The sequence below is a fragment of the Sinohyriopsis cumingii genome, chromosome 15, assembly GCF_028554795.1.
Source record: "Sinohyriopsis cumingii isolate HCF-2022 chromosome 15, ASM2855479v2, whole genome shotgun sequence".
Taxonomy (NCBI): domain Eukaryota; kingdom Metazoa; phylum Mollusca; class Bivalvia; order Unionida; family Unionidae; genus Sinohyriopsis; species Sinohyriopsis cumingii.
This window is the reverse complement of record NC_142975.1, coordinates 47,844,703-48,133,060: the sequence shown is the minus strand read 5'-3', so window position 1 is coordinate 48,133,060 and position 288,358 is coordinate 47,844,703. Positions and strand designations below refer to the sequence as shown.

Below are 288,358 nucleotides of genomic sequence, written 5' to 3'. Positions count from 1 at the left end.
AATTTTGTTTTGGAGGTTCTGTTGTTGTTTTATTTCATGTTTTGAGTTAACCTTACTTGTGGGGTTTTTTTTTGGTTGTTTTGGGGTTTTAGCGGGCCCTTGCCTTTACCTAGGTATGTGTTTTTTTTGGTTTTGGGTTGTTTGGGGTCTTTGGGTTGCCTTATTAGTGATGCTGCTGGGTAGTTTGGTAGTGTCTAATTCATTGGATTTGTTCCCATAGGTTGGTGGTTCCCTTGGTGTTATTATCCCAGATGGTCCAGGAGTTTGGCTTGAGTGTATAGTTTCTTTCCTAATGTTTTGATTTATTGTTTTTTGCTTGATTTCCTGTTGTTGGTTTGTTTGCATGTTTCTAGGATTGGTTATTTCATTTTTGGTGAATTTTGGGGTGCTGGTTATGGTTAGGTGGTCTAATTGTGGGGAGTTTAAGGTATGTCGGTTACTGTCAAATTCATTTGTTAGGTTTGGAATAGTGGTGTCTATATCTTCATTTGTGTGTGGTTTTTCCGCTTCCTTGAAGAGGATTGGCGATATTATTGGTATTGTATTTATATTGTTCCTTGGAATGTAGTTTTGTATTTCTAATAGTTTCCGTTGGTGGGGTGGGGTGGTATTAGTTATGTCTACTGGTTTGTGGTTTGTTTGGTCTGTGTTTGTGACCAGAATTTGGGGTCCCAGTGTGATGTTGGTTGAATTGGAGTTTGATGTGGTTGGTACGACTTGCGTTAATCTTGCTTGTTTTACATGCTTTATTGGTACTGTTTGAAGTTGTGATACATCCATTATTTTTACTGATTTATTGATAAGGTTGTTTGATGGCTTGTGTGTTTGCGTGTTTGGATTGAATTGAACCATTTGTTTGGACCTAGTTTGCATTCTTCTACTTAAATTGCGTCTAGCATTGAATTTTGACCTATCTTTTGTTTTTGTCCTAACGCCCAGTCTGCTCCTCCGCTCCAAGTCTTTCCTTTGTTCCTTTGTTTTCTGTTACGTGTTCCTATCGTTCCTTTGTTTGAGAGTTCCTTCGTTCTGTGCAATTTCTTTGTTCACGGTTTGGCAGGTTGCTAATCGTTTCCTCTTCTTGGTATTATTTCTTTGCTCTTGTTTTCCTGTTCCTTTATTCTGTGTTAATTGATGATGGTGGTGGCCGCACTCAGTAGAACTTTTAAAATTATACACCAAGCCAGTTTTACACAGTAAACAAATCAAGCAAATTGAGAGATAGTTTTCAAACTTGAAGTTATGGGAATGACGTCACTAAAATAAACAACGTTAGTTTACATATGACAGTTTGTCATTCTATGTAATTCTGAATATATTTTAAGGATATTGAAACAATCGTTACAAAAACCTTACACAATTCTCTCTCGGCAACATTGTGTAATATTCGATAACAGAACTGTATCCATTTACAAGGTAACTTCAATAAAATTTGCAAAAATATCAGAGCTAAAAAAAATACGTTTGTTTGCTGTGACGTCAGGAACATCGTGAGCATAGCATTCGTTATTCTTCAATCTACTGACAGACGAGACGAAAGTACTTCGTTGCTGAAATTTGATCTGGATCTGGCCTTCATGTGGATTCCTTCTCACTTTGGAATTCATGGCAATGAACAAGCTGACCAAGTAAACAAAAGCAGGCTAGGAGACCCAGATCCTGTCCCATTTAAATATAGCATTACGAAAGCATAAAGCTTCATAAGAACCTATATTGAGAACAAATGGCAGGAAGATTGGAACTCCACCTCCAAACGAAGAAAACTTTACTCCATTCTAAAAACAGTCAACAGGTCCATTAAACCACCCAAAGTTAAAAGCGTGGACCAAAAATTAATCAGTCGTGTAATGACAGTAAAAACAAAATTAGCTGCCAGTTTTGGTAAACTCTTAGAACCCCAACCAGCTAACATCAACTGTTATCATTGTCATGCAACTGTGGACCTACAACACGCATTCAATAATTGCACTAAATATCAACTGACAATAGCAAAATTCATAAAAGCTCAAAAACCAATTGGAATCCCTTATACTTACCCAAACATACTAGACAATACCAACCCCAATTTAAATTAAACATTTTGTAACATCTTAAGTTTCCTAGAAACAACTTTGACTAAAAAATAAAAATAAAACCCAACACTCCCTGTCAGGCAACTAGCACCTTATAACATACCATATCAAATTACTAAACCTAACACACACACCGATTAAACTCGGTTTTTTTCTTCTCAAACAATCACAAAAATAGCCTCCACCCCTTATTAAAACAAAATACAGCAAGTAACTTAAATCAAGACAATACATTCCATTCAATGACTTATATTTAGGGGACCATGCGTCTGCTGACTAGTTTGTTATTCAAGTACAAATCCATTTCTCTGAACAAGGAATGCATGAAATTGTTGACCGGGGCTACTTTAGCATCGACTTCCGGATTATTGTCGTCCGTTTTGATAACTTTGACTTTCAGGTACAAGAAACGGATATTCAGATCGATGTAATCTTCTTGCATCGTCATCATAGAGGGTGGCATGGCAAACAGATTCAGTTCCGACTTGGAAAATTCGCAAGACTCTCGGTGCATCATTTTTCTCTGTTATGTAATAATCAAAAACGTCCAATTCTCGAACGGGTCTTCTTTTGTTGGTCTTTCTAGCTCTGGGTGTGTGAGGTCCTCTATAAGGGTGTCTTCGTCGTGTCGTTCTGCCTTGTCCTTGCTGTGGTGTCAAGAAAGCAGGAATGCCTGACTGATAAGCGTCTAGGGCATTTATAAAAATACGTCTATGGTACTGTCACTGGATAAAGTTTAGTAAAATTGGTTATTCATAATTCCAGAGTTCTGCTGTCCGATAGGTCACTGGAGGTCAGAGAAGTGTCTAAAAGAGGACTGTTGTTGTTGTGACGGTAGGGAGGGTAACTGACGTTGAACGCAAGACTCCCGTTGTCACCGTTAGAGTATTTCAGGGATGGATTGGGGAAAAGGCAACCGATGTAACCGCTCAGTAAAATAGTTCACAATTGTTTGTCTCCTTGTTGCAAACTCAAATTGGCAATGGCAGCACCAATGACACAACACAACACAAAGATTTGGCAATGTTCACTGAAGCTTTTCTGGCTGGGGTGAGGTGGTGGATTGGAAACGGCTGTACGTGTCTGATGTGCCCGGGAGTAGAAGTCAATGGTAGTGGTGGTGGTGGTGGTTGCGGTAATGATATGGCGTTTGTCTTGCCTTCTTTTTGCTCTTCTTGTTTTTCTTGTTTCTTTTTTACTTCTGTCCAATGAGGAGCAGACATCATCTTTTTAACCGAAACTTTGAATTCTTCTCGTTGGTGTGTAGGGGAAGGGGTCAACTTCGACGCTGAAATCTTACTAGGGATGGGAGCCTCTGACGGTGCCTAAAAGAATTCTCCTCCTACGCCTTCTTCCTCGAGCATTAATATAATAGTGGTATAGGCGCAGTTACTTCAGAGGCAGCGGCCCTGCTGGAAGACCATATAATGAAAGTTCTGGGCCGGTGGTCTTCGGATTGTTACACAAGATACCATATTTTTCATAGCCATACATACATTCAGTTTCTTTATTCCTGGAGGTGTTATTGCATTCTCATGGAATTCTTCTACCCATTTCATGTATGTGATCATCTTGCTTCTCTCGGAATTGGATGTGGTAACTTAGTTGTTTCCATTCTCAAATTCCCGGAGTTCATCTTTACCGTATTCCAAGACACGCATGGAACCACTCCGGGACATTCTTGACATTTTATCATAATTCATAGACCGATTGATATATGCTTGTATACCTTTCTTTTACATTATTGTTGATATGCGGATGTTGTATAAATACATTCTTTCTTCTTCAGTGAACACTGAAGGCTTCCCAACTATTAATTCTTGGGGGACAGCATCTGGTGCGCATATGTTTTCTTTGGGCATTCACTTCATTCCATTCCGTTTATTCAGCCAAGAATCTAATGTCAGCACTATATGGTGTATTCAAACTAAACCATTGAGTGAAGTCCACACAGTTGCCGCTGTCATCCCAACCTTGGTTGGACAGCCCAGTCTTCGCTGGGTTCCTTCAGTTTCCGCTTAAGAAACTTTACTCAAGGGTTATCAATAACATTCTGTCAGGGAGTTTCACAGACCAGCTGTGACCTCTGTACAACCACGTTGTGCCATTCAGTAGCCGCTGAATCAGTCACTGACAGAATGAACAAAACAGTTTCATAAGTAGCAGCAGACAGTCCTCCTTGGCAAACAGTATAATTATAAATAAATACTTTAACTGGATCTTTGTTTTGTTGTGTATAAATTGTCGCTTAAGTGCTTAGTTAAGCATAGTTTATACACACCAATAGGTGACCCACTCACTACCATTCTTGCAAATAGTCTGCATTAACATGCATGAGATGTATTAATACATCACTTGCCAGCCAATCAAAACAGTCCCAGCTATCATGTGCAGCGTCCTTTGTTTAAACTGTCTGTTCTAGTTTGGAGCTGATTGCGACAGCACGCATATTTCGGTTCGAGCATCCGTGTGGCTGCATCTGTCTTGGTCACTTGGGTGGTGGTGATGTACTTTTCATAAGGGTCTTCAAATCTTTCAGAGTCGGTCGAGCTGTTTCGTCTAAAGGTTTCTGGTGAAAGAGCTGAAGTCTCTGCAACACTTGACCGTACCGTTGTAATATTTCCGTTTCTGACAAATCTTTGCGATCCATCAACGATTGCAATTCGTTTTGTAACTGGCACATCTCGGTCAGATGAGGATTAGGAGTGCGTTGTTCTTGCCAACGATGGAATTCCATCCATCGTTTATAAGGCACTAAAATCAAATTTCGTCCTGAAAAATGATTTCAAAGGTCAAGTCTGAGATCTTTTGACCCCAGAGTTCCCTTTTATCTTCTTGGTCATTTTTGTCTAGGACCCATGGGTGAAACACCTCTAAGGAGTCCTCACAGCATGGCTCCCGCTATGCATTTGACAGTGGGTCCAATCAGGGGTAAAATCCTCCGAGTTTCGCCAACATCTTTTTCTTTGGACGGATAGGTATTTTCTTTTTAATCATTTGGTGAAGTATGCGTTCATTCTGGTGTTTAGACAAAGGATCCTTCTTTGAAGACTTTCGGACAACATTGGCACACGGTATCGATGACGTCTTTGAAGGCTGTTTGAATGAGTTGTTTTCACATATGTGGAAGGGCTTTAGACAGAACGGACAACACGTCCCAATGTTTGGCTAGGCGAGGAGGAAGTCCCTTCCTTTTCTTCCCTTTTTTGGCAAGAGAGTGGCGGTGTGCACTACTTTTAGAGTACATCTTTTTTTCGTTCAGGAGCAAAAATACACTGAAATCGCTCAACGTGCATCCTTTTTGGGGGATGTATTTTTGAATTAGGTTTGGAAAACAAAAATCTTTGAACATATGAAATACCATCAAAGTGCCGAATACTGAGCTTTGTTTGCTCCTCCTTTTCTTTGGACGATATGATCTTTTCTGGGGTTAACGTTGATGTTTTGTTAAGCGTTTTTGTGGAAGCGGGGTCAAACGAAGAGACTGTCTTTTTCTTTTTCCTTTTCCTTTTTGGACAGGAAAACGATGATGGTGGTGGTGTGAACGTTCTTTAGGTGAAATCTTTATTTGTTCCGGAGCACAAAAACACTGACACACACAGTTTTTCCCAGGTTGTTTTTCTGTTGTCGGTCCGTCGTATCATTTTCAAGGCAGGCATCACTCGACGTTGAGGGGTTCGCAATGGGTCAATTCTTGCTTGGATAAGTCCAGTAAACTCTGTAACATACCTGAGTTCTGTTTGACTTTGATTTTGGGGGAGGGTACATTGTTATAAGCTTCCATATCAGATAAAGAGGTGGAGGATGTCACCGGTAGAGAAGAAGTTACTGGATACACGGGTTTCCATTTTTACATCAAATTAGGAAAGACGCGTGTCAAATTGAGTGTCAAAGTGGGTTTGACTGGCAGCACAAGCAACGGAGAACTGGAATAACCTGAGGATGCTGGAGACGCAGTCACCGTCGCTGCAGGTAATGGTTTGGGGATGTAAGGTTGCGTTCTGGCTGAAGTGCCTTTTTTGCGGGTAGAAGCTGATTTCTGTGGTATTTTCTTGGGACTTTTCTTTTTCTGGGGCTGTAACCTGGTCTTGACACAACTGCTCTTTTTCTTCTGGGTACGTTTGGGTCGTGGAAAGGCTTTTTCTTGGGTATGACTTTCGGGGTATTATAATCCTATTTTACGAGGTAACGAATGATGACACCTCCTAGGGAACCGCTACCTCCAGGTTTCAAAATGATTTGCTTTTTGGTTTGAGTGTCGATGCCAGGATTGGCCAGTTGCGTCAAGGCTACTTTGTTTCTCTCAAACAAGCGTTTGGGTTTATGTGGAATGTGAACGATACCTTGCAGTAACTGACGTGTTGTCACCATAAACTAACGTAATACTTCTTTGAGACTGACTTCTAAGACACGAACAGGTATTTGTTGATTTTTTTGCGACTGGTTCCGAACAAGGCACGAATCAATTTGACGGGAAGATATGACTGAAGAGACGTCATGTTGACGATGTGTGAGGCAGACCAAAAGTGTCCGACGTTTTCATAGATCCCTTTTAGGTCGACGGGGACGTGTACACGACAGGCCCTCCGTCTTGGCACCAGTGGTGAAGAAGATAGTCACGAAATCGCAAATAATCGGGGGGTAGTGGGTTTTAAATCCACGAGTAAATATGCGTGAGGGGTTTGAGTGGATTCGAAGTACGCATGTGTCAGCCAAGGAGTTCCTAACTGTTTGGCTAACACTTGCACTTGCGATTTATCTCTAGGGCTTTTAAACAAGACCACGTAATGAGCATGGAGACTAATGGTGCAACGGGCTTTACTTTGTAAAACATGTTTTGGGTGATATAACTTTCGCTGACATTACAATGATGCCCTTTGGACGTAAAGCACAATTTAATTTCTTCTTCGTCTTCTCCTAACATGTCGTCGAAGATGACCAGATGATTCGGGCCAGACACAATCCTGTCGTGCCTTCCAAATACACGATAGAATCGCCTTGGCTTTCTCGCTGGAGACTGTACGTCGAGTGCCACTCTTTTGTAACACCACACGATACGTAGAGGTGGACGATCGATCAAATGATTTTTGTGTTCGATGAAACATTTTCAAATTCGGTTTTGCCTGAACCGCTCGGTCCAGCAATTAACATGTTACAGTGATGGCGAAAATACAATGCCTCCCAACTGGCACGATCTAAGTTTTCGTCCATGACTTTGAAAGTGGGGGAAGAGAGGGTGCAGAGACAGCAGAGATAGCCATAGTGCAGGTAATGTCACTTTTGAAACGAAGACAGACAAGACAAGAGTTTTTCTTCTTTTTAAAGAACACGTTTATTTTGAAACATTTTAAAATGGAACACGATAGACAAAAATACATAAAGGCCAAATGGTTAAGTACATCAATAAGATACACATCAAAACAATCAAAGTGGAATATAAACAAGTCACTGTACAACAACTTGTTGACCAGAGGCAATTCCTTGAACGAATATTACAGCCAATAGAATAGTAAAATATTTGATAAAGTTTATTATTTTAACCTAATTGAGCCTTCCCAAATCTGTCCAGTCTGATCCAAGGTAACATTTTATGTCTGGAATTTTCCAGTAATTTATGCATATATTCAACAGGTAGACTCGTCTCTTCATAGAGAATTTCCAAAGTTCTTAAATCAGATTAAAATAAACATGTTTACTACAAAACCCAAAATCAATGTTGTAAAACATATAGTAAACAACCGTTAGACCCGGCATTTCATCGGAAACTTCCAATGTTTTAGACTCAGAAAGAAATAAAGATGTTTACTACAAAACCAAAATCAATGATTCAGGTCAGGTAAAAACTAAACTCGATTTTGGAAAAGGTAAAGTCCAAAATACAATTATCCATACCATCCAATGAAAATAATTATAAAAAAAAATAAAAAAAATAAATAAAGAAAACTAAGAAACAAACAATGCGAATCAAATTAAATATACATAGCAATAGTAAGTCAAATTTGACGTTTTTCGTCTGAGGAATACATGTATCATTTGCCCAAATCATATTCATTTTCGTGAAATCTAACATATTTTGGACCTTCATTAAAACTATTTATGTTCATAAACTTCCTTCAACAGAATATATCGTATTTCAGTCATACTAGATTACCTCTGTCTGCGCCGGTTCGAGTCTCGGATTCTGCCAATGTGGGTATGTGAGGAAGCTTGCCAGTAGCGTATCGTGGGTCAATGGTTCTTTCCGGGATTTTCCCGGGTTCTTTTTCCACCATTAATTCTGGCCGCCATGTATAGCCTATAGTGTACTGAAAAAATGGCGTTTAACTCCACAACAACAACTACTAAGCTAGATTTAAAAAGAAAAAAAAAAAAAACCAAAAAAAAAAAACCAAAAAAAACCCCCAAAAAAACCGATACGTATTTGTAGTCACCATAATAAAGGGAATATATCTCTATGGCCCTTTACTATTACCGATGATTCAATAAATAAAGTTAAATACTGGCAACATGTTAAGCTCCCCCCACTTCACCTTTCTCAAAATTCTATTGACTCTCTCTCTCTCTCTTTCTCTCTCTCTCTCTCTCTCTCTCTCTCTCTCTCTCACACACACACACACACACACACACACAGATATATATATATATATATATATATATATATATATATATATATATATATATATATATATATCTATATATATATATATATATATATATATGAGCACAGGACCAAATTCATATGGTTATAACCTTGCTATGACACCGTTTCAGTTAAACAAGTTTATTATATTCATTGAATACGGAGGCGTTTTAAAGGTAATATACGTTAGATAGAACTGTGAAACATACATGAATGCCTTCCAATGGGTTGGTAGGTTATGACATACTGTGGTAATTTCTTCCTCTTAATATGTGTGGATTTTTTTGTTCATGTTGAAATTTTCAGTTCTTCTTTTCTAATGTTTAGATGCTGATTTTCAAGCTACGCCTCTTTTAATATCAGAAACATGTGCCCCATGTTTATTCTGTCAGACGTTTTAATTAATTGTGATTTTAGTACTGACTAAATATTTGAGGGATAACTTGGTCTTTGTACCGACCGTTTCCGTGGCTATGACTCAAACTGAGAGCAGGACAATTGAATACGGAGGCGTTTTAAAGGTAATATAGGTTAGATATAAATATTACCGATAAGGTGATTTCATCTTGTCAGAGATAAATTTTACAGATAAGCTGATTTCATCTTGTCAGAGATTTTGCTGTACTTTATTGATAAAACGTCAGACTCCTGTGATATAAACTGACAAATGAAATTACAAAGTTGTGTCCATTTTCTATATCATTGATGCATTTCTTTTCATAAATTGATAGTTGGTACAGGTGGAGGGTGGGCTAAAGGCCAACTAGTTTCTCTCTATCTTTTGTTGTTTTTTTGTTTTTTAAATTTATTTTGGGACGTGACTGATGGCAAATTTCTTTCCCAAAACAGTCATGTCAGAAAAAAAACAGTGGAGAACAATTTGTTGGTCTAGGTAGTCAAATATGATTGAAAGCTAAACCCTTAATGACTCCGTTTTGTACTATCAGTGCACTGAGTGACTCATAACTTAGCCACATTCCAAACCTTCATGTACAGTTTATTCCTTACTGATATCTTTGGAACCCGAGGGGCCGAGTGATCTAAAGCGCTCTCCGTTATGGATCGTTGCCATCTCACCTTTGTCTGCGTGGGTTCGAGTCTCCGATTTGGCCAATGTGGGTATGTGAGAAAGCTTGCCAGTAGCTTCTCATGGGTCGGTGATTCTTCCGTGGTTTTCCCAGGTTCTTCCTCCATCATTAATACTGGCCGCCATGTATAGCCTATCGTGTGCTGAAAAATGGCGTTAAACCCTACAACAACAACAACAATAACAACAACAACTTGTATTTTTAATGGCAAAGTTTCTGTTTGGAATACAATACCTGTCTACTTCGTAGTGAATTTACCTTATTTGGAAAGGGAAATACCGCCAGAGTCATTTGTGATCTGTCATGGTGGTCAAAGTACAGTTGGTGTAAACATAGCGATATAATTTTCCTTATTGGGATTAATCCGAACTACCTGAAAAACTTAACACTGCTTAGGTAGCAGATTTTTTATATTCATATCATTTGTTTTGTCTGAAAATAATTTTATTTGCTCCAATTGCAATGTATAGGACCACTTCATAACAACCATTTGGTCGAGTATGTGTTGTTAACATATAAAAAAATGATGTAGTTCATAGTTTTTCATATATTCCGGATGATTCTGTAAATTTTTATTAACATTGAGATGTAAGGGCGTGTTCTACTGTAATTTTTGGATTGATATTAGAATTAGACATTGTATACATTGGATGCAGACAACAAAGTATTTACTTATTTTGTATATGTATGAGAAGGCTCCTTGTTTTATGTTGAAAACTTATGTTTGATTTGAAATGCAAAGATGATAATGATAGGAACAATTTGGGTGCAGTCAGGTAAGAAATTATAAATCGATGAATAAAATGAATAAGTTTTGAATCGGTTGGGGTACATTCTGCATGGAAGGGGGGGGTGTGAAGGTGGACACTATATATTTTGATTGCTTCAAGATATTCCTTCTATGCAGATGACTTAAGAGCTTTGATTTCTATGCATATGTACAATATAGTAAATTAACAGATTAGTGAAAATAATGTACAGAATGTTATTTTCCAGTTGATCCTGAAAGAAAACAGACATGATTTTAATTTTTAATTTAAATTGATTTTTAATTTAGGTATTTATTTTTCATATATGCAGTACCCCAATAGTTGCATTCAAGCTGTAGTAGACCAGCTGTATTGTCATCTAAATAATGTTCAAGATAACAAGACATGAAGCACAGAGAAATTTGGAGTAAAAATTACCATTAACCCCCTCCCTAGCATCACAGCTTTTATGCAGTGGTGTAAGTTATGAGAGAGTATGCACATAGTATAAGACAATTGGTACAGAATCACCAAGTGGTAAGAGTTCAGGCCATTAATGTTAGTTACCTTATGTTAACTTGGAAGTAGAGAAGGGTGTTATCATGAAATTCCACTGGGGGCCCTGAGTGGCTGAGTGGTCTAAAGCGCTGTCCGTTACGGATCACTGCCATCTCACCTCTGTCTGCATGGGTTTGAGTCGCGGGTTCGGCCAATGTGGGTATGTGAGAAAGCTTGCCAGTAGCTTCTCATGGATCAGTGGTTCTTTCCAGGGTTTTTCCGGGTTCTTCCTCCACCATTAATACTGGCTGCCATGTATAGCCTATTTGTGCTGAAAAATGGCGTTAAACCCTACAACAACAACAACCTTTCTACTGACAGAAGGGTATCAAATCTGAACGTGTCTACCACTAGTGCAAAAATCATCCTTTATGATTATTTTTTTTTCTCTTCGAATCTGAATTCACCAATTCCATTACTGATATACTTTGTGTTAGGATTCAAATCACAAATTGTTTGATTTTTAATTTTGCTTTTGGGAAGAAAAGGAAAGAAAACCTTCAGGCCATTAATCTAGTACATCACATCAGATACATAAAGGACAGCAAATTTACAACTTGGCTTGAAAACAAATAGTGCTCTTGATCTGTTGTGGGTGGGTAAATTGATTCAAGATTGAATAGTGTGTGAACTGGTAATTTTCTGGTTTGTTTCCATGTGATAGACAGATAAAATAAATTGGGAAAGAATACAAATACTATCAAGTAGACTTTAATGCTGAAAGAATGAGTGATGGAAATGATATACATTTAGAACGTTTATGAGCACTGTTAGACATACATGTGAATTTATAGGCATGCAACGCACATAACCAGTCTGTATATCTTGATATTCACTTTTTATATTTTTGATATTTCTGTGTAAGTTCAAGATGGCTTTAAGAATGTACTTTATTTTCCAAATATTGCCATTGTATTTGTAACAAGAGGACCTTTGTTTTGTAGTTAGGCTTATATTGTACCTCTGCTACAAAACAACAAATATGTTATCAAGCTTGATGTTCATTTTCAGTCTAAGACTGCCATCATTCTAATTCAGGATGAATTTTTCTCCATGTTGCCTCTGTTCTCAATAAAGCAATCATTTTGCAGATTTGAGAGTATATTTGTTTGTGTCGCATCTTTTACTACTGTAACAGTTGTGTACTACATACTGCAGTATTGTGTACTACATACAACATTGTGTACTACAAACTGTAATGTTGTGTACTACATACTACAACATTGTGTACTACATACTACAGTATTGTGTACTACATACAACATTGTGTACTACAGACTGTAATGTTGTATACTACATACTGCAGTATTGTGTACTACATACTGTAATGTTGTGTACTACATACTGAAATATTATTTACTACATACTACAATATTGTGTACTACATACTATATTAATGTGTACTACATACAGGTGGCTGAGTGATCTAAAGGTTACATGGTACTAATTATTGGAACAACTGTGAACCAGTGTAAAAATGGGTGAACAAATAATAGAGTATTTACGGGTTTGGTGGTCCATAATTGGTTAATAATGAAGATTACAATTTTAGTAAAAATATCTTTGGAGAGCTTATCCTATCTGTAATTTTAAAAAAATGTAGACAAAATTCTATTGATGCAATTCTATTAATTTTACAGGCTTGACTTGGTGCAGAATCAATAACATGTGGTTCATGCACATGTAGATAAACAAAATGCTGCAGCTCATACGGAGTTCTCCACACATAAGCATGCACCAAGGTTAGATGTGCATGGAGAATTATAGGTGTCATCATCAGCACCCAGAAATTTTAAGTTATTGAATTTTGAATATGATAGTGTTTCCATATGTTTACTATTGGAGTTGAATTAGTACCATGTGTCCTAAAGTGCTCACTATTACCAGGGTTCATATGGTCTTTGATTGTCATTGACAGTTTGGGAAAAATGAGGTGGCATTTTCAAGGCCTTGAAAGTTTTGAAAAATCGAGCAGATTGCCCAGATGTCTTTAAAAGTCTTTGAAGATTAAAATAAGCCCAAACATTGTCATTTCTTTCCATAATTACAAATAAAATTGTCCAAGGTTGTTAGATTCGGATGTAGTCTAGTTTTCCTGGTTTCTTTCTTTTGATGACCCATTCAGTTTCATTGTCGCTGCAATAACAAATGAGCATTTGAATTTCATCATTAGACAATATTGTAACATTTTGCCTTCGTTATTTTCTCATATAACATAACTTGTTTACAAAATGTTGGCAAAAATAGGTCCTCTTCTTTGAAAGTTTTGAAAAGTCTTTGAATTTATCATTCAGAATTCTGATTATGGATCAATGCCATCTCACTTTAGTCAGCATGGGTTCGAGTCATGGGCTTGGCCAATGTGGGCATGTGAGAAAGCTTGCCAGTAGCTTTTTGTGGATAACTGGTGGCTCTTTCTGGGGTTTTCCCGGGTTCTTCCTCCACCATTTATGCTGGCCACCATGAATTGCCTATCTTGTGCTGAAAAATGGCATTCAGCCATACAAAAACAACAAATATAGTATTGTGTACTACGTACTACATTACTATGCTTGATGGGTCAGATTAATCATGTCTCATCTCCAGTTGGAGGAAAAGCAAAGCAAACTTTACTCATGCTCCAGTTGTTATGATTTTGTTTTGAATATGTTGTTTTTATTATACAGAATTTTATGAAATGCAAATTTTTAGAGGAGGCAGTTTTAATTATATTCATACATAATCACTTAACATTTGTTAGACTTGATGCAGGTTTCATTATACTTGATTTAAATACGTAGCTGTTTTTTATATGAATATCATTTTAATTAGTCTTATACAAAAATAATGTAGCCACTTGACAAACTTGATCACTCAGTCTGTCTTTTTCATTGTAATGATAATCACTCAGTGTCATTGCAAAAAGTTGTGATATTGTAGTAAATTTTTGAATTATTTTCTAGTATTTTGCAGATGTTTATTACATTGTAATGTAACAAGCATTTCTGTATCTCTCATCATGATATCTCCTTTATTTCAGATGACTGATGTGTAAAAGACTTGGGGAAAATGTTCAGTTACAACACGCAGGAAAGTAGAAAATGAAATTTGGGATATTTTGAAGATAAAACTAATTATCTTAAATAAGACTTGTGCCAGTAAACCTGCAGTTCTCTAGACTGGAAGATTTTCTGATTCTTCGTTAAGATTTTGCTTGATATGAGTGGAGACGATTATATTTGTTTCATATGTTAAGGACACAAAGTCAGTAGACCACATTGACTCCTTCTTTAGACATACAATTCAGTTACATAAATGTGTTGATTTGAATCAGAATTGCAGACATAAGCATATAAGAAGGACAGGTGATAGATTTGAGCACAAGTGAAATTTTTGGAGCTTTTCTCACAAACTGATGGCAGTCTAACTGATACGTACCAGTCTATTGGCTCTGTTATGACATGGAGCATAACACGTCGGCACTGAATATCAGTGCTTCAGCCTTTCCATTTCTTCCTGACTATACCCTGGCTCTAACAGGTACCAGTTGTTGCATGTCCATATTTGGCGCCATTTTCATCACTGTGACATATTGTCTTCTGCCAGAGATTCGAAATTTTCCCCGAAAACTTTTGCTTTATTTGACTTTCGCGGACATATTGACTGCATTTGGAAATCTTATGGGTACCATTCGCTATGCACTTTTAAGAGATGGAGACAAAATTGCGAACAATTCTGGAATCATTTATTACTATGCCAGGACAAATGAAGTTTGTGTTATTCAAAGTTTCATTACGACATTTTCCAGTATGGCTTCTTTCTTCTGGACTGTTGTAATCGCGGTGTACATGTTCACAGCAGTTGTGCATCCGTTACAGGTATTCAAGGGTATCAAGGCTCAATGTATCTACCACTTGCTCAGCTGGGGAATTCCAGGTAAGTCATAAGAGAGTTAACATAAGATGATGAGAAAGTTCATTGTCACCTCGTCTGACAGTAAGGGTAAGTTAGTTAATAGTACAGCCTTGAGTAGTTGTGCATCGTACATCATGTCTCCATTTACAGATACTTTTTGCCGCTCTGGAGGTCACGGATATTATCAGACTTGGAATGCAGGTGTAATTTATAAAGATATTTGCACGGGATGGGTAGTGCATGCAATCCAAGGATATTAATAAGATTATCTTGCATCCTAAATTTTCAGCGTGTTACAATTCTGGAAGCCATATTTCAAACCAGATTTGTAGCAAACTAACAACCACAGACAAGTTCAGTAATGAGTGGAACTCAGGCATATTAAAGACAGAGCTTGCACATGATTGGCTGAATTTGTACCACTCTAGATCCTGGATATGATTTTGCTTATATTTGGTAACTATGGATAAATCACCAAGATCACCAAGATCTTGATGGAGTCACCCTGATTCAAATTTAGATCTCCGACAATGGATATCTGGCAGATACACAGACAAACATACGAGATCATATTCTATTGAACTTGTGAAGATCATATTCTATTGAACTTGTGATTCCCCAATGAAGTTACAACTTTCACATTTATGAAAAACAGCTTATGGAACGTATTGTTAATGATAATTCATCCTAACCTGAAAATAACCCACTTTATCGAACATGTTATTATAAATGAGTAAACTGATTTCTGTCAGATCTTCTTACTAACAGTAGATCTTGAGTTTAGTAAGATTGTTGTTGGACTATGACTATACAATTATGAATGGCGTGATCTTATTTGGAATCATTGGTGTTGCATATTAATGAGGTGATCTGTCATCTCTTTGGCTGAACTTGTTACTTGCCTCGATAAAAGGACTATATTTCTCGTCCAGTTTTGATAAAGCTTAGTAAGCAGGTTCATATCATCAAGATATTGATTGTAAACAAGAAACTACAAACATTGATTGTATCTTTTTTTTCTTTGGGACAATATTTATCAGATAATGATTAACTAGGTAAAATATAAACTCGGGAAGACAGCTTACGTACGGCTGTATCCAGGGCCTCTGTTAGGCTTCACATTTATAGCCAAACGTGAAAGAATTTTGAAAGTGGCACTATTTATTACTGACTGGTGAAAGTTGTTGGCAACAAATGTTTATAAAGTAAATTTTGTATTTTTCATTGATATAAGTGACTAGGGCCATCTAATACCTGTTTTCACTATCCACGGCAGTCAGTTGATCATGTCAGAAGATGATGAATAAAACATTATTCAAACATTATTGCAGCTAACTGAAAGCTCTCATTCGGTTTTGAGAAGCGGTTACATGTGATTAGTAGGAAATAAGAAATGACCTATTGTTGAACAGGTCTGCAGAAAGTTTCGGTATCATTTTTTTATGTTTATTGTAAACTGTGAGTGTGAGATGCACTTGCAACTGCTTAGTGTTTTAGGGATTATTTATTTAGATAACATGTTTTTGTGGTCTGAACTTAACTAAGGGTGCACTCACCAGTTATTATGTACTTTTGAGAGAGTGACGTATGTAAGGTGAAGTTGTTTGCATTTAAAACATGCACAATGGAGAGAATGGTACCATACCTCTATGCTAGATTAATGTAATGTGGATGATATTTCTTTGGATATTGTACTTTTGGAAACTGTACATGATTTAAACACACTGCTAACTAAAATGACTGCTCCGTTGTGCTAAAAAATGAGCCTGAATTAGTCTAAAGTACACTATCCGTAGCAGCTATTAAAATAGGGAAAGTGAATTTTGCCAGACTAGACAGTACCAGCTTCTGAAAGTGCAATGAATGAATTACCAAATATATAAAATGTAAAAAAGTTATCGGCTCTTTTTTTTATACAATTTACCTCTGAAGTTCAGGAAGTCAAAATGACCAAGTGGAGCAAGCACTTTTTTGAAAGGTGCACATCTGGAGTAAGGCCAAGCTGTATACTCTATAACCCATATTACACCCATTAATCTTATACCAAAATAAAGGGAATTAAAGTTTCTTTGAATTATACCTAAGATATACAAGATCTTTTTCAAATAGCCAGTAAAACCAGTGAGGAAAGCTGGGGAAATTCTTTTTCTTTAAAATCCTTACCCTATGCAAAATACAAAACTGTAGAGCGCCACTTTAAAGCAAATATAAAAATGTATGCAATTATTTTGTTTATTTTCATATAATTATGTATGATGTTCTGAATAAGATGGTACATTCATATTGATGTTAAGCATGAAAATAAGCTAATTATGCTCATTTTGCTCTTGCTTACATAATTTGCCATGAGGCATGTTTGTGTGAGTAGTGACCTTAATTATGGGGAAATTAGAAGTCTTAGAATATAGAAATAGAGTCAACTTAAATTTAAAACTGTTGCAATAAGTAAAAGAAATATATAGTGAAAATGTTTCTTTTCATTTATTTGCAATGAAATAAAAAATAAATGATGAGAAAGTGAATTTGCTTCTTTCATATTAAACAATAGGCAAATATTTTACCCTTTGACCTTTATGAACCTGATGTGTTCCATCCCTTTTCAAACTGTAAAATTCATTGTTGATATCTCAGAAATAATTCTGGCTAGTTTCATGTTCCTGTCATTCAGTAAAACATTGGTTGCTATGTTTACAAAATGTAATGTGCATTCTTAAAATAGTTCACTTTTTATCGGGGGGGGGGGGCTGGACTTGTTAGAGACTCTGACACTCATAAATACTGTTCTGTTGGGGGAAGTGCAGGAGAATTATTCAAAAGGACTGTTTTGATGCTTGCAACTTAACTGTTTCAGCCATAAATCATAATTAAATCATATAATAATAATACCTATATTCTCACCAGTTATTATGTACTTTTGAGAGAGTGACGTATGTAAGGTGAAGTAGTTCACATTTAAAACATGCACATTGGAGAGAATGGTGGCATACCTCTATGCTACATTAATGTAACTGTTGAGCACCACCTACATATGATGCTGCTACAAGGATACCAGTCCTCAACTGTGAAGTGCCTGAGTCACTTATATCAATGAAAACATAAAAATTTATTTATAAAACACATCTGTATCAAGTACAAAGAATATGGCTAATCTACCTCTGAAAAATAAAGATTCATATCCAGCTGCATCTGAGGCATCTACCAGGTTACTTGTTGGGTTCAATCGCTAGAATCTGATAAAAACAACCTTTCAAAATTCTAGGGGTATATCTACTCTAAAAAAGTGTAATGTTTATCTCTATTGATGCGCCTAGTGTTGAGAATTTTTATTTCAGGAAGTCATTTAAGAAACGGTCTCAGGGAAAAAATGAGGCAGATATTGATGAAGTGTCAGTGACATTGTTCATAAAGACTAAGCAATATTTTGTATTATCATTTATCAAGAAACTTTCTTACTCATTCTTGCCTTTCATATGCGATACATTGAACTTCATGTTTATATAATGGTATTGCTATATTTATTAATAATTATTCTTGGGTTTTAAAATGTAATAAAAACATGTAAAAACTGTTTATTGTCATGTTTATATAGATTAAAAATAGGGCCAATATAATATTATGCTTATATATAAGTTCCTCCATCATGGCATAAAATGGCACTATGGCTGAAAAGTGGCTCCAGATTTTAAATTTGATGAATTTCATGGCGCAAAGAAAAATATATCTAAGGAAGGCCCTGTGTATCCTTATACATTAGCCTCCCTGGTGCAATGGTCAGCAGTTAGTTAATATAAGCTGTATGAGTTTTACCAGGCTGCTTGGGGATCCTCTTTGCTTACATACAAATTTCTGCTTGAGAAAAAATTTTTAAAAGCAATTTGCCAGAAAGGAAGTATTTTCCTTGAATATAAACTATTGGTTAAATCCAATGCCAAATGCAGACGTGCATACTGGGAAATAGAGGATATAATAATTCAAATAAGAGAATACATATACACACCCATGCACACATTGCGTTTCTTGCTTTGCTCACACTTCTCCCTATTATACACAAAAGGCGAAGAAACTTCTCCCAAAAAGTTGAGTCTATCTGGACCTCTATTAAATGATATTAATAACTATATAAAGTTGTCAGAAACTAATCAGTTGAAGCTTTGTGTCATTTATAGGTAGATCATACAAAATAAATGCCACCAAGAAAGTACTACAGTGATTATTATGTTCTTTAAAGAAAGCATTCTGATTTTTAAAGGTGCGATAACTATCACAGCAGTTGCCCTGAATGTGCTTGGTGAGGACAATTCTATAGGCACAGGATCTTGGTGTTGGATACGTAGTGACCTGGAACCACGTGTATGGACATCAATATGGATGGTTCTGGCAGGAAAAGGCTGGGAGATACTGTGTTACATCACCACCATGTCATTGTATTGTCTGCTGAAACTAATACTCTGGGTAAGTAATACTAGTAATAAACCAATACTCTGGGTAAGTAATACTGGTAATAAACTAATACTCTGGATCAGTAATACTAGTAATAAACTTATACTCTGGGTAAGTAATACTAGTAATAAATTAATACTCTGGGTCGTAAATACTAGTAATAAAGTAATACTCTGGGTAAGTAATACTAGCAATAAACTAATACTCTGGGTAAGTAATACTTGCAATAAACTAATAATCTGGGTAAGTAATACTAGTAATAAACTAATACTCTTGGTAAGTAATACTAGTAATAAATTAATACTCTGGGTCATAAATACTAGTAATACAGTAATACTCTGGGTAAGTAATACTAGCAATAAACTAATACTCTGGGTAAGTAATACTAGCAATAAACTAATACTCTGGGTAAGTAATACTAGTAATAAACTAATACTCTAGTTAAGTAATGCTAGTAATAAAGTAATATTCTGGATAACTAATACTAGTAATGAAGTAATACTCTGGATAAGTAGTACTAGTAATAAACTAATACTCTGGGTAAGTAATACTAGTAATAGACTAATACTCTGGGTAAGTAAATGGGACTGCCAAACGTGTGTGTGTGTTTTGAAGCATTGACATTTCATCTGGACTGCTGACTTCTCCAAAAAGTATGATGCGAATACTTTACAAGAATTCTATATTGTTTGTAGATTATAGAAATATTGCATACTTCCATATTGGAAATTTTCATAAATTAGTATCACATTATTCAGGTGCAAATATCCCATTGAATAATCTTCATCTTTGATTCAGAAAATGTATTGATTCTTGGGACTTAGATGAATTTGACCATGTTGTGGTGCCATTATTTACAGTTGATGTAATTATTATGCTTTGCTTACCATTTGTGCTAATTAGTAAAATTGTTTTCATTCTGTCTCTCTAGTTCTCTCTCTCTCCACTCTCTCCAGAGACATCGTTACACGCACCAGGTAAAAAGCACATAAACTCCTTTTTCACCAATTTTGACTGTAGCTTGGGATGGTGGTTGATAGAGAGAGATGGACACACTGGTTAACTGTCTGACAAACCAACAGAGGGAGGAGGGTGACTTGGGATGGTGGTTAATAGAGAGAGATGGACACATTGGTTAACTGGCTGACAGACCAACAGAGGTGGGAGGGTGACTTGGGATGGTGGTTGATAGAGAGAGATGGACACATTGGTTAACTGGCTGATAAACCATCAGAGGAGGAGGGTGACCTGGGATGGTGGTTGAGAGAGAGAGATATGGACACATTGGTTAACTGGCTGACAAACCAACAGAGGGGGAGGGTGACTTGGGATGGTGGTTGACAGAGAGAGATGGACACATTGGTTAACTGGCTGACAGACCAACAGAGGTGGGAGGGTGACTTGGGATGGTGGTTGATAGAGAGAGATGGACACATTGGTTAACTGGCTGATAAACCATCAGAGGGGGAGGGTGACCTGGGATGGTGGTTGAGAGAGAGAGATGGACACATTGGTTAACTGGCTGATAAACCAACAGAGGGGGAGGGTGACTTGGGATGGTGGTTGAGAGAGAGAGAGAGATGGACACATTGGTTAACTGGCTGACAAACCAACAGAGGGGGAAGGCAACTGACCATAATATCAACATGTATGGTTTGGTACAAAAGCAAGATATAAATAGCTGCAATTTCTTTATTGTTCCTATTTATATTTTAGAATCAATGTGCGATATTCACAGATGATCTGTTTTAGAACCTTATTAACAGCTTGAAGAAAATTAAAACAAAAACAAAATACAGCAGAATTTTATGTAATTATTCCGTTTCTGAAAAAGGAAGGAGGAGCAGGAGTAAGAAAGAGATTTTAGTGATAGTATGGCACATTTTTAATTCATTTAGAAAATGGTAATTAGAATACATCTTTTTTTGTTATTTTCTTCTTTTATTAAAGATTATTTAGTGAAAATGTTTGTGCAATCTGAAGTGTACTGTAGCAATAGACTGCTGGTATGCTTATATGCTTGTTTGTATGCCATATGTGAATGCCAGTTTGATAACTTGTTATACCAACAGTGTGGGGGGCCCCGAGTGGCCGAGTGGTCTAAAGCGCTTACCATTCTGGATCACTGCCATCTCACCTCTGTCTGCGTGGGTTCGAGTCCAAGGCTCGGCTAGCGTGGGTACGTGGGAAAGCCTGCCAGTAGCTTCTCGTGGGTCGGTGGTTCTTCCCTAGGTTTTCCAGGGTTCTTCCTCCACCAGTTATACTTACCACCATGTATAGCCTAACTTGTGCTGAAAAATGGCGCTAAACCCTACAACAACAACAACAACAACCAATAGTGTGTGTATGTGTGTGTATATATATATATATATATATATATATATATATATATATATATATATATATATATATTTGTATTTGTGTGTGTATATAACACTCATTCTGTTGATGTTGTAATTTCAGAGAAGAAGGACGGCTTACTTCAGTAGTTTGAACACTGAGCTACGTGAGGAGGACAATAACTTTCTGTGGGTCTGGTTTGTTTTGTACCTCCTGAGAATCTGGGGAACAGTTCGCTTTTTTTTGTCTTTTCCTGCCATCATCACCAACAGTAAACATATTGGGCAAGCACAGTTTGTGTTGCTGAACATGCAGGGGGTTGGGGACAGTGGTCAAGCCTTCTGGAACTTTGTTATTTTTTGTTTATTTGACAAAAGTGTCCGCAATGGGATCATGGGACGGTGCAGAAGTAGGTCAGAGTCAACGCCATTAATTTCTCCAGTTGGTAATACCTATGCTGATAGTGCAGTAATCTTCTAGAGAACAGAAGTAATTCTGTTCTTGAAAGTTAGAACTTAACTAAAGTGAGTCCACCTGGATGTAACAGTACCACGGAACATGTTTTTTTATCATATACATATTCCATAATGATATACCTATAGATCTGAGATCAGTTTTAACAATAAATAGTCCATGGCAATACATGCTTCTTCTTCTCTTTTGATGGTTTTGCCAGACATGTATTTGATTGTTTAATATAAAACTGCAGGCAAGTCAAAATAGGGAAGAAGTTAGGACCCCATGACAAAATCAGATTGGTTGGTACAAATCCAGCAGTGACTGCTCCGGTGGCCTAGTGGTTAGAGCATCTGCCTTGGATGCGGGAGATTGTGGGTTCGATCTCTGGCCAAGTCATGCCAGAGACTTACAAAAATGGTACTAACAGCTGCCTCGCTTGGCGCTCAGCATTAAGAGGTTAGTGTTAGGACTGGTTGACCTGGTGTCAGGATAATGTGATTGGGTGGGACATCAAGCTACATGTCTTTGACATCATGCCCCAGTGCTAGGCATCACTATAAACTGCCACACTGCAGACATAAATTGTTCAAGTTACATTAAAAATCCAAACCACACACAAATCCAGCAGTGACACTATGAAGTTTAATATACTTGTCATACATCAACCTACAGACTGTTTCATTTTAAAGTATTGGTCTATACTTAGAGATAAGGTGCTTGCAACAGCTGTTTTTGGCATGGAAACAAGACCATACATAGGCCTCTTCTTTCCTACATACCTTTCCTACTCTTTGTCTTTTTCTACCTTAAGATAGTTCTAGCACATACTGAATACATTATACTAAAGCCTGTCAGTACACATGCACCATTATCTCTCTTATCAATGGTGGAACATGTTGATATCGCTTTTCGGCAACTGATGACAGCTGTTTTGATGATGTCATGGTATGTTTGGATATTGTATGAGAGGTTTTACATGTCACATATTATCTACATACATTGCTATATGTAGCTACCCTCTGTGATAAAATGACCATCACATGCCTGAAGTTTTGTTCCCTAATATTATCATGGTTTTCTGTGTCAGCTACGCAAGTAGGAGGCTGAGGCATCATTATTGACAATGTCGCATGGCTGTATCACAAGTGTTAAAAAATCATATAATTGTGACCTTACTTATCCTATTCATTTAAAACTTTAGACTATTATTACCTTGTCTGTAGGTACTATTTATGCAAATTGGATATACACGCAGTTCCTTTCTTGCCGGTAGAAACGAAATTCCAATAATATTAGTTTTTTTGCCCAAGTATCTCAAAGTTATGTATGTAATACGTCACTTGCTTTATTGAATTGAAACTATGGCATAATATTTAAATATAGGTCTAAAGTTTGTACCTATATAAACATGGGATTCCTGTAGTGCACGCTTAAGCTGAAGTCATTAACATCATTAGTATAAGTGTTTACCTATTATCTGGAATAGTTATACTGCCTACATCAATACGAGTGATGGGAGAACTAATAAAAATGGCAAGGAAGGGTCTCGGATATCTGAAAAACTTGTGATGTCCATAGTGCATGTACATTTATGACTTTATTTATCAACCCTGAGGTATGGTAATACTATCAACACAAAGGCATCAAGCGTTTAGGTTGGTAATTTTCAAGTGAGAAGATGCTTCACCAAAGACAAAGATTATTAAGTAATCTTTTATATGATTAACCTCTGTCAGATTCAAAAGCTTACTGCGTGATCAGTGTCTCTGTCACTTGTGTGGTGGAACTTGTTGACATTAATAACTATTAGGGATTACCATAAAGTAAGACCCAGGAAAGAATGTTTCTTAACAGTCATCATTAAGGACAGCAATTTTCAGCAAGAACAAGATGTTAAAATCCCAATTTGGACTAAATAATTAATTGCTGGACCTCTGCTTTGAAGTTTAGTTAGAAGTAGCTTACAAAATCAAATTGTCCTGTTCCTATGTCAAAGTTTTGATTATAATTTTCATCTTTGTAGTTGGTTGATGATATCTAAGTGTTACCTTGTCAAATCACAGAAAATAAAATTAAGGGTAAATGATATTTTCACTTGAAGTTTACTTTTGAAGTATACTTTTCTATTGGGATATATATATATATATGAATGAGGAAATTAGACTTTTACATGTTAAGTACTATTATATATGGTATAAGAAAGGCAATATGCAGAGATGCGTAGTCATTAGAGGACATGGTAACTCGACATCACATCGTTTATAATGGGCAGACACAGGGATACATGTTCTAATTGATATAATTGATTGGTAAAACCATTTTCATGAAATAAACTGATTGGCTAGGTATGCACATGACATACATTCACTATTGGTGGACAGCATTGGTAGCTTATGAATTATACATATTGATGCGAGTGTAAGACGGTGTTCTTATCTGTTTCTTATTAGCAATATCGTGAATATTGAAGATTACAGAAAATTAACCTCTCTGTAAGTAATTCATTCAACACTTAAGCTGATAAAAAGAATTACAGTAATGAGGAAGTTTTTTTTATCAGTTAACTAAGCGCCATTGTTGCGTACAGGTCTATCAAACCTCGTTCTGTTTTAGGTTGTATCACCACTAATTCGTTCCGCCGAGTCACACAAAACAAAAGACCTAAAAATGGTACTAGCAGCTACCTTGCTGGGCGCTCAGCATTAAGAGGTTATTGTTAGGACTGGTCGGCCTGGTGGGTGCATAATGTTACTGGGTGGGACATGATGCCAAAATGTCTGCGGCACGATGCCCAAAGCTGGATATCACTATAAAGTGCCACACTGCAGACATCACAGCGATATGACTGAAACATTGTTAAAGCGACGTTAAAAATCTAAACACACACGATTTGTGAAGATTCAGTTGGTTAATTGCTCAGGCAAGGAATTTTTTAAACTAAAACTCCGACCTCTCGAACAGCTACGGAAATCTCACGTGACAACAAACGGCTCGTCATATATCTCCCTATACTACTCTAGTAACATAGTTTGGCCGTTTAGAAATTTAGTTTTTCTGTTTCAAAGTAAATAAATTAAAAATATGGTAATCTTACCCCCCCCCCCCCCATTAACTGAATCGTGGAAGTAACATTTTTACTCCTTGTCTTCAACAAAGGCAATGATTTGTAAAGTTGAACAAAAAAAAACCATCACAACTTTTACAAAACCAAAACTACCTCGTATCACTTTCTGCCTTCGTCTGACAGTATAGAAAGAAAACAAATGCACACCACACACAAAGTTAACAGCAAGTCAATGTGTTTATCGGACGACATATTGTAATTTCATCAAAAACTGACGAATGAAATTGAAATTGCTTCGCAATCGATTATTTCTGTGGGTATTGTTAAATAAAAAAACAAACACATTTTGCTAACAGTAATTGTCCTTTTAGTGACTTGCACAGACAACTGAAAATACAGTTGTATCAACGTAATTTAAACATTCATGCTCAGAAGAAGGGTAGTATTCCAGTATAGTGTATGTATTTGTTTTATTAAAGAAGCCTTGTATTCATATTAGAACATGTAATAATGCAAATGAAGAACCCATGCTGTCAGTAGTAAATTTGAAAAGGCCAAAAAGAACAGAAATGGGATTTGTGATGTGTTCTTGAAATTTAATTGTGATTCTTATTCATGTAAATACTCCACAAGGGAAACAAATGTGTCTGTATGTCTTGATGATTATTTTGAAAGTAGGGGTAACATATTCAAACAGTTAGTTTATCTCTCAAACTTCATAAGTTCCGATAATAATACCCCCATTTAACAATTCAAAATAATATCGAGTAGTAAGATGTATTATACGTGTATTCAGTTGTGAGGCGCCATTACCTTTTATGCATTTATAGTTTGAAAGAAACCTTTCACAGGTCAATAATTACAATGCATTTCCTCGCTCTTGTACAACGGCGCGTATTATTTTCAAACAAGGGGGCTGCTTGTCGTTGTCTCTTGTTTCTTTTGTCATGATGTGCGTGAATACGAGTACATCTCTGCTGGAAGTATTGATCTGACTCTTTTTTTGACAAACGGTAGTAATGTGCTGCATGACCTAATTCTGTCTATTGTTAATGACATTAAAAATACTTGCTAAATGCTGATAAAATGACAAGGCGGATAAGCTTGAACCCTAATTTTGGTGACATTCTAATGAATCCGTCGGTCGACACGAATTCAGCTGCTAGTTTGTTAGATGAGGGCAGAAGGACAGTAGAGTCCAACATCAACAGATTAACTAGGTCGTCTGCAAGATCTAGAACCGCAGGACCAACCACTGTCGAGGACGAAGTGAGGAGTCTCTTTAGGTAAAGGATACACGCACGTTTTGCAACTAAACTTCGGAAGTGTACGCAGTTTTTGTTTGAAGAATAGTATTTGGATAGAATTCGAATATTTGTTAACAAAGCTATACAACAATTTAAAAAAAACCACTTATTTTGTATTCTTTTGAGTGCCACTCTCCCTCCTCATTTCTCCCCGCCTAGACATGTTGATACACTGTAAACTCATTAATCTAAATGTATTTAGCTAAATATCAGATGTCTGCAGCTTATTTTCCCTGTTTATAACCTAAAACCATTCCTATAGATGTTACCGATAAGGCCATAGCAGCCGATATTCTGATAATTTTACTTGGACGATAGGCAACCTGGCAGTTTCTGCTACATGCAACCACCAAAACTGACAATTCTGAACAAGCCGAAACTGAAGCAAAACCAACTTGTTAAGTCGAGTCAAGCATCAACTTTTTAGATCGATACTGACATGATGCCTGATTTACGTTCTATTTATGTATGTTTTGTAACAGTATCGTCAGACTCAATAAATTCATTTCAACTTCCAAACACAACATAAACTCGTCGGTAAATCTGCGAGCATACCACAAATATGGCTGCTGATGACGTCGTTATGGAACTATCTATGAGTGCAAGGGGCAGTTTTTATGCACAAATTTAATGTTGCTTAACCCTGCCTAATATAAAAGTCATAAAGGTCCATATTTTCGGATAGGTTTAATAAGGCAAAACATAAGAATATCATTCACTATATATACTTAAAATGTAGTCATGTAGCTCACTAGTTATAGTCTCTTAAGTAAAGAGCAGTATGATAACTAATATAAGTAGATATTTCATTGTATTGTCGCTAATCAAAATCAATCGACGGGAATATTTAAAAATAATATAAATTTTAAGACCAAGTATTTCACCTTCAAAGTAGCAAATTTGCAAAGCAAACTAAAACGCCCAACCACTGCTGTGAAATTCAGCAGATATAATTTTAAAAAAAGCTCGACATATTAATTGGAACTCTCAGCAAAATGAATGTGATTCAAGATGTGCAGACCGCTCCGGTGGCCTAGTGGTTAGAGCGTCCGCCTCGGATGCGGGAGGTCGTTGGTTCGAACCCCGGCCTAGTCATACAGAAGACTAATAAAAATGGTACTAACAGCTGCCTCGCTTGACGTTCAGCATTAAGAGGTTAGTGTTAGGACTGGTCGGCCTGGTGTCAGGATAATGTGACTGGGTGGGACATAATGCTACGTGTCTGCGGCATGATGCCCAAGTACTAGACATCACTATAAACGGCCACACTGCAGACATCGTAGCGATATGACTGAAAAATTGTTAAAAGCTACGTTAAAAATCACACACACACACACACACACACACACACATACACACACAAGATGTGCAGCATTAACATTTCAATCACCGCTGTACATTTCAGCAGCTAAAATCTAAACACTCGACATTTGACATCCAAGTTTCAATCGACGCTATGTAAGTCATCAGATGAAATCTAAATACTCGACATATGAAATAAAACTTCAACCATCGCTGTACAACTCAAACATATAAAATCTAAAATCTCGACCGTGACAAGTGAATTTTAAGGAAAAGCAGTTGAACATGTGAAATTTGGTTTCTCGATATACGACACTGAAATTTCAACTGCAACGTTCTTATTGGACCAGCTTAGGTGAAAGTCTTACAAAAATTAGCATTTGATGTTTAAGTTTTAACCAACGCTGTGTATGTAATTCAACAATTGAAATCTTAATACTCGACGTACCAAATGAAACTTTCAACACAAACAGCTAGATTCGACACGTGAACTTGGAATTCTTGACATAGGACATCGAAATTTCAACCACCGCTGCTCAATTCAACATATATAATCTAAAATCTCGACCTAGACGATAGAACTTTAAGGATATGCAATTTGATTCAACACGTGAAATTGGAATTATCGACATATGACATTAAAATTTCAACTGCAACGGTCTCACTGGACCATCTATTGTCCGCTACGGCGCCTCATAGTACCTTCCCGTCAATCGGGTTTTTTTCCCGGGATCTTTCTCCACCAAATATACTGGCCACCATGTATAGCCTATGATAAAAAATGGTGTTAAACCCCCAAAACCAAACGGAACGTTTTCCTGAGCATTGAAGATGAATTAAGTTGTCCAAATTATTCCCGACTGATTGCCTCCCTTGTATGTCTAATGGTGTATGCGTCTCATGGCCTAAGCGAATACATGACGGTCACTCCCGCAAAAGTATCAAAGCAAACATTGATGTGTCACCCGAGTCACATGTATCATTTTCTTGACTGTGGAACTGTCAAAGCTTATGGATCTTTTTTTAACCACAACATTTTGCGAGTTGTTGAGCAGATTTATACAAAGATCGACAGCAGACATACAGTATTTCCAAGACTTTCATAAAAAGTGTTTGAATGAAATTAAAAAAGAAGCAATTGTCTTGAACCCCGATGTCCGGTTTCGTTTTCATCACTGGCATGACTTAAACGGGACTCCACCACAAAACAGCTGATACTACAATGGATAACTACAGCATACATTGGTAAGTTAAGTAAGACCGTTTGCATCTCAGAAATTATAAGCAGTTTTTCATGCTCAGACGTAAATAGATATATATAATTTAGGCGACACAGGAGACACTCAGATTGTAATAACAGGGCCTATCTCTTTGCCGTTAATATTAAATCTATAAAATGTGCTGGTAGAACATTTGCATGATAGTGCTCTCTCTCTCTCTCTCTCTCACACATTGTCAGTAGGTACTAACGGGGGTGGACGAACGGGTGGTTCCTCCCTGGTGCCAGAGATCTTTGGGGGCGCTAAAACCATGGGCGCCAGAGGCCTTGGTGGAGAAAAACCCCTTTTTGAGCTACCATAGTTGCCTCGGGCGCCATTTACCCAAAGTACGCCACTGCACATAGACGATTACAGCTATACATGTTGACGGTCTTACATTCAGAAATGCTACATACATACAAAAATACATACGTACATACATACATACATACATACATACTTAGTCAGCTGTGCTTGTACATGCTTACAATATTAGCAGAGGTTTGCCCCAGCGATTTTGTTTGTTCAATACGTAATACATTATTGCTGTTGTTCTAACCAATACCATACTCCAACCTCTATGCACCTGATTTGGATTACGAATACGTGATCTGTTCTCGGAGAAGAGGACTGATAAGTATAATATGGGTTGTTTAGAAAAGTACAAAGAAAAGTCGCGAGTGTAATTATATAAAACCTAGTTGTTGTTGTGTTTTCTGTACATTAAATAACTCCAAAATAAAGGTTTTTTCTTCATTCACGCTTGTAACTGATCACAACTGAAGGTTCTGTCCGAATTGGAAACTATTAGAATTTTCTAATGCAGTGTTTCGCCTACTTTGCCAGTACATGTTCGAAGACTTAGCGTAGCTATTTTAACAAGAAATGTAGGTCATTGCATCCATGATTTACTTTTTATAGGTGCTACCGTAAGTGACAAACGTAATTCCTCACACCAGATTTCACGACCAGACATGGAACAATGTCTGGGAAACTGTGCTTTATTTAATTTACAAACGAAAATCAGTCGACCATGAAAAGTACTTATTCAAGTTTCCTCTGACTTGTCCCATCCTTTTTTTAGATATATAGATATTTCGGTTGTGATTTTGATGCGGTCGTGGGAATTGGTTGGTCATAGTCGCCAGTCAAGGGCAGAAAACTGCTGCGCACTTTTATCACTCATGGCTACCGGTATTGAGATTTACTCGTTGTTTTATTTTATTTTGTATTCATGGGTACCCCTAAATAGAGGATCTCGAATGGGTAATGATTTAATTTTGCATTTATGAAACGAGATGAATAACATTCAGCCCTGACGTATGTAAAGTGTAACTGCCATCTGATAAACGAAATTACGTCTAGAAAACAATCTCCAATAGATAACAAATTTACCTCGGATTACTCCCTTGACCCGTTCTGACCCGGACCCTGTTTATCTTGCTATCTTGTATGGTGTAATAGAGAGGGTCCGGTGTCAGAACGGGTCATAGGAGTAATCACAGGTAATTATGACACTTGAGGTTATTGAATATTTTTCAACATTAAGTGGGTGTAGCGGGTAGTTTGCGACGATGGGGTTGGAGGTCAGAGCACATTCCTTATCGAAAATATGCCGAAACCACTCGGTTATGGTAGTCGTTTGAGACTAACAAAATTTAGCGACATTGTACTGAATCCCACAAGCCTAGTATTGATAGGCGTAATATCCTTCTTGGATTCATAACACTTAAAAAATACGTTGTCTCGTTAAGATGCAAGCGCACTAGTCCGGTCTAATTAAAATCGAGATCTACTTGTCAATACGACGCGGCGGGAAAGGTCAGACTAGAAAACTACACGTTTGTCCTGGTATGTAACTTGTACAAATTGTATATTCTGTCTGTGACGATTTTAGATGTGAACAAACTACCTAACCAAATTTCTTGGCTATACACAAAAGTGGCTGTGATCACTCTGATCTTTGCTGATAGTAATACACCCCCACCGCAGTGACAGAATATCATTGCGCGATAACTCTAAAGAGCTGGGCAGCTCTCACTTGGAATTTTGCCAGCGAGACTATACGATACAGTATCCAAATGAACAAATAATGGTATTCGTTCACGATGTTATTTTTATCACAATGATTACATTTTATTTCCTCAAACGGTGTGTTGCCCCAACGATCAGTTTCAATTTGGAGTCTATAATTGGAATTCGTAAACTTTATCAGTGGTAAAATAGTGATTCATAGGTAACAGTAATAAACAGTTTTCCATATGCAGATCTTCTTTTAAACAATGGCAACATATTCCCATGGATAATAAGCTTACGAACAATTTTCATATCTGTATATAAAGGTCTTTTAAAGTTTCTGTTATCATGCTTTTTCTTCCTTTCGGATTATTAATCATTATATAGGTATAACAGAGGCCAGGTCTTCCAACATATATCAGATTGTTGTTTATGCCATTCATCCATTTATAAGTATTAGATTTAGCACAGGCCTCGTACAAAAGTATTTGATAAAGGAATTTAGTCTATTTGTCATTGAAATCCTATCATCCGTGATCTGATAATCATATCAATAGCTGTCCTTCCTAGGTCGGAATAAAGCATGTAGATAGGAGTACCTTTCCTCAGTTTTATGATGTTTCTTAAAAATTCTATATGCAAATTTTCAAAAGTTGTATTTTCAAATACGAAATTTCACTCCCGTGTAATAAAATTGGTATAATAGTGTGATAGAAAAGAAGCGATTACAGGACTATAGGAAGACTGAAGTAACTGAGTTTTCGGTAAAGTATATGCAGGTGTTTCCAGCATGGTCAGCGTTGTATTTAATCGACTTAAAAAAACCTGCGAATTTTAGAGAAAAAAAATAGCACGTAAGTAATTAAATTGAGCACATATGTCTATTAGATTATCGCCAATTATTGCTATATATTTATCATCTTTTCGTGTGCCACCCTCCCCCCCCCCCCCCGAATATTTGTCATTCGGAAATTGATATACAATTTCCAGAGCTTTGAGTATTTGAAAAACACACTTAAATTATGTTTGAAAGATTTTTCGTACGTGCCAAAAAAAGAAGAAAAAAAAAAAGAAAAAAGAAAAAGTGTTATCTGCGTAAAGCAGTATAAAAATTTGAAGGAAAAAAATACATAGAGTGATCAGAAAAATATAATTGCACACTAGTGCACTCATTTTGTAACATATATTTTTCAAAATCAATTAGATACATGATAAATAAAATTGGCGAAATAGTATCACTTTGCCTCACACTCTTGCTACATTGAAAGAAAAGCGGATTGCTCTCCCTCATAAATGACACAAGATTTGAGTTTATGATACATAATGTATATTTTTCTGAATATTTTCTCATTGAAGTTGTCGTCTAATAATTTAATAAAGTGTCTTATCCTCCAAACATTGTCGAAAGCGCTACTAAAATAGAGGAAAGCACACGATAGTTTCATCTTGCAAGGTTTTAAAAGTTCAGTAAGAACGTGATCTTTTGATGAAATAAAAACGCTTTGCATGCATATGTTTACTCAGTTTAGCTGCTAAGTGAAATAATATTTTTTTTTCATTCCCAAATTCAGTTTTGTGCAGTCAAACCTGTACAGTGTCGGATGAATGTGCGCGTGTATTAAAATTATATATCTAACCTGAGAAGGCATAGGAGCTGATATGATGAATTATTTTGAAACAAAATATTATTCTTATAGCTCACGCATTTTGGTGTTTTGTACGAGTAGGTTGATTACTCGTACCCATTAAATACGCAGTTAGAGGAAACGGAAGACGGACATGATATCATTTGTAAGATGGTTTTTGGTTACACTGTCCTCTTGATATCGTGCGTACTGCGCAAACCAGTCTCCCATTCTAATAAACCTTTCTCTTCAGTCATATAACATATACAGTCCAATACTGTCTCACACACTGACGTGATTCCATTATGGATGTTGAGTACAACAATCTTCTATTAGAGCTTACTTTTCTTGCATGAAGCGGAGAAAGACAGCGCAATAATGAAATATTTTGCGTCACAAAGTAAATATAAATAAATTGAATACCTGTATCTTATATCATAAATCTAATATAGTCTCCTTTAGTTAATTTTTACAGTAGTGACAACACTTTGAAAAACAAAGTATTGTTATATATATATATATATATATATATATATATATATATATATATATATATATATATATATATATATATATATATATATATATATATATATATTGTCTTTGGCCTTTTGTCCATGCTTGTAAATTGTAACGATCATTTGTTCACAACCTATTGTATATCTTATTTTTGGCTAGGATTCTAGACCATACTTTAAGATAGTGCTCATTTGTAAAGAATATAGTTTATTTCAGTTTGAGTTCATGACATTTGTTTACCTGAGATTTGGCAGGCTGTTTGCTAAACTTTAAGTAAACAGACCCGACCTTGTTAGAATTTGTTAGAAATTTACATTGGAAATTATCTAAGTCCAGAGCATTTTGTTGTGTTATAAGTCAGGTGACAATCTGCATATAAGGAAGAACAATTGAACCTTTGCTCATTCTTATTTTAATATCAGTCTTTGTTGAATCACTTTAGTTGTGTTTCGATGTAATTAGAAAAGAATTATTTGCTAAAATTATTGATTGGAATTACAAAGTACTCGTTGACATTTTGGATTTTGGGATTATGGTGAATTCATTCAAAGACATTATAGATTAAATCAGTGTGATACTTCAAGACTATTGGTATATCAAAATAATTCAAGATTATTAGTACATCAGCACATTCTAGATGGAATTATATACGGAACACCCTATACTTTGGACATGTGATAGAATTGTTAGGATTATTTGTGATTCAATTCATAGTTCTGTACTTCTTATAGTTCTACTTTGTATCATAAGGAAATAAATTAATTGTTGAATTTCACGAAACATGTTGGTTTACATTGCCTGTTACTTAGTTTAAGACCAATGAGACGTAACAGTTTATTAAAGTCAGGAATTTCCAGCCTGACTTGCACAATAGAGACAAAGTACAATATTTTTGCCCCATGTATGCAAGGTTTACACAATTAATTCTGAAAGAAGGAAGTTATCTTCAAGTGTATCTATTTATGCGTACGTGTTTCGTGACTAAAAAGGGGTGTACCTATTAGCAATTCCATGCATTCATACATGCAATTAAAGGTCCTAACCATCTTAACATTCCTTATTTCGTGTTTCATTTTACAATATATTATTTATAGCAAGCCTTCTTTTCAGGTTTAAGAAAACGAGGATTTGAAGGAAATGAAATACAATAAGAACGTTTATCAGCATACATATATGCATTTATAAACATGCGATGCACATGAAATTGACCTATTTGGACCTATTGATATTCATTTGTTATACTTTGGATATTTCTATGGGAACTATCAAGACACAGTGACCACGCTTGCAAACACCGCGATCGTTTTTTGATGAAGAAGTTTTTTTTTTTTTAAATATATAAATATAGTTGTTGTAGTTAGTCTTATATCCTACCTCTGCTAGAGGCACAAGGCATACAATCTGTGGAAAAGCTTGATTTTCTTTTTCAGTTTAAGACAGCGATCGTCGATTCTGCTGTCAATAACACCAACTGTGTTAGAATTGTTAGATAATATTTGTTTATATCTCGTATCTTTTACTACTTTTGCATTCTGCATTTATAAGTTACTGCATTTGTATGGGAAAATGTGAACTAGTTTTCGGATGGAATACTGCACGAACTTGTGAGTGCAGTATATCCTTCTGACAAAACGAGTTCATATTTTCCCATACAAATGCAGTAACCTTTTTATTATATGCTCATTTTTTTATTCTACCTAAGGTTTAATTATATAAACAAAATACACTTCAAGAAACAACGTAAATAAATGAATGCCGTATTTCCAAACTAAATACACAAGCGCAGATTTGACATTACAGAATGACATCATTATTAATGCGCACATAGCTCCGCCCAGATAAATTTGAACTTAGTCGCGCGCTCGACATAACTTTCGAAAGAAAATGGCGTGTCTAGTTAAAATTGAAATTTGCAGTCATATTGTGAATGAATGCGCATTGCAACGACTTTTCCATTTGATCTGGAGTGCTTATATTTTGGTATTTTGTTTCGATTCGACGAAAGTTTGTGATTTTGGACTGGATTCATCTGTGCAAATTATACATGAAATACATCGGATTGAAGTGGCGCGGGAGAAGCGTGTTTACGTCTGCAAATGTGTTTCTGTTTCTGTCATTGAATGTTTGAAATCATAACGTGGGAAAAATATGAAGTCTTTCAATTGCAATTTTCAAAAAGACGCTATGGAATTTAATGTGTATTTCATTTTGAGTGCAGTAAGGAGGATGCAATTGCACTTATCATCGAAATTACAGCACACTTTCAAAATGTGCAACCCAGATTGAAAACCTATGACATGGCTCATGTAATTCGGATTTGCAGAATTAAGAAAAAACATTTTGAGGAAATTCAGGATGTAAAACTGTAAGTATATTTTATTTTGCCATTCTTATCACCAGATAAAGAAGATAGTATATGCCTTGTCACTTGTATGTCATTTGTAAGGACATAATCGTCCGTCTTTTATATAATGTAGCTAGCCTAAATCTATAACATTGTATCAACGCGGAATGTGCCAGAACAGCTGGGTTTTTTATGCAGTCCACGAAACATGTTTTAGTTCATTCAGAAACAAATTTAAATAACCACAACGTAAAGAGCCTTTTACGCGAGTGTATATGATTTGTTTACAAATCAAAAGTGCTGGTGTCTGCGTCATTGTTTGTTTATAATAGAAAGTAGTTCCTTTATTCACGTGAATGCTATATGTGTATTGTCGCGCGCGTTCAGTATCGGGGAATATTGAACGATTCTGACAATGTAAAGTTAACGGGGAAAAATGAGCATATAATAAACTACGATATTGTGCTTGACGGGTCAGTATAATAATGACTGACATGTTTTGCCGGTCGAGGCGAATCAAACTGTATGTTTTGTTCTGAAATAGTTTTTAATAGAATTAGCAATTTTATGAATAGCAAGTGTATTGGGGATTTAGTTTGTATATATAACTATGCGGCATGACAATGTCATGGTTACAAAGAATGTTTTGAGTGCACTCTTGCCAAAATAGTGCAGGTCGACATATGAAATCCAAGGACTCAGAAAACAAAGACAAAATCATTTGGTATAAGTTCACTTTTTCACTCTAAATACATATATAGTATAGACTATTCTTTGTGCACGTTTCATTAACATTGACCTAACTATATGAGTCGTTTTGTTTTTAAAATAAATATCACTTTATATAAATATTATATTTTAAAAATGAATATCACTTGAAAATGACGATTATAGTAGCCTTAGAAAAATAATTTAGCCACGTGACAAACGTGATCAATCGGTCTATCGATATCGATATATCGAGAAAAGGTCAATCATTTTACATTGAAAAGATCCGATAAGGTACTTTTTCGAGTAAATATATGAAGTATTTTCCAGATGTTTATAAAAATGATCGATGTAACGTAATTGCGTAGATGTATTCTTCATCATTATACCTTCTCTAGTTCAGATGACTGACACAAGCTTAGGGAGAATGTTCCATAACACGTCGGAAACTAAACAAATGCAGTACGTAATGTTTTGAAGATAAACCAACCAGCTTTAACAAGACTGGTGCCCTTGATCATGCTCTTCTCTAGACTGTACTCTTTGTTTTCTTCGGATTCTTTTTTAACAATTCCCGATACGAATGAAGATAAATGAATATTCGTCTAACACAAGAACACCAAGTCAGAAGATCATTCTGACTCCTTCTGTTGTGAAATATTCCACTTTCATAAATATGTCTTTGAATAAGAAACGCGCAATAAGCATATAAGCAACATAAGCGACATATAATTTAGCATATGTATAATTTTCATTTTTTTTCTTCTTCTGACAGCTATAGGGAATCTAACTGATAAGTACCAGTCCAATGGTTCTATTACGACATGGAGCAATCACAAAAGAGTCAATGAATACTTCAGCCCACAATCCGCTTCCTGCCTATACACTGGCTTTAACAGGCACCAGTTGCTGCATGTCCATATTTGGTGCCATTTTCATCTCTGTGACATATTGTTGTCTGCCAGAGATTCGAAATTTTCCCCGAAAACTTCTACTTTATTTGACTTTCGCGGACATACTGACTGCATTTGGGAATCTTATGGGTACCATTCGCTACGCTCTTGTAAAGGAAGGAGAGAAACTTGGGAACAATTCCGGAACCATATATGGATATGTCAGAAAAAGTGAATTTTGTGTTATTCAAAGCTTTATTACGACATTTTCCAGTATGGCTTCTTTCTTCTGGACTGTTGTAATCGCGGTGTACATTTTCACAGCAGTTGTGCATCCATCACAGGTATTCAAGGGTATCAAGGCTGAGTGTTTCTACCACTTGCTTAGCTGGGGAATTCCAGGTAAGTCATAAGAGAGTTAACATAATATACTATGAAGGTTAAAGGGAAGTTAGTTAATAGTACAGCCCTGCGTATTTCATTTTGCGTCGTCCTTCATGTGTCCATCTACAGTTTCTTGCTGCCTTTCTGGCGGCCATATTTCTGATCGATTTTTAAATACGGGTGGATTTCGTCACGATTTTATAAGAGTTTGACAATGAAGAAAATCCAAGCATACTTATAAGATAAGTTGTAAAGGGGTGGGTGGGGTTCAAATGGTTTTATTTACGGAAAATGGCGGAAAAAGTTATAACCTCAAACGAGAAGTTAACATCGTGGGCCTTTATAGCCTCAGTGGGATTTGAACATTGTGGGCCTGTATTCCGGCAAGCGGAATTTGATAGGGTGACGTCACGGTACAGGACACTGGGCGAAAATGGCAACAATGCTGCAAGGGGCTGAACTCAATCAGGTTGCTGTTGAGTAACAATGTTGCCAATGACTGACCTTAATCGGGCAGTTACTAAGTAACATTGTTACAAGTGTCTGACCTCAATATGCGCTACTATAGTAGGTATATATGTAGGTGAAATGAATTGATAGGGACAAAGGGAGTGTTATAGGGACAAACATATCGTAGACATATACATATATATACATATGCATATAACATTGTGGGCCTGTCTAGCCTCGAGGGAAATTTAAGATTTTGGGCCTGTCTAGACTCATGGGGAATGTAACATGGTGGGCCTTTCTAGCCTCAAATGGGAATTTAACATATGAATGGTATTGGCGGGACAATGGGAATTTATTATGGGTGATGTGATATGCTTTTATAGGGACAAAAGTTTTTATAGGGAGAGAATGGAGTTTATGGTGACAAACAAAAACATGAACAAACACACATAGAAACAAACAAAACAATGACATGCACATACATATACACACATATACACATAACATAGTGGGCCTGTCTAGCTTCAAGGTGAATTTAACATGATGGGCCTATCAAGCCTCAAGGAGAATTTAACAAGGGAAAGGCACTTGAGACTCAAACGGGAATTTAACATGGGAATAGTATTTGGGGGACAATGGGAATTTATTATGGGTTATGTGATGGGGTTTAACAGGGGCAGAAGTGTTTATAGGGAGAGAAAGTGTTATGGGGACTAACAAAAACATACATTTATTAAACAAAAATACAAATTTGTTTTGGGGGGACAATAATAATAAGAGAAAAATTATATTATTTCTAGGCAAGTGAGAAATGGTAAAACGCTAGTATCTATTTTTAACCATTATTGATGGTAAAATTCTTTGGAAAACCCACTATCTATTTATAGCCTCAGCTTGTGGAAAATTACAATGGAAAAACTGGTATATATTTATAACCTCAAGTTGTTGAAAAATGCTATGGAAAAACCTAGTATCTATTTATAGCTACAATTGTAGAAATTCCTATGGAAAAAACAAGTATATATTTATAGACTCAAACCGAACCAGTGTTACAAGTGGCTGACAAAAATCAGGTGGACACTTAGGAACAGTGTTGCATGTGTTGAACTCAATTGGGCGGTCACTAGGTAACAGTGTTGCAAGAGGCTGACCTCAATACGCGCTATACTAGGCAGGTAGGTGAAATTAATTTTATAGGGAAAACACCCTGTGCTAACTTAAAATGAAATGAAGATAAAATCTCACAACATAGACTATACACCCCTTTAAACAAACTATCTTAAACGTCTTTTGTTTTAGCTTAGAATGTAAACCAAGAAGATGAAATCGCACAAAGATAATATTAAATATACCTATATTATCCAATAACTCATAGACATAATTCATAATTCAAACACACTTGTTTAGTGTCTAAACTCCGACACCAACTATCAGAAGATAGAGGTATTGTGTAGAAGATGAAATCTCACAATAAAGACGACCCATTACACGACAATAAATACTTTTCGTCACACCACTGTACTATCCAGCATATCATATTTGCTATCCAAACGCCCTGTGTTAGCCTAAAATGTAAGAGAAGTGGATGAAATCTCAAAAATATACTATTCCTTACACCACAGAAATACTGTCCATTGCATCACTATATCATCCAACTTCCCTATTCCATTCAATATCCTTTACACACACTATCGTACGTGGCCTGTTTTAGCTTAGAGTGTGAGAGAAGAAAATTAAATCCCCAAAAAGTTCTCTCACATACCTCATATGCTATCCAACATTCCATTATGCACTCTATCCAAAATGCTAAGAAAAGATCACCTATGTCATCTCACACCCTTTATACATACAACACCTTGCGTTATCTTAGAGTAAAAGAAAAGGAGAAGAAAGCAAACAAAACATACTCACACACCTTATATACCATCCAACATCACATAAAGTACTATCCATTACGCCATCTACACCACTATCACCTACCGCATCATCCATAAAGATCCTGTGTTACCTTAGAGTGTAAGAGAAGGAGATGAAACCTCACAAGATTTACCATCCATTATATCACACAAATACTTTCTATCACACAAGCTATACCATCCAGCATATCATACTCACTATACAATATTCCTTTCATTCACTTAGAATGTAAGAGACGGATATGAAATGTCACAAAAGATACTATTCCTTACACCACAAAAATACCTCCCAACACACTACCTATACCATACAAACTCTAACAAGGGTCCTGTATTAGCTTAGCTGCAAGAGAACCAGATGCAATCTCACAAAATATCTATCCCTTACACCACAAAAAATACTATCCATCACACTAACTATACCATCCAGCATATAATACTCACTATCTAAAATACAATGTCGTCGTTTAGAATGTAAGAGAAGGAGATAAAGTGTCACGAAATATATTATCCCTACACCACAAAAATACTCTCCATCACATCATCTATGCCATTCAACACCCCTTAAACACACTATCCAAAAAAACTCCTGTGTTGGTTTAGAGTGTAAGAGAAGCAGATGAAATCTCGCGAAATATACTATCCTTTATACCCCCAAAATGCTATCCCTCACATCAACTATATCATCCATCATCCCATGCATTAGTTAAAAAAAACGTTATGTGTTAGTTCAGGGCGTAAGAGAAGAAACTGTAAGCAAACCAAATAGACGATCCCTTACACCACAAAAAATACTCTCTATCACGCCATTATACCATCCATCATTCCATTGCCAGCCAACACTTCTTACACAAGGTATTAAAATCTCCTCTACCCATCATTCTGTGGTGTCAGTGTCTGCGTGTGTGAGTATTTGTCTAAAGTTTAAAAAATCAAGACACAACAATGTTGGATGAACAGACTGACAAAATGTTTCACACTTGCAAGCCTAAGGCATGTACGTGACGGAAGACATCCCTTCTATTTCAGTTCTAACTAGAACATACCATAAAGGGACAGAGAGAGGTAAAAGAGTACATATTCATATGGTGTCGATAAAAATAAAATACAACATTCTTATTGTAAAAGTCAAGACCAAGGAACACGTTTGCTTTCTCTTATATTCTCTTACAATGGAATTTTACATTACATCAAGGCCAGCATATTGACTCAAGCTGTCCATTTTTCCATTTCCATCTCTTCATTGGTACAAGTTCTTTCTCCTCCTCACTTTCGTTTTGTTCTGAACCCCTCTGCTCTTTGTCCTCTTGTTTCTTCTCTTTCTTCTTAGGGCACTCTGACGCCCAGTGCCTTTTCTCCTGATAACGACAACAGGTATTTTGAATTTTGTCTCTCTTTCTTGGACGAAATGGGCATGTTGGAGATCACTATCCTTTCTTCTGACATGTATAACAGACTTCATCAGCACTTATAAACTTCCTTATGACTCTCGTCAAATCATGGACCAAAAGGTACGTTTTGACGATACCTTCGTCTGTGAATTACGTGTTCGTATGACTCGTAGCAATTTTTTTCTCCAGCAGGTTGATCTGTGTTGACTCTTCCATTTTCTTGATGGCTTGAGAGCTGAATGAATACTCTAAGACACTTGTCCCTAAATACAGGGATCTGCTGCTTGAGAAACGAAATTTTAGAACTCAATATGAAACGGTTTTGGTGAGTAAGGAGAAGAAAGGATCAGTGACCTGACATATCGTCTCAGACACAAGTTAACGTCTAGGCTCAAATTCATGCCAGTGATTCAGAAAGACGACACAAGTGAGCCTGAATCGACGCATTCCACTTTTACTCCAAAACCAAGAGAGTTCTGATTCAGGCCGAAAACATATCGTTCGTCCCTAAAATTATTGTCACATTAGAAACGCAAAAACTCACTTCCAGAAAATTGAGAACGAAGGCTTACATCTACACCGTGAGATGTAAATAGTTCAAGTTGTGTGTAAAACTTAGCCAAATTACAGTTTGTAATCAAGATAAAACGATGACAACTTTCCAAGGAGAAAGCAGATACCAAGCGACATTAGCAATCCGGGCACGCAATACTTATCAAAATATCCTGGTAGAAGTGTGTCCATCCTTGTCAGCGATGCTGTTACATCTACAGACTTTTTATGCTTTGGGGGAGTTTCCACCCGACACTACACACACTAGGTGACGTAAAAAAAAAACTGCATGACCGAATATGACGATTGGGTCCGTCAGTCTGGGGCCATAAGGTTTATAAATTACTTGAACCACCATTTCTGTCCTTCCGTCTTCCTATGTTTAAGGCTAGAATTTCGACACTTTGGGAGAGTTTCTGCCTAATTCTAGGCGGCCCAGATGGCGTAAGTCCCTCCGCATGTCTGAGCATGTCCTTTTGACCTGTATGTTCTGGGGTATGGGGTTTATGTATGACTTGAATTAGCTGTGCCATGTAACTGCAAGTTTTGATGCTGACCGTACCATCTATTCATGATGGAAACGGCAATATCTGCCTGCATCTCAATCCATCCAAATGAATGTGAGATCTGTCTCGAACGACATATGCATATTTGCACGTTCCCGTCCATCCTTCCTTACGGGACATACTGCTGTTTGCATACCGAAGATCTTTTAAATCAGTTTCATGCTCTCCACGGGCTTGAATATAAGTCCTCTGGCATTTATTAAGCTACTCCACTCCACTGTATCCTATTCCCGTTTCATTCAACTCCATCTATTTCCAATGCGGTGTATTTGGACGACATCCTCCAGAAACATGCTTAGCTCCATTCTAGTCAAAGGAGAGAATGCATTAATTTCCTTTTTACGATTTCTTATCAAATGGGAGGTATCATCCTTGTCTATCCCTCCAGTTCTTACATCTGGGTATGTATTTTCTCACCACATAAACCCGTATTTCTTTCCCACTTTCCGCTGGTTTGAATCATTGTCCTTGCAGAATCCAGTTCCAAAACAAAATGGATCACAGCCAGGGAGTTTCTGCATCTCCTCTGGTTGTTCTTGGAACAGCGGATCTTAACGCGCTAGGTTTTCTCAGCATGCTCTCTTTGCTACTGACCTTGCTGTATCAAGGACGTCGCAGTTCCATGCCGCTGGATTACAGGATCAGCGTAACGAGTTAAATATTATAATTTCTGGGACAGTCATGCAACTAAGGTTGGCTCATGACACGAATACCTATTGACCATCAACATCCGGATGTGACCGAGTGTACAAACGCAAACACCTGTGTTTGAGCAACCCATCTGTTACCAAACATTGACACTGTCAACGAACAGTGGGGTCTGGAGGACAGAGGTCTCCAAAATCAAACTTTTGGTGATGAAAGCTATCTCTTAGGCTTTCTTTTTTGTAGTGAACATCTTCATAAAGCGATTAAGCACATCATGTCTGACAACTCGACGATGTCATATACCTCCTCAAACAGGAAGGCACCAAATCACCGCAACTCTAAAACGACAAGTAGGGTCCCGAGAACACACCTCCCCACATCAATCGTGTTCAGATGAAATATATCATCATGGCATTTTTAGTTTTGAAATTACCCTCTTTACAACCAGATGGAGCTCATCATATCAGACATCAGGGCGATGGTGATATACGTCCTCAGACAGGTTGGTAAAATATCTCCCCAACCCTACATTCTGGTCTGGTCATTCCGTCTTTGGTGAGCACACTACAGCATTGACATCCAGGTCAGACATATTTCCAGCATACTCATGGACTTTGCCGTTTATTTATTAAGGAGGGAATAGTTTGTTAATACAGAGTGGCCCCACCGTATTTGCCAGCTATGTGAGAGTCTGATGACTGATCTTTTTACAACCAGGTGGAATTATAAACTGATCTCTCTCATTTCCACAGTACCAGATCACGAGGTTTATTCCGACGGCTTATTTTGACTTAGTCGGAAGGGTCTGTTCGCCTTTGTCTACCCTTAAAGATCTTAGTTTAACGATCTTAGTTTCAAAGAATATACAGAAATTGAGTGGCAAGATATGCAAATTGATTCTTATTGCACCTCTCCGCCAAGAGAAATTCTTGATCAACGATCTTCTTGATCTAACGATAGATCTACCCAGGTAGATCTCGGCCAGGCCGAACCTTCTCAAAGTACCACGGACACAGGTGTTTCACCATTGGCAGTAACGTCTTCTTCTTCACATTTGGCTGTTGCCAGCACTGTTGAGCCAGAGTACCTTCAGTTCAATCAGAAGTCTCGGGGGTCCTAATGACGCAACCGTTTTTCGTCGCCAGGAATGGTTAACGTCAGTGGGCACTCAAAATATCATCATACGACCTCTGTCTTATAACGAATACCTGACGGACACAGATAAGAGGTCATATTTTGTTGAAATTTCGATTTTCCAGTCGAGCTACAGCTTTCACATTTATGAAAGTGAGAAACCTCATTCGGAACATATCGTTAACTACAAACATCCATAACACGAAATAAAACACTTTATCTAATAGGTTACTAAAAATAAGTGGACTGTTGGAGCTTCTTGCTAACAGTAGATCTGGACATTAATAAGAATGTTGTTTGACTATGATTACGTGTGAGGTCCATGCATCTGAAAGGCTTGATCCGATTATAGATATGTGCATGCTAATGAAATGATCTATCATCTGATTGGCTGAACGTGTTAGCTGTCGTGACCTAGATACTGTATTTCTCATCCAGTTTTAATAAAACCTGGTAAGCAGGTTTATATCACCAAGGTCTGGAACATATTCGATTAGGATGAAGAGACTATGCATATTCATTACACCTTTGTATTTAGAAACATGTTTTGTCAGACTAAATGTAAATTATGAAAAATCTACATGGTATTAAATCTGGAGTATATCTTACATATGACACTGTTCGTCTAATTATATATAAGCCTCATTGATGCAATGGTCAACAGTTAGTTAATGTAAGACACGTGAGCATTACCAGGTTACTTGGGCCTCTTTTTGCATACAACTGTATTTTCTGCTCGAAAAAACAATAACGATAAAAGCCATTGTCCAGAAAGGAAGTATCTTCCTTGAATTTTATTTGTTAAACACTTAGCAGTATAAAAATGACTAATTTCCCCATTTCTTGCCAAATAAATTTAAGCAAGTAGTTGAAGTAATTCCTATGTTGGAATGACCTCTGTGTATTTTTCTCTATCCGGTGTATTAGTGAGACTGTTACTGGTTCAACCAATGTACACTATTTGTTATAAAAGGGAATAACCTGTGGGTGTCCGCATTGCTTATATAAAGTATTTTGATTCTTTAAGTTCACATCCATGACCTCACACATTAGTATTATAAACAACAAATATAACAATTATTTGTTTTAGAGAAAATCAATAAATAGAACACTATTTTTACAATACATTACTCCCTGAAAATATACGCATTTATATTTTCAAAATACAGTAATGAGTTACATAGTCGATACAAAGAGCAATCATTTAACTTTGCATTTAGTATGTTTTTCAAACGTAGTTACAAGAGTTATTCAATTTTGACAGTTTTACCATACAATAAATAACATCAGGGCCCAACATCTCCAACGCTTTAAAAAGGTCTGGCAAGAAACATCCAATGACATATATGCATTATTCGGATAGGAAGGTATGTCATCTTCAGACAGTATTTTATTTGCTAATGCCACATACACACTATCGTAGGAAGCCACATGCGACAATCCGCTACGCTCCTTTATCACTTGCTATTGCATGTGCTGAGTTTTCCTTGTTTCCCATTAACATCCATAAACATGCTTATCCAGTTACAGCCATTGCGAGTAAATGTTTCTTGCCTTGTGACCCGACATAACCTTTCACACACTGTTTGAATGAACAAATCAAAACTTCTCTTCCAAACACTGTAACGTATTGATGGACAAAATGGACACTTTCATTGATATGTAGGGGATTGTTAGACTGCGCTTTTGATGACTTATTTTGTTTATCGGTGCTAATGCAAAACGAGGAAATCTCAGCACTGGTATATGCTGGTGGTAAAAGCGCGTGGTGGATTGTCGCCAGTCGCTTTCGACAGCACATATTGACAAGAGATGATGCATGTTTCGCTAGCATTGTACTGTACTGGTTATGTTTGTATTATTCGCCGCTTCAGTTACCAATTGGCACTACATTTATAAAGTATGAAGTTTATTAAACGGCGATGAGGCACCGCATCATGAATACAGATATACTGTGCACTATACGGATAGACAACATATGTATAACATCGTGTCTTTGTTTAGGTATAAATTTCTCGGGTTCAGTACTGTGAAGCTTCATTGTTATTGAGAATTGCGCTGTTACAAGTGGTTGATAGTGACGTTGCGATTCATTAGTGTTACGCACCGAAGTTTCACCTATATCCTTTTTCGGGCTGGGTTAATACAAGATCAAGAAAAGCTTGTAATTTATATAAATGATCATACAAATGTGTCCGAAATTAATCAAAATAAATGCCACCAAAAAAGGGCCACAGCCAATAATTAATTCTCAGAAGACGCATTCTGATTTTTAAAGGTGCGATAACTATCACAGCGGTTGCCCTGAATGTGCTTGGTGAGGACCATTCTTTAGGCACAGGATCATGGTGTTGGATACGCAGTGACCTGGAACCACGCGTATGGACATCAATATGGATGGTTCTGTCGGGAAAAGGCTGGGAGATACTATGTTACGTCACCACTATGTCATTGTATTGTCTACTAAAGCTACAGATCTGGGTAAGTAAATGTGAATTCCAAACTTTGTGTGATTTAAGGAATCAAGATTTCATCTGGATTGCTGACAAAAGTATATCAAATACTTGGCAAGAATGATATACAGTTTGTTGATTACCAAACTGGTATACGCTTCCATATTTTGTGACTACTTACCCGATCACATTAACGCCAGGTACATAAACCATATTACCTCCAGAATCCACCCCTCCCAGGTCGAAAATTCGCCTGTGGCCTGGGGAGATGGTGATCGATCGGTAGACAAGGATACATTAGGGTAAAATGAGAGAGAGAGAGGGAGAGAGAGAGAGAGGACACATTGGGGTAAAACGGACTAGCTGACTGACCAACCAACAGTGTGTATGTGTGTGTTTGTTTTCTCTCTGTGTGTGTGTGTGTGTGTGCGCGAGAGAGAGAGAGAGAGAGAGAGAGTTGTTGTTGTTGTAGAGTTTAACGCCATTTTTCAGCACACAATAGGCTATACATGGTGGCCAGTATTAATGGTGGAGGAAGAAACCGGGAAATCCCCAGAAAGAACCACCGACCCTCGAGAAGCTACTGGCAAGCTTTCTCACATACCCACATTGGCTGAATCCGAGACTCGAACCTACGCAGACAGAGGTGAGATGGCAGTGATCCGTAACGGAGAGCGCTTTAGACCACTCGGTCACTCGGGGCCCCGAGAGAGAGAGAGAGAGAGAGAAAGAGAGACTGATCATAACATCAAGAACGTTCGTGCACCTATGTATAAATTCATTTTGGTTCGGTACAAAAGAACAATATAAATAGTTGTAATTGCCTGTCTTTCCGGTATATATTTTCGAACCGAAGTGTGATATTCACGAGTAACCTTACAAACTACCGCAGGAAAGGTTTTCTGTGTAAACCATATTGGTATACATCTTCATCTGCCATGGGTGAACGGTATTTTTTGATAATTAGATAAACCAAAAGTCTCTCTCTCTCTCTCTCTCTCTCTCTCTCTCTCTCTCTCTCTCTATATATATATATATATATGTGTGTGTGTGTGTGTGTGTGTGTGTGTGTGTGTGTGTGTGTAACAAAGAATCTGTTGTTGATGTAATTTTGTAATTGCAGAAAAGAAGGACGGTTTACTTCAGCAGTTTGAACAGTGAGTTACGTGAAGAGGACAAGAACTTTATGTGGGTCTGGTTTGTGCTGTACCTCTTAAGAATCTGGGGAACAGTTCGCTTTTTTTTGTCCTTCTCCGCCATCATTAACAGCAGTGAACCTATTAGCCACGCACATAATGTGTTGCTGAACATGCAGGGGGTGGGGGACAGTGGTCAAGCCTTCTGGAACTTTGTCATTTTCTGTTTATGTGACAAGACAGTCCGCGACAGGATCACTGGACGATGGAGAATTAGATCAGAGTCAACACCACTACTTTCCCCTGTTGGTAATACCCATGCTTAAATTGCTGTGACGTTCTAGACGAAGCAAGAAGTAATTTATAATTCGGAATGGTTCAGACTTAACAACAGTGAGTTCACTGGATTATTCAATGCCGTTAAACGTGTTTTGATACCTGTGCAGAAGCATGCATGAAACTGGTTACAGAAGTAAACACAAAATTAGTGACACCTTTGGAGGCAACGAATACATCATCAATTCTTATTAGTCTCTCTCTCTCTCTCTCTCTCTCTCTCTCTCTCTCTCTCTCTCCACACCCACTTTATTTGAATGCCGTATATATAGCTTTAGTATCAACTTGTCTTTCTTTTGTTATGGTTTTGCAAGATTTTTTTCCAGCGTTTAATGTAAAACTGTAGACTGGCTCTGTTTAGGCTACTCAGTAATGATGTATGAAGTTTAATGTACCAGTCTTGCATGAACCTTCAAACTGCTTCAGTTGAAATAATTTATCTACTGAAACGAGATATTTTGGTTGGAACAGCTGTCTCTGGCATGGAAACAAGGCCGCATATAGGTTGGTTCATTCCTACGTACGTTCCCACTTTCTTTCCGCCTTTATCTTCCTTGCTGTTGTGTTTCGTCTTTAAGATAGATAGACGTAGCACACAATGAATGTACTAATGCAGGTCAGGACAAATTTGTCCTTGTCCTTCCTGTAAACGGCGAGACACAATGATATCGCTTTTCCTTTATCAACTACTGCGGTATTGATGATGTCATCGACAATTATATTTATCTTTAATCTTTAGATAATGTACTATAATTTTAATATTGCCCATATTTTATAAATACATTGCTATATGCAACTGAAACTGAAATATCATGACCGTGTGTCTAAAATTTGTACCTTAATATACCATGGTGTTCAATCTCGCCTACAGACGCTTAAGGCTGGTAGAATAATTATCGACAATGTTAGCTTGGTGTACAAAAGTGTTCGAAAGTCTTATAATTGTGACCTTATATATCCTATTCATTTAAAACTTTAGACTAGTATTACCTTGTCTGTAGGTACAATTTATGCAGGTTGGATATACTGGCAGTTCTTTTCTTGCATGCGGTACCAAAATTCCAATACGATTAGTTTTTTTTTTTTTTGTTGTGCCCAAGTATCTCAGAGTTATGTATGTAATACATCACTTGCTTTATTGAATTGAAACTATGGCATCATATTTAAATATAGGTCTAAAGTATGTACCTATATAAACATGGGATTCCTGTAGTTCACGCTTAAGCTGAAGTCATTAACATCATTAGTATAAGTGTTCAATCTCGCCTACAGACGCTTAAGGCTGGTGGAATAATTATCGACAATGTTAGCTTGGTGTAGTTATACTGCCTACATCAATACTAGTGATGGGAGAACTAATAAAAATGGTGAGGAAAGGTCTCAGATACGTATTAAACTGATGTTTGATATCGAGAGTGCATATCCAAGATGGTTTTACATTAGTATGTGAGGAAGTGTGTGTGTGTGTGTATTTACGGAGTGTTCAGAACGGTCATTTGCACGTCAATTATTTTCAATACTTAAATTACGTTACATAAATTAGATAACTATACATATGTTCTCAGAATGGATAACTTTTGCTAACTAGCTTCGTCTCGATTGTGTTGATTTATAGATTACAAGACAGAGTTACTTTCATGTTAATTGCTCGAAAAAACTGCATGAGAACATACCACATAGAACATCATGTCTTATATTTTTAGGAAATGTGGTGTGCACAAGAATTTCTATTCACGCTGTAAGGATTTTACATCGGTTACATTTTTATTTAGTTTTATGTACGTTTTACAGAATTGTAAAAGAGTTTACGTTTTTTATTTTGTCTTGTTCTATTTCACGTGTTCATTTATTTGGAAGGGTTTTCTTGATTTTTGCGAAATTTACTGTCACACTTTTTTGTCACTGATACTGATGTGCTGAGCTGCTGCAGAACCACTGGATACGTATGACTTGTAAGGTAATGAAATATTTAAACATTTCCTATTGAAAATTTAATCCATGAAAAATCCTCAGGAATTTCAGTAATGTTAATAAATACAGATATAGCTAATGTCAGATTAATACTTAAACGGTCTGGTAAAAAATGAATGCAAACTCTTCTTTTCGGAATTATTTTATGTATTCAAAATTAGAAATGACCAATCACTTAAATTTCACGCTCGTGCAATTAAAACAAATGTGCATGTAAATACATTTCTTAAATCCCACAGGAAGAAATTTAATAAAAAAAAACAACAGCCTCTCAACATTTGATAATTTTTTTATTTTGAATTCAATATGCGCAGAAGTCTATATCAAGGGTTAAATGTACGAAAAGTAACTATTTACAAATTAGTAAGGTTCACAAATAAAGTTCGCCTTTTGTTTTGTTCACTGCTTATCACATTGAAACAAAATATATATTTCTTTGTCTAAATATATTTAAATAAGATATAGATAAATCCAAAGATTGCACTGCCCACCTTCAGAATCCCATTAACAATAATTTTATATTACCTTCAGCAGCAGGGAGGGTGAACCTTACAAGGTTTAGAAGGGTTCATTTGCGAAAATAAAGCTTCCTACGAAACAATAAAAATACAAGGTCAATAACGTTAAACCGAAGCCTCTAACCGACCGAAATTTTCTCTAATTGGGCTAGCTCATTTTGCTATTTTGATTTTGACGTTTGTGTTTTCAAATTTATGTGTGTTCGTTTACCCACCCAGACACTCAGTTTGTGTCTTCACCCTCCCTGATTCCCTGCTGCTGCTGTGTGTGGCTTAATTTAATCATTATTATATCGATAATATAATCTCACATAGCTAAACTAGCTCGACAGTGACTATAGGCAAGTGAGAAATATCTCCCCGTCCGTGATTCTGTCAAGCAGCAACTACAAGAGCGTCAGGAGTCTAGGGTGGACTTTGCAGAGGGTGCAAAACAGTTATTTGGACCTGTTACAAAGCCTACCAACGGTCTTCTTCCAACGTTAGAGCAAAGCGCGGCAGCGACTGGACAAATAGCAGAAAGAACTAAAAAAAAAAAAAAAAGATTCTAAGAGAACTTCGAGGTGAAATAGCTGCTGCTCAACCAATGCATGCGAGAAATACTTGAAGGTATTGACCAAGTTCGTGTTGAAATAGGTGATATGAAGGACCGTATACCAGAAACAGAACCAGAACAAGTAAGAGTCTGAACTAAAGTGAATGAAAAATATACCGAAAAAGGTATTGCCGCCATAAAAAATTGACAGCTTGGAAATATTATCTGCGTATGCCGCGCACAGTTTTGATCAAAGAGGAAGAGTTTTGAAACCCGAACACGTTAATGATACTATAAGTCGTGATAACTGGTACAAATTGATATTTCGGAGTTGATCAGGCCCGAAATAGTGATACAAGAGATATTACATTTATTAATGGAATATATAAACATTTTACACTGTTACAACAACGCCAACTACAATTACAACAACAACCACAACAACGACAACTACAATTACAACTACAACAATTAAACTAATTAGAATTACAATGGCACCAACAAATAAAACAACGACAACAAAACAAATAACAACAACCACATCAACCAGACCAAATAATAATTGAAGAAGATGCCAGCTCTACCCTCGGTGCCACTGGAAGTAGTATTGGTACAGGTACCATGGAAAGTGGCCTTATTACCTCATGCCCCAATAACGTCCTTGCAGACGTGGACAGACTAGAAATCCTCATTGATGGAAAACGATCAGGTAATAATTGACCATACATCATTCATGAAAGCCGCTGCTATTTGTCAACGATTATTTACGGGCGGTATCATGGCCATTAATTTTTATCGGTCTCATCGGTGAAATCGTTGATGATTATCACAGTGATTGAGGGTATACAATTAGATACAATGAGTAAAATAAGATGATCATATATAATGCTCAACGTGGACCTGTAATGTCAGGGTGATAAATTTGTGATTACCTATGTATAAAGTTACCGACGGAGATGGACTCTGCGATGTTGTTCAGGGTCTATTAAGAAGGATAGCACAAAAAGCAATACCGTATTCACAGCAACTGAGAATGAAGGCTTTTGACGTTGTTCGTGATAATGGTATTGGTGCTGTTGATGATGTTGCTAGTAAAGCAATCTCCGCAATCAAAGACAGACTATCACGATTATTACGACGAAAAACAGCCAGTAAAATGACCCAGTACCGAAGTTATGCTTGCAAATGTTAGTGCACTAATAAATCAAGCTGCAAATAAACGATTGAAGGAATAAGCCGGTGAAGAATCTCGAAATATAACTGCACATTTGGTAGCGGGTTGTGGGTTATGTTGTCGCAATCGTTAAGCGATCGTGATGGTACATCATTTTACACAGTAGCAAATATACATAATGTGAAAACGTGTATCTGATCAAGCATTTGACATGGACGCACCAGTACTCAAAGATGAGTCTGTGCGTGATTATCAATATTATACTTATGAAGCACGAGGACCAAGCCAACGTTGTCGAACTGAACTACATGTTCTGGATACAAGCAGATATTTCTTGCCAGCCAAAGCATTCACTGACGTTCAGGGTAGAGTTGTAAAAACAGACGGTAATCCTTATGGTGATGAGCAAGGTGGGTTTCTTAATAACGGAATTATGGCTGTAACAAGATAACCGGTTGGGTTTCCAGATTCACAACATAACACTTTTGACGATGATATAAATACAATGTTTAATAATGAATGACTTCAATGAACACTTAATTATGAATATGTGCGTGTATATATAATCCAGATATTGGATTAATTAACATAAGAACGCACAGACTCAATAATTAAAAATGCAAATAAATTACTTTACAAAATGCAAGGTCAAGGGATGAATGGTTCACAGTGATTTCACAATGAAAATATAGATGTGGTTTACTCAGTTAGCAAATAATGTAGAATTTTACTCATGTAGTAAAATGAATTCACTCAGATAGTGAAATTATGCAAACAAAAATGGAACAGATATACAACTTATCTTTACAGTCCCGAAAGATACAATGGGTTTTACGAACCCCAAACTTTGCCCACGGCTAAAAGATTATATGTAAGGAGATACACTCCGTCATCAGCACACTTTATTTCAGCTCGACGGTTGGTACAGTTAAGCTTCACAGCTGCTACGGTTAATTTCTGTGGTTGGCTTTACAGCTTGCACCACGTTGACCTCAATCACTCCGATAACTTTGAACGCTCGGGTCACTCTGCTCACTCTAGAAACTCTAACCACTCTAGACACCCTACACACTCCAGACACTCTGGACAGCTCTACACAGCTCTACACACTCCGGACAGCTGAAAATATATCCAATACCGCATACTATACATGACACGGGCATATAAGGTAAAACGTAATGACGTTATGCATGGTAAGTTATACAGATTACATTATCGGCACAATAATTACAAAACAAAATAGGCTCAGAAGTAGACCTAACCTTGCTCGTAAGAAGCCTACTGTACTAACCAGTTCTGTAAAATGTAGCTTTATATTACTAATATAAATCCCTTGCTAAGTCGCGAACAAGAATATAAATATGTACATTATACTGCGCATACCAAAGCTACATATCAAACGTACAAAAATAAACGTGGTAGTACAATAGTTATAACTTATGTACAAGAAATTAATAAACGTACATACCTCTACAGCTGAAGATGTGCATGTTCTTAAAGTAGACCGCTGACTGACAAGACAATCCGTAATGTAAATAGTTTTACCTACGGTGAGGTATTTATACGCAGATATAGTCTGTGCACTGAAGGCATTCGGTTCTTCCCATTGAGAGCACTTCGCACGTGCGGCATAGGATGAACCGAACTCACTATTTCGAAATACAACACAATATACATAAATCACCCTCGGGTATCGTTGTACACACTAAATGCATTAAATAAATAAAAGAATTTATGCAATTCCGTGACAATAGCATTATTCAACAGTGCACGATATATTATTGATGGTTGGGAAACTGAGATTTGTCATAATGATGTTGATGTTACTACGACAATCTTGGGGCTTACCGGATACAGCGATGATTATTCAAGGTCTGCTGGTCAGTCACTAATGTTTACAAAAGATAACACTGATCGCGCTGATTGCTGACCTTATACATTTCGGAGACCAAAAAATGTTACTGCTGCTGCTGACGACACCGATATTTGAAGGTGTAGTTTGCAAACGCGAACTTTAATCTGGGATTCGCAGCACGTAAAAATCAAATTGATGCTCAGGGAAGATTTAGTTGTGCAATTCCACTGTCACATATCTTTGGTGTCTGCAGAAATGTTCGAAAAATTATCTTTGGGGCAAAACCATACAATTGTTCTCGTTCGAAAATGTACGAACGACAATGCTATCTGGCACGCTGAAGAAGTTGATCCAGCTGCAACCGTAGCACTTCATGGAAATGTGACACTGACAAAACTTTCGTTGTGGATGCCAATAATGTCACCATCACTCGCTGAAGAACAACGGCAGCTCTATTTTATGGACAGCGACGGAAAATCAACGCTATCATAGCTGACAATGACTACATACTCCATCACGAATACAAATGTTGGCACATTTGCATGTTAGATCGCATCACAACATGGAGTTTCAGCACCACGACATATATTTATAGCTTTTCAAGATATCTGACGACGAGATTCTCAGATACAAACTCATCTGGTATTTGACCCACTTGGGGTTGGTGAAGTTTCTTTAGGGATAAACTGACATCAAGAACCGTCTGAAGAAGTGTTGCTGGATTTTGAGAACAAAATCCTGTAGCACGTGTTTATCATCGTTTGATGACATTTTTGGGGCGTGATCAGATTTATTTCAGCCTGATTTTTCGACTTTGTAACCGATCTACTACTTCTCGCTGGAACATTTAGATTTGTTTAGACAATCAGTCGTTGACATACATTTTCGAGCTCGAGTAAGTGCGCTGCCAGCCGGTGTTATTGATTATCGAGCAATCGCTGGTATGATCTCAGACAAAAACAATGCTGCGTGAAGGTGTTGGTGGACGAATGAGAGTTATTGATTCACCACTAGAAAACAGGTAATTAAACCACTAATGATATTATAATGTCATATTATTATGTAAGTGTTACTCTGACTCATGGTCAGATTAAAAAAGGTGCAATCAGTATCAAAAGAACTGTGTAATAAAAATATTACAAAAAAGAACAAATTGAAGGTGGTCCGAATAAACTATCATGATAACGTAGGCACTTCATAGAAGCCAAACGATCAAAGACCAGTGTGCGACTTAATCTTTCTGCGGGTGCCATTAAAAACTCAATCAAGATGGGTGGTATATTTCCACTTCTCCAGCGTTGATAGCCGCTAAAGCCCCAGTGGTTGCAAAAAGAGTTACACTTTGTGCTGTTGGAACTGCTGCTGAGATGACATTAACGAAAGCAAAAGGACAAAGAAAAAAACTTCCAAAAAACGGGAAAGGGTCTAAGATTGACAAGAACTCCCCATTCGTGGTATGGAAAAGGTCTAAGACTTCCCGGGACACTTGGTTGATTCTTCCCATGTCCAAGTTTGATTTACGTAATACTGCTATACGATTGAACAGAGGTATTTTTATGCGTGATCAAGTACCAAAACAGTCATTCAATGTTGAAATTGGTATCATTAATCTCGATGGAAGTTCTTTTTCAGGTACTCATTGCGTTACATACGCAATTGATCCACTTGGAGATTGTTTATTTCAATTCGTATGGGTTGGCACCACCAACATTTTTTTAAAAAATATGTGAGTACTGGAATACGTAGTATTCCTGCAATCTGGTATTCAACATAACCAAAAACAGATTATAACAGATCCATCAATATGTTGACGTGAAGTAATTGCCGTACTCGACGCTGTGTCAAGGTCCCTAATACCACCTCATAAAGTCATGCACGATTATACCACATTGTCCAACATTTTAAATAGATCTTGAAGTATAATGATAGATATTTTCGGAAGGTCTACTCTGAATAAGACGCAGGGTAAGCCCCAATGCGACTTATCCAAATATGCAACTCTTAACGAGATCAAAAATCTCGCTTGTCTTTGAGTCTCGCAAATGTGGACCAAAATGAAGTCGTTGTTTTTCAGGATAAACAAGAACGGTTAAAGACGAGCACTATTCCGTTGACAGATATTATTATACTGGTTCCAGATGCGACAGAAGATAATTTAGTTGTGTTTACTATAAAAGTTAAAATTAAAAACTCAGAGTAATCAATTTTAACACTCATGGGAGAACTTACTGGACGCATCAGAAGAATTGGGGATGTTATGTATGGCGATCTCAACATGAGTAAACAAATACAATTATTCATGTGAGAGAACCGAAATCAGACGATGATGTGGCAACAAAAAGATACGTAGGCAGCAATAACAACACGATCAGAACTGTGATCGATGATCGTTTACTAACCGCCGGTGATACAATGACTGGTTCTCTCAATATGGCTAATAATAAGAGTACTGGTCATAGAGAACCAGAATCAAATGATTGGTGGTCTTAGAGAACCAGAATAAAATAATGACGCTGCAACGAATAAATACGTCGACAAAAGTACATCCCGATGATGACATCGTTAATGACAATCAATGATGGAATGACCACGTTTAGATCTGAATATTATAATCCAATAAACGCGTTTACGAATTTTTGCAAAAAATAAATGCAATCTTTGATGATTTTTTTGGAAAGCCAACAATCATCGCCATTAAACTCTCCAAAGATAAAACAGTTACCGACAGTGTAGTATATATATATATATATATATATATATATATATATATATATATATATATATATATATATATATCAGCGTTTGGATCAGAAATTTGGTCACCACTCAATAAATCCATTAAACATCTCGCTGTGGTTACCGTTATATACAGGTTCTCAGTACTCGGTGTTACAAGATTTACAATATATACCTCAATTTCACGGCGTTATCCACTAACTGGATCTTCTGTATTGTTTGTAGTACTATATAAAGACTATGTGCTAACATTTGTGGTGGAACCCGAATAAAAAGACATACCCCGTGTTGTACTGCTGGTGTCTTGAATTAATCGTTAAACTACCACCTACTTAAAATATAATGAATCAAAACCCAATCTAAGTTCAACATTTCAGATACGAGCAAGTGTGTTCGTGGCATAAACAACTGAAAAATATCATCGATGAGTATACAGGAAAACAAATACAAAAAATACCGCAGAGGTATCTTTGTTACTGATATAATTGTATACTCTGCATCTGCAGTAATCGCAGTAACAATAACATTCATCAGCGATTTGTCAGCGTCATATGTGATAGCACCAGTGATACAAATTGGTGTCGGCGTTATAACTGGCGTTGCTGGTATTCTTAATATTATCGCAAAAGTAGTATCCACTTGCGCGGTTGATAAATCAAACGAGTATACAATAAAGTTGCATACAGCGACGCTAGCATACTCCAAATTTTCTTAGTTGATATCATCAAGTCTCGGCGATGGAATGAGGTTAGATCAGGAATTTACAGAAATGATTAAGATTTACTATAAGACAACGACTTTGTCATAATCTACGTAAAAGGGATATTAAACCTCCGATTTAGCGAATAAAAATAATGTCGATGTCGAAAGAATTACTACAACAGATCGTCACTAATACAACACCGTTGAAAACCACAATGATATCACCAAGCTCATCCAATCCTGAGTTCAGAGTTAGCTTTCCAACTGCGATTTCAGTCAAATAAATTGTACTAGCACAACTGCGAGTATCTCATAGTTGGCCAAATATTAGATCACTGTCATTAGGCGGATTACAAGCAAACTATTCACTGGTATTTGCTCATAAAAATAAACATGACGAAACCCTTGATTGGCAAGTTGTGAACATAGCTACGGACAGTTATCAAATCGAACAGATGAATGATGAATTGCAACGCAAAATCAAATCTATCAAAGCAAAAGAATCCAAAATAGCTATCACTGTTTATGAACCAACATTATCAGCTGAGCTAAAAATAAATTCTCTAGATTATACCGTATATATATATATATATATATATATATATATATATATATATATATATATATATATATATTCCCGATCAAAACTGCGCTAGGATGGCCAGAAGCTCCGGCGGTATATGTAGGAACAACAGAATCTAAACGAGCTGATTTTATCAACGAATATTTTTTAAAGCTTCCAGAATACCGAACGGAACATCTATGGGGATTAAGTGGCGAAAAAATATTTATTACGCATAGTGGTGAAAAACTTCCTGTAGTACAGAAACAAATATATTATAAGAATAAAGTTATTAAAGAAAATATTAAATCATATTCCGATCCGATTAATTCTCAACACACACCTATACTTAGTGATCTGCTAAATCTTTTTTCCTCTTTATCACAGCATTATAACGATGTTATAAAACAACAGATTATTGAAACAATATAACACCTAAACCAGATTGCATCAGATCTCAAATTTGTTAATACATTAAATTTTGACGCAGATTATTTAACAAAATCAGTTGTTAATGTTATTGATAAATATTTGTCCAAAGCCTGGAAAATAATAGCCCCTCCACCAAATATTCTCAAACACAATAATGATCCATACGGCGGAGTCCGTCATATTTTCCAGGTGTTGTTAATATAACATCATCGATCGCAGTTAATCTTGTATGTGATGCATGGGTGGAAGTTATCAAATAGATCTTGAGCGATCCAGTCAGGCCAAGCAAGGATATATTTTATTTAAATGTACACCTCAAGCATCCCCTGGAATTTTGATTGTGTTAGAAACCGATGATCCAGTTTATCTGCGATGTCATAATCCACTATTATCACGGATACATTTCAAACTTACTAACCAACACGGATACTTGCTTGATTTAAGAAATGTAGTTTTAAATATAAATATGTATGTGCGTTCGTAGAGGATGTTGCAAAATCTGTTTCTGAGTCAAAGTTCTCCCAAACAGTTATTTATATGGTATAACATATGTATCAACACGCGATAGTTTTTGTATACAACAAAGAGATATATGAAAGTGCTGTCAGAACAATACTGACACTATCCACCCATGACAAAGTGAAGGCAGAGAAATTTAATGTTAATATAATTATTGATAATTACGGCGATGAAGAATTTTTGTTAACGCAGGAACAGTTAAATTAGCTTCAGCGATAGAAATCAGATTCTGAATTTGGCACATTCTTGCATTAAATTTCATAAGCTTCAAAATATCATAATCTGATTCAGAATAAAAAATATATATAGGCTAATTTCATCAAAACTCGACGCTGTCAATGATCATATCAGGACTTTGTCATCGACGAAGTCATAAAACTTCAAATTACTTTGTCTTACGATAGGTGTGTTTTCTCTTTTACTTCAGAAGTGAAATACTGAACTTTTCTTTGTTTGTAACGCCGATTTGGTTTGTAGTACTGAAGGAGGGAAACCAACAACAACAAAAACTCATTTATAAGAGATATTGTAAAGTAAAAGCGATGTTACTCTTTAACCACTCTACGTATTCTTGATAGATTTATTTCCCTTGACTACAATTCTATGTTTTTACGATAAAGTAAATTCAGGAGTGTGTTTCCTGTCTTAACGCAGATGTGGCAGCGTGCTTAAATTATATTCGCTGTTCGTATTTCTTTGAAAATGCCGATCTTATTACTTTATCTGCGGCACGTTTTACTGAAACCGGGCAAATTTTGAAATATTTGGCAATGTATATAGATGGAAATTTTTATTTCTTCACTTGTCTGAACAAGGAATGTTGACTGGTATTTACAAAACTTATCATGAACGAGCGTATCCTGTGACTGCAGCTGTTTATTCGATATATCCGCTGAATGATAAACATAACGCTGATGATCTCAAACCGATGAAGCTGTCACGGGTAAATTGTGTTGTTGGACGAGTTACAGAACATTTCACAAACGCGATACGTGCAAACGGTTGAACGGATTTAAGACTTAACACAAATAAATGAGTGGGCAGAAATAGTTAAAGAAACTGGAGCGTCTATCAAAGCCGTTGATGAACTAGAAAAATATTAAGATTTCCAACAATAATGAAGACATTAACCGGATAGATTTTGTACGAATCAAAATATAAAAATGGAGCTTCGATAGAGATTATTGATCACAACGCACACACGTGAACTTCGGATACAAAACTATTTCCACGAAATTGAACTGTTCAATTCTATGACGGTGATATGTTCGATTTTATCAGAAACATAAGTAAAAGTGATCCCGTATCCATGTGGCTGTTTCAATGTTCCGATGATGGAAACTATGATCAGTTTGTACGACCTACACGTACGATCGAATTATTTCGAAATTTTGATATGGTTGTGTTGACACCCACACATAGACTCGCTAGAGAAATGAACGAAAGAGGAGTTAAATCTCCTATTAATCACATCTTCCAATGGAAGGGTGACGTATGGACTCCTGATCGAATGGGTGAGAAATATATTTCAAAGTTTGTTATCCGGGATGAAATATGTACTGTGTCGCTGGAGACGCTAAACATATTTCTTGATTGATTACTGACTAAAATACAGCTGCTGTCATGTGTGGAGATCATGGTCAACAATCACATTTTTTTGGATTGTCTCCGCATGAATGGCTGAAAACGTACTTCGATTATTACGAAGAAATAACTGACGATTATCGATCGATTGGTTCAGAATTTAGAGAGTTTAAGAAATTAATCAGACTACAACCAGATAAAGTTCAGTGTGAGAAAAATGCGTGAGATTATTTCAGAAACTCCTAAGAATGATTTCAGGAAAATGCAAAGACCAGATTATTTGATAGTTGCAAGTTGAAAGATAGTTCGTGATACACTTCAACAACAATTATTTCTGATACATAAAGTAAATTTTTCAAATCTACCTGTACCATTGTGTTATCACCCAGCAGATACTGGACGGCAAAATATCAACGTCAACATTGCACGTTGCGGTAGTAACCAAAATCATGTCTTAAATGACATTGTTTTAGTTCTTTTGAGTATTGCTGAGAGCGCGTTAACGATGGACAAAACTCTATGGACTCTAGGATATGCTATAACTATTCATTCATCACAAGGATTAACTATTTCTGATACAAATATTTGAATTGTTGATGATCGTATTGAATTGTGTAATTTAGTTTATCTCGCAATGTCTCGAGTCAGGATAATGGTTCAGCTGCGGAAGGTTATCATAGACTTCACATAAAATAAAGATCAAACTTCCAGTAATGGTGATGGTACAGAAAGAGAAAAGTTAACTGGTTATAAGTAGTGTGACAACAAAAAAACGCGACTTTGACATCGATGTTGAATTTTTCACTACATTGGACCTGCGACAGAATACTCATTGTGCGAGCTGTAACACAGTAATGTTGTGGCAGTATTCGAATAATAATCCAAGAGAGTTTATCCTGGATAGAATTAATAGTAGTCTTGGACACATACGCGAAAATGTGATGCTGACCTGTCTTGAACGTAATAGACGTCGGGGCGCTGGTGTCCTGCTTTCACAAACGTGATCGCGGTGATAATTGTGAAACTTCAGGAATTGTAATTGTTCACGTACAAATCCACCTTGAGGAGCAGTTGAATCTAGTCTGTAGATTGCAGGTCTACCAGTTGATCTTACCACGCTGAAAATTGTATGTATCGTCACATTCGAAATAGGATCAGTTGCTCTTTTTTTTAACACCTTCAAGCTCACCAGATTCATAGTTTACAGTCACATTACCTAGTACTGGTTGTTTTGAGAAGGAGTCATGTCGTTGTATTGGTATAGTTATTTTTGTGATTGCATTGGTAGGTTTCATGGCAGTTGCATGAGTAATTTCATTATTCAACGCAGCTATTACACTTGGTAGTCTTACAACCCATTTACGAGTTCTCATGTTTTTCTGAACTTTATACGGGAATATTGCTTTCTCATACTGATATCCGAATAACCGCTCAGCAAGTGTTCGATTAAATCGTTCAAGGATTGCCTCATCGCGATGAATTGCGATGTGTCCTCGTCTGATTTTAACGTTATGTTTTTATCAGAGATGATACTGCACCAAGAAATTCATTGCCAAGATGAACATGTAGAATCCGTAGCCATCGTTGACCGCCACGTTGATAAATTCGTTCAAACGCAAATGCAACTTCAGTTACTGTTTTAGTTGATGGAGGCCCTGATTCTTTATATCTACTTGCAACGTCAACGACAGTTAACGCGTATTTGTATATGCGTGACTGACATTTCCCAATTTAAATGGTATCGTGTGGTAAAAACAAAATGACTACTTGATAAACCTCATTGGGAGTGCTGACAAAAAAGGGTATGTGTACTGAATATTGTTTGGTGGTGTAGATAAATATTTGCCATATTGCCTGTCGTACTAAACAATGTGCAGCAACATAATGTGGGACACCTGCTGCATCTGCAAGTTTACTAATCGCTGATCTACCACTCCAATATCCTCTTGGGCTATAATAAACCGATTCCATGATCATAATAATCGGCTGATTGATTACAGGCCCCTAGCAATAGTTTACCTTTCATAGCAGATTTTACTAGAAAGTTAGCAAGTTTTTCTCGGAGAGATTGTCTTAATGGAATTTAACGAGTAAATCAACTTCACATCTGCAATATGTCGTTGTTGTAAATCTTTATTTTTATACGCAACATCATGGACGTGGCATGCTTGATCCATCGCATTTATTGGATACTCCCCATGTCTTGGTTGGTCTCGTTCATCAAATCGGATATCAAGTCGGGTTCCAGGACCACAATAATTTTATCCAGAAAAATATTTTTCTCCTGGATAATTAGCCCATGGCACTCCTGGTAATTGTCCCAGTGAAGCAACGATATCACCACGTGTCTTCATACGAGACGAAATAAATTTGTATATGTTTGTACCACATTTCACACGCTTACCTGTAAGTGCAAGCTTTTTATTTTTTGTAATTTTTGTTGTTAATGCACTTGTGAGAGTGGGGGCTCTGAATCGAACACAATATAAATCCATATTATTTATTTCTCCTCGACACAAAAGCAAGAGCTAATCAAGCATCATCAAGCGCTACCAAATTCTATCACAGCAATTATCATAGGTCCATCTGGGTCTAGTAAGACGCAATTGTTGCATAATCTGATAATGAGATGGCTCAAGTGGGATAATTTATATTTAGTGGCACCATCTGTAGATGATGAGAGATGCTACGATGTGCTTAACGAAATTCGCCTTATGTCTGCTTCGTACAACCCTGAATACTGCAAATATCCAATTGGTACAGTTTATTTTTGAATTCCGTATGCAGGCAAATCAGTATGCTACTTGCAGCTGCCGAATTATTTAAGTTGTTCTTCGTTATATCAAGGCGGATTCGATTTACCTCCACTTCTGTTCGTAGCCAGTTAGAATATCATTCTGGTATGTTCCATCCTTTCCTTCTTTTTTAGATCCAAAAGTCATAGGATTAGTCTGGTATCCGGTCGTTTGTTTCTATGGATTTAAAAGGACTCTTCTGAGCATTTTTGCAGTTGTGTCCTTGGCCGTCTACCAGGTAATATCTAACAACAGGTAATATCTACAGTCTCCAACATTTGTCTGCATTGTCGGAAGGTTGTCTGAGCGCCATAGTTTCGTCAATATTAAAGGTGATTACCACTGATTCTCATTTCGATTTGTGATAATCTGCTTACCAGGGGAAAACTATATTAGTTTATATTGCAAAGACGCTGTAAAACAGCTACCTTCTGATTGGCCAACAGCTATCAGAAGTCCGCGTCCTCTGACTGCCTAATGTTTCCACTCCCAGTTTAAAAGCACATGGCAGGCCGTAAATTATGTATATGACTGTCATATTGTACCGACTTTGAGAGGACTTTAACAGTACCACGTGGGCCACCTCTAATGATCGTTCTGGATCAGTTTCCGAAAAGACATTTAAAAGGATGGTGTTTAAGTCCTTGAAAAATTGTTGCGTTCTTGAGTTGTTGGTGTGCAAGACAAATCAGGTCCTCGCAAGTATACTTAAGCACACACACGCATTTGCCTTTTTGCCAGTTTTTACTCTCTCTATCAGTCACTGGTCTAAAATCAATTAAATTTTACGAGTAATACACATTCCATAGGATGTCAAAGTACGTCCAATTTGCCGAAGTCTAAACTCTTTCTCTCTTGCAGTCTTTCTCTCTCGTTAATACATAAGATAAATTTCAGGGTAAAAATCACTATAAAATAACATTTGCAATAGTCAATATTTCCAGGTGGAAAAGGATGTAGGACCGTATGCAAAGATTACAATAAATATAATATTTTGATATTTTTACATCGTGAAAAATATATTTTATGATAATCTGGAAAGTCATGGTAAATAATATTTGCAGTAGTGAGTAGTCGAAACATTTTCGTGAAAAAATGATAGAAGCGTTGTATGTTTCTTCCACGCAAATCATATAAGTTTGATTTAGTTTGACTGTTTTCAAATTTAGTTATGCTGCTTTGCTGTTTCAAAAGAACATGGGCAGAAAAATGCTACAATTATGAAATAAATCCTGGCGATAACAATTTCACTCCTTGTTTTTCTATCCAGATTACGATTTCTAACATTGTATATAAAAACAACGATAAAACCTGTAAACATCAAATCTGGATGATATAAGATTTTGCCTTCGTCTACCAATATAGTACTTACAAAGACAATTCACATGACGCATTGTGTCCATCAACGATTGTGTTCATAAAGCTTTCAGACATAGTGGGTACGACATACCGGAATAGACAAAATTTGTGGAGGGTCGACTTTGGTACCCAATCTTATTCAGATGAAAGTAGTACGTATTAAAGAGGTTCTCACTTAGTTAAATACGTATTTAATTTTAATCTACGACCAATTTTGATACAGAAAAGCCACCATTAAAGCCAATGGTTCACTCCTCCGTTATGACATCTATTTTCGTGGACTATAGGTAAGTCTACTAAGCTCCTTTCAAGCTGAAAGCCGCAAGTGATACATCTAAAATTATGTCTTTTCACACAACATGCCTAAAAGGAAATAATTTTATGTATAGGCCTGGCTTTTTGTTTTACGCCATCCTTTAAATGATATGTATTTTACGTTAGGTATTTACGTTAGGTATTTACGTTAGGTATTTACGTTAGGTATTTACGTTAGGTATTATTCATTACATCTGATACATATTTTCGTTTTCATTGAAAACCGTAACTTATGTTTATATTTACCACTAACATGCATTCCAAGATTCTGCCAGAATCGAAATAAAATACCAATTGACGTATTTTATGAGTCATTACTATTTTACAAACACTTTGCTGGCATTTTTGTTCATTAGTTATATTAGGATGTTGCTACAGGGTATAAATAACCATGAAAACAAAATATTCAAAACATCGCCTACCAAAGTGGTTTTGTGCATGTATCTGCGGCGGATACTTTATGTGTTTCTAATCCATTATAATTATTAAATTCGGAAAAATTATTGCCGTATTTAATACATTTATTTTCCCGATTTCCTTGATCTTATATTGATTTTATTTAACTTGATATTTAATGTAAAGGAAATTAAAGTTGATCCTTTATGAATAACAAGATATACACGAACGTGATTTCTCTATTTCGACACAAATCCCGTGCCCACACCCACTTCCCTCCCACTTGAAAGCTCAATAGTGGGATTCTAATGATACAATATCTATTATGTGCCATCTGCTGTCTTGTATGTGCAATAATAACAGTAGTTTTTGGATTCCGAAGGCATTTTGGGCCATGATTGCTACGGCCATGTGCCAAGTTCCCCAAAGAAGATCTGCTTCGACAAGTGGGTACCATTCATTATGATGACATGGCCTGACCAGCGAAGTTGAGCCTTGGAGAGCATAGCCTCAGTAGTTGTCGTATTGGCTTTAACCATTATTTCGAAGTTGGTAACCTTTTCATGATATCGGTTTCTTCCTCCGCCAAAACATACTGACCACCATGTAAAGTCAACCATGTGCTGAAAAACGGCGGTAAACCCACAAACCTTTCACGCCATCCATATTTTGGCAGATTTAGTTCTTGGATTCTTTCATCTTCGATATCAAATGGTATTCGACAATGAAGGGAAACAATACAGAAAACTAAAACTAAAACAGTTGAAATATCAATAAAAATGTATTAAATCCACTGATATTACTGGACTTAACCAATCAGAAGTCATCGTTTTATCACTTTTACAAGAATACAGGGAATTTATCATTAAAGCTCCTCTATATTTATTGGTGAATATAATCATCAAATAGTGCTCGATTTTTGATTTGGTAAAATTACCGCCATATTTTGACATATTTATTTTCACGATTTTCTTAACTCTATATTAAGTAGTTTAAATGTATGTTTAATGTCTAGAAATTCAAATTTATGCACTATGAATATGAAGATCTACACCAAAGTGATTTTTCTATTTAGGAAAAACCCATGGCTTCCCCTCTCTGCCTACCCCATCCCTCGAATCGTCCCTAATGAGCTAATGAGGCAATGTTTATTATGCGCGATATGGTGTTGTATATATATATATATCTGAGTAGTAAATGGGGATGCATTAGCGACAATGGGAATTTGCATTACGGACCCCCCTGGGTCAGATTAACGACAATGGAAATTTAACATGGCGAAAAATCGTGGGTCAGATTAGCGACAAGGGAAATTAACATGGGGAATAAATCGTGGGTCACTCTAGCGACAAGGGGAATTTAACATGGAACTATAGTGTGGGTCTGTCTAGCGACAAGGGGAAATTAACATGGGGAATAGAGTTTGGGCTTTTGGGATTTTTTTTTTTTTTTTTTAAATTTTTTTAAAAAAGGGGTAGGCAATTGAAAGGCTATCTCTTTTCGAGAAATATGGCTGGCCCTGAAAAGGGCCTTTGGGTTTTTCTTCTTCTTCTTTTAACTTCTTAACTTCTTCCACCATCCTCTTATTTTGTCCATCATTCCTTTCTTCTTCTTCTTTTCTGTTTCCGGCAACCAGTCCGGGTGGCCCATGGCCCGGAACTTCTAATGGATTTTCATCCAGTTTGCGTTCAGTTTTTCTAGTTCATCCTTTTTTTTTCTATTTTCTTCTTCTTTTCTTTCCTTTGACCACTTTTCTTTTATTATCTTGACTTGTTCTCTCATCACTTTCCTCATCATCTCCTCTGCTTTCATCATTTGGTTTAAACCCCATTTCACATAGGACCACTCAGTCCACTCCAAAGTATCTTTTAAAAAACACCTCACTTCAATAGCATAATCAAGGGCCTCTTTCAGTTTACCTACTTTCACATAGTCAAGTTTTATGAAGCCTCTTAACTTTTTAACTTCCTCTTCAATCATGTCCACAATCAGATCCCTGGCAAGTTTTAGACTCGTCATTTGACTTTTGACAAAGTCCTTAGTAACTTCATGCATCCACTCCTTCTCTAGCCTTTCCACCACATAGGCTGCATCTGTCATCCAGTACCAACTATCCTTTAGCTCATTAAATAGTTCAATACTCATTTTCTTGGGTTCTTCTGTAGAATGGTTCCAACGACAAACTTGGTGGGTTCTTATAGTGAAAGCGCGGACGTGATGGAAAACATCCCCTAAAAAACATAAAATTGATCTTACCTAGATCATGACCAAACAACGCGCGGACGTGAAGGAAAACATCCCACACTTTCTCATTTCATATAATAAAACCAAAACTATACTCTCCACATACGCTAAGAAACAATAAACAAACCCATAATCTACTATTTACACAAACTTACGTGAGCAGTTACAAACACAAACACAAACACACAAAATAAACAATAAAGAAACCCATAATCTACTATTCACACAACCATACCTTAGCTCTTATAAGCACCATCACACAAACACATACCCTCACATTTTTTTCAAAAAGAGTTAGTGTTTATAATCACACTACTCTACCTACACACATTGGCAAATCGATCGTTATTTCTTTTCTAGAGTATTGGGTAGCCCTGAAAAGGGCTGTTTTTTTGGAACTTCATGGACACCTGGTTAATGGTGGCACCTTCCAGGCCTGGCGCCACATACACATCTTATCCCCCAGTTACTTTTTACCTTTTTGGGGGAGAGAGCAGAGGCAGGATATGTGGCTTCAGAATCCCAATTTTCGGTTTCTGGGATTCTGAAATTTTTTCTTCTTCTCTCCTTTTCCTCCTCCTCTTCTTTGTATCTTCTCTCCTCCTCTTTGTATCTTCTTTCCTCTTCTTCTTTATATCTTCTCTCCTCCTCTTCTTTGTTTCTTCTTTCCTCCTCTTTTATCCTTCCCTCTTCCACAATGGCTTCCGCGGCCAGTTCATTTAATATGCACCTGGCATATTCCAGATGCACATGAAGTTCCAACAGTTTCTCCAGTCTCGTGTTCATTTTTGGTGTTGATCAATCAACAAGCGTAGCTAGACTGCCGAACGAGTTTCAATTTATAGTGAAAGCGCGGACATCCCCTAAAAAACGTAAAATTGATCTTACCTAGATCATGACCAAAAAACAACAACGCGCGGACCTAAAAGAAACACTCACTCACTTTTTTATGCTACCCATCACTATTTTAAAATTTTTTATAAATCACTTCAATAGACTATTTACATACGCAAAGCAATCCAATCTAACTCCTAATCTACACCTCAAACACCAAAAAAGACATTATTTTAATCTACTATCCATACCAACCTACTTAACCACTTACAAACACAAACACACAAACACATACCCTCACATTTTTTAAAAAAGAGTTAGTGTTTATTTTCACACTACTCTACCTACACATTGGCAAATGGATTGTTATTTCTTTTCTAGAGTATTGGGTAGCCCTGAAAAGGGCTGTTTTTTTTTTGTTTGCTATGGCATTCTTTTTTAGTTTCTAAGAATGCGATGTCCTCTGAGGATAGACTTTCTGGCGATAGGTCTGCTTCTTCGAAAAGAGAAGAAGAACTCTTTGGTGTCGATACTACAATCGACAAAGCCTCTGTAAGCTTCAGGTTGCTGCTGCTGCTGTTGTTGTTGTTGCTGCTGTTGCTGCTGTCTCTGAAGTCTGTACTTCTCCGTCCATTCTTCTTTCTCCCTGTTCATTTCTTCTCTGAAGAGCTCTTCTATCAGGTCTTCAGTGATTTTTAACATTCTCACATTCTCTATTTCTTCTGGCTTCGGTATCAGACTGTGTCTGACCCTATGCAAATTCACGTAGGCTTCGTTGAGTTTAGCTAGTTTGGAGCACATCTTCGTAGGAGGATGAGTCGACAATGGATGGTTAAACTGGAACAACTCCGGTTCTTAAAGTCAAAGCGCGGACGTGAAGGAAAACATCCCCACGGTTTTCGAGTCGCAACGTTCAATGAGTGTCATGAGAGGGATAATAAGAAATGAAAGAGCATCAATCCAACATTCTTATAGCTAAACAAAAGACAAAGGCATTTTTTTCAAAACAACATTTTTTATTCAAAAATCACTTAACACTAAACAACAACTCTAACATTTTTAACAATAATCCAACACTATAACATCAAACAATTTTTTCTCAATTGACAGTCTACTTTAAACAGGGCTGACAACGTTGTGAATGAAATTGTGATTTCCACTTTTGGAAATCATTAGGCCATTGATGGACACTACGTTTCCTAGCTTGAGACAAAAGATAAGCATAATGGTCACAAAACCATCGATCTACTTTCACATCGTTTCTTGAAGAAGAACGAGGATCAAAATGAGTCACTAAATGTTCTAAGGAATAGCCCAGGCTGCGATGATGCAGAAAATACACACAGTACTGTCCACACACCAAGGAATCTGTGCCTTGTAATTTCACATTATTGAATCGGGTGGTCTGAGCATTTCTTCTCATAAAGTCGATGATATCGTCTTCCAAAGGGGGCAATCCATACGAATCGAAATATTCCACACATCCTTCTTGAGGAAAGTAGACGGCTACCCAGTGGGTTCCTGGGAGATGACTGTCGTCCGTGTTGATCACGTAAGCTTGATGGTCTTGAGGTTTGCGATGAGGGAGTTCATCTTTAGCACAGACGACAGGATTCCAAGAAGACGTATACGAACTGTGGTTCAAAAGGTAATAAAGTTCCCAGGTATCCATTGATTTGTGTGTTGTTTTCTTCTTCACAGATAATAATAAGTCGTCAATTCGATCCTGACTTTTTGCTTGAAAATGTCTGACGAATAAACGGTTATTCGTTCTGTTTCCTCACTCTGATTCAGGAGAGCTTCGATACGATGGATCTCTTGAGTGGTTAATGGTGGACAAGAATGTTCACGCAAGTCTTTATACCACTGGTGCAACACGTCTTTGTCCGAGATGAGACTCCAAGCCTCGTCTAGATACTCGTCCAATTTTTCTTCTTGACTCAACATCAGGCATTTATCGTGTTGAATTTGACTGGGATGATCGTTTTGACATCCATAGCAATTTTTCTTGATCAATTCCGTCATTTTTTCCACCAAGTGTTTGGCAAAACAGGAGACTAAATGGGCTTCTTGTTCTGGCCATCTCGACTTCATCATGATCACTTCTTCTTTTTCCAGGGTCTCCTCACATTTCATGTCCAAAGTTTCTCCACTAGATAAAGAGGGACAACAGTCTTCCATGGTTTCTAGTAATCTAGGATGACTTCTCTCATACTGTTGATTTCTATCGTATTATCGAATTCTGCATACAGGATGACGTTCACCGTTTCATCAGGATCTCGGTCTTTAAACTGAATTTCCACACGAATCTGGCCGGATTTTATAGGGTGGAAATGTCCATCGTCGCTGCCTTGGTCTGGAGTGAAATCAAAAGCCCACAAAGCGTAGCCTCCTGCATAATCCTCGTACGTAATACCGTGACTGGTGTTGGTTCCTAACTGTCCAGTGGCTTCGTAAAGGGACAAGTACGATCTCAAGTAATTCTTCTTGGCAAAGTCAGGTTCGAAAGGTCTGGTACACAAGGTCTTGCCATCGCGACTGACTTCGATCTTGGACACGCCGAAGTGTTGAAAGTAGAAAGGATTTTTTTCGGCAGCTCCGTTGAAGGCTGTATTCTCGACGATACCAACGATCAAACGTTTGGGTAACTGTCCTTGGAACAGATGATCTTCGATCATGGATCGCTGTCCCTTGGGAATGGCGAAGGTTTTCACTTCCACGCGTCGTATGGGATACTTGGCGGTCGTTCTGCTCAACGTCTGACTGATGTCGTTTCCCACTTTAGGTAACACTTCCACACGGCGTACGTAGAGTCTGGCTTCTAGGATTTTGGTTTTGTAACCGTCTCTATCAGCCATCAAATGGAAAGCGGCACTGCTACGATTCAGTCTCAGACGGATATCCACCCCGTTCAGCAAATACTTTTCTTGCAACCACATGTCCAAATGCAAACGATCCATCAGTTCTAAACTTGTGTCGACTCCCGTGATTCTCTTTCTTCGTTCTACAAATCCGTCATTGTTGTCTTTCTTTTCATCAGTTTCCAAATTTTCAAACTTGGTAGGTTCGTCAGCTTCCCATAGCACACAGGCATTGAGATGAGTGTTCTTGGCATCTATTCCGTACGTCAAGAGATTTTCCAGGTAGGCACGATAAGGGTAAGTATCCATGCTGCTACTGACCAGTTTGTTATTCAAGTACAAGTCCACTCCACTGAACAAGGAATGCATGAAATTGTTGACGGGAGCTACTGCTTCATCGTCTATAGGACCTCCAGTCTTATCTAGAATTTTGACTTTCAGGTACAAGTAACTGCTATTCAGATCGATGTAATCTTCGGGCTGTCCTTTGATTTCAAACTCGATGGAAGCGGAATCCGTCAGTGAGGAGACGGGGTGAAATTCCACCCACTGGGATTCTTGCATGGTCATCATGGTAGGGGGCATGGCAAACAGATCCAGTTCCGACTTGGAACAAGCGCAAGACTCTCGGTGCATCATTTTTTTGTTCTTTCTCAATAATCGAAAACGTCTAAGTCTCGAACGGTTCTTCTTTTCTTGGCCTTTCTCGCTTGAAGTCTGGTGAAAGGGTGTTTTCTTCGTCGTCTCTTTCTGCCTTGTCCTTGCTGAATGCCTGACTCGGTAGCGTGCAGGGCATTTATAGGTGTCTCTCGTCGGCCTAAAATGTCTTTGCCCGTTTGCAGCAAGACATTTTTGCCTGCCCTCATGAAGGCTTCTTTAGGGTTTTGTTTGTCGATGATGACATTTTGGAGAAATTCTTTGCCTTGCGTCAGTGCCGCATCTTTCAAGGCGTGCAATCCGCGTGTCACCATCGGTTTCAACACCGGGGCCACCGAACGAAAGGCCGATTTTAACATATCTCCTAAACCGTGTCCTCGCTGTCGAGCAACCCCTCGGTACACTGGATACATGACTTACTTACGAGTCGTGAGAGAACCGTTTTCGAAAATGGAGTTTCTCCGTGACTTTTCCTTTGGTGAATGGAATATTTTGTCCCAGATCTCCTTTTATAGCAATGTTGACCGTGTCCAAATACGACTTACTGACAGGCAAATAGTGAGGATGGACAAATTCGCGGTGAACGTGGTAAGTGTTTCCACCTTCCTCGTCAGCGTCCGTGGCAGAATCCACTTTGAAAGGAATGACACGCAGTAACGGCACGGAGGTGTGTCCCACCACGTTGTACTCCACCACATCGGAATACACGAACATCAAATTCAGTCCTTGGTTCAGTTCTACCGGGGCACGAAATAACTTGCTAAAAGACTCGTTGTCGTAAACGATGGGTAATTCGTTTTTCTTGAGCATGGCCTTTCTCATGTCCATGTCTCCGCCCAACATGTCAAACAATTCAGGACAAAATAAAATGGACATGATTTTACTTCGTTCAAATTTCATCAAGAAGCGACGAGCTGCTTTGTGGTACTCCATGGTGACACTTTTGTTGACATGCTCCAAAGCTTTCAGAAACACGACATTAAACCTGGAGGTTATGGTGCTGACCAAATGTTGACCACTAAAATAATAGCCTGGGGGAATGAACAAGTGATAGGTGGTGTACTTTTGATTTTGTGTACGGGTTTTCTTGTCATATTTGACATTACTATCCATCCACTGTTGCATTTGCTCGTCATGAACTTCCACATCAAAAAAATTTTGATTGGGAAGGACATTGAGGACTTGGGTCGGGTGAATCATTTCTACTAAAGCCACTTCCCAATGGGCTTCGTGATCTAAGGGGATGGCTTGAGGTAATTTGGCCGTGTAACAGCACAACGTGTTCTTGGGAAACACCTCCATGGAACTGTCACTGGGTAAAGTTAAGTAAAATTGGTTTTGGTGACTCATAATTCCAGAGTTCTGTGGCTGTCCGAGGGGTTAGTGGACGTCAGAGGCGTGTCTCCGCCCAAAATGGGGTTCTGGTTGTGGTTGGAGTGGTGACTGGCACTGGCACTGGACACAAGGTTCCCGGGGTTCCCGTTAGAGGTGAATTTCAGGGAGGGATTAGGAAGCAGGTAACCGATGCAACTGCTCAATAAAATGGTCCACAATTGTTTGTCTCCTTGTTGCAAACTCAAATTGGCAATGGCTGCCCCGATGACACAATACACCACGAAGATTTGGCAGAAAAAGACGATTTGCGTTTTAGGCACACGTTCTCCACACCACACCCACAAGGGTTGTTTTTGTAAATCTTGCACAGAAGAACCAGGGGAAGGAGGAGTGGTCGACGTAGCTGTGTCTGCTGTGTGAAAGGGAATGATGGTCACTTCTTTTTATAGTCGATGACTTGCGAAGCGTCGATCCAAGAATCAAAACTGGGTGGATATCCTTTCCAACGTACTTTGACTTCTTTGACACGTCGTTTGCCCACTTTACGGGTTCTGCGTTCGAGAATGCTTTCGATGTCGTACACGTCGTCTTCTTTTCTGGTCACACGTTGTAACTCGGGCAAATAAAACGTTCCTTTGAGCACTTCTCCGTTCATGTCTTCCAATTTATAGACGGCAGGATGACGGCCATGCACTCGTCCAGTGACGCGAAACAATTCGGTCGTCCAGTTAGGTAAGTAACCTTTGTCGAAAGTGCGTTTGGTTTTGCCAATGCGCACCCAATCTCCTACGGTCAACTCTCCACTTTTCTTGGGGACAGCCCTCGTCGGGGACGTACCGAACAGGCGCTCAAACACCAGCACTTCGTTGTCGGGAGTCACGTCTTGCGGGGCACGTCCGATGCTTCGATGGTAAGATTGGTTGTACGCTTGCACCAGGTGCGGTAAGATGTCGATGTACTTCAGAGTGTGGTGATGCGTAAAATATTTCCACATGCGTTCTTTCAAAGTGCGTTGAAAACGTTCCACGATGCTGGCTTTGGTTTCGGGATTCTCGGTGGTAAAAAAATGAATGTCACGTTTCTTTAATTCTTTTTGGAAAGCTTGGTTCAGAAATTCGGTGCCTTTGTCCGTTTGCCATCGAAGAGGGTGACGACCGCTTTGTTTCAACACCCGTTGCAGGGCTCGCACTAACTCGCTGCTCGATTTGGAAGTCAAGGGCACGACCCAGGCAAATTTGGAAAAGACGTCGATGACACAAAACAAATATTTGTAGCCACGATTGTAGCTGGCCAAATGAGAGACATCGGCTAAATCGGCTTGCCATTGATGATCGATGCCTTCCACTCGGGTGCGACTTCTGGCAAACTTGCGTCGAATGGGTTTGTGTAAAGTGTAGGTAGCTTGTTCTTGTAACCATCGTTGCACTTGAGGTAAACGGAGACTTTTCAGTCGAGTTTTAGCAGCACGATACAATTTTTGAACTCCTGCGTAACCTGCAGGATGGGAGGGATCGTAGTAAATGCTGGCTAAGACTTTTTCCATTTTGTTGGTTTGTTAATAAGTCACCCACTCTTCGGTGATGCTACTTTGGGTGGGTCGAAAGGGTGGTTTGGAAACGGATTTACGTGTCCGATGGGCTACGAGAGTAGAAGTCGAAGGTAGTGGTGGTGGAGGTGGAGGTGGCAATGGAATGGCTTTGGTTTTCTTTTCTTTTTTCACTTCTGTCGAAGGAGGAGTGGACATCATCTTTTTAACCCAAGCTTTCATTTCTTCTCGTTGGGGTGTGGGGGACGGGGTCAACAAGGATGCTGCAATCTTACTCGAAATGGGAGGTGCTGACGGTGTTTGAAACACTTCTCGCATCTCTTCCTCCTCAGGCCTTCGTGGGGTAGCATCTCTGGTGACCCCAGGGGATGGTAGTAGTGGTGGTGGTGGTAATGATGATGGTGCTGGACTTTTCTTCAAGGTCTTAAAATCTTTCAGAGTGGGTAAAGCTGTTTCGTCTAAAGCTTTCTGGTGAAAGAGTTGCAGTCGTTGCAAGAGTTGACCGTACTTTTGCGATTTTTCTGTTTCGGACAAATCTTGGCGATCCATCAAGGACTGCAATTCGTGTTGTAACTGGGACATCTCGCTCAAATTGGGATTGGGAGGTAAATGCGGGGTGCGTTGTTCTTGCCACCGATGGTATTCCATCCATCGTTTGTAAGGCACTAAAGCTAGTTTTCGTCCTTCCATGGGGTTGTCAGCGGTCGATTCTGAGATCTTGGGACTTCAGAGGGCCTTTTTATTTTGCTCCCACCAGTCCTCCCAACATGGTTCCCAAGACTCCTTTCAGTATGGGGCCTAACAAGAGAGGCAAAATGCCTCCACGTTGCACTAACATCTTCTTTTTTTGACGAATGGGAATTTTCTTTTGAACCATTTGGCGAAGAACGTGACGATGTTTGCCTAAGCATTGTTTCTGGTGTTTGGACAAAGGGATCGTGCCTTTCAAAACGTTCAAACAACACTCGCACACGGTATCGATGACCTCTTTGGAGGCTGTTTGAATGAGTTTTTTTCGTAGGGGTGGAGAAGCTTTGGACAGGACAGATAACATGTCCCCATGTTTGGCTAAACGTGGTGGCAGTCCTTTCCTTTTCTTTCCTTGGGGTTTTCTGGAGGGTGACATCTTTGAGTCTTCAGGAGCACCAAAAAAACACTGATACCCTACTCGGTCACAGGCCTTTTTTATACTGGAACGCGTCGCCACTGATTGTCTTTACGTCGTATCAGTTTGAAGACAGGCATGACACGTCGTGCAGGGGTACGCAACGGACTAAATCGAGCCAGTTCTTGCTTGGACAAATCCAGTAAACTTTGTAACATGCCCGATCTTTCATGGAGTTTGATTTTGGGAGAAGGTACTTTGTAAGCAGCAGCCACTGCCACTAAATTGGAGGGTCCTGCCACTGGGGAAGTTCTTTTGGGGGTCATCAACGGAGAAGTTCTTGGTGTGATCAACGTCTCCAAGTACTCTTCAGTTCCTGGTGTCATCAACGGAGAAGTGGACAAACGTGAGGATGCCGGAGACGCAGTCACTGCCGTGGCAGATCGTGGTTTGCGAGTGTAAGGTTGCGTCCTGGCCGAAGTGCCTCTCTTGCGACTAGTTTTCTTCTGTGGACTTTTCTTTTCCTGGGGACTTTTTCTCTGTTTCTTTTTCTGGGGGCTTCTTTTCTTTTTCCGGGGTGGTGGTGTCTGGTAAGAGGAGGGTCCTGCCACTGGAGAAGTTCTTCTTGGGGACCTGGTCTTTTTCTTCTTGGGGCTTCGTTGGACTTTTGTCTTGGGGATAACTTTGGGGGCATTAGGATCCCATCTTAAGAGAGAGCGAATGATGACCCCTCCTAGAGTACCGCTCCCTCCAGGTTTCAAAATGATTTGTTTTTTGGTTTGAGTGTCGATGCGGGGATCGGCCAGTTCAACCAATGCGACTTTGTTTCGATCGAAAAAGCGTTTGGTTTGATGAGGAATCTGAATGATTCCTTGGAGTAGTTGACGTGCCGTCACCGTGAACCATCGTAAGACTTCTTTGAGACTAGCTTTTAAGACACGAGCTCGTGTTTGTGGATTTTTTTCTCGACTGATGCCATACAAGGCACGAATCAATTTGACGGGAAGATGCGACTGAAGGGACGTCATGTTCACACTGTGTGAGACAGACGAAAAAGGGTCTGAGGTTTTTATAGATTTTTTGATGGGGAGTGAAATGAAGTCGAGGACGGAGACGTGTACAGGACAGGCCCTCCGTCTCGGCACCAGTGGTGAAACAAGTGGGTACGAAATCGCAAATCCTCGGGAGTCGTAGGTTTCAAATCGACGAGTAAATAGGCGTGTGGCGTTTGAGTGGCATCGTCGTACGCCTGAGTCAGCCAAGGCGTTCCTAACTGTTTGGCTAAGACTTGCACTTGCGATTTATCTCGAGGGCTTTTAAACAAGACCACGTAATGCTCATTGAGACTGATGGTGCGATGGGCTTTACTTTGTTGAAACAAATTTTGGATGATGTAAACGACACTGGCATTACGGTGATGCCCTTTGCGCGTAAACCACAGTTTAATTTCTTCTTCGTCTTCTCCTAACATGTCGTCGAAAATGACCAAATGGGTTTGACGGGAGTCAGAGACGATGCCGTCGTCTTCTTCAGGAATGCCTTCCACAAACACGATGGAATCGCCTTGGCTTTCTCGCAAGAGGTTGTACGCCGATTGCCACTCTTTGTAACACCACACGATCCGTTGAGGTGGCCGATCGATCAAATGATGTTTATGTTCGATCAAACGTTTGACGAATTCGGTTTTGCCTGAACCGCTAGGTCCAGCAATGAGCATGTTAAAGGGATGGCGAAGATACAAAGCCTCCCAAGTGGCACGATCTAAGTGTTCGTCGATGACTTTGACAGTAGAGGAAGAGGGAGCAGAGACAGCAGAGGTAGCCATTGTGTGAGAAATGTCACTTGTGACACGAAAAACAAACAAGACAAGAGTTTATATACTTTTTCAGAACACGTTTATTGAATGTTTTTTTTCAAACATGAATACGAAAGACAAAACTACATAAAAGCCAAAGGCTTCAGTACAAGAATAAAAGGCACATGATAACCATGAACGTGGAATAAAAACAAGTGTCTGTACAACAACCACATGTTTTGGGTAAAGTTCTAACCAGTTCTATAGTAGGGGGTAAGGTCACACAAGTGTCCTCCCGAAAGGGTCTTTCAGGCCTGTCCACGACAGTCCCGTCCTGGGTGACGGGTTCTTCTGGCACCGTCACTAACACGGGTTGAAAAGTAACTTTTTTCCTTGAATAACTCTCGTGCATACTGGGCCACCTCTTGGATCCAAGCCAAACCAATCTGGTTTCTTCTTCGTCAACGACATGGTAAGTTACTTCAATGAACAATGAACTATCGATCTTGCCTAGGGTTCCTTTTTATATACAGACCAATACCGACGTGACCGTACGGCAACGTAAAGTGATTGGGAAGTCGCACTCGCTTCTGGTATACAATTTGATAGACTTTTTCCAAGGGTCGACTGACGATTTGGTGAGTGGGTAAACGTACAATCTTGTTCGGTTGATAGGTGGTCACTTTAAAGTTTCCATCCTCTCCCGATTGCAAGGCTTCTTTCAATACCCCAAAGTTGACCACTCGACTGGTACGATGATTCAGAGTCAGTCCTTTCACTTTGCACGTCGTGTGCACTTCTCCTTTTTTGTCCCGGTATTCGTAGCCGTAATTTTTGGGGCCGCCACTAACGAAACTTAGAATCTTGTCGTCGGGATGCTCGTCTGTCCAGGCTCCTAAACGGTCTCCTTCGATGTCAGGGTGATGTAGAATCGGGTGATGGATGTAAATGCAACTGTCCGTGTCAAAGTACAGGACGCGTTCTTCTAACAGTTCTAAAGCTTCGTACAATTTTAAGCGAGCATGAGCTGTCACGTAAGCCGCAATGATGACATTTCCAAAAGGGTCGTCTTGTACAAAGTCCAGATCTTCTTCGTAATTGACCAAGATCAAATCCTCTTGAACGACGTCCACGTGTTTCATGTATTTGGTTTTGTCGTGAATCATCTGGAAGTAGCGGGAAGGTTCTGTCAAATATTCCGTCTTGGGTAAACACGGTCGTTGTGCCATTTTACCCCACAAGCAATTTAACATCACTTTGGCAAACGATCGCCTGCCTTCGTTTTTTTCGATGTGGTCTAAAGAGATGCCTTCTTGTTCGTAGTATTTCTCTTTGAATTGTATTTGGTCTTCGGGAGTGTGACACCAGGAAGGATAGCCGCTGGCTTCTTGTTTCAGTTTCAAAAAGGCATCCACGTAGTCGGCGAAAATGCCTTTCTGAGTAGGGTCACCCTTGTGGTACTGTTGTGTCTTGGGAAAGTGGCAAATTTCGTACACTTCTAACAGTTGGTCAACCCATGTCCAGAGCTTTGAACAATTCCACGCTGACCCAGGTTCCCGTCAAGGCACGTTCTTCCTGGCTGTGATGGCAAGGTTGGTCCTGGTTGCACGTTTCGGCACAAGTACGGCACAAGGGAAACATCAGTTTGCCTTGACAATGGTGAGGTAAGACGGGATGGTATAGGTTCGTGGGAGGCAAAACTTTGCACTTGATTAAGCCTTCGTATTGTCGAATGTTTTTCAGGTCGATGTGTTCCGTCAGCAATTGCGGGTGCCCTACGGGAAAGCGACAATATTTGCACACGTAGGGATACAGCGAACACACGTCCAAGTATTTGATTTCTTCTCCTTTCTCTTCGTCGGCTTGGTACAGCAAACAGGTGGCATTGGTCCTTCCTCCGTACAAACTATCCCTCGGGTTCAGCGGGTCCATGAACTGGTAACTTTCCACGAGGCGTTTAAACTCGGGATCGGTTTTCAAACGGTGATCGTACTCGTGTTCCCACATTTCCACCACTTGGTATCCTTGCTGTTCTAACTTTAGGCGCCGCTGACAAGTGTCCTGGTACAAGTCTTCCATGGTTCGTTGTAAAAACTGATTTTTAGTGCCACGGTCAGGGTAACAGACGGGACATCCATGAAATAAGCAACCGTTAAACTCGTACACGATCTTGGGGTTTTCTAAGTCCCAGCCATCGACCGAATACGTTCCGATGGTCTTTTCGCCTCCTCCGTTGCGGGCATGCTGAATCCATTTGTCTTCCTTGTCGCACAAGTAATGTAACCAGCGTAGGGCTTTGACCGAGTATTGACGTTTGACAAAGTGGGTCGTTTGAGGACTGATGACAGCCACGGTGTTTTCAGGCATGAATCGTTGGCGGTACACTAAGGAACACGCTTTGGCAATGGTGCAAGCTTCTTTCAAAGGATCGACCCCTCCGTGTTCCATGAACAGTTCTCGAAATTTTCCACAACAACGTCGTAAAATGTCCACGTCGGAACGACAATACTTTAGCATTTCTTCCTGAAAGTCGAAAGGGTCCGAGGCGTGAGCCTGGTACCAAGCGTAGAAAGCTTCTCGTTGTTCGGTACGCATGTTGTCGGGGTCGTAATAGTGAGCCTCAGGCAAATGGGGTAGAACGGCATGTTGATTGGCTTCCGTATTGAAAAAGTGTGGAAAGTACCCTTTAGCCATTTCTGTCATTCCAAACGTTTTAGGCATTCGACTCAAAGGCATGGCCAAGTAACTCATCGAATCCTTAAACTGCACTTGTCCCACTTGCATGAAAATGATTTTGGCTCCGTTCAAAGTCACTTTAGGACGCTCGGTGCCTTGTTCCGTATAGTATCTGAGAAGAAACTGTCCATCGTATCCGGAGAAATTGTGAGCCATCACCGTGGCATGACGATGACAATCTCCGTAACGTTCGATGTCCTCTTGGCTCCACGTCTTGTCGATGGGATCTAAGACCCATCGGGCAAAATCGGCTAACGTGTTCGGTCCTCGAAAGATTTTTTCACGCCCTCCGGGAATCTTGCTGCAGTGAGGGCAATGACTGAAGATAGGTTCTTGAATGCACTTCTCGCACGCTCGATGAGCCACGCAGAAATTAGGAATGTGAATGCCAGTCTCTTGCATGCATTCGAAATCGAAAAAGATGAAATTGCCTTTCTTCTTGTGACCGTCTTCTTTCTCTGGTGGGGGTTGGTATTTTTGCACGTAGCATTGGTGTTCCAAGTCCACGATGTGGTGACAAATGTGACATTTTTTCTTTCCTCGACATACGTGTGCCTTAGTACTATTGGTACGTATGCCTTGTCTACACGCAGGGCACAATCTCAGCAGTTGACAAGCACATTTCTTCTGTGAACCTTGTGTTTTCAAGTGTTGTTGGTAACAGGTAGGGCTGACAAACGTGCGCAGACAAGTTGAACAAGGCACTGGTTCTTCGCTCAGACAGGGTGGAGAGGCCAAACATCCTGAGCATTTCCATCCACAAGACTTGTGTTGCTCTCGATTGTTATAACCATAGTCACATTTCTCACAATAATAACCGTATCCCAGGAATCCAGTGATACTGGTAATGGTATCGAAATGTTCATCGTGATAATAGACATGAATGTATTTTCCGTCCTTAAAATCTTGGCCTCGAAACAACAGAGTTCCACGCATTTCTTGAGGGTGCACTTTCAAGGTGTAGCGTGGAGCTAGGGCATCTTGCAATTTTTGCATCTCAGGAATGCCACAGGGTGTGTCTTTGGACAGTCCGGCTTGTTGTAACAGGAGTTCTGCTTCGTTTCGTTGTTTGGCTCGATCGCATCGTTGAATAGTTTTCCAGGTTCTTTTCCATTCTACCGTGTCGTTCTTGTTGGCATAGGTTCGTCCCACCACGATGGCACGGGCTAAACACATCTGGTCTTGAGGGTTGTTAATTCGGACGAGACTCTTTTTGGTGTTGCAAAGGTCGTCCACCAATAACATCTTTTTGCATCCAGTCCCTTGAGGAGGAGAGACGTGGGCCATTTTCAGTGTGGCTTTACCATCGGTGATGTCAAACTGGTCATTAGATTGTTGTACGTGTTGAATCTTGTCCATGACTTTGGAAGGGGTTAGTTCTGCGGGTCTGCTAAACTCGATCCAAACAGGGGATTTCTAACCGTCGTGATCTCAGGATAGTGTCAAGCGATCGTCTTCTTTGGCTTGACATTGTCGCTTGAGTGCGGTGAGCAAAGAATCCCATATCTCGGTGATAAACCCTTCTGCTTTCTCTAAGGGTACGTCGGACTTGAAATCTTTAAACTTCACCGTGTAGGTGTAAGCCGTGGTTCTAAATTTTCTAGAGGAGCGCTTTTCCGTCTCTCGAATGGAATAGTATTTTTCAGGATTGACTAAGGGTGGTGAACTTGGTTTAGAGGTTTCAAATTCTGGTTCACTCATGTCCTCTTCAAAATCACTGGCATGAATTTGTGCCAAGATTTCAGCCCTGGTACGAGGCGATAGATCACGTTTCTGCCTCTTACTTTCTTCTTCTTCTTTCTTCTCAAATGAATAGGATCGTTTCATCTTGAGTGAAAAACGTCAAATGACTCAAGTTCAAACACCATAGACTAATTTATAGTCATGGCAAACCAGCGTATATAAAAAGGGTGTGTGTCTTGTCCTTTCACTATTCATTTCACTCTCAAGCCGAGCACAACGATGGAAGAGACTACCCAGATGGAACGTTTCGTCAGAGCTTTGCGAGGGGTCTTTAGAAAATTCTCTTCAGACCAGCCGACGGACTACTCTCCTTCCTTTCGAGATAAAAGTCAAGATACTTGCTATATCTGTCAGAAGAAAGGGCATTGGTCTTCAGAGTGTCCAGACCGTCAAAAAAGAACAAAAACCGGGGCTAAAAAAGACAAAAGTCAAGATACCTGCTATTATTGTAAAGAAAAAGGACATTGGTCTCCAGATTGCCCAAAAAAGAAACAAGAGGAGTCAGAAGAAAAGAAGGATTCTTCAGAAGAAGAGAGGGATTCTTCGGAAGAAGAGAGGGATTCTTCGAAAGAAGAGAGGGATTCTTCAGAGGAAGAAGAGGAAGAAAGAAGACAATTCTATTTAAAAGAAGCAAAGAAACAGGAGAAGAAAAGAAGAAGGGAAGAAAATGAGGAAAAAACGGTGAAGAAATTCAAAAAACAGAGAGACTAAACAAGGAGAAAGAAGAAGTCAATGAACTTTTAATTAAAGTGTTCTGTGGTGAATTGTGAATTGGATTGTAAAAAATGGATAAAAGAATACATGAATGATATAAGGTAAGTGTCTTTGAGTTTTGAGTTTAAAATAAGAAGCTACACTCACGCACTCATACACAGACACGTACTATAAGGGTAAAATGGGTTGTTTATTTGGTTTTTTTTGAGTTATTGGCAATTGAAATTGTATTTCTTTTCGAGAAATGTGGGTGGCCCTGAAAAGGGCCTTTTTATTTTGGTGTAGGGGTGAGTTTAACCAATCAACTTTAACTGCCTTAAGCCTTTGCCACGGCCAAGGCCTACTTCTGAACTGCGTAACGTTGATGATGATGATTGAGTTAAAATCACTAAGGGTGGTACGGCAGGCTTAGTCACAGGGTTGACGTGTTTAGCTCGGGAAGGTCGTATTCTCTTCGGTTGTGATAAAGAAGTCTGATACATTTGTTTCAGACTTCTTAACTCCGCTAAAATGTCCAACAGTACCGTGACCGTTTGATTTTCACCCTCTTGTTTCCTTGCTGCTACTTCTTCTTACTGTTGTTGCTGTTGCTTTTTTTCTTACCTCTTCTTCTTCTTGCTGCTGCTGCTGCTGCTGTAGGAGAAAAGCTTGTTCCGCTTCCTTTTGTCGTTGTATAAATTTCTCCAATTCTTCTTTCTGTCTCTGTCTAAAATGCTCCCCTTGCGGTAATGAGGAAGGTAACGAAGGTTCCGGAACAAATTCTTGCGAGGTAAGAAAATCCACAAAATCCCAATGTACCTCTTCTGAAAGTAAGTCCGGGTTCCCTTGGGCAGTCTCCCCTGCTGGTGCACCCCAATGGATCGTTTTCTGAGTTTCCGTCATGTTGAATCACTGTCGCATAGATTGACTGCACACAAGCGCTAACGAATCTATATAGACCACGTGACGTCACAGACTGCTCTCTTCAGATTGGATGCGAGCTGACTGAATTTTGTAACGCGTGTTCGGATTGGTGAATGAATTCAATCCGTTTCAATCCTTCCTGTACCTATAAATAAGCGCAGTTCACTGCATTGATTCACCTATTCTCGTCGCTTCAAGATGTGGACCACAGTTGAGTCATCCACCCTTGTGTCTTCCATGATGTTTAGGACGGACATGCTCATGTATGTCAGGTCCAAGTGGACTGTTGTTGATAGGACAGATACTAGTCAATGGATGAGGAGAGTTTACATAGAAAGACAAGGATGTCTCAAGAGGGTACTTGTGTATGGACCGACAGTTAGAAGGAGTTTAAGAAGAAGAAGAAGAAGATGTGACAGATGCCATCTATGTTAATATTAATATTAACATAAACCCAAAGGCCCTTTTCAGGGCCAGCCATATTACTCGAAAAGAGATAGCCTTTCAATTGCCTACCCCTTTTTTAAAAAAATTTAAAAAAAAAAAAAAAAAAAATCCCAAAAGCCCAAACTCTATTCCCCATGTTAATTTCCCCTTGTCGCTAGACAGACCCACACTATAGTTCCATGTTAAATTCCCCTTGTCGCTAGAGTGACCCACGATTTATTCCCCATGTTAATTTCCCTTGTCGCTAATCTGACCCACGATTTTTCGCCATGTTAAATTTCCATTGTCGCTAATCTGACCCAGGGGGGTCTGTAATGCTAATTCCCATTGTCGCTAATGCATCCCCATTTACTACTTATCTGTGTGTGTGTGTGTGTAGTTTTAGTTTTGAAAAGTTTTCGTTGTACTGTTTGAGCTGCACATGTCACGATAACAGTTATCTTGTTATTCCTCAAATTATGAAACGTAACAGATTTCTTATATTTGGCATATGCCCTGTCCCTCCAACACACACACACACACACACACACACAGAGATACACATACACATCATGGTAAAGAGGTATTCCGAGTCAACGATGGAAAACGCTGGAAAGCAGACAGAAAATGCATAATGCATATTCGGGTAGATCTGAAGCTGCCAAACCTGTATTTTCTTCCTATCTGCCACTTAAAGTGGCAGATAGGAAGAAAATACAGGTTTGGCAGCTTCAGATCTACCCGAATATATCACATTGTGTTAATCTGATATTATTCAGGAAAGTACTAAAGAAAATAATTAAATCAGTATGTCAGTAAGAAAAAGGGACACTGTCACCATGGTCACGTCACTAAAATATCAATAAATTATTCTGTCAGGGAACCAGTCTAAGACATTTCGTCTGAAATATTCTCAAATTGTATCAGATGTTCAAATAGAGAAACGTGATTCCGGTCTTTCATTTGACTGTAATAAAAAACATAAGGGATATACGTTTACTTTTGAAATTTGCAACTTCCCATAACTATTTTGCCTTGACAATTCTCATCAAGCATATAACACTAGGCAATTCGCATGACGTACCAGCTTAACATAGGTTTGTTCTGATTTGACCTTTTTTTTTAATGACACTTAAATCAATGCGCTTCAGCTTTTGATAAAGAACAGTGTTAAGCCAGATAAGACTTGTACTATACCGAGTGACTTGACAACAGAGAAATTTTAATGGAATCATTAAGTAGAAGTTAATGCTTAAAATCAATACAGTTTTGTAAATAAGTACACTTCTAGGCTAGTATTTTGAAGCGTGGGAGACACAATTCATCGTGTAAAGTAATAATTAGGACTTTGTACATGTACTATGTATCGAACTTGAGTTATCAGCCATTGGTAGTGCCCTGTCTTCAATTGACCAACAGGTAAGCATAAATCCGTTTTCAGTTATATTATATTATATACAATACGATACTGTCATTGTTAATATTCAAGCTTTGACGTCGCCATGAAGAGTTATTACAATCTAGAAATAATCGTTTATTTTTAGACAGAGGCGGCGTTAAGAGTACGCAGGGCCTAGGGCCGACCATGACCGCGCGGGGCCAGAGTATCGGCATCTCGATTGGTATGCTATATTGAGACACTAGTTGAACGCAAGTGTTTCAAGAAGCAGACTGAACTAAGTTGCTGTGGTATCTATAGCCTATCCGGGTACCTGAAAAAGAATGACCATAGACTAGAGATAGACGGGACATCGCCGGCCTAGCCAAACGGCTCCCGCGCCACAGTGCGAAAATGTGAAAAGCTGAGATCCAAGTTATCGGACAGCCGTTGCCCGCTAGTGGCGTTGAGAAAATGGCTGCATCTGTGCCGCCACCTGTTAATTGCGTTACGAACTTGACTAAGATGACTTGGCAATTTTGCTTGCATTACGTGCGGCCTGTATCAGCGTTTCTAATTCACCGGAGAATATAGCTTGACCAACTCATAAGGACGACATTAGGCCTTAAGCGCGGGGCCCTCTCAAGAGCGTGGCCTGTGGCGGTCGCCCCACTTGCCACCCCCAAACGCCGTTCGTTGTTTTTAGAGGTTATTTTCTTCTTCTTTTTATGTTTATCATATACTTTCTCAACATGATTGCAGTATTTTGCAAGGTCTTCTATTGCACACACGCTGAATCCATCCATAGGGCAAGGGTTAGCACTAAAAGTAAACTCTTAGGGACAAGTAAATAAATAACCCAGTCAAGATGGGGAACTATCCCAACCTTTCATGTGTGTGTGTGTGTGTGTGTGAGAGAGAGAGAGAGAGAGAGAGAGAGAGAGAATGTGTGTGTGTGTGTGTGTGTGTGTGTGTGTGTGTGTGTGTGTATAAGGGTTGGTTCGTGAGCAGGGTTGGATGCGTGTTTATAATGGAGTGCGTGAGGTTGTGTGTTTGGGTGCCTTTTACGTACTCTGATATCGTTCTATTTCGAGTCTAGTGCGACAGTTTAGCAACAAATGATTAGCTAACTGACTAGTTCCTTTTGACAGTTCATCTTCCATCCGATGTATTATCTAGAGGAACTGAAAGTGGTTATTTCTTTTTCGACGTTAAACTTTTTCGACGTCGTTAAACTTTAACTGACCTCTCTAATTTTGACTGAGGGGTTTGGATGTTTTTTCTTCTGGATTTAAGGAAAGTTAAGAAAGAAACACAAATAATAAATCTCACCCCAGACCCAACCCCCAACCCCCATCCTCCAAATCACATAAAACAACAACAACAAAACAAAAGAACAAAGCTCCGATTAAGTACAACCAGCTGAATACAAACTTTCAGATTTATGTAGAGCTAATGAAAATGGAATTATAAAACAAGAAAAGATCGAGAAAACAGTGGATATTAACAAACTACGTTTCTGATATGCTCACAGGGCTGCGTGTATAAGTCAAAAAACTTCAGTTCCTTCATCGACTTATGGCAATTCAATTACTGACAGTCACATAGAAGGATCACTGTTGCTGTCCTGAGGTTATATTGTTCTAATCGCAGATTTATACCAATGCTTCACGTTTTGATTATGTTCATGATCTTAGTACTGTATCTATTTTGTTTTGACGTGCGGAAGTCCACACTGATTTCATATAGGACCCAACTAATAGGTAACTCTAAACGTGCTCTTGCAAACAAGTCTTACTTAAGTAATATCAATTTCACATTATTTCTTGTGTGCTCTACTTACCCTGGTTTTGACCACGTGATTGCTAAACTTACTCTTATTTAGTCCGATAACCCTCCCCCCCCCCATCTGTGTTGATACTGATGGACGATATGTGAGTATGATGTCACATATTCATTAAAATATGCGATTGCAAATCTTTCCGGAACAAACATACGTACACGTTAGACACGTCCCGCTAATTGGCAACAGCCATATTTAGCGCGAAATTCAAAATGGCATAAGGACATATGGTTGTGCTATTGCACGTGGATTTACAAGTCACCAAACGTAGGATTTGCTCCAGAAATATAACGTTCATGTCACCAAAAGAATCCTTCATCCAACGGTAGCTCCACAGCCGCGAGAAATATCGGTATGTGTATAAAATGTACAACGATGTCTGCAGTCAAAATGTTCTGCAAATTATTGCAGCTTTTAATGAATAGGTGATGTTAGCCCCTAAACCGAAAATCCATATCGTCAAGGGTTAGGGGCTGATTTATCGGCCTATCTCATATTAGCAGGTGACATTCATTCTAATCAGCGGTCAGGTTCCACAGCACCATTTAGTAGTTCGTCACACGACACATCTAGCGCGTCAGTTTCTTATTGCAATCTACTTGACTTTTCACACAACCTTTCCATTACGCACTATAAACTATGAAGTTCAAAGTATTTTGACCAAATTATGTACCTTGTATACAGAATGACAGGGATTTGAAAGTTTGGCCTTTGGCCTTCATGGAAAGTTGGCTTAATCCGTGAATTTCTTCTGATTAATTTTCCCTCTACTTTTAGCACAACCCAGTTTGGAACGATTTGTGAAGTTGATATAAACGGTGATGTGATACTATGATGAAAAAGGGATTCAGTTCTAAAAGGAGACATGATCTAAAACTAAATTCTTTAGAGTGTTAATGGATTGAACTTTCACTTAGAGATACATTCGTGTAGGCTTATTCTATGTATCTTCTAATGCAAACAAACGCGTATACCTCAATGCTAGAAGTCTCCACAAACCTTGCTCTTGATACGGGCATTGTATATATATATAATTGTAATAGGCAACGTTAAGTTTAGTATGCTAAATTCACTCTTTTGTAAAAAAAAATGAAATCACTGTGAGTTTTCCCGTCAGCAATACATTACTAAACACACTCATGTCACTGAAAACTCTTCAACTTTAACAAATCTGTTACTTATAGTGATTAATGAAAGTTTGATTCTCAGCAGGGTTGGGGATCATTTCTTACATGGCGATATTAAATATCACTGTCCTATATATGGGATATTTAACTACATAAAAACCCAAACTCGATTCACAGTCAAATATGTACATACTGCCAAGGTGACTATGATTTTGTGAGACAGAAACCTTTCACACCTGACTGGGACTGCTTGAAAATCAGACATATCGACAAATATGCTGAAACTATTACTGGCCATATAGTCTTAATAAATGGGCAATTTATTCCGAACATAACTGTTCCAGATAAACCATCAGACCCTCCAAGGACCATAACGGCAATGAAAAGAACAATACGCATACGTAAGAGAGCTCATCGAAGCCAAGGAATTCGTCATCTCATTGGACTTAATTTTGTTCTATACAGTACAAAACAAGCCACTAGAAGCCAAAAAAGCTATATACTAAAATATTGGCGCAAAAACTGAAATCACGCACGAAATCATCTAATGACTAGTAGTCAGTTCTTAAGGTATTCCTCAGCCCTCACCGCACACATTCTATTCCATAATTTAAATATACCATTTCGATAACTATTTTTATTAATAGAGCAAACTCTACTAGTTGAACAAATGTTATACTTCTAGATATACCTTTGTACACAGATGTAAACATAAGTTACACTGAACTAAGAACTGACGAAGTACAAAATATTCTCAAAAGCTTTCCTCTTGAAAAAACTTCTGGTCCCGATGGTTTAACAACTTATTCTGCCTGTGTAATAAGTCTTTTAGAGAATCAACCTTTCCAGACATTTGGAGAGAAACAAACGTTGGTCCAGTTTTAAAGAAGGGCGACCCTTCTGTCGTATCTAATTACAGACCGATATAGCTTCTCATTACTGATGGAAATTTGTTTTAAAGAAAACTTGTTTTTAAACACACAAATAATTACTTCCGTGAAAATAAAGTTCTTACACCTTCCGAGTCTCGTTTTATTCCGGGAGATTATACAGTTAATCATTTAACATATCTCTGCAAAGCGATATATTCCAGTCTGGAAATTGGAGTTGAGTATTGCAACATGAACAACGCTTTTGCCAAACTTAAAGCAACTAGTATCACAGGAAGCCTTATAATATAGTTCTCTAGCTATCTAAAATTAAGACAATGGGAGCTGTGTGAACAAGGATCCGTTTTATGTCCCTTCGTTTTGTTATAGGCATACATAATATTTGTATAAAACACTTCAATATAAGTTTTTTGCAGATATTGCAAGACTCTTTCCAGTCGTGGATAATCCCGCTCTTACAAAACATCAGCTCTGAGTGGAAAAATATCTAACTGGCCTATATCTTTAAACCATTTTAAGACTGGAATCCTGACAATTCCTTGGAATATTAATAATCCCTTCCATCCACCTCTATATATGTTCAACCAAGGAATTAAGGACGTTGCCGCGCACAAACAGCTTAGAATTTTCTCTCAAATGAGTGATCATGACACAGACAAATGGACCATATAAAGGAACATGCATGGTCAAGAATGAATGTAATGCGTAAATTCTAATTCCAGCATAACAGGGGAAACCTTTAGAAATGATATTTACGTCTTTGTACGACCCTTTCCGGAATATGGTGATTTAGCTTGGAACAACTGCACACTTCTCGGGAAAAGAGAAATCGAAAAAATACAAACTGAGGCAACCAGGACTGTGACAGGTGGAGCAGAAATTAATATATATTGAAACGCTACACCGAAAAACAGGATGTTGAAGTCTTGAATCCATACGCCAAAACCACAAACTTACACTCTTGTATAAAATGATGAATGGTTATAATCATCCCATCTCTGATCCCACCAGCTGTTAGGGATATTTCTCGACACGACTTTAGTAATGCAAATGCTTTCCAGTTAGTTCAAGCTAGAACAAGTCAGTGTATGACATAATGACTTTTACTGATATTTGATCCAGCAATCTTTGTTTATGCCCATCTTGGAGATTAAATATTATTGTATTTAACGGTCGATGTTCTTAACAACACCACAAATAACAAACTTGAAACAAACCGGTGATTATTAGATTCCTAGTGAAAAGATCAACTCTCTCTCTCTCTCTCTCTCTCTCTCACACACACACACACACACACACACACTTTCTCTCACACCCTGCCGGTTCAGGGATGCCTAATAGGCTTGATGCATATTTCCGCGTATAACGTATCGCAACTGTTGGTTAATGTGGGCATAAACAGCTCTAAGTAGTTAGTGTGTTGGACTTGAAACAGTAATGGCGCGGATTCAAATCTGAAACATCTGGTCCAGAGCTGACCATTTCGATTCACCCAGTTTTTGTTTAATTTATCTGCTATTTCATGGTTATTAAATTCCTGCGGAACATATGCTTAACATCTTTTAAAATTCACATACTGGCTTTAGTTTCAGCTGATTTTATCCATAGACCTCCATAACATTTCGATGACAGGGACAGCTTCCATTATTTTCATTGATGAGTGTGGTAAAGTTCAAACTTTCGAAATCTATTGACAGGACAGCTAAAGCTTGAAAACATTTTACGCCAGCAAAAACACCGAAAAAGAATGTTCCGATTAAGAAATTAGACTTTACTATATGCAAAAGCGTCAATGATGGCTTCCAAGTGTGAGAGATATTCTTGAAAACGTGGTCCTATCTTCCGGGGTCAGTTGGTCGGGGAACACGATTCACAACACCGCTTGTGTTGGAAGTAGAAGGCCGCAACCAAATAACAAAATATCAGGGTGGATGTCTGACATTGCAGGACTACTCCGTCCGTATGTGTTCGAGTGCGAGAAAGCTTGTCGTAGCTTCCCATAGGAGGGTAGTTCCTTCCATGGTCTTATTGGGTTCTTCCTCCATCAAATACACCTGCCGCTATGTATAGGTTATCATGTCCCGAAAATGGCGTTAGACACAGGGCCGGTTTAACCCAATTGGCGAAATCTGCGGTGGCCTAGGACACTAAGATTTTGGGGAATGGTCACAACAAAGAAGTAGATTGTCGGGTTATTAATTTATTATCATGAAATATGTAGACTAAATAATGAAACTGATAAATTATCAAGCCGAACCTGTATTGAAACTAATGAACAGTTTATAATAAGCCGGCCAACTCTTTAGGTCACATCTGTGTGTCAAGAGGAACAAATTAGTTCCACACACGTGGCCCCATTACTCTGTTAATTTTCATGAATCACCGAAGTCAGTCTAATCTATATCAGTAATGAATGGGGATACCCTACGGACAATGGGACGTTACTGTTAAATTTGAATGTTTGTACCATACGGACAAAGGGAATTTAACATGGGTGGGATACTCTAAGGACAAAGGAAATTTAACATAGGGCATGCATAGCAACAATGTACTGGGACTGTCTAGGGACAATAGGAATTCATCAGGGGTGGGACACTCTATGTACAAGGGATATTTACAATAGGGAATGTATAGTGACATGTATTGGGACTGTCTGGGGACAATAGGAATTTAACAGGGGTGACGTCACGGAACTGGGCACTGGGGAAACAATGGTAACAATGTGGCAAGGGGCTGACCTCAATCGGGAGGAAGAGTATTGCAAGGGAGGTTGACCTGAATACGCGCTACTCTAAGGACAAACACAGCATATACATAGACATAGGGACATGGTTAGAGACATGGACATATACAAAGGCAAACAAACAAGCACCTATACAACCGACTAAAAAAACAAACTTCGGGCAAGAGAGAATAGACATCTTTTCCAGTCATATGAGTGGCCCTGAAATGGGCCTTTGTTTGTTTTTGTTAACACCATTCAGTTGACACAGAGTGCATCGCACCGGTCTTCTTCTCTTCCTCAAACTTCGTCTGACCTCTGGACCGTAGATTTAGATTCTCTTCAGACAGCCTTCTATCTGCACATAGATCATTCGTTTCCGAAGGGTCGTATCGGTGATCTTCGTGATAACCCATGATGATTTGACATACATGGGATAGTCCGGGTTGAACAGCATCGACGATAGAAGGGTAGACGATTCTATGTTAGTCCACATCTTGTGACGAGAACAGGTGAATGGAATGTGGAGAAGCGCGCTTATTTATAGCGGAAGAGCGGATACAAACGGATTGAGTTCTTTCACCAATCCTGTCACGGGTTACAAAGTTCAGTCACAGTGCGGAGTCTGTCTTCCAATCCGAAGAGAGTTGTGAATCAATGCGACAGAGTTATAACATGACCGAAACTAGACGATGAATTTGGGCGCACCGACCTTGGAGACGATGAGTTATGGCGTAGCAAAGGCTACTAAAAACAACCACAGTCCTACCTGCGGAAGAGAATGTATTTAATTGGGATTTAGAGGATTTTCTCTCTTCACAAGAATTGGTTTTGGTATCAGCACCTTCTCCGCGTTCTCCTTCCTTACTCTACATCGATGATTTTAAACAAAGGCAGAAAGAAGAATTGGAGAAAGAAGCAGAACAAGCCTTTTTCATTCAATAGCAATAGCGAGAGAAAAAAGAGGCAAGAAGAAAACGACAGGAAAGAAAGAAGCAGAGAAGAAACAAGGTCTATGAGAGAAGGAAGACGGTGAAAGTCTAACTGTCACGGTACACTTTGACATTTTGGCAGAGGTAAGGAGTCTGAAACAAATGTATCAGCCTTCTTTAATACAGCCGAAGAGAAAAAGACCTTCCAACCCCGTCAACACTCCCACTATGCCTGAAATACCAACACTAGTGACTTCTACTAAATCATCGACAGTAGCAGGTCAAGAAATAGGTCTTGGCATTGGCAAAGGGACAAGACAATTAAAGAGCATTACCTTCCGTCCCTGTGTTTTTTATATATAAAAATAAACAAAACCTCCTCCCAATGCCCCTTTACAGGGCCACCCACCTATCTCAAAAAGAGAATACTCAATGTTTGCCAAAATAAAAAAAAATGAAATCCCTTTTTATCCATGATGTACGTGTTGAGTGAAAAAGTGTAAGTCCTTATGATTATAAAAATCAAAACCAAGAGAAACTTGCGTTTTTTTTTCTTCATGTGTATTCTCTGGTACAAATTGCAATCAAATTTTACAACACATCCCGTTAAAAGTTCATTTTTGTTTCTTCGTTTCCTGTCACAGGTTTTTTCTTCTTGTTCCTCACTTTATTATCCTCATTTTTTCTTCTCTTTCTGGACGTGTCTGGCTTCTTCCTTTTCGGAGGGTACCTCTTCTTCAGAACCCCTCTCATCCTCCCGCTTCTGTTGTTTCGTAGGGCAGTGTGAAGACCAATGTCCTTTCTCTTGACCATGATAATAAGTATCTTGATCTTTGTCTCTTTTAGCGCCGGTCTTGCTTTGACGTTGTGGACAATCTGTGGCTCATTGTCCTTTCTTCTGACAGATATAGCATGTGTCTTGACTTCTACCTAGAAAGGATGGGGAGTAGTCCGTAGGCTTCTATGAAGAAAACCGTCGTATGACGCCTCGTAAAGCTCTGATTAGAAGTTCGATTTGTGTTGTCTCTTCCATCGTTCTGAAAGGATTGAGAGTGAAATGAATACTCTGAGGGATTACACTGACCCTTTATATAGGGAAGACACTGACCTTATATTTTTATATAAGGGGCCATGGCGTTTAAAAGTGAGTCATTTTACATTTTGCAATCAAGATAAAACGATCGCAATATTTAGTGAAGAAAGGAAAAGAAAGTAAGAGGCATACGCGTGACCTATCTTCTCGCACATTAGCTTTAGTCTTGGCTCAAATTCATGCCAGTGATTTTGAAGATGGCATTAGTGAGCCAGAATCCAGACCCAGAGAGTCTACACCAAACAAAAGCCCATTGCCATTACCACATTCGAGGGACAGATAAACGCAAATATAGAAAGTTTAGAACTACGAATGAAAAAAATGGCCAAAGGCTATTTACCTCACCTTTTCAGTACCGAAGCCAATCACCACACCGTTCGATTCCTATTGCCTGATACTCACTACTATTACTACCTCGACAAGATGCGCTTGGTACCAAATTCACGCTTTGGACCCCTTCGACTTTCTGAAAGAAATGGTAAATTGTCGTTCCGACTTGGACATTTAACGGTGATGCCGTGGATAATTTTGCTCAGGCATGGATGACATCCATAGGGTTGTAGCCGGATGGTTTCAGGTTGAAGATGAAAACCAGTAAAGGGTCCAAAATACTGATTGACATGGCTTTCGCATCCGTCATGTTTGACACACACATCATCACTTTCCATGGTAGGTGTAACCCTCTAACTCTTCTGTTAGAATTTGTTGCAGTAAGTCTATCTTAAAGGAAATAGAAACAGTAGCAAACCATTCCTTCTGGTCCATGTGTTGCTGATCAATATCTGACCACTGTAAAGCTTTTATCAGAATCAGTCTTCTAAGAGTATTTGGGTACCAGTGGTTCAAATAGTGATTACAAAAAGGATGCAATTGTTCTTTGCCTTTCACTTGTATTTTGACGAATTCTCGGTAAATGAGTTCTCTCAACGCCATAGGCAAACTACGAATGTTCTCTTTAATGTATCCTTGAAGAGATTACAGTGGTCCCACTAAAGATAGGTAGTAACAGTGCGGAGACCATCGAGCATATTCCAGGTAAGCTTAATCTTTCTGTTCCCACTCGTGAAGTGACACGCCGCAAACGAAACACTTGATCACCTTCACCAAAGTAGATAAATCCGGCTCTGCCTAATTATTTGCGGGTAGATCCTCCAGGATAATTATGCAACTCTCCATGGAATGTTTGGAATCGAATTTCAAAGTCGCAGTATTCATACAAACGCACAGGGAACGAATATTCTTCTTTGACAGGCTCATTTCAATGAGGGTACGGTGAAAATTACAAAAATGTTTTACACAATCTAATCTTAGTTAAATAAGAAACGTCTGTACGGTGGGTGATATGACTAAACTATTTATATTCGCCACTGGAGTACGATCAGCTCTGTGCAGAAAATACATTTATTATCTCCGACAAAAGAAAAATCATTGCAATGAATGATAGGTTAGAAGAATACATTCAGAATCTACCTCTGGAACTGAGAGATCACATTTACAAGAGTTTATCAAAATAGAACTGAAACGCAAAGAACAATTGCATCCTGTACGAAACCGATGTCGGAACCACTTGTACCCGAATGGTGCAAGAGGACTGAATCATTTTAAAGTGTTCCAATTGTCAGACATTAATGAATCACACGTGTTTCAGAAAGCTTTGGATGTTACTAGTTCTACTTACAAGGTGACCGTAGTACACCATATTCCAGAGGAAGAGATTGAGGATTACCAAAATCTTTTACACAGTCAGATCCTGGTTCATGATGAAACATCTGTGCGACGCGTGGTGTGAGTTAGTGACGAAACAATTTTGGTTCGGTACTAAAATACAACCGATTCTGTTCAAAAATTACATTTATTACCTTCACCAAATGAGGGTATAAAAACGTACTACCATGCAAGGACCTTTATCAGTCGTAATACACCAAATTCCGTAGAAGGAAGTGATGGATTACGAACGCTTTTTACGAAAACTATATCCATTGGATTGGCGTTGTCGTCTGGTGTGTGTCTTAGTGAATTCCTGTCTGGGATTTTGTTTACCAGCAGATTCCTCGTGTGATCTTTACGATCTGTACCTACCACAAAAAACAGGTTGGTGACACATTTCAATGTACTCGACAGACTCATTCTGTTAAAAGCGTCGCGCTTATATCTCGATACTTCTCTACCTCTACGGGAAAACAAGATTCGTCAACTTTTAATCACTGAGTATGCTGATGATGATGTGTATATAGCTTGTGACTTACACTCTCACTGGCAAGATGTACGTGACTGGAAAAGTTTTGGTTTCGAGGTTTGGACAATGATTTGTGTTAATGACTTTAAACATTCAGTGAAAAAAAGTAACTGTTAAACCTGTGTTAACTGCAGTTACAGAAGAACCTGACACCGACGAAAACAGTGGAAAACCACTTCATTCAAGACAAGACCATCATTTACTTCGACGCCCCGAAAGGCCATTCCGGGAGGACACCTGTGTGACTGTGCCAAATGTAGAGACTTTAAGAACATTACTCATTGTCCTTAGGACACCACACCATCGTCACAAAAAATGATGTACTTGCATATATTCCACTGAACATTTTGAGGTGTATTTTCTCGCGGTACTTAACCATTTGGTTTTTGTGTATCTTGTCTCTGGTGTTCAATTTAAAAAAACAAACTGAAAAAACGTAGCCTGATAAAAGTATTAAAACTCTTGCCTTGTCTGTCTTCGTTTCAACGGTGGCACCACCGTAACTATGGATACCTCTGCTGTCTCTGCTACCTCTTCCTCACTTTCAAAGCCATCGACGAAAACTTAGATCGTGCTAGTTGGGAGGCTTTGAATTTTGCCATACAATTAACATGTTAATTGTTGGACTCAGTGGTTCAGTTAAACGATTGACCGAACATAAAAATAGTTTGATCAATCGTCCACTTCAACGTATCATGTGGTGTTACAAAGAGTGACCATCGGCGTGCAGTATCCTGAGAGAAAGTCAAGGGGATTCCATCGGTTCTTTTGAAGTGATTTCTTGCAAAGACGACAGGATTGTGTCTGGCACCAGTTAAATCCATCCGGTCATCTACAACGACATCTCAGGAAAAGAAGAAGAAGAAATTCAACTGTGGTCTACACGCAGAGGGCATCACCGTAATGCCAGTGTCGTATACATTACCCAATATTTGTTTCAAAAAGTAAAGCGCATCGCACCGTCAGTCTCAATGCTCACTACGTATACTTGTTTAAAAGCCCTAGAGATAAAGCGCAAGTGCATGTGTCAGCAAACAGGTAGGAATTCCTTGGCGGGCGTATGTGTATGACGATGCCACTCAAACTTAAGAAGTTCTATTAAAAAAACTTAATTCAGTCGAAAACAAATTCACAAATACGTACACTTCTTGTCTTAAACACTAGTCTCAAAGAATTCTTGCCATGGGTTACGGTGACAGCACGTCAATACTTTAAGGCATCATTCACATTACCCATCAAAGCAAACACTTTTTGACAGACATAGAGTTGCCTTGACGGAACAGGCAGATCGCCGTATAGACACTATAACCGAAAATCAAATCATTTTCCAACTTGGAGGTAGCGGTTCTCTAGGATGAGTCATCATTCGCTGCCTCTTATGATGGGATCATAATGCCCCAAACGTTACCCCCAAGAAAAAAGCAATACCCTCCCCAGCGTTCCCAGAAGAAAAAGACCAGTCCTGCCAAGACCCGGTCACAGCACAAGGAACAAGTCCCCCCAAAAAGTCCCACAAAATGACCACAGAAAACAGCTTCTTCCTTAAAGAGAGGCACTGCGGACAGGACGTTACCCTACATTCCCAAGCCACGGCCTGCAACGACGGTGACCGCCTCTCCGGTAGTCTAAGGTTCTTCCACTTCACCGTTGCTAGTGATGCCAGCCAAACCTAATTTGACACACGTCTTTCCTAATTTGATGGACTTCTTTTCCGTCAATGACACCCTACTCCTCCCTAGCTGCTGCGGCAGCTGATACAAAAGTACCATATTCCCAAAAGCAAAGTCCAAGAGGGATTGGGTATGTTACAGAGTTTCCTTGACTTATAAAAGCAAGAACTCCCCAGATTGCGTCCGTTGAGAACACCTCAACGTCGAGTGATGCCTACAATAAAGATGAATACGACGGACCAACAATGTGTGGCAACACATTTCACTACAAAAAAGACCCGTGCCAGAGGATGGGTATCAGTGCTTTGTGCTCCTGAACGGAAAAAGATGCCACCTAAAAGAAGTGCACACCATCAATACAGGTGTTTTCCTGTCCATAAAAAGAAAAAGAAAATGACAGTCTCATCGTTTGAATCCACATCTTGTTAAACCTCTAGCTCAACATAGTTCACCCAAGAAAAGACCCAACCATCACAAAGAAAAAGAGGAGGAACCAAAAGGGATGATTGTTTATGTTAATTTCGTTACCACAGCGTCTTAAAATGTTTCCTGGTCTTTTACCAGGAATACAAAAGAAATAAGATAAAAGGACGTGTGTCAAGGGATGAATCTTAGTGAATTTTTGCTCCTGAACGAAAAAAGACGTCACCTAAAAGAAGTGCACACCACCACCACTCTCTAACCAAAAAATGAAAGAAAAGGAAAGGACATCCTCCTCGTTTAGCCAAACATTGGGATGTGTTTTCCGTACTGTCAAAAGTCTCTCCACCCATACAAAAAAAAAATCATTCAAACAGCCTCCAAAGACGTCATCAGTACCGTGTGATAATGTTGTCTGAATGTCTTGAAATGAACGATACCTTTGTCTAAACAGCAGAAAGAACGGTTCTCCAAGCGTCTAGAAGTTCTCAGCCATATAGGTCAAAAGAAAATATCCATTCATCCAATTAAAAAGATGTTGGTATAACGCGGAGATATTGTACCCCTGATAGGTTCCGTTGTTAAAGGGCTAGCGGGAATAACGCTAGGAGTATTCCTGGGAGGTGTTTTACCTATGGGTTTAAGATAAAAAGAACCAAGAAGACAAAAGGAACCTCTGGGGTGAAACTATCTCAGACGTGTACTTTGGAATCTGATGGAAGGACGAACTACAACTTTTATACCTTACAAACGATGGATGGAATTACATCGTTGACAAGAACAACGCACCACGCATTTATCTTCGTATCCTCATCTGACCAAGATGTTCCAGTTACAACACGAATTACAGTCGTTGGGAGATCGCAGTTATTTATCAGAAACGGAAATATCGCAACGGCTTCAACTCTTTCGTTAGAAAGCTTTAGACGAAACAGCTCTACTGACTATTTCAAGGTCCTGATGAAAAGTCTACCACCACTACTACCCCTAGTAACAAAGACCTATGCAGCCACACGGATGTCAGAGGAAGAAGACACACGATTAGTCTTTAAAACACCGTCAGCGACTCCCATACCTAGTAAGATGACAGAGTCCTTCTTGACCTCTTCCCCCACTCAACAACAAGACGAACTCAAAGTTTGGGTTAAAAAGATGATGTCCACTCCTTCTTCGACATAAAAGAATACAAAGAAGGGAAAACAGAGGTAAAAAAAAGAAAGGAACAGAAAAGTCATCCATTACAGCCACCAATACCCTCGACTTTTATGTGCAAATTTCGGCAGGCTATTACTATAACGGTCAACATTTGGTGGACACGACTGCTTCCATGTTCGAAGAACTGTTTGGCAAACACCTAGACAAACTCAAACGAAGTGTCACCATCCAGTACCATAAAGTAGCACGTCGCCTGGTAATACAATTTAAGGATTCCCATACGTTGTCCATCAGTTTTAATTCTACTGTTTGAAATTTTGGGTGGAGACAAAACAATGGCTTCAAATTGCAACCAAAACATCAACAGCAGCATGGAATTTTACAAGCATTTTCGTTACCCTGTAGAACAAAACGAAGAAATGAATTTGAACTTTGTGTACTTTTTTGTGGTGGAGTACAATGTGGTGGGACACAACCGCACCGTTACTAACAGTCATTCCTTTCAAAGTGGATTCTGAAACATAGAATGACGAGGAAGGTGGGAACATCTATAACGTTAACAGCGAATTTGTACATCCTCACTAGTTACTCACCAGTGAGCCGCATTTCGAAACTATCAACATTGATATAAAAGAAGATCTCGGACAAAATATTCCATGGGAATGTTACGGTGAAATTCCATTTTCGAAAACGATTCTCTAACAACTTGTAAATCATGTATCCAGTGTACCGATGAGTCGCTCCACTGCGAGCCATGGTTTAGGAAATATGCTGAAATCTGCGTTTCGTTTGATGGCACCCGTCATGAAACCGGCGATGACACGAGGATTGCACGCCTTGAGAAAATCCGCTTTGACGCACTGAAAAAAATGTCTCTAAAATGTCATCATCGACAAACAATACCCAAAAGAAACCTTCCTGATACCAGGCAAACATGTCTTGCTTCAATCAGGAAAGACATTTTGGGATCACGAGAAACTCTTATAAATGCGGTGATCGCTGCCGAATCCAAGCATTACTTCCTCCCTCGTGGCACAGCAAGGACAAGGAAGAAAGAGACGACAACGAAGACACCCTTTCAGAGGACTTCACACAAACGGTGTCAGAACGACAATGAAAAGAAGTACCGTTAGAGAATTAGACGACGTTAATTATTAAACAAAAAATGATGGACCGAGAGTCTTTCATATGTTCCAATTTGGAACTGAATCTGTTCGCAATGCAAGCCACGATAATGAGGATGAAAGAATCACACTGAGTAGAATTGCATCCCATCTCCTCTGTAAAGGACTCAGCTTCCATCAAATTCGAAATCAAACAACAGCCTGAAAATTACATTGATCTGAATAGCAATTACTTGTACATAAAGTCAAATTTCAGGATACGAACATCAATAATTTAGGCGGTGAAGATGAAGTAGCTCCTGTCCACAATTTCATGCATTCCTTGCTCAGCGGAAGGATTTATTTTTAAATAACAAACTGGTCAGTAGCAACATGGATACTTACTCTTACCAAGCATACCTAGAAAATCTATTGACGTGCGGAAAAGAAGCCACGAACAGCCGTCTAGATGCCTACGTGGTATACAAATCTGACACAGCAAACAAGTTTGACATCACCAATTTACTGAAAGAATATGAAAAGATCATCGCACACCAGAATGCGGGGTTCATCGAACGTCGAGAGAAAATCCTACTAGGACTATCGTTAGATCTATACCTCGTTGGATCTCTTGCATTTGGACATGTCGTTGCAAGACGAGTATTTGCGGAACGGAGCGGATCCCCGCTTTAGACTAAATCGAAATAGCGCCGCATTCCATTTGACAGATGGTGAAGCTACGTCCGATTAGAAAACCATCATTGATGAAGACAGCGTGGAAGTGTTACCTAAAGTGGGAAACGACACCAGTGACACTTTGAGCAGAATATACCAGATTCGACAAATGGAAGTGAAAACCTTCACCATTCCCAGAGGACATCGATCCATGATCGAAGATCATCTGTTTCAAGAACAATTACCTAAACGTTTAATCACTGGTATCGTCGAGAATTCCCCCTTCAACGGATCTCTCTAAAACAATTTTTTCAATTTTCAACACTTCAGCGTGTCCATAATTGAAGTCAGTCGAGATGACAAAACCTTGTGTACCAGACCCTTCAAACCTAACTTTAGTGCCAAGAACAATTACTTGAGGTCGTACATGTCCCTGTACGAAGCCAATGGACAGTTAGAAACCAACACCATTCACGGCATTCCGTACGATGTTTATGCAGGAGTTTATGCTTTGTGGGCTTTTACCAAGGCAGTGACGTGGATCATTTTCACCGTATAAAATCCGGCCAACTTTCCCTGGAACTTAAGCTTGAAGTGAAACTGAATGAGACGGTGACCGTCCTTTTGTATGCCGAATTCGACAACACGATAGAAATTAACAGTTTGAGAGAAGTGATTCTAGATTATTGGAGGCTATGAAGACTTTTGTCCCTCTTTGAATGGTGGAGACTCTTTGGAAATGGAATGAGAGGAAGTCGGCCATGGTGATGTCTAGATGGCCAGAACAAGAAAAACATTTAGTGTCCTGTTTTGCTAAACATCTGGAGGAAAAAAAAATACAGGGTTGACCAAGAAATATTGTTGTCGATGTCATAACGATCATCCCAGTCAAAGTCAGCACCATAAATGCTTGATGATGAGTCTAAAAGAAAATTGGACGAGTATCTGGATGATGTTTGGGATCTCATCTTGGGAGAAAGAGTGTTGCATAAGTGGTATAAAGACCTTCGTGATCATTCCTCCCCTCCTCTGAGTGCTCTAGAGATTCGTCGCATCGAATCTCTCCTTGCACAGAGTGCGGTGAGAAAGCCAAGAGACGTTTACTTGACAGAGATTCTCAAACAAAAAGTCAGAGAATTGAATTGATAACTTATCATTACCTGTTAAACAAGAAAAATAATATTACCTGGGAACTTTATTACCTTTTATAAAATAGTTCGTACACCGCTTCTTGGAATCCTGTGGTGTGCGCTAAAGATAAACGTCCTCATATCGAATCTTGAGACCATCAAGCTTATGTGATCAACACGGACTACGTTCATCTCCTAAGAACTCACTGAGTGGCCTTCTACTTTCCACACGATATGGAGTATTTTGATTCGTATAGATTGCCGCCTTTGGATGACGAAATCATCGACTTCATCGGAAGAAATGCCCAGACGACGCGACTCAATAATGCGAAATTACAAGTCACATATTCCATGGTCTCTGGACAATATTGTGTGTATTGTTTTCATCAACGCAGTCTTGGATATTCTTTAGAACATTTAGTGATTTTTTTTTTTATCGTGACTCTTCTAGAAACGATCAAAAAGGAGATAGCTGGTTTTGTGGCCATTATGGATATATCTTGTCTTTAGCTAGGAAACGTAGTGTACATCAATGGCCAAAAGACCTCCATAAGAGAAAGTCTAACGTGTCTTCACAATATTGCCGACCTTGTCAAAAAATATTATTTGAAAAAGTTGTGTTGATGTTACTTATTTGTTGATTGTTTGTTGGTTGAATAAAGTTTTATTTACCAAAAGGTTGTATGTGGTTTGTTTTAAAATATGAAAAGTGTATAAAGATATATGCTGTTTCACTTCTCTCTATCCCTCTACATTAGATGAGCTATAGCGCTCCGAACAAAAAACCGCAGGGATGTTGTCTATCGCGTCCGCGCTTTATAATATAAAACGGTGCGATCTCATGTCTGGCCATCTATTGTTGACTCGTCAACTCGTGAATATGTCTTCAAAACTAGGTAAGCTGAAATAAGCCCTTGTCCATTTACATTATGTCAGGCAATACATGATGCCAAAGCCTGAAGAGATAGAAAATGTCAGGATGATTTAAGCTGCATAAGACCTTATAGAAGAGGTGTTTAGAGAAGAAATTAAAAAGGAGCAAGAAGAGTGGACAGAGAAGTATAGATTTCAGAAGCAGCAGCAACAGCATCAGAAGCAACAACAGCAGCAGGAGCCACAAAGAAGCTTTGTTGACTTTAGAGCGGACACTAATGAGTTTTCCTTCTCCTTCCGAAGAAGTAGATCGTATCCCGTCGGAGAACTTGCTTTAATATCAGGCGTAAGAGAGATTGCCAAAACTCTTAACAAACAAAACAGTCCTTTTTAGAGCTACCCCAAAACTCTAGAAAAGACATACTACTCTTTTGCTAAGCTTGTATGTATTTGTGTGTTGGTCTGTGAGTAAGTTTGTAAGTAATGGGATAGAAGTGTGTCTACAGACACTTCGCTTACCTGGGTTTGTAAGATAGAATGTGTGTGTGTGTGTGTGTGTGTGTGTGTGCGTGTGTGTGTGTGTGTGTCTGTGTCTGTGTGTGTGTGTGTGTTTTATGGTTGTATGTGTGAATGATAATAAAATGTGTCTTTAGGAAAAAAAATGAATATGAAAGTTTCTTGTAGGCCCGCGCGGTCCATGTTTTGGTTGTTGTGTATGTATTGTTAGTTTTCGTGTAAGGGTGTGTGTTCCTTCACTTCGTGCTTCAGGGATATAAAGCGGAACCTTCGTCAGTATGGCTACCCATCGTTGTCTTGTCAACATCCAAAATGAGCAGAATTTCCAAACTGTTGAAACTCCAAATGCACCTGGAGTATGCTCGCCGCTTGCTGGATGAGCTGGCTATAGAGGCGATCCAGGAAGAAGCCACTATAGAAGAGCAGGAACAGAAAAAGAAAGAAGAGGAGGAGGAAATGGGAAGGACATCTTGCCTCAAGTTATCCTTAGGCAAACATGTGAAGTCAAACCTGCGGTGAGGATACAGTCACCTCCACAACGTCAGCCACCACCAATACTACCACTACCAATACCAATGGTCCCTAAGATTGAAAGAATTGGAAAGGCAGAGGTAACAGTGGGATCCTCAGCATCGGTAGGAGGTAAGAAGGACACATCATCCACGGTCGTGGAATAGACGAAGGAGGGAAGTCTTCACTATCCGTCAAAGTGAGAATTGGGATGATGAAGACACTCGTCAACCATCTGCGCTCCCAACCACACACATAAATTGGAAGAACGATTGGAGCCACCGTTGCGTGTTTGGTACCTTTCCTGGGAGCTTCAGGCATTAACCAGGTGTATTTGGATTTTAGAAAAAAACAGTCCTTCTTAGGATAAATCTTTTGAAAAGAGAAACTGATCAAGTCGTCAATAATATTAGTGTGTGTGTGTGTGTGTGTGTGTGTGTGTGTGCGTGTGCGCGTATTTGTCTTTCCCTTAACAAAAACGCAAGTCTTTACACTAATGAGTGTTTGTTTTGTATGAAAACACTAACTCACATGACTGGTGTATTTTAGGTGATGGTGTTGTTTTTTTATATTAAGAAAAGCTTTCCTTCTTTAATATGTGATGGTTGGGAAGGATAAAGTTATTTGTTGGTAATAATGTGTTATTTGACAAAATTTATTTTAGGCTAGCGCTATTTTCTCTATGGATTTTTTGGTATGTGATATGTATAGTTAGTGTGAGGGGATGTTTTCCTTCACGTCCATGCTTTAGGTATATCACGCATAGAGCTCGTCAATCGTATCATTCAACATTAAACAGTTAGAGATAGCTAACAATATCTTAGAGAAGTTACAGAAGTTGCAAGGCGTACTGGATGATTTGGGGAAGGTAGAGGAAATGCTAGTTAGGTTGGAGTATGGCTTTTATAGTCCCCACACTCAACACTTTGAGGAAGGCAAAAGAAAGACTAAAGGAACTCATCAAACAGGGGAAGAAAAAAAGGATCAGGAGGAAAAAGAACAGATGAGAAGATATAACGAAAGATTAATGAAAGAGGAAGAAAATGAAAAGAGAAAAAAGAGGACAAGGAGAAAGAGGAAGAGGAAGAAAATAATGATAAGAGGACGAAGACAAATTTAGTGAAGAATATAAGAAACTGGTGGAAAACAAGAAGAAAAGAGAGACAGTAGAACAAGAACAAGCCCAATGACCCTTTTTAGTGCCACTAATATGTCTGGAAATGATGCCTATTCTTTTTTGTTTAAATATATTTTAGTCGGTTGTATAGTTGTTTGTTTGTTTATGTATGTCAATGTCCTAACCATGTCTCTATTTTGTTTGTCCCTAGAGTATTTGGGTCAGCCCCCTTGCAACACTGTTCTTCGCGATTGAGGTCAGCTCCTTACAACATTGTTACCAAAATTTCCCCAATGCCCAGTACCGTGACGTCAACCTTGTTAAATTCCTATTGTCTCTATACAGTCCCAATACATTGTCAGTACACATTCCCTATGTTAGATTTCTCTTGTCCGTAGAGTATTCATCCCGTACAGTATTATAGACCAGCAAGTTGTTCTCCACCTTTTTTTCTATTTTTTTTATTTAAAAGGTGGAGAACAACTTGCTGGTCTAACAGTATTACAAACGATCAAATTTAACATTAAAATCCCTTTGTCCGTAGGGTTTCTCCATTAACTATTTATATCTTGGATGTACCTAAAAGAATAGGCACAGTTATTTCAGAAAGGTGTGTTTTAATAGAGGGTAATGTTGCCGATGATTATTAGAGCACTTTCGTTGCAAAATCTTCATTTTCGGAGTTGCATAGTTTTGCGCGTTGTAAAACTCTTCAATTTCGGTAGTATGCAAATCTTGCTTGTAGTTCGCAATCCCATAATGCCTAAACACAAATGATCGGTTTTGGAAAACATCGGAACTTCTTAAATTTGGCTTCGCATAGGGCGCACAATATCCTTGCACTGGCATTGGTTATACTCCACATTGCCAAACCAAACCAGAAACTGTATTCTCTGTCAAAGCAAGGGAGATGACTCGAATAGTCATCAGTACTCCCAACCGATCGCCTTTCCTTTGCATGACTATTGGTTAATGCGTCAGACGGTCTCAGAGAATACCTGACGGACACTCGAGGCAAATTATTGAAGTAAACAGATATACAACCATAGTCAAACATACCATCTTCTTGACTGTGAAACTGTCAAAGCTTATGAATTACAGTATCTTTAACCTCGCCATTTGTGAGTTTTTTATCAGATTCATACAAAGATCGACATCAGACATACCGTAAATCCAATATACATACTTTAAAAAAAATTTATATAGAAAGCTTTGTCGTTGAACTTTTATATCCGGTTTCGGTTTCACTCGGATATATCTTAACGTGGCCGCAATGGATAACTACAGTATATTTTGGTAAGTTCATTATTGATGTTAGACTACGTGATAAAAATGTAAACATAGCTGTTATGTTAGATTACACAAAAGACAGTCTGTTGTAAACACGAGGGCCCTGTCATGGACATGTACATAACAATCTTTAAACCCGGTTGGTTGCTGATTTCATGTATGTACTGTAATCAATGGACACCTGAGACGGTATTGATGCTTGCATGTTAATAACTCCCCCTTTGCGCACAATTATACCCCCCCCCCCCACTTCACCTCTAAATATGTTTTGGCCTACATCCGTTAAACGTAAGAGCTGACCACTATAGGTTTGCTTACACCCCACCCTCGAGAATAATTCTGCTGGAACCCCTGATTCATAGTGAAATCCATCTCAAATTCATAGACAGAGTTATACAAAAAGATATATTATTTTGGAAAATGGCATCGAATTATCTGAAATTATAGTTACACACATACATACCTGCCCCTTCAGAGGTTGAGAGATCCCCGGGCCACTTAGAGTATTTAAGGCCCATAGAAAAGTACACAAGGAGGTATTTTTTTTAATTATTTTCAGAGTTTTGTGGCCCCTTAGGGTTGAGGCCATTTGGCTCTCAGATTCAATTTTGATAGGTAACAAGTGACAAGTGACGGTTTGTTTGTGTGTGTCTACATTTTCTTTAGCCAATCATATGACCTATACAGTTTAATAACGTCTTACACACTCCTGTGATTACATTGTGCATGTTGGGTTCAACATTCTTCTGTTAGAGTTAACTTTCTTTGCATGACGCTTAGAAAAACAGTGCATGAATTAAGTTAATTTCTCTAACAACATGGCCACTAAATAACGTATCAAGTAAGTAGTGAAGGGGGGCACTTTACGGACAATGGGAATTAGCATTAAAAACACCCCTGGGTCAGTTTACGGACAATGGAAATTTAACATGGCGAAAAATCGTGGGTCAGATTACGGACAAGGGGAATTAACATGGCAAAAAATCGTGGGTCACTTTACGGACAAGGGGAATTTAACATGGCGATAAATCGTGGGTCACTCTACGGACAAGGGGAATTTAACATGGGATTTTTTAAAAAAAATTTTTAAAAAAAGGGGTAGGCAATGGAAAGGCTATCTCTTTTCGAGAAATATGGGGGCCCTGAAAAGGGCCTTTGGGTTTTCTTCTGCTTCTAATTTCTTCTTTTTCTCCACCAAGTTCTTATTTTATCTCCTATACTCTTTTTCTTCTTTTTTTCTCCTCCTCTTCTTTCCTCTCTTCCTCTTCTTTCTTCTCTTCCTCCTCCTCTTCTTTCTTCCTCTTCTCATTTTCTTCTTTTTCAATTTTTTCGTTCCATTTTGTGACGATCGTCGATAAATACCTATGTATCTATAATCAGCTGAAATTCCTATGAAATCCCACTATCTATTTATAGCTCCAACTTGTGGGTTTTTCCTTTGGAAAATCCCACTATCTTTTTATAGCCTCAGCTTGAGTGACGTTCCTGTTTATGAATTCTAGTATATATGTATAGCTACAAAATGTGGAAATCCCCAAGTCGATATTTATAGTCTCGAAATTTCCAGCGTCAGTGACGTCACTGTACTGAACACTAGGGATAAAATATCAACAGTGTTGCAAGTGGCTGACCTGAATACGCGCTACTGCAGGTAGGTAGGTAGAGTGTATCTGATAGGGATAAAGTGAGTTTTATACGGACAAACAGAGACCAATAGACACACACAAAGTACACACACACACACACACACACAAACACACAAACACACACACACACACAACGTACGCGCGCCGACATACACACACACACACACACATACTCTCTCACACACACACACACACATACACACATAGAAACACACAACGTACGCGCGCAGACATACTCACACACACACACATAAACACACACTATAAAATAAATAAAATTAGTAACTACTTACAATATCAACTTCTGTGACGATCGTCGATAAATACCTATGTATCTATAATCAGCTGAAATTCCTATGAAATCCCACTATTTATTTATAGCTCCAACTTGTGGGTTTTTCCTTTGGAAAATCCCACTATCTTTTTATAGCCTCAGCTTGAGTGACGTTCCTGTTTATGAATTCTAGTATATATGTATAGCTACAAAATGTGGAAATCCCCAAGTCGATATTTATAGTCTCGAAATTTCCAGCGTCAGTGACGTCACTGTACTGAACACTAGGGATAAAATATCAACAGTGTTGCAAGTGGCTGACCTGAATACGCGCTACTGCAGGTAGGTAGGTAGAGTGTATCTGATAGGGATAAAGTGAGTTTTATACGGACAAACAGAGACCAATAGACACACACAACGTACGCGCGCAGACACACACACACACACACACAAACACACAAACACACACACACACAACGTACGCGCGCCGACATACTCACACACACACACATACTCTCTCTCACACACACACACACACACACACAGAAACACACAACGTACGCGCGCAGACATACTCACACACACACACATAAACACACACACTATAAAATAGATAAAATTAGTAACTACTTACAATATCAACTTCTGTGACGATCGTCGATAAATACCTATGTATCTATAATCAGCTGAAATTCCTATGAAATCCCACTATCTATTTATAGCTCCAACTTGTGGGTTTTTCCTTTGGAAAATCCCACTATCTTTTTATAGCCTCAGCTTGAGTGACGTTCCTGTTTATGAATTCTAGTATATATGTATAGCTACAAAATGTGGAAATCCCCAAGTCGATATTTATAGTCTCGAAATTTCCAGCGTCAGTGACGTCACTGTACTGAACACTAGGGATAAATATCAACAGTGTTGCAAGTGGCTGACCTGAATGCACGCTACTGCAGGTAGGTAGGTAGAGTGTATCTGATAGGGATAAAGTGAGTTTTATACGGACAAACAGAGACCAATACACACACCCACACAACGTACGCGCGCAGACACACACACACACACACACACATACACACATACACACACACACACACACATACAGAGGGAAGAGGAGAAAACAAACCCCAAATATACTATCAACACAGAAGGGAGATGATACAAACCCCAAATAAACTATCCACACAAACGTACGCGAACGCATACAAACCCCAAATATACTATCAACACAGAAGGGAGATGATACAAACCCCAAATAAACTATCCACACAAACGTACGCGAACGAATACAAACCCCAAATATACTATCAACACAGAGTGAAGAAGTAAAAGTTTTTTGAAAGCACCTAAGCCCTCACCTGCAATGACCAACTCTGCCAAACACCTACACCCCACCCCACCCCACCCCACCCCACTCCCAACACTACAAAACCCATTTAACCCGTTATTTTATGGCATCAGTGTGTGATTTAGGAAACATCAAGACACAAAATAATGGAGGAATAGACTGACTATTGTTTACCGACTTGCATGCCTAAAGAGCGTGCGTGAAGGAAAACATCCTTCCATTTCAATTCTAACTAAAACATGATCCAGAGGGATAGAGATAGGTGAAAGGGCACAATTTCATAAAGTGTGAGTAGAAAACAAAACACGCCATCCTTATTATACAATGTCAAGACCAAGAGACACGTATGTGTTCTTTCTGGTCTATTCTCTTTTAGAAGGTAGTATGAAATTTCACATCAGGGCCAACGCATCGGCTCACATTGTCAATTTTTCCATTTCCATGTCTTTACTGGCACAAGTTCTTCATCATCTTCAATTTCTTCTTCTTCTGAATCCCTCTTCTCTGTTTCGTCTTGTTTTTGTTTATTCTCTTTTCTCGTAGGGCACTCTGAATTCCAGTGTCCTTTCTCCTGACAACGATATTAGGTATCTTGACTTTTGTCTCTCTTTCTTAGACGAAGCAGGTATTCTGGAGACAAATACCCATTTACCTTTGCAGATATAGCAAACTTCATTAGCACTTACACACTTTCGTATGACTCTCATCAAATCAACGACCAAAAGAGTAAGTTTTGTTGCCACTTTCGCATGTCAATTATGCTTTCGTATGACTTTTAGCAAATATTTGACCAGCAGGTCGATCTGTGCTGACTCTTCCATCTTTGATCGTTTGAGAGCGGAATGAATACTCTGACGCTAAGACACTCTCCTTATATACAGAGACCTGCTGCGTATGAAACCTAGTCAAATGTAATTTTGCAATAAGATGAAACGATTTCATTGAGGAAGTAAAAGGCAATGATGTACCGTATCGCCTCACACAAAACCTGAAGTGTTAGTTCAAATCCGTGTCAGCGATTTCGAAGACGACATAACTGGGCTTTAATCAATGCTCTCCATTTCTGCCACAAAACCACGAGTCCTGATTCACGCCAAAAGAAATTTCGTTCGGTCCATAAAAAATAGTATCACATCTGAGAAACGCAAAAACGAACTTCCAGAAAACTGAGAACGACGGCTTACACCTACAACGTAAATGTATGAGTTCAAGTAGTGCGTAAGACTTAGTCAAATTAAATTTTTATAGTCAAGACGAAACGATCTCTTTTCGAAGAAGAAAGCAGACACCAAACGACAATGGCGATCCGTGTCACACAACACTTTTCAAAATGTGTATGATCAGAGGTTTATTTAGCGATCTGCACGGTTAAATTAAATGTTGATGTATTTTGCAATAAGACGGACACAATTTCCATGGGATCGCCCATGGTACGATTGTTCGTGCATTAGTTTAATTTTTAAAAATATTTTTTTTATATAAATCGCCTATAGGATAGACCCAGTAAAGCATGGCCATTCTCGTCACTGTCTGAATAGCTACTCAAGTCAATTCGAAGCGAACGCGGTAAGAAAATAAGTATAGCCAATGAAATGGCTTACAACGGGTGATGCATTGTTTTGTTCTAGGACTGTGTGGCATAATAATCCCTATGTTCTTGCGTTGTTACCATTACAGTGCAGACACTGAAATGTGAACTTACAAGCCCTCTTTGTGTGTGTGTGTGTGTTGTACCATTTCCTCTTACCACATCAAAATACTGAGCGTCACAGTATTGGTTCGCGTTTTCAAGCTGACCATTTTTTTATATCTCACTTAAACATTTCGACATAAACACTCACACTCACATCGGTAGAATCAGAACAAACGTGTTACAGTATTGAGGGGCATGTTATCTTTTTTTTTCAAACCAATAAATTTGGGGTTTGTATGAAGTAAAGAACCGAAAGTACAGTGAAACTCAAGGATGATGACCCAATCTGTCTGTCTATTGATGCATGTATTTACTTAAGAAGAAATATGACCTCTAAAACACAAAGAGATACGGCAAGCATGATTAGATTAAACACAACGATGTTTTTCCTTCACGCCTGTGTAATTTAGAGTTTCAATCGTCTTTGAACACAAACTTGGTCTCCTTTTGTAGGGCTTGAAATAATAAAAAAAGCTGAAAAATCTTAAGCACTTTGCTATAGATAATTTCATCAACAGACTAAACAACATAAATACCGTTACAACAATAGAAAGCCTTAAATCTTCTATCAAAAAGAAATGCATGAAAAAAATTAAAGATTAACGATAACTAACCAATGAAACCGAATTTAACAAAGGCAATGACATGTGAAGAAATGCCTCTCACTTTGGAAAGGTAGGCGAATGTACTCTGTCATGCACCATCAACTTGAAAAAAATTATAAACAGAGAGAAACCTGAATTCAAAATTCAGTTGTTTTTTTTCTTCAAAATTATTTCGTTTCTTTTTTCTTTTTTTTGGAACAAATCTAAGCACTAATATAGAGTGGAAAAGGGAAAATGCACATACAAGCTTTGATATTTCTGAAAAAATGAGGGGATATTCCTAACGTTCATAACCACCTATATATGCTTGGACTTGTCTGTGACTTATCCACAAAACAAGATGTACATATTTCTGGTCAAGCTGCAAGTGTGTGCGTGTTTTTGAAAATGGTAAAAACTTGGATATACAATTTTCTCGTGACACTTATAAAGTGAAGAGTCTGTGCAAGTGTCAAAAGCCAAAGTCATATAAGTTTTGTATTTTGTACGGCTTGTAAAGATTTCCACTTTAGGAAATGTGAAGTATCACAAGTTATTATCACAAACAGAAGTGGAACATAGGGGCTTGCAAGAAAGAAAATAACCCAGACAGTTCGTGTCATCAAGAGTGCTAGAGACGGTACCCGAACTTGCTTGCTTGCTTGCTTACTTGAATTAAAGTGATTTTCGCTCTAATGGAGCATGTATCACTGGTTTAATAACGCACCGCGTGATTTTTAATTACTCCTGGGGAAGGAAAGAGAGCCTCATCCCCCAGGCTTTTATGTACTCACAGACTATTTTTAAATTTAGCCACTCAGGTGTAGGACTAACTAGTCCTTAACAACCTGACTGAAAGGCTTTACACATGAGTGGGAATTGTCTCACCACACACTCATTTTTCTGTCCGAGCGTGGTAAAGGAGGAAAAAGGTGCTCAGCAAGACAGCCATGGATGTTAAGTACTCACCAAAACGCTAGCCCGTACTTATTTCAAATCAAGTCGTGTCACCAAAAAAGACGACTTGTACGACATCAAAGGCATTGTCAAACGCAGAATGCCTCAATGCTAACTGGCTAGGTCTGCATTTCTTGCTCCCGCTGCTGTTGCGTATATTTCTTCCCTCCACACCGAGTTCTGGGCCTAATTATTTTAATTTCGTTGTACCCGAACTTACATTATCCATATTATCACCAACAAAAAAAAACAAAAAAAAAAAAAACGCACACACCTAAAAGAAACATTCACTCACTTTTTTACAGAATATTACTATTTTTAAAATTTTGATAATCGACGGAAACGAACAACTTAGAGTCACACTTTCTAACCAAGATAAAGAAATCATGTGCTGATAGACTCACTTCTGTATTTTTTCTTCTAACTGACTAACATATCATAGGCAATGGAATGTTATTTCTTTTCGAGAGTATGGGGTAGCCCTGAAATTTTTTGGGAACTTGAAGCTATGGCGATCGCTTAGGTTATAAGATGGCGGCCTCCTCTGACGACAGGCTTTCTCACAGGATAAGGTCTGCTTCTTCGGAAAAGAGAAGAAGAACTCTTTGGTGTCGATACGACAATCGACAAAGCCTCTGTCAGGTTCATGCTGCTGCTGTTGCTGCTCTCTCTCTGCCGTTTATGAAGTCTGTACTTCTCCATCCATTCTTCTTTCTCCTTCTTGAATTCCTCCTTGAAGAGCTCTTCTTTCAGGTCTTCAGTGACTTTCAACATTATGATATTGTCTATCTCTTCAGGTCTCGGTATCAGACTTGTCATGACCCTATGCAAATTCACATAGGCTTCGTTCAACTTGGCTAATCTTGAGCACATCTTCGTAGGAAGATAAGTTAACAATGGATGGGCAGACTGGAGACTTCCCCGTTTGTATTGTCAAAGGGCGGACGTGAAGGAAAACATTGCTACACGGTTTTCGAGCCGGAACGTTCAAATAGTGTTATGGGAGGGATAGAAAGAAGTCAAAGAGCATCAATTCAACATTCCTATAGCCAAACAAACCACAAAGGCATTTTTTTCTTCAAAACACAACATTTTTTATTCATGCTAACAAACAACTCTAACATTTTTTTAACAATAATCTAACACTATAACATCAAACATTTTTTTCAAATACCAAACGTTTTTTTAATTCACACTCTACTTTAAACAGGGCTGACAACGTTGTGAATGAAATTGTGATTTCCACTGTTGGAAATCATTAGGCCATTGATGGACACTACGTTTCCTAGCTTGAGACAAAAGATAAGCATAATGGTCACAAAACCATCGATCTACTTTCACATCGTTTCTAGCAGAAGAACGAGGATCGAAATGAGTCACTAAATGTTCTAAGGAATAGCCCAGGCTGCGATGATGCAGAAAATACACACAGTACTGTCCACACACCAAGGAATCTGTGCCTTGTAATTTCACATTATTGAATCGGGTGGTTTGAGCATTTCTTCTCATAAAGTCGATGATATCGTCTTCCAAAGGGGGCAATCCGTACGAATCGAATTATTCCACACATCCTTCTTGAGGAAAGTAGACGGCTACCCAGTGGGTTCCTGGGAGATGACTGTCGTCCGTGTTGATCACGTAAGCTTGATGGTCTTTAGGTTTGCGATGAGGAAGTTCATCTTTAGCACAGACGACAGGATTCCAAGAAGCCGTATACGAACTGTGGTTCAAAAGGTAATAAAGTTCTCAGGTATCCATTTTTTGTTTTTTTTCTTAAGTCATCAATTCGATCCTGACTTTCTGCTTGAAAATGTCTGACAAGTAATCGTTTTCTTCGCCTTGTCTCCCAACTCTGATCCAACAGAGCTTCGATGCGATGGATCTCTTGAGTTGTTAATGGAGGACAACAATGTTCACGCAAGCCTTTATACCACTGTTGTAACACGTCTTCTTCCGAGATGAGACTCCAAGCTTCGTCCAGATATTCGTCCAATTTTTCTTCTTGACTCAGCATTAGCATTTATCGTGTTGAATTTGACTGGGATGATCGTTATGACATCCATAGCAATCTTTCTTGATCAATTCCTTAATTTTTTTCTGTCAAGACTATAGCATAACAGGAAACTATATGTGATTCTTGTTCTGGCCATCTGGACTTCATCATGATGACTTCTTCGTCTTTGTCTTGGGGTTCTCCTTCCACAGGATCTTCACATTCCATGTCCAAAGAATCCCTACTATACAAACATTGATAAAAGTCTTCCATGACTTCTAATAGTGTAGAATGACTTCTCTCAAACTGTTGGCTTATATCGTATTGTCCAATTCAGCATACAGGAGGACGTTCACCGTATTATCTGCGCGTAGATTTTCTGCAAACTGAAATTCCACACGGATCTGGCCGGATTTTATAGGGTGAAAATGTCACTCGTCGCTGTCTTGACTTACAATTCGTTAGAGAACCGTTTTCGAAAATGGAGTTTCACTGTAACTTTCCCTTTGGAGAAGGGAATATTTTGTCCCAGATCTCCTTTTATAGCAATGTTGACAGTGTCTAAATACGACTTACTGACGGGTAAATAGTGAGGATGTACAAATTCACGGTGTACGTGATAGGTGTTTGCACCTTCCTGGTCATTGTTTGTGGTACTATCCACTTTGAAAGGAATGACACGCAGTAACGGCACAGAGGTGTGTCCCACCACGTTGTACTCCACCACATCGGAATACACAAAGATCAAATTAAGTCCTTGGTTCAGTTCTACCGGGTTTCCAAAAGCTCTGTAAAAATCCATATTACTTTTGATCTTGGGGCTCATATTGTTTGCGACCATTTCTGCATGTCCACCCAAAATTTCAAACAAACTACCATTGAACCTGAGGGACAATGTGTCCGTATCTTGAAATTTGATCACGAGACGATGAGCCACTTTATGGTACATAATCTTCACACTTTTTTTGGCTCTGTTCAGTGCTTTGCCAAAGGCTAAGTTGAACCTGTCCGCAATAGTGTCCACCAAATGTTCACCACTAAAATAATAACCTGAAGGAATTTTCAAGGTGTAGATAATGAAGGCTGGATTGCTGGCTGCTCCTGTGTCCCCTAAAAACCCGATTTTGTTGATTTCTTCCTCCAATTGGGCATTCAGGATTTCCACCTCGAAAGTGTTTTGCTTTTCGGTGATGTTTTTGATTTGTGTTGGGTGAATGATTTCCACTAAAGCCACTTCCCAATGGGCTTCGTGATCTAAGGGGATGGCTTGAGGTAATTTGGCCGTGTAACAGCACAACGTGTTGTTGGGAAACACCTCCATGGAACTGTCACTGGGTAAGGTTAAGTAAAATTGGCTGTTATTGCTCATAATTCCAGAGTTTTGTGGCTCTCCGAGGCGATACTGGAAGTCAGAGGAGTGTCTCCGCCCAAAATGGAGTTGTTGTTGGAGTGGTGGCTGGCACTGACACTGGACACAAGGTTCCCGTGGTTCCCGTTCGAGGAGAATTTCAGGGAGGGATTGGGAAGCAGGTAATCGATGTAACTGCTCAATACAATGGTCCACAATTGTTTGTCTCCTTGTTGCAAACTCAAATTGGCGATGGCTGCCCCGATGACACAATACACCACGAAGATTTGGCAGAAAAAGACGATCTGCGTTTTAGGCACACGTTCTCCACACTACACCCACAAGGGTTGTTTTTGTAAATCTTGCAGAGAAGAATTGGGTGAAGGAGTGATCGCAGTAGCTGAATCTGTGTGAAAGGGAATGATGGTCACTTCTTTTTATAGTCGATGACGTGCGAAGCGTCGATCCAAGAATGATAACTGGTCGGATATCCTTTCCAACGTACTTTGACTTCTTTGACGTCGTTTGCCTACTTTACGGTTTCTGCCAGTTAGCACTCCACCCACCTCGAGAACACAAATAACATCTAGTCAACAGCCGACTATACCTAACAAACAACCCGTCCCGGAAAGAGTGGTGGCAAAACAAAGGTCCAATTATCTTAGACAAACGGTATGGCAAACTCAAATGTAATTATCGGAGGCACTACGTTCTTTTCTCACTCCGATACTACAGGCAATCTCAGCTGAAATAACAACCACAACAACAATAACAGCGACAGACACCATAGCGGCGGATTTGAAACTATCTGAAGAATTAGTATCAGAACCAGAAAAAGAAATTGAGGCGGTTGAGGAGGAGGAGGGGGACGCTGACCCTCGTTGAAAAGTACACCGAAATGGGGCTAGATCAAGCATTGTATGACGTCAACATAGCAGGGCAGTTTATTAGAGCCATACAATACGTTGCCTACAGATCTCTAGACAACTTTAAACCAAGACCTTCTCAATGGGATTAGGGGTCAGAGTTCTTCCCCAATTCTACAGACAAACCTACACTGGATACCCCCCTCAGTCAACTGGTAGAAGCCGCTGCTTACATTACCGCCCATCATGGCTACGCATTTCCTGATATCAAGAATCATGTGACTAGGAGTGCGGGAAAGAACGTGAAAGCAAAAGAGAGACGTGTTACCTTCTAACAGAAAAAACAGACTTTTTTTAGGGCTCCAAAAGATTGCTTTTTATTAAATAGGGAACCATATTTGGCTTGGTATCCCTCCTTGACTAAACTATTCTCGAAACAAACTTGACCCATTGGAACACTGCAACAAACTTAACTTTTTAAACCTAACAGTGACCAAACTGGTATATGTCGCTTAGACATAATAATTTAAATAAGATCAGTATGGCTATTTTTATGTACACTAAGAACTAATATTAGACAGATATGTAAGGAAATTTAACAGACTCGTTAGATTTGAACTAATTGCACAGGTGGTTAACACATTATTGGTACTTATTATTGTCGATTAGCAAAAAACAGAACTTGATTTGAAATAAGTACGGGCTAGCGTTTTGGTGAGTACTTAACATCCATGGCTGTCTTGCTGAGCACCTTTTTCCTCCTTTACCACGCTCGGACAGAAAAATGAGTGTGTGGTGAGACAATTCCCACTCATGTGTAAAGCCTTTCAGTCAGGTTGTTAAGGACTAGTTAGTCCTACACCTGAGTGGCTAAATTTAAAAATAGTCTGTGAGTACATAAAAGCCTGGGGGATGAGGCTCTCTTTCCTTCCCCAGGAGTAATTAAAAATCACGCGGTGCGTTATTAAACCAGTGATACATGCTCCATTAGAGCGAAAATCACTTTAATTCAAGTAAGCAAGCAAGCAAGCAAGTTCGGGTACCGTCTCTAGCACTCTTGATGACACGAACTGTCTGGGTTATTTTCTTTCTTGCAAGCCCCTATGTTCCACTTCTGTTTGTGATAATAACTTGTGATACTTCACATTTCCTAAAGTGGAAATCTTTACAAGCCGTACAAAATACAAAACTTATATGACTTTGGCTTTTGACACTTGCACAGACTCTTCACTTTATAAGTGTCACGAGAAAATTGTATATCCAAGTTTTTACCATTTTCAAAAACACGCACACACTTGCAGCTTGACCAGAAATATGTACATCTTGTTTTGTGGATAAGTCACAGACAAGTCCAAGCATATATAGGTGGTTATGAACGTTAGGAATATCCCCTCATTTTTTCAGAAATATCAAAGCTTGTATGTGCATTTTCCCTTTTCCACTCTATATTAGTGCTTAGATTTGTTCCAAAAAAAAGAAAAAAGAAACGAAATAATTTTGAAGAAAAAAAACAACTGAATTTTGAATTCAGGTTTCTCTCTGTTTATAATTTTTTTCAAGTTGATGGTGCATGACAGAGTACATTCGCCTACCTTTCCAAAGTGAGAGGCATTTCTTCACATGTCATTGCCTTTGTTAAATTCGGTTTCATTGGTTAGTTATCGTTAATCTTTAATTTTTTTCATGCATTTCTTTTTGATAGAAGATTTAAGGCTTTCTATTGTTGTAACGGTATTTATGTTGTTTAGTCTGTTGATGAAATTATCTATAGCAAAGTGCTTAAGATTTTTCAGCTTTTTTTATTATTTCAAGCCCTACAAAAGGAGACCAAGTTTGTGTTCAAAGACGATTGAAACTCTAAATTACACAGGCGTGAAGGAAAAACATCGTTGTGTTTAATCTAATCATGCTTGCCGTATCTCTTTGTGTTTTAGAGGTCATATTTCTTCTTAAGTAAATACATGCATCAATAGACAGACAGATTGGGTCATCATCCTTGAGTTTCACTGTACTTTCGGTTCTTTACTTCATACAAACCCCAAATTTATTGGTTTGAAAAAAAAAGATAACATGCCCCTCAATACTGTAACACGTTTGTTCTGATTCTACCGATGTGAGTGTGAGTGTTTATGTCGAAATGTTTAAGTGAGATATAAAAAAATGGTCAGCTTGAAAACGCGAACCAATACTGTGACGCTCAGTATTTTGATGTGGTAAGAGGAAATGGTACAACACACACACACACACAAAGAGGGCTTGTAAGTTCACATTTCAGTGTCTGCACTGTAATGGTAACAACGCAAGAACATAGGGATTATTATGCCACACAGTCCTAGAACAAAACAATGCATCACCCGTTGTAAGCCATTTCATTGGCTATACTTATTTTCTTACCGCGTTCGCTTCGAATTGACTTGAGTAGCTATTCAGACAGTGACGAGAATGGCCATGCTTTACTGGGTCTATCCTATAGGCGATTTATATAAAAAAAATATTTTTAAAAATTAAACTAATGTACGAACAATCGTACCATGGGCGATCCCATGGAAATTGTGTCCGTCTTATTGCAAAATACATCAACATTTAATTTAACCGTGCAGATCGCTAAATAAACCTCTGATCATACACATTTTGAAAAGTGTTGTGTGACACGGATCGCCATTGTCGTTTGGTGTCTGCTTTCTTCTTCGAAAAGAGATCGTTTCGTCTTGACTATAATTTGACTAAGTCTTACGCACTACTTGAACTCATACATTTACGTTGTAGGTGTAAGCCGTCGTTCTCAGTTTTCTGGAAGTTCGTTTTTGCGTTTCTCAGATGTGATACTATTTTTTATGGACCGAACGAAATTTCTTTTGGCGTGAATCAGGACTCGTGGTTTTGTGGCAGAAATGGAGAGCATTGATTAAAGCCCAGTTATGTCGTCTTCGAAATCGCTGACACGGATTTGAACTAACACTTCAGGTTTTGTGTGAGGCGATACGGTACATCATTGCCTTTTACTTCCTCAATGAAATCGTTTCATCTTATTGCAAAATTACATTTGACTAGGTTTCATACGCAGCAGGTCTCTGTATATAAGGAGAGTGTCTTAGCGTCAGAGTATTCATTCCGCTCTCAAACGATCAAAGATGGAAGAGTCAGCACAGATCGACCTGCTGGTCAAATATTTGCTAAAAGTCATACGAAAGCATAATTGACATGCGAAAGTGGCAACAAAACTTACTCTTTTGGTCGTTGATTTGATGAGAGTCATACGAAAGTGTGTAAGTGCTAATGAAGTTTGCTATATCTGCAAAGGTAAATGGGTATTTGTCTCCAGAATACCTGCTTCGTCTAAGAAAGAGAGACAAAAGTCAAGATACCTAATATCGTTGTCAGGAGAAAGGACACTGGAATTCAGAGTGCCCTACGAGAAAAGAGAATAAACAAAAACAAGACGAAACAGAGAAGAGGGATTCAGAAGAAGAAGAAATTGAAGATGATGAAGAACTTGTGCCAGTAAAGACATGGAAATGGAAAAATTGACAATGTGAGCCGATGCGTTGGCCCTGATGTGAAATTTCATACTACCTTCTAAAAGAGAATAGACCAGAAAGAACACATACGTGTCTCTTGGTCTTGACATTGTATAATAAGGATGGCGTGTTTTGTTTTCTACTCACACTTTATGAAATTGTGCCCTTTCACCTATCTCTATCCCTCTGGATCATGTTTTAGTTAGAATTGAAATGGAAGGATGTTTTCCTTCACGCACGCTCTTTAGGCATGCAAGTCGGTAAACAATAGTCAGTCTATTCCTCCATTATTTTGTGTCTTGATGTTTCCTAAATCACACACTGATGCCATAAAATAACGGGTTAAATGGGTTTTGTAGTGTTGGGAGTGGGGTGGGGTGGGGTGGGGTGGGGTGTAGGTGTTTGGCAGAGTTGGTCATTGCAGGTGAGGGCTTAGGTGCTTTCAAAAAACTTTTACTTCTTCACTCTGTGTTGATAGTATATTTGGGGTTTGTATTCGTTCGCGTACGTTTGTGTGGATAGTTTATTTGGGGTTTGTATCATCTCCCTTCTGTGTTGATAGTATATTTGGGGTTTGTATGCGTTCGCGTACGTTTGTGTGGATAGTTTATTTGGGGTTTGTATCATCTCCCTTCTGTGTTGATAGTATATTTGGGGTTTGTATGCGTTCGCGTACGTTTGTGTGGATAGTTTATTTGGGGTTTGTATCATCTCCCTTCTGTGTTGATAGTATATTTGGGGTTTGTTTTCTCCTCTTCCCTCTGTATGTGTGTGTGTGTGTGTATGTGTGTATGTGTGTGTGTGTGTGTGTGTCTGCGCGCGTACGTTGTGTGGGTGTGTGTATTGGTCTCTGTTTGTCCGTATAAAACTCACTTTATCCCTATCAGATACACTCTACCTACCTACCTGCAGTAGCGTGCATTCAGGTCAGCCACTTGCAACACTGTTGATATTTATCCCTAGTGTTCAGTACAGTGACGTCACTGACGCTGGAAATTTCGAGACTATAAATATCGACTTGGGGATTTCCACATTTTGTAGCTATACATATATACTAGAATTCATAAACAGGAACGTCACTCAAGCTGAGGCTATAAAAAGATAGTGGGATTTTCCAAAGGAAAAACCCACAAGTTGGAGCTATAAATAGATAGTGGGATTTCATAGGAATTTCAGCTGATTATAGATACATAGGTATTTATCGACGATCGTCACAGAAGTTGATATTGTAAGTAGTTACTAATTTTATCTATTTTATAGTGTGTGTGTTTATGTGTGTGTGTGTGAGTATGTCTGCGCGCGTACGTTGTGTGTTTCTGTGTGTGTGTGTGTGTGTGTGAGAGAGAGAGAGTATGTGTGTGTGTGTGAATATGTCGGCGCGCGTACGTTGTGTGTGTGTGTGTTTGTGTGTTTGTGTGTGTGTGTGTGTGTGTGTGTCTGCGCGCGTACGTTGTGTGTGTCTATTGGTCTCTGTTTGTCCGTATAAAACTCACTTTATCCCTATCAGATACACTCTACCTACCTACCTGCAGTAGCGCGTATTCAGGTCAGCCACTTGCAACACTGTTGATATTTTATCCCTAGTGTTCAGTACAGTGACGTCACTGACGCTGGAAATTTCGAGACTATAAATATCGACTTGGGGATTTCCACATTTTGTAGCTATACATATATACTAGAATTCATAAACAGGAACGTCACTCAAGCTGAGGCTATAAAAAGATAGTGGGATTTTCCAAAGGAAAAACCCACAAGTTGGAGCTATAAATAGATAGTGGGATTTCATAGGAATTTCAGCTGATTATAGATACATAGGTATTTATCGACGATCGTCACAAAATGGAACGAAAAAATTGAAAAAGAAGAAAATGAGAAGAGGAAGAAAGAAGAGGAGGAGGAGGAAGGGAAGAAAGAAGAGGAAGAGAAGAAAGAAGAGGAGGAGAAAAAAAGAAGAAAAAGAGTGTAGGAGATAAAATAAGAACTTGGTGGAGAAAAAGAAGAAATTAGAAGCAGAAGAAAACCCAAAGGCCCTTTTCAGGGCCCCCATATTTCTCGAAAAGAGATAGCCTTTCCATTGCCTACCCCTTTTTTGAAAAAATTTTTAAAAAAATCCCATGTTAAATTCCCCTTGTCTGTAGAGTGACCCACGATTTATCGCCATGTTAAATTCCCCTTGTCCGTAAAGTGACCCACGATTTTTTGCCATGTTAATTCCCCTTGTCCGTAATCTAACCCACGATTTTTCGCCATGTTAAATTTCCATTGTCCGTAATCTGACCCAGGGGTGTTTTTAATGCTAATTCCCATTGTCCGTAAAGTGCCCCCCTTCACTACTCAAGTATGATATAGCGTCCTAGTCTTCATCATCGTAATAGTCACGACAATATGCAAAACAGAGTGTACAATTGATAATTAATTGGGGGGGGGGGGGGCGGGGGATGCCAAGGCCTTGAGTCAGACCTAGTGCCGGATTAAGGCTTTCCAGGGCCCTAAGCACGGATAATAGTATGGCGCCCCTCCCCCTCCTACAAAATGTCAAACTAAAAATAATATTAAAAACTAAAAGGGTGGGAAAATGCCAGTGTTGTCATCATTCCAAGAAATATACTCCTACATGCAGATCGAAACGGTCATATTTAGTTCATTCAGTTTTATCATCAACAATTCGAATTTGTTTCTGGTGCCTCTGTTGGGCTGGTGCCCTAAACAAGTGCTTAATAGGTAATCCGTGCCTAGTCATCCCCTGTAACTTTTGGTAAAGAAACAAAACTTGCATACTTAAAAATGCAACTATCTACCCATCTACAGTTCCGGTGGCCTAAGTGGTATGAGCGTTCGCCTCAGATGTGGGAGGTCGTGGGTTCAAACCCCGACCGAGTCTTGCCAAAGACTTATAAGAATGTTACTAACAGCTGCCTTGCTTGGCGCTCAGCATTATGAGGTTAGGGTTAGGAGTGGTCGGCCTGGCGTCAGGATATAGTAACTGGGTGAGACATTATGATAGATGTCCAGCGGCGTCGCTAGGGTTGGTGTCACCCAGTGCGGTAAACTCATGGTGTCACCCCTCCAGACTTCCACCATGGATTTCTTCTTCTTAAAATAAGTCCACTGTGCTAGTCATGTATTTAACTATGATCGGTTATCCGCTTATGAAATCCGACTAGACCGAGCAGTGTGTGCTCTGTAAAATTTGCAATTTTTCATTTTGGTGTCACCCCTCTGAGATGGTGTCACCCGGTGCGGTCCGCACCCTCCCCCCCCCCCCCCCCGCACCCCCCTAGCGACGCCACTGTAGATGTCTAGGGCTTGATGCTCCAGTGCTGTACATCGCTATAAACTGACACACTGCAGACATCATAGCGATATGACAGCAAAATTGTTAAAGCTACGTTAAAAATCCAAATCCACCCACCCACCCACACGTATCTCGTTTTCTTTGTATATACCTGGCTACACATGGCAGGAAGAAGGAAGTTACCTTACGTTTATTCGTGCTTCCTAACTCTCGGTGACTAGTCAGTTGATCCATACATACATACGCTGTTAAACGTCCTGACCCACTAGGCATTCTTTATTTCCTGTTGGATTTATCACTGTTATATTTATAACAACCTTTCTTTTCGTATATATATAAATGCACAGCTACAGTAACCTTGACAGTTTTTCTGAAACATATACAAATTTGGAACCCTCTTTCAACGGTTCAAGTTTTCTCTCGGGTGTACCTGCCAACTTTGTAGCATAACAAGCTGTGTGTATTTGTCCAAAACCGTTTGTAAAGAACACAACATTATATACGAGTTACATGCAGAAAGTAGTTTTAACGAAAGAGATTAGACAAAGTTCTCAAACTTATATGTTCCTCTCACTTATACGGGGCCCCGAGTGGCCGAGTGGTCTAAAGCGCTCACAGTTACGGATCACTACTATCTCAACCCTGTCTGCGTGAGATCTAGGCTCTGGTTCGGCCGACGTGAGTGTGTGAAAAAGCATGCCAGTAGCTTCTCGTGGGTCGGTGGTTCTTTCCGGGATTTCCCCAGGTTCTTCCTCCACCATTTATACTGGTCGCCATGCATAGCCTATCTTGTGCTGAAAAATGGCGTTAAACCCCACAACAACAACAACAACTGACTTATACTTATGTATTGGGAAAATCGAGGCAAGAGACATATGAGCAATCTTTATAATCTACAGAGAGAGAGAGAGAGAGAGAGAGAGAGAGAAATCATACAAATACATAAGAAATGCACAGCTAAAAACTTTTTTGCTCTCATTTGAAAAAATAGTAAACACAAATACGATTGTCGTGATACGCAGAAGACGGAAATACAGAATTGCTTTCGCATTAGAAAATGTTGATATGCATCCGAGTAAAGTATATATAAAGACAATGAGAAGTTGGTGAAGAGATGAATTAGTCGATTTAACAATTACATATGAGGCAAAAATGCAACATTTGATCAAATACATTAATGTATGTTTAAGTGAACCTTTTTTTGTAATGAATGTTTGTGTTTTGTTTCGAGTTAAGATGTGTCATTTATTAGTGTGAACAGTAGAACTCGTTTGATAGGTGCAATTCCACTGTTGGAGTGTAGCTGACATCAGAACATAACAAGCAACAAAATTGCTGGAATAGGCCTTCACTTGCAAGAATATGACTTTTCCACTTTAACGTGTAAGAAATTGAAATAAGAAATGCATGGAGTTCGATCATGCAATTGTTTTAAATGCCTTCAAGTGAATAGCAGAGCATGTTATGTTTTATATTAGAAAGGGGTGGAACTCTATGTATGAGTTATTTTGAAAGTGGAGAATTTCTATAGTACAACATGCAAGTAATTTTGACAGTGTAGATGGTGTTATGAAGAACTTCTGTTATTGTAACACCACCTGTCTTTGTGTAGATGGTGTTATGAAGAACTTCTGTTGTTGTAACACCACCTGTGTTTGACTGTGTAGATGGTGTTATACAGTATTGCTATCCTGGAGAACTTTTTTTATACACTAGCATAAAATGTGTTTGACGGTGTAGATGGTATTATACAGTAGCATAAACTGCGTTTGACGGTGCGGATGGTGCTATATGGTATTGTTAAGGTGGAGAACATTGTCGCACTAACATTACTAACGTTTTCCATAAATTCCAATCTAACTTATGTTTGGGGCGAAGGAAATTATTTGCAGTGAAAACGTATTTGAAATTAACTGTTCTTGTCCTCTATTAATTCAGTTGCCGAAGTCTCTTGTAAGTTCGTTATTTTTCGTGAGTACATCAACCGTAGTCACGTTTTATTCCACATCTTCTGCTACTGACTGAACTATTAGCAATAAAATTCACACGAGGTGGAAATATTAATTTGAGAAGGAAGGAATAGAGGTAGACCTGCATTTTGAAGCAAATCAGAGAAGAAATGCCTGCTGAAAAACATTCATTAGGTAAGTATAAAATTCGGGTGAATATTACAGATCCGTTGATATGCCTGAATACTTGGGAGGGCGAACTTGGGATGAAGACAAACCCAACTGTTGATGATTTCTTTATTAATTGCTAGGTGTAGTACACGGACTTGTAACAAACAAATAATGCAAGATGTGCAGTTACAGCATGGATACGACATTATTGGGGCCCCAAGTGGCCGAGTGGTCTAAAGCGCTCTCCGTTACGGATCAATGCCATCTCACCTCTGTCTGCGTCGGTTCGAGTCTCGGATTCGGCTGATGTGGGTATGTGAGAAAGCTTGCCAGTAGCTTATCGTGGGTCGGTGGTTCTTTCCGGGGTTTTACCGGGTTCTTCCTCCACCATTAATACTGGCCGCCATGTATAGCCAGCCTATCGTGTGCTGAAAAATAGTGTTAAACCCTACAACAACAACAACAATGACATTATTGCGTAAGATAGTGACATTATTTGATGTCCACGACAAACGGACAGTTATTTCTTTGATTGGAAATGGAGTATGCAGCGTTTGATTGTTTGATGTGAAATGTTTAAAACAGATTTAATAGCCGACCAAGTTTCAAGATGGAACATCCAAGTCTGAATTAAACAAAATCATACATATATCATTAACAATGTTTGAACTTTGTCTGTCATTTAGAACACAATTTATTGCTATTTGGTATTAAGTAATGTAGAATAAAATCACATAAAGATCATCTACCATATCCGACATAGCGTGATTCTGACTTCTTCTGTTTACTACGGTGAAGCCATTAAACATTGTATTCCAGCTTTCGACTGAAAACGGTTGACCCACGGATGTTGCCGATCAACATTTGTTTAAGTCGTATGCATGATAAAAATGACGTTTCTCAGTTTGGGGGCAAAATTACATTGTTCAAAATGTGATGCAATTATTGGCATGTAGTGTGTTCAAACTAGACAATTTCTCTCTCTTCGCTTTGCATACTTTAGATTTTCCGTGCTTGGTTTCAAGACAGTCTTTATGTGTTAAGTATGAACAGGGCCTGATTGAGGTCAAAAGGGGCGTATGGTAGCAAGGAATAGTTTCGTAAACTAGCCCGGTCAAAATCTTAACTTAAGAGTATCATGTGACTTTTTCAGCTATACTTGTTCAATAGTTAAAGATACGGATATATTTGTCAATTAGGTACCTAGGGCTTGAGCTGGTCTTGAAACTGATATGAGGCAAGTACACCTTCCATAGTGACTTCACAATATCTACACATTTAGGTACCATTAGTCGGCTAGGAAGCAGAGCTAGCCGACAATAAAAGAGTGAATGAAGACAAGCAGAAATCCATCTAAAAAGGGCATGTGTGGCAACTGCTCTGAACCTCAGTAATATGTTTAGTACAAAACTTTTTTTTAAAAAAATTTACGTACCAAAAGGGATTGCATTTGCACTGTGAGCATCACTATAATTCAAAATCGCCCTTAGGACACGAATAATGCATGTATGGATTTTGGATCAGGATGGAGATTCTATTTTTTATGAACTTTTATATTGGGTTAGTTTGTGTATAAAACTGTTCCTTGCATCCTAATGTTAAGACCTCGCTACCGTTGTTCAGTTGTTCCTTCATTATGGGATGGAGGACCTAAAGGAGGGTCTACAAAATATGAGGGCCTAACGCTATCATCATATTTTCAGATGAGTGAATTTAGAGCTGAATACGAAATGTACTGTCGCAAACCCTTGGTATTTCTTTTTGGATGTCGACATTTTTTTTTAATGTACATGTACCTTTACGAAAGATGCAGGACACGACATCTCTGTTAAGCTTGATATACATTCTCAGTCGAAGACATCCATTTTCCTAGATCAAGATTTTTCTATGTTATCGTTAACACCAAATGACTTCCTGTTCTTTGAAATTTATTCACAGCTTGTTTATCTTTCGCCGCTTACAAACCTAAGAGCACTACAAAATAATTTACTTCGTGGACCAGAATACTCGATAATATTATGTTTTGCATCTGAAGCCAAAGTAAGATTTTAATACAACTAATGGCATACAAACGCAGACGGTTGTCAGATTTTTGAATTCCAAGGAACAAAGAAAAACATTTGGTGACGCTTTACACTTTTTCACCGCGAGTGTTTACATATTTACTGAACCTAGATACATGCTTTATTAGCATTTTTCTAAATATATGATACTTTGTCAAGATTAATTTTACTTCAGAATGTGATTATATTTGGTACTCAGTCAAACACGTTTCTTTTTTTATCGATTTCAATGTAGTGAAAATAGCTCCGTCAGTTTGATGCAAAAGTTGCGATAAAATACTTTCTCGGAATAAATTTATGAATTATTTTCCAGATGTTTATTGAAACAATCAATCTAATGTAATTAACATACATGTAATCTTTTGTATTGTAGATGGTGGATAAGTAATAGAACTGGGGAACAAGTTCCATTACAATAATTCCGAAACTCAACAATACAGAGCCTAAAGTTTGAAGACAAAACCAATTTGCTGTAAAAGACTGATGCCCTTATCTATGCTGTACTTTAAACTGGACAACATTATTTCGGACTCTTTAAGATTTTGACAGTTATTAGTGAAGATGACTGAGCTTTGTCTATGATGGGTTAAGACCACTAACTCAAAAGATAATCTTGAATCCCACACCCGCTCTAGATATACATCATTTCCATACATATGTTTCTTTGAATAAGAATCGCATAGATATAAATATACGCAAGGCAGGCGATTTATTTTCGCACAAGGCGAATATCTCAACTTTTCTCGCAAAACTACTGACAATCTAAAGCCTAGGTACCCATATTTTGTTTTTTTTTTCACACCATGGAGCACACCGCGGCTACATCAACACAGAATATCAGTACATCAACCACACCCGTTTCGCCTGAGATGAACACCACTTTCAGTTACGAATTTCTTCCCGCCTACACGCTGGCTCTAACAGGTACCAGTTGCTGCTTGTCTATATTTGGCGCCATTTTCATCGCTGTGACGTATTGTCTTCTGCGAGAAATTCGAAATTTTCCCCGCAAACTTTTGCTTTATTTGACTTTCGCAGACTTGCTGAGTGCATTCGGAAATCTCATGGGTACCATTCGCTATTATCTGTCAAAAGAAGGAGACAAATTTGGGAACAGTTCCAGAACCATTAATTACTATGCGAACAGAACTGAAGTTTGTATTATACAAAGCTTTATCACGACATTTTCCAGTATAGCTTCTTTCTTCTGGACTGTTGTAATTGCGGTTTACATCTTCACGGCAGTGGTGTATTCATCACGTGTATTCAAAGGTCTCAAGGCCGAATGTGTCTACCACTTACTAAGCTGGGGAATTCCAGGTAAATCTCGAGGGAGTGAGTCTAAAATGTAGACAAAGGCAATTGTTGCCTCATCCTACTGAAAAGCTACGTGAGCTTATAGTACGGCACTGTGTGTAGTTCGTTGTGCGTCGTCCATTATTTGTCCGCAAACATTGTTTGTAACTATAATGAAGGTCATATTTTTATTATCTAAATTCGTTCAAACTTGAAATACGCTTGTGTGTCATCAATATTTCTGAAGAGTGCGATAGTGTATGAGATCCGAGGATATTAAGGTGATATTGCATCTTATTTTCAGCTTGTTACTGTTCTGGAAGCTTATTTCTGACCGGATTGTGATCAAACTTTGAATGTTAGCTAATATGATAATTAGCTCAGACGAATGGCTTGCATCTGATTAGTTGAGCTTGTTACCTCTCATAAGACTCTTTTTTTCTGATTCGGATTTTTAGTAAATTTGGTAAATAGACTTAAATCATTAAGCTTTCAAATGAGAACAAATAAGTACAAAATCCGTGGATATTCAGGATCGTTCACTTTACCGAATCTTTGGTCGATTTTATATTAAGTTTGGTAAATATACCTATATCACGAAGTTATCCTTTTTGTTTTATTATGAGCGAAATATACACGTATTAATAAGGTGACGTTACAGCTGTTTGGCTAATTTGTTCCATTATATAAATTATTATTACAGCTTTCGCATTATGAAATTGAAAAACCTCATTCGGAAGATATCGGTTTTAAAGATAAATCTCACTGACACAAATTTAACGCTGTTTTCGATATGTTGCTAAAATAAGACGGACAAGGAATTCCAATGTTTGGCAGAACATGAATCTTTATCGGTGTCTGTTGGATCTGACTGATGTAAATAGATCTAGACTTTATTAAGATTGCTGGATGAGTACGAGTATGCGTAAGATCAACGCATGTTATTGACGTGATCTTGCATCTGATTGGAGACCTGTGCATATTAATGAGATGATCTAGTACTTGATTGGTCGAGCTTGTCACTTGCCTTGATGTAGACCTTGATGTAGAGACTATGTTTAGCAGGTTCATATCAATAAGATCTTGGAAACGTTCGTTTATGAGCAACCGACCATGCACATTCATTGCGCCTTTGTTTTGGGAAACAAGATTTATCAGACCGTGGTAAATTATGTAAAATCGACATGGTATATAATCTGGAAGAATGCTTACATTAAGATTTGTTCTTATACTTCCACATCAGCCTCTTAGTGAGATGGTCAGTCGTTAATTTAAGTAAGCCAAATGAAAATAGTAGGTCATTTGGGCATCTGTTTGTCATATTCTAGGTAATTTCTGCGTAAATTACTCCCATTATAAAGCGATTTTCTAGAAAGAGAGGAATTATTTTCCTTTTGTATTTTCAGTTTTGTTCATGTTCAGCATTCTGCAGTACACACCATATAATTTTCCCCATCTCTTGCCAACTCAATTCGAACAATTATTTAAATTAATTCTTATGTTGGAATGACCTCTGTATGGTTTCAGTTCCCAGTTCCCAGTACTTGTACAAATATTACCAGTACAACCAATATCTATTTCTAAAATAGTAACACAAGTCGGGGTTAGTGCGTTTAAATTAAGTAAAATATTTTTGTACATTGCATTCATCTCCGTGACATCAAACGCCAGTAATCCAAACATCAATATAACTTTTATCCTTAAAGAAGATAAGTAAACGAAACGATACGTTGATATTATAGGCATATTCCATGAATTATACGTATTTATATTCGTATAATCTGGTAATAAATTAAATAATTGACACAAGGATCGTCCATTTCATTTCATATTTTGTATGTTTCCGAACATTGTTGCAACACTTATTCAATGCAGACAGTGCTAACCCGCAATCAATAAAGTTAGAGACCAACATCTCCAATGCGTTAAAAAAAAAACAAACATACAACGATACGTATGCATTATTAGCATAGGAAAGTGTATCATCTTCAGACAATATTTTATTTCTTATTATCACATACTCACTATTGCCGGAAGCCGCATGCGTCAATCCGCTACGCTCCTTTATCGCCTGCTGTTGCCTATGCTGAGGATTCCTTGTTTCCCATGAATACCCATAAACATGTTTATTTGATTACGGCCATTGCCGGTAATTTTTTTTGCCATTGTGACTCAACATAACCTTTCACATTGTTTTAAAGAGTCAATCAAAATATCTCTTCCAAACACAGCAATTTATCGATCGATAGACCGGACACATTTATTGATGCATATCATATTGTTATATTGTGCTGTTAATGACTTATTTGTTTACTTCGTGTTTATGTTTATTCATGCAAAACGAGCAAATATATGCAATGGCAGCCATGGGTCATAAAGGAGTGCAGTGGATTGTTACCCCCAGCTTGCGACGACGCGTATTCGCAAGAGGCGATACATCGTTCTCGATCAGTGTATTATAACGGTTAAGTTTTGATTATGCCTCTGAAGAATAAACATTAATTTTAATTAGTGTTGACACTACGTTTCTAATGGAAGAAATTTTTGAAATGCATACATATATTTAGTCCAATTTAAGGATGGACAACACATGTATTGTCTGTTTACTTTTTAAGTAGAAACTAATCTTTGTCATTCACAATATTATGAATCTTCCTGTCTTCTGGAGAATTATGCTGATACAAGTGGTTGATGGTGATACTGCATTTCATTTGTTTCACACACGGAGGCTTTAGCGCTTTCATTAGTCAAACTGGTTGCAGACGATGTTAAACTCCAAGATGATTTGTGTGATCTCTCTGGTGATAACTGGTGGGTAGTACAGTGAGCTTTTAAACCTCTCCGAATAGACTGTTTAACTGTTGTATTTGTTTTTGAATTTTGAAATTAAGCATAATTATTTAAATAATGCATTTATTTTGATTTCAGCTACTAATTTTCACTTGTCGACAATTAGCTGGGGCTTGGGTTATTAATTTGAGATCATAATTTGCTTGCAGCTTTTCGGACTTGGCTGATCATTAATTTGAGATTCAGAATGGATAGTAAATGATATAATGACCATATGAAGTTGTCTGAATATGATCAGTTTTAGGTTTGTCTCCGTCATGGGTATATAATGGTAAATAAATGCCATCTTAGAAAACGCTAGTCATTATCTTTTTTCCAAGAGAAGACATTTTGATTTTTAAAGGTGCGATAGCTATCACAGCGACTGCCCTTAATGTGCTTGGTGAGGACAATTCTATGGTAACAGGATCTTGGTGTTGGATACGCAGTGACCTGGAACCACCTGTAATGACGTCAGTATGGATGGTTCTGGCAGGCAAAGGCTGGGAGATACTGTGTTACCTCACCACTATGTCCTTGTATTGTTTGCTAAAACTAATACTGTGGGTAAGTTAATGTGAATGCCAAACTTGTATGTTTTTAATCCAGTAACATTTTATCTAGACCGCAAACTCTTCCGAAAGGATGCTGATGAATAATTCTCCTGAATTCCGTAACTTTTATAGGTTGTATACGGGGCCCTAGTGGCCGAGTGGTCTAAAGCGCTCTCCGTTACGGATCACTTCCATCTCACCTGTCTGCGGCGGTTCGAGTCTCGGATTCAGTCAATGTGGGTATGTGAGAAAACTTGCCAGTAGCTTCTCCTGGGTCGGTGGTATACAATCTGGCTATACGCTTCCGCATTGAATGTTTTCATCAATATATATGTCCCTTTAATACAAATGCACAAACTAACATTTACAGCAGATTCAAGACTATTGACTGGATGCAATGTTTTGATGCATGGAATGAAGTCTTCATTCCTTCCTAGCACGTCTGTTACAAAAAGGCAATTCTACAAACATTAAAGCCTTACACAAATCTTTTACAATGTGTTAAGCTACGAGTCTAGCCTCTTAAATTAAGTAACAGAAAAGAGAAAAGACAACATGCTTTGTCAAATTTAATAAATAATTTATTTCCCTTGAATACAAAGTGAAAACATGAGAAAAAAAAGAACTTACGGTATTGCAAATTAAATCCAAAAGTAATCTAAGATCAAAGACACAAGTCCTAGTAATAAAAAGTCCGGAATAAAACTCGGTTCAAGTAAAGAGGAGATCCACAATTGAAGGCGATGACGTGTCTGTTATGGTCTACAAAGTACTAATGTGTCAACAGTCTCTTGCTGAATCACATACATATTATTCCAGGTTTAAATTCAGTATAAATTCCAATGAATGTCTTTATCCCAGAATTTTATCAGAGCACTTTTGTATTTCCAGAGAAAATAATCGCTTGATATCAACAAATTGAAGAAAATAAAATTCAACCCAATCTGGTCACAACATAGTACACCTTCAAGTGGTAGATGTTAAAGCACGACTTGTAAAATCCTCACAGTCACAAGACAATATAGTTCTCTGCTTGACCCCAGGTCAAAATTAGCATTTTCTAAAAACAACCATTACTAATGGAAAATAACCTTCAAGAATGATCTAATGAGCCTTGTTTATTTACTACAGAATAGCCTACAAAATTCACTTAGGAATCTCCAAAACCCTGACACAAATCAACATGTTTACCTGAATAATAATTCGGTTAATAAGCTCAAGCACATAGAGGATAATGAAGCTATTTTTAGTTGTTTACATATTTAAGGAACAAAGTCAATCAGGTCAAGCAGACATGAACTCAATTTTCGCAAAGGGTCAAGTAAAGCAAACAATGTTACATTACAATAACATGTAATGAAATAATTTTAAAAAATTAAAACTAACAGACAAACAATTAAATTAAATATGCATAGCAGTTAATTTGCTCCTTTTAAATAAATGATAGATACACTTGGGATGTAAGCAGGACATTTAGTTTCAGTGAGGAAAGTAGACTACAACAAACACTGAATGGCAAGAGTATCGGAAAGTGAATGCGAGGTCATTTGACTTGATTAACAGTGAGTATCGAAACTAGTGGGAGATATGTTAAACAAAATGGCGAACCAAGATTCACACATTTAAAATGATTTACAATTGATCTAAGTAATCGGTATGCTTTAATTACTATTGGATTAACCAAACTATTATTTGTATCCTCTCTCTTTCGGTTGCTGGGTTCTAGTTAAGATTTACCTGTGCAGGTCCAGCGAGGAAAATGACATTTTGCACGGATTTTAGCCCTGCAAGAGAGAGAGAGAGAGAGAGAGAGAGAGAGAGAGAGACCAGCAATATACTTGAACCGATGTTATTTATACTTCAGTCTGGTTTGGTACAAAAACAAGATATACATAGCTGCGATTTCTGTAATTTCGGCCAATGCGTATATACGAGAAAACATGTCGTTACCTTCCGATGGATCGGTGGTTCTTACCGGTATTTTCCCAGGGTTTTCACCATCAGTTTTACTTAGCTCTAACTATATCATATCTTGTGCTTGAAATTGCTTTATACTCCAAAACAGCAACAGCAACAATAACAATAACAACTCGCACTCCACATAGTCTTGATTGTCTCTTATGAGGGTGGGGGCGGGGCATAATTTAGGGGATTTTGTTGGCATTGTGTAATGCGTGAAATTCATTAGGTCATGGGTGAACGTCAAGTTGATAATTTGATATGCCAAGAGTATTGGTACATATAAGTGCTTTATACCTACACTTTAAAGTCCATGTTATAAATAATGTATGTAACTCTATCTATCTGCCAGTCTATCTATCAATCTATTTTTTGTGAGTGTAACACCGAATATATATATATATATATATATATATATATATATATATATATATATATATATATATATATATATATATATATATATATATATATATATATATATATATATATATTGTAATTGCAGAAAAGAAGAACAGTTCACTTTCGTAGTTTGAACAACGAGTTTCGTCAGGAAGACAATAACTTTATGTTTGTCTGGTTTGTGTTATATCTGCTGAGAATCTGGGGAACAGTTCGCTTTTTTTTGTCCTTAACCGCGGTCAGTACCAACAGTGAACATATCGGACTGACACAGTTCGTGTTGCTGAACATGCAGGGGGTTGGTGATAGCAGTCAGGCCTTCTGGAACTTCATCATTTTTTGTTTATGTGACAAGACAGTCCGCAACGGGACCATAGGACGGTGTAGAAGTAGATCAGACCAAACACCATTACTTTCTCCTGTTGATGATACCCATGCTGATATTGCAGCACCGTTCTAGACAATGTACGAAGACAGAAGCAATTGTTTTGTCAAAGGCTAGAAATTAATGAACGGGAATCAAATGGATTTGCAAACGTCATTGACTGTATTCTGATACCTATGCAGACACAGGCTTCAAACTGACTACAGACGTAAGCATACAATTAGATACATCAACGATGGTAAAACATACATTTTTTCGTATATCTGAGTTTCATCAGTATTTATACAGTATATAGGTATTGTATTGTATATTTAATTTAATTGTTTGTTAGGTTTTTTGCTTATAATTTTTAACAAATTTCATTACATGCTATTGTAATGTGACGTTGTTTGCTGGACTTGACCTAGACAAAGAATTGAGTTAATTTCTGCGTGACCCAAATTGATTTTTTAAAATTGTATTCATGTAAACAACTAATACATAGCTAAATTATGCTCTGTATATATGGGTTTAAATCAGTATACGTGTTAATAGAAGTAAATATGTTTATTTGGGTCTTGGTTTTGTAATTTCCAAAGTGAATTATACATATTCCAAGTTATTGTTCTTTAAACACCAGGATCATTCTAGAAGGTCATTTTAAATTAGGTAATGTATTGTTTAGAAAATGCTAATTGTGACCCGAGGCAAAATAGATAACTACATATAGTGCAACTGAGGGAATCTTATCAGTTGCTTTAAAACCTGGCACCTTGAAATTGTAATATTACGTTTTGTCCAGTAAGGATGAATTTTATTTCTTCAAATTATGGAATTCAAGTGATAATTTACTATGAAAATTGAAAAGTGCTCTGATAAAATTCTTAGATCGAGATATTCACTGGAATTATTAGTGTACTCAAACCTGAAATCATATTTCTGTGATTCAACAAAAGACTGTTGGCACATCAACACAATATAAGCTATAACAGACACATCATCGCTGTGTTTCTGGATTTGTTCTGGACTTTTACGAGTTTTATTCGGGACTTAAACTTATCAGGACTTGTGTCTGTAGTTCGTGGATTATTTGGGGATTTAATTCACAATACCGTAAGGTCTTTTTTTCTTCTCATTTTCACATCGAATTCTAGGGAAATAAAATATCTGTTAAATTTTACAAAGCTTGTTGTCTTTCACTCTTTTCTGTTACTTATTTTAAGAGCATAGACTCGTAGCAGTATGTTAGTATTGTTTGTATATATTTAATATCAAGATTAAGGTGAATGAGTCCGTAGGAATGAAAGTTTTCCTTCTTCATAGTTTTGCGAGACTAAACTATCGGCTGACTATTTAGGCAAGCCTAAAGATGAATGCAGTTAAGCCCCCATCACCGACAAAATAATAGTGGTTTTATGTCAACCCCGGTAATGACGCTGAAGTGTATTGTATCATTCTTGCATCAGCCCACAAATTGCTTCAACTGGAAGTATTTTTACCTCCACATAGCTCAGGCGAGATCTTTTGCTTGTAATATATGCCTTTAGCATAGAAACAAAGCGTTTACCATGGAAACAAAGCGTTTACCATGGAAACAAAGCCGCATATATGTTTCCATATTCCTATTAACCCTTTCTAGATTCACTGCATTGTTATCTTCCTCACTGTTGTATTTCTTCTTTATGATACATAGCTCCAGCACATAATGAATGCACTGTTGCCGGTCAGACCAAATGCACATTTGTCTCTTCTATAATGGCGAGAAACACTGATAGCGCTTTTCCAGTAGCAACTATGTAGGTGTTGCTGTTGTCATCAAGAAAGAAATTGATGTTTCGATATGAAAATGAAACTCAAAGATAAAATGAATGTATGTCTAAAGTACCCTGATCTACCAGAGTACGTTTATACGCATGACTATATAATGATTCTGAAGCATGGTAAAACTTCCAACACCAAGACGTCGAGCAATCTAGATTGTAATGATTGAATGATTGAATGAAAAGATGCATCAGCAATTGGCAAACAAATATAAATGGCTAGGAAAGGTCCCACAGATACCTCACAGACTCATGTTTTAATGTCCGGAGTGCATGCACACGTATGCATTTGTATTATTGTTGTGCCCAGTATTTCATTTGGGCTGGAATTTATTCAAATTATTGAATTCTAGTTATCATTATTTAATTTGCCGTTAAATTCATTTTACTTTTTTCACTTTTTATACTAGGGAATTAATTATTTGTTGAATTTTACAAAGTTTCTAGTTTCTCACTATTATCTATTATTTATTGTTGATCCATAGAATCGTAATACTATAAGGTTCTGACGTTTTCTGGTTCTTTGGTTTGAAAATGGCCACACTTAATGCAGATATATGGAATGCGTGTACCTGCTTAAAATAGGACTATCGATACAAATGCAGAGTAACTCTAGATCCAACTAAAAAAGCGAGACTGAAAAGTTTGTATTACCTTTACATGAAACATTGGATATGATTCTTTGTGCCAAACCAAAAATTGACAGAAAAAGTAACATTTTCTGTTCGAGTTTTGAAAACGGCGAATCTATTTACAATAAACATGGAGAGTGTGTTTACTTTTTAGAAAAGAAATTCTAACGTGCTATTTCCCACGGCAAATATCACTACCACTACAAAGTCTAGGACGTATGAAAAATGTTTCACAACCATAATTTTTACAAAACCTAAGCGTCCCTTTTGAGTTCTCGCCGAGATATCTCAGAACAGAGATAATTTTCGGATAATTGTCAAATAAAAAGAAACCAAATCCGTCCATTATGAAATGTGCGTGCATGTGTTATTGTATTCTTACTTTGAAGAAGAAAAAAAAACAAGACAGATAAATTTTATGATTTGAAAACACAAAAATGCCATTGAGTGTTTTTTTTTCTTTCTTCCTTTTTGTTATCTAGTATGGATTTTTCAGCTGTTTTTTCTGTTGGTCTTGCGATTTTGAGGTTCGTCATAAAGCATAACTTTTTTTGGCAGTTTCATCTACATGTTTTACCTATTGTATGTTCTTCACGGGATTTGGCCCTTCTCCTCTGATTCCACTTCTGAACCACCCTTCTCCCTGTCCTCCTTTTCTTGAACAGTCTGTAGACTAATATTCCTGTCAGCTATTTTTACTTTGTCTCTGTTTTCTACTGTCTTGGATGTTTCTTTTCTTTGATGTATTGGACATTCTGGAACACAATGTCCCTCTTTTCCTGACATATATAACACGTATTTTGATTTTGATCTCAAGAGCTGTAGTTTCATGTTGTTTTTTTTTTTTTAAAGTGTTCGTTCATCTTTAACCAGAAGTTTCTTTTCTGCTGCGGCTATTCCATCTTCATGGATTCATACGCTGGTTCATTCCTATTCATGTATCAATGACAAACAATTCGTTTTAAACATGAACGTATTTAGAAGGTTGACAACGTCATGGAGCCGGACTAGACTTCGAATGATCTTGATCAATTTCATTTTGCCATCAATACACACAATGTTTTTGTGCTAAAGTAAACTGATATATTCGCGTATCTTCCCATAACAAGAGAGTTGATATTGGGAGGTATAGAAGCAATATAACAGTGAAATATATTGTATGCTCTGTGCTACCCATTGTATTTAAAATGAATGTCATTTTCTATTATTATGTCCTGTGTATACTGGCTTAAGTGTAAACCGGATTCAAAATTAAATCTTGGAATAAACTATCTCTGAATTTGCTTGACTTGTTTACTGTTTAAAACAGACGTTATTCCTGCTTTCAAAACATTGCGCTGAGAAAACACACAGACTAATTGAAGATGGCGGACTGTTCAGATGGACGTTGCAGTGCTTATGTGCAAATCATGGATAATTCTGTTTATGAGACTCGCTCCAGGAAGAAATATACTGAACTGGAAACAGAAAATGAAGGTGATTGTACTGTACATGGGAAATGTGGTTTAAATGCTTTTTATGACGCAGATTTGGTGAGTGATGAGCCTGACAATGCAAACAAGGCAGATCTATGCTCGCAACCTCAGTACACGAGTACACAGAATGTTGATAATACATGTTTTGACAGAGATGCCCAAGATTCGAGTCACCGTTGTAACAGCCCAACATATCAAGATGTCATATCTCAGGTTCCCAATCAGGACTATATTAGAAGACTTGATCAGGAACTAGATAATCTACCCAGAGACATGTATATTGAGAAATTGCTAGAGGTTTCACACGACAGTGAAGATATTGTAACCTGGTACAGGTCAGTTTTATTTAGTAGAGCACGAGGTTTTCCTGGCTGTCCATCTGGATATTTGGTTGTTAGAAAAAACAGAAATGGTGTAAGTAGTTTAATAAAATATGCAAGGGATTGTTATTCTTTAGCTATATTTATAAAAGGGGATCCTTGCGAGATCGATTCTATTTTTAGCAAGAAGAAATCAAACCCTAATGTACAAGCTGAACATTGTGAACATGACGATGAACATAGCTCAGGGCAAGCAGAACAAGTGATTAATTCAGCAAGACTCTCGCTAGCGGAAATCAAGAGTGATTGCGGTCATCTACAACAAACTGTCGTTTCACTCAGAGAAGAGATTATATCTCTGAAGGCAACCCAAATCACATTGGTGAATATGAATGACCTTAATGCATTCCGTGCTGATGTAAACAATAAGGTACAGACACAATCTCAAACAATAGAACTGCTCCGTAATGAGATTACGTCACTGAAAACTACTCAAAGCGTGTTGATGAAAGAAAATGAAACTCTCCACACCATCACCGAGCAACTTAGAGTTAAGCTGATGAAATCTTTGAGTAAACCCATGTCTTATGCGGATGTCGTTCGCACGAATAGTCCAGCTGTAAGTAACCTATCATGTAGTCCCAATGGATGTGGTGATAGCTCTCCATCAGTTGCTGCTCAGAACAAGATTCATGTGTCTAACTGTTCATCTTCCGTCTTGATTGACTCTAACAAAACTGGTTGCGATACACACTGCCGCCTATCAAGTGAATCTCAGAACAGAACTGCAGTGTCCAACTGTTTGTCTCCCGTGTTGGTTGAGGCTGACGAATCTACACCAGGTACAACGGCAGTGGAGTCACGAACCGGTGTAACGGCCCAAACAACTATGGAAAAGAGTGGGGTCAGTGCTCTGCAAACTCTGGTTTCAAAAAGTTCGGATATAATTTCACAGACTTTCGTCAGAAGACATATCGCCCCCTTCGATGGAAATATCCCACAGATTTATAAAGCCAGTGTTCATCCTGATGTGACAAATGTTGTGCGCACACCCATTCAGAATCAAAATAAACTGTTAACTTCGACTTCGACCAGGATAGAGAACGCTAGGCATCCGATTACTAGCAACAGTAATGTGAAAGGTATAGACTTGAAAACCCCTCCTAGCAAGATACCTACCGTTATTGGGGGTCAGGTAGAAAGACCTAGATCATTTGGTAAATCAGGTTTAGAAATAGGTTCAGAGAGTATTGTTGGACATGAGGATGTTGATGACAAAAATGAGAATGTTGTATTTGAAGGTGTAGTTAGACGTAGAACAAGGCGCTTTTATGTGGGTGGCATTGGCGTCAAATCTACTGCTGAAGGCCTCGGTAAATTCTTGAAAGAATACGATATAGATCCGTTATCCATAAAGTTTATCCACAGTAGACGTAATTGTCTATCGGCCAAGCTGACTGTATATAATTCAGACTGCGACACTGTTGAAAATGATGTAACATGGCCAAAAGGTGTTTATGTAAGAAGGTGGTATGGGAATCAATCTTGGCGAGACAGGTTTAGCAATCGCGATCAGGAGGCAAATGAAGGTGCAGGATGCGATATTCTGTGACTAGGGTGACAGTTAATTGTTCATAAATTTGCCATTATGTTCTGTCGTAAGTTAATGTGTTTTGTCATCTTTGTCATTTTAGTCCTGCTTTCACGATGCATAAGTATTAATATGCCTATATTGCAAGTTAATATGAATCTTAATATACTGACCTGGAATGTTAGAGGAATTATGTCCTCTGCTCTTAGCTTTAGTGCAATGCTGGATAAATATAATGTTGACGTAGCTTGCGTAACTGAACATAAACTATTACAGCACATACTTCCATTTTGCGATACTATTCGTTCTGATTATAAATGCACTGCTAAGGCAGAGGATATTTCCTCTAATTGTATGTTAATAAAATGTGGTAAAGCAGGAGTTGCAATCTTCTGCAAAACTTCTCTCATGAGATATGCTAACTTTATAGATGAAGTTAATAGTGACAGAGTTGTTGGCATAGAATTCAAATTTCCTGATATGCAAAATGTATATATTTTTTGTGTATATATGCCGACCCTATTATATGGCATAGATTGTTACAAAGCGCAAATTGAGTTGATTCAAAATCTCTATGATAGTACTCACAGCTGGGGGACGTGTATTTTACTGGTGATTTCAATGCAGTAGCTGAACCAGCCACTTTCAGAGATTACAAAGATAGAGTATTTCATGAGTTCTTGCGATATAATAATCTAGTGAGTGCTGGACATTTAATAATATGCACTGGTTCCCGCTATACGTTCACCCCAGCAAGAACGATGATTGATCATTTTGTACTGTCGGATCAATGCATAGGTAGATTACGAAGTGTGCACATTGTTTCAGATCACGAAGAGCACGCGATATCTGACCACCTCCCTATCCTTACTTCCCTTCGTACAGTGACCTGTGGGAGAGACTTCAGACAGTCTATGAAGAGAAACAACATAGCCTGGAATAAATTAAACGCTGATATCTTGAAAAACTATCAATCTGAGCTGGACCTTCGCCTGAAAACTTTAGATATAGATACTATTTCGGACAATGTTGATAGCTTTTACCAGCACATTGTTAATGCAATACAGCAGTCAAGCGACATCGCGCTTCCAAAGTCTAAATTCAATTATCATGCCAAACCATATTGGTCAAATGAACTCAAAGAAGCACATAAACTTCAAAGACAAGCTAGGTATACTTGGATAAATGAGGGAAGACCGAGGGGTAGTCAATTTAATTCTTACAGAGAATATAAAGATAAGAAGAGAGACTTTAGAAACGTTCAAAAACTGGCTGTGGAAAAATATATGGGGGAGGTGTATGAAGAAATTGAAAAAGCACATGAATGCGATGTAAGACACTTTTGGAAAATGATCAACATTAAGAGAGGGAACAATACAAATTTTTGTCAGGAACTATCAACTGATGGAGTTTGTGTCCGTGATGATGATTCCATCGCAAATGGCTTTGCTAGATACTATGAGGACATTCACACGCCGAATTTAAACCATAGTTTTGACGGAAACTTTTATGAATTTATAGAGAGAGAATTAAATCGGGGTCTACAGGACGAAGTAAGCCATATCGAGGCCTTACAGACCAGTATCAGTTTAAATGAAGTAAGAGAAATCATTAAAGGTCTAAAGAAATCAAAAGCATCGGGCCATGATCAAATTTGCAATGAACATTTGATCTATGGCAGCGACTATCTCATCGAGTGTATGACAATTTTATTTACTCGGATGATTGATCAATCTTACATACCTGTAGATTGCAAAAAAGGGTTAGTAATACCACTGTACAAAGGTAACAGAAAATCAAAGAACTCCCTCGAAAGTTACAGGCCTGTTACTTTACTGCCTGTTATCTACAAAACCTTTGAGAAAATTATTCATGAACGTTTGGTAACTTGGCTCAAAGATACTAATTCTAGTATACCCAGTTCACAACAACATGGTTACCAAAAAGGTTTAGGCTGCACAACAGCGAGTTTTGTGCTGTTGCAATCAGTACAATATAATGTAAACATGGGTTCACGGGTTTTTGCTGCTTTTCTTGATACAAAAAAGGCATTTGATACCGTGTGGCACGAAGGACTGCTTTTTAAATTATTCACGTTGGGAATTACGGGTAAATCCCTTTTGATATTTTTTAACATGTATACAAATTTACAGAGTAAAGTTCTTGTAAATGGGCAATTTTCAGATTGGTTCTCAATTGGCCAAGGAGTGAGACAAGGGGGTGTTTTGTCAACCTTGATGTACACAATATTTATAAATGACTTGCTGCTACAGTTAGAAAATAGTGGATTTGGAGCAAAGATTGGATCCTTAGCTGTGGGAAATCCAACCCTAGCTGATGATATTTCACTTTTGGCTATATATCCTAGCAATCTACAAAAGCTGTTAGATATAGCATACGACTACAGTAATAAGTGGCGATTCGAGCTTAGTGTTACAAAGTCATACATTATCATTTTCGGACCCCAATACAAGAATTTTATCAATATGAAATGGTATCTTGGCCCGTCATGTTTGCCGGTCACCGATTCGGCAACACACCTGGGTCACCGGATTAACTCAAAGCTGACGTCGCATGACGCAATACTCGATGCATGCAAGAAAGGGAAAAAATCTTTTCACGGTCTGTTTGGTATTGGCATTAAACCGAATGGTTTAAATCCTTTGGTTGCTGCAAATGTAATTAAAAAGGTAATTTTCCCTTCAATGTTTTATGGAAGTGAATTATGGTGTAACATTTCAAAAAGTGACCTCGCTTTATTGGATAAAACTCTGAGGTATTTTGCCAAACATTTACAAGGTTTTCCAATACATACAAGATCAGACATTGCCCTGGGAATGCTAGGATGGACATCAGCGCAGTCCGAAATTGATAGAAGAAAATTGATGTTTTTACACAGATTGTGTTTGATGCCTAACAATGTACATACTAAACGTGTGTTTAACGTTGCGTTATTTCACTTCATTCTGAGCGGATGCATGTCAAGGTGCGGGTTAATTTCAAATTTATATTATACCTCAAAGAAGTTTGACTTGCTCGGGTATCTAACTGATTATTTACATCATTCTGAAATTCCAGATAAACATAATTGGAAAGAAATTGTAAGGTCAAAAATTGTTGGTCTTGAAAATAGCCTCTGGAGAGTTCGTATGTCTAATCAAGCAGATTTTGATAGATTCTCTTCGATACACGAATACTTACGACCTGCCTCAGTGTGGCAGTCGGCTAAAACTAGACAACACACTAATGTATTTACATATGTAGCTAAACTATGGGCTGCTGTTCCACAAACACAGCTTGATATGTGTATTAGATGTGGGAATGTTTATACAGACTTGATACTTCATTGTTGTGTTAGTTGTCCTTATATGTCGAACTTTCGAAATTCTTTCTGGGATTTCCTTACTGATAAATTTCCCCTGAGCCTGCACATTACGTTATTTAATGCAGAAGATGAGCTGCAACTACAATATCTTTTAGGTAAAAGGTTACCATCAGGAGTAATCGACAAAGAAAACTCCAAGCTATTCGTCCTGTATGCAGCATACTTTGTCATGCAGTGTGCAGCTATCTTCTGTAAATAAGGTACTGAAACTTGCAACTTATGAGTTGACGAACACTTTGTTGATTAATATTGTGTAAGAATTTGTATTCCAATATAGATTTTTTTTTTTTTTATATTTATTGATTGTATTCAGATGATTTATTCTTATATCATGTAATCTTCCATGGAAGGAAATAAAGATGATGATGATGATGATGCGTATCTTCCCATAACAAGAGAGTTGATATTGGGAGGTATAGAAGCAATATAACAGTGAAATATATTGTATGCTCTGTGCTACCCATTGTATTTAAAATGAATGTCATTTTCTATTATTATGTCCTGTGTATACTGGCTTAAGTGTAAACCGGATTCAAAATTAAATCTTGGAATAAACCATGCCTTGACCATACGGACACACGAACTGAAGGATAGAGGCATGCTGATAAATACATGTATACTATCGTCATCATCATCATCATCATGATCATCACCATCGTTTTCGTCGTCGTCATCATCATCGTCGTCGTCATCGTCGTCATCATCAATCAATCATGTAATAGGCTCCTTTAATTATGTTGGACCCAATAACGAGAGCAATATATACAGAATTATTAGTACCTGGGTTCAGATGGGTATACTTCTCGAACTATGTGTGTATTATGTGTTTAGAAAACAGTCGACGCAAATTCTGGAATTATAACTTGAGACATATGTGAATGATTATGAGGATGAATATTCCTAATGTTTTTATGGAACGTAAGAAGTAAAACGAATCAAAGTAGTACGGTATACAGTTTGCATGTAATTTTATTATCAATCTGCTAGCAGAAACACGGCGACAAGTACACATGTTGATAATCACATACCGAAATTATTCTAAAATTCGTCCCAGGGAAGGTGCAATTTTCAAAGGGGGTGGGTGGGCATTTATTAGAGTACTGTTTTCATTATTACCATCGTCATTAAAATCATGCAGTAAACATTCTAAAAATAGACTCGCGCTGCAGCAACAAGCCAGCAATATACCAGTTACGTGAAGTGGATATATATGATGTCTTTGAAGTAGAACTGTTTCAAATTTATTACGCACGTGTAAAGTTATTGGTGAATGTGTTGATTTTTTAAAAAAATACCGTACATCATTGTTTGACTGAAAACGTTCGTAAATTGTTTAGACTTTTTTTAAGGTCGTTTCATTACTCATGTACTGTTTTCACATTTTGGAGATACCGTAATGGACATATACGGATTTATAAGCCTTGATAGGGTAGGAATTTCATTTTTTTGGAAAGGGGGGTATTAGAAGGGGATTTATATTAGAATAACCACGGTAATTACTACAGCAATGGCAGAGGAAGTATGAAAACTCAGCTGCTTCCGATTGCCGAGAATTTAGGCATACTGCGAAATTTGTGAAGACGAGTACAGTACACATGTACAAAGGAAGCAGGCCTGACAGCCTTCTACAGAATTTCCTGCTGGTTGATCTTTATAACATACTTTAACAAATGCATCCAATATAAAAGTGTAAGAAAAGAAAAATGTTTAATTGATTTCAGAAATGGGAAACAGTAAAAATATTGTTTCATGCAATATTATACTCAAGTCCTCTCTTAGTACATTTCGTTTCAAGGGGCGGATTAAGAAATATCCGCGTGTGGCGAGTTGTGAACAAGTAGGCGAGGAGTGTTTGGAACTTGGGTGAAGGAGGCACAGTTCAAGGTAGCTCCATCTTACTGTATAGAAAACATACTGTTGTAAACGACCGGTTTGTTTCGCGTACGTTTTTCACTAATTTTCTGAAATGTTTTAGTCAGAGCAAGGGAGATTACTTAAGTAGTGAACAGTACTCCAAACCGAATGCCGCACCTTTGATTACGAATGGCCCTAGCTAATACATCGCGGTTAATCCTGCTAAATTAATAAAGAAAAAGAAGATATATAACCCTGTACCATCTTGATTGTGAAACTATCTAAGCTTGTGGATTTTCTGTCTTTTAACCTCAGCATTTTTGTAACTTCTTGATGAAATTTATACAAAGATTGACAGCAGATATGAGGTACATTCAATGTAATTATAAATGGTGTCAAGGTTTGTCTCTGAAACGTAACGCCCAAGTTTCGTTTTCGAATTCGGATAACTTAAACGGGGCCTAAGCAGAAAACAGGTGATACTGCAGTGGATAACTACAGCATAATTTGTTAAGACCCTTATCGACGTTTGCATCTTCAGATGTAAATACAGACATGTCGATGCCTAGGAGGCGCTCTGCTGTAAACAAGAGGGACGTGTCTTGGTCATATAAATTACAATCTATTAAACGTGTAATCAAATGATCAAGGGACGTTATTGATGTTTGCATGTTAGAACACACTCTATCTCTCTCTCTCATATACACAAAATTAGAGCTGTCACGTTGACGTTCCATACATACATACATACATACATACAGTCAGTCAGTCAGTCAGTCATACATATATACATGGGGGCCCCAAGTGGCCGAGTGGTCTAAAGCGCTCTCATTTACGGATCACTGCCATCTCACTTCTGTCTGCGTGAGTTCGAGTCTCGGATTCGGCCAATGTGGGCATGAACGGCGTTTGGGTGTGGCAAGTGGGGCGACCGCCCCAGGCCCCGCTCTTGAGGGGGCCCCACGCTTCCGGCCTAAGGTTGTTCATATGAGTTTGTCAAGCTATATTCTCCGGTAAATTGGAAACGCTGATACAGGCCGCACGTAATACACGCAAAGATGCGAAGTCAACTTAGTCAACTTCGTAAAGCAAGTAACAGGTGGCAGCACTGATGCAGACAGATGCAGCCATTTTCTCAACGCCACTAGCGGGCAACGGCTGTCCGATAACTTGGATCTCAGTTTTTCAAATTTTCGCAGTTTATTAGGCCAAAGGCATTTTCGTCATGTTATTATTTCGATTAAAAAACCCGTTGTCCACAAACAGGATTAAAAAAAAAATGAATAAAGAAAAAACTAAATTTGTGCACCAAATAGCCAAAATTGATCTTGTCTAGACACAATCAGTGTTTGCAGTAGCATACCAATCGAGATACCAATACTCTGGCCCCGCGCAGTCATGGTCTGTCCTAGGCCTCGCGTACTCCTAACGCCGCCTCTGAATGTGGGTATCTAAGAAAGCTTGCCAGTAGCTCCTCGAGGGTCGGTGGTTCTTTCCGGGGATTTCCCGGGTTCTTCCTCCACCATTAATACTGGCTGCCATGTATAAACTATCGTGTGATGAAAAATGGCGTTAAACCCTACAACATACATACATACATACATACCCACTGCAGCCGACCAAGTTAGCATATATGATTACATTAGCAGTCTACAGTTCAGAGGGTTGCTCTCGTGCCGTTTGTTCAATGCGTATTACCCCTTGTGTTCTTACCAAACCCACACTGAAAGCTCTCTGCTCTTTACGCTGATTTGAATTAGAATCATAATACTAATGTGCATTCCTGATCCTGGCTTTGAAGTTCATTCCTAAAAACTGTGTTATTGGACTTGTGGGATAGTAAACACGCATGCACTTTCGTATGCGTTTACCGCATGTTTGTACATGAGGCAGGAATAAGTGAACTATTTAATCTCAAGAAGGATTTCCCTTCGTGCCTATATTGCTGAAAGCAATTTAGGCCTAATGTTATTGTTCCCTTATATCCAATAATCTTTTTACCCTAATTAAAATAAGACACCTCCACATGCCTCCGAGTGTCATACTATACAACGTGATTTGTTCCCAAGAGAATAGGAATAATAAGAAAACAGTTGGTAGGACGCGAGTGAAAGCTTAAAAAGCAGAACTTTTACTGTGTGTTCTGTCCACAAAATAATTCCAAAATAAAGAGTTTCTCTTCTTTCTCGCTTATAATTTATAAAACAATTGAGAAGGTTTGTTCTAATAATAAACCAATAGTGCGTTTTAATGCCAATATCTGCCTGCTTTGTTGACGCATGACCTAAAAACTTGGCATACTAGTCCATTTCACGCTGACTTGTATTACGTCTTTTTAGATATATGGACTGTTATGTTGTGGTCGGTGGTCAGAGTGCATTCCTTTTCGATAACATGGAATTCGCCGAAACAACGCGGTAGCGATATAAGATGGTCTCTTTAAACATCCTAACACACTTTCGCGAGATTGTGTTGAATCATATTGGCCCGGTATTGATGAGAAGAATATCCATATTGGATTCATAAAAATTAAAATGTATTTTTAAGACGCGTGTGCACTAACGAGATTTATGTATCAATACAACAGGCCGAAAAAGTCAGAGGAAACTAAGATATTATGTATATGTCATTTATATTGTGTGCTTCACCTTTGCCCGTGATTGAGGATATGATAGTTATGGACTTCCTGATTTTCGTCATGTTTGTAAGTTTTAAATAAGTTGTTTACAGATATCTGAGTTCAAGGCCTAGCCTTATTTACAAACTTAAAATGTTCTGGAAGAGAATTTGTGACCCACATCCTTGTCATTTTATTTTGTCTTAAGGTTTTGTATAAGGTTCTGGTAAACAAATTTATTCATTCCCATTTTAAGTTAGTCTCTGTAGTCATTTCCTGTTGTATTGAGATATCATATAATTTAAGAAGAAGTATTTATTTAATTTGGACTAAAGTAGTAGTTTGGGATTATTGTGAATTCATTCAAAGACATTCTCGATTATATGATTGTGAAACACCAAGACAGTTGGTACATCAACTTATTCAGACTATTGGTACATCTGTACATTCAATATTGTAATTCAGCTGGAACACTCTATACCTCTGCACTTGTAATATAACTTTTAGGATTACATCGGATTTAATTCACGATTATGTGAGTTCCTCTTAAATTTGACTTTGTAACTTAGAACAATAAATTTGTTTATTAATTTTACTAAACTTGTTGGTTTCGCTTCTTTCTGATACCAAGATTAGGATCATAAATTCGTAACATAGACTAGAAAATTACATCTATGTCTCCGGTGCCGACATGTACCTTCTGCCTGTGAGAATTCGAATGTGAATACACGAATTCAATTTCCTGACTATACCGATATAAAAAGTGGCTGATCAGCGTTCACTTGGAATTTCACATGAAGCTGCATACGATACAGTCCGTTGTATCTGTGCATACACGTAATAATGCTCCCTGGATAAATCTAATTTCAATGTGTTCTTAAAACTTTTTTGCATCTGTATCTCACTTATGTTTAGCTGCTAACATTAAAAATGAAACAAAATAAATTTAAGAAATCGGTTTTGTCAAAATCCTATATTGTGTTTGATGAATGTGCACATGTACTAAAAAAACCCACATATGACCCGAAAAGGCCAAAGAGCAAAGATAAATTATTTGAAGCAAAGTATTTTTGTTCACATTTTCGATCAAGCACTTTTTTTTTGTTGCACGATTCGGTGAGTCACACTACGACACTCCCTTTAACCACGTATGCAGCGAAGGCGGGAAAGGTACATGATAACATTGATAAAAAGATTGATACTTTGTAGGTACACTATTTGACATCGTGCATGACGGGTAAACCATCCTGCTATTATAGTCAACCTTCCTCTTCAGTCATATAACATATACAGTCCAATAATGTCTTACGCCATCCTCTGGTTACATTGTGCATGTTGGGTAGTTTCAAATAAAATTGTTGATATAATTTACACACCCATGTGGTAGAAAGTTCCTGACAAAAGGATTGGAAAAGTTCTTTAGTGACTTGTTCGTTAAATTTAAAAGATGATATAGACAGGAGACATGTAGAAAACCATAAAATCTAATCCACATGTAATGATGAGAGAGAGAGAGAGAGAGAGAGAGATGTTTGTGTGGTCGTGCACTGACAGTTATACTTTGCTATTCTGATTACCGTTTTAGCATTAAACAATGATTAGAGCATGTGCATCCAACATAAATTATATGTACAAAAAAGGAGAGATTGGTGAAGAGAATTATTATTGATCGACTGCATATAAAGCCAAAACATGGCAATATATATCAATACAAATTACTTATGTTTGAGTGAATCTTTTCCTTTTTATTATGATTGTCAAGATAGATGGATACGCTTTTAGTATATGCTGTATCTTCTGGCCACAGACAGGATTTTTGATAGCAGGAAGTGGCCACAGACAGGGTTTTTGATATCAAGAAGTGGCCACATACAGGGTTTTTGATGGAAGGAAGTGGCCACAGACAGGGTTTTTGATAGCGGGTAGTGGCCACAGACACGGTTTTTAATGGCAGGAAGTGGCAACAGACAGGGTTTTTGATAACAGGTAGTGGCCCACAGACAGGGTTTTTGATAACAGGAAGTGGTTACATAGAGGGTTTTGATGGCAGGAAGTGGCAACAGACAGGGATTTGATGGCAGGAAGTGGCCACAGACAGGGATTTTGATGGCAGGAAGTGGCCACAGGCAGGGTTTTTGATGGCAGGAAGTGATCACAGATAGGGTTTTTGATGGCAGGAAGTGACCATAGACAGGGTTTTTGATGGCAGGAAGTGGCCACAGACAGGATTTTTGATAGCAGGAAGTGGCCACAGACAGGGTTTTTGATGGCAGGAAGTGGCCACAGACAGGGTTTTTGATAGCGGGTAGTGGCCACAGACACGGTTTTTAATGGCAGGAAGTGGCAACATACAGGGTTTTTGATAACAGGTAGTGGCCCACAGACAGGGTTTTTAATAACAGGAAGTGGTTACATAGAGGGTTTTGATGGCAGGAAGTGGCAACAGACAGGGATTTGATGGCAGGAAGTGGCCACAGACAGGGATTTTGATGGCAGGAAGTGGCCACAGGCAGGGTTTTTGATGGCAGGAAGTGATCACAGATAGGGTTTTTGATGGCAGGAAGTGACCATAGACAGGGTTTTTGATGGCAGGAAGTGGCCACAGACAGGATTTTTGATAGCAGGAAGTGGCCACAGACAGGGTTTTTGATGGCAGGAAGTGGCCACAGACAGGGTTTTTGACAGCAGGAAGTGGCCACAGACAGGGTTTTTGACAGCAGGAAGTGGCCGCAGACAGGGTTTTTGATGGAATGAAGTGGCAACAAACAAGGATTTTGATGGCAGGAAGTGGCCACAGACAGCGTTTTTGACAGCAGGAAGTGGCTACAGACAGGGTTTTTGATAGAATGAAGTGGCAACAGACAGGGTTTTGACGGCAGGAAGTGGCCACAGACAGGGTTTTTGATAGCAGGAAGTGGCCACAGACAGGATTTTTGATGTCAGGAAGTGGCCACAGACAGATTTTTTTTTAATGGTAGGAAGCTTATTTTATTTTTATTAGCTTTACATCTGCTAAAGATACAAGTCATAACATATTCAGTCTAAGACATCCATCGTTCTAATTCAGGATTAATATTGTCCACAAAGCCTCTGTTCTTAATGACACCAATCCTCTAAGGTTTCAAGATATTTCTTTACATAACACGTTTCACATCATTTGTGTACTAAAAAAATATTGTGTTTCATGGGGTCATACAGTCATGGCTATCATGTCTTTCATCTTAAAACGAAACAAGCTCTAAATATGCTGGAGGATACAAAACAAAACAAAACAAAACAAAACACAGAATAATGTAAACCCCTTTATAAAATGTATAATTTATTGAGGAGGCAACTAGAACTATATGTAACTTGCATAGTATAGTGGGATACCCAAGCCTCAAATGGGATATACTGACCTCATTAGGAAGTTAGCAATGAAGCTTTAAAACTACACTTTGTATCCAATGGCCGTTTGGACTAACCAACACTTGGTCATCTACTCACCAGTTTCCAGTCGTTTACTGACCATCACATAATTATCTACTTACCAGCTCCCACACCTACTAAAAATGACAATGGTAAGAACACGCCCACACACAAAGGGGCTATCACACAAGAGGGTATGATCTTTAAGACTATGCATCAACATCACACATACTTATATACTATCATATTTAGAGCTTTAGGAACTGAATGGATAGGAGTGCGAACACATAAACAAATATACTCTCACACACATGCATGTGAGTGCTTACGACAATATACACACAAATATACTGATATCTTATCGAACACTTTGGTAGAAATGGTAACACATACAAACACCTCATTACAAGCAAGGGAGAAGTGTAGAATCGGGGTTTAAGATTTAGTTATAAAAGACACACAAACATACCTAAATATAAAACACAGATAAACATTGCTGGTCTAGTATCTTTCTCTAAGAGAAAAGGGTGACCATGAAAATGTCTTTTTGGGTTGTTAATCGAAACTGGTCAAGAATAGCAAATACATAGCATTCTGTACTATAGGTGCAAATGTGAAAGAAATCTTCCAACCAATACGTAAACATGAAGGAAAACATGTATGTGTGTAGTACACAGAGGTGATAGAATACAAGTTAATAGGAACCTAGCGAACCAAGCGAACGTAAAAGAAACTATTCTTAATATACTTCAAAAGTTGAGAGAGAGAGAGAGAGAGAGAGGACACACCAAAACCGATTATTGAGAAATCGGTTTTCAGAGGCATCTTAAAACCGGAGTTGTTTTCTTTGATCTAACAGCCGCATATGACACGGTCTGACATGCAGGGCTGTAATTGAAAATTCTCATTGTATTGCCGCGCTGGATAGTTGATACTATCAAACTATTCCTTCGCGACTGGCGCTTCAGAGCGCACATCCGAGAGAGCTGCAGCTCGTGGAGACGCCAGACTAATTGACTCTCTTAGGGTTATGTTCTTTCGCCAAGTCTGTTCAATGTTTGTATCAATGACTTGCCTTAAACACAGTCGCGGAAGTTCATTTATGTAGACGACATTGCTTTCGGGACCAAAGGTCGGACATTTACTGAGCTTGAGGAGGTACTTAACAAGCACCTGGAGGAAATGACGGCCTTCTTCAAGAAATGGCGCCTTCAGCCAAGTACAGCAAAGACAGTTTCCAGCATCTTCCACCATAACAATGCAAATGCGAACCATGAGCTTTGCATCCTCCTCAATGGGCAGCACATAAAACACAACTCAATACCAAAATACATTGGTGTGACTCTGGACAGATCACTAACATTATATAACCACCTGAAGAAAACAGCAGCAAAACTGACCACACGAAACCATCCCGCAAACTGGCTGGCTCAACCTGGGGCACTAGTGCTCAGCCATTCAATACATCAGCACTGACCCATGTTATTCAACAACAGAGTATTGCGCTCCTGTCTGGGCCCGATCATACCATAGCAACCTAATTGACGGCCAGCTCAATACAACAATGTGCATAATCTCTAGAACACTACGTTCTACTCCTTTACCATAGCTGCCGGTACTCAGCAACATTCCTCCACATCTCCGTCGCCAGGAAGCATCACACAACCGCTGGCTAAGGTTAATACCAGTTAGAAATTTCCACTGAACAAGTACATCACCTCACATCCGGCAGTCTGCTTTGCTTCGAGACATCAGATCTGTATAGGTTCGTTGGTGGAGGATATGACAGCTATTTCAGCATGGAGGGATGATTGGTTTTCAACCTGGCTTCAACCTTCCACGACATATGCGGACAACGCTGAACCGTTTCCGGACAGAACAGTGTAGTTGTGCAGTCAACCTTGTCCGATAGGGCCAGGCCACTGCACTTCCTGTAGCTGTGATGCTCTACAGACCACATATTGTGATAACTGTTCACTGACAAAGTTCCCCTGTGTACTGCATGCTCTGCACACGATAATACATAATAATTGAGATTATGTACCGATTTGTTTCAAGGATGATGGTCAGAAGAAGGTCCTGTCATTGACACATTCCCTTTATAAACGTCTCTCAGATGAACCAAGAAACCGATGCAAGCATCCTTGCTTCATTTTTAATCGCGTAGATTAGTGCACTGTACGACATCATTCGCGAAACTAATGCACAAGTCAATTCCCATTTGTTAGAAGCCAGTTTACATTGACAGCATCTCAATTGCTTAAAGGCATCATGCACATTCGCCATCAAAAACTTAAGTGGCATTAAATTGTCACAACTGGCAAAAGGCAGAACAATGAATCGACACTCAAACCCCACCCCACTCCCCAAAAGGAAACAAAAAGAAGAAAAGAAAGAAAAAGTTACAACGAATGACCAAACAATGTGTTTACAATAACGAAAGCATTCGCGATGGAATAACACGCAAATGTAGGCAACTGCAGAATCCAGTTAGTCGAACTGCGATGGAAAGGATATCCACCTAATTTTGATTCATGCATTCTGCTTCCGAAGGCATAAACTATATAAAAAAGAAGTGACCATCATATCATTAAACAAAGCAGCTACCTCTCCTTTTTAGTGTTCCTTTCTTTAAAAACTACAAAAGTTTATAGCGTGGAAAAGGTGTGGCTGAAATTCAAATCGTATATTTCTGCCAATTGATTTGCTTCTTATTGTGTCATCGGAGCAGCCATTCAAATTTGAGTTTGCAACAAGGTGGCAAACAATACTGGGGACAATTTTACCTTTCAGTTGTATTGGCTTCTTCTTCCCAATCTTTCCTTTAAATATACAAACGGAAATAACAACGGTAGCCTTTTGGCCAATGCTGGTCACCATTTGTTCAGTCACAACAACATCAGTTACCCTCGTTTGCAACATTTTGGAAAATCATCCTGCTTTGAAATCATTGGAAACAAATAAACATCGAAATATTAATACCCTATTTTATTTGACTTAATCGAGTGACAGTTCAATGGATATGCTTCCTGACAATACCTTATGTTGTTTCACGGCCAATCTGTCGCAAGCCTTACAACTGGATTACTATGCTCATTGTTAAGTAGGATTGGTAGGAGTCACTCATCCTACTCAAGTTTGGAATGAGTCTGGAAATCAAACCACTTTTGTCTTTGAAATCGTCAGTGAAAAGGCTCAAGAACAGTTGAGTAGAACTGATCCTGGTAATTAGGAAAGCAAAAATCCATCGCAAACCAAACCTCTATTGAACATCTATTCCATGAAATTCCTTCAGGCTATTAGTTTAGTTCTCACCATCTCATTGAAATGATTGCCACTATTTTTAACGATCATTTTCCTGCTGTCACGAACAAAACTCGTTGAAGTGTATATTGAGTATAGGAGATATGTTAAATTCAACTTTTCATACGGTAGCATCGATCTTAAAACCTAGGCTGACTCGAGGATCGCATGCTTCAAACGATGCTGTTTTGTCGCAAATAAACGTGTTTTCTCTAAAAAGAACTCATCGACAAACAAAGTCCCAAAGAAGCGTTGTTTTGCTTCAAACGTGTTTTGCTTCAGACTTGAAAATACCTTTTGGGTCGCTTAGACACCTTTTAAATTCGCTTTACACTTCTATCCAAGACATTACTACTTCTAAGAGACAGCAAGGACGAGGCAGAAAGAGACGTCAAAACCCCTTCAGATCGCATAAACGATGTTCAGAGGAAAATAAAAACAGAAGACCTGGATGTGCCTGACAATTTAATATGTTTGCTTACTTATTGAGAAAAATTATGCAACGAGATTCTTTCGAATGTTTTATGTCCAAACTCGACCTGTTTGCCATGCCACCTGCTATGATAAAGATACAAGAATCAAGTGGAAAGAAGTTCATCCTGTGTCGTCACTGACTACCACAGTCCCTATTGAAATTTAAATCAAATGACAGACCGAAGATTACACCAATCTGAGTAATAGTCACTTGCACTTGAAATCCAAAATTCAAAGTTCCCAATGTGAACAATACTAATCAAAGGGAAACTTCCAGAGTGGCTCCAGGCAACAATTTCATGCATTCGTTGTTCAGCTAAGTGGATTTGTACCTGAATAACAAACGCGTGTGCAATAGCGTGGATACACTAAATTATCGAGTGCACTTGAGAAATCTGTTGCCGAACAGAAAAAAAGCCAAAACCACACATCTGGATGCGTCCATGGTGAGGAAACTTGACACTTTGAATGTCATCAGAGACACAGAGCTAACGGAAGCTGACATTCTTCGCAATGCTGGGATTAAGGACATTCAGATGAAAATCAAACAAGAGATACACTATTCAATGAATACCAGAACATTTGTGCGTATATATGTGTGTGTGTACGTGTTTGTCTTTCCCACCCAAAATCTTAAAAACTCTTTCCCTTATACCATGTGTGATTGTTGCGTATTGAGTGTATCTTTGGGATAAGGAGTGTTATATGGGTACATAGTATATGTATAACCACTTCGTACCTTTCTGGTGTATATATCTCAGTGTCAATGATAATAGGGATTTGTGTAAAAAAATTAAAATAGTTTATTTTAGGTAAGCACATTTTCTTATTCCTTTGATATTGATTGATATGTAGGTTGTATATAGTGTAGGGGATTTTTCCTTTGCTCGTGTGCTTCAGGCCTATAGGATACACGGTACTAATTATACAGAAGAACTGTGAACCAGTCTAGAAATGGGTGAACAAATAATAGAATATAATCGCGTTTGGTGGTCCATAATTGGTTAATAATGAAAATTAAAATTTTAGTAAAGATATCTTTTGAAAGCTTATCCTATATGTAATTTAAAAATATATAGACAAAATTCTATTGATGCAATTTTAGTATTTTTACAGGCTTGACTTAGGAGTACTCAATAATGAAAGCAGCACTTGATTCATTTGGTGCAGAATCAATAACATGTGTTTCATGCACATGTAGATAAACAAAATGCCGCGGCTCATGTGGTGTTCTCCACACATAAGCTTGCGCCAAGGTTAGTTGTGCATGGATAATTATAGGTATCATCATCAGCACCCATAAATTTTAAGTTATTGAATTTTGAACATGATAGTGTTTCCATATGTTTACTATTGGAGTTGAATTAGTACCGTGAGTCCTATAAAGCGGCGCTTTCATTCATTGAGGAAGTAGACATCGAAAAAACAAGACCGGAGCACCAGCTGCTATTGTGAAACGGGTGGAGGTGAGGAGCAGGAAAAAAGGTGCTACACGTGCGGTCAAGACGAACCATCAAAATAGAAGAAAAAGAGAGCGTGGCCCTGAGCATGTGGTAGCATGCTGCTCATTCACTGACCAACTTATTCAACAAAGTAATGACGAGAGGCTTTGCCATCGCATGAAAGTAATTAGAATAAATAATAGAAAAGCACCTGGCGTTAACAGCCCAGACAGTCAGTGAGGGATTCCGCCCTGTTAGAGCCGGGAGGCAATGCCACCAACCCTGTTGGACTGGGAACCAGCTGAGGTTACTGAACTGATAAGATGCAGCACTGGAACAGGCGAGGTAACTCTGAAGTTTAAAGGTGTACACCGTGCAAAGATACCCGCCGAAAAATTAGAGGAAAACCAGCCAGAACTACATTGCAGCTTTGAGACCGTCCTTATTACCAGTGAAACCATAATCAAGATTTCCTAAATGAATGGATGGGGTTTTCAATTTGGCTATTGAAAACCTCCATTGACGATATCTTTAAATATATCCTAGTTTGATCCATTTTCTACCGTCATCAAAATGATATATCACTTCATAATTTTGCGTGATACAAAAATAATAATGAGTCATGTAGACTCAGCTAATTGTAATTATTTTAGAAAATTAAGGCACACTTTGCGTGCTAAATTCAAATTCAAGGAATTAATTAGTAAAATAAATTTGTTTGAATTTATGGATTTGGTGAATTGCACAGGTGCCTAGCATATTATTGGCACTATTAATTGTCCACAGAGTAAGTGGACTAGATTTGATTAGAGTACCACCTGAGGTTTCAGTACTTTAGTTGACGCTTCTTGTCACTCGCCGATTCCCACTCATCATTCCTCGCTCGGACCACAAAATGGAGAAATGTTGGTCTATTCCCACTAGTCCAAATTAAACACTGCCCCGATGATTGTGTAAGCACGGAACCGGGGTGGCGCTATGAATGGATGGTTATTTCCAATAAGCGTCTTATAATAGATACAGACTGAGACGATGGGCATGTGTGTTGCTATTCCCGCCCATCGTATGTCCCGTGGGGCATAACTGCTCCGGAAACGGACACATTAAATAGGAAACCTTGTCTGCATATATGCGCTGCGGGAAGAGGCACTTTTTCCTTCCCCCGCAAATAATTAATTAGCCCGCTGTCCGGGCATTAACTCATCATGCATGCCTCATTGGCGAATGCGACGCTAATTCAATAATCATCATCATCAGTCGTGCCAGTCTTTGGCAGATATCAAGACATAACAATTATAGAGCTATATATATATATGATTATTCCTGTCCAGGCCCTGAATGCAATAAAATGCTAATTCTTAGGACTGCTTCAGGACTGAGTCCGGCAGCTCAAACGTGTGGAACAACGTTTTTCGCTAATATGAGAGTAGAACATGAGCAATAGTCCCCACCACAAGAAGATCGGGACAAGGAGGAAGAACGCAGGAGCAACAGAGGAAGCGAACTACCCAAAATCCGACCGTTACTTAGCGTCCCTGTCGTGGACCCCATCTAATAAGACCTCCACATCCAATAATAAAACCACCTACAGTCTCAAATTTTTATGTTAAGACAAGACCTCTTGTGCCATTAACAGTGAGTACAATTCAACAGGGGGCTAGGCAAGGGGTGGGGATTAGAAAGAAATAATGCAAGAAAAATGAGGTACACTTGGGAAGCAATTACACGGATGTCCTATTCCCCTAGTGACACTTGTTGTAAATGAGCTCAACAAATCATACAGGACTCCATCCCAACTCATCACTGTTTGACAGCCAATGATAGACCTTCTGATTGTTAACTTGATCACTCCAAACAGTTCCAAGGGACTAATTAAACAAGTTCATGCGGCCCGAACACCTGAAGCCGTTCTTGTTAACGCCTTCAGAGGTTAACCCTCAGCCCTTTTCAAGAGCTCGAAAGAATTGCCTCAAACGCCTAACTGTATTTTCTTTGGTTGGAAAACACATATCGATAATAACACTTTTAATTTACAAATATCATCCATTCGCTCGCCGTTCGAAAAGATTACTTCAAAAATACCTAATTATGACCACACAGTTAATGGGTTACATAGACTTGGAATTTGAGTATTGTTATTTCGGAAATAATGATGTACACTATGTACACTTAAACCCAAAATAACGCAGTAGGAAAATTCTGGTTAGAGAGATCCAAATTACAACATGTGGCTTACACACAATTTGTAGCAGAGAACAGTCCGAAATTAGATAACTGTGCAGATTGGAAGGTTAGTACAGCTATAGCGTTTCCGAAAGATTTCGCAGACGCTTGGGGATTCCAGCCGGACTGCTATTTTCCTGCATCCAGGCGTGCCAGAAGTATGCGGTCGATACATTAATGCGTCGAATGGTCACCTCCCATTTGACAAACAACAGTGTGCGGTGCATACTATTTTTTAATCCCCCTCCTCACGTGCGTACTTGTAAGCAGTAGGGATGTAAGCTCATCGAGTAGTGGCACCTGTTTCCTAATCAGCGAATAATTAAGTAGTAGATAACTACCAACATTAACCTTCGAAAAAGATTGAATACCCTTACACGACCTAAATCAATTAATAATGATGACTGTCTTCCCATTCGCCAAAGATCATAAAGAGAAGAAATAAGAATGTCAACCATTCAACATCGCCAAGTGGGGAAACTGAGGAATGCAGTCAATTTGATGGAGAGCGTGGAGTATCTATTAGAGCAGATATAAGAAATGTGGTATTACCCAAACCAAAGTAATGTTCGCTGAAAATCGGCCTCACTCACAACAGCAAAGAGGCTTTGTACGAGAAGTAATGGCAGAGAAAGTGACAAATATTTTGTGTATCCTGGGAAGAGGACGAAAAAAAATAGGAGCACACAAAATGATTGCAGAGATGTAGGGCTTGTTGTGCTAATTCCAAGGAGGTGAAACCACGAACTGAAAGGAAAATGGAAGAATAACAAAATGTCAATTTCATGACCACACAAATCGTTAAGAAAAGAGAGCTACTAATTTGATTTGCCATGTATGTATGTATGTATGTATGTATGTATGTAGTTGTTGTAGGGTTTAACACCATTTTTAGCACACGATAGGCTATACATGGCGACCAGTATTAATGGTGGAGGAAGAACCCGGGAAAACCCCAGAAAAAACCACCGACCTACTGGCAAGCTTTCTCACATACCCACATTGGCCGAATTCGAGACTCGAACCCACGCATACAGACGTGAGATGGCAGTAATCCGTAACGGAGTACGCTTTAGACCACTCGGCCACTCGGGGCCCCTATGTATGTATGTATGTGTTTGTATGTGTGTGCGTGAGTGCGTGCGTACGTACGTACCTATGTATGTATGTATGTATGTGCTTTTCTATGTAAATGTTTTGACTCACTATAGCTGGGTATAATAGTGTGTCTATACACATTCGTACACGTCTTTGTGTGATAGTTTATATGTTTGTGTAAAAGTATCTTTATTCTCACTTTTCATTGGATCGTGGAAGTGTATGTTTGGATTATATATGTAGTGTTTTTATAGTAGAGACACTTTTAACATTACCCTTACCCGCTATGTCCCTAACACATTTGACCCTATAAATACTTCTTACCCAATAAACCATTCCCATGTTAAACCAATGGGTATCTATACCATCACTAATATGATCCCCAAGTAACCTTGAACCAACATCTTAACTACATGACCCAGAATCACCCCCCCCCCCCCTTAACTACTGCCAGTCTGATCTCAAGAAAGGGAGATACTACTTAGAATCATCGCCAAGTTTTGTTTGCATGGTGTGTATATTTATACTTATCTTCGCAAACCCTGTTTCTCTGGTTATAGTTCTCTATACACAGTCCTACCGTGTTTTGTGTGCGAGGGTATATTTTGGTGGGTATGGCATGGCTATAAGCACAACCTTCCCTTGTCCTACTCCATCGTATGTGAATGTGCACCACAATTCTTGGGATAATAGTTGTGGTTTTTCAGTCACAACAGGCGTAGTGTTGGTTAATATAGTTTGGGGTATAGGATAGTAATCAAAACGTATATGATGAATAGTGATGGAAACGTACTTGTTGGATAGCGAACAAAATATACGTGTTGGGATATTGGACAGGAATCAAAACATGATGTGTTGAATAGCATCTAAAAATGTTAACACTTCATGTAACTCCGTTTGAGGTCAACTAATGTAATATACACTCAATGTTAATTTCCCGTTTGTCTCTATATCGCCATATTACACTTCTGAAAGAAGATAGAACACACCATGACTAAATTATATAATATTCGTTCTGATTGATGGAACTTTTAAAATCCGCTGGTAGAAAAGTCAATTTGTGGGTAAACCTAAAATTATGGAGTATCATTGTAATTAGGCCGTTTCATTAAGACTTTCTGGTACATATGAAGCCATCACGATCCATCACGAAGAGTCTGCATTGAAAGGCTAAGCAGCTTTAAGGGAATATTGGTCTATGGACCTGTAGAGCGGAGCGGTTTGCGTCGAAAGACAGTGAAGAGATGTGTTATCTGTTAACCAACACCAACAGAACTGTTCAAGGCCATCCAGCCCCCGTAGGAAAGAGATACTGTTCAATTACTGTAAATCTTTGTGTCATGTTTGTCTTTGTTTGTATTACATTTACAACGAAAACTTAAGCTCCAAATCTACTTTTCTATCTTTGCGTGATATGATAAGATAAGATAAAATTTTATTTAACGTTGGCATATTTAAAACAACAGTTCAACATAAGCTACAGTGAGTTATTCTTTTACCGACATTATATACAATAAATGAGTCTTAACAACATACATGATTTTTGCAAGACATACAAACACTGCATAATACATATATACGAATGGACAAACCATACAACGCCTAAGTTGAAAACTGAGCAAGCAAAACATTTTTTTAAAGGCAGTAATTACAAATGAATTTAGCATCTAGATAAATTAAAACCACAATTTAGGATAGTTTAAAAATTAATTATGGTTACAAATTAAATTTAAATTAAAAGACAGAAGCACCAAGTTATGCATAAAAACAAGTTTGCTTTGTCATTTTTGCCATAAGTAAGAATTTATGATAGCTGTTTGTGAAGTCATCATACACAAATCTCAGAATGCACTCCTGTATTTGCTTCAAGCTTAATAAGATTCATGTCATTGCAGAAATCCAAGGCTAAGGGACAGATATTGAAATAAGAGGATAAATTTACTTAAGATTGTCAGTTTGTTGAGTCTAGTTAGCTTGCATTGAAGCTTTCATACAGAGATGTTTTACGCATGAATAAAGTCGCAGTTGTTAAGCAATGCCAATTATTAGCAGTTTAACAATTTCTTCACATTTTACGACATCAGTGCTTTTGTTTACTACAAGATTAATACAGAATTTATTTTTACCCACAGCTAGTTCTTGAAACGTTTCGGGATTGACTTGCATTTCGTTTGCAGTGAACCAATCAATCAGAATGTTGGTCTCTGCTTAAAGTGTGGCATTCCGTGTGTCAGAATCTGGCGAGACAAAGTGCTATCGTTGAGATAGTTATATAAAGAGCCTTATGTAATACAATAGAACATATTGATAAAAACGTTAAAAAGAATTGGTCCGAGGATCGATCCCCGAGAAACCTCTTTTTGAATTTCAGTCCAACTACTGAAGAAATCATGCAACCTAATTTGCTGTTTGTGATTCGACAGGTAGCACAGCAAGAATCTTGCTGAGTCAACTGACATGCCAGAAGTTCTTACCTTGCAAATAAGAATATATCGATGGGGACAGTTGAAAGCCTTGGATACATCTATAAGAACTGCAACTACAGATTTGTTTCCTTCAAGAGCCTTCATCCAGTCTTCAAGCAAATGTTTGGGTTCCTTGAACTTTACGAAAAACACCCAAATATTTGTCAAGCTACATTCTCAAAATGGTGCTGAGTCTCAATTAATTTCTCAAACAGTTTGGATTTGTTGGGTAAAATGCACATATATCTATAGCAACCTTTCTCAAGAGGATTGTTCTTTTTCAAAATTGAAATTACTTGAGTTTCTTTAAGAAAAAATGTTAGATTGTATAGTTTTGTTAATTAGATCTGTAGTATGGTCCACTATGATTGGTGCCACTTGTTTCAACAGTTTAACAGGAATTCAGTCTTCCTCCAAGAGCTGTTTTGAATTAAAACTTGTTATAAGTTTATACACATCTTCCTGGTTATCTTGTTTAAATTCAAAATTTGTATCCATGTTAATATTGGTTAGTGAGTTTAAATTAAAGCGGTAATGTTAATTCCTGTTGAGGCCATTATGTGCTGCTTGTACCTAATGTATTTCACTGTACTACCCACAGGGTGACGTAATGAATGCATTTGATAAAAATGATAATTGTGATGTACTTCGTGTGCATGCATTTCTAATTACATTATATCCTTTATATCTTAGATCAGTAACAATCAATCAAACATAGCGAAAAATGGCTACAGCACGTCGGAAACTCGCAAAAATAGTATGTACTGTTCTGAAGATAAATCCAAAATGTTGCTGAAGCAACTTTAAGAAGACTGATGAAATTACCCTGGCATTACGTATACATGTATGTTCTGGATTCTTCTTTAAAATGTTGCCTTATATGATTGTAGATAGAAGCTTCTTCATCTTAAATAAGTAGAACACACTCAACGAAAAACCATGTTGAAACTTACTCTGGAGATAAACTTCGTTTGTAAAAATGTTTTCGTTTGAATCACAAACGATAAGATAAAAAAATCTTAATTTATATTGCAATGAGAACTATTTGGTATTAGCCCAAGTAGGCGATTTATTTTAGCCCCAATTTGAATGTTCTGTGCTCTTTTCACAAACAAATGCTGATCTAAAGAATATGTAGACATCGAGCATCCAATGAAAATGTCAGGACAGAATGTTGGTATCGTTCGACATAAACATCACTTTAAGTCATGAATTTCTGCCCGCCTAGAAGTTGGCTTTAACACAGAGGTGGGCAAACTTTCCAGTGCAAGTGCCGCATACACAAATTTACAACTTGTCGCGGGCCGCACAGTTCATTAAGTAAAATAATTAATATTTGAAATAGCAAAAACAAAATGTTTTTCTAAATAACATCTAATTAATTTTCAGTTGTTAATATGTTGTTAATATTTGAAAACTTAAACTTAAACTTCAAAAGAAGCACATTTATTTGATAAACAGAGTAACATAAACAGAGTCAGTGCGAATGATGACTTGTTCCTAAGCCGCATGAAAGCCCTTGGCGGGCCGCATGCGGACCGCGGGCCGTAGTTTGCCCACCCCTGCTTTAACAGGTACTATTTGCTAAACGTCCATGTTTGGCGCCATTGATATATTGTCTTCTGCCAGAGATTCAAAATCTTCCCAGCAAACTATTGCTTTATTGCTTTATTTGACCTTCGCGGACCCGCTGAATACATCTGGGAGCTCCATGGGTACCATTCGCTATGATCTTTCAAAAAAAAGAAATAAACTTGGAAAATATTCTGGCACTATTTATTGATATGCCATCACAAATGAAGTTTGAATTATTTACAGCTTTATCACGAAATTTTGCAGCATGGCTTCAGTCGCGGTGTACATGTTCAAGGCCGTGGTTTATCCATCACTGGTATTCAGGGTATCTAGGTCAAATGTGTCTACCACTTACCAAGCTGGAGAATTCGAAGCAAATCATAAATAGTTAACATAAGATATAAACGGGGATTCTTGTTACCTCCGTCGTGCGTAGTTAGCTGCACTTCGACCGATATGGGTCTATCGACAATTGTATATGGCTTTGTGTCACCAAAATAGACGAAGAAACGTCTACAATATGTAATATTTAAGCAATAGAAACAAAATGATATTGTATCTCATTTTCTTAGCTAATTTGATTCTAAAAGCTATGTTTATGACCGAGTTTGAGCAAATTTGCAATATGAGCTTGTAGTATCAAGATTTAGAACGAGTTTGATAAAGAGTGATTTGCAAGCCTATTAATGATATAAGCTTGCATCTGATTGGCAGAGCTTCTTACCACTCTTGAGACCGTATTTCCGACCCGACTAGGATCGCACATGGTAAAGGGATTTAAATCACGAGGTTTCAGCGATAACAATGTATGCCAGATCCATACATATTTATGATCTTACACTTTAGCATATATTTTTATCGTTGAATTGTTACTGAACATGATAAATAGTCTTATATAATTAAGATATTTATTTAGTTGTATTATGAGTGAGATATATGCCTATTCGAGGCGATCTTGCATCGGATAGTCCGAGTTTGTATTAGTCTAGGGACTAATTTGCAATAGGATTTTGCTCAGAATTGGTAGATATGCTCATATCTCCAAGACCTCGGTTCAGCAAGTCTGAGTAAAATAGAAATCTCCCACATAATTAACGTCATATTCTCTTGAATGTTTCATTCAAATCACAGCTTTAACATTTATGGAAGTGAGAAACTTCATTCGGAACACATCATTTCTGATAATAAGTCTTCCTGAAAGAAATGCAACACTTTATCCGATAGGTTACTAAAAAAAAGTGGATCAGGAATTCCAAAGATTACCAGAACTTGAAACTGTATCGGTGTCCGTCAGATCTATAGATTGGCTAGGCAGGTGCTATATTAATTACATACGGCATTTTAACGAGACCATCAAGCATCTAATTTGGATGCGTGTGTTGCCTGTCTTGATCTAGAAATCATATTTCTCATTCAGTTTTGATAGAAGGCAGGTTAATATCATCAAGATCTTGGATGTCGTTGATCATGAATGACATTATGTATATTAATTATGCCTTGATCTTTTTGGATTTTTTCAGACTATGACTAGCTAGGTAAAATCGACATAGCAAAGCATTTTGGAGATGATTCACATAGGGGTGTTTCTTACACTAGACACCTCCGTTATTGAAAAGGTCAAAGGCTTATATTTGTAAACCACATGAGCGATATCTATCAGACCACTGGGGAATCTTGTTTTTCATATACTCTGTAATTTCTGCCTAAAATGTCACGATCTTTCCATAAAGACGAAGTCGTTTCTTTGTATGTTTTCTAGGTCCTTGATATTGTTCAATTTCAACACACTGCAATATGCAAATGCCCAAATTTTCTAATTTTTTGTCAAACAATTCAAGCGAGTAGTTGAATTTAATAGTAATCCAAAAACAATGTAACTATTATAGGAGAAATAATATTAATTTAAATAATCGTTTCAAAGAGTGCCATTTGATTTTACTTTTTGCACATCGAAACGTGGTTGAAAAACTATTTAATTTAGACAATATACATCTTGTAATAAATAACACGATAGTAAAATACACAATTTAACTATAATCGTTAGATAAGAAAAATTAAGGAACCATTTTTTTTACATATTTATTCTATTCATTATATTTATTTAAGTTTTTAAAAAGCGGTAATAAATTAAATAGTTGCTACAAAGAGTGTCCTGTTGATTTTGCATTTTGTATTTTTCAAGGCCTGGTTAAAACAATTATTCAGTTTAGTGTAACCATGTAGTAAATAACAACTGAGCCAAACATATCCAATGTTTTAAAAAGGTCTGACAAGAAACACGTAACCTCATAACGAATTATTTAGGATTGTAAGGGGTATAACCTGGAGTCGGTATGCGGTTCTCTGTCACATACCATTGTCGCAAGCCACGTACAAATTCTACGCACCTCTGTCTCTGGTTGCCCGTACCAGGATTTGTTCATTTCTCATTAATATGCATAAACGTCCTTAACCAATCCCTTCGCGTGTGAAAAAAAAAAAAAAAAAAGCTTCTCGCCATTGCGACACAACCGGGCATTTGACGTTGTTTGAATGACTCAATCAACTGTTACTTATCCATGGATAAACAGGTACGTTCAGCGAGCGTGACATGTGACCTGAAATGATGCATACCCACGACATGTGAGATACATAGGGAATATCATTGTCTAAATGATCATGCTTTTATGATATACTGTGCCGCTAAAAATAAACATTACTTCAATTGTGTATTGAAACTAGTTTTATTAAAGTAAAAACGTTTAACATAACGTGACAATTTGCCGTAGTATGCATATATATTCTGATTATTATATGGATAGACCACATATGTGGGTAGTCTGAGTTTGTTTACGTAGGATTTACTCTTTGTTAGCGAATTTATTAAGAACCTTCGTGTGCTTGGGCGAATTAATTGATGCAAGTGGTTGATGGTGATGTTTAATTTCATTAATTTTTCTCACCGAGGCTTTATCGAGCTCAGTATTCAAACAAGGAGCAAACGATGATAAACTCAAAGATTATCTGTAATCTCCATGTTGTCAATTGGCGGCTTTAATGTGCTATTAAACATGTTTAACTTTTGTTCCTATCTTGATTTTGAAGCGTTGCATAATACTCTGAATAATTATCTTGGTATTACTTTTATAACTAATTTTACGTTTTTGAGAATTAGGATGATTACGGTTTATTCGTTTTTGCATATAAAATTCTTCCGGTTTTGTTTGTACTTGCGTAATACGGAATCGAGAATATCTACTAAACGATATAAATGTTAATACCAGATTGACTCAATATACTCACTTGGCTCTATATATCATTTATACGAAAAGAATACAAATAAATGCCTATGAGAAAGCTTGGTGGTAGCTTCTCGTGGGTCGGTGGTTCTTTCTAGGGTTTTCCCAGGTTCTTCCTCCACCATTAATACTGGCCGCCATGTATAGCCTATCGTGTGCTGAAAAATGGCGTTAAACCCAACAAAAACAAATAAATGCCAGCATAGGAAATCACTACAGCCATTACTATATTCTCAAAAGAGAACAGACCGCTCCGGTGGCCTAGTGGTTAGAGCGTCCGCCTCGGATGCGGGAGGTCGTGGGTTCGATCCTCGGTCGAGTCATACCAAAGACCTACAAAAATGGTACTAACAGCTGCCTCGCTTGGCGCTCAGCCTTAAGAGTTTAGCGTTAGGAATGGTCGGCCTGGTGTCAGGATAATGTGACTGAGTGGGAGATCATGCTACATGTCTGCGGCATGATGCCCCAGTGCTAGACATCACTATAAAAACTGTCACACTACATTCATCGTAGCGATATGACTGAAATTGTTTTAAAGCTACGTTAAAAATCCAAATCTCTCTCTCTCTCTCTCTCTCTCTCTCTCACACACACACACACACACACACACACACACACACATACACACACACACACACACACACACACACACAAGAGAATATTCCGATAACTATCACAGCGTGGCCCCGAAATGTGCATGGTGATGAGAATTGAGGACAGTAAATGTTTCGGAACGGCATACGCTGTGAACTGAAACCTCCAGTATGGATGATTTTGGTGAACAAAGGACGGCACTTATTGTAATACATCACAACTCTGAAACTGCATTCTCTGCTAAAATTACTGCTCTGCGTTAAGTATATACGAATGTCAAAATTGTGTGATTTAATACAATGACATTTCATCACGTCCGCTAGCTCTTCCAAAAACATAAGGCCAAATATTTACCAAGAATTCTAAATCGTTAATAGATAACAGAAAAGCTACACCCTTCCATATTGGAAGTTTTCATCAATTTGTATTTTTATGAATATTTAATTTGTATTTGTTAGTTTTTCTCTTTATAATTATTTGTTATATATAATAGTATTTTACACTTGTCCTTGTCCAAAATCAAGTTCATTGTGTACCTGACCAGTAACTTTTATTTTATAAATAAATAATACAATATTAATATTTCTCTATGAGTGTTGGTTAAATATTAGGATCATTATCAATGAAAGTAAACACGTTTATCTTAATCTGAGTCTAGGACAATTGTATTTCCCCCATTGAAATACCTGATCGACATGATATTTCTTATTTTCTTTTTATAACTTTAGCAATAGGCATTGTCTTGTTCACGGCTTAGAATATTCTATAAATGAACGTTTGGCCTTCATCCTGATTCTGTTTTTGTGGCTTAGCATTTTAGGCAGTGTTGTGTACTTGCGAAAATGCTCATTTTTGCATTAACATCTTTAACATAATCAGTCGTGTTGTTCTGTTCAGTATTTTATTTGCGTGGAAATATTTATACAAATTATTATTCACTTCAAATACGAAGTTCTCATCTATATAATGCGGGAGGTCGTGGGTTCGATCCCCGGCAGAGTCATACCAAAGACTTACAAAAATGGTAGTAACAGCTGCCTTGCTTGGCGCTCAGCATTAAGAGGTTAGTGTTAGGACTGGTCCTCCTGGTGTCAGGATAATTTGACTTGGTGGGACATCATGCTACATGTCTGCGGCATGACGCCCCAGTGCACATGGGATCACCCACTGCAGTTTTCAAATTGTTATGTTTTAGTTAATTTAATTGTTTTGTTTGTTAGTTTTAATTTGTTTTAAATTTCATTTTATGCTATTGCAATGTAACTTTGTATGCTGGACTTGATTGTGTCCAAAACTGAGTTCATTCCTGCTTGACCTGATTGACTTTTTAATTTTTTTTGTGTGCAAACAACTGATACATTTGCTAAATTATTCTCTCTGTGTATGGGCTTAATATCAGGACCATTATTAAGAGAAGAAGTAAATAAGTTTATTTAGATCTAAGTTTTGGGATTTCCTGATTGTAATCCAGGTTATTGTTTTGATTTGGTAAACATCACTATCATTCTAGAAGGTTATATTCCATTAGGTAACGTTTTTTATATATAGAAAAATCTAATTGTGTCCTGAGGTCAAGTAGAGAACTGTATAATCTTGTAACTGTGAGGACTTGGTCATTCGTGCTTTAACACCTAGCACTTGACGAGTTGTAGTATGTTGTTTCCAGATGGGACGAACCTTTCTTTTCAAATTGTTGAATTAAAGTGATTATTTTCTCTGGAAATATAAACGTGCTCTGATAAAATTCTTGGATAAAGATATTCACTAGAATTTGTACTGAACTCAGACCTGGAATTATATTATTGTGATTCATCAAAATACTTTTGACAAATCGACACTCTAAAAGCTATAACATCGCCTTCAGTTGTTGGATTTCTTCGGGACTTGTACTGAGTTTCATTAAAAACTTTAAATTACTAGGACTTGTGTTTGTAATTCTTGGAGTATTTAGCGGTTTAATTCGCAATTCCGTATGTTTCTTTTTTTTTTCTTCTTCTTATTTCCACTTTGCATTATAGGGAAATAAAATAACTGTTAAATTTTACAAAGCTTGTTGTCATTCACTTTTTTCTGTTACTTGTTTTAAGAGCATAGTCTCATAACAAAATACATGACACTAGATATTGCCAGCAAGTTAATTAATATGCAAAATGGTTTATACATGAACTCTTTGTTTTCTAATTGCCACTACGTAAATAACAAAAGGATAGTTTTACATTAGCTCGAATCATGACTGTTTACCGTTTATGCATACTACATGCAACGAGCGTATATATAAGTATATTTTTTCTATTTTCGAAGATTATTGAAAATCGTGGGGATTTTTTAAATTTGCTTCGCATTTATATAGAACAATCGGTGGTTCAGAAATCATCAGATTTCTTTGAAGTCTCAGCAAAACTATTTATTTGGTATACTTAAGAAAAGGATTAGCTGTCGTTTGGTCCATTGTAACCATTACTGGTACAAACATAACAAGCTCCGGTGTTTTTCAAAACCAATCACATCTTATTAGGCATTATGAGATTGCGAAATTACAAGCAAGATTTACTTAATGAGCTTTACAAGGTGCAAATCTACGTACCTCCGAAAATTAAGATTTGACAATTGAAGTGCTCCAAGAAGCATCGGCCATTTTACGCTTTTCAGTAAGTCGTGAAAATTAATAAAGTAATGGGTCATGTGTTTGGAACTAATTTGTTGCTCTTAACTTACAGGCGTGACCTCAGATTTGGTCGGCGTAGGGATAATATCCAAAATTGGATAGTAAATCGCCAGATAGCACAGTCGCTTACTTAGCAGCATTGGCTCAGAGTGAGGTTGGTCGATTGAGAGCTAGTCCGGTATCATGATTATTTAAGTGTATAACTATGCATAACTAAGGCCAGATGTCAGCAGATTATGATATAACTAGGCACTAGTAAGATTTTTTTGTTAATATGAACAAAGGACTTATTTATGTAACAATATATAAGATTACTATACAATTTACATCCAAGTTTGAGGCTTATTTTCATGGTGTCTTTTAATTTATATACTCCAAACCCAACATTGTAACGGCCAAATATGTAGCTAAAAATATCGATAGATGGTTTATTGTGTGGCCAACAGGAAAAAAATGCGACATGGGCAAAACCCAGAGCGATTCCTGGTTAAATATCATTTTCGCTGATTCTTTGGACATATTGTGAAAACACAAAAGCGTAAAAACGTTTTTTGTCGTGGCAATGATTTTAATTGATTGGTGGTCCATTTTCATTTAGTAACCCGAATGGCCAAAAAGGCACACGAAATGGACTCAGTACTGCTGGATTCCATCAGTACCTTATTAATCATCCATAGTAATGAAAGTGTTGTTGTTGTGAGTTGAACGCCCAGTTTTCAGCACAGATTGGTTATACATGGTGGCTGAAGAAGAACTCGGGAAAGCCCCGGTAAGAACCACCGACCCACGGGAAGCTACTGACAATGATTCTTACAAACACACATTGGCCGAGCCACCGACCCACGGGAAGCTACTGACAATGATTCTTACAAACACACATTGGCCGAGCCACCGACCCACGGGAAGCTACTGTTAAGCTTTCTCATATACTCACATTAGCTGAACCTGATACTTGAATCCACGAGGCCAAATGTGAGAAGGATGTGATCGGTAAAGTGAGCACTTCAGACTACTCGGCCATCCAGAGTCACAACTTAAAGTGTGAGAGAATAACGTCAACTAATTTTTTTATTGTGTTAGCAATATCGTATAGGTTTTAGAACACAAAAGTCAACCTCTCTCTAAATAATATATTTAACATTGCTAAACGAAAGAAAAACTTTACATCGGTGAGTAAGCAGCATTTTTAAACTAATAATATAATTTTTATACAGTCCATTCAAACTTAAATCCGCTTGGTTTAGCTTTTCTGTAACTCTGAAACCACTATCGGCTTACTCCATAATACTCCACTATCGGCTTACTCCATAATACAGCATTGAAAAGGAAATTCATAGTTGAGAGATTTTTGTAATATTATTTATGCAACACCTAATGTGTGTGTGTGCGTGTGTGTGTGTGTGAGTGTGTGTGTGTGTGTGTGTGTGTGTGTGTGTGTGTGTGTGTGTGAACCTGTGTGAAGAAATTGACTGTTACCTGCAAAATATTGAAATATTGAATTAGTTATTTCATTTTGATATGACACATTTTCAGTTTGTTATCACACACATGTATGAAAATGTGCCCCTGTGAATCACTCGCACTCTCTTGCCATGGGATATATGTTTATGTTGTTAAGTGCATATTAATTCGTTCTTATGTCATAAGATTTAAATAAGATCAAACATGTGGAATTTGTTTATTACTGTGTTATATTTGCAAAGAGTTTCTAAATGGGAATGTTGATGGTATTCGACCTATCATCTTAATGAGGGACGACAGCCGCTATCGGTTCGAAATTAGCACTTGTCGGATGTGTTTATCTTAACAGGAGTTAATCATAACACACCATATGACCTGTCAGCAAATATTAGTCTTGGCCTATTTATTTAAATAATAGATAAAAATCCCCAGTAACCTTAAGAAGTTCGAGGTGTATTGAATCAGATGTTAAAAGCGAATTCGAAACCTGCTAACATATTCGGTCAAAGCTCGCCAATCGATGTCGGAACAGGTGAACAGGTTACGAATTGTAACGTTTACAGGTCTCTGCATAACGAAATAGCTCGGATAGTTTGATTTTCTGTTGAATCTACCCACTCAAAACGAAACTACGTCACATGGCGATCTTGTACGAGATTTATCCGGGTGTGGGGGTGGAAGATGGGGATCCATAATAAAAGGGGGAATATATATATATATATATATATATATATATATATATATATATATATATATATATATATATATATATATATATATATATATATCACAAAGGATGTATATGTGAATATCGAGGGGGAAGGAAAAGGTAGTTCGACGCGGGGTTCATTTATTAACATCATGGTACTGGTGTCTTTCTTTAAGTTATGCACCATTTCAACCGTGATATTTTGTCCATCACTCACTGAACACAAGAATTCCAAGCACACCGTGTCCTTTAAAGTGTAGACTAGATCCTAAATTTTAACGTTTATATATGACGAAAGTAATACTCATTCTTTAGCAAGTGTTGTGATAAAATGAATTAGATTAATCTAATATTTTTCTCGGTGCCATTGTCCATGATAATTTTATGAATTCCTTATATGTCGATGTGTTTGAGTAAAAATGTATTTAATATAATATACTAAAATGATCAGTCAGAAAACTTTCGACTTTTGCTTGAAGAAATTCTAAACGCTCAGTTCGAACATTCCACATAAAATTGCAATGATTCTGATTTTTCCATAAAATGTATATCTAAACTGTAATGCACTAATATGATCGTTTTTTGTGTTGGTTTTTTTTTTCGGCACAGCAGCACAAGTAGGGTATTTAGTGCCGAAGGAAGTAAAGTGTATGTCTCACGGACACCACACAGTATCTGACTCAGGCTGGTCGAATGATAGGATTCCAACTCGCGGTATAAAGTCTGGCATCTAGATACTGTTACGCAGCGGCTTCCCTTGAAGTAATTTACTTGGGCCAAATCAAGAGGAGTAAAGTGTCAAGAGGTACCATACAATTAAGCTTTAGATTTCGATGAAAAATTTAAATGATAAATGATCATAAATAAGCAGTTAATGGAGAGGAATGCAGAACGAATATTTGTTAAATATCACTACAACATCTGGACTTCATTTAATAATAATAATAATAATAATAATAATAATCGGGAGGGACACGGCTCAATCCCAACCACTTTACCATCACGAACTCTCCACTTTCTCTTCTTGCATGCATATAAATATTAACCCAATTCGACTTTTGCTTGAAATTTCATTTTGATATCCTTTTATCTTTATAGTGTTCTTATCATGGTTTTCATATAGTCACCCATTCACATTCCTACACGATATTCTTGCCATTACACACTGACGTTCCTACATTATTTTCCTACCATCACACACTGACATTCCTACATTGTTTTCCTACCATCACACACTGACGTTCCTACATTATTTTCTTACCATCACTTATTCTATTCTTTCATGATTGTCTTTCCATTAGATACCGGCATCTTTTTTATTTTTTTATTTTTTTTGCTCTTTTAAGTATCTCATTTTCTTCAAACCGTTATTAATTCTAAGCGTCTATTATTGTTTTTTTTCTCAGGTAAACTGCACATATTTTATGGTACAATTACTATTTCATTTCATTAAGTCCAAACACTGCAAGCATGCATGCTTAATAATTTGATTGAATTGAAATCTACCTCATTTGATGTGATGCATGTCTTGTTTTTTTTTTTTGTTGTTGAAAAAAAGTAGAAAGCTTACGGATTATTTTTTCAGCTGTAACAGTTTTCGAGTGTTCAATGTACAATTAAATTTCTAAGGAATGCTACTAGGTGCGGATATTCCAGAAGTCAAAAACAAGAACATTCCTTCTTAAAAACACTAAACATTATCCAGTTATTCTGTCCCGTAAACGTGCCTAATAAGATTACACATAGGTAGGCTAGATGGACTTTGATCGGGAGCGGTTACATGTCTGTATGATGTAATATATTAGTAATAACAGGGTACACAACATGACTAAGCAAAAATTTTAAGCGAAGAATCAGTTTGGAAACTCAGATATAAATACAGGCAATGAGTTGCTATCAAAGATGACTCGACACACATTGAATTTTACATCGCACCTGAATTTGATTTACAAATTCATTCTGGTCTGAGAGCATCATATATATATATATATATATATATATATATATATATATATATATATATATATATATATATATATATATATATATATAAATGAACCATTAAATAGTATATGTCAGCTTCTCAGTTCTCCAAAGCCAAAACGATGCTGATGAAATCTAGTGATAGATAAATGCAGTAGTTTATTAAACCACGTAGTTTTCTATAAAATATATAAAGAAAAAGAAACTGACTATAAATGCATTCAAAATTACTCAAGTTCTATCGATCGGCATGCAAATTATATAGTCTCTCTGCTAAGTCATGTGAAAAGAAAAATGAAATTACTTAGCAGTATGTAATACCTTTCCGTCAATCGTTCAAAAGAGCCATGCGTGCACAAGACAACAATATAAGAGTTGGATCAGAATTTTTATACTGCACCCAATGGCCTTTTCTGCTTATGCAGTCCTATGTAATAGCTGTATTTGCTTTGGATTATGATAAATTTCTGTTCTGAAATATATATGTGTGTGTCACAACAATACCAATAATGTCACGAACAACTGTGAATCTTTTTCTTTCATGCAGATATCCTCTTTACAAATATTTCTTTTGGAGCCGTAATGAGTTAAAACTGTTCTGAATGATTCACTTATTAAAGAAAGAAAAGAACAGACTGAAATTATATCGTCCACTAATTGTCAACTTCTTGTCTTGCATCTGGACTAAATTCTAATTCATGAGAGAGAGAGAGAGAGAGAGAGAATTATCTGATTGGGCTGCTTATATACAGTATCGTATTGTCGTCGTTTATAGGTAATAGTTCTAACTGATGTTGGCTAACCACTAAGCCACCGGAGCGGTGGCCTCAATTGCAAAAATACAAATATCTTTCATTAGCAACGATATGACCATGGTAGATTGTTAAATGACTGGAAGTACACTCAAGTTTCCTTTGAAGATTTATGTACAACAGTAGAACAATACGTCTATTTAGCTACAAAAACGTCACGATAATGAATGAAAATAAATGACTTAAAATTATAGTTTGCTACTTCAATATAATATCAAGTCAATGAGTGCATGCAAATCTTAATCGAAGCCCAGAGCGACTGTCTTTAAATACAATGTCCGGCCAGTTAGTGCATGAACCTCTTAATGAAAACCCAGAGACTGTCTTTAAAGTAATGTCAGGCCAATGAGTCCATGAAAATCTTAATCAAATCCCACAGTGACTGGCGCTAAAGTTATATATTAGCATGAAGTTTTTAAAAACCTACCAACATGGATACATTGTTTGCATGAAAAGTGGTGATACGTAAGCTACTAAAATTAAACCAATTCCCTAAAGACCTCAAAACAAGAGAACAAATGATGTCATGATGCCATTGTGAAAGTAATGAAACCGCAACATGACATAAAGCAATCCCGAAATTTTAGGATCAAAATTATTCATGCTCTAACCAAATGATATTGTCAGTGCAATGATATAATATCTGTATTTTTTTTTTTGAAAATAGCTTTAGTGAATTTTGGGTCACAACTGTCGTTATTCAGTTTTTTTTGTAGGGATATGATCTACGATTTTCATAAGAATAGGAAATTAACTATGACTCTTTGGCTACATACAAAATCCAAACTCTACGGAGATCTTCCATTAGAGAAATAGAATATTATTTTGAACAAACTGAATACTGATGTCAAGGGCCAGATGACGAGGGTTCAAGTTACAAGGACTAACCAAGCTTTTAAAAACATTATGTAACCAATTAAGTATTTATCAAGCTCGGTCACAAAACAGTTTGAGCTCAACTCTCTTTAAACTACATCGCACTGAAATAAACGTGTAATTTGATTTTGCGGAATCAGAACATATTGCCATCTTTCTTCAATTGGCTCTCATAAGATGGAAACTGGTTTTCATGACATTTTTCAGTATATGCGTATATTTTCAATTAATGATAAATAAATATCGCTTCAAAGGGTTATGACCTTAAATATTGCTGATATATAAAAAGTGTCAGTGATATTAGAACTGATAACCATAATATTATATTACATCAAAGAAAATATTTCTACTTGGTCTGGAGACCTTTTCATCATGGCTAAATAAGGGGATATGCCTCCTACTTCTTACGATATTATTTATTTTTATTTTCAAGGTGTCTAAGTCATATGCTTCCATATGTTGGGTGACACATACGGGTTCTTCACCGAATTTAACCACTTCTATCTATCAGTCAATCTATCTATTTATCAATCTTTCTACCAATCTATCTATCGTTTTAGTGTTTTACTGATATATATCAACTCAATTAAGATTTCTGAGATGGAACGGCAGAAAGGAGTCATTAAGTTAATTTGTTACAATTGTGTACTGATTGTTTTCAGTGGCATGCATTTAAAATTATCAGAGTTCTTCCTTTAAACACGATCTAAATACGAGCAGTATGAATTAGCTTGAAATGTTTCAAATAAAAAACAAAATTGTTTTGTTATGGATAATTTATTTCCATGGGCACACTCTAGATTAAGAATAATTACCAAATCATATAAACCATACAATCTGTGAAACAAAATTTGTAAATTGTAACGCTTGATTCTTAATGTCTCCCCAAAGCTTCATAAGCTTCATTTTAACTAAAATATTTGTATGGAGAAATGTATTTGACAAGATATTTATGTTACAAACCTACAATCTTTCCGACGTATCTTAATTTATTTCAAATAAAATCTGTACATTTCTGAGAGGCACAGAAAGGATGTGGATCATTTTTCTATAACGTGTATAATAATTCTCAGCGTTAGCATCTATTGAAAATGAAAATATTCCTTTATTTATTCGTTTGTTTAAAGACAGATTATACAATAGTAGAATGAAATAGTCTTAAATGTTTTAGAAATAAAATTGGAATTAGCATCTACGATAATTATGAATTTTAATAACCATATGCACACTCATTCATTGTAAATATTATAATTAATAAATAAAAAGACGTTAAGTCTGAGCTAAAATTATGAACATTTTTCGCTTGTTTATAGATTTTGTGACCGACTTTCTAAGCAGATGAGTATGGCAAATGCGAGCGCATTAGATAGGCGCTTCGTTATAGATAGTGACCCAGTGCCCGAATGCCAGCCTTGCAAGGTCCGTAGAATCGAATTGTAAACAGATAATCCAGATTTAGAATATAATAACATCAACCACTCAGATATGATTTTTTTCTTAAGCTTAATATTATTATAACCGTGATATATTAACCCCATTGTGGTTTACAACATTTTAGAAAATATAACATAAATGATTAATTTCCAAATATACGAAATCTATACAATGGGCGATGCAAAATTACGAAGCCAATACACTGTCCTGCCATTAAAAAAGTATTATTTGTATGGTTGAATTTAGTACAAATGACATAGAGGTACTGAAATTGCGTGGTTGTAATGAGTGTTCCTTAAAAGATTAAATGATAGGTCCATTACCGCAGTAAAGTTCTTGCTCTTGGATGCATCCAGTGAGGACGCTCCGGCTATGGTCTTGAAGTTGTTAAGGAGCCAATGATGATCTTTGCATACTGTTCAGTTACATGCAGCTTAGAAGAGACCTCAAATAAGATTGTTCGTTACTAACTAAATAACAGCTCTAACCCCCAGTCGATGTCCTACATAATCTAAACCATGAAACATGTTTGGTCTGCATATTTTATTAACATCTCTGCAAACTCAGGATTGAAAAAGATGACAAATTTATATTTTTATTAACTGAATTTCAGCCTTGCACATTTACATTCTTGACTTTGATATTAAAGCAGAGTATAATAATGGTAAAATACTATTTGCGTAGTTGTTTTACAAATTTTGGTACTTAAAGAGGAACGCTCAACTTTCGAAGGTGGGAAAAAACCCTCTTTATAATCTGCAATGTAAGAACAATTTGCATTTCTACAATAAGGCAATGCATGTGTTGATAGAGGAGACAGGAGAACCCCGAAGAACATAACAGCTGTAACTTTAATTCTAGTCCCCGCTAACAATAAAGAAAATAATGATAAATACAACACAATTTATCATCATAGTCGTCTTTCTCTTTATGTAAATTTTTGTTATTAAATTTAGTTCTGATTTGGTTCATGTTATTTTTGTTGACCATTCACTCGATGATGTAAACCATAATTATACTGATTTGAAAGTTTTCATTGGCTCTTTATAACATCGGTGGTCATTGACTTTCAAAGATCACAAATCCATTGAAATATCGTTCTCTTTAGTCTGATTCGAACGTCATCGAGCATTCCATGAAGAGGAATCAATTACGTCCTACATGGCATATTCTTGTCTCTATGCTGACAATCGGATGAATTATGCCGCTTGTCCAAAGTCCACACTATAGACTCTAGTGCGCATGCCTGTTGTATAAAAATTTGGATGGCCTGCCACGCTGTTATCAGTTCAATGTAGTGTTTGCTAACAAACCACTGGGTCGAATAGACGAAGAAATCTAAATTATTGACCGAATCAGCTGATGTTCTCATTTGCTTTTAATTTGCTTGGAATTATTGCATCGCTGTATTTTACCGAAAGGTTTAATTTTACTGTAGAAACTGACATTTATATACATTTTCCGTCCGCTCATTCTTCACTATAATACATAAAGCCTTCAACTTGTCGGGTGAAACTTCATATTGTAACTAGTATTATTTAAATAACGTTGGTCTCTATTAATTTCTTTCGTGATCGAGGAATATTATATTCCACATATGTAAATATCTTAACGCTGAACACATCGGAAAATGGAACAGAAACTGTTGTTTTTCATAATTTGTTTCTTATGTATCGGAGGAACTTTCGCAGCTTCAGGAAACACTTTCTGGCAATTGAATTCTACGGATCAGTTTATGCTGATATTTGATTACTTGGGTCACGATCCGAACCTTACGCAAAAGCTACTGAACATAGCGGCAGCATCCAGATTCCTTCTTTCAGGAGGAAAAGAGAACGCATCAGCCCCAAACCCAGATTCGCCTGCTGTTTATTTCGTGCTTGACAAATTCGCAGAACTTCTACAAAATCGTGATTTTCTTGATATTGCAGCCATTATAGAAGACGAGGTGAGTTTCAAATTAGTCTTCATTATTATCTCTTTCTAGCTACAATAATTCATGTCATTTTAAGAACCCTTTTCAATTCATTTCATTTATCATGTGCTAATTGCTAGATTCAACTTGTCACACTTGTGGTAACTTCTGTGCAGGACTTGTTGCATTTATTTTAATAATTTAGATTTAGCTTCATAGCTGTATATAATCATGAAAGCTTTAAGGAAACATATATTTCTTTTATTTTTTATTTAATGCAAATTTCATATAAAAAAAAGCGCTTCCAATAGAACATTTCTCATAAATGCGAAGATCATTTTGTCCGTAATATCTTTATATTCGATATATCCACGCAAGTAGTGGTCTAGCAAAGGTGATAATTTTCTTAACATAATGTTGGAATCCATTTAAATTACATGATATGTATATCAGAAACTACAGTCAGCAATACTTAAAGTACTCATTAACTTATGAGAAGAGAAACAGTGAAATACTTAAAAGTATCACTACTCTTAAATTAAATAAAATGCTATTTCTGCATCGCATTGTAGTCTGTAAGAAAATCATATTTTTCTCTGATTTTGTTTTTGCCCTGGAGATTTACTAACCATGAGCTTTGTTGCTTCAGTTTAATAGAAAGTTACATCAAAGCCTAAACAGAAAACATCTTTATTGAGTTTAGCCTCGGGTCATTGAGCCGGATGAAAAGCAACTATTCGTGAAACAATTGGTTCGGAAAGGTCACATGCGCAACACATTCCAAGCATTTCTATCTAATGCAACGTTTCCCTGTAAATATGCCGTAGTCTAAGCTGAGTTTCTTACGTTGTCTCCAAGTTGGTACCTAGCATGAATAAAATGCTCTTAGTGCATTGGAACATTTAACTATCGCACTGGCCTTCATCATAGTACAGAAAAATGAAGGAATATATACGGAACTGAATTAGCGTAGTAATGTCTATAAAGACCGTAGAAAGTATTTGATAAGAAATATCAGAACGAGGAATTATTATTTGTGTTGCGCAATGCCGACGTTACATAAAAAGAAAAAAAAAGAAGAAAACAAGAAAATTAGAAAACGGAACGGAAAATTGTCATTCCTGGATGGGATCCGCAGATCCAGTGAATGTTGCGTAATGCAGGGAAAAATGGAGTATGTGTGGTTATTCGGTCCTAGGGTCACCTTTATGTGCTGTGGGAATCTTGATGTCTGTATCTGTTAAAATCTTGAGTTTGTTTGCTGCTTGTTTTTTTAGTGTACATTGCGAGATTAAGCCCTCCCCGCACCGAAAACATGAACTTGTGATGATTAAATCAGTTATCCATTGTAAAGATAAACTTTGAACAAAAGATAAAACTAAGTACATATATTATATTTCATTTTACTGTATTGCAAGTCGTTTTTTTGTTTAGGTATAATAGCGATAGAGTAGAATAAATTCCTAGGATGCTTTTAATGACGCAATAATTGCCAATGCAAATTCAGGCTGTATCACAGACATATTTATATCACTTTTCCCACAGGTTTCCAAAGTAAACACTAGCGGGATTCCTTCTGATCCTCCGGACTTGTTGATGAAGTATTCTTTAGCGAAGACCAATTACCTGATGATCCTACATAGAGTTCTAGGCAGAAAAAGTATACGGACGATCCTTCCTAATTTGCCCAAGGGGAAAGTAGATGGACAGTGTTACAGCGACACCATGGACTACCTGGATGCTCTGAATTATCCAATGAAATGGGCCATAGACAGTAAGTAGTGTATTACGATCTAGGTAGTTGCCATAACTTTCTATTTTATCTGTCTACTTGCCTAACTAGTACCATGCTAAATACCTATCTACTCGACTACCTAACTACCAGGCTATTTTACCTGTCTACTTGTCTACTTAGCTACCAGGTGTTTTTTTTTATTTTTACTTATCTACTAGCCTACCTAGCTACCTGACTCTTTTACCTGTCTAGTTGTCAGCCTAGCTAGTACCAGGTTGTTTTACATATCTAAAGTCCTACCTAGGTACAAGGCTGTTTTACCTATCTATTTGCCTACCTAGCTACTAGGCTAAATACCTATCTAACAGCCTACCTAGCTACCATTCTGTTTTGCCTGTTTATTTGTCAACCTAGCTACCAGGCTGTTGTACCCTACATACTTTCCTACCTAGCTACCAGGCTGTTTTACCAGCCTACTTGCCCTCCTAATTACTAGGCTGGTTTACCTATCTACTTGCCTACCTAGCAATCTTTTTTTTTTTTTGGGGGGGGGGCACAAGACAGAACCTCCCCCTACCTAACCAAAGTAAAAAGTGTTTTTATGTGCTCTTGTGTCCCCCTGATGTGTTGTTTGTTTGTAGGTTTATAAACAAAATTTCGTTCAAAAATTTTCATTGAATTTTTGACGGGGTATTTAGAGTCCCTAATGTTATCTATAGGATTGTTCATCCGATTAGGGTTTTTATCATCTTGCTCGGAATTCCTTTCCTAATTTTGCTTTGACCTTGGCTAGAGGTCTCCTATATTCCATGTGTGCTATTTATGTGTGTGCTATATGTTGTGAATGCTATATATGTCTTCATGTGGGGATAGCCGTCTATTTCAAATTCTTTCCCAGTTGTCCTATGATTCTTATTATTGGATCCGATTTGATTTTTATTTAATGTGATTAAGTAATTTTTGTTGTTTCTGAATTTTTGAATTTGATAATGGTTTTACAGGAAAAAAATTCTTATTGTATTGGTGTCTGCTATATTGTGTGTCGTTCTTCGCTCGTATATTTATTAGATAGGGTCAGCTGTGTTCGAGTGGGCTCCATACTTCCTTTATTTATTATACTTCACCCACCTCGAATTTGGCTGCCTTTATTTATTCATTATTTAATTGCCAAAAATCTTTCCGAAATTGTTTTAGATTCCCACTAAAGGGATATGCTATACAGTCCGGGAGCTGTACTGGGGTTAGTATTGTAGAGAGAGAGAGAGAGAGAGAGAGAGAGAGAGAGAGAGAGAGAGAGAGAGAGAGAGAGAGAGACTCCTTGTTTCTTTGTTTTGTGTGTAGTGAATTCTCCCATGGGGTTGTTTTCTTAGACTCTTCCATGGGCCCGTTCACTTCGCGTGGCGCCGTGTGACATAGCCCCAATGCGTCCTTGTCTCGTACTTTTCCCGATAGGTGGTCCCTGACCCCCTGTTTAGACATACAGACATAGATTACAAACGTATTTATCTAGTATAATTATGAAACTTTTTTTCATAACATATTAAATTTATATTTCTTAAATGGTAGTTGTATTAAATTTTCTATTTATTGGTAAAAATAAATAAATAATTAACTAGCCGGGGGGTGGGGTATGTCCCTTTTGGGTAACTACCCCCTAAGGGTAGTCTCATTGCCTCCACCCCTCCCCCTTTTTGTCACTGTACCCTCATGCTATTTGCCTATAACTATTATTTGGCCACAGGCCCTCATTGTTGTAATTATATATCCCGAAATCGCTTACAGTGTTTTTTTAAAATTAAAATTACCATCTAAATATAATATGTTCTGTTTCCTATAATTTTCATTTTTGCATATTTCTGCTATAGTCCTTATTATTCTATTATCTTTATCACACTGTGTCTTTGTATGTACTTTGCTGAAGGGCCCGTTTTCACACAGTGGACATTTAGGCGGTACTCTGACCATATGCCGTCTCACTGCAACCTCTCCTGTTAGCGATCGGGCTAAGTACCTATCTAAATGTTCATCCTTCGTTCTTTTTCACAAGCTTGTGCACGTGATGGTGTGTTTGCGTTTATTTATCTTTTGCTCTCGCTTTCTCTGTTTTGACTTCGGATTAAAAGTAGAAGTATCAAGCATCAGTCCATCATTGTGAGGGAAAAGTAATATAGTATAATTGAGAGAGAAATGGAAGTGAAATAATGACTTTTTCTTCTTGGATAAATGTAGGAGGCGATTCTACAAAAAAAAAAAAAGAAGGAAGTATATGAATATTTATAATAATCGAATGAATGAATGAAATGAAGAAACAAACAGAAAAAAGAAAGAAAGGGGCAGAAGGGATATAAACTGGCGATCAGGCTTATTTACATATGAATATTGTTGGTAAAGCCATATGAGATATAAAAGTGACTCTCCAATGCAGTCAGTCAAATACCGCACTTAACGTGTGTAACGGATACCCCATTGAAAGAGAACGCCGTATCAAAGTATGCACTCACTCAAAGAGTATCTCGATGACGCAGGTGTCAAAGTGTGAGACTGATTAATTACCAATTATCGCTCAATTACGTTCACTATGTATATCAAGCTGACATGTTCAAACTATACAAAAGGACAGTCTGATTTTTTCATGTACCAGGTTATAAAAACAAAAACTAAGGAGAGGGTTTAGAGTTTGTAAATAGTTGCACACACAAACACACACACACACAGAAACTGAAATATATATAATGTACGCTGTATCAATGATATACCATAATATATATAAACAGTTTTCATTACAAGGAAACGGGACTCTCTCTCTCTCTCTCTCTCTCGACCATCGTAGCAAGCTGCAGGCGAAAATCCATGAAATGACGAGCGCAGAAGATTTCCACTTGTCATACGAGGATGTCTCTGGACTTATGAGAGAGAGAGAGAGAGAGAGAGAGAGAGAGTTACTGTTGTTTACCGGCTTAAACAACGCACAAAGTGATAAAAACACTCAAACCGACAAAATGGAGAGAAAGAGAGATGCCTAAGACATTTTCATATTTAATTAATAATCCTTTGGACATTTTCATATTTAATTAATAATAATCGATTTTTAGAACATTATAATAGGTTTAAGAAGCAACAACAACATTTTTAAATTACAGTACGTGTGTCAGGTAACCAAAATATTTACCGTATAATGTCAACAGGCTATTGCAAATTTGTATAATTGATTATGTAAACACTGTAGATAAATCCCAAGGAAAGTGTACACATACCGTTACATAAGTTCAATTTCAAGGTTTTCATCCAGTCTAATTTATTTTTCTCTCTCACTAAAGATTTCTGCGTACATGTATTTTGTTCCATACGCATGGGAGGGGAGGAGAAGGGAGGGGAGGGGAGAACGAAGAGCAGCAAGGATTGCGATGAGATTGTGTACTATATTAAATTCATTTAGAAAATGGGGATTATGACTACTTGTTATCGTTATTTTCATACGTCATTAATGATTAATGAGTGAAAATTCATAATGGATTTATTGGCCTAGAATCCGCAGCATACAGTTGAAAGATGTGTATCTATGCGTATTATTGTGCCATGGGCTGATGACACTTTTATATAACAATAATATTGCTCTATGAAATTGCTTTATACAAACACCTTTAAAGCCATGTTTTTTTTAAAAAAGTATATATATATATATATATATATATATATATATATATATATATATATATATATATATATATATATATATATATATATATATATATATATATATATATATATATATATATATATATATATATATATATATATATATATATATATATATATATATATATATATATATATATATATATATATATATATATATATGTATTATTTTGGTGTATGCTATTTTATTTTTTCTTGTCTTTTTGTTGATCTAACTAACCCATGACCCGGGTAATAATATTGAGACAAACAATTTGCATATAAAATGTTGACCGTTTCAATGTTATTGTTCGAAATCATTTACCGTCAATCACTAACCACCTGCTGTGGACAGTTTTGACCCAGAGTCTTAAAGAAAGTCATGACAAATAGTGACTAACCATAACCTGAAATATTCACGTTTCAAAACTGGATAAAAAAAGCGACCCCGCTGTTGATATGAATGAGTTTCTAGTTCAGCTGGTCACAATAGTCATATCTAAGGAACGATTCAGACAATTTTCTCTGAATCGTTTTATCCTAATTCGCACCCATCAAAGCAAAGACGAGGTGAATGTAAATTTCATCCTTCCATGCTAATGAACTATAAATTCTAATCGAGCATTACCTTATCACGTGGTACTTTTAACAGTTTCCAATGTCATTAATATTTTAAAAACATTAAATATTTTAAAAACATAAAACTCATGATTTTGTCATATCATGAGTGAATTTTGGTACTATATTAGTAGCATCTCTCTCTCTCTCTCTCTCTCTCTCTCTCTCTCTCTATATATATATATATATATATATATATATATATATATATATATATATATATATATATATATATATATATATATATATATATATATTACATAACATATTATTCAACTAAAAATTGTGGGTTAAACCTAGCAATTCCTTAGCAATATCTGTATAATATGTCCTGATGAACACTTCTCCAAAGTGAACTCTTTTAATGCACAAAATATTCCTAGATATGCTATAATCAACGTGTCACGGATAAGTACATATACTGTTTTCCATCAAGTTATGCACACATATATTTTATGTAATTGAACTGACTTTCCCTATTTGTTTTTACTGTTTGAAGCTCTACAATCCATACAAATACCAACTGTGACAATGTCGTTGAAAGTTTCATTTAAATCATACCGGAAAACGAATTTCTCTTTTAATAGTACGAAAAATCATAACTGTAGTTATGATTGATGCAATAGTCTCAAGATGATGGATTGAAATACTTCAAGCGATTTCAATATTACAGGAAATATACTACTAATTCAATTGGAACTAAATTCTAATAATAGTCTCTACTCCAAAGTTATCGCAAGGACTTTTGTCCTTGATTAAAAATTCTGTTGGTGCACTCAATCCTAATCAACAAGGTATAATAATTTATCACAAGGTTGTATTGATATTTTCTATAAATGAATTGGACGAAAGATACTTTGAGACGATGTCGCATGACTTGGCATTTATGATGACCTGACAAGATAACATCTGTAATTCATTTGACGTATTCACAATGCACCAAAATAGCAACAGTTTGCACATCGTATTCAGTAGCAAAGACCACGCACATCAAAATTATTTTACCTTGTTACCATACCTCTTGGTAGAGATTGTCGTATCGAATAACACATTTGATAAAACTTACGTCATTAATGGTTCCAATTGTTACAACAGTACAACAACGATATCAAACACTAAATTAGTGCATTCGTAAATCTTAAAAAGTTATAACAATAGTCTATTTTACTCTAATGACAATTACGCTGAGATAAATTAAGAAAGAACACAAAACACTGATTTAGGGAAACGATTTTACAGACACCAACAAATCGTAATGAGAAACAAACTAAGAAAACTTAAACAGACCAAAGATCCCTCAGAACAAATATTTATGTAAAATGTATCAATTTTTTTTTTCAGTGTTTGACGCTACGGGAAACATACCCAGTGCTATACAGAAGGCAAATATCAACTTCCTCGGCGCATACGACCAGTGTCTGGAGGTCCACGCCCAAATTCCCGCAGGTGTTGTCCTTGGCAATATCACCAAGACAACCAGCAGAGAATTCGACACGCGATACTGCAGGGTCTCAATCCCGATCCCGGACTCTTTGCTGAAGAGGTTGAATGCGGTAGGTTTTCTTTTCTGCCTAGACATTTTGTTATGTGACTTTCTATGACATAAGTTTATTCAATTAAGTATCAATGCATGCCAGCATCAATTTCCTTCCTTATTTCCTTCCGCGCTTAATTATGCACTTAGTATTCGTGCTTGTCAGGACATAAGGCACATACAAAAGTTCTCCAGGCACCTAAACTTCCCCATTGTCCTTTCATCTTTCTTTTAATACTTTCTCCAAGTGCGTCACGTTCTACTTCAGTTCTTTTGGCTCACTTGGGCCCGTCTCGATCTGAGTCAGCTCCATTTACGCACTAGGGCCTATCTCAGTCTGCCAAAGTTCCATTTGCGCACTGGAATACCATCTATCTCACCTTCACTTGGGTCTGTTGGTTAAGGTCAGTTCCATTTGCTCACATGGTTCAGTTCTGTTCAACGTCAGTTTCATTTGCTAACTGGTGTCAACTTCGCTCTTCCTCAATTCCATTTGCTTAAGTGGGTGCCCCTCGATCTATCTCAATTCTAGAGTCCTTCTAGGTCAACCTGAGGCCATGTTGCTCATGCGTTTCATCTCTTTCTAGCTCAGTACCGGTTGCTCATTGGGATCCGTTTGGTTCCATTTGCTCACTACAGCCCGTCTCGGTGAGCGGTGGTATACATGGTACTTGTCGTTCTATAGGTGTGTCCACGTCTTTGTATTTCCAATTCTGTCATTGTGAATTTACAAGAGTATAACGCTAACATAACTATCAATATTGTTTTATATCATTGACATTTTGAGATTTCATTTGTCCACAAATATCAAGTCTTTCAAACATATTATTTTATTGGCACATATAAATAATTAATTGTTGTAAAATGTGGGATTACGTCATTGACTTTCTGTGATATCATTTTCCAAGGTGACAAGGTTTGCAAACGTTTTGAATTTTTTTAAAAATTTTTTCAAATTATATACGATTTAGGTGAACATATGATTCATTTAAAGTTTATTCTCACTTGCACATGTAAATCATTAATCGTTGTAAAATAAAGGATATCAAACCAAAAGTAGAGGATACTACTAAATGGATAATAACTTACAGATTACGCATATTTTATATTTAAAGTTAAATGTCGCGTGGAATCAAAATGGCGAATAACCAAAAAAATAAAATAAAAAGTAAATTTAAAATGAAAGAGAAACGATAATGATTCTTTATTTTTGGGTCTAGTTTTAATTTTATTTTAAGTATTACTACTAAATTTAAAAGGTGATGTTTTAGATATGACGGTGTCTGAGTTAGAAAACGTATAAAATTGTATCTTAAAAGTTATATTCAATGATTCGTTACAAATTAATAACAAAATTTTGTTTTCTCACAGAACACGCACGGTGTGAAATTGAAGGTTACATGGGGTGTATGCGTATCCAAAGCCTGTCATTCAGATGATGTCAAGGGATTGTTTGATATAGGTACACTGGTCATAGTATCCTGCTGACTCTTTCTTATATTAAAACATCATTTCTGTTTTACAAATAATTCGGATGCATGATAATAATAATAATAATAATAATAATAATAATAATAATATATTATTATTATTATTATTATTAATCTTATTATTATTATTATTATTATTATTATTATTATTATTATTATTATTATTATTATTAATTCTTTTTATGTCTTTGAATCACCTGTAACATACAAAGTACGCAAACTTGATATGTCACGATAAAATTCGGTTATGTCAATAAACTGAGCACGAGACTACAGGTATTTACATAACTTTATCAACATACCTGTTTCTGTTTCATCGCAAAGTTGGTGGCCACCTGGTGTGAAATAACAGTCAATATCTGTATTAATTTATCTCGTGCATCCGTCTACCTGTCCATTGATCTATCCAACAATCTATCCATCCATCCACTGTCTATTAATTTATCGGCTCGATTATTCAGACAACATGCAATAATCAGATCAAACATTCCAACCTCCGTCCGTCCGTCAGTCTGTCTATCTATTCATGATTCCGTCTTTTCATTTATCAATGTTTCTTGTCATTTTGCTCAGAAAGAACAACGTCATTTATCTCCCACATTTACATAGAAAGTCTCACGGTAAAGAGGACAGGGGGACAATCATAACAAAATTAGATGCTTGGAAGTACTCCTAAATGTATTAAACCTGTATTTTTTTCGGATAGGTTTTACCTTATTAGCAGGGGCGTATTAACCATTAAGCAGACTAAGCACGTGCTTAGGGCACCAGGGCCAAAGGGGGCACCACAAAGTTGAGAAAAGGGTGAAAAGAAAAAAAAAAACGAATGAAGATTTGTAAAAAAAAATTGATATACCTAGTGCAAATTGATCATAATGTTCTGTTTCTTGATCATGGTGCACCCTAGGGTTATCTTCCAAGGTGTACGTGGAAAGGAGGGGGCACCAAGATTTGTCAGTGCTTAGGGCAGCAGTGAGCCTTAATCCGCCCCTGCTTATCAGAGACGAATATTTGCCATACTGAAGTGGAATTACTGTATTTACCAAAAATGTTGTTACTTTTGTTAAGGTTATCGTTAGTAAGATATTTTAAAATTTCATTTTGGTGAAACACATCTGAGGACATGTCAGTAAAAGGTCATTATCATCGTCATATTCGTCGTCAACATTATTATCATTCTCATCGTCGTTGTCGACATCGTCATTTTCATCGGGCCATTTTCATCAAGTCTAAATCGCGATCAAGGTTATCATAACTGATAGAGAACACACAACGTGATACCAATGGGATATGGTGTTTATCTTCACGCTGTCAGCAATGTTGATAAAACCATGGACGGCCATGACATTGGCGTTGTTTCGATAAACTGGTTACCGATATAACTGAATGGTATTCAGTTTAGGGGTATTTCCTCAGACCGTAATGATACGTATTCTATTTCTAGTATAGCAAAGTAAAAGTAAAATTATAATCTTCTGAATTGCACGGCTGTATCGGCGAAAACTCTCAGTAGTTTTATATTCATCCTGATAACTACATTGTCATTCGCAAAGACGTATATATATATATATATATATATATATATATATATATATATATATATATATATATATATATATATATATATATATATATATATATATATATATATATATATATATGTGTGTGTGTGTGTGTGTGTGTACACCTCAATCTGATGTCATTAAATGTAAAATAGAACCACATAACTGTAGTCAAACAACGAAAATCACATCTTTGTCTCTGCCTTTAGAAAGAATGTTTTTTTTTTTATTCTTCTAAAAATGTGATTGAAAAACACAAAGGAAGTTTGGACTTTGGAACACGAAATAGCAGAATGAGTGTGTGTTTGTATGTGTGAGTGTGTTTGTGTGTGTGTGATTTGGAATGTTTACGTAGCTTTAACATATTTTCTGTCATATCGCTACAATGTCTGCAGTTTTTACTGATGTCTAGCACTAGGGCATCATGCCGCAGACATGTAGCATGATCAGGGCTGACAAAGGGGGGGGGCAACCTGGGAGATGTATGTATGTATGTATGTATGTATGTATGTATCTATCTATCTATCTATCTATCTATCTATCTATCTATCTATATATATATATATATATATATATATATATATATATATATATATATATATATATATATATATATATATATATATATATATATATATATATATATGAATTTAATATGGTACGCATTTTCATCGCAATCCTTTCTGCTTTCTGTTCCCCCTCCCCTCTCATGTATAACGGACAAACTCCGCAGAAATGTGGAGTGAGAGAGAAAAGGAATTTAGACTGGATTAAAACTTTCAAATAGAAATTCCACCAAGTAACATACAATAATATGGTTCGTCCCAACGATATGTGTACAATTTCCTTGGGATTTATCTACAATGTTTATCAATGATTCAAAGTTGCAAACCATGTCGATATTATACGGTACATTTCTCGGGTACGAGGTACACATAGTGTGACGTATATAATGTTGTTTCTTAAACATATTATTATGTTCTAAAAATCGGTTATTATTAACAAAGTATGAAAATGTCCAACGGCTGCTCTCTCTATCTCTCTCTCTTTGCCAGTGGAGTCAGTTTAGTTTTTGTCTTTTTTATAGGAATCCTATACAGTAAAAATTTACCAGTGGAGTCAGTTTACTGTTTTGAAGATAACGACCTGAAAAACGACTCTTCAGCGATAGCGGCCATGTAAGCAATTTTACAGTGTTTTTTGACATCCTATAAGACGCACGGTACTAACAGTATGGAAAAATGGGAACGAGTCTGGAAATGGGTGGAGATAAAATACACTATATAATGGTTTGGCTGGTTGGTTGGCTGGTGACAAAATTTAGAAATTTGGTAAAATAAATCTTCGTGAACTTATCCTAGTTGTGACTGAAAAAAATCGAGACATTGTTTTATTGATGAAATTTCAGTCCTTTCACAGACTTGAGTTTGGAATGTTCGTTGCTGAAATTAGCACTTGACTCTTTGGTGAGGAACTGAAAGCACATGTTTCAAACAAACGTAGATCCCGAAAATGTCGCGACTCATACTGTTTCCTTAATTCCTTTGCACAGAAATTCTCATTCAAGATGCATCTATACTAATACGAGCACTCAGACGATTAAAGTAGTTGACTCTTTAATATCATGGTGTTTGCAGAGGTTTACTATGGGAACTGAATTAGTACCGTGAGTCCTGTATGAACTAATGTGTTCTAATACGATAACAAAAAACCTGGAGACATACTGTTGAGGCTGAGTGTACCTTTTAACATAAACCTAACAATCAAGAAACGTTGTTAAATTAGTAAAACATATTTATTCTCACTTCATTTTTAATATAATTTTTTTTCATTACTAATCTGAAATTTCAGATTGGTCTTGAGTGTGTTTGGATTTCTGATCGTTTTTGGTACGTTCTTTGACGCAATTAAAGTTCTACGCATGAATGATGCGGATCAGGAACACACTTACGAAATGACGCGACTGTCAAATGAGAAGCATGACTACGGGCAGGTACACCCTGTACATGGAACAAATCCAGATGACAAGGTGGTCGTTGTTGTAGTAGCAGATAAAGTTGTCACTTCCAGTGGATTACCACCAGGTTATGTACAGGTAAAATAACTCAAACATTACCATCAAACCTTTGTACACCACTTCCTTGAGGTGTGTGTGTGTGTGTGTGTGTGTGTGTGTGTGTTCCTTTTACATAAAATATTATCATGAAATAAAAAATCATTATCTATTTTTTCCCTTCATATTTTGTTATTACTATGTTTACCTAAAACGACTGGCACTTAATATTGATGACGTTTGTGTCAGTAGTCAGTAGCTGGAATATATTAATTGAATTGATTTATTCCATCTGTTCTATAATCAAGTTTAAAGCATTGAATCCTTTTATTAGTGAAAAGGTCTGATGTATGCAACAACAGCGAAAACATGCTCATAAGGATTTTACATCCGAATTTTCTATTGATTATGATCACGTTCTATTGATTATGAACACGTTCTATTGATAATGATCACGTTCTATTGATTATGATCACGTTCTATTCATAATTACTTTTACGAAATGCCTCGTTGTATGAATATTTTGCATATATTATCTGATTGACGTTTCTTTCTGCTCAGCTTTCCTAAAGGTCAAGGATGGCGCATTGAATTTATTTCTGAAGGAGTCAGAATTATAAGTGGCATTTAACAATCATTGATACCAGTAATATTTACAACTGTAGCAGCAATTAATTCAGATGTAGGAATGCAGCATCAGCTACGTTATAAATACCAAAATATGTGGAGGAGCAGGGTATAAAGCAGCAGGAACAATTTTATAACTTTACGATGATATTTAGTGTTTCATAGGGTATTTTATAGGAGCAGACAACTGTTACAGAATGCACTACTTCTAAAATTGATCTTTTACATCCGTCAGCACAGAGAATATGACAAAGTCCCCGATACGAAGGTTCCAGTGCAAAATGGACAGCAGTCAAATGGCGAAGTCAATCCACAATTAGACGCACTGCAAAATGGTACTTCGAATGGGCATGCGTACGAAGTGATCCGCGGCAAGTCTAAAGAAAAAGAAGGTGGGATGACAGTTGCATTTCTGCTTACAAACTTAAGACTGATTTCTTTTTAAAAATGGAACTTACATGATGTTATATAATATGCGAGAATCATCAAAAAGATAAATTTGTCCAGCGCTTTTACCGCATCAAATAGGACAAAATAAAGTCACGTACCTGTCAGTCCATCCGCTCCGCTCTGGTTTCACACTTTAACCGTTTAGACGTTTAAGATGAAACTCTCTCTCTCTCTCTCTCTCTCTCTCTCTCTCTCTCTCTCTCTCTCTCTCTCTCTCCTATACACGTATACATGACAACTACCACATTTCCCATCATTCCTTTCTGGTCAAGGTCACACGTTCAAGTACATTTTTAGTTGCTTTGGAACACTGGAGTAGTTTCAAAAACTGGCACCATTTCATCTTTAAGGTTACTGTGTTTACATTATGCCTGTCCAGAAATGTTACAGCTGTCTCTCAAAGGTCTCCATTACGCAAATATTTCTATAAATCAATAGTGTATGGCGGAACAAATAATGAACTGCATTTTCTTGCTTTGTTTATGCTGGCTGATTCCGAATCTTTTCTGTTAGTCCGGTTTATGAATCGAGCCAAGAGTTAGTTTGAACATATTTTGTTGTCGCATTATGATACAATGAGATAGGACACAAGTTCTAACAACTGAAATTAACCCTCTCCCAACATAATACAAGCATTACAACTTATTCAACATAACAACATTGACTAATAATTAAACACGATTGGAGAGAGAGAGAGAGAGAGAGAGAGAGAGAGAGAGAGAGAGAGAGAGGTGGGGGGTGGATCACAGTGACAACACTCGCGATTTGAATAAGTTATTGAAATCGTCCGGTAACGGTAAGATATTTGCATACATATTGTAGAAACCTATATTTTTCATTTGCATCGCCCTTTCCACAAAGCGGTAAAAATAAACTAACAGTTGGACATGGCATTAAAAGTAATTTTCTCATGAACTGAGTTCGTTGTCTACTATTCGTGGGACAGAACACGAAGAAATGCATGGTGGTTTCAATCCCACCACAAAAACGAAAAGGTTGGCAACACATTTGAAAACGGTAAAGATCAGCTTTTAATGAGCTTACATTGTGTTGTAATCTGTGTGTGTGTGTGTGTGTGTGTGTGTGTGTGGTTTGGATTTTTAACGTAGCTTTAACAACTTTTCAGTCATATCGCTACGATGTCTGCAGTGTGACAGTTTATAGTGATGTCTTGCACTGGGGCATCATACCTTAGACATGTAGCGTGATGTCCCACCCAGCCACACTATCCTGACACCAGGCCGACCAGTCCTAACACTAACCTCTCAATGCTGAGCGCTAAGCGAGGCAGCTGTTAGTGCCATTTTTGTAAGCCTTTAGTACGCCTCGGCCGGAGATCGACCTCCCGCATCCGAGTCGGACGCACTAACCACTAGGCCACCGGAGCGGTCTGTTGTAATCTGATATGGATAATACCTAGGGTTTGATTAATAAAATTAGACATTTTTCTATATACCGCGTCTGGACATAAACACTTTCTCATAGCACTGTAAGACATTGCTACATTGAGCATCCTGTTCAGGATTGTTCCACAAGGTCACTATTGATGGTATTACAGATGATTTGGTAGAATTTAGTCAGAAACTGCAAATGTCTATATTATTTGAACATCGAAGGTTATAATGTGTTTGCTCAGACACAGGGGGAGTGAATAATTCAATGATATAGTCCGGAAATTGGCTCGTTTGAATGATGTAGAGTGTTAATAAAATACTGATGATTTATAATGCAGAATCATCATGTTCATAACTTGACGAGGCAACATGGTGCAGAGACTTGCCATGATATGTACTTTTAATGTATACTTATCGTTTTCAGAGGGCGGTTGTATCAATGTAGGCCTGTCTGTATTACTGTCATTCTCTCTCTACACGAACGTTCCGAAGCTTCTCCGCGCCAAGCAATCAGCTGACTCCGTGACATGCATAAATGGCATTCGATTTCTCAGTCTGACCTGGGTCATCCTGGGGCACACTTACAACTACGGAATCATCTCAATTTCCGAGACAATGAACGCAGGTAGGTCAGTAACACCACTATATAGTCAAATATAGAAAATTATTGGTGACACTTTCTTTTCTTTTTCTTTATTTATATGGTTCTTTTGACAGTCAGGGTTGAATTTCACCATACACATGTGAATATTAGGTGTGCAATTGAAAGTTGGATTTCGTGTCACCTTGGTACATTTTTCTTGCTCATAAGTAGAAACATCATACACTTCAAGTAATGACAATTAGAAATGAAAAAAATTTAAATAAAGTACTATCAATTATTTCTTTGAGATGTTTCTTTAAATGCCATTTTTTTCAGAACTCAATTTTTTAAAGTATGGGAAATTTGGTTTGATATATGTGTATTTGGGTAGTATTTGGTTTCTGGGTTCTCAGAAATAGATAAATTCAAGAAGAAAATTAACATATACCACCCATGCATTTTTATAGTAACGTTTGCACTATCTTTCATTTCTAGGCAATGTTTCCCATGTTTCCTTCCATATTGGTAAACTTTGACTGCATGCTGGAATCTCGATTATACTTGCCTTACAGATTTCGATAGGTCTTTTAATAAAAACTGTTCCAATTTTAATTTCCTTTTTTAATTATGTGTATGGACTTTAGTAGTGGATGGTTCCCATGTTGATATTTAAGCGGATCAAGAAGTCTTTATTTACAGACCTTATCGAACCAGAATTTATTGGGAATATTTGACAGTTTGTTTTTTAAAGCCGATGTGGTCTGTGGCCATTTACATCTGCCGATGTTTTCATTGTACTCCTGGAATAGCTTCAGAAACGGTATATAGATATTCTGGTTTGTTTACCATGAATGCTATTTACCCAATAGCCAACCATTCTAGACCTTGCGATAAACCATATATGTGGGCGTGGATTGTTTTAATTTTTAACACATATCTTACAAAATCTAAATGGACTTGTTCCACCATATATATTTTTTCAAAACCCCAGATCTCAGCTGCACATATAAGAATTGGAACTATTTCCATATAATAAATATGACAGTCAGCAGGCAAATTAAGATTAAATATATCTTTAAATTGTTTACTTTTGTTTTGTTTTTATTATCTTTTTAAATGAGATACAATGCTTTCCTGGCTAGCCAAGTTTGCTTCTTAGTTTCCAATTAATATCTACCATTCTTTGAAAGGGTCAGTCCTAATTAGTTATAATTTTCGACTGTTTCATATTCCAAATTTGAACTGTACATTTTGTCTGTTTCTGCATTTATCAAAATGTATAATTTTGGTTTTGCTTATCTTAATAACAAGCTTATATTTCCGCAGTAATATCAGAACGTACTGCTATTTCCTCTGCATGGAGTACATTTTCTTTTTCTAAATATAGTACAATATCCCCATCGAGTACAAAAAAAAATGTAATTTGAATGCAATTTGAGTAATTATAGATGTCGCTTAGAGACAGAGTAAATAATGCAGGAGAAACACTTTCGTATTGTCTATTTCATCACTTGCACGTTAATAGCTCTGTGTTCTTTCCATCGTGGAAGACAAACTCTCACACAAGTATACCTGTTTATTATTATCTTAAGTATTTATAGCAGTGCTCATCAGTTTTCTCCACAAACCAACTTTCCATACCCTAAAGTACAAACCAATGTTTCATGCCTCATGTTCGAAAGTTCTGTTAAGTAATTTAAAGCAAAAGTTTTAATAGTTGTGGAGTAATTTTTACGAAGACCTGCATGTGCACATATAGAAATTTTGTTTTTAGAAAGATAAATTTATCGTTAAGAAGAGAGGCAAAGACCAAAACTAAAACTCATTAAAATGATAGGCATATGATCGGTAAGATATGATTTATCATCTTTGTTTTTATATGTAGGTTTAATCAACATTGCAATGCAAGTTTATCGAACAACGCATGTGTTTCAAATCATGTTTAAATTGTTTATGACGAAATGAAGAAAAGTGTTTCCCATACATTTTAAATATTCATTCAAGATGGAACTTTCACCAAGAAATTTATAAAATTTAAAATTTCTCAATACCGTGAAAATTTCTCTGCATGTATTGGTTATTTAGTACCGTGCAATGGTTCCTCGCTTTCCTCTACCTCGTCGGTATTCCCGTTGCGTGAGTTTATACTCCTAAAATAGCAATAAAAGCTGCTGATTTTGATATTCTTGTCTTCATTATAATAGTCTGATTGTTTTTTATGGTTTGGGATTTGTTTCAAGTGATTTTCATAGACCAGTATTGTTTTTGGATTTGTTGTTTGCAAATCTATTATATATCCTATAATATATATTGGTAATTATATCTTTAATTGGTATTGGTACCCAAGTTCGCAAATATCTTAGTTGCTTTCTTGTAACTGTTACCTGATCAAAACATGTCATTCAGTGGTTTCAGCAGCGAGGGCTATTTATAGTACTATGACTTTTATTTCTAGCTAACTTACAATCTCTTCAGTACAAGAGTTTGCCGTGTAGTTTGTTATGAAATACTTGTTTAATGTTCCTCTCCGTAAACCTTTTATAAGCACAAAGCAAAATAATCTGAATAGTTTCATCACAGATACCATCAGTTTACCGATATTTGTGACTCTTCTCAAATAATGTATTTTGTGATTTGATTCTACTGACATCTACAGTGAACATGTTCTCATCAAATTTCCAAAGTAGTTATTTGTTTAGATTGTCAGTCAGGTCCGCATTTATTCGCCTCAATACGTTGAACGAAAGTACCTACATTATAACTGATGGAGCATAGGAAAAAAGGCTTGATCACAAAATTGTTTGATACAATTAAATTCTTGTACAGAGGGTAATAAATAGTACATATATCTATATATTCTGCAATTTGTACAATGTAAAAGCATATCTGTTTGGCCTCTTTCTATCACATTTATTTCTTCATTGTCATATCATTGTAAACGAGACTCTCTCTTGTTAAAATAATGAGAAGCGATTTTTTTTCTATGTTATCAGGGTTGTCAATATCCGCTGATAATGTAATAAAATCATCGATATCCGCTATAATGCAACAAAGGCCATCAATATCTGTTATACAGCTATTTAAATCTTCCAACAAGAACACATGTTAAGCTTCATGATACATCATCAGTACATCATCCCCAATTTTATCAAGAGCTTTTAATGAAGAGCATCCGGAACCCTCAGGAGGTATGTAAACAATCTACACATAAAAACCTTCATTCATTTGGAGCAATTTGTTCCGCTCGATGCTTTAAGCCAAATTTTAGAGTCAGGATGTTCGATAGCAGTTATATATATATTTACTAATTGAGCTATAGCACCAGATTTACATTTGTGTCAAATTTTCAGTCCCTTTAATTCATGACTTTCGAAGCAAGTTACGTATGAATTTGGATAGTTTAAGTTTAACAAGACATTCAGGATAACTTCACGGACATCCATATAGAAATGCGAAAGTTACTTTCATTTACACTTTGGCCTGAGTGGTCAAACCGATTATTTTTTTTTACAGTGTGCACGGTGGTGCCCATAAACAATATAATTCGCTTCATTAAAAAAAAAAAAAAAAAAAAAAAAAAGAAAAAACATCTCCCACTTAGCCTATTATTGTTATGCTCTTTACCTCGTTGTCATTTGCATGCGTAGGTGTTATCACGGTTTCCCCTTGAAAAGCAATTAGATTTGTTTCATCGGTTTCTGCTTTGTATGGTTGTATGTGGTTGTGTAGTTATGTTGTATTCCTGAGTTAAATCATGGCATACAAATCGCTAACGATACATTCACTCTGTTACACATCTGAATAACGTGTGTCCGAGTCTGCTACTGGTCAAATATCCTTTATTGCCCGTGTAGGGGTAGTCAACCTTCCTGGGGATACATAGCGGAAAAGTTGTGGTCCACTGAAATCCAACGTAGATGTTGTCTACCATAGTCTTGGACCTCTTACATTGTAACACGTTTGTGGCTAATGCAAGATGTATCTAGAAGTTCTCTTTCCTTACAATAAATGGCTGTTGCTACGATTGGCTGAGAGTTTAAAGTACTCTGATACTTCTGTTTATCGTTATTGTTTTCATTCTGTGTACTTTTCCAAGCTGGATTGGCCAGCACGGATGTCCCACTCTTTTTCATTAAGGTCTCTTAAGATTATGTTTGTGTTTATCACTACTCTTGATTTCTGTTTCAGCTAGATCAGTAAATATTAAGTGTCACGAATAATTCTGCTTTGCAAATGAATTATAATTTCTCTCAGACTGACATTCTCTTGCTTGATTTTATACATTTTTCTCTTGCATGTGATTAGTAATTTGAGTGTTGGTATTTGTACGTCCGTCCTGTTTTGCACTTAAACATTTCCATATGGTTTTGATTTCGGAATAATTTCTTGATATTATTCTCACTTCTTTTTTCACATTACACAAACGTTGCTACTACGATATCAATTTTGCGCAAATTGATGAGCAGTGTATTTTTAATTATTGATTTATGCAGTATAGGATTGAATAACTGGACCCTAATGAGACCCTGAACCATCCGGGAAGGTTGAAAAGGGTTATTAGCTCGGTAGATGACATAGTGACATTGGATTAGGCTCATACAGTGGTGGCTCAGTTTGTGTTCCCTTCCATCACAGAACACATGTGAATATGGCGGTGAATTCGCGACATTTTGCTTCTCGATTTTCTTCTTGATAGGGCTTCCCATATGAGAGGTTATTCACAATCAACGTGTACAGAGGTCAGGAGTTGAAATTAAAATCTCCCGTATATATAGTATTGTTCACAATGAACATGTGCAGAAGTTAGAAGATTGGGTTATGACCCCCCCCCCCCCATATCTAAGAGTGTTTACAATAAACATGTAAAGTGGTAAGAAATTAGAGTCGGAACCCGCTTCCAGTACATTGTACAGAAAAACTGAACATAATTCCAGATCTGATAAACTGTCTCCTTGATAGAATACATGAATGCGCATCCTACATACTGCGGATTTCAGTGATCAATTATTTTGTTTACAGGCATTGCGTTTTGGAAGTACTTCACAAACCCATTATTAGCAGGTTAAAGGAACAACTATGCCATTTTAAATGGACCTACCATGCTTATCAACGGCGAATAATTTAAGAGCAATAATTGTTGAATTAATCTGATATCTTCAAAGTCTTTTCAAGAATTATGTGGAACCCTTTGGCTAAAAAATATTTCTCAAACTGGAGTTGATTATTTAGGGCTTTGTCAGTAAATTTATTATGGCTGATACATGAATGTGCGTATAGCAAATAGACGTAATGTTCGAAATTGGCATAATTATCTCTCACCTTTGTTTGCCTCTAATGAGTCAGCTCGCTTCATAGTTCCCAAAACAAGCAAACTTTCATCAGAGACTTGACCTAGCGTGGCCTTCATCTCTGAATGAGCGAGCGAAGCAAAGCTTCTATTCCAAACTCAGTCATTTATTCATCGATAAAAAGGTACTGTCGTTGGTGTCTAGGAACCTATTTCATGGCACTTTTATGAAGAATGTTTGCTTATGTATATTCATTGGAAATGAGGAAATCCTGTTGTGTACAGCCATGAGTGAAAAAGAGAGTATCCGATTTACGCTCGTGGCTTGCGACAATGCGTTTTGGGACTAAGAAGCTATGAATGCAAAACAATCCTTCCCTTACAAAATCTTATTGTCAAAAGGATAAAGAACTATATAAAGGTCTTCACAGTAATAGCTTCTGAAATTCAAAATATTGCCGTTTAATGTTACACTTCCTGGACCAGAATTTAAATTGTTATCCTTAATTTGGATAAGAGAAATGAAATAAGCGAATTGTCAACGACGTGTATGAACTTATTATTATTATGAAGAAAATGTAACAAACACTGCTGTCATAATTAGTGTCTTATAAAGGCTCAAGTTCAGAATCAAGTCGGATTTTTACTGGTTTCTATTGCTTGAATTTACAAAGTAGTTGTTTTTTTGGTTTATTTTGTTCTGTACATACGTTTCAATTGAAGCAAAGGTTTCGAATCTTAATCTGTTACCATTATATCATAGTGCAGTTGAAAACGAATGGATTAAAGTGAAAAATGATTCTGATATCATACAAACAGTGCCGAAATACCAAATAGGCAGAGTAGGCACCGTTCTATGGGCCCCACGCCTTTTAGGGTCCTGCGACAACGGATCGAAATACCATTAATTTGATATTGAAAAATAATTACAATCAAGCTTTCTTAAATTGTTTCCGAAAGGTAGAAAAAAAAATGAATAAAAGAAACGAAAACTTTATGTTAAAGACTCCTTAGAGAAAATACTGTATTAATGTGGGGGCAATGGGGGGCCCCAAGATTTCGACTGCCTAAGGGCCTCCGCAGGGTTTATTCCAGCACTGCATACAAATGAGTATGCAGAAATTGAATAATGTAATCATGCATGTACATATTTATGTTTCTGTTCAGTCATGTGTCACGCAAAGTTTTCCCACGCTTAGGCCATAACATAATACTCCGCTGAAACTGATCATAAAACTTATGGGTGTCATGTGATTGTAATATTTTAATATGTTATCTTCTATGTTAAAGTTAACTCTCGATAAAAAAAAATATATAAAAGAATTGCAATCGACCTTTGAACTTTTCCAAGGATAACATAACGAACTAAAATACTACAGCGCTTTACTTTGATAGGTCACTCGAAGTAAAAATGATTGTAGAGGACTTCCTGAAACACGTATAGACAGAACACATCATGCACAATGACAATTCTTATGGGACATGACATTAAAATGTTTCCTAACAAGGATATTCCGTTTTAAATTCACATTCAAGCAAACAATGTACAGAAAAAATGTTTTAGAGTCACTTTTTACCTACTGTATAGATAATTCACAACTCAGACACACTTTTGTTTAGAAAAGGCCCATCCCATTAAACAAACACCGACAAGATTCATACAAACAAACAAATGATGAAACACCAACAAGTCATACAAACAAACAAATTATGAAACGCCGACAAGATTCCTACAAACAAACAAACGATGAAACACTGACAAGATTCCTACAAACAAATGATGAAACACCGATAAGATTTCTACAAACAAACAAACGATGAAACACTGACAAGATTCATACAAACAAACAAACGATGAAACACTGACAAGATTTCTACAAACAAACAAATGATGAAACACCAACAAGAGTCATACAAACAAACAAATGATGAAACACCGACAAGATTCCTACAAACAAACAAACGATGAAACACTGACAAGATTCCTACAAACAAACAAATGATGAAACACCGACAAGATTCCTACAAACAAACAAACGATGAAACAATGACAAGATTCCTACAAACGAACAAATGATGAAACACCGACAAGATTCCTACAAGCAAACAAATGATGAAACACTGACAAGATTCGTACAACAAAACGAATGATGAAACACCGACAAAAGATTCATACAAAATAAACAAATGAAAGACCGACAAGTTTCATACAAAACAAATTAATGTAACACCGACAAATTAAAAGCATCGCAAACATTATTGGTGTCAAACTATATCTTGTAGAATAAACAATGATTCCAACTCATTGATGATGGCGGTTGAGGGGAGACAGGGCTTCAGCTGCGGCAAACAGTTATGAAGATAGAAATGTCAAGGGATGAAAGGCGTGGGAACGCACCAATTAGATTTTCTTTCTGGGGTGGGGTGGTGGGGTGGTGGGGTGGTGGCTTTAATATCTAGAAGCTTAAATGGAAACAACGTTTTGAACATTTAGACAGAAAGAGTTGGGCATTTAACTCAGTTAAATATATCAGCAGTGAAATTTCTGTTTTCAAAATTCGTTGTTATTAGGGAAATACCAAATGTGTAACAAAATATTTTTAGGGACAAGGTATAATTGACCTTAAATAACCTTTTTAGTATTCGGAGAATGATAAGTCATCCATAAATCTCTAACCAGTTCTATGTGCGGAGGTAGAAGGTGTCTATAAATAAGTAAGGTTAACACGGACTAGCGTACTGATACCAAAGGACGACGCGGTATGCCTCATAAGGTATGAATGATGGTATTCAAATGCTATGTTATCAAGCTGCTAAACGAAATAGACCCACACCGGAATCTCAGAAAATAAGGACATAAACCAATAAACCTTTCACAACATAGGCAAGAAAAAGGAAGAACAACTAAGCAATGTCAGCACAAACTAAACACATCGTGCAGTCGCCAATTATATATATATATATATATATATATATATATATATATATATATATATATATATATATATATATATATATATATATATATACCAAGAATCAACAGACGCAATATTATGATCTCTAGAAAAGATTAACAAAGATGACTAACTACGTCAGAATGCTGAAGGGTAACGTATGCTTAATAGCTGAGAAGTGCAAACCCAACGAAATTGAAACTAACATATTTTAGGACACAAGTACGAAAAGAAAGGAAATATCGTTGCGAGAATCAACAACATTACTTCAAATTTATAAAGCTGAACCCCGAAAAAATAACATTTTCTTAAAAATTGTGATTTCCAGTTTGAAACAAAACAACAATAGCAGCAACAAAAACTTGAAAACAAAACAATCACAAAACAATCACATTATACAAATCAGGAGGTGGGTACGTAGTTGGATGTCAGATACGTAAATCTATATATATCTATATATCTATCTATCTATCTATCTATCTATCTATCTATCTATATATATATATATATATATATATATATATATATATATATATATATATATATATATATATATATATATGTGTGTGTGTGTGTGTATGCATGTATACATGCATATATATATATATATATATATATATATATATATATATATATATATATATATATATATATATACAGACATCTGATAGCCATTCTCAATTGTAGTGGTATATTTCCTACTATATAAGTTTAGATAGACTTTCTGTCGTCCTAACACGCTTACTTTCTACTTGGCAAACCTTCTCAAGCATACGTTGTCCCATAATTGTAATCCTTTCTTAGCCATTTTAAATCTCGAGGTGTCCGATAGTCTCGAAACAAAATTAGTTTTAAACATGACGATCGTTGAAGTTCTACTAGCCAGTTTTGACACTCGATTTTGAGTTTGTAGGACTTGCTAGCTGCAGTCTTCATTTCTTTCGGCAGCGCATGTCCACTCCTTTTATGAATCTTCTTTGGTTTTCATTTAGTAGGGAATGTTATGTTGGTAGACGGTTGGTCATATGCTGTGAGTAGTTAGTAAGTCGATAGAGATAGTGAGAATGATTTATGCATCATCCTGATGTGAAAAATTGTGAAGCCACCAAACCAAAATATAATTACGGTTCTTAAATCTATCATGCCTTCATACTTAGCATAAGAACTTTGTGTATGATTTAGCTTGTAGTGCCATAAGACCGAATGCAGCATGAAAAAATCAAATCTAGGATTGTAGAAAGATAGATGATTTAGAGAAAGGAACTACGTTAGAATGCTACTTTGAATCGAGAAAGATAATCCATTTTTACAAGATAGTAGTCTGAAATTTATTAAAAGTCAGTTTCATAATTTATTGATAATTTCTGGAATAGTGCTGAAGAATACAGGCAGTGTGCAAAAGTAAAAAAAGAAGTAAGTAACGCGATAGCAATTTAGTAATGAACTCAATCTTGTTCACTCATATTTCACACCACTCTTTAGCTTGGTCCAAGCTTGAATTTGGAGTCCGCTTTTAGTAACCACACGACTGTGTTAGAACCATTGTTTAATTGTGTTTTCATGAACCGCTCAGGATCAATGGGCAAGGCATTAAATCCGTGACCGGAAAGTTGCGATTGCTACAATAGGATCAGCCCAAATCGGCCTCGGTGTTGTGTCCTTGTGCAGGGTACTTTATTCCACTTGCTTCAGCACGACCTGACACTCAAAGTGTTGATAGGCTGTGAAAATGTTATTTATTCGTCTTGAACATGTGTGGACAACTCTGTCAATACCACAAGTTAAAACATTAGAAATTAGTGAAACATACAAAGACTATATTTAACATGTTAATATATATCATGCACACACACACACACACACACACGTATACTCCTATATGCACATCATATCGTATCATATTATATTGCAGAAAACATATTGGATGCCAACGAAATGATTCAAAGCTGGACCTTTCAAGGCGTAATTGGTGGTGGCTTCGCAGTGGATACGTTCTTTCTGATGAGGCAAGCATGGATAGTATTGTTGTACTTAAAATGTAACAGTGTTCCGCTATTAAAAAAAATGTACCTCATTTTGAAATACGTAAATCAATGGCGATGGGAAATATCAGACACTGCCATTTTACAGGCACTTTATGCTTCACGAATCTATGATAATTTAATTATTTCCTATTTATTTTAAGCTGGAAATAAGATTGAAGCTGGACAAAAGATAATCGAATGGAAATTATCCCAAAGGTATCAATATGTTTATATATATATATATATATATATATATATATATATATATATATATATATATATAGATATAGATATAAGAATGCCTATATTTTGTTCTTTCGTTTCACTTGCACCATAGAGCTTCTTGAAGTGCAACGGAACATGACATAATATTAAAAGAAAACTCCTAACGAAATTTTTTGGTTTAATCTTTCAATCCGCCATTTTTATATTTTTAGTGCCTTCCTGTTAACATGGCTGCATCTGAAAGCCACGGATAAGAAGAAAAAGAAGTGCACCCTTTCTGATTACTTTATGTTTTATTTCCATCGGATCTGGAGGTAGATGGTCTGTCTGTCTGTCTGCCTCTCTGTATGTCTGTATATGTCTATGTCGTTAGTAGCATTGAGTTCATGCGTCAAGAAAACAAACCCCATTCATCATAATTCCCTTAAAAAAAACCAACACTCTACCTCATTCCTCAAGGTAACAAATATATTATTTGTAAATAATTTTATTTAATAAAGGCAAAAATACTATACCGTTTCCGAGACCGTATTTTCCCAGTAACAAGTATCCCAATTATCAGGTACAGGTTAATATGGTGGCAGAAAGTTGTGTACTGTGAAGTGTTTGTTATTACGAAGACTTCAAGGATCTCCGTGGTATTTTCGTTGCAGTGTTTCCTTGGCATTGTATTTTGTTTGAGTTATTTCGTTGGAGTTTTGGATTACCAATAGCAGATAAAGCGGATTTTCCGAAGTGAAGTGATGTGGCTCGACGAAGGTCAACTCCAAGCACATATATCTTGCATTTACAAGATTCATGCCGGTTACAGATGTGAAAGAGGGTTTCTGCAGCTACGCTGGAGAGACAAAAATTATATTTTTCAATCGACCTCACGATTCGCCCAAAACCACCCAAATTCAACCCAAATCTGCACAAATCCACTATAAACATGGTGCAAATTAAACTAAGCATACTTAAAATCACAAGAAAACATTGTAAACAGTGTTATTATGTAGAAATAGACGACACAGTATGCTGCATTTATTTGTTAGATTGAAAGTAAGCATTGAAACAAGGGAGACGAATGTTACTATATTCATAAACAGTCAGGACCGATACGTGGAACTGATACAGACGAAGACCTCGAAATTGAAAGATACGAAGTTTTGGGCAAACCGTGAATAATATTAAGAGATTACGGATGCCCGCAAAAATCTACTATTAGTGACGAAATACCTGAAGAAAATCTTAGTCACATTCCCCGCTAAAAGTGTTATCAATGGCAGATCCACAGTGATGTGTTTACTGCCTGGCGTGATACTTTGCGCCGTAGCAGATTAGAGACAGCTAGTTCTGTCAGGTTTCACCCATTGACTTCCAACACTAGTAATAGTATGAGTAATCGTTCCTGAAACTCTATCGACATCATAAAATACTAATGTTTCTAAAATGGAGGGGCCCACGACGGACAAAAGTGATGATGATACATTATCGAATTACGCATCAGAAGATGAAGATAAACGTAAAACCCAGTATACAGGTCAAGCCGACCTACTTCCCGTAACTAAACGTTTTGAGTGTTTGTTGAACGTAGAGACAGAAGACGCCTTCGTCACTACCGATATCACTGAAAAATAATGGTACTGCCATCGAGGTGAAACAAATATACGTTGCTCAGGTTTTCCTGAATGAGCCTTTCAAATATCCACTACAAAATTGAAGATATTCTAGATATATTTTATCTTAAAATGGAAGATAATCTATATTTATTTGATCAATTTGGGATGTGGAACTTCTCGACAGACAACTCCAAATTTAGTTGATGAATTTTCTTGAACAATTTTGTACCTGGCCATCTAAAATACATATCATATACTTCTTATGTATATTTAATTTGCATTATGAGTTGGCCTTTATCCATGATTATATGTTAAGTATATTGTGTGATTGACCTTGATCAGTAATCGAGTTGAGGGCCTACCTGACTTGTGACATTTATTTTGCAAACTACATAGTACATAGTTAATAGTTCTTTGAACCAAATCATTTCTTTGGAATTATTGTAAATTCATTCAAGGATATTTTGGATTATATTATTCTCATTCATCAAGACTGTTTGCTCATTAACACATCTGAGGCAAATGATACATCATCACATTCAATATGGAAAGTTTATTCGGATCAACACTAGAATTCATTCGAAAACATACACTTAGACGTGTGATAGAACTTATAGGACTATTTGGGATTTAATTTATAATACTGATATATATATATATATATATATATATATATATATATATATATATATATATATATATATATATATATATATATAGAGAGAGAGAGAGAGAGAGAGAGAGAGAATTATAAATACACACAAGACAGAATGGAAAGTGCTATTCCTGGATTCTATAGAAGAAAGCTTGATAATAGTAGGCATAATTAATATTTAATACAAATAATACTAGTATCACACAGATTAGAGAATTTTATTTCGTACTCTACGGAGATTCGAACCCAAGTCCACGGGTAAATGACACCCATCGCCTTTCTTGCACGCACCAGCCCATATTCCATCACGACAAAGCACGCTTCACCAAGTCATGGTGCGACTGAATCCGTGTTATATGCACTCGTTCGTAGCAAACACTCTCGCAAGATGACCTAGTAATTAACTCTCACCTATTTACACAGCCATTCTGGATTCATATGAAAGAAACCAAGGTACATAGGATTAATTATAGATAATTATAAATATACACCAGACATAACGGATAGGGATAGCACACAAACTTTTATTTTTTCAATTTCATGTTTATCTTAAATAGAAACGTTTTGCTAGAAGTTTTCTTGTCTCGTGGGGCTGGTGGTGTGTTGGCTTTTGAAAACTGAAAATCGTTATTGTTGACACGTTTATGGCGCATACAGTTTCTAAAATAATGATCTTGTTTTGTCTAGTCTGGGGGACGGCAATTTGTTTGTTTGAAAAATGAACAAAAGGTGGTATTAGCTGATCTAGGACGCCTCCCAACAATAGCACTGTCGTAATGTGCACCATTATTAAATGAATGGGAATTGAACATAGTAAAATTTATTGAGGCTCTTATACCAGTTACTACAAAGGGAAAGTAATACAGTTTAAGATGAGGAGTTTATGTGTTCTAACCGATGAAAGTGTAAATAAGGTGTTCACCAGGAACAAAATGTACATTATGACAACTAGGCCTCTACGTGGAAATGTTTCTAGCTAAATATTTGGTTTTATTTTATTTTTATCATTGTGTCAAATATGCAACCGTCAGCAAATCTTCATATATGTATGTTTGAAACATCTCCCATCTGTATTATCTTAGAATTCCTCCTTTCCAAAGTTCTCTTTCTGTTTCTTCAACGACACTTAAAACACGCTATTGGCTGTACCATGCTGTGGAAAAAGAAGCTAAGAGCTATTCCCAAAAGAACATAAAAGAGTGGTTATTGAACCTGTGAGCCATGGATTACAAGTTCTCCTTTGTACCAACTGATCTAACGTGGCTCCAATGCTCATGCAAGTTAAGGGCCAGTCCTGTTATATCAAATAGAAAGCTGGCTGCAGTTAGTGCTTTAGATCCTTTATTACAATTTTAAGATGTTATACTTGTAGAACGAAACAGACAAAAACAAAAGAAGAAAGCTAAACTCAGGTACGCTGCTTATAAAAATAAAATAGATATATTTATTTCTTGGCCCTTTTTCTAACATAAATGGTGTTTGTTTTGTGATTGAAGACTGACCCCAGTGTACATGATTGTGTTGATGACATTCTCGTGCTTGTACAAGTATATGGGACGGGGACCAATGTGGCCCAGCGCTATCGAGGCAGCCGATAACTGCAAAAAGAACTGGTGGACAAATCTACTTTATGTTAACAACGTGGTCAATGTAAATGAGCAGGTATATATGGAATTAGGTTTCATGTTTTTACTTTGTTCAAAGTTCGCATTATACTAAATATTGGATATTGTAGTCAATAAATTAGTCATAAGAAATAAATAAGTCAGTAGGAAAATACAAAACCCAAAGACTACATCACCAATACAACTAATGCCTTTATGCATAATATTGAACTTTTTTTAATGACTTATTGTGATAATGTCTGATTGGGTCATTTTTCATTCATATTTTAACATTTTAATATCGCTGACTGTGCCTATGATTGGGCCATTTTTCATTCACATTTTAACATTTTAACATTGCTGACTGTGACTATGATTGGGTCATTGTTCATTTACATTTCAAAATTTTAACATTGCTGACTGTGACAATGTTTGATTGGGTGATTGTTCATTCCAGTTTTAATATATGAACATTGCCGACTGTGACAATATCTGACTGAAGTATTGCTTATTTAGATTTTAACAATCTTGTCTGTGATAATGTTTGATTGTGCGATTGCTCATTCGCATTTTAACACCGCTGGCTGAAAGGGACATACAAGAGGGTACAGCAAGCTATATATGGATTTTTTGTTTTTTACAGTGCATGGGCTGGACCTGGTACATGGCAAATGATTGGATGTTTTACGCCATATCACCTATTTTCATTATGTTTTTCTACATGTAAGTGTGATTACACAGAGGTAAAATATCTATCTATCTATCTATCTATCTATCTATCTATCTATCTATCTATGATGGATTTATAATTTGTGCAAGATTACAGAAGAAATATTACAAAATCAGGAATCTCAGGAAGCCAGAAGCATAAAAGAGGTGAGACATCTACCATAAATCACCAGAAACATGGTTCCGTAAACATTCACGATAAATCACAAGAAAATTGTTCCCATAAATAGATATCAAGTCCTAGTTTCCGTAAATAAATATTGAGTGCTTGCAATAAAATAAAAATACACACTGTGTTCATTTGCATCAAAAACTGCATGAAGTTTATGGCTTGTGTACTTTGAAGCGTATAACGTAATAAGAACTCGGAGTATTTATTTATAATACCCAAATAATCAAGTATTGAAAACCAGGTTGTTGAAGGGTAAACTTACGTAACTGGATTGTTCATTTAATGCAGAAAATTTGACCTTGGTAGAATTAATGCAGACCTCAAATATATAAACGGCAACAGTGGACGCATTAAAATAGTGATTACACACACACACGTATATATATACACATATTATATATATCATACGGCTAGTAATAGTTTTTCAAGGCCTTACAAGCACACACATGTAAAAACGTTCAACTTTGTCCAGCCTTGCTCGTTCTTTATTATCTCATTCTTTCGTCTATGCAAATATCTTATGCAAATATCGTTTAGGTTCTATGCAATCGTCATTTGTTTAATTGTGCCTTTGAAAAATGAATCAATAGATTCCGAAAAACAGTTGGTCTGGTCTGATTCACGCCATTTTTAATAGGTCCCTGTCATTGATTGCTAGATATTTTTCTTCTTGAATGTCGTCAATTAAAATTAATCTACATTTTCAGCAATTTATTTAAATCTTCACCGTAGAAATGATGATATAGGTAGTAACTGCATTGCATAGCGTGCTGATGATATAGTTTTAGGGACATTTTCCGTAGTGACTGTTACGACTTTATGGTCCTAAACTATATAACAGAAAGGAAGTGAAACCAACAATCTGAGTGAAATTTAACATACGATTTATTTCCCTATATCACAAATTGAAAATTCAAAAAGCACTTACATCATTGTGTATTAAATCCAAAATAATTCTAGATATCTGATCACAAGTCCAAAAGAATAGAAAGTTCCTAATGAATTCCACGTCTTGAATGTCCTGATGTACCACAGTCATGAAATCCAGAATGTCTTTGAATGAGTTCTCAATAATAATCCAGATGTAGTGTTCTAGTTCAAACCTCAATGAACAATTTGTAATTCTAATGAATAATTTAAATAAATAATTACTCTCACATTACAGCTGAACGCAACTAAAAATGATTTGATATACTGAGCACAAAACAGAAATGATTAATTATTTAACCAAATCTCAGATTTCCAACAGAAAAACCTATATACTTGTAAGCAAAGTCAGATCTTGAACTAAAAATCAAGTAAACATCTTGTGTACCTCACAACCGTCAAACAAGGAAAACGCTTCATCACACAATATACATATACATAAGACGATGTAGTGATACATTTTAAAATCTTAATTTAATATATGATTTCCCTTTGAACTACAGGCACTCAACGTTTGGTGGAATAATGACATTCATAGCACTGGCCGCGGGAATTACCGCCACAATGGTAAAGGAATACACCATTAACGGCAACTTCTTCACGTACGTTTTATCACGACATTTTCCTCTTTGCATACTAATATAATCGATCATTTACAAACTTATTGCGTTATTTTCAAACTGCGTCATAACTTGTCTATAATATTGTAGTCACTATAATATAATTTCACCGTATTGCCTAAGCTTTTGTTTTAACTCACCATTTACACAACTGTGGTCCTAATATAGTAAGGATTATTAAGGCACACTGACGTTAATATTCAGATAACCTTAAACAGCCCATCATCAAGAACCCATGGTTGGAATCCTAATAAAAGACTGAAGCAGAATAACCTAAATCCATTGCATCGTATCGGGTGTAATAGAAATTAAAATGTTCAATGGAAACAGGAGGATTCATTACAGTAGTATCATGAGCCTGAGTAAAGCTTTCTACATTGTCAAGTTTTGAATTTTGTACCGATTTTGAATCAGTGATTAACTATCCTTCGTATAAACATACCAAATACAGATTGAAGTCAGACGGCGGGAAGTATTGGAATGAAGTGTACATTGCACCATGGTGTCGGTTCGGGGCATGGGCTGTCGGGATATTCCTGGGATTCATTTTCTACAAGCGGAAAAGGGGCCAGAACTGGGTAGGTGATAATATAACACAGTTACAGCGTATAATTGACTTAATTCTTAGTAGTGTATAATATCTATTACATGTTTGCATCCGGTGTATTCATTAATAAGGACATTAACTGCCAGTGTAAATGTTTCATATTATTCTACATCTGTTTGGTGGAATTTCATTGAAAAATTCCCATGCAACATAATAGTATGATAGAAAAGACTTTTCTTATAATATGATTCTAGCATTATTTTTTCAGCAAGCATTATTAACCTTAGAGATAGTATATGCTTTTACTATTCGTAGTCTAAGCCTTACTATAGTCATCTGATTAGCATGTTAAATTTCAAGCAGATCATTCATATCCTTTAGTCATATCTTGTGATATTAATTAGGTTATTTTTAAACATTTGTATGACAAATTGTATCAAAATATCCTCTTCTTAACCACTTATTTTAAAAATGAAACGGTGCTGTAATGTAGCCATATTATAAACAATATTGTATGTTTAATCTTTCTGGGTTCCAACTTGTTTCTTTGCTTTGATGTGTCATCGTTCTTTAAAGATGGTTTACTATAGAATATACAAGAACATGTGCAGATGTATTCGTTTCAAAAGAAAACACAAACTATGCAATGCTCTTACTTTAACACACGCTTTTAAGCATGAAAGAAAACATGGAATTGTTCTTACTTTAAAGAATACGAAACCATGCAAGTTCTTCCTTTAGAGCATGCAAGAACAATATTCAAAGTTCTCACTTTAAAGAACACAATACCATGCAAAGTTCTTACTTTGAAGCATGCAAGAAAACTTGCAGTTTTTACTTTAAAGCACGCAAGAAAACCATGCAGAGTTCTCACTTTAACGAATTTTTTAAAACTTAAAAACACTCAAGAAAAACATGCAAATATCTTACTTTAAGCATACAGAAATATGCAACGTTTTTAGTTTAAAACACCCAAAAAAAACATGGAAAGTTTTTTTTTAAAGCATACAGTGTTGCTACATTAAAGCACACAAAAACCTGAAACGTTCTTTCTTAAAAGCACGTAAAATAAACAAGCAAAGTTCATACTTTAAAACACGCACCAAAACATGCAAAAGAGCATGCAGAGATCTTATTTTAAAGCAATAAAGAAAACATGCAAAAAAGCGGGGAGAGATCTCGCTTTAAAACACGCAACAAAACATGCGATAATGCATGGAGACATCTTACTTTAAAACACGAAAGAAAACATGCAAAAGAGCATGGAGAGAACTTATTTTAAAGCAATAAAGAAAACATGCAAACAAGTATGGAGAGCTCTCGCTTTAAAACACGCAAAAACATGCAATAATGTATGGAGACATCTTACTTTAAAACACGAAAGAAAACATGCAAAAGAGCATGCAGAGATCTTATTTTAAAGCAATAAAGAAAACATGCAAACAAGCATGGAGAGTTCTCGCTTTAAAACACGCAAAAAAACATGCAATAATGCATGGAGACATCTTACTTTAAAAAACGAAATAAAACATGCAAAAGAGCATCGAGAGATCTTATTTTAAAGCAATAAATAAAACATGCAAAAGAGCATCGAGAGATCTTATTTTAAAGCACAAAAGAGAAATAACATTCTTAATTTCAAGCATGCTAGAAAATTATGCAAAGTTCTTATTTAATAGTGCGCAAGTAAGACATGCATAAATCACCCGTTAAAGCATGCAAGGACGGCAAGCTAATTTATTACTTTAAAGAAAACAAAAAAAAAATATATGCAAATTTGTTACTTTATAGCACTCAAACACATGCAGATTTCTTACCTTAAAGCACACCTGCAAAACGTTTCCTTTTAAACAAAAGAGAAAACATTCAAAGTTCTTGATTTAAAACAAAAGTGTACTTTAATGCACCCAAGAAAAACACGCTAAGTGTATTCTATAAAGCAAAAAACATGCACAATTGGCTTTAAATCGCATAAAAACTGGCAAATTTCTTCCTTTAAATCTCGCAAAGAAACATGCAAAATTCTTACTTTAATGTACGCTAGTAACAGATGCTAAGATCTTTTAATGGACGAAAAAAGATGCAAAGTTCTTATTTTAAGGCACGCAAGAACAACGCACAAAACACGCAATAAAGATAAGGAAAGTTGTTACCTTATAGCACTCAAGAAAAAAATTGAAAGTTATTACTTTAAAGCATGCAAGAAAACATACATAGTTATTACTTTAAAGCATGCAAGAAAACATACATAGTTATTACTTTAAAGCATGCAAGAAAACATACATAGTTATTACTTTAAAGCATGCAAGAAAACATACATAGTTATTACTTTAAAGCACGCAAGAAAACATGGACAGTTATTACTGTAAAGCATGCAAGAAAACATACAAAGTTATTACTTTAACGCTTGCAAGAAAATATACAATGTTCTTACGTTAAAAGACACAATAAAATGTAAATTTCTGACGTTAAAGCACGCAAGAGAAACATGCAATGTTCTTTCTTGAAAGTACGCAGTAAAAGGATGCAAAGGATGCAATGTTCCTGCTTTTAGGCACGCACAAAAGCATGCAATGTTCTTACATGAAAGCTGTCAAATAAGCATTGCAATGCACATATAACACGAAACATTCTTTCTTTAGCACACAAGATATATTCAAATTTTGTTTATTTTAAAACACAAAACAAAATGAAACAATTCTTACTTCAAAGTACGTACAAAAGACATGCAAGGATCTCTCGTTATAGCAAGCAGTAAAAACGTCCAAAGTTCTAACTTTAAAGCATGCAGGAAAAACATGGACGATCTTGCTTTAAAGTACAGAAGAAAAACATGCAAATTTGTTACTTTAAAGCACGGAAGAAACAAGATGAAAAGATCTTGCTTTAAAGGACACAGACACAAAATATACAGTTGTGTCCTATTTATGTTTAGCTGTTATGTGTTGTGGGATGGCTGTGTGCAGCAGGGGTAGCTCTATTCTTGGTGTACATGACGTATTCGGAGAACAAGAAGGACGGCACTCAGTGGACCCAACTCGAAAGAGCCTTCTATGAGGCCTTCGGCAGGCCGATGTGGGCAGCTTGTGTCGGCTGGGTCATTTTTGCATGCCACAACCATATGGGAGGTAGGTTTGCAGTAAATTCTAGACTTGTGTTTGATTCCAAACTCTTAATTTGAAAGTATTTACTTAGGTGTTCGGTTCATTCTTGACTCTTTTCTCTGTCCGATTTTGTCATTGTTTCTCACAACTGCTGTTTATATAGGTAGTGTTTGAAATACCTCTGTCGATTCATTTTGGGTTTTGTTTTGTTTTAAAAAAATAATTTAAATACATTTCTAAAAGGATTATATTTTGAATGTTTTTTTATACTAATTTGCTCTTCCAAGCAATATCAGCCTAGCGCAGCATGATCAATATTATCGCAGATTACAGACTGAACCTTTTATCATCTATCGTTATTTTAATGAAAGCAAATGAGATTGACTAGGTCTTTCAATTTAGGAAATGGAATGAAAAATGTATATAATAGCTCCAAAATCAAGTAATAAATATCGACACATTTCAAGATTACGTAGCGAATGCAGGTACCATGCGATCAGCTTGAATTTCGTTGCACTGTAAAGAGATGTGCACTGGTTTAATGACTCAGGTCTCAAGTTGTAATATTATATCATTAATACTTTTATAAAGCATTGATCATTGCTACAAAATATAACGGCAATATGTGCAAGGGGTAAGCATGGTCGTCCAAATTAGGATGCTACTTCACATTTTTCTGTGATGTTTGCAGTATGTTCGGTGTTTAAAGTCAGATGTGAAATTTACTGTTCAGGTAGTGCTTAAAACATATACAAAATGAACAGTCTCCATAATAAACGCACCAGCATAATAACATATATAAATTAAACTAATTTAATAAATTCTATATAAAACAAGCACTCCTGATGGTATATTACTATACACAGGTATTGTTAATTCTCTACTGTCATGGAACGGGTTCATACCGCTGATGAGGCTTACGTATGCCGCTTACCTCGTTCACCCGATCTGCATGATGGTGTACGTGTACAGCAAGCGGAGCCTGATCCACATCAATACATATGAAATAGTAAGTCCTTTAATGCAAAGAACATATTTTCACTGTGCAATATAAGTAAGGGATGTTACAACGCTCATTTCAGTGCCAATCCAATTTGACTAAACTGCCGATATAACTTGGCCATGAATACCTTGGCTTGGAACGGCAGTTACTTATTCTCTTGGGCAATAAATATATTTTGATGTAACTCTTTAAATAATATCCTTATGGACTTTTACCTTTCGCTGTAACTTTAATACTATATTGAATAATGGGAACTATTGTTCCATAGCCAGATCTATTTTTTATATATGTTATCTCAGACTAGTAAGATACACCGCTATTTTGATAACTTGTAAATTAATTTCCAGACGTACCGGTTCGCTATTCCTAACGGTCATCATTTCTTGGAGTAATGACTCGGATCAAAGAAAGTAAATCTTTTACAGAAACGACTAATATCAACGCAAATATAACATCACCCTCAATATTGTCTTTAACATTTTAAAGAAAATCCGTCTCCTTGTGTCATACAAAAATCCATCAATATTAGACAATGATCATTTCATTTAAAGTAAAACTGTTTTACAGATTTCCCAATGTTATTTTCAGGTATATTTGTTCCTAGGACATACGTCCATAACTCTGATGGTGGCCTTTGTCATGTCTGCATGCTTTGAGGCGCCATTCATGGCATTGGAGAAGGTCATTTTTGGACGGAAATAATGATAAAGATTGTCTCGCCTTTTTTCAGAGTGTCTTGTACATCTTTGTTAATTGTTAACAACTCTAAGCCAGAGCTTATGGTAATTTTGAAATTTACTACAAATTATATTGGCTGTAATTAAGAAAACATTGGATTGCAGTTGTCTTTGTAGAAAATAAATACAGTTTTAAGACACTAATATGGTCAGGTGATAGCTCAACACTCTATTTACACGTCTAATTTTAACAGTTATTGATATCAGCTACATGCCATTTTATTGTTTTTTTGCTGTTTCTTGATTTCTACTACATATGAAAATCATTGATACAAATTTTCAAAGAGATTTCCCTCTTAACTTGTCTTGGTGCTTTTTAACTGTACGGTTAATGTTTCTTGTACTAACAACTGAGAATTTATGACCAGATGGATGCATGGATGCTTTAAGAGTTCCGTGTATGTATGTATGTATTTATGAATGAATGGATGGATGGGTGGGTGGGTGGATGGATGGATGGATGAATGGATGGATCGATGGATAGATGGAATCTTTGTGGCCTTTGAATATATATCAGAGTTTGATACATATTGCAATTAAAATTGTATTTTGCGTCTATTGATAATAATTATGTAACTATCTATTAGAGTATATGTACATATCGCAGTAACTCGATACTTTATAAAAAGAATTTCTATTCAATATTTTCCTATATCACCAAGCAATTTGATTGTACAACTAGCTTTTATATATAATATTTTTCTAGTGATAACGGCTCATTATGTGATAGGAAATCATTTTATTTCTTCTATTTCCTTCTACCGTGTTTGTATTTATATCGTTTCAGTAATAATCTGTACATTTCAAATAAAAACTTGTACCAGTCATTATCTTGTTCTCACTTGACAGCGTAATTGCTACAAATACTGTATAATGATGGCAGACAACATCTTGTTGTCAGTTTTAGAGATTCCAACAAAGATTCCAGCTATTTATCTGAGGAGATTTCCAATCACTCCTATGCTTTGTTCTCTCCATTTGTCTCTCTATCTCTCTGCTGACAAACTAAGCAGATGTTTAATAAATACACTCTTGTTCATGAAGTATGAAATAGCATTACTATCAATGAACACCCATTGCATAAAACCCTGAATTATTGTGAGTAAACCAAGTGATCTAATAAGAATGAAACTGTGTAATCAAGAACGTTAGATAAAAAACAAACTTTTAACTAGTCTTTTGTACAATTGTAGGATACATAACGTGCATGTTGGTTAAAAGATATGCCCAATGTATATTAACCTTTAATAAAGGTAAGTATTCTCTCAAGATACAGACAATGAGAAAAAATCTAAAATTTATATATACGTTCGCGTAACACTTTGAGTTGTTAAGGGTAATAAAAGTATGCCAAAATGGACAAATGATGAACATTTAACGATAATAGCTATTTCCCTTAACATGCAAACATAGGAACGGACAAACGTAATTGTAGCCCTTTACAAATGTTTCAGGGAATCAAATTGCTTAATTAAATATATATATCTGCTTGTTACATTCTGCAAGTAACTTACTGAAGTGTTAACGTCAAGGGTAGGACATTTGATTATAGTTCTCTCAATATATTCATTATTCTAGTGCAGAGATTACTATCATGCTGTTTAAAATCATACTTGCCCTATAGAAAGATATGATAAAATACTGCATTCTAGGATTATCAGGTAAGAAAAGTTGTTCAACATATTAATGTTAGTAACGAAAGTCATTTGGTCAAGGCGGAACGAAGAAGATTACAACTCGAAAGGTGTGCAACTCTAAAACTGGGAAGAGGTGAAACATTTTTTGTAAATGTGTTGACTGTCTCACATTATACAGCATTTATGTCAAACCCAAACTAAATTCGGAACATAACAGTACATGCAAGCAATAATGCAATAAACAAGTTAAAATCACATAGCTTTTTTCATTTGAATTTATGTGACAGTAAGTATAAACAAAGATGTTTTGCGCAAGTTTGTAAAGTGACATTATTGTATGCATAAAATAATGATACAGTTGTAGAAGTAAATTGTCAAAATAAAATTCATGTAAAATATTAATGAATATTTATTTTTGGAACATCTTTAATAATTTAGCAGTTAAATATATATAGCAATATTACGAATTAAATAAACCATAATTAAGACTGATGGCTTGTACACAAGTATAAAAAGTAAGAGTAATTATAAAATTGCAACAATTTGGTTCAATGAAAGCTCAATTAGACTAGTCGATGATTCGAAACTTCTGATAAAGGTCAACATATATATGTTTATTGCTTAATCCAACGTATTAATATATTGTATAAAATAAAATTATAAGGTGATATATAATGTCATTGATAGCTTATTTAACATTTTACTTTCTAAATATGGACAGAAAATAAAAGAATGTACAAAATGTATGAAGAGCAAGATTAAATATTTAACATGGACATAAATCAGCTGCTCAGATGGAGCTGAAAGGAATAGGAACAAGGCAACGTGTATGAATATAGCATGTATTGTTATGATGTAGAATTTGTGCTCAACGCACCATATTATCATGAATAAAGACCACCAATATACAGTTTGACAGGTAGAGACTTGTACTCAGCAATACTGTTACAGACAATGTGTGTTAGGGGTAAAAGCTGACCTATCACAAACAATCAAACCAGCCAAATACATTCCATCATGGTTTATTTTGTACCCTAAATTGCTCCTTACATAGTAAAAACTAATACTTTAAAGAGAGAGACAGAGACAGAGACAGAGAGACATGAACACCACTTCAATTCAGCAAGTATATGCTGTATTCAGAGAATGAAATAATTTAATTTAACGTGCTAGATGGCGAAGAGGATGCATAACGGGTGCGTGTCTGCGACCAATTTTTGTGTAAATTAAGAAGCTGAACACACAATGAATATAATATTATTTAGAAATGTTTTAAATAAACGTATTGTTTCTTGATAGCATATCTGGTTATGGCACTACATTACATCATTTGCTTCGACACGAAAAATTATTTTAAATTCAGAAAGATTTAATTGCCAATTTGTTTATTGTTCACCCTTAGATATTGTATACTGGAGGTTTTAAATTCTAACGATTACGTACAGATTTGTTTTATGTTTAATGGGTAAATATCACGCTAGTATTAGTCCAATAGAACACTGTAGAAAGTTGCGTTTCAGGCAAAGTTTGTTAACTTAAAACAAAAACCAACCAAATTTATGTGAAGCATCTAAAGAGTGTAACTTGTATTCAGTAAAATATCAAGTAATAGTTTTACTTTGTACTGTTTAGAGTCAGAGTTTCCAATTTGTAACTACCGTTACATTCTCTATGTAAATATAAGCTACAAGTTATATTGTTGCTGCTTCTTTAGCAGTTGAAAGGTTATCACATAAGGTATATGTAAAAAAGCATAATCCCGATAAATCTGACTTGATACAATGCGAAAATCATAAAGCAAAATCAATAAAAGTATTATATGCAATAAACTCCTTTTTATATGATCGATGATCGATTTCATTATTTAACTAATCCATCATTAAAGGAAATTATGCAAATCTTTCTTTCCCTTTGTTTCCTAATTTGATTCGTAAATACTACCTTGTAAATCACGGATGTTATTGACCACTTTGCATCAACATATTTGTTTGAATGTGTTTCTTTAACCGGTCAACTTTGGCGTGAATATTGTGACAACATTCAGTTAATAAAACATCTCAGAGTTTTGGCTTTGTCACGCAAATCAAAAATATATTATCGGTGTGTTGTTTTGATACGTTTTATTCTCTATTCATTTAAACAACTTCTTTACCTGTATATATCGTTTAAGTTATCTCTGTTACATCATTCTTAACCTGCAGCTCTCATGAGTCATTTTGGTATCTAATTAAAACCAGTAATTTGTATGTTAAAATTACTAATTACGTTCCTAATCACTTGATAAGTATGATGGATTTTGTAATTCAAACAGGTCTGCAGTTGGTCCAGTAGAGATTGTTTAAAAGTGTTATAGTCTTCCAGATGTTTTCTGATTTTCTGAATGTCAGTCTCCAAAACATTTGTTTCACTGTGGTTCCTCTGTTTGATTGGTTGTTGTTATATATATTTATATTGTGTGTCTAACATTTGTACATGATCAAAAGTATTATTTGCAAACAACATATTACATTGGTAGCTTTTGCCCATGATTATTGGTTATACGTTAAGATAATGTAAACGTGTTGCGGTGGACCTTTGATTTTAGAATGTTCTTGAAGAAAACTTGTATATTCATTCGCTGGGAAAATAAGCCACAGTATATCCATTGAAGTGTGTCTGATGTTTTTATATAAAGTTCTGAAGAAAACAAAATAATTCATTCCTATTTGTTGTTCAGTCCTCTAAAATCACTGTTAGTTGTGTTCAGATATAATTTCGAGAGGAATCAATTATTAAATGGATTTTCAAAGCACGCATTGGTATTTCATAGGTCTGACCTTTTGTTTCCTCCTTCAGTACTACTCTGTTCCATCGTTGTAAACTTGATTCTTCCATCTTCTGATATTTTCCAAACTGGCATTATCCAAAGTCTTACATATCTGTCTTTCTAGAGGATCACAAAAATTACAGACGTTTAGTTACGGTTACTTGTATAGAGCAATGTACCTTATTTCTCCTCCGTTATTCTTTCAATATATAAAATAAAAAAATCGCAAGTTCTCTGCGAGATATCTATGTCATCATTTAGTTATTTACATTGTAAAGAACTCATATATTACAGACATGCTTTAAAAATAATTTACGTTTCCATCCTGATCTTCTGTGTTGATACTGAATACATTTATTATTTCTTTGTAACTGAGTTCAATGAACAGTAACAATGCATGAAGTAACGTCCTTGTGACAAACATTTTGGACATGTAGGGACTCCAATAACTCAAATAGTAGTCATTGTAACAATCTTTGGCATTTTTTGCACCGAACGAAGCAAATATGCAGCTTTTAAGATTTAATAAACATAGAAACTTTATTTGATCAAGCAGAATACTGCATGCTTCTTTTGCTATTGAGTCATAACAATTTAGGATTTACTTTGTTAACACATTTAGTAATATTTACTCTGAGTCAATTAGGCTTCCACTCATAGTTTTAAAACTTTGTCATCCATACTTTTATTCGCTGTCGCAACTTAGTTTTATCCAATTAGACTGTATTCATGTTCATTTTGTGGTTGCAAAAATCACTTAATGAAAGAGAAAAATTTATAGTTCATCGTATATTCCTTATTACAGATCACCGTAAAATAAATTATCTGCGGTGACATCGATAGTTTTTAATTCCTGTTATCAGTTGAGAAGGTATACTTGTTTGTTGTTTTTACTTCTTAGGTCCATTGTAATATTGTTCTCCATTTAGTTAGCCGATTAAAGTTTGCTTATGCGAAGTGTTTGCATAGTACGACTTTAAATAATGAAGAGTTTTGTCGAAGGCACATACATCCCCCGATAAAATATTTCGTTTCAGCTTGAATTTTTATTTACTTTTATAAGTATCGCTATCCGGTGTTTTTTCCTAACACTTATATCTTTTTCATTTTCATTTTTTCTTCTTGTCTATTACACGACAAGAAAATATACACGTACTTGGTATAAATGATGATAATCAAAATAAGTTATATATTTTGACCTTGAAACGTTTGCAAAGAATCATATGCATCTTGCACCAAACCAACTACAAACTAGGACTGCAATGTAACGAGCGCTAGTTCGTAGGCAATATTGTGTCCAGATTATTTACGTATTGATTTTAACCTATCAAACTAAGTGGAGTCCCTCCATAGGAGTTATACAATCTTGAACCGTAAGAAATACTTTAGAGAGAACAAATCCGTTAGCTTTGTTAAAGCCCGAGGTATAAAAGGGAATCTTGTACAGTCGGTGTTTAGAACTTTGACACGTCGTCGACTTTATATTCAATGAATTCAAGCGAATCAGTCAGGAAAAGTACATTAGAAAACTAACATTTGGGTAGTCTAAATATTTACTGAAGAAACGTGAGAATCTTCAGGAAAATTTTATTCAGTTTTGGAGTTGACTAGAAATCGGAGATAGAAGACATATTAATGTCAAGGGTGCCACCACCGAGTTTTAAGTACAAGGACCCGGGCTGGGTGTAAGAATTATATGGAGAGTGACTCCGAGTAATCAGTCGGTTTGGTGACTCGTAAAAGAATTGGATTTGTGAGCTTCGAAAGGTAAGATGATATCCTGGCTAAATTTTGAAGTTAACTGATTTAAGAAGATAATGTTACATACAGTTACCTGAAATAACCTTTACTCTGAGTCTGATGAGCATTTGAATTATTAGAAGGTAATGTACCAATTTTTCTAGTCAAACGAACCTAGGCCCTGTTTCAGTTTGGTCTGTCTTCATTAATTCTTATAAAGCAATCAATGTGAGTAATTACATCGTTAATTATATTTATAGGTTACTGCATTTGTATCGGAAAATATAAAGGAGTTTTTGGGATGGAATACTGCACGACGTTGGGAGTACAGTATATCCATCAGATCAAACGAGTTCATATTTTCCCATATAAATACAATAACATTTTTATTATATGCTTATTTTTCTTATACTACCTAAGGCTTAATTATATAAAGACATATACTACAAAAACAACGCACAAAGTAACTAAATGTATGCCGTATTCCAAACTAAATAGACATGCGCATATTCATCATTACACAAGAATAACATTATTCATGCGCACATAACTCTGCTCGGGTAAATTTGAACTTAGTCGCGCTAGGCATAACCTTTGAAAGAAAATGGCAATTTCGTCTAGTTAAAATTGAAATTTAGATTCATAATGTAAATGAATGCGCATTACAGTAATTTTTACATTTAATTTGGTATAAATAGATTTTGGTATTTTTGTCGATTCTACGATATTTCTTGATTATGGACTGGATTCATCTGTGCAAATTCTGTGTGAAATACATCGGATTGAAGTATTGAGGGAGAAGCGTATTTACATCTGAAAGTGTGTTTCCGTCAGTGAATATTTGAAATCATAATGGGGGATTAATATGAAGTCTGTCAATGGCAATTATCAAAGGGACGCTATGGAATATAATGATTATTTTATTGTGAGTAAGGAGGATGTAATTGCACTTGGAATATGGTCGCACTTACAGTACAATTTCGACAAGTGTAATCAAGCTTCAGAACCCGTGACATGGCTCATGTAATTCGGATATGCAGAACCAAGAAAGGAAATTCAGGGTGTAAAATTGTAAATATATATTTTGCCCTTCTAATTACCAGCTAAAGAAGCCTTGTCACTTGCGAGTTATTTGCAGGTAACTAGCACTTTTATGAAATCTGGCATCTCCCGCCTAAATCCGAAACACTCAATCAAAACCGTTAACGCGCAATATTTCAAAGTAGCTGGCATGTGACAGTTCACGAAGCATCTGATTTAGTTCACTCAGAAACAAATGTAATCAGCCAAAACGTAAACCGTCAACGATGTGAGTGTACGTGATTTGTTTACAAAAAGTGCTGGTAATCTGCGTCAGTTATTTGTTTACAGTATAAATTAGTTCCTTTAAGAGTGGTATATGAAAATGCGCTCGAGTTTAGGATCGTAAAATGCTGAACGATTCTGACAATGCAAAGTTAATGGAGAAAACAATGAGCATATAATAACGTAGGTTACTGAGTGGGAATACATAACATTTCGATAGTATGTTACAATATTCAATGACGTCGTAGTTATTCTTATGTAGTGGCGTAGAACTATTTATTTATGTAAGGAGATTAGAAAGTTGTTTATTGGACATTGCAAGGTTGTTCATCCATCCATCTGACCGAAAATCTGTGAGGAAAGTGCGTCGTTTACCTGAAGGTAGGGCAGGGGTTCAAGAGATTATGTCCTTTGTCCTATCCCCACAGGAAGCTCTTCAGCACAGAAGATATACGGGAGAAGAAATGAATCGAAGGGTAGAGAAAGGAAGTTATTGATGTTGAAATAAGAATAGAAGTGGGAAGAATAACATAAATTGAGGAAGGAGAAATATATGAGTACAGAGCCGACCCAAGAACGATCGATACTATAAAATTTAAATCACAGACTTTCGCATTATATGCTAAATTGTTAAATGGAGTTCGGCCAAATGATGTGATACTAATATTGAGTAGACATTGAGAACCTTTGTTTCCTATATTTACAAAATACACTCGCCACATTTTATTTGTTTATAAATATTTGTTTCTGTTGAGACATGTAGTATTATATCTGTTTAGAGTGTCGGCTTAAGTGTCGGTTTCCAGACTCTTAATGTACACCTATCTGCAGTATTATTCATAACACCCTAAGACGGGTCAAGACAGTCAGTGAATATTAGAAAGGCCGAGTGTTTAATGTCTTAACACACACACACACACACACACACACACACACACACACACACACACACACATGACTATATAGACAGTCGAGTTTCGAACTAGTTTATACTTGATTTTTCAATCTTTCTCTAGTATGGATAAGATACACACACAAACACTTACACACACTTACACACACATACACACACACACACTTTCATCTGTTTGATATCACTGGTCAACAGTGAAATCATTACTGACTTGAAAAGGCCCTAATCTGTAGTATTTTGGTGTGCCGAACACGAATATAACCGTGAAAAATTTGTATTGGCTCTCGTTTTGAAGATATTCATATACCTCATTTTCTATGTTTCACTGTGTAAATTTCTCCAGTAGGACTGCAGCAACATCCGGAATAATGATGTAACATTGCATAATACCATCATGCTCACATCATCCACAGTTGATTGCATCATTTTCTGATGCAATGCAATACTAATGCCATGCGGCTGCTGAAGTAAGTTGACGTCAGCAGTGTACTATACATGTGTAGGCCTATTATACTAATGCCAGGCGGCTGCTGAAGCTGACGTAAGCAGTGTACTATATAAAGCCCAATCAGATAGGTTCAGCATTTAAAATATTTTAGACGTTGTGCGAGACAGTTCAAGCTACTGTTACATAAAACTTATTATTTTATCCATTTACGTACAATAAAGAACAGTAATGCCTCGAAAGTGTGTTAATACCGCGGACAATTTTTGCTATATTTGTGGGGAAGTGACATTTGCCAACCAGAAGAAAAGTATCAATTCTCAAGTGAAGAAGGCATATCATCTTTACTTCGGATGCAAGGTTGGTGACCAAGACAAGCCTTGGGCTCCGCATATATGCTGTGCTACATGTACAACACAGCTTTCACAGTGGTTGAATTGCAAAAGGTCATCAATGCCGTTTGCAGTCCCAATGGTGTGGAGAGAGCCAAGCAACCACCTAAATGACTGTTACTTCTGCTTGGTTCCTCCTCTTTCCGGCGGAATAACGAAGCGAAAGAAGTCGAGAATAGTCTACCCAAACATTCCGTCTGCATTGAGACCAGTTCCACATGGTGAGGGACTTCCTATTCCAGAACCTCCAGCAGAATATTCTCTTGATTCATCTGACGAAGACAAAGGTGAGTCGACCTGTTCTTCTCCTGGTCCATCAGCATGCAGTGATCCAGATTTTCACTGTGGTGCATCATCAACCCCACACAGAATAACACAGGAAGAACTAAATGACCTGATTCGTGATTTGGACTTATCAAAGAACAAGGCAGAATTGCTAGGATCAAGACTCCAACAATGGAATCTTCTAGAAGAAGATGTCACAATTACTGCATATCGAAAGCGCCACCAGCAATTGGAGCCTTTCTTCAGAAAGGAAAGTAATCTGATATTCTGTTCCGATATTGAGGGCCTCATGAATGCTTTAAAAATCACTCATGACCCACAAGAATGGAGACTATTTGTGGACTCTTCGAAACTGAGTCTCAAGGCTGTGCTTTTGCACAATGGAAACATTCTTCCATCTATTCCAGTAGCGTATGCTGTCCACATGAAAGAGACATACGATAACTTAAGGCAGCTACTGAATTCCATTGAGTATAACAAGTACAGCTGGCACCTCTGTGGTGATTTGAAGGTAGTTGCCCTTTTAATGGGACTGCAGCAAGGATATACAAAATACATGTGTTTCTTATGCGAGTGGGATAGCCGAGCAAGGGAAATGCACTACATGAGGAAGGAATGGACTCACAGGCAGAATGTAGCCATTGGAGAGAAGAATATCCAACACCCAGCTCTGGTTGAGGCTCAGAAAATCTTGCTACCACCCCTTCACATCAAACTAGGTTTGATGAAGAACTTCGTGAAAGCCATTGACCGGACTTTGCCAGCATTCCGATACCTGCATGAAAAATTCCCTCGACTCAGCGAAGCAAAGATTAAAGAGGGAGTTTTTGTGGGTCCTCAGATTCGAGAGCTTTTCAAAGATGACCGGTTCAACAACTTGCTGGAAGGTGACGCGAAACAAGCATGGAATGCTTTTCGCCTAGTTTCTACAAACTTCCTCGGAAATGTTAGGGCAGAAAACTATAAGGAACTAGTAGAAGACATGTTGATGAAGTATAAGAAACTTGGCTGCAATATGTCTCTAAAGATTCACTTCCTTCATTCCCATTTGGATTTCTTTCCTAGCAACTGTGGTATTGTTAGTGATGAACACGGCGAACGTTTTCATCAAGATATCGCAACAATGGAACAAAGATACCAGGGAAAATGGTCCACTACAATGCTGGCTGACTACTGCTGGACACTCCTCAGAGATGCTCCCGAACAGCTGTACAAGAGACAGGCGAAGAAATCTAAGATGTAGTCAATGACTTGATTTTTTATAGGTCGGCTATTACAGTTGACCTTTTACTATTGGAATGCATTTCGTTATGTAAACATTAATTTCTTGCAGATTACAAAAAAACTAGAGCCAATTTTGCAATTTGACTGTCATATTCGTGTTCAGCACATAAAAATTGATAAGAATTGACTAATTTTATTTCAGTAACATAACTTTTGTAAAAATTTGTTGTCCAGTGTATTTATTGCGTTAAATGACACCAATTTTCTTACTGAGGTGGTCGATGATTTATGGCTAAGATAACGATAAAACAGGCAAGAAACATACCTATTGCGTTGGGCCGACACTGACATTTCAACTCAAATACAAACTTAAACTCCATTAAATCTGTAATTCTTCTTTATCCTCTGCTCCTCTTCTCACTCTTAAACTGTGACACGTGGCTTACGTTGAAGTCACCACAGAGTTGTTTCCCTTTGCTTGTGTATTTTGTCCAAATTGATTTCACGTTTTTTTAGATTGACTTGTTGGCCTTTTCTTGCTCCTAATTAATGTTTAATAAACACATTAAACGAATTCGGATAACGATGACTTTACTGCGAGAAACAAGAATGAGTAATCCAAGTCTGAGCGTTTGGTTATCCAAACCTAAGGCCCCAGGTCCAGAAGAGAAAAGTCTGGTCCTATGTTTCCAGTGGACTTTATTTACTATGTATTTCATTAATCTAGATGTACTTTTGAATGCAATCTTGGAAAAGGGGTAATTTCCAAATGGTCAAAAAGTATCAAAGTCCGATATTAAAGAATAGTGTTATGAACAACCCAATCAATTACACCGGGGATTTATTTGATAAAATATAATGATCTATTTTAAAGAAAGGTTGTATAAATGTGTAGGAAGCAAGAATTAAACGTTGTCAGCATTATGCAAAACACAATTGACTATAGCTTTCTGCTTTAAACTTGTGTCTGTCATATTCGTATCAATGACATTAAATTAGTTTTCCGAAAACATTATATACTATCAAAGTCACAAACATTATGTCTCTGCTCTTTACTTTGTTACAGTTAATTCATCTGACGAAAAGCTCTGTAAACTATACATTGACCAATTTTATTCAAAGGTCGGTACTTTGATAAAGTTACAATGGCTTTTATTAACTTCGTATCAAAGCGAATGAATGGAAGAAAATACTAACAATGGCTAGCCTCATATAAAACACAGTTGGGGAAAATTGTTGTTCTCTCTCTTCTAAACTTACTATTGGTTACAGAAGTAAGAACTTTTGACCGATACTACAAGTAACGGACAGAAGGCTGTCAAAATTAGCACTTAAACTTAGTAAAGCCTTCAGTCAGCAAACTTCAGAGCGACTGCCTTTGCAATACATAATCCCTTTTCCTGTACGTTTCGGTATTTAGTGAGAATCGTTAATTTTCAATAGACGTCCGAAAGAACTAAACATCTTACACTGTTCCCATTTAAACCTGTCAGTCTCATGATGTTGATGGTGGTTAAATGTTTAGTTCCCCTTGTCTTTATAATGCCACAAAACGATGGCCTAATGTAAATTCCTCTTCCCCACTCAGAAAAAAGAGGAAAATAAAAAACCATAAAAGTGGCAATCGAATTTTAATATCCTGTTTAGCTGTAAAATTATTTTACTGCATATAGCAAGTGAGTCCGATTTACGTCTTAAATTAAATGCCGAGTGAAACCCTACTCTGCAACACATTTCATCTTGACACTATATATTTGATCGTGGCGGCATAACGTTAATTAATCCTTGTCTCTAGAATCTTTGTTTCCTATTTAATACAGAATGTTCCCCCCCCCCAACCCACCCCACCTATCCCCCAAATGCCATTTATACGACTTCCCAAGAACTAACAGCATTAATAATAGACTTCAAGCAAAATGGTAACAAATGGTTGACGCAGCAGTTTCCGCTAGGATCGTTAGTTTAATTTCTTGTTTCTCACTTAATTGGGCTCGAATACACGGCACTTCATTTTATGGATTGTGTCAACTCCTCCTTAGCGTCAACAATAGTCTGTCTCACAACTGAGCTGTGTCAATCCATTGTAGGCTAATTCGGAAATCACAGATTAATTGAGTGAAAAGTGCATGATGTGCACCACACGAGCATCATCCCCTGATAGACTTCGAATCAACTCAGTAAATGAAGTTCTATTAAAATTTTTTCTTTTATTAGAAGGATGGTTATTTGAAAGGATGCAACAGCAGTCTACACCGCTTATTATAATATATAATGGTTGTGCGAAAGGATGCAAGAGCGTTCTATAACGCTTATTTTCATATATGATGGTTATGCGCAAGGACGCAGCAAAGTTTTATACCGCTTATTCTAATTTATAAAAAGAGTTTTAAGGGAAAGTGCGTTTCTACTAAACATTTTATGTAGACCATTACAGTCACCGTTTAGCCAGATTTTTAAGTGGGCGATAACCCTCGACCTTGGGGAAAAAGCTGGATAAACATCTAACACCTCAGATTGCAAATCATTAGGAATGTATTGTTACAAAAAGTCATGGTTAAACAAAAAGTCAGGGTCAAGCGTTCAGTCTTTCCTACATTGGGTATTAATATCACCTGCAGCAGGCTTAGTGTCTTGTAGAAAATAGACATTGATGAAAGACCATGTCCGTGGCTTCAGAGTCTCACATTGTATCATTGCTAGTTCGTTTAAATTTCGTTCCATGTGCGTTGGCATTGATGCCGCTACCTTATGATCGACCAGTGTGCGTGTTATTGTTGTATGCATTCGTAAAGTTTAAATACTATTGCCGCTAATTATACTGCATGGGATGGGCATTCAAAATGCTCTGTTTATAGGTGTTTTCTACAACAAAGCTCTAAACTGCGAACAATACATCCCATTGAAATCTTCTGCATAATTTTCTTAGCCTGATTACCCAATAATTAAATATCATTTCGGATTCACTCTTTATTCAATTGTTTATAAGTTATAAAACTGCACTTCATATGCATGCCTCCTTTTAAATCGTTTGCTCATCAACTAATTTGACAACTGGGTTCAACCAGAGACCACGTGGAGCCTAATAAGGGCTGTTGGAGGATGTGACAAAACTCGAATATTTATTTCTACTTCAAGAAGTCTGTCAAGGGGTAAGTGAATCCTTAGGTACAAACAGTGTTCCACAAGGTTTGCCAACACTTGGGAGGCAAACGAGTTTCCGTTGACGCTAGCAAAATGTGGCACAGGTTGCTGGAAGAAATGGATGTTATGCGTTGAAAAATAATGCATACAAATCTCGCTAGACAAACCAACTACGTCGAGCAATTTGTGGGTTCTGTTCCGTTCTAACGTTTAATGGTTTCATTTAAGGCTGGTGGTACATTTAAATCCACGTTGCTCACCTGTGGTAATCTTTTTCAAAGGTCTTTGGTTACTCTTGTCGTATTTGGCGAACAGCTGTTGGGCAGTTTAATCCTAATTTGTTTTTCATTTTCACGATCCATCAATACATGCGGGACTCATCTTGCATACATTTGTATGACTGCTACAAAAAAAATAGTCTAGCTATATTCTAATTGTGTGTACGTCTGCTGACAATAACACTGTCTAGATATGTTCAAATTGTGTGAGTAACTACTACCAAGAATATTGTCTAGCAATATTCAAGTGGTGTGTATGACTGCTACGATAATTTTGACTAGTTTTATTCAAATTGTGTGTGTGTGTGTGTGTGTGTGTGTGTGTGTGACTGCTAGCAAGAACATTTTCTAGCTATATTCAAATTTTGTCAGTGACTGCAACCAATAACATTGTTTAGCTATGTTAAAATTGGCTGTTTGACTGCTACCAAGAACATATACACAATCTGAGTATAGCTATAAAATGTTTTTGGTAGCAATCATACAAACACTTTGAGTATTGCTATAAAATGTTCTTGGTAGCATTCATACACACACTTTGAGTATAGCTATAAAATATTCTTGGTAGCAATCATACAAACACCTTGAGTATAGCTATAAAATGTTCTTGGTAGCAATCATACACACACTCTGAGTAATGCCATAAAATATTCTTGGTAGCAATCATACAAACACTTTGAGTATAGCTATAAAATGTTCTTGGTAACAATGATACACACACCTTGAGTATAGCTATAAAATGTTCTTGGTAGCAATCATACACACACTGTGAGTATAACTATAAAATATTTTTGGTAGCAATCATACAAACACTTTGAGTATAGCTATAAAACGATCTTGGTAGCAATTATAAACACACTTTGAGTATAGCTATAAAATGTTCTTGGTAGCAATCATACACACACTTTGACCATAGCTATAAAATGTTCTTGGTAGCAATCATGCACATACTTTGACTATAGCTATAAAATGTTCTTGGTAGTAATCATACCCACAATTTTAATATAGCTAGACAGTGCTCTTGGTAGCAAAGATACACACAATTTGAGTATAGCTAGACTATGGTTACAGCCTTATAATTATGTCAACAAAAATGGTAAATGACAATATGTCCAGATCGCAAGACATGAACACTATTAATTCATTTTGATTTATTGGATACCGACTTGTGAAGAAATTTGATTGCAACATCTGGATATGAGCAAATGCTAGAATTACAAAACATAACACTAACCCTAAACTTAATCATACAGTGTTGATACAGATGATGGAAGAGATTGGTTGTTTGCTTTTATCACACTAAGCACATGATTGAGTTTTCCACGGACACATAGAGCTCGATGCATGTACATCATTAATACACAATCAGGAAACGCTCTTTTACAATCTGGCCAGAAAATATGCCCTGGGAAGGCCAAAACACAAGCCCCGTGAAGATGTATAAGAGTTAACCAGTACTAATGTGAGTCCAGGATCTCCATCATAATCTCCATCACAATTGACTTCCATTCAGTCCAAGCTTCTTTACAATAAAGACTTAAAATTGCTATACTTTTTTTAAAAATTAATTTAAAAAATAAAATTGCAGTCTTTACATTCACATTTTCATAAATGTAAAAACGAACATGAAATTACAAGTGAATGTTTAAACTTTATTGATAGTTCATGAATATATTGTGTAATAAACATGTATATTGAATGATGATAAAATGCATTTTAATCTTATATAACCGCACTGCTATTCCACACAACTTCCACATATAATTACAGATTCCACGTAATGCTGTTTATATAATATATAGTACGGTACATATTTAAAGAAATTAAGTACTTATTCTCTGTCATACACTACACATTAAAGATAATACAGCATATGTTCTACATACTATTGTACATATTGTACTTAATACCGTACCGAATCAACATAATATAGTACATTTTCTACGTAATACAGTATACAGTCTACTTAATGCAGTAAATATTCAACAAAATACAGTACACAGATCCCATGCCATACAGGATATATTCTACATACAGCCACGACAACTATTACTTATAACAACAATAATGTGGACTTTGTACAGTGCCTAATCTTTAGAAGCTCTTAGCGCTTGACAATATTAGACAACACAAAAATATACGCAAAGACAAAATTATAAAAAACAAATACCATGAAATTGCAAAACAAAATCATGCTGACAACAATTAAGGAAGTAAACATTGTTTAGTCTTCAGTCTGTCCTTGCAGTCGAAATAGGTGAATTTTAATAACACTCTTGAAAGAACTCATAGTGTCCTCGTGTTTAAGCTGAATTCGTTCCGCGTAGCTGGTCCTGGTATGCAAAAGAACGTTGTCCGCATGACTTGGTTTTAAGTGTGAACGAATAGAATATGAGTGTCGGAAGATGAGCGTAAGTTTCTAGATGGGGTATAAACATTGGCGATGGCATGCAGGTATATTGGACTGGATCAAGTCAACGAAATGTAGCGTAGTGAACATATATTTGATTCTAGATGGAACGGGTTACCAGTTGACGTTATAGAGTGAGGGTGGGGGTGTGTGTTCATTTCTTCATACTCTAAGGATAGCCCGAGCTGATGTCTTTTGAACTAAATGAAGTTTCTGCAGCAAATAATGAAACGAACCAGACAGTTGTGAAATACAATAGTCCAGCCTTGATGTACTAAGGAACGGAAAATTATTTAGCGACATCAACCGAACGAAAAGTGCGAGTGAAGCTGATGCGTCTCAGTTCCTGGTATACAGTCTTGCATATATATTTATTCATGACGTGTTGGTGTAACGAGAGAGTACTTTAGAATGTGATACATTAGTTTCGTATTGACTGTTTAAATTTAATGTTGGCATTGTTGATACTTATTATTTGAGGTTGATTAGGAATCAGGATGGCTTAAGTTTTACCATCATTCATCTGCAGCTTGTTACATGTCATCCTTGATTTGACATCGGAAATGCATTTCTCTATTCCTTTGATAGTAACTTCAATTTCAGCTGGGCAGCTAGATTTGTACACTTAATTGATGTCAGTGTGACTTGGCGAGATACCGGATGAAGATCTATGACGCTTGAGAGCAGGCAGCTGAGTGTATAGAATGAAGAGAACGCGGCAGAGAACAGATCTTTCTGGAACACCAAAACATCGATCAACTGGGCTGAAATGTTTTCCATTTGGGTACATGATTTGTGTCCTGTTGAATAAGAAGAACTTGAAACAGCTGTATCGTGAATACCAAATACATACTGGAGACGGTGAAGTAATATATCATGGTCTATTGTGTCAAATGCCGCAGACAAGTCAACTGAGGTGAGAACTGTAACGTTTTTGCTAACCAAAGCATCAAAAAGGTCGTTAAAATCTCTAAGAAGAGTAGCTTCAGTATTGGGGAGGGGGCGGTATACAGAATGTAAATTCTTTTAAATTTTTTTTATTCGGATGAGATACAAGTTGGGATCGAACAAACATTTTCCTAAGATATATTACATAAATGGAATGTTCGGAACAAGAAGGTAGTTCCTTAAATCATTATGGTCAAGTGTCGGTTTCAACAGAAGCCTTACATTGTCAGTTTTGAAAAATGATGAGATTTCCCGGATGAGAGAGAAATTTTGATGGCATATGTTAGTTAAGGAAATATTGAATCTAATCATCCAAGCAGCAGCGATGTCGGAATCTGATAGAGTTTTCACATGACTTTGAGGCGTTCTTCATTGCAATTGAATGTACGAAATCCATAGATACAGGTTCAAATGCTGTTAAAGGTTGCAGTTGATATTCTGTAGCACAAATGTATGGTGACGATGAGTCAAATGAAATTGCGTGGTAAAGCTGATCTCCAGTGGATTGTAGTTTGTCACGGGACACATTTGCAAACAGGTCAGGAAGATCGACAAGAGAGAAGGTCGTTGAAAGTGGTTTATATTTTACTTTACATTGACTCGTTCGTAATCTCGAAGAGCTCTTTGCTGCTGGAACTTGTATCACTGTAGTAGGATGAGTTTCCTGCATGAATTATGCGACATTCTTCTGAGCAGCTGCATAGCTCTGCCTATGAATAGTGAGGTTTTTGGAAATTAAAAACCTCTCAGCCTTACGGCGTTCTCTTTTAGCATTGCAAAGCTGGTCCATAACACTACTAATAAATAGAAAATACTTTTGAATGTATACCCTGTTCTTGGTTGCTAGGGCATGTTTGTCAAGCAATGAACGCAAACACTCAACAAGTTGTACTGCTTTGCGAGGTAAGTAATTTGTTAGGCTTGCTTGAATATCGTGTACTATTTGAGCTATATTTCGTATACGGAGTTTCTCTTAATAGCAAATATATGGACGGTTAAGGACTGATACATTGAGATGGCATATGATGTAGAAGTGATGTGGTACAAGTTCGTGGAACACAAATGAAGACTATATAATATTATTATCAAGTCTATTAAGAGTACATAATACAATGTGACAAAAGAAACATATTTGTCCGAACTGGTGTAGTAAAAAATAAATGTTTTTAAATATAACTTCAAACTAAAAGCTAGAAAGACAATAGTCTCATCATAACTACCACCCAGTCGATGATACAATGAAAATAACTTGTCTTCAGACATTGAATATCTATGTTTACTTCACCAAAGATGAAACTATCCTTCCGAACTAAAAATATTTGCAAAAGCACTTACGTGCCTATTTTATGTACCCATGTCTACTCCTATCTTCAAGTCGAAGACTTACCTTGATTTAAGGGCTTGCAGGTAATACCAACCGAATATGTGATAAGACTATCCAGCCACTATAGATAGCTACTGCCAAACATTTGTGTATATATACAACGTTTCTAAAACCCGTCGATAACCAAGTAATACAGATTTTAAATATTGCATAAACAAAATACTATCTCGTTTAAACATGATATTATTTCGTTTAAACAAGATACTATTTGCTTAAATAAGATAATATTTGCTTCAACAAGCTATAAAAACAATTGTTGGCACACTCCAGCCACCGTATACTTAAACTTTATGATTACTTGCTTTTCTATCAAGAGAATTGGACATAATCACGAGATAGAACATAAACATGAAAAATCTAAAGAGTAAATTGTTCCTTTTGATCCACGGAAATTATTTAGGAGTCCAACATGGCAAAACGTTACACAGACGACTATTACCAAACAGTTTTGAATGTACGCGAGAATTATATTCCTTTAAAATTTTAAGTTGATATGCATTACACCATCTTGATAATATTGCATATCTCTTTATGACTGCAATAGGATCCGCTATAATCTGCCTTGGCAATCTTTGTCTAGCTACAATAGGAGCTGCTATAGTCCAACTTGAGAATCTTACTGATTTCTTTCAGTGTTAGAGTCTGCCTTGAAAAAGTTACTGATCTTTTTCTAACTCTAAGAGGCGGTGGTATAGTCCGTATTGAGAAAGTCTTTGATCTATTTTTAAATATAAGATGAAAAGCTACACTCCGCCTTCAGAAAGTAACTGATGTCTTCTTAACTATAAGAGACTATACTGTACACCGCCTTGGGACTACTACTGATCTTGTTCGAATTAAAAGAAGACACAATGAAGTCCGCATTGAGAAGAACATTCTGAATAAAGATATTGCAGATTATAAAAGGTATTTAATATAACCATTAAAAGCATGATAAGATAGTTGCAAAGGAAATAAAATATGTATGATGTTCCGAATATTACAAAATGACATTTGAGACTAACTATAAATTTCTTTTCCTAAAATGTTGTCCAGTCCAGAGCACAATGTTTCATTCAAATATTAATAATTGAAAGAACACAATTAAATAATTTTACATTTTATATACTGTTAGTCTGTGTGCTTAAATAAATTTGTTTGACCCCATTTTAAAAACGAGAAAGCATGACTACAGTTGTGGATAAAATAAATGTCCATTCCAGATGTCGATGCATAAAGTACTCCTTAATTAGTGTGCACAAAAATCCATACAAATCGACACAATATATAATTCACCACAGTAGGATAAAACAGCAAATGGTTCATACTGCATAAAAGTATTGTTGGCAAGGAATTTTGAAAACCATTTTCAACGAAAATTGTTTCTGAATTAACTTAACATTATTTATGTTATATCGTTTTTCATTTAATAAGTAGACAAAATTAGTTAACCTAAGTAATTAGCACGCAAGTTTAGCAAAGGTACGCTACTGAAGCTGGAAACATGTCACATCATGCGTCATTTGATCCATCGAACATCATAGTTTTATTTATTTATTATTTTTCGGAAATACGTAAATAACAATAATTCTGAATTTCATTTCCTAAGATAAATTCATAGTGTTAGACTTTCAAGGTTACAGCAATCTTTGCAACATTTAAAGGTATTCCCACAAATTCAAGGATGAATGTATAGACTTGATACGCATATATGATCAAGGAATGGTTCTGTCAACTAGGGTATTAAATTACATGACTTATACACAGATTTGAATTATTGATGATTGTGTCACCAAGGGTTATCAGACTTAACAATTTCTGCAAAAATTCGAATAATAGTTTTCATCCACTTATGGGATGTATGTATTAGTGATTTTCACTCGTATACTGAATCAACAGTTTCACACAAAGTAATACTGAATAATAATGATCCAAGAAATGGAAAAAGGTAATTCGTGTCGACCAGTTGACGATCAAGACGTAGTTCCTGTTCCACAGCGGTCGTAGAATTGTCGAGGGGTCACAACACATTGCCCGACCCTTCCAGTCGTCAGAATGATCTCTCAAGAGCCTATTCCCTGCATATCCGTTGGGGTCTAAGCTTTGGTTCCTCGCTTCGAGGAAACCAATACCGTCCTCCGATCCGACGTCACCACTGACAACCGCTCACGGGCTTAACGAAACTCAACAGAGTTCTATGAATCCCGTCGAGAACACAGAGCTAACGATATGATGTAGTACACGAGACAAGGTGAAATGCGAATACAGTAACATAAATTTCTCAGTCGCGCGCATGAATTGGTTTTGTTAAATTTAATTCATTTCATCAGAACTATTGTAATTAGATTATTGTTATCATAAATACGCACACTAATACGCGTCCAATAAGAATAATTTCGTTGATTGATAAGAACTGGAGCATTATTCATCATTCAATGCATACAACATATAACTTAATTCCATTTGTCTGTTCAGGTGTAAAATGTCTAAATTGAAACAGATGGAATGGAGTTCGGAAACTTATTTCTATCTGCAACATTTTGCACAAATGTTGAAATATCCGGATTATAAAACATTTCTATCACATATAATGGAGAGAGAGAGAGAGAGAGAGAGAGAGAGAGAGAGAGAGAGAGAAAGAATGCAATTTTATATTCCACCTCCCGCAACATCACGTAAATAGTTACGATTTTTTTATGTGTATGTATTTTTCAACATTCATTATCTCGGTATGGCCGAGACCGCTGTAATATGTTTGCCTTATAGGGTTTTGTATTGCTCATGAAGACATCCTTAAAGGTTTATGGTGTATGTATTTCCCAATAGGCAATCAATACCTGGTCTGGATGGGCAGTGCCCGCTATAAGACATTTTGCGTTATAGGCTTCTTGATGGTCCTAAAAGTGGACAGTTTCGTGACAAACAAGTTGTATTGGAATAAAACAACATCAGTTTGCTCTATATGAACTTGGTTGCGGTTGAAGATCTAAAGCAAATACTTTGCTCGTGTAACATTTGGTGATAACAAACCAGAATTTGAAATTTGTAAATAAGTAAATAAACAACCCTCGGGTTATGCTCTACGCGGTAACGAAACCCGATATATAATGCAGTGATATTAAGTGCACATACTTCCGTGAGATACAAGCACATGTATGTATGTATGTATGCATGCATGCATGTGCATATATATATATATATATATATATATATATATATATATATATATATATATATATATATATATATATATATAAAATTTCTTCAATATTGATAACATATTACATTCATCCAGCGAATTCAGATCTTATATATTGAGGTGGCAATCACAAGAAACTCATTTGGCCTACAAATATCGATTTCACAGATTGGTTCTAGATTTTGCATGGTCGTTCGGCCAGTGTCACGTGTAAGTTTTCTTTAGCTCGTTATCAAGTGCAAAATGTAGAGCACTCTATAGACACTGTATATAAGATAAGACCACCACGAAATATAAGGCTATTCTCTGTTATACTATTGATGTATGTAAACACCGACAAGTATTTCTGTAGAAGGTAAGTGATTAACGATTTCCCTGTTCAGATACAATTTAGTTTTCTCTCTTCTCCTCTCTCTCTCTCTCTCTCTCTGAAACTTTGTCTGCATTGGCAATAATTAACACATATTTGCATATTTATTGCAAATGTTACTGCGTTGATGCGATATATACGTCGGATCATTGATTTGATTAAGCCAAAACTGGCATAAGGAAAGAAAACAGAGCTCGTCTATGCTATAAAATAAAATTTTAGTTTCAAATTGCTTATGCTATCTGTCACTAAAATTTGCACGATCCATGGAAGCTGCAAAGTCATAACGTCAATCTGTAGAACATAGAAGCAAACTACGTAACAAAGAAAGCTGCATACCGGACAAATAAATTGGAGCTTTCTTTGTCAATTACGCCCAACTGGTAACCTTCTACCAAGAAAGTACGGCAGTTGCAGCTCATCATGTGCATTAAATAACGTATAATGTAGGTGTTATGGAACGTTTTCAGTCAGGACACTCCACAGAGAGTTTCTTAATTTCCACATGTAAAGATATGCAGCACAAATAAGATCTATAAAGTCTGTATAAACATTTCCACATTGAATTCACATATTTAGTTATTGTTGAGGAACAGCAGACCATAGTCTACTCATATAATAAGTAAATTCCTCACTGTCATGTTTTATTTTAGCCGACTGCCATAGTGGGCAGGTATCAAAAGTTAGAGCATGGACGCGAATCTGTAAAAATCCGATTCGTTAGGCCTTCGAATTCTCAAGGTTCTATTTTCAAGCCCAGCAATTATCGATCTTACAATTTCACTTCATTGTTGTTTATCAGGCATTTTGGAATTCTGCAAATAATAAATTAAATTATGAGGCAAATAAAACATCTTTAACATATCTTATAGTTGCAAGTATTTCATAGCTTCACTTTCATCATCTGAAAATGAAGTGAAATAACATGAAGTTAACATTCGATTTGTATGTATATAACTATACGCATCAAACACAATCTATGAAATCACATTTCCGCTATCGAATTTGGACTGCGCTGATGTCCAACCTAGCTTTCCAAGAACAATGTCTGAATGTCCTGTTAAGCCTTGTACATATTTGGGAAAATATCTTAAGAGTTTTATCTAATGAAGCAAGATCACTTCGTGTAATATTACACAATAATTTTCTACCATTAAACATTGAAGGAAAAATTATCTTTTTGATCATTTTGGCAGACATCCAAGAATGTAAACCATTCCGTGGAATGCCAATACTAAACATACCATGAAAATAATTATTCTGTTTCTTGCGTGCATTAGTTATTGATTCATTTGACGCAACCTTTGAATTAATACTGTGCCCCAGATGTATTGCAGAATCAGTAACCGGTTAACATGTCTACTCAAGATAACGTTAGTCTTGTTTGCGGACCGAAATTCACAACATTTAACTTTGTAAAAGTAAGCTCACATCGCCACTTGTTACTGTATGTGTATGCGATGTCTCCCAGCTTTTGAAGATTGGTAGAATAAGTAGCGATAAGTGCAATATCATCAGCTAGTTTTTGATGTCCAACACCTTTCGACGCCATCTTTGCTCCAGATATTTTTCTCCATTTGGAGTATCGAGTCTTTTATAAATAGAGTGTTCATCAAGGGTAGCAAAACGCCCCTTGTGTCACGTCTCGGTCAGTTGGGAACCAGTACAAATAAATCCATCAACAAGTACTTTGCTCTTTAATTTTATGTACATTTTAAAACATATCAATTTAATATGCAAACCCTTTGTACCACGAAAAGCAGTAAAACACGTAAACCAATGTTTAATTTATATTATAGTGATTTCATCAAGGAAAATCTCACTGTTGTACAGCCTAAACCCATTTCCTAGTCCTGTTGCTTTGCGTGTATTTTATTAGAATTAACGTCGTTGAGCCAAGTGACCAGACGTACGTGAATTGCTTTCTCAACATGGAGTAAAGTTATAGACCTTTGACGTTGGAGGGGTTCTTTGATTTTCTGTTACTGTTCGTCCAATAGTTTATTATTACTCGAAGGAGCATATTTCTAATCGATATTGTTTTGTCTTTCCTGAGAAAACAACTCATCCTAAAATTTACCTTAACCCTTTTTTATTTTCAAGCCTCCACCCATTAAGGTGAGTATAATTTTCGATTGTAGTATTACCTCATCGTCATAAGGTTGAGTGAAACACCGGTCTTTCTAATTTCAGTTACGAGCCTAATAGTGTTTTGTAAGAGACTTAGACTACGGATGACTTGTACTTAATGTCGTAATGATACGATATCGAAACTTTTCGCCATACAGGCAAACTGTTCATTTTTAAAGATTTACATACGCATGCACACACACATGTATGTATGAATGCATATATATATATATATATATATATATATAAACGTTTTACAGAAGCCTGTGCTGTGACACAATGCTGATGAACATCTGCTTTCTAACTACAGTCATTCTGTGGTTTTCGCCATATTCCTGTAAGTACACTATATATTTAGACTGAACACGAGTTCCTGAAGATGAGTTTAAATAAGATCACGCATTGATTGATCACATCTGCAAGCTAGTGGCAAATACCTGTATTACAGTTTCTGGAGAGTCAGTCTTAATTAAGTGTTCCTACTGAACTGCAGCTACATGTGCACATACTTTAAAATTTATTCTTTTTAGCTATTTATTTATTGATTTTTTTACACAAGCCAAGACTGTCTTTGGACAAAGGACTATGCAAATGCGTTGTCGTTACTTTAACTAGTTTTTGAAACATGTTGCAAAGTTCGAGAGTGCTGTTGGAGTGGTTAAAACGAAGTATCAGAGTCAAGAGCGATCAACGGCAATGTGATAGACAATCAATATCGTTAGTTATGTTCTGAATCATCCGTTTTCATCGTATATCAACAAAATTAATATATTAAAAGCTTTAGATAAACAACTAATAAAATATTTAAAATGATAATCTCTTTCGCCGGTTTCGAAGTTTACCTCCTTTATTAGCGGATGTTTACAAACGCTCATTGCTTATGACAAAATTGTACCTTCTAGCATCATTGTAAACCAGATATAACGTACTCCGCTAATTGGCGAACCCCATTCCCATCCCTCAACACACATCGGTAAAAAGGTCCGTGACCATTGGATTTTGTCTTAGAAGATAAAAGTATACACAACACAGAATTTCAGTTGAATCTCTTTATATATATGTATATATATGAATGTATATTTGGTTATCTCAATAGTTGTTAAGTTGTGATCCATAGGCCATGATGGTTTGTCCTTTGAGCGTGATACAGGAGGATCATCTAAATCCCATCTGAAATATGTTGATACTCTGCTGTAATTATGAAAAGCGCACGTTTTCGGACATCTTTGTCTCCTAATTTGGGAGTTATTTTGAATTTGTAAGAAACAAACCCTATCGATTGTTCCACAAGGCCACTATTGATGGTATTAAAGATGATTTGGTAGAATTTAGTCAGAAACTGCAAATGTCTATATTATTTGAACATCGAAGGTTATAATGTGTTTGCTCAGACACAGGGGGAGTGAATAATTCAATGATATAGTCCGGAAATTGGCTCGTTTGAATGATGTAGAGTGTTAATAAAATACTGATGATTTATAATGCAGAATCATCATGTTCATAACTTGACGAGGCAACATGGTGCAGAGACTTGCCATGATATGTACTTTTAATGTATACTTATCGTTTTCAGAGGGCGGTTGTATCAATGTAGGCCTGTCTGTATTACTGTCGTTCTCTCTCTACACGAACGTTCCGAAGCTTCTCCGCGCCAAGCAATCAGCTGACTCCGTGACATGCATTAATGGCATTCGATTTCTCAGTCTGACCTGGGTCATCCTGGGGCACACTTACAACTACGGAATCATCTCAATTTCCGAGACAATGAACGCAGGTAGGTCAGTAACACCACTATATAGTCAAATATAGAAAATTATTGGTGACACTTTCTTTTCTTTTTCTTTATTTATATGGTTCTTTTGACAGTCAGGGTTGAATTTCACCATACACATGTGAATATTAGGTGTGCAATTGAAAGTTGGATTTCGTGTCACCTTGGTACATTTTTCTTGCTCATAAGTAGAAACATCATACACTTCAAGTAATGACAATTAGAAATGAAAAAAATTTAAATAAAGTACTATCAATCATTTCTTTGAGATGTTTCTTTAAATGCCATTTTTTTCAGAACTCAATTTTTTAAAGTATGGGAAATTTGGTTTGATATATGTGTATTTGGGTAGTATTTGGTTTCTGGGTTCTCAGAAATAGATAAATTCAAGAAGAAAATTAACATATACCACCCATGCATTTTTATAGTAACGTTTGCACTATCTTTCATTTCTAGGCAATGTTTCCCATGTTTCCTTCCATATTGGTAAACTTTGACTGCATGCTGGAATCTCGATTATACTTGCCTTACAGATTTCGATAGGTCTTTTAATAAAAACTGTTCCAATTTTAATTTCCTTTTTTAATTATGTGTATGGACTTTAGTAGTGGATGGTTCCCATGTTGATATTTAAGCGGATCAAGAAGTCTTTATTTACAGACCTTATCGAACCTGAATTTATTGGGAATATTTGACAATTTGTTTTTTAAAGCCGATGTGGTCTGTGGCCATTTACATCTGCCGATGTTTTCATTGTACTCCTGGAATAGCTTCAGAAACGGTATATAGATATTCTGGTTTGTTTACCATGAATGCTATTTACCCAATAGCCAACCATTCTAGACCTTGCGATAAACCATATATGTGGGCGTGGATTGTTTTAATTTTTAACACATATCTTACAAAATCTAAATGGACTTGTTCCACCATATCTATTTTTTCAAAACCCCAGATCTCAGCTGCACATATAAGAATTGGAACTATTTCCATATAATAAATATGACAGTCAGCAGGCAAATTAAGATTAAATATATCTTTAAATTGTTTACTTTTGTTTTGTTTTTATTATCTTTTTAAATGAGATACAATGCTTTCCTGGCTAGCCAAGTTTGCTTCTTAGTTTCCAATTAATATCTACCATTCTTTGAAAGGGTCAGTCCTAATTAGTTATAATTTTCGACTGTTTCATATTCCAAATTTGAACTGTACATTTTGTCTGTTTCTGCATTTATCAAAATGTATAATTTTGGTTTTGCTTATCTTAATAACAAGCTTATATTTCCGCAGTAATATCAGAACGTACTGCTATTTCCTCTGCATGGAGTACATTTTCTTTTTCTAAATATAGTACAATATCCCCATCGAGTACAAAAAAAATGTAATTTGAATGCAATTTGAGTAATTATAGATGTCGCTTAGAGACAGAGTAAATAATGCAGGAGAAACACTTTCGTATTGTCTATTTCATCACTTGCACGTTAATAGCTCTGTGTTCTTTCCATCGTGGAAGACAAACTCTCACACAAGTATACCTGTTTATTATTATCTTAAGTATTTATAGCAGTGCTCATCAGTTTTCTCCACAAACCAACTTTCCATACCCTAAAGTACAAACCAATGTTTCATGCCTCATGTTCGAAAGTTCTGTTAAGTAATTTAAAGCAAAAGTTTTAATAGTTGTGGAGTAATTTTTACGAAGACCTGCATGTGCACATATAGAAATTTTGTTTTTAGAAAGATAAATTTATCGTTAAGAAGAGAGGCAAAGACCAAAACTAAAACTCATTAAAATGATAGGCATATGATCGGTAAGATATGATTTATCATCTTTGTTTTTATATGTAGGTTTAATCAACATTGCAATGCAAGTTTATCGAACAACGCATGTGTTTCAAATCATGTTTAAATTGTTTATGACGAAATGAAGAAAAGTGTTTCCCATACATTTTAAATATTCATTCAAGATGGAACTTTCACCAAGAAATTTATAAAATTTAAAATTTCTCAATACCGTGAAAATTTCTCTGCATGTATTGGTTATTTAGTACCGTGCAATGGTTCCTCGCTTTCCTCTACCTCGTCGGTATTCCCGTTGCGTGAGTTTATACTCCTAAAATAGCAATAAAAGCTGCTGATTTTGATATTCTTGTCTTCATTATAATAGTCTGATTGTTTTTTATGGTTTGGGATTTGTTTCAAGTGATTTTCATAGACCAGTATTGTTTTTGGATTTGTTGTTTGCAAATCTATTATATATCCTATAATATATATTGGTAATTATATCTTTAATTGGTATTGGTACCCAAGTTCGCAAATATCTTAGTTGCTTTCTTGTAACTGTTACCTGATCAAAACATGTCATTCAGTGGTTTCAGCAGCGAGGGCTATTTATAGTACTATGACTTTTATTTCTAGCTAACTTACAATCTCTTCAGTACAAGAGTTTGCCGTGTAGTTTGTTATGAAATACTTGTTTAATGTTCCTCTCCGTAAACCTTTTATAAGCACAAAGCAAAATAATCTGAATAGTTTCATCACAGATACCATCAGTTTACCGATATTTGTAACTCTTCTCAAATAATGTATTTTGTGATTTGATTCTACTGACATCTACAGTGAACATGTTCTCATCAAATTTCCAAAGTAGTTATTTGTTTAGATTGTCAGTCAGGTCCGCATTTATTCGCCTCAATACGTTGAACGAAAGTACCTACATTATAACTGATGGAGCATAGGAAAAAAGGCTTGATCACAAAATTGTTTGATACAATTAAATTCTTGTACAGAGGGTAATAAATAGTACATATATCTATACATTCTGCAATTTATACAATGTAAAAGCATATCTGTTTGGCCTCTTTCTATCACATTTATTTCTTCATTGTCATATCATTGTAAACGAGACTCTCTCGTTAAAGTAATGAGAAGCGATTTTGTTTTTCTATGTTATCAGGGTTGTCAATATCCGCTGATAATGTAATAAAATCATCGATATCCGCTATAATGCAACAAAGGCCATCAATATCTGTTATACAGCTATTTAAATCTTCCAACAAGAACACATGTTAAGCTTCATGATACATCACCAGTACGTCATCCCCAATTTTATCAAGAGCTTTTAATGAAGAGCATCCGGAACCCTCAGGAGGTATGTAAACAATCTACACATAAAAACCTTCATTCATTTGGAGCAATTTGTTCCGCTCGATGCTTCAAGGCAAATTTTAGAGTCAGGATGTTCGATAGCAGTTATATATATATTTACTAATTGAGCTATAGCACCAGATTTACATTTGTGTCAAATTTTCAGTCCCTTTAATTCATGACTTTCGAAGCAAGTTACGTATGAATTTGGATAGTTTAAGTTTAACAAGACATTCAGGATAACTTCACTTGGGTTGTAAACTACGGACATCCATATAGAAATGCGAAAGTTACTTTCATTTACACTTTGGCCTGAGTGGTCAAACCGATTATTTTTTTTACAGTGTGCACGGTGGTGCCCATAAACAATAGAATTCGCTTCATTAAAACAAAACAAAAAAAAAAAAAATCTCCCACTTAGCCTATTATTGTTATGCTCTTTACCTCGTTGTCATTTGCATGCGTAGGTGTTATCACGGTTTCCCCTTGAAAAGTAATTAGATTTGTGTCATCGGTTTCTGCTTTGTATGGTTGTATGTGGTTGTGTAGTTATGTTGTATTCCTGAGTTAAATCATGGCATACAAATCGCTAACGATACATTCACTCTGTTACACATCTGAATAACGTGTGTCCGAGTCTGCTACTGGTCAAATATCCTTTATTGCCCGTGTAGGGGTAGTCAACCTTCCTGGGGATACATAGCGGAAAAGTTGTGGTCCACTGAAATCCAACGTAGATGTTGTCTACCATAGTCTTGGACCTCTTACATTGTAACACGTTTGTGGCTAATGCAAGATGTATCTAGAAGTTCTCTTTCCTTACAATAAATGGCTGTTGCTAAGATTGGCTGAGAGTTTAAAGTACTCTGATACTTCTGTTTATCGTTATTGTTTTCATTCTGTGTACTTTTCCAAGCTGGATTGGCCAGCACGGATGTCCCACTCTTTTTCATTAAGGTCTCTTAAGATTATGTTTGTGTTTATCACTACTCTTGATTTCTGTTTCAGCTAGATCAGTAAATATTAAGTGTCACGAATAATTCTGCTTTGCAAATGAATTATAATTTCTCTCAGACTGACATTCTCTTGCTTGATTTTATACATTTTTCTCTTGCATGTGATTAGTAATTTGAGTGTTGGTATTTGTACGTCCGTCCTGTTTTGCACTTAAACATTTCCATATGGTTTTGATTTCGGAATAATTTCTTGATATTATTCTCACTTCTTTTTTCACATTACACAAACGTTGCTACTACGATATCAATTTTGCGCAAATTGATGAGCAGTGTATTTTTTATTATTGATTTATGCAGTATAGGATTGAATAACTGGACCCTAATGAGACCCTGAACCATCCGGGAAGGTTGAAAAGGGTTATTAGCTCGGTAGATGACATAGTGACATTGGATTAGGCTCATACAGTGGTGGCTCAGTTTGTGTTCCCTTCCATCACAGAACACATGTGAATATGGCGGTGAATTCGCGACTTTTTGCTTCTCGATTTTCTTCTTGATAGGGCTTCCCATATGAGAGGTTATTCACAATCAACGTGTACAGAGGTCAGGAGTTGAAATTAAAACCTCCCGTATATATAGTATTGTTCACAATGAACATGTGCAGAACTTAGAAGATTGGGTTATGACCCCCCCATATCTAAGAGTGTTTACAATAAACATGTACAGTGGTCAGAAATTAGAGTCGGAACCCGCTTCCAGTACATTGTACAGAAAAACTGAACATAATTCCAGATCTGAGAAACTGTCTCCTTGATAGAATACATGAATGCGCATCCTACATACTGCGGATTTCAGTGATCAATTATTTTGTTTACAGGCATTGCGTTTTGGAAGTACTTCACAAACCCATTATTAGCAGGTTAAAGGAACAACTCTGCCATTTTAAATGGACCTACCATACTTATCAACGGTGAATAATTTAAGAGCAATAATTGTTGAATTAATCTGATATCTTCAAAGTCTTTTCAAGAATTATGTGGAACCCTTTGGCTAAAAAATATTTCTCAAACTTGAGTTGATTATTTAGGGCTTTGTCAGTAAATTTATTATGGCTGATACATGAATGTGCGTATAGCAAATAGACGTAATGTTCGAAATTGGCATAATTATCTTTCACCTTTGTTTGCCTCTAATGAGTCAGCTCGCTTCATAGTTCCCAAAACAAGTCAACTTTCATCAGAGACTTGACCTAGCGTGGCCTTCATCTCTGAATGAGCGAGCGAAGCAAAGCTTCTATTCCAAACTCAGTCATTTATTCATCGATAAAAAGGCACTGTCGTTGGTGTCTAGGAACCTATTTCATGGCACTTTTATGAAGAATGTTTGCTTATGTATATTCATTGGAAATGAGGAAATCCTGTTGTGTACAGCCATGAGTGAAAAAGAGAGTATCCGATTTACGCTCGTGGCTTGCGACAATGCGTTTCGGGACTAAGAAGCTATGAACGCAATCCTTCCCTTACAAAATCTTATTGTCAAAAGGATAAAGAACTATATAAAGGTCTTCACAGTAATAGCTTCTTAAATTCAAAATATTGCCATTTAATGTTACACTTCCTGGACCAGAATTTAAATTGTTATCCTTAATTTGGATAAGAGAAATGAAATAAGCGAATTGTCAACGACGTGTATGAGCTTATTATTATTATGAAGAAAATGTAACAAACACTGCTGTCATAATTAGTGTCTTATAAAGGCTCAAGTTCAGAATCAAGTCGGATTTTTACTGGTTTCTATTGCTTGAATTTACAAAGTAGTTGTTTTTTGGTTTATTTTGTTCTGTACATACGTTTCAACTGAAGCAAAGGTTTCGAATCTTAATCTGTTACCATTATATCATGGTGCAGTTGAAAACGAATGGACTAAAATGAAAAATAATTCTGATATCATACAAACAGTGCCGAAATACCAAATAGGCAGAGTAGGCACCGTTCTATGGGCCCCACGCCTTTTAGGGTCCTGCGACAACGGATCGAAATACCATTAATTTGATATTGAAAAATAATTACAATCAAGCTTTCTTAAATTGTTTCCGAAAGATAGAAAAAAAAATGAATAAAAGAAACGAAAACTTTATGTTAAAGACTCCTTAGAGAAAATACTGTATTAATGTGGGGGGCAATGGGGGGCCCCAAGATTTCGACTGCCTAAGGGCCTCCGCAGGGTTTATTCCAGCACTGCATACAAATGAGTATGCAGAAATTGAATAATGTAATCATGCATGTACATATTTATGTTTCTGTTCAGTCATGTGTCACGCAAAGTTTTCCCACGCTTAGGCCATAACATTATACTCCGCTGAAACTGATCATAAAACTTATGGGTGTCACGTGATTGTAATATTTTAATATGCTATCTTCTATGTTAAAGTTAACTCTCGATAAAAAAAAATATATAAAAGAATTGCAATCGACCTTTGAACTTTTCCAAGGATAACATAACGAACTAAAATACTACAGCGCTTTACTTTGATAGGTCACTCGAAGTAAAAATGATTGTAGAGGACTTCCTGAAACACGTATAGACAGAACACATCATGCACAATGACAATACTTATGGGACATGACATTAAAATGTTTCCTAACAAGGATATTCCGTTTTAAATTCACATTCAAGCAAACAATGTACAGAAAAAATGTTTTAGTGTCACTTTATACCTACCGTATAGATAATTCACAACTCAGACACACTTTTGTTTAGAAAAGGCCCATCCCATTAAACAAACACCGACAAGATTCATACAAACAAACAAATGATGAAACACCAACAAGAGTCATACAAACAAACAAATGATGAAACGCCGACAAGATTCCTACAAACAAACAAACGATGAAACTCTGACAAGATTCCTACAAACAAACAAATGATGAAACACCGATAAGATTTCTACAAACAAACAAACTATGAAACACTGACAAGATTCCTACAAACAAACAAATGATGAAACACCGACAAGATTCCTACAAACAAGCAAACGATGAAACACTGACAAGATTCCTACAAACGAACAAATGATGAAACACCGATAAGATTTCTACAAACAAACAAATGATGAAACACCGACAAGATTCCTACAAACAAACAAACGATGAAACACTGACAAGATTCATACAAACAAACAAATGATGAAACACCGACAAGATCCCTACAAACAAACAAACGATGAAACACTGACAAGATTCCTACAAACGAACAAATGATGAAACACCGACAAGATTCCTACAAGCAAACAAATGATGAAACACTGACAAGATTCGTACAAACAAACGAATGATGAAACACCGACAAAAGATTCATACAAAATAAACAAATGAAAGACCGACAAGTTTCATACAAAACAAATTAATGTAACACCGACAAATTAAAAGCATCGCAAACATTATTGGTGTCAAACTATATCTTGTAGAATAAACAATGATTCCAACTCATTGATGATGGCAGTTGAGGGGAGACAGGGCTTCAGCTGCAGCAAACAGTTATGAAGATAGAAATGTCAAGGGATGAAAGGCGTGGGAACGCACCAATTAGATTTTCTTTTTGGGGTGGGGTGGTGGGGTGGTGGCTTTAATATCTAGAAGCTTAAATTGAAACAACGTTTTGAACATTTAGACAGAAAGAGTTGGGCATTTAACTCAGTTAAATATATCAGCAGTGAAATTTCTGTTTTCAAAATTCGTTGTTATTAGGGAAATACCAAATGTGTAACAAAATATTTTTAGGGACAAGGTATAATTGACCTTAAATAACCTTTTTAGTATTCGGAGAATGATAAGTCATCCATAAATCTCTAACCAGTTCTATGTGCGGAGGTAGAAGGTGTCTATAAATAAGTAAGGTTAACACGGACTAGCGTACTGATACCAAAGGACGACGCGGTATGCCTCATAAGGTATGAATGATGGTATTCAAATGCTATGTTATCAAGCTGCTAAACGAAATAGACCCACACCGGAATCTCAGAAAATAAGGACATAAACCAATAAACCTTTCACAACATAGGCAAGAAAAAGGAAGAACAACTAAGCAATGTCAGCACAAGCTAAACACATCGTGCAGTCGCCAATTATATATATATATATATATATATATATATATATATATATATATATATATATATATATATATATATATATATATATATATATATATATATATATATATATATATATATATATATATATATATATATATACCAAGAATCAACAGACGCAATATTATGATCTCTAGAAAAGATTAACAAAGATGACTAACTACGTCAGAATGCTGAAGGGAAATGTATGCTTAATAGCTGAGAAGTGCAAACCCAACGAAATTGAAACTAACATATTTTAGGACACAAGTACGAAAAGAAAAGAAATATCGTTGCGAGAATCAACAACATTACTTCAAATTTATAAAGCTGAACCCCGAAAAAATAACATTTTCTTAAAAATTGTGATTTCCAGTTTGAAACAAAACAACAATAGCAGCAACAAAAACTTGAAAACAAAACAATCACAAAACAATCACATTATACAAATCTGGAGGTGGGTACGTAGTTGGATGTCAGATACGTAAATCTATATATATCTATATATCTATCTATATCTATATATATATATATATATATATATATATATATATATATATATATATATATATATATATATATATATATATGTGTGTGTGTGTGTGTATGCATGTATACATGTATATATATATATATATATATATATATATATATATATATATATATATATATATATATATATATATATATATATATATATATATATATACAGACATGCTGATAGCCATTCTCAGTTGTAGTGGTATATTTCCTACTATATAAGTTTAGATAGACTTTCAGTCGTCCTAACACGCTTACTTTCTACTTGGCAAACCTTCTCAAGCATACGTTGTCCCATAATTGTAATCCTTTCTGAGCCATTTTAAATCTCGAGGTGTCCGATAGTCTCGAAACAAAATTAGTTTTAAACATGACGATCGTTGAAGTTCTACTAGCCAGTTTTGACACTCGATTTTGAGTTTGTAGGACTTGCTAGCTGCAGTCTTCATTTCTTTCGGCAGCGCATGTCCACTCCTTTTATGAATCTTCTTTGGTTTTCATTTGGTAGGGAATGTTATGTTGGTAGACGGTTGGTCATATGCTGTGAGTAGTTAGTAAGTCGATAGAGATAGTGAGAATGATTTATGCATCATCCTGATGTGAAAAATTGTGAAGCCACCAAACCAAAATATAATTACGGTTCTTAAATCTATCATGCCTTCATACTTAGCATAAGAACTTTGTGTATGATTTAGCTTGTAGTGCCATAAGACCGAATGCAGCATGAAAAAATCAAATCTAGGATTGTAGAAAGATAGATGATTTAGAGAAAGGAACTACGTTAGAATGCTACTTTGAATCGAGAAAGATAATCCATTTTTACAAGATAGTAGTCTGAAATTTATTAAAAGTCAGTTTCATAATTTATTGATAATTTCTGGAATAGTGCTGAAGAATACAGGCAGTGTGCAAAAGTAAAAAAAGAAGTAAGTAACGCGAAATCAATTTAGTAATGAACTCAATCTTGTTCACTCATATTTCACACCACTCTTTAGCTTGGTCCAAGCTTGAATTTGGAGTCCGCTTTTAGTAACCACACGACTGTGTTAGAACCATTGTTTAATTGTGTTTTCATGAACCGCTGAGGATCAATGGGTAAGGCATTAAATCCGTGACCAGAAAGTTGCGATTGCTACAATAGGATCAGCCCAAATCGGCTTCGGTGTTGTGTCCTTGTGCAGGGTACTTTATTCCACTTGCTTCAGCACGACCTGACACTCAAAGTGTTGATAGGCTGTGAAAATGTTATTTATTCGTCTTGAACATGTGTGGACAACTGTCAATACCACAAGTTAAAACATTAGAGATTAGTGAAACATACAAAGACTATATTTAACATGTTAATATATATCATGCACACACACACACACACACGTATACTCCTATATACACATCATATCGTATCATATTATATTGCAGAAAACATATTGGATGCCAACGAAATGATTCAAAGCTGGACGTTTCAAGGCGTAATTGGTGGTGGCTTCGCAGTGGATACGTTCTTTCTGATGAGGCAAGCATGGATATTCTGTGTGATTGAGTTAATAGTATTGTTGTACTTAAAATGTAACAGTGTTCCGCTATTAAAAAAAATGTACCTCATTTTGAAATACGTAAATCAATGGCGATGGGAAATATCAGACACTGCCATTTTACAGGCACTTTATGCTTCACGAATCTATGATAATTTAATTATTTCCTATTTATTTTAAGCTGGAAATAAGATTGAAGCTGGACAAAAGATAATCGAATGGAAATTATCCCAAAGGTATCAATATGTTTATATATATATATATATATATATATATATATATATATATATATATATATATATATATATATATATATATATATATATATATATATATATAAAAGAATGCCTATATTTTGTTCTTTTGTTTCACTTGCACCATAGAGCTTCTTGAAGTGCAACGGAACATGATATAATATTAAAAGAAAACTCCTAACGAAATTTTTTGGTTTAATCTTTCAATCCGCCATTTTTATATTTTTAGTGCCTTCCTGTTAACATGGCTGCATCTGAAAGCCACGGATAAGAAGAAAAAGAAGTGCACCCTTTCTGATTACTTTATGTTTTATTTCCATCGGATCTGGAGGTAGATGGTCTGTCTGTCTGTCTGCCTCTCTGTATGTCTGTATATGTCTATGTCGTTAGTAGCATTGAGTTCATGCGTCAAGAAAACAAACCCCATTCATCATAATTCCCTTAAAAAAAACCAACACTCTACCTCATTCCTCAAGGTAACAAATATATTATTTGTAAATAATTTTATTTAATAAAGGCAAAAATACTATACCGTTTCCGAGACCGTATTTTCCCAGTAACAAGTATCCCAATTATCAGGTACAGGTTAATATGGTGGCAGAAAGTTGTGTACTGTGAAGTGTTTGTTATTACGAAGACTTCAAGGATCTCCGTGGTATTTTCGTTGCAGTGTTTCCTTGGCATTGTATTTTGTTTGAGTTATTTCGTTGGAGTTTTGGATTACCAATAGCAGATAAAGCGGATTTTCCGAAGTGAAGTGATGTGGCTCGACGAAGGTCAACTCCAAGCACATATATCTTGCATTTACAAGATTCATGCCGGTTACAGATGTGAAAGAGGGTTTCTGCAGCTACGCTGGAGAGACAAAAATTATATTTTTCAATCGACCTCACGATTCGCCCAAAACCACCCAAATTCAACCCAAATCTGCACAAATCCACTATAAACATGGTGCAAATTAAACTAAGCATACTTAAAATCACAAGAAAACATTGTAAACAGTGTTATTATGTAGAAATAGACGACACAGTATGCTGCATTTATTTGTTAGATTGAAAGTAAGCATTGAAACAAGGGAGACGAATGTTACTATATTCATAAACAGTCAGGACCGATACGTGGAACTGATACAGACGAAGACCTCGAAATTGAAAGATACGAAGTTTTGGGCAAACCGTGAATAATATTAAGAGATTACGGATGCCCGCAAAAATCTACTATTAGTGACGAAATACCTGAAGAAAATCTTAGTCACATTCCCCGCTAAAAGTGTTATCAATGGCAGATCCACAGTGATGTGTTTACTGCCTGGCGTGATACTTTGCGCCGTAGCAGATTAGAGACAGCTAGTTCTGTCAGGTTTCACCCATTGACTTCCAACACTAGTAATAGTATGAGTAATCGTTCCTGAAACTCTATCGACATCATAAAATACTAATGTTTCTAAAATGGAGGGGCCCACGACGGACAAAAGTGATGATGATACATTATCGAATTACGCATCAGAAGATGAAGATAAACGTAAAACCCAGTATACAGGTCAAGCCGACCTACTTCCCGTAACTAAACGTTTTGAGTGTTTGTTGAACGTAGAGACAGAAGACGCCTTCGTCACTACCGATATCACTGAAAAATAATGGTACTGCCATCGAGGTGAAACAAATATACGTTGCTCAGGTTTTCCTGAATGAGCCTTTCAAATATCCACTACAAAATTGAAGATATTCTAGATATATTTTATCTTAAAATGGAAGATAATCTATATTTATTTGATCAATTTGGGATGTGGAACTTCTCGACAGACAACTCCAAATTTAGTTGATGAATTTTCTTGAACAATTTTGTACCTGGCCATCTAAAATACATATCATATACTTCTTATGTATATTTAATTTGCATTATGAGTTGGCCTTTATCCATGATTATATGTTAAGTATATTGTGTGATTGACCTTGATCAGTAATCGAGTTGAGGGCCTACCTGACTTGTGACATTTATTTTGCAAACTACATAGTACATAGTTAATAGTTCTTTGAACCAAATCATTTCTTTGGAATTATTGTAAATTCATTCAAGGATATTTTGGATTATATTATTCTCATTCATCAAGACTGTTTGCTCATTAACACATCTGAGGCAAATGATACATCATCACATTCAATATGGAAAGTTTATTCGGATCAACACTAGAATTCATTCGAAAACATACACTTAGACGTGTGATAGAACTTATAGGACTATTTGGGATTTAATTTATAATACTGATATATATATATATATATATATATATATATATATATATATATATATATATATATATATATATATATATATATATATATATATATATATATATATATATATATATATATATATATATATAGAGAGAGAGAGAGAGAGAGAGAGAGAGAGAGAGAGAGAGAGAGAGAGAGAGAGAATTATAAATACACACAAGACAGAATGGAAAGTGCTATTCCTGGATTCTATAGAAGAAAGCTTGATAATAGTAGGCATAATTAATATTTAATACAAATAATACTAGTATCACACAGATTAGAGAATTTTATTTCGTACTCTACGGAGATTCGAACCCAAGTCCACGGGTAAATGACACCCATCGCCTTTCTTGCACGCACCAGCCCATATTCCATCACGACAAAGCACGCTTCACCAAGTCATGGTGCGACTGAATCCGTGTTATATGCACTCGTTCGTAGCAAACACTCTCGCAAGATGACCTAGTAATTAACTCTCACCTATTTACACAGCCATTCTGGATTCATATGAAAGAAACCAAGGTACATAGGATTAATTATAGATAATTATAAATATACACCAGACATAACGGATAGGGATAGCACACAAACTTTTATTTTTTCAATTTCATGTTTATCTTAAATAGAAACGTTTTGCTAGAAGTTTTCTTGTCTCGTGGGGCTGGTGGTGTGTTGGCTTTTGAAAACTGAAAATCGTTATTGTTGACACGTTTATGGCGCATACAGTTTCTAAAATAATGATCTTGTTTTGTCTAGTCTGGGGGACGGCAATTTGTTTGTTTGAAAAATGAACAAAAGGTGGTATTAGCTGATCTAGGACGCCTCCCAACAATAGCACTGTCGTAATGTGCACCATTATTAAATGAATGGGAATTGAACATAGTAAAATTTATTGAGGCTCTTATACCAGTTACTACAAAGGGAAAGTAATACAGTTTAAGATGAGGAGTTTATGTGTTCTAACCGATGAAAGTGTAAATAAGGTGTTCACCAGGAACAAAATGTACATTATGACAACTAGGCCTCTACGTGGAAATGTTTCTAGCTAAATATTTGGTTTTATTTTATTTTTATCATTGTGTCAAATATGCAACCGTCAGCAAATCTTCATATATGTATGTTTGAAACATCTCCCATCTGTATTATCTTAGAATTCCTCCTTTCCAAAGTTCTCTTTCTGTTTCTTCAACGACACTTAAAACACGCTATTGGCTGTACCATGCTGTGGAAAAAGAAGCTAAGAGCTATTCCCAAAAGAACATAAAAGAGTGGTTATTGAACCTGTGAGCCATGGATTACAAGTTCTCCTTTGTACCAACTGATCTAACGTGGCTCCAATGCTCATGCAAGTTAAGGGCCAGTCCTGTTATATCAAATAGAAAGCTGGCTGCAGTTAGTGCTTTAGATCCTTTATTACAATTTTAAGATGTTATACTTGTAGAACGAAACAGACAAAAACAAAAGAAGAAAGCTAAACTCAGGTACGCTGCTTATAAAAATAAAATAGATATATTTATTTCTTGGCCCTTTTTCTAACATAAATGGTGTTTGTTTTGTGATTGAAGACTGACCCCAGTGTACATGATTGTGTTGATGACATTCTCGTGCTTGTACAAGTATATGGGACGGGGACCAATGTGGCCCAGCGCTATCGAGGCAGCCGATAACTGCAAAAAGAACTGGTGGACAAATCTACTTTATGTTAACAACGTGGTCAATGTAAATGAGCAGGTATATATGGAATTAGGTTTCATGTTTTTACTTTGTTCAAAGTTCGCATTATACTAAATATTGGATATTGTAGTCAATAAATTAGTCATAAGAAATAAATAAGTCAGTAGGAAAATACAAAACCCAAAGACTACATCACCAATACAACTAATGCCTTTATGCATAATATTGAACTTTTTTTAATGACTTATTGTGATAATGTCTGATTGGGTCATTTTTCATTCATATTTTAACATTTTAATATCGCTGACTGTGCCTATGATTGGGCCATTTTTCATTCACATTTTAACATTTTAACATTGCTGACTGTGACTATGATTGGGTCATTGTTCATTTACATTTCAAAATTTTAACATTGCTGACTGTGACAATGTTTGATTGGGTGATTGTTCATTCCAGTTTTAATATATGAACATTGCCGACTGTGACAATATCTGACTGAAGTATTGCTTATTTAGATTTTAACAATCTTGTCTGTGATAATGTTTGATTGTGCGATTGCTCATTCGCATTTTAACACCGCTGGCTGAAAGGGACATACAAGAGGGTACAGCAAGCTATATATGGATTTTTTGTTTTTTACAGTGCATGGGCTGGACCTGGTACATGGCAAATGATTGGATGTTTTACGCCATATCACCTATTTTCATTATGTTTTTCTACATGTAAGTGTGATTACACAGAGGTAAAATATCTATCTATCTATCTATCTATCTATCTATCTATCTATCTATCTATCTATCTATCTATCTATCTATGATGGATTTATAATTTGTGCAAGATTACAGAAGAAATATTACAAAATCAGGAATCTCAGGAAGCCAGAAGCATAAAAGAGGTGAGACATCTACCATAAATCACCAGAAACATGGTTCCGTAAACATTCACGATAAATCACAAGAAAATTGTTCCCATAAATAGATATCAAGTCCTAGTTTCCGTAAATAAATATTGAGTGCTTGCAATAAAATAAAAATACACACTGTGTTCATTTGCATCAAAAACTGCATGAAGTTTATGGCTTGTGTACTTTGAAGCGTATAACGTAATAAGAACTCGGAGTATTTATTTATAATACCCAAATAATCAAGTATTGAAAACCAGGTTGTTGAAGGGTAAACTTACGTAACTGGATTGTTCATTTAATGCAGAAAATTTGACCTTGGTAGAATTAATGCAGACCTCAAATATATAAACGGCAACAGTGGACGCATTAAAATAGTGATTACACACACACACGTATATATATACACATATTATATATATCATACGGCTAGTAATAGTTTTTCAAGGCCTTACAAGCACACACATGTAAAAACGTTCAACTTTGTCCAGCCTTGCTCGTTCTTTATTATCTCATTCTTTCGTCTATGCAAATATCTTATGCAAATATCGTTTAGGTTCTATGCAATCGTCATTTGTTTAATTGTGCCTTTGAAAAATGAATCAATAGATTCCGAAAAACAGTTGGTCTGGTCTGATTCACGCCATTTTTAATAGGTCCCTGTCATTGATTGCTAGATATTTTTCTTCTTGAATGTCGTCAATTAAAATTAATCTACATTTTCAGCAATTTATTTAAATCTTCACCGTAGAAATGATGATATAGGTAGTAACTGCATTGCATAGCGTGCTGATGATATAGTTTTAGGGACATTTTCCGTAGTGACTGTTACGACTTTATGGTCCTAAACTATATAACAGAAAGGAAGTGAAACCAACAATCTGAGTGAAATCTAACATACGATTTATTTCCCTATATCACAAATTGAAAATTCAAAAAGCACTTACATCATTGTGTATTAAATCCAAAATAATTCTAGATATCTGATCACAAGTCCAAAAGAATAGAAAGTTCCTAATGAATTCCACGTCTTGAATGTCCTGATGTACCACAGTCATGAAATCCAGAATGTCTTTGAATGAGTTCTCAATAATAATCCAGATGTAGTGTTCTAGTTCAAACCTCAATGAACAATTTGTAATTCTAATGAATAATTTAAATAAATAATTACTCTCACATTACAGCTGAACGCAACTAAAAATGATTTGATATACTGAGCACAAAACAGAAATGATTAATTATTTAACCAAATCTCAGATTTCCAACAGAAAAACCTATATACTTGTAAGCAAAGTCAGATCTTGAACTAAAAATCAAGTAAACATCTTGTGTACCTCACAACCGTCAAACAAGGAAAACGCTTCATCACACAATATACATATACATAAGACGATGTAGTGATACATTTTAAAATCTTAATTTAATATATGATTTCCCTTTGAACTACAGGCACTCAACGTTTGGTGGAATAATGACATTCATAGCACTGGCCGCGGGAATTACCGCCACAATGGTAAAGGAATACACCATTAACGGCAACTTCTTCACGTACGTTTTATCACGACATTTTCCTTTTTGCATACTAATATAATCGATCATTTACAAACTTATTGCGTTATTTTCAAACTGCGTCATAACTTGTCTATAATATTGTAGTCACTATAATACAATTTCACCGTATTGCCTAAGCTTTTGTTTTAACTCACCATTTACACAACTGTGGTCCTAATATAGTAAGGATTATTAAGGCACACTGACGTTAATATTCAGATAACCTTAAACAGCCCATCATCAAGAACCCATGGTTGGAATCCTAATAAAAGACTGAAGCAGAATAACCTAAATCCATTGCATCGTATCGGGTGTAATAGAAATTAAAATGTTCAATGGAAACAGGAGGATTCATTACAGTAGTATCATGAGCCTGAGTAAAGCTTTCTACATTGTCAAGTTTTGAATTTTGTACCGATTTTGAATCAGTGATTAACTATCCTTCGTATAAACATACCAAATACAGATTGAAGTCAGACGGCGGGAAGTATTGGAATGAAGTGTACATTGCACCATGGTGTCGGTTCGGGGCATGGGCTGTCGGGATATTCCTGGGATTCATTTTCTACAAGCGGAAAAGGGGCCAGAACTGGGTAGGTGATAATATAACACAGTTACAGCGTATAATTGACTTAATTCTTAGTAGTGTATAATATCTATTACATGTTTGCATCCGGTGTATTCATTAATAAGGACATTAACTGCCAGTGTAAATGTTTCATATTATTCTACATCTGTTTGGTGGAATTTCATTGAAAAATTCCCATGCAACATAATAGTATGATAGAAAAGACTTTTCTTATAATATGATTCTAGCATTATTTTTTCAGCAAGCATTATTAACTTTAGAGATAGTATATGCTTTTACTATTCGTAGTCTAAGCCTTACTATAGTCATCTGATTAGCATGTTAAATTTCAAGCAGATCATTCATATCCTTTAGTCATATCTTGTGATATTAATTAGGTTATTTTTAAACATTTGTATGACAAATTGTATCAAAATATCCTCTTCTTAACCACTTATTTTAAAAATGAAACGGTGCTGTAATGTAGCCATATTATAAACAATATTGTATGTTTAATCTTTCTGGGTTCCAATTTGTTTCTTTGCTTTGATGTGTCATCGTTCTTTAAAGATGGTTTACTATAGAATATACAAGAACATGTGCAGATGTATTCGTTTCAAAAGAAAACACAAACTATGCAATGCTCTTACTTTAACACACGCTTTTAAGCATGAAAGAAAACATGGAATTGTTCTTACTTTAAAGAATACGAAACCATGCAAGTTCTTCCTTTAGAGCATGCAAGAACAATATTCAAAGTTCTCACTTTAAAGAACACAATACCATGCAAAGTTCTTACTTTGAAGCATGCAAGAAAACTTGCAGTTTTTACTTTAAAGCACGCAAGAAAACCATGCAGAGTTCTCACTTTAACGAATTTTTTAAAACTTAAAAACACTCAAGAAAAACATGCAAATATCTTACTTTAAGCATACAGAAATATGCAACGTTTTTAGTTTAAAACACCCAAAAAAAACATGGAAAGTTTTTTTTTAAAGCATACAGTGTTGCTACATTAAAGCACACAAAAACCTGAAACGTTCTTTCTTAAAAGCACGTAAAATAAACAAGCAAAGTTCATACTTTAAAACACGCACCAAAACATGCAAAAGAGCATGCAGAGATCTTATTTTAAAGCAATAAAGAAAACATGCAAAAAAGCGGGGAGAGATCTCGCTTTAAAACACGCAACAAAACATGCGATAATGCATGGAGACATCTTACTTTAAAACACGAAAGAAAACATGCAAAAGAGCATGGAGAGAACTTATTTTAAAGCAATAAAGAAAACATGCAAACAAGTATGGAGAGCTCTCGCTTTAAAACACGCAAAAACATGCAATAATGTATGGAGACATCTTACTTTAAAACACGAAAGAAAACATGCAAAAGAGCATGCAGAGATCTTATTTTAAAGCAATAAAGAAAACATGCAAACAAGCATGGAGAGTTCTCGCTTTAAAACACGCAAAAAAACATGCAATAATGCATGGAGACATCTTACTTTAAAAAACGAAATAAAACATGCAAAAGAGCATCGAGAGATCTTATTTTAAAGCAATAAATAAAACATGCAAAAGAGCATCGAGAGATCTTATTTTAAAGCACAAAAGAGAAATAACATTCTTAATTTCAAGCATGCTAGAAAATTATGCAAAGTTCTTATTTAATAGTGCGCAAGTAAGACATGCATAAGTCACCCGTTAAAGCATGCAAGGACGGCAAGCTAATTTATTACTTTAAAGAAAACAAAAAAAAAATATATGCAAATTTGTTACTTTATAGCACTCAAACACATGCAGATTTCTTACCTTAAAGCACACCTGCAAAACGTTTCCTTTTAAACAAAAGAGAAAAGATTCAAAGTTCTTGATTTAAAACAAAAGTGTACTTTAATGCACCCAAGAAAAACACGCTAAGTGTATTCTATAAAGCAAAAAACATGCACAATTGACTTTAAATCGCATAAAAACTGGCAAATTTCTTCCTTTAAATCTCGCAAAGAAACATGCAAAATTCTTACTTTAATGTACGCTAGTAACAGATGCTAAGATCTTTTAATGGACGAAAAAAGATGCAAAGTTCTTATTTTAAGGCACGCAAGAACAATGCACAAAACACGCAATAAAGATAAGGAAAGTTGTTACCTTATAGCACTCAAGAAAAACATTGAAAGTTATTACTTTAAAGCATGCAAGAAAACATACATAGTTATTACTTTAAAGCATGCAAGAAAACATACATAGTTATTACTTTAAAGCATGCAAGAAAACATACATAGTTATTACTTTAAAGCATGCAAGAAAACATACATAGTTATTACTTTAAGGCATGCAAGAAAACATACATAGTTATTACTTTAAAGCATGCAAGAAAACATACATAGTTATTACTTTAAAGCATGCAAGAAAACATACATAGTTATTACTTTAAAGCACGCAAGAAAACATGGACAGTTATTACTGTAAAGCATGCAAGAAAACATACAAAGTTATTACTTTAACGCTTGCAAGAAAATATACAATGTTCTTACGTTAAAAGACACAATAAAATGTAAATTTCTGACGTTAAAGCACGCAAGAGAAACATGCAATGTTCTTTCTTGAAAGTACGCAGTAAAAGGATGCAAAGGATGCAATGTTCCTGCTTTTAGGCACGCACAAAAGCATGCAATGTTCTTACATGAAAGCTGTCAAATAAGCATTGCAATGCACATATAACACGAAACATTCTTTCTTTAGCACACAAGATATATTCAAATTTTGTTTATTTTAAAACACAAAACAAAATGAAACAATTCTTACTTCAAAGTACGTACAAAAGACATGCAAGGATCTCTCGTTATAGCAAGCAGTAAAAACGTACAAAGTTCTAACTTTAAAGCATGCAGGAAAAACATGGACGATCTTGCTTTAAAGTACAGAAGAAAAACATGCAAATTTGTTACTTTAAAGCACGGAAGAAACAAGATGAAAAGATCTTGCTTTAAAGGACACAGACACAAAATATACAGTTGTGTCCTATTTATGTTTAGCTGTTATGTGTTGTGGGATGGCTGTGTGCAGCAGGGGTAGCTCTATTCTTGGTGTACATGACGTATTCGGAGAACAAGAAGGACGGCACTCAGTGGACCCAACTCGAAAGAGCCTTCTATGAGGCCTTCGGCAGGCCGATGTGGGCAGCTTGTGTCGGCTGGGTCATTTTTGCATGCCACAACCATATGGGAGGTAGGTTTGCAGTAAATTCTAGACTTGTGTTTGATTCCAAACTCTTAATTTGAAAGTATTTACTTAGGTGTTCGGTTCATTCTTGACTCTTTTCTCTGTCCGATTTTGCCATTGTTTCTCACAACTGCTGTTTATATAGGTAGTGTTTGAAATACCTCTGTCGATTCATTTTGGGTTTTGTTTTGTTTTAAAAAAATAATTTAAATACATTTCTAAAAGGATTATATTTTGAATGTTTTTTTATACTAATTTGCTCTTCCAAGCAATATCAGCCTAGCGCAGCATGATCAATATTATCGCAGATTACAGACTGAACCTTTTATCATCTATCGTTATTTTAATGAAAGCAAATGAGATTGACTAGGTCTTTCAATTTAGGAAATGGAATGAAAAATGTATATAATAGCTCCAAAATCAAGTAATAAATATCGACACATTTCAAGATTACGTAGCGAATGCAGGTACCATGCGATCAGCTTGAATTTCGTTGCACTGTAAAGAGATGTGCACTGGTTTAATGACTCAGGTCTCAAGTTGTAATATTATATCATTAATACTTTTATAAAGCATTGATCATTGCTACAAAATGTAACGGCAATATGTGCAAGGGGTAAGCATGGTCGTCCAAATTAGGATGCTACTTCACATTTTTCTGTGATGTTTGCAATATGTTCGGTGTTTAAAGTCAGATGTGAAATTTACTGTTCAGGTAGTGCTTAAAACATATACAAAATGAACAGTCTCCATAATAAACGCACCAGCATAATAACATATATAAATTAAACTAATTTAATAAACTCTATATAAAACAAGCACTCCTGATGGTATATTACTATATACAGGTATTGTTAATTCTCTACTGTCATGGAACGGGTTCATACCGCTGATGAGGCTTACGTATGCCGCTTACCTCGTTCACCCGATCTGCATGATGGTGTACGTGTACAGCAAGCGGAGCCTGATCCACATCAATACATATGAAATAGTAAGTCCTTTAATGCAAAGAACATATTTTTACTGTGCAATATAAGTAAGGGATGTTACAACGCTCATTTCAGTGCCAATCCAATTTGACTAAACTGCGCCGATATAACTTGGCCATGAATACCTTGGCTTGGAACGGCAGTTACTTATTCTCTTGGGCAATAAATATATTTTGATGTAACTCTTTAAATAATATCCTTATGGACTTTTACCTTTCGCTGTAACTTTTATACTATATTGAATAATGGGAACTATTGTTCCATAGCCAGATCTATTTTTTATATATGTTATCTCAGACTAGTAAGATACACCGCTATTTTGATAACTTGTAAATTAATTTCCAGACGTACCGGTTCGCTATTCCTAACGGTCATCATTTCTTGGAGTAATGACTCGGATCAAAGAAAGTAAATCTTTTACAGAAACGACTAATATCAACGCAAATATAACATCACCCTCAATATTGTCTTTAACATTTTAAAGAAAATCCGTCTCCTTGTGTCATACAAAAATCCATCAATATTAGACAATGATCATTTCATTTAAAGTAAAACTGTTTTACAGATTTCCCAATGTTATTTTCAGGTATATTTGTTCCTAGGACATACGTCCATAACTCTGATGGTGGCCTTTGTCGTGTCTGCATGCTTTGAGGCGCCATTCATGGCATTGGAGAAGGTCATTTTTGGACGGAAATAATGATAAAGATTGTCTCGCCTTTTTTCAGAGTGTCTTGTACATCTTTGTTAATTGTTAACAACTCTAAGCCAGAGCTTATGGTAATTTTGAAATTTACTACAAATTATATTGGCTGTAATTAAGAAAACATTGGATTGCAGTTGTCTTTGTAGAAAATAAATACAGTTTTAAGACACTAATATGGTCAGGTGATAGCTCAACACTCTATTTACACGTCTAATTTTAACAGTTATTGATATCAGCTACATGCCATTTTATTGTTTTTTTGCTGTTTCTTGATTTCTACTACATATGAAAATCATTGATACAAATTTTCAAAGAGATTTCCCTCTTAACTTGTCTTGGTGCGTTTTAACTGTACGGTTAATGTTTCTTGTACTAACAACTGAGAATTTATGACCAGATGGATGCATGGATGCTTTAAGAGTTCCATGTATGTATGTATGTATTTATGAATGGATGGATGGATGGATGGGTGGGTGGATGGATGGATGGATGAATGGATGGATCGATGGATAGATGGAATCTTTGTTGCCTTTGAATATATATCAGAGTTTGATACATATTGCAATTAAAATTGTATTTTGCGTCTATAGATAATAATTATGTAACTATCTATTAAAGCATATGTACATATCGCAGTAACTCGATACTTTATAAAAAGAATTTCTATTCAATATTTTCCTATATCACCAAGCAATTTGATTGTACAACTATCTTTTATATATAATATTTTTCTAGTGATAACGGCTCATTATGTGATAGGAAATCATTTTATTTCTTCTATTTCCTTCTACCGTGTTTGTTTATATCGTTTCAGTAATAATCTGTACATTTCAAATAAAAACTTGTACCAGTCATTATCTTGTTCTCACTTGACAGCGTAATTGCTACAAATACTGTATAATGATGGCAGACAACATCTTGTTGTCAGTTTTAGAGATTCCAACAAAGATTCCAGCTATTTATCTGAGGAGATTTCCAATCACTCCTATGCTTTGTTCTCTCCATTTGTCTCTCTATCTCTCTGCTGACAAACTAAGCAGATGTTAAATAAATACACACTTGTTCATGAAGTATTAAATAGCATTGCTATCAATGAACACCCATTGCATAAAACCCTGAACTATTGTGAGTAAACCAAGTGATCTAATAAGAATGAAACTGTGTAATCAAGAACGTTAGATAACAAAACAAACTTTTAACTAGTCTTTTGTACAATTGTAGGATACATAACGTGCATGTTGGTTAAAAGATATGCCCAATGTATATTAACCTTTAGTAAAGGTAAGTATTCTTTCAAGATACAGACAATGAGAAAAAATCTAAAATTTATATATACGTTCGCGTAACACTTTGAGTTGTTAAGGGTAATAAAAGTATGCCAAAATGGACAAATGATGAACATTTAACGATAATAGCTATTTCCCTTAACATGCAAACATAGGAACGGACAAACGTAATTGTAGCCGTTTACAAATGTTTCAGGGAATCAAATTGCTTAATTAAATATATCTATCTGCTTATTACATTCTGCAAGTAACTTACTGAAGTGTTAACATCAAGGGTAGGACATTTGATTATAGTTCTCTCAATATATTCATTATTCTAGTGCAGAGATTACTATCATGCTGTTTAAAATCATACTTGCCCTATAGAAAGATATGATAAAATACTGCATTCTAGGATTATCAGGTAAGAAAAGTTGTTCAACATATTAATGTTAGTAACGAAAGTCATTTGGTCAAGGCGGAACGAAGAAGATTACAACTCGAAAGGTGTGCAACTCTAAAACTGGGAAGAGGTGAAACATTTTTTGTAAATGTGTTGACTGTCTCACATTATACAGCATTTATGTCAAACCCAAACTAAATTCGGAACATAACAGTACATACAAGCAATAATGCAATAAACAAGCTAAAATCACATAGCTTTTTTCATTTGAATTTATGTGACAGTAAGTATAAACAAAGATGTTTTGCGCAAGTTTGTAAAGTGACATTATTGTATACATAAAATAATGATACAGTTGTAGAAGTAAATTGTCAAAGTAAAATTCATGTAAAATATTAATGAATATTTATTTTTGCAACATCTTTAATAATTTAGCAGTTAAATATATATAGCAATATTACGAATTAAATAAACCATAATTAAGACTGATGGCTTGTACACAACTATAAAAAGTAAGAGTAATTATAAAATTGCAACAATTTGGCTCAATGAAAGCTCAATTAGACTAGTCGATGATTCGAAACTTCTGAAAAAGTTCAACATATATATGTTTATTGCTTAATCCAACGTATTAATATATTTGTATAAAATAAAATTATAAGGTGATATATAACGTCATTGATAGCTTATTTAACATTTTACCTTCTAAATATGGACAGAAAATAAAAGAATGTACAAAATGTATGAAGAGCAAGATTAAATATTTAACATGGACATAAACCAGGTGCTCAGATGGAGCTGAAAGGAATAAGAACAAGGCAACGTGTATGAATATAGCATGTATTGTTATGATGTAGAATTTGTGCTCAACACACCATATTATCATGAATAAAGACCACCAATATACAGTTTGACAGGTAGAGACTTGTACTCAGCAATACTGTTACAGACAATGTGTGTTAGGGGTAAAAGCTGACCTATCACAAACAATCAAACCAGCCAAATACATTCCATCATGGTTTATTTTGTACCCTAAATTGCTCCTTACGTAGTAAAAACTAATAATTTAAAGAGAGAGAGACAGAGAGAGAGAGACAGAGATACATGAACACCACTTCAATTCAGCAAGTATATGCTGTATTCAGAGAATGAAATAATTTAATTTAAAGTGCTAGATGGCGAAGAGGACGCATAACGGGTGCGTGTCTGCGACCAATTTTTGTGTAAATTAAGAAGCTGAACACACAATGAATATAATATTAATTACAAATGTTTTAAATAATATATTTTTTCTTGATAGCATATCTGGTTATGACACTACATTACATCATTTGCTTCAGTGCAATCCGGAGATAAATAGCACCGAACAACGACACGAAAAATTATTTTAAATTCAGAAAGATTTAATTGCCAATTTGTTTATTGTTCACCCTTAGATATTGTATACTGGAGTTTTTAAATTCTAACGATTACGTACATATTTGTTTTATGTTTAATGAGTAAATATCACGCTATTATTAGTCCAATAGAATACCGTAGAAAGTTGCGTTTCAGCCAAATTTTATAAACTTAAAACAAAAACCAACCCAATTTATGTGAAGCATCTAAAGAGTGTAACTTGTATTCAGTAAAATATCAAGTAATAGTTTTACTTTGTACTGTTTAGTGTCAGAGTTTCCAATTTGTAACTACCGTTACATTCTCTATGTAAATATAAGCTACAAGTTATATTGTTGCTGCTTCTTTAGCAGTTGAAAGGTTATCACATAAGGTATATGTAAAAAAGCATAATCCCGATAAATCTGACTTGATACAATGCGAAAATCATAAAGCAAAATCAATAAAAGTATTATATGCAGTAAACTCCTTTTTATATGATCGATTTCATTATTTAACTAATCCATCATTAAAGGAAATTATGCAAATCTTTTTTTCCTTTGTTTCCTAATTTGATTCGTAAATACTACCCTGTAAATCACGGATGTTATTGACCACTTTGCATCAACATATTTGTTTGAATGTGTTTCTTGAACTGGTCAACTTTGGCGTGAATATTGCGATAACATTCAGCTAATAAAACATCTCAGAGTTTTGGCTTTGTCACGCAAATCAAAAATATATTATCGGTGTGTTGTCTTGATATGCTTTATTCTCTATTCATTTAAACAATTTCTTTATCTATATCTATCGTTTAAGTTATCTCTGTTACATCATTCTTAACCTGCAGCTCTCATGAGTCATTTTGGTATCTAATTAAAACCAGTAATTTGTATGTTAAAATTACTAATTACGTTCCTAATCACTTGATAAGTATGATGGATTTTGTAATTCAAACAGGTCTGCAGTTGGTCCAGTAGAGATTGTTTAAAAGTGTTATAGTCTTCCAGATCTTTTCTGATTTTCTGAATGTCAGTCTCCAAAACATTTGTTTCACTGTGGTTCCTCTGTTTGATTGGTTGTTGTTATATATATTTATATTGTGTGTCTAACATTTGTACATGATCAAAAGTATTATTTGTAAACAACATATTACATTGGTAGCTTTTGCCCATGATTATTGGTTATACGTTAAGATAATGTAAACGTGTTGCGGTGGACCTTTGATTTTAGAATGTTCTTGAAGAAAACTTGTATATTCATTTGCTGGGAAAATAAGCCACAGTATATCCATTGAAGTGTGTCTGATGTTTTTATATAAAGTTCTGAAGAAAACAAAATAATTCATTCCTATTTGTTGTTCAGTCCTCTAAAATCACTGTTAGTTGTGTTCAGATATAATTTCGAGAGGAATCAATTATTAAATGGATTTTCAAAGCACGCATTGGTATTTCATAGGTCTGACCTTTTGTTTCCTCCTTCAGTACTACTCTGTTCCATCGTTGTAAACTTGATTCTTCCATCTTCTGATATTTTCCAAACTGGCATTATCCAAAGTCTTACATATCTGTCTTTCTAGAGGATCACAAAAATTACAGACGTTTAGTTACGGTTATTTGTATAGAGCAATGTACCTTATTTCTCCTCCGTTATTCTTTCAATATATAAAATAAAAAAGTCGCAAGTTCTCTGCGAGATATCTATGTCATCATTTAGTTATTTACATTGTAAAGAACTCATATATTACAGACATGCTTTAAAAATAATTTACGTTTCCATCCTGATCTTCTGTGTTGATACTGAATACGTTTATTATTTCTTTGTAACTGAGTTCAATGAACAATAACAATGCATGAAGTAACGTCCTTGTGACAAACATTTTGGACATGTAGGGACTCCAATAACTCAAATAGTAGTCATTGTAACAATCTTTGGCATTTTTTGCACCCAACGAAGCAAATATGCAGCTTTTAAGATTTAATAAACATAGAAACTTTTTATTTGATCAAGCAGAATACTGCATGCTTCTTTTGCTATTGAGTCATAACAATTTAGGATTTACTTTGTTAACACATTTAGTAATATTTACTCTGAGTCAATTAGGCTTCCACTCATAGTTTTAAAACTTTGTCATCCATACTTTTATTCGCTGTCGCAACTTAGTTTTATCCAATTAGACTGTATTCATGTTCATTTTGTGGTTGCAAAAATCACTTAGTGAAAGAGAAAAATTTATAGTTCATCGTATATTCCTTATTACAGATCACCGTAAAATAAATTATCTGCGGTGACATCGATAGTTTTTAATTCCTGTTATCAGTTGAGAAGGTATACTTGTTTGTTGTTTTTACTTCTTAGGTCCATTGTAATATTGTTCTCCATTTAGTTAGCCGATTAAAGTTTGCTTATGCGAAGTGTTTGCATAGTACGACTTTAAATAATGAAGAGTTTTGTCGAAGGCACATACATCCCCCGATAAAATATTTCGTTTCAGCTTGAATTTTTATTTGCTTGTATAAGTATCGCTATCCGGTGTTTTTTCCTAACACTTATATCTCTTTCATTTTCATTTTTTCTTCTTGTCTATTACACGACAAGAAAATATACACGTACTTGGTATAAATGATGATAATCAAAATAAGTTATATATTTTGACCTTGAAACGTTTGCAAAGAATCATATACATCTTGCACCAAACCAACTACAAACTAGGACTGCAATGTAACGAGCGCTAGTTCGTAGGCAATATTGTATCCAGATTATTTACGTATTGATTTTAACCTATCAAACTAAGTGGAGTCCCTCCATAGGAGTTATACAATCTTGAACCGTAAGAAATACTTTAGAGAGAACAAATCCGTTAGCTTTGTTAAAGCCCGAGGTATAAAAGGGAATCTTGTACAGTCGGTGTTTAGAACCTTGACACGTCGTCGACTTTATATTCAATGAATTCAAGCGAATCAGTCAGGAAAAGTACATTAGAAAACTAACATTTGGGTAGTCTAAATATTTACTGGAGAAACGTGAGAATCTTCAGGAAAATTTTATTCAGTTTTGGAGTTGACTCTAGAAATCGGAGATAGAAGACATATTAATGTCAAGGGTGCCACCACCGAGTTTTAAGTACAAGGACCCGGGCTGGGTGTAAGAATTATATGGAGAGTGACTCCGATTAATCAGTCGGTTTGGTGACTCGTAAAAGAATTGGATTTGTGAGCTTCGAAAGGTAGGATGATATCCTGGCTAAATTTTGAAGTTAACTGATTTAAGAAGATAATGTTACATACAGTTACCTGAAATAACCTTTACTCTGAGTCTGATGTGCATTTGAATTATTAGAAGGTAATGTACCAATTTTTCTAGTCAAACGAACCTAGGCCCTGTTTCAGTTTGGTCTGTCTTCATTAATTCTTATAAAGCAATCAATGTGAGTAATTACATCGTTAATTATATTTATAGGTTACTGCATTTGTATCGGAAAATATAAAGGAGTTTTTGGGATGGAATACTGCACGACGTTGGGAGTACAGTATATCCATCAGATCAAACGAGTTCATATTTTCCCATATAAATACAATAACATTTTTATTATATGCTTATTTTTCTTATACTACCTAAGGCTTAATTATATAAAGACATATACTACAAAAACAACGCACAAAGTAACTGAATGTATGCCGTATTCCAAACTAAATAGACATGCGCATATTCATCATTACACAAGAATAACATTATTCATGCGCACATAACTCTGCTCGGGTAAATTTGAACTTAGTCGCGCGCTAGGCATAACCTTTGAAAGAAAATGGCAATTTCGTCTAGTTAAAATTGAAATTTAGATTCATAATGTAAATGAATGCGCATTACAGTAATTTTTACATTTAATTTGGTATAAATAGATTTTGGTATTTTTGTCAATTCTACGATATTTCTTGATTATGGACTGGATTCATCTGTGCAAATTCTGTGTGAAATACATCGGATTGAAGTATTGAGGGAGAAGCGTATTTACATCTGAAAGTGTGTTTCCGTCAGTGAATATTTGAAATCATAATGGGGGATTAATATGAAGTCTGTCAATGGCAATTATCAAAGGGACGCTATGGAATATAATGATTATTTTATTGTGAGTAAGGAGGATGTAATTGCACTTGGAATATGGTCGCACTTACAGTACAATTTCGACAAGTGTAATCAAGCTTCAGAACCCGTGACATGGCTCATGTAATTCGGATATGCAGAACCAAGAAAGGAAATTCAGGGTGTAAAATTGTAAATATATATTTTGCCCTTCTAATTACCAGCTAAAGAAGCCTTGTCACTTGCGAGTTATTTGCAGGTAACTAGCACTTTTATGAAATCTGGCATCTCCCGCCTAAATCCGAAACACTCAATCAAAACCGTTAACGCGCAATATTTCAAAGCAGCTGGCATGTGACAGTCCACGAAGCATCTGATTTAGTTCACTCAGAAACAAATGTAATCAACCAAAACGTAAACCGTCAACGATGTGAGTGTACGTGATTTGTTTACAAAAAATGCTGGTAATCTGCGTCAGTTGTTTGTTTACAGTATAAATTAGTTCCTTTAAGAGTGCTATATGAAAATGCGCTCGAGTTTAGGATCGTAAAATGCTGAACGATTCTGACAATGCAAAGTTAATGGAGAAAACAATGAGCATATAATAACGTAGGTTACTGAGTGGGAATACATAACATTTCGATAGTATGTTACAATATTCAATGACGTCGTAGTTATTCTTATGTAGTGGCGTAGAACTATTTATTTATGTAAGGAGATTAGAAAGTTGTTTATTGGACATTGCAAGGTTGTTCATCCATCCATCTGACCGAAAATCTGTGAGGAAAGTGCGTCGTTTACCTGAAGGTAGGGCAGGGGTTCAAGAGATTATGTCCTTTGTCCTATCCCCACTGGAAGCTCTTCAGCACAAAAGATATACGGGAGAAGAAATGAATCGAAGGGTAGAGAAAGGAAGTTATTGATGTTGAAATAAGAATAGAAGTGGGAAGAATAACATAAATTGAGGAAGGAGAAATATATGAGTACAGAGCCGACCCAAGAACGATCGATACTATAAAATTTAAATCACAGACTTTCGCATTATATGCTAAATTGTTAAATGGAGTTCGGCCAAATGATGTGATACTAATATTGAGTAGACATTGAGAACCTTTGTTTCCTATATTTACAAAATACACTCGCCACATTTTATTTGTTTATAAATATTTGTTTCTGTTGAGACATGTAGTGTTATATCTGTTTAGAGTGTCGGCTTAAGTGTCGGTTTCCAGACTCTTAATGTACACCTATCTGCAGTATTATTCATAACACCCTAAGACGGGTCAAGACAGTCAGTGAGTATTAGAAAGGCCGAGTGTTTAATGTCTTAACACACACACACACACACACACACACACACACTCACATGACTATATAGACAGTCGAGTTTCGAACTAGTTTATACTTGATTTTTCAATCTTTCTCTAGTATGGATAAGATACACACACAAACACTTACACACACTTACACACACACACACACACTTTCATCTGTTTGATATTTATTGCGTTAAATGACACCAATTTTCTCACTGAGGTCGTTGATGATTTATGGCTAAGATAACGATAAACAGGCAAGAAACATACCTATTGCGTTGGGCCGACACTGACATTTCAACTCAAATACAAACTTAAACCCCATTAAATCTGTAATTCTTCTTTATCCTCTGCTCCTCTTCTCACTCTTAAACTGTGACACGTGGCTTACGTTGAAGTCACCACAGAGTTGTTTCCCTTTGCTTGTGTATTTTGTCCAAATTGATTTCACGTTTTTTTAGAGTGACTTGTTGGCCTTTTCTTGCTCCTAATTAATGTTTAATAAACACATTAAACGAATTCGGATAACGATGACTTTACTGCGAGAAACAAGAATGAGTAATCCAAGTCTGAGCGTTTGGTTATCCAAACCTAAGGCCCCAGGTCCAGAAGAGAAAATTCTGGTCCTATGTTTCCAGTGGACTTTATTTACTATGTATTTCATTAATCTGGATGTACTTGTGAATACAATCTTGGAAAAGGGGTAATTTCCAAATGGTCAAAAAGTATCAAAGTCCGATATTAAAGAATAGTGTTATGAACAACACAATCAATTACACGGGGCATTTATTTGATAAAATATTATGATCTATTTTAAAGAAAGGTTGTATAAATGTGTAGGAAGCAAGAATTAAACGTTGTCAGCATTATGCAAAACACAATTGACTATAGCTTTCTGCTTTCAACTTGTGTCTGTCATATTCGTATCAATGACATTAAATTAGTTGTCCGAAAACATTATATACTATCAAAGTCACAAACATTATGTCTCTGCTCTTTACTTTGTTACAGTTAATTCATCTGACGAAAAGCTCTGTAAACTATACATTGACCAATTTTATTCAAAGGTCGGTACTTTGATAAAGTTACAATGGCTTTTATTAACTTCGTATCAAAGCGAATGAATGGAAGAAAATACTAACAATGGCTAGCCTCATATAAAACACAGTTGGGGAAAATTGTTGTTCTCTCTCTTCTAAACTTACTATTGGTTACAGAAGTAAGAACTTTTGATCGATACTACAAGTAACGGACAGAAGGCTGTCAAAATTAGCACTTAAACTTAGTAAAGCCTTCAGTCAGCAAACTTCAGAGCGACTGCCTTTGCAATACATAATCCCTTTTCCTGTACGTTTCGGTATTTAGTGAGAATCGTTAATTTTCAATAGACGTCCGAAAGAACTAAACATCTTACACTGTTCCCATTTAAACCTGTCAGTCTCATGATGTTGATGGTGGTTAAATGTTTAGTTCCCCTTGTCTTTATAATGCCACAAAACGATGGCCTAATGTAAATTCCTCTTCCCCACTCAGAAAAAAGAGGAAAATAAAAAACCATAAAAGTGGCAATCGAATTTTAATATCCTGTTTAGCTGTAAAATTATTTTACTGCATATAGCAAGTGAGTCCGATTTACCTCTTAAATTAAATGCCGAGTGAAACCCTACTCTGTAACACATTTCATCTTGACACTATATATTTGATCGTGGCGGCATAAAGTTAATTACTCCTTGTCTCTAGAATCTTTGTTTCCTATTTAATACAGAATGTTCCCCAGCTTTTCCTATTTAAGACAGAATGTCCCCCCCCCCAACCCACCCCACCTATCCCCCAAATGTCATTTATACGACTTCCCAAGAACTAACAGCATTAATAATAGACTTCAAGCAAAATGGTAACAAATGGTTGACGCAGCAGTTTCCGCTAGGATCGTTAGTTTAATTTCTTGTTTCTCACTTAATTGGGCTCGAATACACGGCACTGCATTTTATGGATTGTGTCAACTCATCCTTAGCGTCAACAATAGTCTGTCTCACAACTGAGCTATGTCAATCCATTGTAGGCTAATTCGGAAATCACAGATTAATTGAGTGAAAAGTGCATGATGAGCACCACACGAGCATCATCCCCTGATTGACTTCGAATCAACTCAGTAAATGAAGTTCTATTAAAAGTTTTTTCTTTTATTAGAAGGATGGTTATTTGAAAGGATGCAACAGCAGTCTACACCGCTTATTATAATATATAATGGTTTTGCGAAAGGATGCAAGAGCTTTCTATAACGCTTATTTTCATATATGATGGTTATGCGCAAGGACGCAGCAAAGCTTTATACCGCTTATTCTAATTTATAAAAAGAGTTTTAAGGGAAAGTGCGTTTCTACTAAACATTTTATGTAGACCATTACAGTCACCGTTTAGCCAGATTTTTAAGTGGGCGATAACCCTCGACCTTGGGGAAAAAGCTGGATAAACATCTAACACCTCAGATTGCAAATCATTAGGAATGTATTGTTACAAAAAGTCATGGTTAAACAAAAAGTCAGGGTCAAGCGTTCAGTCTTTCCTACATTGGGTATTAATATCACCTGCAGCAGGCTTAGTGTCTTGTAGAAAATAGACATTGATGAAAGACCATGTCCGTGGCTTCAGAGTCTCACATTGTATCATTGCTAGTTCGTTTAAATTTCGTTCCATGTGCGTTGGCATTGATGCCGCTACCTTATGATCGACCAGTGTGCGTGTTATTGTTGTATGCATTCGTAAAGTTTAAATACTATTGCCGCTAATTATACTGCATGGGATGGGCATTCAAAATGCTCTGTTTATAGGTGTTTTCTACAACAAAGCTCTAAACTGCGAACAATACATCCCATTGAAATCTTCTGCATAATTTTCTTAGCCTGATTACCCAATAATTAAATATCATTTCGGATTCACTCTTTATTCAATTGTTTATACGTTATAAAACTGCACTTCATATGCATGCCTCCTTTTAAATCGTTTGCTCATCAACTAATTTCGACAACTGGGTTCAACCAGAGACCACGTGGAGCCTAATAAGGGCTGTTGGAGGATGTGACAAAACTCGAATATTTATTTCTACTTCAAGAAGTCTGTCAAGGGGTAAGTGAATCCTTAGGTACAAACAGTGTTCCACAAGGTTTGCCAACACTTGGGAGGCAAACGAGTTTCCGTTGACGCTAGCAAAATGTGGCACAGGTTGCTGGAAGAACTGGATGTTATGCATTGAAAAATAATGCATACAAATCTCGCTAGACAAACCAACTACGTCGAGCAATTTGTGGGTTCTGTTCCGTTCTAACGTTTAATGGTTTCATTTAAGGCTAGTGGTACATTTAAATCCACGTTGCTCACCTGTGGTAATCTTTTTCAAAGGTCTTTGGTTACTCTTGTCGTATTTGGCGAACAGCTGTTGGGCAGTTTAATCCTAATTTGTTTTTCATTTTCACGATCCAGCAATACATGCGGGACTCATCTTGCATACATTTGTATGACTGCTACAAAAAAAATAGTCTAGCTATATTCTAATTGTGTGTACGTCTGCTGACAATAACACTGTCTAGATATGTTCAAATTGTGTGAGTAACTACTACCAAGAATATTGTCTAGCAATATTCAAGTGGTGTGTATGACTGCTACGATAATTTTGACTAGTTTTATTCAAATTGTGTGTGTGTGTGTGTGTGTGTGTGTGTGTGACTGCTAGCAAGAACATTTTCTAGCTATATTCAAATTTTGTCAGTGACTGCAACCAATAACATTGTCTAGCTATGTTAAAATTGGCTGTTTGACTGCTACCAAGAACATATACACAATCTGAGTATAGCTATAAAATGTTTTTGGTAGCAATCATACAAACACTTTGAGTATTGCTATAAAATGTTCTTGGTAGCATTCATACACACACTTTGAGTATAGCTATAAAATATTCTTGGTAGCAATCATACAAACACCTTGAGTATAGCTATAAAATATTCTTGGTACCAATCATACACACACTTTGAGTATAGCTATAAAATGTTCTTGGTAGCAATCATACACACACTCTGAGTAATGCCATAAAATATTCTTGGTAGCAATCATACAAACACTTTGAGTATAGCTATAAAATGTTCTTGGTAACAATGATACACACACCTTGAGTATAGCTATAAAATGTTCTTGGTAGCAATCATACACACACTGTGAGTATAACTATAAAATATTTTTGGTAGCAATCATACAAACACTTTGAGTATAGCTATAAAACGATCTTGGTAGCAATTATAAACACACTTTGAGTATAGCTATAAAATGTTCTTGGTAGCAATCATACACACACTTTGACCATAGCTATAAAATGTTCTTGGTAGCAATCATGCACATACTTTGACTATAGCTATAAAATGTTCTTGGTAGTAATCATACCCACAATTTTAATATAGTTAGACAGTGCTCTTGGTAGCAAAGATACACACAATTTGAGTATAGCTAGACTATGGTTCCAGCCTTATAATTATGTCAACAAAAATGGTAAATGACAATATGTCCAGATCGCAAGACATGAACACTATTAATTCATTTTGATTTATTGGATACCGACTTGTGAAGAAATTTGATTGCAACATCTGGATATGAGCAAATGCTAGAATTACAAAACATAACACTAACCCTAAACTTAATCATACAGTGTTGATACAGATGATGGAAGAGATTGGTTGTTTGCTTTTATCACACTAAGCACATGATTGAGTTTTCCACGGACACATAGAGCTCGATGCATGTACATCATTAATACACAATCAGGAAACGCTCTTTTACAATCTGGCCAGAAAATATTCCCTGGGAAGGCCAAAACACAAGCCCCGTGAAGATGTATAAGAGTTAACCAGTACTAATGTGAGTCCAGGATCTCCATCATAATCTCCATCACAATTGACTTCCATTCAGTCCAAGCTTCTTTACAATAAAGACTTAAAATTGCTATACTTTTTTAAAAATTAATTTAAAAAATAAAATTGCAGTCTTAACATTCACATTTTCATAAATGTAAAAACGAACATGAAATTACAAGTGAATGTTTAAACTTTATTGATAGTTCATGAATATATTGTGTAATAAACATGTATATTGAATGATGATAAAATGCATTTTAATCTTATATAACCGCACTGCTATTCCACACAACTTCCACATATAATTACAGATTCCACGTAATGCTGTTTATATAATATATAGTACGGTACATATTTAAAGAAATTAAGTACTTATTCTCTGTCATACACTACACATTAAAGATAATACAGCATATGTTCTACATACTATTGTACATATTGTACTTAATACCGTACCGAATCAACATAATATAGTACATTTTCTACGTAATACAGTATACAGTCTACTTAATGCAGTAAATATTCAACAAAATACAGTACACAGATCCCATGCCATACAGGATATATTCTACATACAGCCACGACAACTATTACTTATAACAACAATAATGTGGACTTTGTACAGTGCCTAATCTTTAGAAGCTCTTAGCGCTTGACAATATTAGACAACACAAAAATATACGCAAAGACAAAATTATAAAAAACAAATACCATAAAATTGCAAAACAAAATCATGCTGACAACAATTAAGGAAGTAAACATTGTTTAGTCTTCAGTCTGTCCTTGCAGTCGAAATAGGTGAATTTTAATAACACTCTTGAAAGAACTCATAGTGTCCTCGTGTTTAAGCTGAATTCGTTCCGCGTAGCTGGTCCTGGTATGCAAAAGAACGTTGTCCGCATGACTTGGTTTTAAGTGTGAACGAATAGAATATGAGTGTCGGAAGATGAGCGTAAGTTTCTAGATGGGGTATAAACATTGGCGATGGCATGCAGGTATATTGGACTGGATCAAGTCAACGAAATGTAGCGTAGTGAACATATATTTGATTCTAGATGGAACGGGTTACCAGTTGACGTTATAGAGTGAGGGTGGGGGTGTGTGTTCATTTCTTCATACTCTAAGGATAGCCCGAGCTGATGTCTTTTGAACTAAATGAAGTTTCTGCAGCAAATAATGAAACGAACCAGACAGTTGTGAAATACAATAGTCCAGCCTTGATGTACTAAGGAACGGAAAATTATTTAGCGACATCAACCGAACGAAAAGTGCGAGTGAAGCTGATGCGTCTCAGTTCCTGGTATACAGTCTTGCATATATATTTATTCATGACGTGTTGGTGTAACGAGAGAGTACTTTAGAATGTGATACATTAGTTTCGTATTGACTGTTTAAATTTAATGTTGGCATTGTTGATACTTATTATTTGAGGTTGATTAGGAATCAGGATGGCTTAAGTTTTACCATCATTCATCTGCAGCTTGTTACATGTCATCCTTGATTTGACATCTGATATGCATTTCTCTATTCCTTTGATAGTAACTTCAATTTCAGCTGGGCACCTAGATTTGTACACTTAATTGATGTCAGTGTGACTTGGCGAGATACCGGATGAAGATCTATGACGCTTGAGAGCAGGCAGCTGAGTGTATAGAATGAAGAGAACGCGGCAGAGAACAGATCTTTCTGGAACACCAAAACATCGATCAACTGGGCTGAAATGTTTTCCATTTGGGTACATGATTTGTGTCCTGTTGAATAAGAAGAACTTGAAACAGCTGTATCGTGAATACCAAATACATACTGGAGACGGTGAAGTAATATATCATGGTCTATTGTGTCAAATGCCGCAGACAAGTCAACTGAGGTGAGAACTGTAACGTTTTTGCTAACCAAAGCATCAAAAAGGTCGTTAAAATCTCTAAGAAGAGTAGCTTCCGTATTGGGGAGGGGGCGGTATACAGAATGTAAATTCTTTTAAATTTTTTTTATTCGGATGAGATACAAGTTGGGATCGAACAAACATTTTCCTAAGATATATTACATAAATGGAATGTTCGGAACAAGAAGGTAGTTCCTTAAATCATTATGGTCAAGTGTCGGTTTCAACAGAGGCCTTACATTGTCAGTTTTGAAAAATGATGAGATTTCCCGGATGAGAGAGAAATTTTGATGGCATATGTTAGTTAAGGAAATATTGAATCTAATCATCCAAGCAGCAGCGATGTCGGAATCTGATAGAGTTTTCACATGACTTTGAGGCGTTCTTCATTGCAATTGAATGTACGAAATCCATAGATACAGGTTCAAATGCTGTTAAAGGTTGCAGATGATATTCTGTAGCACAAATGTATGGTGACGATGAGTCAAATGAAATTGCGTGGTAAAGCTGATCTCCAGTGGATTGTAGTTTGTCACGGGACACATTTGCAAACAGGTCAGGAAGATCGACAAGAGAGAAGGTCGTTGAAAGTGGTTTATATTTTACTTTACATTGACTCGTTCGTAATCTCGAAGAGCTCTTTGCTGCTGGAACTTGTATCACTGTAGTAGGATGAGTTTCCTGCATGAATTATGCGACATTCTTCTGAGCAGCTGCATAGCTCTGCCTATGAATAGTGAGGTTTTTGGAAATTAAAAACCTCTCAGCCTTACGGCGTTCTCTTTTAGCAGTGGAAAGCTGGTCCATAACACTACTAATAAATAGAAAATACTTTTGAATGTATACCCTGTTCTTGGTTGCTAGGGCATGTTTGTCAAGCAATGAACGCAAACACTCAACAAGTTGTACTGCTTTGCGAGGTAAGTAATTTGTTAGGCTTGCTTGAATATCGTGTACTATTTGAGCTATATTTCGTATACGGAGTTTCTCTTAATAGCAAATATATGGACGGTTAAGGACTGATACATTGAGATGGCATATGATGTAGAAGTGATGTGGTACAAGTTCGTGGAACACAAATGAAGACTATATAATATTATTATCAAGTCTATTAAGAGTACATAATACAATGTGACAAAAGAAACATATTTGTCCGAACTGGTGTAGTAAAAAATAAATGTTTTTAAATATAACTTCAAACTAAAAGCTAGAAAGACAATAGTCTCATCATAACTACCACCCAGTCGATGATACAATGAAAATAACTTGTCTTCAGACATTGAATATCTATGTTTACTTCACCAAAGATGAAACTATCCTTCCGAACTAAAAATATTTGCAAAAGCACTTACGTGCCTATTTTATGTACCCATGTCTACTCCTATCTTCAAGTCGAAGACTTACCTTGATTTAAGGGCTTGCAGGTAATACCAACCGAATATGTGATAAGACTATCCAGCCACTATAGATAGCTACTGCCAAACATTTGTGTATATATACAACGTTTCTAAAACCCGTCGATAACCAAGTAATACAGATTTTAAATATTGCATAAACAAAATACTATCTCGTTTAAACATGATATTATTTCGTTTAAACAAGATACTATTTGCTTAAATAAGATAATATTTGCTTCAACAGGCTATAAAAGCAATTGTTGGCACACTCCAGCCACCGTATACTTAAACTTTATGATTACTTGCTTTTCTATCAAGAGAATTGGACATAATCACGAGATAGAACATAAACATGAAATATCTAAAGAGTAAATTGTTCCTTTTGATCCACGGAAATTATTTAGGAGTCCAACATGGCAAAACGTTACACAGACGACTATTACCAAACAGTTTTGAATGTACGCGAGAATTATATTCCTTTAAAATTTTAAGTTGATATACATTACACCATCTTGATAATATTGCATATCTCTTTATGACTGCAATAGGATCCGCTATAATCTGCCTTGGCAATCTTTGTCTAGCTACAATAGGAGCTGCTATAGTCCAACTTGAGAATCTTACTGATTTCTTTCAGTGTTAGAGTCTGCCTTGAAAAAGTTACTGATCTTTTTCTAACTCTAAGAGGCGGTGGTATAGTCCGTATTGAGAAAGTCTTTGATCTATTTTTAAATATAAGATGAAAAGCTACACTCCGCCTTCAGAAAGTAACTGATGTCTTCTTAACTATAAGAGACTATACTGTACACCGCCTTGGGACTACTACTGATCTTGTTCGAATTAAAAGAAGACACAATGAAGTCCGCATTGAGAAGAACATTCTGAATAAAGATATTGCAGATTATAAAAGGTATTTAATATAATCATTAAAAGCATGATAAGATAGTTGCAAAGGAAATAAAATATGTATGATGTTCCGAATATTACAAAATGACATTTGAGACTAACTATAAATTTCTTTTCCTAAAATGTTGTCCAGTCCAGAGCACAATGTTTCATTCAAATATTAATAATTGAAAGAACACAATTAAATAATTTTACATTTTATATACTGTTAGTCTGTGTGCTTAAATAAATTTGTTTGACCCCATTTTAAAAACGAGAAAGCATGACTACAGTTGTGGATAAAATAAATGTCCATTCCAGATGTCGATGTATAAAGTACTCCTTAATTAGTGTGCACAAAAATCCATACAAATCGACACAATATATAATTCACCACAGTAGGATAAAACAGCAAATGGTTCATACTGCATAAAAGTATTGTTGGCAAGAAATTTTGAAAACCATTTTCAACGAAAATTGTTTCTGAATTAACTTAACATTATTTATGTTATATCGTTTTTCATTTAATAAGTAGACAAAATTAGTTAACCTAAGTAATTAGCACGCAAGTTTAGCAAAGGTACGCTACTGAAGCTGGAAACATGTCACATCATGTGTCATTTAATCCATCGAACATCATAGTTTTATTTATTTATTATTTTTCGGAAATACGTAAATAACAATAATTCTGAATTTCATTTCCTAAGATAAATTCATAGTGTTAGACTTTCAAGGTTACAGCAATCTTTGCAACATTTAAAGGTATTCCCACAAATTCAAGGATGAATGTATAGACTTGATACGCATATATGATCAAGGAATGGTTCTGTCAACTAGGGTATTAAATTACATGACTTATACACAGATTTGAATTATTGATGATTGTGTCACCAAGGGTTATCAGACTTAACAATTTCTGCAAAAATTCGAATAATAGTTTTCATCCACTTATGGGATGTATGTATTAGTGATTTTCACTCGTATACTGAATCAACAGTTTCACACAAAGTAATACTGAATAATAATGATCCAAGAAATGGAAAAAGGTAATTCGTGTCGACCAGTTGACGATCAAGACGTAGTTCCTGTTCCACAGCGGTCGTAGAATTGTCGAGGGGTCACAACACATGGCCCGACCCTTCCAGTCGTCAGAATGATCTCTCAAGAGCCTATTCCCTGCATATCCGTTGGGGTCTAAGCTTTGGTTCCTCGCTTCGAGGAAACCAATACCGTCCTCCGATCCGACGTCACCACTGACAACCGCTCACGGGCTTAACGAAACTCAACAGAGTTCTATGAATCCCGTCGAGAACACAGAGCTAACGATATGATGTAGTACACGAGACAAGGTGAAATGCGAATACAGTAACATAAATTTCTCAGTCGCGCGCATGAATTGGTTTTGTTAAATTTAATTCATTTCATCAGAACTATTGTAATTAGATTATTGTTATCATAAATACGCACACTAATACGCGTCCAATAAGAATAATTTCGTTGATTGATAAGAACTGGAGCATTATTCATCATTCAATGCATACAACATATAACTTAATTCCATTTGTCTGTTCAGGTGTAAAATGTCTAAATTGAAACAGATGGAATGGAGTTCGGAAACTTATTTCTATCTGCAACATTTTGCACAAATGTTGAAATATCCGGATTATAAAACATTTCTATCACATATAATGGAGAGAGAGAGAGAGAGAGAGAGAGAGAGAGAGAGAGAGAGAGAGAATGCAATTTTATATTCCACCTCCCGCAACATCACGTAAATAGTTACGATTTTTTTATGTGTATGTATTTTTCAACATTCATTATCTCGGTATGGCCGAGACCGCTGTAATATGTTTGCCTTATAGGGTTTTGTATTGCTCATGAAGACATCCTTAAAGGTTTATGGTGTATGTATTTCCCAATAGGCAATCAATACCTGGTCTGGATGGGCAGTGCCCGCTATAAGACATTTTGCGTTATAGGCTTCTTGATGGTCGTAAAAGTGGACAGTTTCGTGACAAACAAGTTGTATTGGAATAAAACAACATCAGTTTGCTCTATATGAACTTGGTTGCGGTTGAAGATCTAAAGCAAATACTTTGCTCGTGTAACATTTGGTGATAACAAACCAGAATTTGAAATTTGTAAATAAGTAAATAAACAACCCTCGGGTTATGCTCTACGCGGTAACGAAACCCGATATATAATGCAGTGATATTAAGTGCACATACTTCCGTGAGATACAAGCACATGTATGTATGTATGTATGCATGCATGCATGCGCATATATATATATATATATATATATATATATATATATATATATATATATATATATATATATATATATATATATA

General features: G+C 36.6%; 4 protein-coding genes across 12 annotated transcripts; all 4 read left to right on the top strand.

The window, feature by feature from the left end:
* Window positions 1-8,811: 8,811 nt before the first annotated feature.
* Window positions 8,812-22,418, top strand: LOC149781754 (G protein-coupled receptor 157-like). 4 transcript variants are annotated; one of them, XM_089935879.1, is made up of 4 exons: window positions 8,812-8,885; window positions 14,124-15,019; window positions 19,248-19,450; window positions 21,902-22,418. In XM_089935879.1, exons 2-4 carry the CDS (start codon window positions 14,545-14,547, stop codon window positions 22,256-22,258), a joined length of 1,035 nt encoding a protein of 344 aa, XP_089792005.1. In that variant the 5' UTR covers window positions 8,812-8,885; window positions 14,124-14,544; the 3' UTR covers window positions 22,259-22,418. The 4 variants fall into 4 exon arrangements, with proteins under 4 accessions (XP_089792005.1, XP_089792006.1, XP_089792007.1 ...); XM_089935880.1 differs by lacking the exon at window positions 8,812-8,885 and adding an exon at window positions 8,900-8,960; XM_089935881.1 differs by lacking the exon at window positions 8,812-8,885 and adding an exon at window positions 8,918-8,940.
* Window positions 22,419-28,689: 6,271 nt separating this feature from the next.
* Window positions 28,690-50,489, top strand: LOC149781753 (G protein-coupled receptor 157-like). Of its 2 annotated transcripts, none has more exons than XM_089935876.1 (4): window positions 28,690-29,155; window positions 37,157-37,676; window positions 46,597-46,799; window positions 47,895-50,489. In XM_089935876.1, exons 2-4 carry the CDS (start codon window positions 37,190-37,192, stop codon window positions 48,231-48,233), a joined length of 1,029 nt encoding a protein of 342 aa, XP_089792002.1. In that variant the 5' UTR covers window positions 28,690-29,155; window positions 37,157-37,189; the 3' UTR covers window positions 48,234-50,489. The 2 variants fall into 2 exon arrangements, with proteins under 2 accessions (XP_089792002.1, XP_089792003.1); XM_089935877.1 differs by lacking the exon at window positions 28,690-29,155 and adding an exon at window positions 34,462-35,694.
* A 35,420-nt stretch (window positions 50,490-85,909) lies between these two features.
* Window positions 85,910-180,367, top strand: LOC149781752 (G protein-coupled receptor 157-like). Of its 4 annotated transcripts, XR_016414780.1 has the most exons (5): window positions 106,956-107,281; window positions 129,354-130,300; window positions 133,470-133,672; window positions 175,386-175,578; window positions 179,758-180,367. XR_016414780.1 is itself a non-coding variant. In XM_089935874.1 (4 exons), the coding sequence occupies exons 2-4, from the start codon at window positions 129,784-129,786 to the stop codon at window positions 136,478-136,480; spliced, it is 1,077 nt and encodes a 358-aa protein (XP_089792000.1). In that variant the 5' UTR covers window positions 85,910-86,014; window positions 129,354-129,783; the 3' UTR covers window positions 136,481-137,568. The 4 variants fall into 4 exon arrangements, 3 of the variants coding, with proteins under 3 accessions (XP_089792000.1, XP_089792001.1, XP_089791999.1); XM_089935874.1 differs by lacking the exons at window positions 106,956-107,281; window positions 175,386-175,578; window positions 179,758-180,367 and adding exons at window positions 85,910-86,014; window positions 136,124-137,568; XM_089935875.1 differs by lacking the exons at window positions 175,386-175,578; window positions 179,758-180,367 and adding an exon at window positions 164,450-165,131.
* Window positions 180,368-180,556: 189 nt separating this feature from the next.
* Window positions 180,557-269,352, top strand: LOC149781751 (O-acyltransferase like protein-like). 2 transcript variants are annotated; one of them, XM_089935872.1, is made up of 17 exons: window positions 180,557-181,826; window positions 183,339-183,567; window positions 189,163-189,374; window positions 190,727-190,817; window positions 193,495-193,585; window positions 194,259-194,502; window positions 195,323-195,479; window positions 245,863-246,063; window positions 256,249-256,342; window positions 256,845-256,946; window positions 260,457-260,622; window positions 261,208-261,287; window positions 262,916-263,014; window positions 263,484-263,610; window positions 266,620-266,812; window positions 267,655-267,797; window positions 268,382-269,352. In XM_089935872.1, exons 1-17 carry the CDS (start codon window positions 181,509-181,511, stop codon window positions 268,493-268,495), a joined length of 2,661 nt encoding a protein of 886 aa, XP_089791998.1. In that variant the 5' UTR covers window positions 180,557-181,508; the 3' UTR covers window positions 268,496-269,352. The 2 variants fall into 2 exon arrangements, with proteins under 2 accessions (XP_089791998.1, XP_089791997.1); XM_089935871.1 differs by lacking the exons at window positions 245,863-246,063; window positions 256,249-256,342; window positions 256,845-256,946; ... (5 more) ...; window positions 267,655-267,797; window positions 268,382-269,352 and adding exons at window positions 197,356-197,556; window positions 207,668-207,761; window positions 208,217-208,318; ... (5 more) ...; window positions 218,830-218,972; window positions 219,555-220,511 and having other exon boundaries at window positions 180,558-181,826.
* Window positions 269,353-288,358: the final 19,006 nt, after the last annotated feature.

Bases quoted from the DNA above. Each gene is read 5' to 3' on its own strand.
- LOC149781754 (XM_089935879.1), top strand. From the start codon at position 14,545: ATGGAGCATAACACGTCGGCACTGAATATCAGTGCTTCAGCCTTTCCA. The intron at 15,020-19,247 runs GTAAGTCATAAG...TGATTTTTAAAG, and splicing joins GCTCAGCTGGGGAATTCCAG to GTGCGATAACTATCACAGCA. The intron at 19,451-21,901 runs GTAAGTAATACT...TTGTAATTTCAG, and splicing joins TGCTGAAACTAATACTCTGG to AGAAGAAGGACGGCTTACTT.
- LOC149781753 (XM_089935876.1), top strand. From the start codon at position 37,190: ATGGTTCTATTACGACATGGAGCAATCACAAAAGAGTCAATGAATACT. The intron at 37,677-46,596 runs GTAAGTCATAAG...TGATTTTTAAAG, and splicing joins GCTTAGCTGGGGAATTCCAG to GTGCGATAACTATCACAGCG. The intron at 46,800-47,894 runs GTAAGTAAATGT...TTGTAATTGCAG, and splicing joins TACTAAAGCTACAGATCTGG to AAAAGAAGGACGGTTTACTT.
- LOC149781752 (XM_089935874.1), top strand. From the start codon at position 129,784: ATGGAGCACACCGCGGCTACATCAACACAGAATATCAGTACATCAACC. The intron at 130,301-133,469 runs GTAAATCTCGAG...TGATTTTTAAAG, and splicing joins ACTAAGCTGGGGAATTCCAG to GTGCGATAGCTATCACAGCG. The intron at 133,673-136,123 runs GTAAGTTAATGT...TTGTAATTGCAG, and splicing joins TGCTAAAACTAATACTGTGG to AAAAGAAGAACAGTTCACTT.
- LOC149781751 (XM_089935872.1), top strand. From the start codon at position 181,509: ATGGAACAGAAACTGTTGTTTTTCATAATTTGTTTCTTATGTATCGGA. The intron at 189,375-190,726 runs GTAGGTTTTCTT...GTTTTCTCACAG, and splicing joins TGCTGAAGAGGTTGAATGCG to AACACGCACGGTGTGAAATT. The intron at 195,480-245,862 runs GTGGGATGACAG...TATCGTTTTCAG, and splicing joins CAAGTCTAAAGAAAAAGAAG to AGGGCGGTTGTATCAATGTA.